The sequence below is a fragment of the Melospiza melodia genome, chromosome 2 (assembly GCF_035770615.1).
Source record: "Melospiza melodia melodia isolate bMelMel2 chromosome 2, bMelMel2.pri, whole genome shotgun sequence".
NCBI classification, from domain to species: domain Eukaryota; kingdom Metazoa; phylum Chordata; class Aves; order Passeriformes; family Passerellidae; genus Melospiza; species Melospiza melodia.
In genome coordinates this window covers 466,841-746,272 of record NC_086195.1, presented here as the reverse complement: position 1 = coordinate 746,272, position 279,432 = coordinate 466,841, and the positions used below count along the sequence as shown (strand labels likewise).

Genomic DNA, 279,432 nt, shown 5'->3' with positions numbered 1-279,432 from the left:
CCAAAATTCCAGCTTTTATTACCCTTCCCTTGCTGCAGAGCATCTCCTTCCCAAAGTATTCCTGTGGGTTTCAAAGGGAAATGAAACCTCTTGAAAGGGAGAGGAACAAACCCAGCAATCTGCCTGGGCACTCAGCGCTGTAATTTGTTAATTTTTCCCCAGTAAATGAGTTAAGTCAGCACCTTTGATGTGAGCATGTGATAACGTGAGATTATTATTTTTCCTTAGGTACCATTTTCACAAAATATCTGAATCTCGGTTTTAATGAGGAGTAGAGCTTTAATGTTTCTGCAGAGAGAGAAAATGTGGTTCAAATATTTTGCATTTTATTTATTTTTATTTTATTTTACTTTATTTTATTTTTATTTTAATATTTTATTTTATTTTATTTTATTTTATTTTATTTTATTTTATTTTATTTTATTTTATTTTATTTTATTTTATTTTATATATAAAAAGTTATAATCCATGTTCCCCTTTTCTAGCAGTTGGAAAGCCTTAGAATCAAACACCAATCACTTCCCAGGAGTTGGGGGTCCTAATTCCTGTACTTTGTCACCCTTGGGGAGGGGCTGTGTCACCTCCAGGCAGCTGCAGAGTAAACCCTGTGAGATTTCCTCGTGCCTTACACCGAGGTGCAGCTCAGCTCTCCTGGGCTGTGTGGGTTGAAAACCCCTCAGGGCATGGGGGATGTGGTGTTTAATCACTAAAATTCACCATGGGCAGGGGCTGGAGGGACCCCCCAGCTCCCAGCCCCTCTTGGGGGGCACGAACCTGGGCATGGAGCTCGAGTGTGCCCTGTCCTTGTCCCCTGTCCTTGTCCCCAGCCCCTCTCGGGTGCCTGGGGCAGGCTCAGCCCCCATCAGCAGGTGCTGAACACATCCAGGGTGCAGCCACAATTCGTGCATCCACCCTCAGAGGTTCGGCTGGTTTATTTTTGCTATAAACCCATTTCTTTGGAGCGATCCGGGATTGATTTCAGGCTCGTTCCTGCTCGCCCCCATTTGGTTGTAATTTGGGATGTCAAGGAAATGGTGCTGAAAGCAGAGGATGGGCGGCTCTGGAAAGGGATTATCTGTCCCATCTGGGCAGAAGATGCTGCAGCGGGGAGGAGGGAGAGGAGAAATTTGGGCTGGATGTGCTCGCACATGTGCAGGGACAGGCAGGAGTGGCTTCCAAGGAAAAGGGAATTAAAAGAGAATTCTGAGCTCCACAGAACCATCCCATGAGTGAGGAGCGTCCCTGGGCAGGGGGGAAAGCAGGCAGGACCGGCTGGGCTCTGCTTTGGAGTCAAACAAGGCCTTTCTGAGGACCCAAAGGGAAAAACCAGAAAATAAAGAGGGAAAATAAAGGAAAGGGAAGAGGGAAAATAAAGTGGGAAATAGGAAAAGACTTGGTGAATTTCAGCGTTCGCTGGAATGGGCAGTTGCAGGTTTCTCTTATTTCTCCTTTCTTTCTTGCTTTCTGTGCCAATGGTAGAAAAATTTCTCGGTAGGAAATTTTTCAGGAGTGAACATGGATCAAATTTCTCTCTCCTCACAGAAGTCATTGTAGAATCTCTCCCGCACAGAGTGACAGACGCTTCAGCCTGGCCCGTGTCCCCTGTGCGTTTCGGACACTCTGTGCAGCTGGGGCAGCTTTGCCACCCGGGTTTGTCACACCTGGGAGCTGCCCTGCCCTCTGCAGCGCCTCCTAAAACGGGGCATTTATCGCCAGCTGGGCACTAGGAGAGAATAATTCAAGGAAATGATAATATTCGTTACAGCAGCTTGAGGAGCCCGCCGGGAGGCCCAGGTGGGGCTCACCTGGTGTGGTGTGGTGTGAGGGTCCCCAGGATGGGGTGAGAGATGAGAATTGGCTCCAAGTCCTCAGAAGGCTGATATAATATAATATGATATGATATGATATGATATGATATGATATGATATGATATAATATAATATAATATAATATAATATAATATAATATAATATAATATAATATAATATAATATAATATAATATAATATAATATAATATAATATAATATAATATAATATAATATAATATGAATAACAGCTCTTTATGATGAAAAATAAAATAAAATAAAATAAAATAAAATAAAATAAAATAAAATAAAATAAAATAAAATAAAATAAAATAAAATGCAGTAACACAGATCATCACTGCCAGAGCCAGACCATGCCCTGTCCCCTGTGTGTCAGGGCGGTGTCCCAGCCCCATCCCACGGGGGCTCAGCCCTCCTGCAGTGCCAGCTGTGGCTCTGCTGCAGCAGGGATCCTGCTCAAGGAGGGAGTTTTCCTCTGCAGCTCCAGGGCTGCTGGACATGGGCCTGGGCTCCCTCTGCTCGGAGCAGCCTGGCACAGTGATGGGAGGTGTCCCTGCCACGGCAGGGGTGGCACTGGGTGGGATTTGGGGGTCCCTTGAGCCCAAACCCTCGTGGGAGCATCGCTGGCGCTGCCAGCACCAATTCCTCTGCCTTACCTTTCCCACCTTGCCCGCCTCACGGGGAAAAGCTGGACAGGTTTTTCCAGAAAAATCTGTTCCTTGGAACCCCCAGCAGTGGTGGCTCTTCCCTGGGGAACCTCAGCTCCGTTCCCACCTCAGGGTGGAAATTCAGCTCCATTCCCACTTTAGACAGGAAATTCAGCTCCATTCCTGCTTCAAGGAGGAAATTCAGCTCCATTTCCACTTTAAGGAGGAAATTCAGCTCCATTCCTGCTTCAGGGAGGAAATTCAGGTCCATTCCCACCTCAGGGAGGAAATTCAGCACCATTCCCATTTCAGGGTGGAAATTCAGCTCCATTCCCACTGCAGGGAGGAAATTCACCTCCATTCCTGCTTCAGGGAGGAAATTCAGCTCCATTCCCACCTCAGGGAGGAAATTCAGCGCCATTCCCATTTCAGGGTGGAAATTCAGCTCCATTCCCACTGCAGGGAGGAAATTCAGCTCCATTCCTGCTTCAAGGAGGAAATTCAGCTCCATTCCCACCTCAGGGAGGAAATTCAGCTCAATTCCTGCTTCAGGGAGGAAATTCAGCTCCATTCCTGCTTCAAGGAGGAAATTCAGCTCCATTCCCACCTCAGGGAGGAAATCTGGGACCCTCTGTGCTTGTGTTTATTCCTGAGAAGGAGCTCAAACCCTCAGGCACCAGTTTGGCAGGGAGTTCATGCCAAAGGAGGATTTTCAAGGCCGCAGAGCCAAAGGAGGGATGGCCTTCCCAAAAGTTCCTCTGGCTTGGGTGACCCAGCTAAAGACCAAGCAAAACCTCCCAGAAGTTTTGTTAAAGGACTGGAGCCTGTGGAAGTAAATGGGAAATAAATTGAAAGTAAATGGAAAGTAGATCTGAGCAATAATGGAAAATCAAGGGGTTGGCTGCTGGGAGGGGATGTCCCTGTGTTGGCCTTGTATTTATCTTGGGAATATTGGGAATATTGTGTATATTGGGAATATTGTGTGTATTGGGAATATTGTGTATATTGGGAATATTGTGTGTATTGGGGATGCTGTGTACATTGGGAACACTGTGTATATTGGGAATACTGGGAATATAGGGAATACTGTGTGTATTGGGAATTTTGTGTATATTGGGAATTTTGTGTATATTGGAAATATCGTGTACATTGGGAATATTGTATATATTGGAAATATTGTGTATATTGGGAATACTGTGTATATTGGGAATATTGTGTACACTGGGAATATTGTGTACATTGGGAATGTTGTGTATATTGGGAATATTGTGTGTATTGGGAATATTGTGTGTATTTGGGATGTTGTGTATATTGGGAATATTGTGCATTCACCAAGAGGGATTTGTACCAAGGATGCTCATCTTTAAATCCGGGTAAAAAGAGAATTTTTGTGCATCTGTTTGTTTGTTTGTTTGTTTGTTTGTTTGTTCTGGGGTGTTTGTTGTTGTTGTTGGTTTTAGAGTTTTTATGGGTTTTGTATTTTGTGGGGTTTTTTGGTTTTCTTTTTTTTTTTTTGATTTTGGGTTTTTCTGGTTTTTTTTTTGTTTTGTTTTTTTTTTTTTTGTCCTTGAAAAATGAAAGTGTCCTGGTTGCATCTTGTCAGGAAATAACTCATCTTTTTACCAATCCCTGCATAGCAAAACGCAAAGTTTTTTTATAAGGCCACTTCTGGAAGCTTTTAGTATTTAATACACCACGGAGTTGGTTTTTGCTGTTGTCTCAGCCCGTTAATGCTTCTGGCTGGGCTCTCGTGCCAGTGCACAAAATTTACAACTGGCCCAGCTTTTTATAGGAAAGGAAATTATATTTTGGGTTTGGGTTTTTTTGGTTTTGTTTTTTTTTTTTTTTTTTTTTTTGTGGGTTTTTTGGTTTTTGGGTTTTTTGCAAGTGTTGATAGGGCTGGGCAAAAAAAGTGATGCTGAATTTCCGCCCCACATTCTCCCCCTGGAGCCCGACCGTGCCTCTCCCGACGGGAGGAAAGCCTCCTTAATTTATGGGAGGGGTGCTCTTTGGGCCGGTGTTTCAGCGGGAATCCACAATGCGCCATGCCCTCGTGTTCACCTTTCCCTCTCCTCAAGTAGGTGCGCACAATGGGATTGTCTCGGCCGCGGAGGAAGGGATGCTTTTCCCCAGCCAGCGCCATTAATTGGGAAGCAGCAGACAACTGACAGGAGAGCGCGGGCTGCGATTATCAGCGCCGGGTGAGAGCCATTAACAAATGGAGAGTGTCATCTTCAGAGCACAAATATTTTCCCTGCCCATAATACCCTCTCGAGGGGACCTGAAGTGGGGCCGCATTGTCCGCCTGCTCCCAAGCCCACCGCCCATCTTTTTTTTTTTTTTTTTTCCCTTTTTTTTTTCCTTTTTTTTTTTTTTTTTTTGTGCCACTGCTGGGTTTGGGAGCCGGAGCCGCCGGAGCTGCCGGCACTCGCGGGCCGTTGCGGATCTGCCCTCGGACAAAGCATTCCCGGCCCTTCCACACGGACACCCCAAAGCTGGGATAGAACCCCCGGGGGGGACATGCCCCAGAAGCGCTCTGAAATCCAGAGGGATGAAACCCCGCGTATCCCCCAGAAACACTTTGGAAGGCGGGGGGTAAAATCCTGGGATAAAATCCCGGGGGATGAAATCCCGGGTATCGCTCAGAAGAGCTCTGAAAGCTGGGGATGAAATCCTGGGGGATAAAACTCCGAGCATCCTCCAGAAGCACTCTGAAAGGTGGGGGATAAAATCCTGGGGGATAAAATCCCGGGGGTTAAAACCGTGGGCATCCCGCAGGAGCGCTATAAAAGGTGGGGGATAAAACCCCGGGTATCCCCCAGAAGCACCCTGAAATCCCGGGGGTAAAACCCTGGGTATCCCCCAGAAACGCTCTGAAATCCCAAGGGATGAAATCCCAGGGGATAAAACACCGGGCATCCCCCAGAAGCGCTCTGAAATCCGGGGATGAAACCCCGGGGATGAAACCCCAGGCTTCCCCCAGAAGGGCTTTGGAAGCCGGAGGATGAAATCCTGGGGGTATAAAACCCTGGGCATTCCCCAGAAGCGCTCTGAAAACCAGGGGATGAAATCCCAGGGATAAAATTCCGGGTATCCCCCAGAAGCGCTCTGAAAGGCAGGGGATGAAATCCCGGGTACAAACCCCCGGGCATCCCCATCAGCCGCTGAGGATTCTCGGGTATAAACCCCCGAGCATCCCCCAGCAGCACTCTGAAATCCCCGGGGATAAAATCCAGAGGGATGAAATCCCGGGTATAAACCCCCGGGCATCCCCATCCCGCCGAGGATTCTCGGGTACAAACCCCCGGGCATGCTCCAGAAGCACTCTGAAATCCCGGGGGATGGAATCTCGAGGGACAAAATCCCGGGTACAAACCCCCGGGCATCCCCATCCCGCCGAGGATTCTCGGGTACAAAGCCCCGGGCATCCCCATCCCCATCCCGCCGGGGATTCTCGGGTACAAACCCCCGAGCATCCCCATCCCCATCCCGCCGGGGATTCTCGGGTACAAACCCCCGAGCATCCCCATCCCCATCCCGCCGAGGGTTCTCGGGTACAAACCCCCGAGCATCCCCATCCCCATCCCGCCGGGGATTCTCGGGTACAAACCCCCGAGCATCCCCATCCCCATCCCGCCGGGGATTCTCCCTCGGCGCCGCCCGCATCCCCTCGGTGCCGCAGCGCCGCTCTTTGCGGCCGGCCCGGCGGGGCAGAGGACGGGTTTGTCGGCCTGAATCGCGGCGATTGTTCCCCATCATCGGCCCGTTGAGGCTCTCCCCTCCCCTGCTGTAAAACAGCGGCCCCGGCCCGGCGAACAGTGCGGGCTTTGTGCGGCCGCACGATACCACCCAGATTTTACCTCGGCCCTCGCCGATGCCGGGTTTTGTTCCCCCTCAAAAGAAAGCATTTGCTCGGGGGAGGGGAGGGGGTGTTCCTATTGCTTCCACTAACACGGAGGTTAAAGGAAAGATTGATGGGAGAAAGTTCACCTAGAAAACCAGGATAAATTTCTGGCTGGCCAAGGCCAGTTGTTTCATTGTCCGAGGGCCATGTTTTTTGTTAATTATCTCTCACTCTCGCCTTTCATCCAGGAAACTGGCAGCAAAGCGCGGAGAAAGGAACAGGATATAGAGGTCAGCGGGTCCCGTTTGGCCACCTAGGTATTGCATTGGGGATGGGCAGGGGAATGAGGAGCCGGGACGGGGGGAAGTGGGGACCAGCCAGCAATAACCGGGGGTAGCCCCGGGATTCACAGCCCAGAGTCCCACTCCTGTCTGCCAGCTTAAAGGGAAAGAGAAAAAAAAAAAAAAAAAAAAAAAAAAAAAGAAAAAAAGAAACAAAACGGGGGGAGAAAAAGGAGGAAAATAGGAAAAAAATAAAAAGCAACACTGGAAAGGGACTTTTTCTTTCTTTCTTTCTTCTTAAAGGGAGGAAAGTTGCTTCAAACAAGCTCATGTTGTCAAGGAAATAAACCTTAGTGAGGGGAGGCATTAAACACACAGCTGCTGGACTTGGCCGGCCCGAGCCACTGGTGGCAGTGACAATGATTCTTGGTGGCAGCAAACCAGATCGAAACATAAATAGGGCTGCATGAAAGGAGAGGAAATGGAACAAAACAGTTCCTCGGGTACCACTGGCAGAGGAATAACATCAATTTCGATTAAAAAAGCAAAAGAATTCTCCTGTTTCCACACATTAGTAAAGGCATGCAAATTCATAACTGGCCAACAATGTACCTTTGAGATGCAGCTGCGCCCCACAAACGGGGCCTTTCTCCCCGCAGAGAAGCGGGGCTGTCTTGGGCAGAAAGAAAACAGCCATTGAAAGGAGCCACCAGGGTCCCCGGCAGCGGGAGGGGAGCGGGCAGAGGTGGGGGAACGTGTTGGCTTCGGCAGATGCGGGAGAGACGGGGCTGCCGCGGAACGGAGCCCGCGGACCTGGGGTGCCCAACGGCGGCGGCGGCGGTGCCCGGGCAGGGCGGCTCTGGGCAGGCAGGGCACGGCCGGGGCACGGCCAGGGCACGGCCAGGGAATGGCCAGGGCACGGCCAGGGCACGGCCAGGGAATGGCCAAAAGCACAGCCAGGGCACGGCCAGGGCACGGCCAGGGAATGGCCAAAAGAACAATCAGGGCACAGCCAGGGCACGGCCAGGGAATGGCCAGGGCACAGCCAGGGCACGGCCAGGGCATGGCCAGGGAATGGCCAAAAGCACAGCCAGGGAATGGCCAAAAGCACAATCAGGGCACGGCCAGGGCACAGCCAGGGATTGCCATGCCCAAGGACACAGGGCAGCTCAGGGCAGGGCACACAGAGCCCCGGTTGCTGTCCCAGCCTCTCCAGGAGGGAGGGCTGCTCCTCTCTGTGGTGTTTCTGATAAAAACAAGAGCAGAGTCCCAGTGTTGAAGTGATTTCAGCATTTATTATAATAAAAGAAAGGCCCAAAGCCAGGAGGCCCGGGCTGAGCAGGAGCATTCCCTCAGGGATGTGCAAGGCCTGTAGTGGTGTACCAGGGGGGGCAGCATGGATTCCCTGGGTCAGGAGCCCCTTTTATCCTGTTTTTTGTCCCTCTGGATTGGTTTCTGTTTGCACCCTTCATTTGGATGAGGGTTTTAGGCCTTGATTGGCCATTACAGCTCTGTCCAGGCTGGCTGTGGTGTACTTAACTGAGGTGTGTGATGGTACCTGGAGTACCTTATTTCCTATAACTGCCCTTTTAACCCCTCGTACAATATAACAACCCAACTAACAGTACATGCTTAGCCATCTATCCACTATTTTACTGCAGTTTCTAACCTATTTTTACCATTCCAGGGGGCTGGGATGTGCCCAAGCCATCCTTCCCTGCTGGGGACACCTCAGGGAGCCACCGTGTCCCACCTGCAGTGACACCACCCCTGATTTATTGGAGAGGTGAACTGCTCTGAGCCCGTTTGTCTGGGATGGAACGGCAGAAATGGACCTGGGTTCCCTGGAATTCCTCGTCCCGGGTGCAATGGGGCTCCTGGCAGAGCTGTCAGCCAAATTGCCAAAGGGCAGCACCAGGCCCTGGTTCCCCAAAGCAGCCCTGGAGCAGCAGCAGGGAGCTGAGCCCGGGGAGCTGAGCCACATGAAAATGGGCTTGGGGCTCCTTCTCAGTGAGTGGAAATCACTCCTTTCACTCCTTCTCCTGTTTTACAGCTTTGGGAGCCCATTCCCACGGCTGGAATTGCATCCTGGCCGTGTCAGCCCGGAGAACACAGGGAATATCTGAGGTTTTGTGCTCTCCAGGTTAAACCAGGACTCAGTGAGGGGAAGGCCCAGGGCTTGGCTCATTGTCTGGAAATCAGGTTTTCTCCTGGAGCTGCCAGCCCATCCCCAGGAACGCTCCCTCTCGGGTTTATCTTCTTCATTCGATAGAAATCATTTGTGAGGGGACAAGGCCACTGTCAGGGAACAGAGTGGCATTGACGCCCCCAAACAATGCGGCAGTTATTGCCCAACCATAAAATCAATGGCTGTCTGTTGGTGAGCCACTGCTTTTAAGCCCCTAAACCGATTGAGAGCCCTTGCCTTGTCCCCCTGCCCACCACGGTGACAGTTGTGTCCCCGCCTGCGCCCGTGAGCGCTGGCAGCCTCTGACAGCTCCCCTTAATTGGCACTTTGTTGTCCTCGCACGGGCTGCCGGGGACTGTGGCAGCATTGTCAGGGCAGATGGGGCAGAGCCGTGCCCGCGGGCACAGCCACAGGCACAGCTGAGCCCTGCCCTGGCACTGCCCGGCCACCAGCGCCGGCACACGGCTGGCACGGGCTGTCCAGGGGCGCAGTGCCAGGGATGCCAACCCCATCTCCATGAGCTGCTCCTGAGAGGGGCAGTGCCAGGGATGCCAACCCCATCTCCATGAGCTGCTCCTGAGAGGGGCAGTGCCAGGGATGCCAACTCCATCTCCATGAGCTGCTCCTGAGAGGGGCAGTGCCAGGGATGCCAACCCCTCCTCCACTGCTGCTCTCAAGGTGAAGAAAAAAAGGGAAGTTTATTTTCTGACTCTAACATTTGTAGATTTCTAAAAGTGACAGCGGATTGGAAGGTGACAGTGTCACCTCTCCAGTGACACTGGCCAAACCAACAGTCCATTGAACTTCTTTTCCTCTAGAAAACATGCAGACAATAAGTTATTTACATAAAGTGTGCGAGAAAGTTCGTTACAAGAATGTCAACATCGGAAGGCTTGGAAACGCTTAAAAAAATCAAGGTGGCACCACACCATTGCTGTCCCCCCACACCGGGGGATGCCCTGGGGATCTGCAGGGGGTGCTGGCCCTGCTGTGTCACCCAGGGCTGATGTCCCTCACCCCTGCCTGTCCCCACAGGGGCAGGGGGACAGCAGGGACAGCAGGGACAGCAGGGGACAGGAAGGGACAGGAGGGGACAAGAAGGGACAGGAGGGGACAGGAGGGGACAGGAAGGGACAGGAGGGGACAGGAGGGGACAAGAAGGGACAGGAGGGGACAGGAGGGGACCGCAGGGACGGAGCAGCAGCAGCAGCAGCTTCCGAGGCGATGCCCACAGGAGATGTGGGAGCTGCCCCTGGGTGTGACGGTGTTCTCAGGGGTCCCAGGATGAGGAAAGAGACGAGGACCTGACTCCATGTCTCAGAAGGCTGATTTATTATTTTATGATATATATTACATTAAAACTTTACTAAAAGAATAGAAGAAAATGTTTTCATCAGAAGCTAAGAATAGAATAGGAAAAAATGATAACAAAAGCTTGTGTCTTGGCTCTCTGTCCGAGCCAGCTGACTGTGATTGGCCATTAATTAGAAACAACCACATGAGACCAATCCCAGATGAACCTGTTGCATTCCACTGCAACAGATAACCATTGTTTGCATTTTGTTCCTGAGGCCTCAGGAGGAAAAACCCTAAGGAAAGGATTTTCCATAAAAAGATGTCTGGGACAGGTCCTGGCCAGGGGGCACAGCAGAGTCACCTCCCGGCCGGGCAGTGACAGCTCCGGGGCCAGGGGACAGCAGCGAGTGTCCCCAGCTGGGCCGGGGGGCTGCGGGCCGGAGCAGCCTCAGGACACGCCCTGGGAATGGGAATTCCTAAAGATTTCCCACCACAAACAAGGCGCAGCTTTTGGCTCCTCCTGGCAGGGGCCCTCTGGCTCTGTCCGCATGCATGTTTGTCCTTGTCCTCCAGACAAACCGCAGGAACTCCCTCTGCAGCTCCTCCCCAGATCCCTCTGCTTGAGCCCAGGCTGCTCTCTGCTCATCCTTGGTCCCCGAGGCCCCTTCCCTTCCCTTCCCTTCCCTTCCCTTCCCTTCCCTTCCCTTCCCTTCCCTTCCCTTCCCTTCCCTTCCCTTCCCTTCCCTTCCCTTCCCTTCCCTTCCCTTCCCTTCCCTTCCCTTCCCTTCCCTTCCCTTCCCTTCCCTTCCCTTCCCTTCCCTCATTTCTCTCTTTTTTAATTTTTTCTCTTGCTTTCTCTCTTACTTTTTCCATTCTTTTTTTCTGCCTCTCTTTCCTTCCCCCCTTCTTTCCTTCTCCATCCTCTTTTTTGAATCTTTATTCTCCTTCCTTCCTTCCTTCCTTCCTTCCTTCCTTCCTTCCTTCCTTCCTTCCTTCCTTCCTTCCTTCCTTCCTTCCTTCCTTCCTTCCTTCCTTCCTTCCTTCCTTCCTTCCTTCCTTCCTTCCTTCCTTCCTTCCTTCCTTCCTTCCTTCCTTCCTTCCTTCCTTCCTTCCTTCCTTCCTTCCTTCCTTCCTTCCTTCCTTCCTTCCTTCCTTCCTTCCTTCCTTCCTTCCTTCCTTTTCCCCCTCTTTGTCCCTATCTCTGTCAAACGCACCCAGAGCCTGTAAGCAGTTTGAATTTCCCTTTATTTATTCCATTCCAGCCCGGATCCTTTTCCTCGGCGTTTTCCCCGGGGTTTGGGACCCGCGGGCTCCTCTCTGCCGCTGGCTCTGGGGAGGATCCGAGCACAAAGATGCCAGCCCCAGGGCCATGAATTTCCTCCTTTCGGTGATGTTTTCACCCCACTGAGCCCTTTTAGAGCCCCGAGCACAATTTGGAGCCCGGCGCTGTGCGGATGCTCCAGCAGAGCTCCCTGGGGAAGGCGGTGGGATTTATTCTGCTATTATCGCAGCAGATCCCGTGTTTGTGCCTGCCTGTTTGAGGTGCCGGAGCGCCTCAGCGCAGCCCCGGGGTCCGGCAGGAGGGGATTTGCAGCAGACAGCGCCGAGCTGGGGTTAAACCCGGCCTTTTGTGCACAAAAACCAGCGCTGAATAAAAACAAGTGCAGCTGGAAATCTCTCCGCGAACGATTCAGACAGCGAGCAGCCCTACACCCATCGGGGAGAGAAAAATCATCTTCCTCGAGAATAGGGAGATACTGAGACGTCTTAAAGTATATTAGAGCAGCTTAGAGCTCTCGATGTGGGGGAGAAACCCCGGATATTATCCCCGGTGCTAAGGAGATTATCAATGGATTTCACTCCCCAATCCTTTTTACAACCCCCATCTCATTAGAATAAGTAATAAAGATGACATCACAGAGAGGTCTAATTGATCAAAAAGAGCTCCCTTTAACTGTGTCCAGATTCACTCCTGCCATTCAATGCCATTTTTTTTTTTTCCTCCCCGCAGAAACTCAGCCCTGCCTTTGATGGAACAGTTGAAAAGTTTTAGTATCAAATCAAACTCGCGTCGTTATTATGCAAAGCTTCCCCCGGTACTCCGCTTTGGTAAATGACCTCTATTAGCATGCAGATTGACTGGGGATTACCAGAAGGTTTCCCAAAATAATCATCAGAAAATGTCTTTCTAAGGGCTGCGTTCCCCCTGCCTCGGCCCTTCTGCCGGCCCGGCTGGGCTCGGCCGGCCCCGGCTGTCCCCAGATGGTCGCGGGGCTCTTGTTGTCCCCAGCCCGGCTCTGAATGGGCCAGGGATCCCAGCGGGAGCAGCGGGGACGGCGAGTTTGTGCAGGGCAGCAGGAATCCTGCCCCAGATGCCCCCACAGCCAGGATGGGACCGGGAGGAGATGGGGACGAGAGAGGACAGGGCAGAGCTGGGGGGTGTTTCCTCCACATCCCCATGGAACTGCTCATTTCTGCTGGAATCAGCCCCTCGGGAGGCTGAGGGAGCTGGAGGATCCCTGAGGAGCTGGAAGGGGCTGCAGAATCCCTGAGGGAGCTGGAAGGGGCTGCAGAATCCCTGAGGAGCTGGAAGGGGCTGCAGAATCCCTGAGGAGCTGGAAGGGGCTGCAGAATCCCTGAGGAGCTGGAAGGGGCTGCAGAATCCCTGAGGAGCTGGAAGGGGCTGAGGCTGGAGCAAAGGAGGCTCAGGGGCCCTCGTGGCTCTGCACAAGTCCCTGCCAGGAGGGCACAGCCGGGGGGGTCGGGCTCTGCTGCCAGGGAACAGGGACAGGAGCAGAGGGAGCGGCCTCAGGCTGGGCCAGGGCAGGCTCAGCTGGGACAGCAGCAGCAATTTGCCCATGGAAAGGGAGCTCAGGCCTTGGCAGGGGCTGCCCAGGGAGCTTTGCAGTGCCCATCCCTGCAGGTGTGCCCTGGAGGTGGCACTGAGTGCTCTGGGCTGGGGACAAGGTGGGCACAGCTGGCACTGCATGGGCTGGCAGGGCTGTGCCAGCCCCAGGGATTTGGAGGTTCTCTGGAATTCCACCACTTTCACACCAGTGTCCCCCCTGAGGGACTTCAGCCCATGAGCATCTCCATGGGGTGCAACCAGGACTTTCCACAGCCCCACACACAAAGAATCCCAAATCCCTGGGGCTGGCACAGCCCTCTCAGCCCATGCAGTGCCAGCTGTGCCCCATGGGCACCTGGTCCCCAGCCCAGAGCACTCAGTGCCACCTCCAGGCTTTCACTGAACAGTTCCAGGTGATTTCCCCATCTGCCTGAGGTGGCTGCAGGAGGCAGAGGGGCTGGGCTGTTACAGACACGGTTTGGTGATCACAGATGAGAATTAACTGATAATTAACACCATTAAAAGGTGACCAGCTGTGGGCACTGACGCAGAAAGTGTTAACATCGGCCCCGGGAAATCCTTGCCCTGTTTGGAGTGACCTGCAGGGCCCCAGAGCTGCCAATCCCCAAAGCTGGCAGCTCAGCCTGCGCTGCTGCTCCTGCTGCTGTCACAGCCCTGCTCTCCAGGACTGTCCCCATGGGCATCACCCTGCGGCTCCCCAGGCCCTGCCTGGTGCCCTGGGGCTCTGGGAGGGTCAAATCCCAGCAATGCCAACAGCACAGGGGCCAATTATCCACTGGGTGCATCTGGAAGTGCCCTTGATTCCCTCTTTTCCCTGTGGTGGTGATGCCCTGTGAGGCTGCCCCAGAGCAGAGCTGGGCAGAGCTCCAGAATAAAGCAGGGATTTATTCACAGCATCTCCTCCATGGATGCACCTTGGGCAGCACCAGAGCCCAGCCAGGGCTGCACCCAGGATGAACCAAAATGGCCCCAAAATGCACGGCCGGGCACGGGCTCTGTCCCTGGGATCAGTTCTGCTCCATTTGCACCTTGCAGTTCATTGTCCCATTCCAGCTTTAGCCCAGGCAGTCCCACCCTGCTTGTTTTTCTCTCTTCAGTTCAGCATTATTTATACTCCTGAGATTTGGATCATTTGTCCTTGGTGCCCAGCTGGAGCAGGAATTGTTTTGTCTCCCTGCTCTGTGCACAGAGCTCACCATCCCATAACGTGAACCCAGACCCACACACTGAAGCTGAAAAATACAAGAGCCAAACCTGAGGCATCATTTCCCCGTGGCACGGCTGTGATGCTGTGCCTCAGGATTCCTCTTTCGTTCTGCTTTCCCCATTTCCTCCCCCAGAGGAGGCAGCAGGAGCCCAGCTCAGCGTTCACCACGGATCAGGGAATGTGCTCTGCTGGGAGGACCCCATGGATCACCCAGCCCAACCCAGCCCCTCACAGACACCCCAACAACCCCAACGCTTTTCTATTATTGGAAACCCAAGGGCTCGCCCAGCTCCTGCCATCAGCTGGGGAACAAACAAATTGGAAAAACTTGATGAACTTCAGAGCTTTTATACCTGCAACTCTGAGTGTTGGACCTTCTGACAGAACAATTTCCTGTCAGCTGCCAGAGGGTACCAATGGATTATTGTGGAACAGATGTTTATGTAATTATTGGAATTCTCTAATAATTCTATATAATTTTTCCCCTGTAAAAGTCTTTAAACATGACTGGTTTTCTGAATTTGGGCATTTGGCTCTCCTGCTACCTTGGTGTCCCCCTTGTTTCTTCTCTCAGTCTTGATTTTGGCTTCCTTTTCCCAGTGGACCTGGACCCAACCTGGTGCATTTACAGCAAACCATTAAAACAAACCAAATTGCAGAGCTCAAAATCTCCACAGCAGAGGAATTTCGCCTTGAAAGGAGGAAGGTGCCAGTACTCAACTCCTGGGGCTTTTTGGGTTTGTTGCCTTGTTTTTTTGTCACTTTGATCATCAAGTATTTATTGATTTAATTGTTTTAATAAATATTTAATGCTGATTTATTAAATTATTTTAATGTTGATTTATTAAATTATTTATGAAATTATTTTAATATGTATTTAATGTTGATTTATTAAGTTTCTTAAATGTTGATTTATCAAATTATTCATAATGTTGATTTAATTATTTTATTATTAAAAATAATAATTTCAAGTATTTTAGTAATTTAAAAATTAAAAAAGGAAGACCAGGAGCTACTGGAGAGGGTCCGGGGAAGGGCACAGAGATGATCTGGGGTCTGGAGCATCTCTGGTGAGGAGAGGCTGTGGGAGCTGAGCCTGGTGGCGGCATTCACTTCTCTGAACAGAGAGAGACACAATTCTCTCCCAGGATTTTCCTGGAAAGGCAGTGAGAAGCTCAGAGAAGAAGAGAAAATTTTTATCTCGATTCACTGCTCCTGTGGTTTGGCACATGTGGAATGAATTATGGAGATTGTTCACCCCAAGTGATTTGTGAATTGGACACAGATGAGGGTTGTTTGGATTTCCTTGGCCAGGTGGGTCAAAGCTGTGTCCTGGCCATCCATCCATCCATCCATCCATCCATCCATCCATCCATCCATCCATCCATCCATCCATCCATCCATCCCTACATCCATCCATCCATCATCCATCCATCCATCCTGCATCCATCATCCATCCATCCATCCATCAATCACCCACCCATCCATCATCCATCCATCCATCCATCCATCCATCCATCCATCAATCACCCACCCATCCATCATCCATCCATCCATCCATCCATCCATCCATCCATCCATCCATCCATCCATCATCCATCCATCCATCCATCCATCCATCCATCCATCCATCAATCACCCACCCATCCATCATCCATCCATCCATCCATCCATCCATCCATCATCCATCCATCCATCCATCCATCCATCCATCCATCCATCCATAATCCATCCATCCATCATCCATCCATCCATCCATCCATCCTGCATCCATCCATCCATCCATCCATCCATCCATCCATCCATCATCCATCCATCCCTAATCCATCCATCATCCATCCATCATCCATCCATCCATCCATCATCCATCCATCCATCCCTCATCCATCCATTCATCCATCCATCCATCCATCCATCCATCCATCCATCCATCCATCCATCCATCCATCCATCCATCCATAATCCATCCATCCATCCATCCATCCATCCATCCATCCATCCATCCATCCATCCATCCATCCATCATCCATCCATCCATCCATCATCCATCCATCATCCATCCATCCATCCATCCATCCATCCATCCATCCATCCATCCATCCATCATCCATACATCCCTAATCCATCCATCATCCATCCATCATCCCTCCATCCATCATCCATCCATCCATCCATCCATCATCCATCATCCATCCATCCATCATCCTTCCATCCATCATCCATCCAGCCATCCATCCATCCATCCATCCATCCATCCATCCATCCATCCATTGGGGTGTCAGGATGGTGCCAGACTCTGCTCAGTGGTGCCAGTGGCAGGACAAGGAGCAATGGCCAGGAACTAAAACACAACAATTGCAGCCCAGCCTGATGAAGAACTTCCTTCCCTGGAGTGGCAGAGCCCTGGAGCAGCTGCCCAGGGAGGGGCTGGAGTCTCTGGAGACATCCCAAACCCCCTGGGCACGTTCCTGTGTCCCTGCTGCAGTGACCCTGCCTGGGCAGGGGCTCGGTGACATCCAGAGCTGCCTCCCCTCACCCTGTGCTGCCTGAGGGATCCGTTCCATCTCTCCAAGCCGAACCCCGGGATCATTCCCAAGGCTGGGCTCGTTTCTGCCCCCTCAGCCCGGGCAGGCAGCACAATCTCTTCCCTGCGGGCCCTTAATGGCCCATCCCGCAGCCAGGGACCGAGTTTGAGATGGAAAGAGCCCGTATTGTTTGCTTAACAGTCAAGTGACAAATTATTTAATTAGCACATATGCCATTTGTCTCCACAGCTGTGTTCATCGTTCTAATTGCAAAGCAGCCCTAATTTATTGCGCCTATATTGCTCCCTAATACTAACACGGTAATTATATGCTTCTATTAGCCCACTACACCCTATGGAAGCAGGAAAAAAACCGGGAAAAAGAAGATTAATTCCTCCACACGATGTATTTCTCCTCTGGCAAAGGTATGGATGGCTCTCCGGGAAGGGAAGCTCGGGCAGCAGCTGGAAAAGCGACACCTTCCCCGGGGTTTTCCTGCCAGCCGCTTTCTTTATAAACTTCGGATTGCCGGGATTTGTCCGTTTGGGCTTTGTTTTGGGAAGCGTTTCCTCGGGCGCACAACCCTGCTTTGAGATCTCCACCTGCTGGAGAAATCCCTGCACGCACGGAGGAGCTCCGGGAAAACCTCGGCTCCTCTGCGGCCAGACCTGCTTCTCCTCTTCCTCTTCCTCTTCCTCTTCCTCTTCCTCTTCCTCTTCCTCTTCCTCTTCCTCTTCCTCTTCCTCTTCCTCTTCCTCTTCCTCTTCCTCTTCCTCTTCCTCTTCCTCTTCCTCTTCCTCTTCCTCCTCCGCAGAGCAGCTCTGGCCCGGCAAGGAGCGGTGGTTCCCACCTGTCCCACTCATCCCACCCGTCCCACCTGTCCCATTGTCCTACCTTCCCCACCTGTCCCACCTTTCCCACCCATCCCTCCTGTCCCACCTGTCCCACCCACGGCTCTTCCCCTTCCCAGGTGAGTCCCTGGCACTTTGGGATGCTCTGCTCCGGGCAGGAGAGCTCCAAGGCCTCCTCAGGTCCCTCTGGAGAAGAACAGAGCACCTGCTGATGTTCCTGCTCTGGCAGCTCCTTGGGAACCATCCCAATGTTCCTGCTCTGCTGAACCTGGGGTAGTGGAGGGGATTGGAGCTGGATGAGCTTTAAAGTCCCTTCCAGCCCAAATCATTCTGGGATTCTGGAATTTTGGGGTTCTGGGGTTTTAGGGTTCTGTGGTTCTGGGATTCTGAGATTCTGGGGTTTTGGGGTTCTGGAATTCTAGGATTCTGGGGTTTTGGGGTTCCGGGGTTCTGGGATTCTGTAATTCTGTAATTCTGGGATTCGGAGGTTCTCAAACGATGCCATTTCTAACAGGAGGGAAAGCTGGGAGCCAGCACCTCTGTCCGAGCCCCCTCACCAGGACTGGTCCTTCACCTGAGGGGTGGCCTGAGCCTGCAGGGATGGGAATGCCACTGTCCCAGAGCACAGCAGGAGCTCAGCCCGGCCCAGAGCCCCGGGAGTGCTGCCCCGGGAATGCTGTGCCAGGGATGCTGCCCCGGGAATGCTGCCCCGGGAATGCTGCCCTGGGAATGCTCTGCCAGGGATGCTGCTCCGGGAATGCTGTGCCAGGGATGCTGCCCCAGGGATGCTGCTCCGGGCTGGCTCTCCCTGAGCCCCCAGCCAGGGCAGGAAGGCCGGGGCCGGGGCTGCCGTCAGCTCGGAAGGGGGGATCAGATCAGACCACCCGGGACCCCAGCCCAGCCCAACAGCTGCTGGAGCCTCTTCTGCTTAGGCTGAGCCTTTGAGGGCATCCCCAGCTCGGCAGCGCTCAGCTAAGCCGGTCTGAAGTTGAGAGGGTTTAAGCAGATGCCCCTCTCTCCTTGAGGCCGGGTTTAAGCCCCTTGAAGGGCTGCGGAGCTGCTGGGAGCAGGGGCAGCTGCAGGACCTTTCCTTTACCCTTTCCTTTCCCCTTTCCTTTCCCCTTTCCTTTCCCCTTTCCTTTCCCCTTTCCTTTCCCCTTCCCTTTCCCCTTTCCTTTCCCCTTCCCTTCCCTTCCCTTCCCTTCCCTTCCCTTCCCTTCCCTTCCCTTCCCTTCCCTTCCCTTCCCTTCCCTTCCCTTCCCTTCCCTTCCCTTCCCTTCCCTTCCCTTCCCTTCCCTTCCCTTCCCTTCCCTTCCCTTCCCTTCCCTTCCCTTCCCTTCCCTTCCCTTCCCTTCCCTTCCCTTCCCTTCCCTTCCCTTCCCTTCCCTTCCCTTCCCTTCCCTTCCCTTCCCTCCCCTCCCCTCCCCTCCCCTCCCCTCCCCTCCCCTCCCCTCCCCTCCCCTCCCCTCCCCTCCCCTCCCCTCCCCTCCCCTCCCCTCCCCTCCCCTCCCCTTCCCTTCCCTTTCCTCCCCTTCCCTTCCCTTCCCTTCCCTTCCCTTCCCTTCCCTTCCCTTCCCTTCCCTTCCCTTCCCTTCCCTTCCCTTCCCTTCCCTTCCCTTCCCTTCCCTTCCCTTCCCTTCCCTTCCCTTCCCTTCCCTTCCCTTCCCTTCCCTTCCCTTCCCTTCCCTTCCCTTCCCTTCCCTTCCCTTCCCTTCCCTTCCCTTCCCTTTCCCCCTTCCCTTTTCCCCTTTCTCCCTTTCTCTTTTTCCCCTTACAGAGAGTCCGGGGGAAGAGAAGGGAAAGGAAAGGGAAAAGTGGGAAGGGGAAAAGGGAAAGAAAAGAGGGAGGAAAGGGAGAAAAAGGGGAAAGGAAAGGGAGGAAAGCAGGAAAGGAAAGGGGAAAGAGCGAAAACGGGAAAGGGGGAAAAGGAGAAAGTGGGAAAGGAAAGGGGGAAAGAGAGAAGGGAAAGGGGGAAAGAAAGGAGGAAAGGGTGAGACAGGAAAAAGGGGAAAGGGAGAAAGGAAAGGAGAAAGGGGGGAAAGGGAAAGGGGGAAAAGGGAAATGAAAGGGGGAAAGAAAAGGGGAAAGTGGGAGAGGGGGAAGGGGGGAAAAGGGAAAAAGGGCAAAAAGGGGAAAGGGGGAAAAGAGAAAGGGGAAAGGGGGGAAGAAAAGGGGAAAGGGGGAAAGGGAAAGGGGGGAAAGGGGAAAAAGGGAAATGAAAGGGGGAAAGAAAAGGGGAAAGTGGGAGAGGGGGAAAGGGGGGGGGAGGGCAAAAAGGGAAGAGAGAAAAGGGGGAAGGGAAAAGGGGAAAAGGAAGAGGGAAAGGGGGAAAGGAGAAAGGGGGGAAGAAAAGGGGGAAAGGGGAAAGGGGGGAAGAAAAGGGGAAAGGGGGAAAAGGGAAAGGGGAAAAAGGGAAATGAAAGGGGGAAAGAAAAGGGGAGAGGGGAAAGGGGGGAAGAAAAGGGGAAAGGGGGAAAGGGGAAAGGGGGGAAGAAAAGGGGAAAGGGGGAAAAGGGAAAGGGGAAAAAGGGAAATGAAAGGGGGAAAGAAAAGGGGAGAGGGGGAAAGGGCAGCGCTCTCAGGTGGCTGCTCCAGCCCTGCCTCCCGCCAGACGCCAGATCCAAGCCGGCAAATGCAGCTCCATTCTTTTTCCCCCCTTTTTCTCCCTTCAATGCGGGCTACAAGGCTACTGCCAAAAACATATCCAGCACAATCAAACATCAGATGGTGACTCCTTTCCCACAGCTTGTGTGAGTGAAAACAGTGAAATTATACCCATGTTTTAGCGGCGAATCCCCTGGTGTTCGAGCGAGGCAAGCCCAGCACAGGGCTCTTGTTCTCCTGCTTTTTGTTCCTGGACTTGCACTGTTTTTAGCACTGGACACCATTCAGCCCCCATTCAGCATTGTATGTCACTTCACATATGGTTCATCCGCTCCAAATGTGTGCATGTACCCAGAAAATGCAGCTTTTCATTATGTATTCTCTATGTAACAGAAAAGATTAAGATGTAAGCCCGGTGAATGCAGCAGGAATTAGTTGGACAGATGAATAAGGGAAAAATGAATCTGGAATGACGGCGGATTTAGTCTAATGATGGTGGGAGGGCGGTAAGAACTTGGTGGTAGGTTTCAGCCCTTTTAATCCCAGCCTGTGTGTGTATTTTGGCAGGAGAAATGTTTCTTCAGAACTGCATCCAGAGGGATACAGTAAAAACACTTTTAACCCGATCCACATGAAAGGCATCAAAATTGTCAGGCAGCACAGCGCCCGCGCCGCCCCAAACTCCGCTCAAATCTGGGGCAAAACCCCGCAGAATTCGGACAATAAACATAAAAACCCCCCACCTCCCTGAAAGCCTGCAATATCAGCCCTGAATTTATGCATTTCATTCACTTATTCCTCCTCTCGAGATACGATTTCCATGAATATCCGCTAATGAGGAAGCCTTTGATGCGACTCGGAGAGGGGATTTCAGTTTTAAAAGGAGAATAAAGGGACTGAAGTTTCCTCTCCCCCTCTGCCCACGAACGCTCCCCTCAAACGTGCCCGACGGTGAGTTAAAGGTACTTTTAAAATTCAGGCGTTTGTGACACTTCAGGCTGGAAGTGTCAAGGCGTGGATAAATAGAAAAGAGGCTCATTTGCTAGCGGCCGTTTCCAGTGCTTGACAGAAAACAAGGAGGGAGAGAAACGCGGGCCCTCAATGGGAGCGTTTGGAGTTAAGCTCACTTCCTACAACACTACGCACAGGCAGAAAGAGATTTTTTTTTTCTTTTTTTTTTTTTTCTTTTTTTTTTCTTTTTTTTTTTTTTTTTTTTTTTTGGATTGAAAATCGGCATTTGCATGACAATGGAGATATTTCAAAAGTATAAACACAAAGGGCTGCAGCTTCAGAGGCTGCCGGGTCAGCTGCGCTCCGCTCCCGGGTGTGCGGCGCATCCTCCGCGCCCGGGAAGGGGCAGCGGAGCCGGGAATTGCCGGGGCTCGGCGGGGCTGAGAGCTCCTTTAGCGGCTGCTGGGCCCCACGGGTCCTCTAGGGACATCTCTGGGTCCCACACGTCCTTTAGGGACTTTTCTGTGTCCCACAGATCCTTTAGGGACTTTTCTGTGTCCCACAGATCCTTCAGTGTCCCACAAGATCCTTTAGCAGCTGCTGGGCCCCACAGATCCTTTAGAGACATTTCTGGGTCCCACAGATCCTTTAGGGACTTTTCTGTGTCCCACAGATCCTTCAGTGTCCCGCAGATCCTTTAGAGACATCTCTGGGTCCCACAGATCCTTCAGTGTCCCACAGATCCTTTAGCGACATTTCTGGGTCCCACAGATCCTTTAGCGACATTTCTGGGTCCCACAGATCCTGTAGAGACATTTCTGTATCCCACAGATCCTTTAGCGACATTTCAGGGTCCCACAGATACCAGAGTGACTTTTCTGTGTCCCACAAATCCTTCAGGGACTTCTGTGTCCCACAGATCCCTCAGTGACTTTTCTGTGTCCCAAAAATCCTTTAGTGACATTTCTGTGTCCCACAGATCCTTCAGTGACTTCTGTGTCCCACAGATCCCTCAGTGATTTGTGGGTCCCACAGATCCTTCCCTGAATTCTGTGTCCCCCAGATTCTCCAGTGACTTCTGTGACCCATGGATCCCTCAGTGACTTCTGTGTCCCACAGATCCTTTAGAGGCCTCTGTGTCCCAAAAATCCTTCAGGGACATTTTTGTGTGTCACAAATCCTGCAGTGACTTCTGTGTCCCACAGATCCCTCAGTGATTTCTGTGTCCAGCTGATCCCTTCAGTGGCTTTTCTGTGTCCCACAGATCCTTTATTGACTTTTCTGTGTCCCACAGATCCCTCAGTGACATTTCTGTGTCCCACAGATCCCCCAGTGATTTCTGTGTCCAGCTGATCCCTTCAGTGACTTTTCTGTGTCCCACAAATCCTTTATTGACTTTTCTGTGTCCCACAAATCCTTTATTGACTTTTCTGTGTCCCACAGATCCCTCAGTGACATTTCTGTGTCCCACGGATCCTTCAGTGACATTTCTGTGTCGCACAAATCCAAATCCACCCCTTCAAGTCTGAAACTGAATTTGAATTTTCCCTCCCTTCAGGATTTTAAAATAAAGGTTTCATCCAATAGGATTTCAGTGAATGTCACCCTGGTTTTTTAAGTTTTTCCAAGCCTTCTGATGTTTACATTCGTGTAACAAACTTTCTCACACACTTTATGTAAATAACTTATTGTTTTGCATTCTTTTATGGAAGAAGGGAATTTGATAAACTGTTGGTTTTTCCAGTGTCATTGGAGAGGTGGCACTTTCACCCTCCACCCCACTGTCACTTTTAGAAATCTATAAATGTTAAAATCAAAAATTAAAAAGTCCCTTTTACCTTGAAAAGAACAGCGTGTCCACGTCGTGTTATTTCGTGTCCTATAGGAACAAGTGAATAAAGTCCTCCTTTCAAAAAATAAAAACAAATTTATCTGAGCAGAGAAACCTCTGGATAAATAACAATTCTTCCTGCCCGGCACCAAAGATATTCTGACACATCCTGTGCACATGGGTGGCTTTCAGCTGTCCCTGTTAAACACCGGCAGCCTGAAAAATAAGGAAAAAAATTCTCCTCCTGTGTCTGTTTGGTACATTTTGACTGAAAAGAAAATAAAGTGGTTTAGAAATCCTGGTAATATTTTTTAAAAATATCTCCCTGCTTCTCCACAAAAGGATTTTAAGGATTAATCCCTCTAAGAAGCTGAATAAAACCTTTCTAGTTTACTGACTAGAAAATTAAATATATTAAATATATCTTAAATAACAGAATTACACGCATCTTAAATAATATAATTAAATATTTGATCCTGTGGAGAAATTATATCTTTTCAAAACAAAATAAAATTTAATTTTTAATTGAAATTCTTCAATGCCAGAAGGTCAAAATGTGTCAATTTGGTCTTGAGAAATTTCACCACCACACCCAGGGGCCTCCTCTTTGGGTGGTGGTTGCAGAACTTGGGCTAACATTGCTACATTTGATATTTTCACCTAAATTTCACCATTCTGACAACATTTCCAAAAATTGACAAAAAAAAAATCAGTGGCCCGAGTAAGACAAACCAGTTTGCTTCACCAGTTAATTTCATCAGTTCATTTTACCGGGTAATTTCACCAGTTTATTTCACCAGTTAATTTCACCAGTAAATTTTGCCAATTAATTCTACCAGTTAATATCATCAGTTAATTTTTCCAGTTAATGTCACCAGTTGATTTCCCCAGTTTATTTCACCAGTGAATTTTACCAGTGAATTTCACCCCCTATTCCCACCCCCGCCATGAGGACTCACACCATGACCTGCAGCTCCTTCCAGCTCCCCCAAACCTGGCTCATTTTTGCCTCTTTTCTCATGGGTTTGAATTTAAAATTCAGAAACAGAAACCCCAGCTTGGCCCAGCCCAAAGTCAGGCTCACCTCTTGCCCTGCAGCTGCTTTAAGCCAGGCTTAAATCAGGCTCATTTTTGCCTTATATCAGGATCATTTTTGCCTTACATCAGGATCATTTTTGCCTTACATCAGGCTTGTTTTTGTCTCTTCCCCCCCAAATTCAGGTTTAGAATGCAGAACCAGAGCAGGGATTCCAGCAGTGCAGTTCCCCCGTGCCAAACCCAATAATTCCAATAATTCCTCCAGAGGGTGGGAGGGCTCTTTATCCCAATTTCAGGTCACTTCAAGCATTGAATTTATGGGGTTTTGGCCCTGCAGGTAGTTTTCCAGCTTTTGCAGTTTTGTTTGTGTTCCCCCTGCTTGTGCACCTGGATTTTTTAGGATTTCTTTTTTTCCCCCGTAGGATTGAGTGGCAACTCATTAAGCCACAATTCTTCATTAAAGCCAAACTGGAGGCTGTAGGTGCCACCCACAGGGCCCTGGGCTTGTCCTCAGCCTGCTCCTCCTGTGCTGGATTAATAAGTAGATGTGACTTCATTTTTTTTATGTAGAAAGTCTATTTGTTATTTACGTAATTCATTTTCACACAGGTTTTTACATACTTCGTGTTTAAATGTCTCGTAGTTTTCTCCTTACTCAATTCATTGCTTAGTAAATGCCATTTTTCATGTTTATTAAATCTCCTTATTCTTGGACTGTTTAGATACCTTCTTTATTGATTCTTATGGGAACAATTTCTTGGGGTTCAGGTGTAAAGTTTTTTTTTGTACACGAACAAATTGTCGTGTTAACTGATTTTTATTTTTTTTTTTTTTCCATGGTAACAAATAGATTAGCTGTTATCTGTGCTGAGTTGAATTAGTAGGTTATGATATTATAAGGCTTTTTTAAATAAGATTTTTACTTGTAAACAACAATTATCTGATTGTTTGTCACAGTCACTTGGAACGTGGTCTGGAGGTTGCTTACCAACAGGTGCATCCTTGATTGGTTCCATGTGAATTCTTTTTAATTAATGACCAATCCCAGCCCAGCTGTGTCAGACTCTGGTCAGTCACAGGTTTTTATTATTCATTCTTGTCCAGCCTTCTGATGTATCCTTTCTCTTTCTTTAGTATAGTTTTAGTGTAGCATTTCTGTACGGTATGGTAATATAATATAATATAATATAATATAATATAATATAATATAATATAATATAATATAATATAATATAATATAATATAATATAATATAATATAATATAATATAATATAATATAATATAATATAGTATAGTATAGTACAGTACAATACAATACAATACAATACAATACAATACAATACAATATAATATAATATAATATAATATAATATAATATAATATAATATAATATAATATAATATAATATAATATAATATAATATAATATAATATAATATAATATAATATAATATAATATAATATAATATAATATAACAACATAACATAATTAATATAATAGCCTGCTGAGAACTTGGAGTCAAATTCTCATCTCTCACCTCATCCTGGGCACCCTCACACCTACACCACCACACTGATCCATCAAAGTAAAAATGGAAGAATTTAATTTTTTATTTCATTTTCTCCAGGAAAGCTGTGCCTGACACATTCGGTGCCTTGAGAGGCTGACCTAGAGCAGAAGCTGGACAGAGGTACAGGAATAAAACAGGGATTTATTAAAAGGCCTTTAAAGGATGCACCTTGGGCAGCGCAAGAGCCTGGCTGTGGCTCCACCCAATGATGGACCCTGGGTCACGAGTTTTCACACTTTTATAAGTTTTGGTCCATTTCCATATTGGGGTTAATTACAATTACAGCTCCAGGTTATGCGGTCCCATCCTCCCAATTTGTTCTCCTCAATTCACTGGTTTTACTCTTTTTGGGACTGACGCTGCAGTCTCAGGCAAAACCAGATCTCCTAAAACCATAAAATGTTTTTTATGCCCTTTTTAGTTCCTCCAGTAAATTTATCAAGATGTTATTTTCATTCTAACGCTATGCTTCATTATTCCATTGAGTTAATTAAAAGCATGTTTCTGTTAGGACTGATTTCTCTTGAGGTTGATTGTTCTTATGTTTATTCAGGGTCAGGTCTAATTCTTACTAAAGATTTAATGTTTTATTCCATTTTATTAATTTTATTATTTTTTATTCAGTGTCAGTAATGTTATATTTAAGTTTTCTTAAGCGTATTTTGGTAATATATATATAATATACACTCTATATGAACATATACTGGTAATATATATATATATTATATATACTGGTTATATATATATATATATATATATATATAACCTGCAGGAGCAGAACTGGGCACAGCCCTTGAGGTGCCACCCAGGGAACAATCCCTTTGAATGGAAGTGTGTGATATCACAGGGTGGGAAACTCCGAGTTTAAGGGTTTAGAATACAGGAATAGAGAGAAAGCAACGTGGAGGGTTTGGGGTGGAGGCTGCTCCTTCTTCTTCACCTTCTTCTTCTCCTTCTTCTCCACCTTCTTTTTCTCCTTCTTCTTCCCCTTCTTCTCCATGGGTTTGGGTGGTTTTGTGTCATTAAATAAAAAGTCCCCGTTGTGGGCATGGGTGGTTGGGCATTGGGTTAAAAGTGACAATAACTGAGGTGTCATTTCTTAATTGGACAGTTTATCCTTCAAAGGCCTTGGAGAGAGAGACGGGGCTGCTCATCCCTCACTGCCCTGGCACCTCTCTGGGCTCTGAACATTGCCCCAGCCCCTGGCCTGTGCCAGCTGCCCTGGGCACAAGTTCCCAGCGTGAAAAACGCCAATCACTTGTTTTTAAAATGTTAAAAGTTTAATAGTAATAAAATGGTTTTTAAAATAGCAATATCATTACAGTAATAATAATTTGGACAATTTGGATTAGGACAATATGAGACCATAAAAACAAAGAGTTACAGACAGTCCGGCTACCTTTTCTCAGCAAAATAAGCCCAAAAAAGGCCCCACGTTAACAGAGGATTAACCCTTAAAAACAATAACCTGTTGCATATTCATACAGCTCATCCATGATGCATAAATTCCATTCAAACACAGGATTCTGTCTGGGCAGTGTCAGCTCCTTCCTCTGGATCCTGACAGCGTCTCCAGGGCTGAGTGAGGCAGGAAGAAGTTCATTTCTTCTGATAATGGGGCAATAAATTCTCTTCCTGTGAAAGATTCAGGTGTCCTGTGGCTGCTATCTCAGTGAGAGTCCTTTCTTTCAAAAAGTATCTTACACAGCATAGTTTCTATTTTAACATTTTGCTATAACCTAAAACTAGATTTAACACACTACTTAAGAGAATTAGCATAGCATTACTTTCTAACACAACACACGTAATATTAATTTTAACATTTGCTGAAAGCCCATCAGAAAGTACCCATTTTTGACAGCAGCCTGGTGGCAGCCCTGCAGGCTGGAGCCGGAGCAGTTTGACAGAGCTGGGGAAATCTGGCGCGCGCAGTGCCGCCGCCGTTGGGCCCTTTGAGCTCGCCCTCAGCTGTGCTCATTTTTTGTCACCATATTGGGGCAAGCCGGGCTGTTTTGTCACCGCACACTAATCTGACATCTGATGTCTGCCTCGCATCATTGTCTGGGGCACAGCTGGATCCAGCCCAGCAACACCCACCGCACTCGCACCCTTTAATTCTCATTTTCCAGCGCTCGGGGCCTTGTTTGTGGGAGGCCAAAAGGGCTGGAAAAAATCAATTACTGCTGCAACAGCCCTTGGCACCCACTCTGCACAGGCAGGTACGAGGGGGAGCAGTGTGGGGATGGTGCCGCTGCCCCTTGGCACACGGGGGGCTGAGTGTGACCAGTTAAACCAGTGACTTAAACTGGGGGAGCGCTTTAGGGGGTCCCAAAATATTCTGGCAGCTTTGCTTGTACAGGAGCAGCCTGCAAAGCACCTTTGAGTTGTGTTTCTTTGAGTTGTGTTTCTTTTAGATTGTTTCTTTTCCTCCTGCTCCTTTTCCCTCTCCCCAGCCTGGCAGCCCCAACCCTGCAGCGTGGCAGGACTCGATTATCCCGGTTATTAGCAGGAATCTCCAGTTGGACCTTTAAGGAAAGGCAGCGACTCCAAAGCATCTTTCAGTTGTGTTTCTTTGAGTTGTGTTTCTTTTAGCTGTGTTTCTTTTAGGTTGTTTCTTTTCCTCCTGTTCCCCTTTCCCTCTCCCCAGCCTGGCAGCCCCAACCCTGCAGCGTGGCAGGACTCGATTATCCCAGTTATCAGCAGGAATCTCCAGTTGGACCTTTAAGGAAAGGCAGTGGCTCCAAAGCATCTTTCAGCTGTGTTTCTTTGAGTTGTGTTTCTTTCAGTTGTGTTTCTTCTGGTTGTGTTTCTTTTCCCCCCGCTCCCTTTCCCTCTCCCCAGCCCGGCAGCCCCAGCCCCGCGGCACGGATGACTCGATTATCCCGGTTATTAGCGGGAATCTCCAGTTGGACCTTTAAGGAAAGGCAGCGAGGTGTCAGTTGTTAACTTAACACAGCTCTGCAGCGGGCTGAGAGCTCAGGTCATGACCCTATAATGGCCAGCCAGCCTATTAGTTCAGCAAAGCCGAGCTCAAATGTCATTTCAGCACCCGGCGGATGCTTGAATTTATTACCCGGGAAGCTCCCGACTTGAAAACGATAGGATTTCTTCTCCAGCAGCTGCTGGAAGTCCCCTTTTTCAAAATAATAGCGACAAATCTGCACTTTCAAAGTTCTTAAACTGGTGGGGTGACCTGTGGTGAACGAGGAGGCCGAGCAGGTACAGCAGATCATGGAACCTCCAGGAAAAGGGGGGGCAAAGGCAGGATAAAGGCAAAAAAAAATGCCAATCAAATTGAAATGATGAGCCCATTAAAGAATGATTTTCACTCGGGCCTCACCTTCCGCAGTGCTCACATTTTTGTGGTTAAAACCCACAGGAAGCAAACTCTGCCCCTTCATGGCCCTCCCTCCCGCCCGTTATTAATTCCTGATATTTGGTGATAATTTTAGTAGAGGGGGAGAGAGGGGAGAAAAAAAAAAAAAAAAAAAAAAAAAAAAAGAGAGGAAAAAAACCCAACCAAAAAAATCTCGCTGCATTCAGTCCCCTGAGAATGTTGGGTCGAGTTTTTTGATCCCTGTTGCTCATTGATTTGAGGGCTGATGTAGTGCAAGGGGTCCCTATTAGTGGCGTCTGTCACTGCTGTAATGTTTTTGTTATTTTTCCTCATTTGTTCGCTCTGACATCATGTCATTACAGAATGGTGCTGTTCAGGCCCTGCCTTGGCTGTTCGTTAGCGTGTGTTTAATGAGCAGCTTAATTGAGCTGTCTACTAGGCCACCTGTCACCCTCCGGACTTATTAACATACTAATGGCCTGACATTGTCCTCGCTGACAGGCAACAGGGTTTACTGATTTGATGTCTGGACATGGGGATTTTATGCAGGAATGAGAGAGGATATTGGGAAGGAGGTTTAAAAACGCAAATTAACTCTTTGGTATCTCTGTATTTATGGCTGGCTCGGAAAAGTTCAACACAAAGTGGCCGGGGGTGGGATGGGGTGGGCTGGGGGGAGCAGCCCTGCTTAGGCAGAGCCACTTTGTCACCGATGGCAGCACGTTTGTGCAGGGGAAAATCTGCTCGGGGTAAGAGGAGCGGGCTTTACTTCTATTACAGTATTATTGTTGGGGCTGCTTCAAAGGAGAAATCTCCTTAAGCCTACAGGAAAGTTTTGTGACTGGGCTTTTCTCCACTGTGGCTAAACAAGTGAAAGGCACGAAATTTTCCAGTGAAGGGATTTAAGTGCACGACATTGTCCCCACCTTTTAAAGCCAGATGAGGACATTCATCCCCGCTGAACGCTGGGCTGGGCTCTAAAGGTTCAAAGGGGCGCCTTAAGTGCATGCAAGTTTAATAAAAACACTTGTTTTTGCTTGTTTCTGCTGCTTGCTGTTGGGTGGGTTTTTCCCGACCTTCTGCCAGCGCTGAGCTCGGCTTTGCGGAGATCCCACATCCAGATGGGGCTTCCCTAAGCCCGGCCTAGCTGTAAACCCAGCCCTGGGGCCGGGGGTTTGGGTGCTGGGGCTGTTCTTGCGGGAGGGAAGGCTCGAGCTGGTGGGGCTGGTGAAAAATGCCTATTTTATCATTGGCCTTTGGCAAATTTTAAAATGAATGTTACATGTGTTGCGCTAGAAAGTTATGCTGCGCCAATTCTCTTAAGTAGCGTGTTAAATATAGCTTTAGGTTATAACAAAATGTTAAAGTAGAAACCATACTATGTAAGATACTTTTTAAGGAAAGGACTCACACCAGATAGCAGCCACAGGACACCTGAATCTTTCAGAGAAAGAGAATTTATTGCTCCATTATCAGGAGAAATGAACTTCTTCCTGCCTCACTCAGCCCTGGAGACGCCGTCAGGATTCAGAGGAAGAAGCTGACACTGCCCAGACAGAATCCTGTGTTTGAATGGAATTTATGCATCATGGATGAGGTGTATGAATATGCAACAGGTTATTGTTTTTAAGGGTTAATCCTCTGTTAACGTGGGTCCTTTTTTGGGTTTATTTTGCCGAGAAAGAGGTAGCCGGACTGTCTGTAACTCTTTGTTTTTATGGCCTCATATTGTCCTAATTCAAATTGTCCAAATTGTTATTACTCTAATTATATTCCTATTTTATAACCATTTTATTACTAATAAACTTTTAAAATTTCAATAAAAAGTGGCATTTTTCACATAGGCTCAGCTGGTGCTTCCAGGAGCCAGAGGGAGCAGAGCAGGGGAAACCCTGAGGAGCAGTTTGCTGCTGGGCACTGGTAAAAACGAGAGCAGGCTCCTGGTACTAGAGTGATTTCAGCATTTATTATAATAAAACAAAGACCCAAAGCCAGGCGACCCAGGCTGAGCAGGGGCATTCTCTCAGGGATGTGCAAGGCCTGTAGTGATGTACCAGGGGGAGCAGCATGGATTCCCTGGGTCAGGAGCCCCTTTTATCCTGTTTTTTGTCCCTCTGGATTGGTTTCTGTTTGCACCCTTCATTTAGATGAGGGTTTTAGGCCTTGATTGGCCATTACAGGCCAGTCTGGCTGTGGTGCACTTTACTGAGGTGTGTGATGGTACCTGGAGTACTGGATTTCTTATAACTGCCCTTTTAAACTCTTTTACAATATAACGACCAAACTAACAGTTCATGTTAAAAACGAGAGCAGGCTCCTGGTACAAAAGTAAGTTCAGCATTTGTTATAATAAAAGAAAGGCCCAAAGCAAGGAGGCCTGGGCCAAGCAGGAGCGGATGCTGCAAGGCCTGTAGGGATGGCCCCGATGTCCCAGGGGAGCTGCATGGATTCAGTGGGTCAGGAGCCCCTTTTTATCCTGTTTTTTTGTCCCTCTGGATTGGTTTCTGTTTGGATCCTTCATTTGCACGAAGGTTTAAGATGATTGATTGGCCATTACAGCTCTGTCCAAGCTGGCAGTGGTGCACTTAACTGAGGTGTGTTATGGTGCCTTGAGTACCTGATTTCTTTTTACTACCCTTTTCATCTCTTTTACAGTAACCAAACTAACAGTACATGTTAAACCTGAGAGCAGGTTCCTCATACTGAAGTGATTTCAGCATTTATTACAATAAAAGAAAGGCCCAAAGCCAGGGGGCCTGGCCCGGGCAGGAGCGTTCCCTCGAGGATGCTGCGGGGCCTGCAGTGATGTCCCAGATGTCCCAGGAGGAGCATCACAAATTCAGTGGGTCAGAAGCCCCCTTTTATCCTGTTTTTTGTCCCTCTGGATTGGTTTCTGTTTGGACCCTTCATTTGCAATTTGCATGAAGGTTTTAGGCCTTGATTGGCCATTACAGCTCTGTCCAGGCTGGCTCGTGGTGCACTTTATTGAGGTGTGTGATGGTACCTTGAGTACCAGATTTCCTATAACTGCCATTTTAACCCCTTTTGCAATATAAAACCAAACTAACAGTACTGTGCTTAACGATCTATCCACTATTTTACAGCAGTTTCTAACCTATTTTTACCATTTCAGGGGGCTGGGATGTGCCCAAGTCATCCTTCCCTGCTGGGGACGTCCCAGGGAGCCACCGTGTCCCACCTGAGGACAGTGGAAGAGGAATGAAGGTATGAATGAACTTAGGGGAAAAACCGAGTTCCAGGCCTATTTATCCCAAAAAAGGCAGCGACACTCCCAGCCTCCAGCAGCTGGGCAGGACCTGGAGCTGCTGCAGAAGAGGGAAAAACCTCCCTCCTGATCCAAACTGTTCCTGCCAGGAGAGCAGGAGAGCTCTATGAGCAGCTTGGGACCCTGAGCCCAAACCTGCCTTACCCCACACCAGGATCTGCCTCCTCCTCCCTGGCCCTGCTGCCCAAAATGTGTGATGTGGATCCTGCCCACCCCAGAGCCTGGCTGGAGCGATCAGCCCTGCACAGGCAGGAATTCAACTGGAACTATTAAATTCATCACTCTCACTGTCGGCAAAAGAGTAATTTCTGTTGGTTTGAAAAATTCAGTCCTGAGGGACTTGTAGGAAATGGGGATGTGGCACCTCTTTCCTGCAGTTTATTGTATCCAAAATGCAGTTTATGGTGCACAAAATGCAGTTTATTGTACCCAAAATGCAGTTAATTGTGTACAAAATGCAGTTTATTGTATCCAAGGTGTTACAGCAGCCCAGGGTTGTGGGTGACAGAGCTGTGCCCACAGCTGTCAGCTCCAGCTGCAGGCAGCCCTGGAGACCCTTTGGTTTAGGTTACATTGCATTATATACTTTTCTTTTGGTTCCAATGCATTATATTCTTTTCTTTGCTGAGCATCTTAACACAGCAGAACCAAACTATACCTTAATTTTTACCTACAGTTTATCATAACTACTGTAATTACCATGTTCATGTTACTGTTCTCCAATCACTAAAGTCAGTACATTACAGTTTCAGCTAGAAGTTGGTTTTCAGTTTTCTTGCAGTGGAAAATTCTGAGACCTTTCTTCAACTTGCAATTTTGCTGCCTTGTTTGCCTGTGCTCTTTTTGTGCTTGGTAGAAACATCTTCTTGTTTGGGGTGGGTTTATCCTTTGCTCTAAGCCATAAAAACCCTTCTAACCAACACACCCTTTGCCTCCTTGGTTATCCAGTGAGACTGGCTCAGCAATTCTTTTCCTCTATATCAAAACTTGCGTCCAACTCTATTCCTTCTTCAGACTCTACATTCAAAAATCTTTCTGCCAAGCATCTGTGAGACTTTCTTGTCAAACTTGCATCCTTCCCAGCACTGTCCCCTGAGGGGAGGTCACATCCCAGGGGCATTCCTGATCCCTCTGTGCCTCCCTGAGCCCTGTCCTGCTGCCTGAGGTGAGCAGATCCCTCATTCCCAGTCATCTCCATGGGAATTTGTGGCGTTTTCAGGGTCCCCAGGACAAAGGAGCAATTGAGAATCTGAGTCCATGTTCTTAGAAGGCTAATTTATTATTTTATGTTTATATTATATTATATTATATTATATTATATTATATTATTATATTATATTATATTATATTATATTATATTATATTATATTATATTATATTATATTATATTATATTATATTATATTATATTATATTATATTATATTATATTATATTATATTATATTATATTATACTAAAGAACAGAGAAAGGACCCAGACAGAAGGTTACCAAGAATGCCAGTGAAACTCATGATTGCTTCCAGAGTCCTGACACAGCTGGACAGTGACTGATCATTAAGTCAAAACAATTCACACGAAACCAATCAAACACCCACCTGTTGGATAAACAACCTCCAGACCACATCCCAAAGCAGCAAAACAAGGAGAAGCAATCAGATAATTATGGTTCTCATTCTTCTCTGAGGCCTCTCAGCTTCCCAGGAGAAGAACCCCGGGCAAAGAGGATTTTTCAGGGAATGTGATGGGGACAGGAATCTGCTGTCCCACAGGAGCCCTGCCAGCAGCAGCTGCTCTGCACAGGGACAGCCCCTGAGAGCACACAGAGCTCATCCCAGAGGGGAGCCCTGTGCCCTCCTGTGCTGCAGGGCCGTGCTGAGGTCAGGCCAGGGCTGCTCCCTGCTCTGAACCCTGCTCTGAACCCTGCTCTGAACCCTGCCTGGGTCACCATGTGGCTCTGGCTGGGAATGGAGCCCCAGTGACCCTGGAAGGGGCAGGGCTGGGGATGCTCCTGCAGCAATGAGGAAATGCTCCTGCAGCCATGGGCAGGGCTGCTCCTGCTCTGGGGGACACGGGGACAGCAGATGGCAGGAGCAGCCAGGGCAGATGGCCTGGAGCCCTGTCCTGCTCCCAGCCCCACAGCACCAGGTCCTGCTCAGAGGTGCTCTCAGGAAATGCTCAGCCTGGTGTTGTTTTTGCAGTTCCTGTGCCCAGGGAGCAGGAGCAGACAGGCTGCACTATGTTTGGGTGTCATTTGGAAGAAAGGGAGTGGCAGCAATCTGCCCACCTTGCCCGTGGCTGCTGTTCAGTGCCACAGCTGTGACATTCATTGTCCCCACAGCTCGGGTTTGGGACCCTCTTGTTCCCTCCCTGCAGCCACCCTTTGTTCACAGCCCCTGGCAGGGCCTGCAGGGGCTCCAGCAGAGCTGCAGAGGGACTGGGGACAAGGCCTGCAGGGACAGCACCCAGGGAATGGCTGCCAGTGCCAGAGGGCAGGGCTGGGTGGGATCCTGGCCATGAGGAATTGTTCCCTGGCAGGGTGGGCAGGCCCTGGCACAGGGTGCCCAGAGCAGCTGGGGCTGCCCCTGCATCCCTGGCAGTGCCCAAGGCCAGGCTGGACACTGGGACAGTGGGAGGTGTCCCTGCCATGGCAGGGGTGGCACTGGGTGGGATTTGGGGTCCCTCCTTCCTCCTCTTCCTCTGCCCTCCTGGACTGCCCAGATCCATCACTGGGGAGGTGACCCAAAATTACCAATGGTGGTAGCTCAGTGCTCCTGCTCATCCCTGAGGATGGGCCTGGCCATGGCAGCCCCAAGGACAAAGCTCCTGTCCCAGGGAGCAGCTCTGGGTGCTGTCACCTCCACAGGAGCCAGTGTCACATCCCCTCCCCTTCCTGGGGGCCGTGGGACAGAGGGACAGTGGGGACAGGGGGGTTTCATCGTGGTGCCCTCTGAGGCTGACCCGGAGCAGAGCTCCAGAACAAAGCAGGGATTTATTAAAACCATCTTCTCCATGGATGCACCTTGGGCAGCACCAGAGCCCAGCCAGGGCTGCACCCAAGATGAACCAAAATGGCCCCAAAATGCACGAGCGCTCTGAGGACACCTGTGCAGGTAACCCAGCTGCTCCTGCCAGGTGGGCACGGGCAGAGCGAGGTGAGGGGCTGCTGCCCCCAGCCCCTCCTGCCCCAGCCCCTCCTGCCAGGGAATCCCTGCAGGAACCAGGCGTGGAAAAGTTGGGAGCAGCCCTGAGAGGGGCAGTGGTGACCAAGGGCTCCCAGGGAGCTTTTCCTGTGGATTCTTTGCTCTTTTCAGCCAGGGTGAAGATTAAATGTGTGAGAGGGTATTTCTTGTTGGACTCAGGTGTTTATCAGTTCTTATCTCTGTCACAGTCTCACAAACCCTGAGCTCTGCTTGGGAATGTGGCTGGAGATTGTTCATCCAACAATTGTGTGAATTGTTTTGACTTAATGACCAATCATAGTCAGGCTGTGTCAGACTCTGGAAGGAGTCACAAGCTTTTAGTTAGGATCTTGTTAAGCCTTCTGTCTGTGTCCTTTCTGTATTCTTTATTCTTTCTGCCCGATCCCAAACCCTGCCCGGCCGTCCCAGCCCTTCCCTTCGGGACCATCGTCTCTCTCCCGCCCCTCCCGCTCTGACAATTAGTCCCTATCATTCACACTGTGCAATCAGCTGTTAAATACTCATTTATGCTAATTGGAATGTGAATGTGCTGCTCGGCGAAATGTTAGATTGCCATGTTTACAAATATACTCCAGGTATTTGGAAATTTAGATGATCCAAACCATACTGCTTAAGCTACTGGTGCTGCCAGTTTAAAGAACTTAAGCCTATTTATCGGTTATTTAACAATTCTTTGCACATTCCGCCGTTTTCTTCGTGCAGCCCCTTGCCACAGGAGCTCGCTGCTTTAAAAAATCCATATATAATCTAATAATTGGTAATTTCAATGGCAGGATTTAATTGCCTGCAGCCTCGACGTGGGTAGCACGATTTACCCAAAACATGTTTTCCTAATCCATGAAAGCGTCCTTTAAAGCTGCTGCATTTGGAAATAAAGAGGAAAATCACCTCTTTGGCTTAGCTGCACCTCGGAGACCGCAATATGTCCGTGGAAAGTGATTTCCCCGAAGCTATTACAGCATAATAAGCTCAAGAATTAGTTTCAAGTGAAAGTTTATCTCATTATGAGCTCTGACCTGTGTGCAGCTCACATTCCCATCAAAGGCTGAGCTCTCCTAATGGCTCTGCTGGGATGGAGAGGGGAAGGTGAGGCCACCCAGAGCCACGGAGTGCCCTGGCCCAGGAACATCCCCTGGTTCAGGAACATCCCCTGGTTCAGGAACCCTCCCCTGGTTCAGGAACCCTCCCTGGCCCTGCTGCAGCAGCTCCGGAGCCAGGGCAGCTCCTGATGGGGATCAGGGCCCCATCGTGCTTCCCCCAGGGGGTTTGGTGGGTCCAAAACAAAATCCCAAATCCCTGGGGCTGGCACCGCCCTGCCAGCCCGTGCAGTGCCAGCTGTGCCCACCTTGTGCCCAGCCCAGAGCACTCAGTGCCACCTCCAGGGCACACCTGCAGGGATGGGCACTGCCAAGCTCCCTGGGCAGCCCCTGCCAAGGCCTGAGCTCCCTTTCCATGGGCTGAGATCCCAGAGGAGCCCAAATCCTTCCACCCAAACCAATTCCCTGCCCATGGTTCTTCCACTGAACCTGGATTCTTCCCATCCTCCTCACAATTCCTGTTCCCTCATCCCTGTCCCCATGAATTTTTTGCCTCTCTTTTTCCGTTCCTTAAGTCTCAATTATCACTTTCCACAGGGACTTGTGCAGAGCCACAAGGGCCCCCTGAGCCTCCTTTTGCTCCAGCCTCAGCCCCTTCCAGCTCCTCAGGGATTCTGCAGCCCCTTCCAGCTCCTCAGGGATTCTGCAGCCCCTTCCAGCTCCTCAGGGATTCTGCAGCCCCTTCCAGCTCCCTCAGGGATTCTGCAGCCCCTTCCAGCTCCTCAGGGATTCTGCAGCCCCTTCCAGCTCCCTCAGGGATTCTGCAGCCCCTTCCCAGCTCCCTCAGCTGCTCCTCACAGGATTTACGATTTGAGGAGTCAGGGTGAGACCCAACCTGCTCCTAATCCCCTCCTTGGGAAAACAATTAATTCCATAATGAGGAGTGGAAGCTGCATCTCGCTCTGGAAGCTTCTGATAAAGCTGTGGGTTGTGCACCAGGCCCTGGGCAGCCCCTGCTCACTGGGGGTCCCACTTCCCTTTGTCCCTGGGCACGCTGAAAAGAGCAAGTCCCTAATTCTGGCTGTGAATGGATCCTCACCGCAGCAGTGCCAGACTTCCCTGGCGCCCTGCTCCATCTGCAGCCCCAAGGGCACCCCAAACCTCTGGGAGAGGCAGGGGGTGAATCCATGGAATGGTTTGTGTTGGAAGGACAGCACAGCACAGAGCTGCTCTGGGCACCTGGGGCTGCCCTGCATCCCTGGCAGTGCCCAAGGCCAGGCTGGACACTGGGACAGTGGGAGGTGTCCCTGCCATGGCAGGGGTGGCTCTGGGTGGGATTTAGGGTCTCTCCCAACCCAAACCAGTCTGGACTCTCACAATCTCAAAAGGAAGCTGCTGAGCAGAACCGCACACAGGGATCTGGAAACATTCCAGGGAGCAAGGCTGAGATCCTGGGGCAGGGGATGCTGGGGCAGCTCCAGGGCAGCAGATACAGCACCCACAGCCCCTCCAGCACCCACAGCACCCCAAACACCCCCAGCACCCCCGGGTGTAGGGCAGCAGACCCAGAGCACATTCACTGAATCCCCAAATCCCCGGCGCTGGCACAGCCCTGCCAGCCCATGCAGTGCCAGCTCTGCCCCATGGGCACCTTGTGCCCAGCCCAGAGCACTCAGTGCCACGTCCCCTCATGCAGGGACAGTTTGCTGTGCCAGTCTCTGCCCACATTGGGAGGTGTCTGTGTCTTTGTCACAGACACAAACCAAGGTCAGGTCACTCTCAGAGTGTTTTGGCTGAGCAGTGCAGGAACTTTGGGGGTCCCAGCTCCATTCCCAGCTCGGGGTCTCTGCAGGAAGGACCCAGGCCCAGCCTGGCAAAGTTGCCAGCCATGGGAACAAGGAGGACGAAGACAAAAACCCCTCAGGGCTTCAGGCCAAGCCCTGGAAGCAGAGCAGGGAGCTGGGATCCACCTGGGTGCTCTGGGACCTGTGCTTCCCACCCGGAGTGTTCCCCAGAACCCCTGTCCCTTTCCACCTGTCCCACTGGGGGACTGTCACCTGAAACTGGGACAGACCCCTGGCTTATCCCAGAGCCGGGGATCATCCATGCCTGGCATCATCCTGATCCTGGCATCATCCATGCCTGGGCCTCCGCGAGGGCAGAGGGGTGAGAGGAGCAGCGGTGCAGGGAGGAGGCTGCTGTCCCCTCTGCTGTCCCCTCTGCTGTCCCCTCTGCTGTCCCCAGCCTTCTCATCCCAGCTGAGCGACCACAGAACCACGGGACAGCCAGGACTGGAAGGAGCATGTAGACCATGTCATTCCAGCAATATTGCAGCTGCCCAGTGCCCAGCAGAGCAGGAGAGCTGCAGAATTCCTGCTGTCCCAGCACCCCCAGCCCCTGGGCAGCAGAGCCCTTCCCGTGACACATCCTGGCTCCGGTTTCTGATGTTTTGGGACCATTTCATGCCCTTCCTTGCCTCTGTCCCGGGTGGGAGCTGGGATGATCAGCAGAGCAGGGCAGCTGAAGGCGCTCCAGGTGCTTTCTGTCAGCAAATCCCTCCCTCAGAGAATCCTCCAGCAGCCTCCCAGCCCAGCAGCGGGCACTGCTGGGGAAAATAACATATTTATTATACTTATTTAGAAGTAGAACCAAGGGGGGAAAAACCCAACAACTTTTTTTTTTTCCCCCTAAAACCACCTCTTTTTTAAGGATGAAAAGTCAGTCATTCAGCCAACCTTCAAAGTGCTCGACTTAATCCTCGGGGGGACTGGGTCTCGCTTTTCTCAGCCCAGCTTTTCGCCCCTTGTTCACACACCTTGAGACAAAGGCCGCAGGAAGGAAGGAAGGAGGCGGCGGGGGGAAGCCAGGGGTGTTTTTTGTGCGGGACTCGGAGCAAATTTATTCCGGAGAGCGCCTGAAGCGGCGCCCGGCAATGCGAAGTGTCCTCGGCGAGGAGAAAAGGAGAAAAGAGCCCCGAGCAAAGCGGCCCGGGCCATTCAGGAGATTTGCTCGGGCACTCGAGGAGCGGGGCGGGAAGAAAGGAGAAGCTGTTGTCAGGTTTGGGGTGTTTATCGGCTCCCCTCGAGACACTTGACCCGCGCTGGGACCCCCTAATCCGCGCTCTGCATGCGCGGCCGGCCGGGCGCTGCCGGCGCTGCCCATTGTGTGCCCATTGTGTGCCCATTGTGTGCCCGCCGCCCCCCCGGGGCCATTCCGCTCGCAAACGCTCCCACAAGTTGTTTGGGCTGGCTCTGCCGAGGGGATTGTGCTCCTAATGAAACAGTCTGGTCATTATACAGCGGCGGCCGGGCCCGGCCGGGCCGGGGACAAAGGGGCAGCGGCGGGGACAGCCTGGCACACAAACAGTTACTGCCTGTGCCGCGGGATTTGGGCAATTGTGGCATGGGGCTGCCTTAGTGGGACACGGCTGTGAGGACAAAGCGGCTCCGAGATGTTCGCTGAGGGGGGAAAAGCACCAAAAACCCGGTTTGGGGCTGGTTCCTTCCCAAGGAAAAGGGGCAGGGGAAGAAGGAATCACCTCCGCTGGATGAAGGGGGAAAAGCACCAAAAACCCGGTTTGGGGCTGGTTCCTTCCCAAGGAAAAGGGGCAGGGGAAGAAGGAATCACCTCTGCTGGCAAAGAACACCCTTGGCAGAGCTGCTTCTCCCCTAAAACACCCCGATTGAGTTAATTCCCAAAGCCTGGGGAATTGTTGTTTGCTGAAGGGGGAAAAGCACCAAAAACCTTGGTTTAGGGCTGGTTCCTTCCCAAGGAAAAGGGGCAGGGGAAGAAGGATCACCTCCGCTGGATGAAGGGGGAAAAGCACCAAAAACCCCTGGTTTAGGGCAATTTCCTTCCCAAGGAAAAGGTGCAGGGGAAGGAATCGACTCCCCTGGCTGAAAGGGGGAAAAGCACCAAAAATCTCGGTTTGGGGCAGGAGAAGTTTCCTTCCCAAGGAAAATGGGCAGGAGAAGGAATCAGCTCCTCTGGATGAAGGGGGAAAAGCACCAAAAACCCCCTGGTTTAGGGCAGGTTCCTTCCCAAGGAAAAGGGGCAGGGGAAGAAGGAATCACCTCTGCTGGCAAAGAACACCCTTGGCAGAGCTGCTTCTCCCCTCAAACACCCCGATTGAGTTAATTCCCAAAGCCCGGGGATTTGCAGCATTCATTTCCATGATTTTTAATACCTGCTGATCAAAACTGTTTGCAATATTTTTTTAGGTTTTTAATTGCATTAATCATTAGCTGTAATTATTTCGATTTAGGAGCTCCTTTGTTCAGCAGCTAAGCACAAACTCGGTGGAAACAGCTTGATTTTCACGAGGCAGGGCGACTCGTTTCACTTCATGGATTGAACCGAGCAGAAATCCCAGAGCAGGAGCGGGCTGGGAAATTTTCACCAGGTGATTTATCACCGGAGGGACACTTTAAATCTGGATCAGTTTTATTAAATCTGCCAGGCATTTATTAAAGCCAGAGCAGGAATAATAGCTGGCTGCAATATCACATAATGACCATCATTGCACAAAGCCCCAAAATAGCAGCTGAATATGGTTTGGAAGTAACAAACAAGGATAATCCCGGGACGTGTCTGAAATAACTTGTGAGCTCCGGCCCCACCTGAGCCGGGTTGGGATCCCAGCCCCTCCAGGGCTCTCCTGCAGGACCCAGAACTGGGCACAGCCCTCGAGGGGTCCCCACACAGGGGACAATCCCTGCCTTGGTCACCACGACATTTTGGAACAATTCTCCATGCCAGCGCTGTTGAGCTTTTCACCTCTTAATTCAAAGCATTCAAACCCTCTTGATGTGAATTTACTTTCTGGTTTGGAGCTCTCCAAGACTCCCAGGCAGCAGCTCCTATACCTGGGGTGTTTCTGTGCTGCTAAACCAGGCTGGAGCCCTGCTCCCACTGAAAACAGAAAGACAACACGGCCCAGGGAATGTTTATTAGTGTGAGGAAGAAGGGAAGCAGGGAATTTTATTCACTGCAGCTAAAGGTCTGTGCACAGGAGTTCAACAGTAGGATTTTTAAAATTCAAAACATAAGAATGAGCAGCACTTCATTGCAGAGTTGAAAGATAATTGTGCAATTAACGGTGTAAGGTCAATCATGCCAGAGCTGGATGCTTCTGACAGATAGGGATAATCAATCCAGCCTCCATATGAAAGGCTCGGAGGTAGCAATGGAAAAATAACACAGTGCCAATGTTTCTGTGCCCTAATGAACACCAGACTAGTCATTATTGACTGGTTTTTACTTATTTTAAGTGCCAGAGCACAAGTATCTGCTTTGATTAAATGGAACTTCAGAATTCAGCCTGCAGTCCAGCTTGTGTCCTGGTGTAAGCAGGGACATTAATTTGGGAATGCAGCAAAGTCTCCCCGTGGCAGCTGCAGTGTTTGCTCAGGAAGAGCCTCACGGCAGCATTGCAGCTGCAGTGCTCCCCTGGGGAGGAGAAGCTGCAGGGAGAGCTCAGAGCCCCTGGCAGGGCCTGCAGGGGCTCCAGCAGAGCTGCAGAGGGACTGGGGACAAGGCCTGCAGGGACAGCACCCAGGGAATGGCTGCCAGTGCCAGAGGGCAGGGCTGGGTGGGATCTTGGCCATGAGGAATTGTTCCCTGGCAGGGTGGGCAGGCCCTGGCACAGGGTGCCCAGAGCAGCTGGGGCTGCCCCTGCATCCCTGGCAGTGCCCAAGGCCAGGCTGGACACTGGGGACAGTGGGAGGTGTCCCTGCCATGGCAGGGGTGGCACTGGGTGGGATTTAGGGTCCCTCCCTACCCAAACCTTTCCCCGTTTCTGTGATTTCACTGAAAATAACAAACCACCCCCCAAAGAAGGCAGTGCCATTAGGGATAATTTGAAGGCTGGTGCTGAAGCTGGGCAGGAGCCTCATCTCTTCCATTTGTTCCCCCCTTGGCTGTGCTGGGCATTGGGGCCTGCCCGGCACCTGCAGAGCAGAGCTGGGGTCCCCCTGTGTCTCCAGCTGGCCCCGAGGGTGCCCCAAATCCCAAACGTTCCTGTGGGGGCCCTCTGGGCTCTCCTGGGCCACTGCAGCTCCCTCTCTTGGCCCTCAGCCTGGACAGCAGCAGCAATTTGCCCATGGAAAGGGAGCTCAGGCCTTGGCAGGGGCTGCCCAGGGAGCTTTGCAGTGCCCATCCCTGCAGGTGTGCCCTGGAGGTGGCACTGAGTGCTCTGGGCTGGGCACAAGGTGGGCACAGCTGGCACTGCATGGGGCAGCAGGGCTGTGCCAGCCCCAGGATTTGGGGCCTGTGGAGCTGCAGGACATTGTCACTGTCCCACTGTCACTGTCCCACCACACAATCCCAATCCCTCCCAGACGCTTCCCATCCATCTCCTCCCTTGGCCAGGACCCCACTGCAGGTGCCCACCCCACACATCCCCTCCTGTCACCTCCAAACCCCCCAGAGCCAAAATGCCTCCTTTTCCTTGGACAGTGGTGCAAAATCCCCCTCCTGCTTGGTGGAGAAATCGGGAACTGCAGCCGGGGTGAAGGAAAGGGAGAGGCGCGGCCTCACCTGCGGTGCGGGGTAAAAATCATCTCCTTTTCCAGCGGGATGGGAGGAGGAAAAGGAGCTTTTGGGAGCTCTTTCTCATCGGAGAGCGAGTCGGCAATTAAAGCTGACTCTGCTTATTCATTAGATCACATTAAAAACCGCAGCAAAAGTGGAGGGGGAACTCTCTAAACAAATTTGGGCCGCTCTGCCCTCATTCATCGCCAGTTAGGAGCCGTCAATGCGCTCCATTTGTGCTCTAACTGCTTCTGAAGCACAACCATATGGTTGCGTCAAAAACATCTTTTTCGTGCTTAATTTGAGGCACTGATGGTCCCTAATCAGCCGTGTGCGGATGAGCCCCCTAATTGATGGCTAATGAGTCACGTGCGTCCCGAATTAATCCCGTTAATCACCGGCCTTGGGTGGCGCTTCCAGCGGCCGCGTCCCGGCGCTGCTGCAGGTGGAGGGGCTGGGGATGAGGATGAGGATAGGGATGAGGATGAGGATGGGGATGAGGATGGGGATGGGGATGGGGATGAGGATGAGGATGGGGATGGGGATGGGGACGGGGCTGCCCCTGCCTCTGTCCCTGCTCCTGGGATTCGAGTTCCCCGGTGTCAGCTCATCACTGTGATCCCTGTCCCTGCTTATCAGGGAAAGGTTTGGGTTGGGAGTGACCCTAAATGCCACCCAGTGCCACCCCTGCCATGGCAGGGACACCTCCCACTGTCCCCAGTGTCCAGCCTGGCCTTGGGCACTGCCAGGGATGCAGGGACAGCCTTTCCTTGTGTCCTGGAGTGAGGAGGGGACGGTACCTGAGGGCTGGATTGGACACCCTGGGGATGGATGAGGAGGAACAGAGGGATTTGGGGGACCCTCGGGGGTTCCCTGGGGCTGATCCCTGCAGGGCTGGCTGGGGAGGGATCTCATCACCTTCCCCAGCACAAGGAAGGGACCCAGCTGCAGGTGTCGGTCCCACCTGACCTTCTCCAGCAGGATTTGCAGGTGTTGGTGCCACCTGACAAACCCCAGTGCAGAGGAACTCGGTGACAGTGGGGACAATGGTCTCCTGCCATGACGCCATGTGGGCAGTGTCACCACCACGTCCTTCCCATCACCTGGTTCTAATGAAGGCCTGAGCCCTCTGTGCTGTCAGCGGGGCCCTCAGGAGAAGCCCCCTTGTCACAAAATTTGGGAACAAGCTGCTCTTGAATGGGCCCGGGAGCAGGAGGGGGCTGTTCCCTCCCTAATCCCACATCTCATAGCACGGGCTGGGCACAAAAGGCGGCTCCTGCAGCTTCCTGTGCCCTGGCTGGCTCGTGTGACACGTCCCTGCTCGTGTGACACGTCCCTGCTCGTGTGACACGTCCCTCCTCGTGTGACACGTCCCTGCTCGTGTGACACAGCCAGCCTGCCCTTGTCCCACCGGGAGGAGGCTCCAGCCCCACGCTGCTCCCGGAATGTCCCGGAGCTGAACCAGCCCCAAACCGGACCCGAACACCCCCGGAACACCCGGGCTGGTCGGGCTTTCCCCCTGCCGGTGCTCCTGGGAGGATGTGATTGCACCCACGAAGTCCAGGACGATCAGATTTTGCCATGGCAACGCGTTATTATAAATGCAAATGGAGAGCCGCAAAGGGGGAAGCCTTTGGTGCTCCTAATGAGATGACAAAAGGGGATAACAGGGAAATATTCCATGCACTTGGAATCTGGAAAAATCCTCCTCTCCTCTGCCATCTTCTTTTCTGGAGAGCTGCTCAAGAGCTTTTGGCTGCAGCCCATGGAAAAGATAATGTGGTTTAATTTTATTTTTCTTTAGTGAGTGGTGGGGTTGACACTCACCTGCACCACCGGGAGGTCTGAGTGGCTGCTGCTGCTTAGGGAATTTGATCTCCAGAAGGACCAGGAAAAGATCAGTGGGAACATCACTCCTTTTAAAGCAGCATTTCACAACCAGAGGCCGCTCTACCCTGACCTTTCATTTGTGTTTACAGCACCTGAGCCACTCCCCACGTTCATTAGGCATTTTCTGCATGCGGAATAAGGGAACTAATTGGGTTTAATTGTGACAAAGAGAAGCCCTAGTTCGTTAAGAGTGAAATGCTGTGCAGGACCTTGCACAGAGAGCACCTGTAGCATGGTTTTTTTCCTAATTACCCATCAGTATTCACCTTCTTCACTTGTGCAAACTTTAGGGAGCACCACGAAAGCAGCAGTGAGCAGCCTCAGTGCCAGCTCGCTGCCAGCCCAGGGCAAGAGGAGAGGCTGGAATCACTGCACGTGCCAATCCCAGCCACTTTCCATGGGAAAGAAAGGCGAACTCAGACCCCCGGGAGGGCAGGGCCGGATGCTGTCACGGATTTCCACACGTGAACAGCGGCGTGCGGGGACGCTTCCCCCCTCGGGACTCTGCAGGGATGCAGGGATGCTGTCTGCACAGCCAGCGGCCCCGGCAGGGATGGGATCCCCAGAGGTTCAGGGCCGGTTACCAGAGCTGGGACAGCTGCTCCTCACTCGCTGCCCTGCTCTGCCTGCAAACCAACCGGGGGCTCCCCCATTCACGAGCCCCTTTCAAGGTCCTTTAAAAATCCATTTCTTTAATGCTCCTGCAAACTCCCCCTGCCCGCCCAGCCGTTTTTTTTTTTTTTTTTTTTTTTTTTTTTTTTGCTAATTTGATGAAGACCACACACATAAAATCAAATGCTTTTGTCATTTGCTTCTCATTGTCCCCCCTTGGTGAAAGGAAGCATCGCCTGCGTGGCGTGATCATAAACATGGGAGCTCAGAGCCTGGCACCTCTCCAAATGTTCATTTCTCAGGGCAGCGCTGCGGATAACCGCGGGGCTTCGTGGTAACTCTCACTTTGGGAGTGGCTGGAAGCACCGGGACAGCTCTTGGGTGCAGGAGTGTCCAGGGCAGGGAATGGGCTGCAGAATCCCTGAGGAGCTGGAAGGGGCTGCAGAATCCCTGAGGAGCTGGAAGGGGCTGCAGAATCCCTGAGGAGCTGGAAGGGGCTGCAGAATCCCTGAGGAGCTGGAAGGGGCTGCAGAATCCCTGAGGAGCTGGAAGGGGCTGCAGAATCCCTGAGGAGCTGGAAGGGGCTGCAGAATCCCTGAGGAGCTGGAAGGGGCTGCAGAATCCCTGAGGAGCTGGAAGGGGCTGAGGCTGGAGCAAAGGAGGCTCAGGGGGCCCTTGTGGCTCTGCACAAGTCCCTGTGGAAAGCGATAATTGAGACTTAAGGAACGGAAAAAGAGAGGCAAAAAATTCATGGGGACAGGGATGAGGGAACAGGAATTGTGAGGAGGATGGGAAGAATCCAGGTTCAGTGGAAGAACCATGGGCAGGGAATTGGTTTGGGTGGAAGGATTTGGGCTCCTCTGGGATCTCAGCCCATGGAAAGGGAGCTCGGGCCTTGGCAGGGGCTGCCCAGGGAGCTCTGCAGTGCCCATCCCTGCAGGTGTGCCCTGGAGGTGGCACTGAGTGCTCTGGGCTGGGCACAAGGTGGGCACAGCTGGCACTGCATGGGCTGGATGTAATTCCCAGGGAATCATTTGAAAGAATAACAAATGTGAAAATCATCCTGACTCAAATGTCACCCATTTCTTCCCAAATCCTTACAATTCACTGGTTCTGAGCCAATCCCTACTACTGGATTGGAATTTACCCCTGACAAGCCAATAGGGAATAGATGAGAATTCATTTCAGAAAGGAAAAACATCTTCAGAAGGGCATCCAAGGAATCTGCTGGAATGAAATGGAGAAGTTGTGCCCACATGAGCAGCTGAGCTGACCCAGGCTGGATGGGGTCCCAAGGGCTGACAGGGCACGGCAGCAGCACAGGCTCCGTGTGTGTCTGCGCAGCAGCGCAGGAGCTGCAGCAAAGTCAGGATCGTGTTCAGTCCTGAGTTTTCCCAGGGCTTTTGAGTGATTTTCCTCCTGACAGACCCTATGAATAACCCCCATGTTTGTACAATGTTTGTATTCATTTTCTGTGCTTTATCCATCCTGCAGAAGGGATTTTCTCCAGAACTGTTCCCTCTGACTCACAGGAATGGCACACAGAGGTGAGCCCCTTCCAGCTGGGAACATTCCTGCTCTCTGAGGATCCACCTGCTCCCTGAAACTGGGAGATTTTTCCTTCTCAGTCTCTATTTCAGCTCCTCACTTCTTGTGGCAGGTGGATTTGTGGGTGGGTTTGTTCTTTGGTTGGGAATCGCTGCTGGAGGAACATTTGGGATCCGATAAACTTAAATAAACCCGAGTTTGTTCCTCCAAGTGCCTAAAAATGGTCTCATCCAGAAAAACAATTACACTTACACTAGTTATTCCAAAGGACCAGACACAGATCCCAGAATCCCCAAAGCCCTGGGGCTGGCAACGCCCCTGGAGTGCCAGCTGTGCCCCGTGGGCACCTTGTGCCCAGCCCAGAGCACTCAGTGCCACCTCCAGGGCACACCTGCAGGGATGTTCCCCCAGTGCCCCTGTCCCATTCCTCCCTGTCCTGTCCCTCCAGTGTCCCTGTCCTGTCCCCACAGTCCAGTGCTATTTCCCCAGTGCCCCTGTCCCATTTGCCCTGTCCTGAGCTGCCCACCCAGTGCTCCTGTCTCCCGTCCTATTCCCCCATTCCTGTCCCATTTCCCATCCCATTCCCTCATTCCTATTCCTGTCCTGTCTCCCGCCCCATTCCATTCCCATTTCCCGTCCCACTCCCCCATTCCCATCCCACCCATTCCTGTCCCGTTCCCCATCCCATTCCTCCATTCCAATTTCCCGTCCCGTTCCTCCATTCCCGTCTCCCATCCCATTCCCCATTCCCCATTCCCCTATTTCTGTCTCCCATCCCATTCCCCCACTCCAAGCAGCTCCCACGAGGATCTGCCCTGGCAGCCCAGCAGCTGCCCCGGGCCCGTCCCCTCCGGTTTGCGGTGGCAGAGCCGTGCCCCGGGGGCTACCGGAGCATCTCGGGGACCCAGCGGGGGCTGAAGGGAAATTCCAACACGAGGAAAACCCGAACCACCTCCGTGCTGCCCGGCTGTCCCTGCCCGGCCGGGGAAGGCCAGGGAAACGGGGCTGGGCCGGGCAGCGCTGCCGGAGCTCCCCGGGAGCTTTGGGGCGGGACAGGGGCGACCCCAACTGCAGAGCCCGCGGGAGGAACCGGGACTGAGCCACGGCCAGCCCTGCTCGGGCCGGGAGGCTCGGGCCGGGCTGGCTCCGGTTCGGGGAGGTCAGGGAAGGTTCGGGCAGGTTCGGGGCCATTCGGGGCCATTCGGGGCCATTCGGGGCCGGTCGGGACCGGGACACCCGGGGGGGGGCGGGGCGCGCTCCCTACGGCCCCGCGGCGGCCGCGCCACCAGCGCCCCCCGGCGGCGCCGCGCGGAACTGCAGGAGCCGCGGAACCACCGGGAGCGGGAACGGAACCGGGACCGGGAACAGAACCGGGAGCGGGGAACAGAACCGGGAGCGGGAACAGAACCGGCAGCGGGGAACAGAACCGGGAGCGGGAACTGAACCGGGAGCGGGGAACAGAACCGGGACCGGGAACAGAACCGGGAGCAGGAATAGAACCGGGAGTGGGGAACAGAACCGGGAGCGGGAACTGAACCGGGAGCGGGGAACAGAACCGGGACCGGGAACAGAACCGGGAGCAGGAATAGAACCGGGAGTGGGGAACAGAACCGGGACCGGGAACTGAACCGAGAGTGGGGAACAGAACCGGGAGCGGGAACAGAACCGGGAGCGGGGAACAGAACCGGGAGCGGGAACTGAACCGGGAGCGGGAACTGAACCGGGAGCGGGAACAGAACCGGGAGTGGGGAACAGAACCGGGACCGGGAACTGAACCGAGAGTGGGGAACAGAACCGGGAGCGGGAACAGAACCGGGAGCGGGGAACAGAACCGGGAGCGGGAACTGAACCGGGAGCGGGAACTGAACCGGGAGCGGGAACAGAACCGGGAGCGGGGAACAGAACTGGGAACGGGGAACAGAACCGGGAGCGGGGAACTGAACCGGGACCGGGAATAGAACCGGGAGCGGGAACAGAACCGAGACTGGGGAACAGAACTGGGACCGGGGCCGGTGAGCTCGGGACAGAACCAGCACTGGGGTTTGAGTGCTGGGACAGAAGCAGCACCGGGGCTGGTGAGCTCGGGACAGAACCAGCACCAGCACCGGGGTTGGTGAGCTCGGGACAGAACCAGCACCGGGGTTGGTGAGCTCGGGACAGAAGCAGGCCCAGCCCGGGGCCGTTCCCTCTGCTCCTGTCCCGTTCTTTGTGAGCAGAGCCCAGCTCCCAGCTGTCCCCTCCTGCCAGGAGCCGTGCAGACGGACAGAAGGACAGAAGGACAGAGGGACAATGTCTCCGTGCCCCTGTGGAAAGCAGCCCAGGAGCAGCAGCAGGAACCTGTGAGCACAGCACAGATGCTCGGTGTCCGTCCCCACCAGGAGCATTCCCAACAGCAGCAGCCACTCCTTGGACATTCCGCGTTTTATTGAGCTGGGACTCGGGGTGGGTGAGGTCCGTGAGTTCAATAAATACTGCAGAACTGCCTGAAGCCCCACGGAGTTCGAGCAGGGAGGGAGTGCAGGAGCAGTAAATTGGTAAGGGGTTTAAAAATTCTAACAACTACCTGAGGAATGGAGCTCCCTGAAAAGAGATGGCAGGTGACCTTCAGCAATGGCATGTGGCCCTCACAGAATGGCACCTGACCTGTGGCCAAGGACAGCACTGGCTCCCCTGCCGGGAAACTGCCAAGCAATTCCATCAAATTAGTGAATTTAATGCAGAATAAAATGCAGGGCAGCAGCTCTGCCTCTCCTGGCCCCACTGGAGGACACTCAGGCAGTGCCAGGCTGTCTGGCCAGGTGAGGGAGAAGAGCCCAGGAAGCAGCACCCCTTCCACCCCCCTGCTCCTTCCAAGGGCGCTCTGGAAAGGCAGAGGAGGGACAAGGAGAGGGAGCAGCAGTGGGACAGAGGCTCTGGCAGGGTGGGGACGCTGCAGGTGTGCCAGCAGCTATTCCTGTGCCCTGGCAGACACTGAACACACCCACCCTGGGGGCTCCCAGCCAAGGAAAAGGGACCAGCCAGGTGTGCTGCCCCTCTGGCACACCTGGAGCAGTCTTTGGTGACTGCAAGGCACAGTCTGGAGCGCCCAGGACAGACCTGTGAGTGGCACCAGCACCTCCCTGTCCCCAGTCCCACCTGCAGGGCTCCATGGAAGGCCACACAGAGCACTGAAATGGCTGGGAAGCCCAGCTACTAAAGCTATGCTAACCCCATCCCTGTGCGTGGGGAAGCCACACCACCCCTCCCAGCCCAGCCCAGCCCAGCCCAGCCCCAGCACCCTCACGTTCCTCCAGATGCTCCTGTCCCAGCAGCTCCAGCCAGGGGCAGGGGCTGTGCCGGATCCCCGCGTGGGCCCCTAGGAGCCACACATGAGGCACTCCTCCCTGTTCTCCAGGGAGCACACCATGGCTGCCTTGTTCCTCTCCTTCTCCTCCTCCTCCCTGGACGCCTTCTCCCGCTCGCGCAGCTTCTCCTTGTTCAGGGTGAACTGGATGGGGTTGGCAGCTGGCTTCGTCCTCAGGTAGTACATGCCAGTCTTGAGGCCCTGGGGACAGGGGAGCTCAGGGCTGGGGACAGGACAGGGACCCCCAGCCCTGGGGATGCTCCAGTGCAGGCACCCCCAGCTCTGGGGACACTCCAGTGCAGCACCCCCAGCTCTGGGGACACTCCAGAGAGGCAACCGCAGCTATGGGGACACTCCAGAGAGGGACCCCCAGCTCTGGGGACACTCCAGAGAGGCACCCCCAGCCCTGGGGACACTCCAGAGAGGCACCCCCAGCTATGGGGACACTCCAGAGAGGGACCCCCAGCTCTGGGGACACTCCAGAGCAGCACCCCCAGCTCTGGGGATGCTCCAGTGCAGCACCCCCAGCCCTGGGGACACTCCAGAGAGGGACCCTCAGCCCTGGGGACACTCCAGAGAGGCACCCCCAGCTCTGGGGACACTCCAGAGAGGGACCCTCAGCCCTGGGGACACTCCAGAGAGGCACCCCCAACTCTGGGGACACTCCAGAGAGGGACCCTCAGCCCTGGGGACACTCCAGAGAGGCACCCCCAGCCCTGGGGACACTCCAGAGAGGGACCCCCAGCCCTGGGGACACTCCAGTGCAGGCACCCCCAGCTCTGGGGACACTCCAGAGCAGCACCCCCAGCTCTGGGGACACTCCAGAGAGGGACCCTCAGCCCTGGGGACACTCCAGAGAGGCACCCCCAGCTATGGGGACACTCCAGGGCAAAAGAGGATTCTTGGAAGGAAACAGCCATTTGCCCTTCCCAAAAATCACTGAGACCAACTTGCTGTGCCAGAACTTACCAGTCCCTGTGTGCCAAACTCACCAGGCCCCATTTGTTGGGAACAACTTCCCCTAGTCCCAGGTACAGCTTTTGTTTTTTGGGAACAGGCCCTCCAATCCCAAACACTGCCCCTATTTGTTGGGAACAAGCCTTAATCCCAGGTAATGCCCCTGATTTTGGGAACAAGCCCCCAGCCCCAGCTGATGCCCCATTTTGGGGAATGAGCCCAAATAATCCCAGTTGATGCCCTGTTTATGGGCAAGGAGCCCCAGTAATCCCTGTTTATGGGGAGGAAGCCCCAAGAACCCCTGTTTTGGGCAAGGAGCCAGCTGTACCTGTTTCCAGCCATAGAAGTGCATGCTGGTGAGCTTGCCGTAGTTGGGCTCAGCAATGTGGATGTTCAGGGACTGGCTCTGGTCGATGAAGGCCCCTCTGTCTGCAGCCATCTTCAGGATGGTTTTTTGGGAAATCTCCCACACGGTCTTGTAGAGCTGCTTCAGGTCATCGGGGATCTCAGGGATGTTCTGGAAGAACAGGAGGAGTTTGGCAGGGTGGGAAGCACTGACTGCCCAGATATCCTCATTTATAACAGGGAATTCTTCAGTGACTGCTGGGCTCCAGCAATCCTGACTGGAACTGAGGCCTGTACAGCTGAGCTCTATCCCTGAGTCCAAACAAAGAATCCCAGACTGGTTTGGGTCTGGAGGGACCTTAAAGTTCACCTCATCCCACCCCTGCCATGGCAGGGACACCTCCCACTGTCCCCAGTGTCCAGCCTGGCCTTGGGCACTGCCAGGGATGCAGGGGCAGCCCCAGCTGCTCTGGGCACCCTGTGCCAGGGCCTGCCCACCCTGCCAGGGAACAATTCCTCATGGCCAAATTCCCAAAAAACACAGTCCCTCATCCTCTGGCACTGAGAGCCATTTCCTGTGTCCTGTCCCTCCATCCCTTGTAAACTGTCTCTCTCCATGTTTCCTGTTAGCTCCTTTAGGCCCTGCAAGGCCAGAATCAGATCACCCTGGAGCCTTCTCCAGCTGAACAATCCCAATTCCCTCAGCCCTTCCTTGCAGGAGAGGTGCTCCATCCCTCTGATAACTTGGTGGCCTCCTCTGGGCATCCTGGGTCTGTGAGCACCAAGCACACCTGCAAACCCCCTCAGCAGTTACACGTGGAGATCAGGAAAGGCTCTTGCCCAGAGGGTACTGGCACTGCCCAGGGAATGGGCACGGCCCCGAGGCTGCCACAGCTCCAGGAGCCTTTGGGATGCCCAGGCTGGGCTTGGTGGGCTCTGGGCTGGCACTGGGGGGTCCCTGGGGGTCCCTGCAGCTCAGGACATTCCATGATACTCCCTGCTATGGAACCAGCCCTTTGTCTCCTCCTGCTGAGTGGGAATGCAGAGGGAGCAGGAGGTGCCTGCAGCAACGCTGCCCCTGTACCTGGATGGAGCCGTTGTGGGCGATGATCTGGTTCTTCATCTCCTCGTTCCACAGGCCCCTCTCCGTGAGATCCTTCAGCAGGTGGGGATTCACAACCTGGCAGGGGCAGAGGCCAAAGGTTTTTAAATGGCTGAACAAGATCCTGCACATTCCTGACAGACCCTCACCCCTGGGAGCGTTCCAGGCCAGGCTGGCAGGCTGGGGGTACCCTGGGGTGGTGGAAGGTGTCTCTGCCATGGCAGGACTGGAGCTACATGATCTCTAAGGTCCCTCCAAACCATTCTGGGATTCTGCTGGACATGGCAAATGAGAAGGGGGCTGCACGGAACTGCCCTGCATGAGGAACTCCAAAAGATGGGAAAAGGGGAGATCTCACCCTCTCAGTTACAGAGGCACTGGCCACAACCTGAGCTCCTAAAGAAGAGTGTGAACATCCAGGACTGATGTCAGGAGGGGAGAGAACAGAACAGGGGCAGGCTGAGTACTGGGAAGAAAACACAGCCCCCTTTTCCTGCTGGGACTGGGGTCCCTGTCCCCCAGCCCCACAGGGAGGCAGGGCAATGATCCTCCTGTTCCACCTCCCACTCCTGTCAGGGGTGATCCTGCAGCCAGGAGGAATGGAGAGCACTGAGACACCCCAGAGGGGATGGACACACCTCCCAAACAGGGACAGCCTCCCTTGGTCTCCACAGGGGGCTTTGCTAACTCCAGCCTCCAGAACCCAACCTGTTTCACTCCCTTTCCTGCCCGACAGACCCCTCTGAGCCTGTGGAGTTCTTCCATGGCCCCTTCAGACCCTTGAGTGCTTCACAGCTCGTTCTCAGGACCATGGTCTCCGCTTCTCTTCCTATATCCCTCCCATGACATCCCCACCCCCTCAGCAGTTATTCCTGCAGCCCACCCTGAGGCCCCACAAAGGCTTTTCCCAGACAAAAGCAGCACTTGTTCATCATTTCTCCCATTCCCTGGTGACTGTGGGACACTCAGAGCTGGATGCTTCAGCACCCAGTGCTCCAGGTCCCCTTGGGCACAAACACCAGGCTGAACCGAGCCCCAGGTGTGAGGCTCCCCCTGCCTTCCCCAGCCATAGAACGCCGGGCAAGAGCAGAGCTGGGGCCCAGAGCTCACCTGGAACTCCCCCGAGAGCACCCTGCGTGTGTAGATGTTGCTGGTGTAGGGCTCGATGGACTCGTTGTTGCCCAGGATCTGGGCAGTGGAGGCCGTGGGCATGGGGGAAATGAGGAGGCTGTTCCTGACACCGTACCTGGGGACAACAGGACACGTCAGGGACCCGCAGCCAAGGGACAAGGGACAGGGAAGGGCCAGAACAGCAGGGAAATCAATCTGGGATAACCTGCCGAGCCTCACATCGCCCACAGGGAACAGGGAAGCACCGCTGAACTGGCACTGGGGGTCGAGTGCAAGTGGAATCGGGGGCTTTGCTGTTCTCATCCCTCACCAGAGGCTTCCCCAAATGATCCAGTCATGGGTGGGGTGCAGGGAACACAATCTGCCAGGCACTGCACCATCCCCAGCCCTGAGGCAGAGCTGAACCAGCAGCCCATGAAGAGGCTGAAACCTCTCCACACACAGGACAGGGGACAGATTTACCACGTTTAAAAATGAGAGCCAAACAGCCAGAATCAGTCCATGAGAGGCACTTCACATTTCAGGGATTCCTGTCCTCAGGATGTTCAAGGCTCAGCTTTTCCCTGGCAGCAGGGAAGAGCCCCAGGGCCAGCTCATGGCTCACTCCTCACTATGTTTGTTCAATGGGAACACAAATCCTCCTGCTGGATGCATCCAAAATGGAATTAGAGCTCAGCTAAAGCAGAGCAGTGAGGGTGGGCTCCTCGGTTTTGGAAAGACAAAAAGGAAAGAAAGCCACCCAAAAAACAGCTCAAAGGAAAGATCTGCTGGGTGGGGGGAACACATGGGGGCTGTTTGCACACTTAGGCCCTGCCTTCAGCTCTCAGTAGACAGAACACATCAAATCCATATCCAAAGCCAGGCTGGATGGGGCTGGGAGCAGCCTGGGACAGTGAAGGTGTCCGTGCCCACGGCAGGGGGTGGCACCGGATGGGCTTTGAGGTCCTTCCCACCCAACCCAGTCTGGGTTTTATCTGACATCTGCACAAACCGTGCAGGGTTACTCACTTGGCAATCTTCTCCTTCAGAGCCTTCCAGTCCCAGAGGTCAGAGGGGGTGACATTCCACATGTCATACTGAAGGATCTGAGAAACACAGTTTGGTCCAAGTTAGAGAGGGCACTCTTTTCTCCATGTTTCATAAAGCCCATTGGAAATGGACCTGTCATTCCTCTTGATTCTTCTCTCCCATTAGATCTCAGTGAAGCTCTGGTATGACCTAACAAACACTCCATCTTGTAACTGCTCCAGGGCACAGCCAGCACAGGCTGAGTCTGCTTGTCTTTTCAAATCACAGAATCCCAGAATATCCTGAGTGGAAAGGGACCCCCAGGGATCCCTCAGTGCCAGCCCAGAGCCCTCCAAGCCCAGCCTGGGCATCCCTGGCAGCGCCGGCCAAAGGCTCCTGGAGCTGTGGCAGCCTCGGGGCCGTGCCCATTCCCTGGGCAGCCTGGGCAGTGCCAGCACCCTCTGGGCAAGAGCCTTTCCCTGCTGTGCAGCCTGAGCTGGCCCGGCCCGGCCCCAGGCGCTCCCTGGCACTGTCCCTGTCCCAGAGCAGAGCTCGGAGCTGTCCCTGCGCTGCCCCTCGGGAGGAGCTGCAGCCCCGGGGAGCTCTGAGCTCAGGCTGCTCCAGCCTGGGCTGCCCAGGGCACCTCGGGGCCCTGCTGACCCTGCCCCAGCCCCGTGTCCCTGCTCTGGGCCCTTTCCAACAGCTCCTGGTCTCTCACTGACACACCCAGAGCTGCCCCAGCACTGGGGGTGAGGCTGCTCCAGCCCAGAGCAGAGTGGGACAATCCCTTCCCTCTGGGCAGTGATGGTGTCCCCAGGACAGGGATGTCCCTCCTGCTGACTCAGATCCTGCTGCCCATGGACCAGGTCCCTGCAGGTCTCTGCAGCAGCCCAGGCACAGGATCAGCTCCCAGCTCCCCATCCCTGGCACTCACCCCCTTGCTGACCGGCGAGCCCTGGTAGGTGTCGTAGGGGCCCTGCTCCCTGGCCAGCTCACAGCTGGCCTCCAGGGCCCCGTAGTAGATGGTCTCAAAGATGTGCTGGTTGAGGCGCTGAGCCTCGGCGCTCTCGAAGGGGAACCGCATCAGGATGAAGGCGTCAGCCAGGCCCTGCACGCCGATGCCAATGGGCCGGTGCCGCCGGTTGGAGCGCTCCGCCTGCGGGACAAACACGTGTCACCTCCAGCACAGGGCATGCCACCTCCGGCACAGTCACACCACCTCCAGCACAGGGCATGCCACCTCTGGCACTGTCACACCACCTCCAGCACAGGGCATGCCACCTCCGGCACGGTCACACCACCTCCAGGACAGGGCATGCCACCTCCAGCACGGTCACACCACCTCCAGCACAGGGCATGCCACCTCTGGCACTGTCACACCACCTCCAGCACAGGGCATGCCACCTCCAGCACAGACACATCACAGCACAGGGCACAGCGCCTCCAGCACTGGACATGTCACCTCCAGCATGGACACATCACAGCACACACATGTCACCTCCAGCATGGACACACCACCACCTCCAGCACAGGACATGTCAACTCCAGCACACACAATGTCACCTCCAGCACAGGACATGTCACAGCACAGACAGTCACCTCCAGCACACACACGTCACCACCTCCAGCAGAGCTGGGAAGGGCCCCAGGGAGCAAAGCCTCCTGCTGCAGCGTGCCATGAGCTCTGCATCAGCACTCCTTCCATCCTGCCACGGCTTGCTGAGCCCTGACTGAGTTTGTCACACCTTAGCACAGACTGGGATTGCTTAACCCAGGAAAGGGAGCCAGGTTTTCAAAGAGAACACTCAGCATTTTCTGATAAATGAAGACATTTAATAGGGCAGAATGACAGAATCACTGAGGTTGGAAAACCCCTTGGAGCCTACCAAGTCCAACTGTTCCCCAGCAGAGCCGAGGCCACCATTGACCATGGCCCCAACTGCCACATCCATGTGGATATTAAATCCCCTCCAGAGACGAGGACTTCACCACTGCCCTGGGCATTCCGTGCCAGGGCTGGACAGCCCTTCCCATTAAGAAATCTTTCCTAACTCCCCTGGCACAGGTCAAGGCCATTTCCTCATGTCCTTCTCCTCACTTTCTGTGGGCAGAGTCTCACCCCCACCTGGCTGCCCTCTCCTGTCAGGGAGCTCTAAAAACAGCCAAAATGAGGTATACTTTCTCAGGATCTTTCCAGGATCCTTCTCTCTGTTCTGCTTCCCTCTTTGTCCCTAGTGCTGGTCTGTGCCTCATGGAAATCCCCACACATGCAAAAATTCCAATGGCAGAAGCAGAGTGGGAAGCTCTCGTACAACTGCTCCACCACAGAGCTGCTCTGGGCTGAAGCTCAGGCAGGCACTGACAGGTCCCACCTGGGAACAGGCGGTTCACGGAGCTGCCAACAGGTCTATGGAGTTCCTCTGTGACTCCTGGTGTCCCAGACTGCTCTGGGATTGCCCTGGGCAGGATTCAGCCCTACTCACCTCTGGCACAGGGTAGTAGTTGATGTCAATGATTTTGTTGAGGTTTCTGACTATGACCTTGGTGACCTCAGCCAGCTTCTTGAAGTCGTAGGTGTGCTCAGGGGTCACGTACATGTTCAGGGCGATGGAGGCCAGGTTACACACGGCCACCTGTGGGCAGAGACAGGGGATCACTGGGAATGGGCCCAGAACACACAGCTCTGCCCCAAACCCATGGGAACAACCTGCCAGGGAACCTGCCAGGCTGGGAAAGTGCACCCCTCGGTCCTCTGGCACGTCAGAACTTGTGCAAAGGTAACCACAGTTCAGGAAGGCTCAGTGGAAATTGGTATGACCAAAAAAATCCTGCCCTGGTCAGTCCTACTGCCTGGAAACCATCTTTACACAGAATCCCAGAGGGACCTGGGTTGGAAGGAATTTTTAAGCCCGATTTGCTCCTTGTCACTTTCCCTTTGAAGGGTGTCTCGTGTCATCCCAAATCCTCCATGGGAGTGGGAAGGGAACCCACAGTCAGTGGAAGGGCTGTGAGTACTCATCAGGTCAGGAGTTTCTCAGCTGCCTGCTCCCTTCCTAAGCAACATCAGACATATCCCAGAGAGCTGTCACAGGAGCACTCCCAGGCAGAGCTGCCCCAGGAGCTCTCCCAGCCTGCCCAGCAGCCCGAGCTCCCGCTCCGCACCCACCTCGTCCTTGCTGGTGTACTCCACGATCTCGGTGCACAGGTTGCTGCACTTGATGGTGCCCAGGTTCTGCTGGTTGCTCTTCCTGTTGCAGGAGTCCTTGTAGAGCATGTAGGGGGTGCCAGTCTCGGTCTGGGACTCGATGATGGCGTACCAGAGCTGCTGGGCCTTCACCACCCTGCGCACGCGGCCCTGCCGCTCGTAGCTGCGGCACACGGGCAGGGAGCCCCGTCAGCCCCCAGCCCCAAACACCGGGGAGAGGCTCTGAGCTCCTCGGGACCTCCTCCCTGGGAGCCCTCCCAGCAGGGCAGCAGCACTGCCCTTGTTTATGGGAGCCAATCTTTCACCACAGCAGCCACACAAAGCCACGGAGTGCCCTGAGTGGGGATCGCTCCAGGATGTCCCTCTAACGGGGCACTGTCCTCCCAACAGGCTGAAATGGTCATTCACACACAGCTCCACCCTGACGGGTCACAGTGTGAAGGACACAGCCCCATCCTCACACTTTTATCCGTCTGACAGTGAGCCCAGTGGGCACCTCTGAGCCCTTGCCACAAACCTGTGCCACGGCCCCAGATCCCACAGGACACAGGCAGCTCTGGGAGAGGATGGCACCACTTACAGGTCTGCTCCCTCCTCTTACCTCTCATAGAGCTTCTCAAATTCCTCTCCCCAGACATCATCCAGGCCAGGACACTCATTTGGGCACATTAAGGACCAGTCCTGTACGGGGGAAAAATATTCAGAGGAAATCTTTAGGCACCCTGTTAATTAAAGCTGTGGCTACCCCACCCCTGGAAGTGTCCAAGGCCTGGCTGGATAGGGTTTGGAGCAATCTGGCACAGTGGAAGATATCCCTGCCCACAGCAGAGGGTGGCACTGGATGAGTTTTAAGGTCCCTCCCAAACCAAACCAGTCTGGGATTCTCTGAAATACAAGCAGGCATAAGAACAATTTACTGAGAAAATGCTGATGCCTCGAGGAAACCCCAGAGCCCAAAAATCCAAGAACAAGTCATGGGCTGTGAGATTAAGGCCTGAAGCAAAACATTGAGTTGCAGCTGCCCAGTTCCATTCTCCACCAGCACAGCCAAGTTCTCAAACAAGGTGCAGCAATTCCTCCAGGAAGGTCCTGGAAGGAACAAGGAGCAAAGCAGCTCTGCAGCCCTTGCTGAGCTCCTTCAGGGCTGCTCACCTGCTCCTCCACTACCAGACCTTTTCTGTGCCAGCCAAGTTCTCACCTGGTTGGTTTCCACTCGCTTCATGAAGAGATCAGGGATCCAGAGAGCAAAGAACAGGTCCCTGGCTCGCTGCTCTTCTTTCCCTGTGTTCTTCTTCAAGTCCAGGAACTCAAAGATGTCCAAGTGCCACGGCTCCAGGTAGATGGCAAAAGCCCCAGGTCTCTGGAACACAATCTGGGTCAGAACAAACTGCCCTTGGAAAGAAACCTCCTGCCCTGCTCCTGAGTGCCCACAACACCCCAAACCAGCTGGGAACTGGGGGGCAGCCCCAGACACCAACACAAGGGGAAGAACACCCTGTTATGATTTATAGAACACATTTATGATGTGTCACCCACAGCCACCCCATCAGCTCCCCGATGGTCATGGGACAGCCCCTGCAGTGTGGAAGCTCTCCCATTACCCCAGGCTCCCTGCTGGGCCCCATTTAAGGTACCTTGTTTCCACCTTGATCCACGTAGCGGGCGGTGTTGTTGTACACCCTCAGCATGGGAACGAGCCCGTTGGAATTCCCGTTTGTCTGCAGAGGCACAGGAAAACCATCAGCCAAACTCCCTGCAGGGGCTGCCCTGCACCTCCTCTGGGTCCTTCCTCAGGCTGCAGAGCTCTTACACTGAGCACCACCAATTATTTCTAGTCCCTTCCCCACACGTTTTGTAACAAATATGTATATATCAGCCACGTGCCCCAGAGTTAATAAAATGTCCCTACATTATGTCACCTAAAGGCTTGCAGGGTTTACACACACTGTGACAAGAAACCCCAAACGTCTGGGGCAGTCAGAGACACAGAAGAGCAAAGGGCTGGTGCACAAGTGTCTGGGCATATTCCTAGGCTGCTAACAGACAAACATGGAATTGTCTGACCAAACACTGGAATAAGATCCTCTTTCTGGAAAGGTTTCTATGAGGAAGCCAAAACACCAGGGAAAACCAACCTTCCTGCCTTAGGCCAAGGGACAACTGAGGGAGGCTCAGTGAAGTAAGAGAGAGGCAGCAGTGGTTTGGCATCTCCTGGGAGCAGCAGCAGTGTCCCTGTGCTGTCCCTGTCCCTGGGGTGACTCAGAGAGGGCCAGGCACTCACCCCAGCAATGTAGCTGCCTGTAGCACGGATGCAGCTCACGGCAAGGCCAATGCCCCCAGCAGACTTGGAGATGAGGGCACACTGCTTCAGGGTGTCGTAGATGCCTTCGATGCTGTCGTCCTTCATGCACAGCAGGAAGCAGCTGAAGGACACAAATGGTTTCAGCACACAGAGGTGGGAGGGAAAAGTCAGAAGTGTTTCAATGGGCTGCAAAAACCAGGGCAAACACAGGGCCTTTAGCACGCTCCACAAAGCAATCCCACAAGCGTGGAATAAAGGACAAAACAAAAAACACCATGAGCAGTACTTGTACTGCTGATACCTCTGCTACCAAACATCTTTGATCAAGGAATCGTGGAATAGCCTGAGCTGGAAGGGACCCACAAGGATCAGAGTCCAATTTATGGTCCTGCACAATCCCACCCTGGGCACCCCTGGCAGCCTTGGGGCCATGCCCATTGCCTGGGGAGCCTGGGCAGTGCCCAGCACCCTCTGGGGAAGAACCTTTTCCCAATACATTGACACAAACCTTTATAAAAATAGAATCATTTTCCTGATATATATGATATCAAAAGCCTATCAGTTATGCTTACTGCTTTTAGGAAACTAAATTTTTAGAAACTAATTTTTAGAAAATTACCAGGATTCATTTGGTAACCCACAGCAGACTGTGCGCATCAGGAACTTTCTAATATAATACAGTCATGCAAAGGTTTCCAGTTTCTCTGGAGTTGACAGAAACCTGGGTATTTTTCCCCAAAGACAGTTAAAACTCGACAGCAGCTCCTCAAAACATCACAAAACACACGCAGGAACTCAGCTGCTCATTTCAGAGGCTGTGCTAGCATCTCTCTTGAGCAGATGTGAGCCCCAGGGGCTCCCTGTGGCCGGGGGGCAGGCAGAGCAGAGCACAAAACATCACAAAACACACGCAGGAACTCAGCTGCTCATTTCAGAGGCTGTGCTAGCATCTCTCTTGAGCAGATGTGAGCCCCAGGGGCTCCCTGTGGCCGGGGGGCAGGCAGAGCAGAGCAGAGCAGAGCACCTGGACAGCTGGGGGCGGTTGGTGCCCGCGTTGAAGAGCGTGGGCGAGGCGTGGGTGAACCAGCGCTCCGACAGCAGGTTGTAGGTCTCGATGGCCGCCTCGATGTCGCCCTTGTGGATGCCCACGGCCACCCTCATCAGCATGTGCTGGGGACGCTCAGCAACTGCAGGGACAGAGCCAGGAATGCCAGGGCTGCCTTGGGAGAGACCTCACACCCACCCAGAGCCACCCCTGCCATGGCAGGGACACCTCCCACTGTCCCCAGTGCCCAGCCTGGCCTTGGGCACTGCCATGGATGCAGGGGCAGCCCCAGCTGCTCTGGGCACCCTGTGCCAGGGCCTGCCCACCCTGCCAGGGAACAATTCCTCATTGCCAAGATCCCATTTAACCCTGCCTTCCTTCAGCTTAAAGCCATTCCCTGTGTGCTGTCCCTGCATCCCCTGGCAATTGTCTCTCTCCAGCTTTCCTGGGGCTCCTCCAGGCCCTGCAAGGCCACCCTGAGCTCAGCCCAAAGCTTCTCCTGTGCAGGTGAACAATGCCAGCTGTGCCAGCCTTTCCTGCCAGCAGAGCTGCTCCATCCCTCTGCCCATCCTGGAGCCTCCTCTGGGCTCTCTGCAGCAGCTCCAGCTCCTCCCTGGGCTGGGGCAGCTCTGCAGCTGGGAAATCACCTGTGAGGGCTCAGGGACACAATCCCAATCCCTTTCCTGCTGCCCACACTGGAGTGTGCCCAGGGCACAGGGATTTTGGGATGCCAAGGCAGGTGGCTGGGGCATGCCCAGCCCCTCAGCCACCAAGCAAACCAGAAGGCGAGGGAGGAACAAGACTCCATGTGACAGTCACAGGGTCACAGCAGCAAGCTCCAAACGCTGCAGTGGGACACCTGAGCCAGAGTTTTCATGGAATCACAGAGCCATTGACCTCGGAAGGAACTTGAGTTCTCCAGCCCAACTCCTGCTCAGACAGCACCAGATCTGTTTATTCAGGACTGCATCCCATCAGGCTTTGGAAAACTCAAGGAACAATCTGCTCCAATGCTCAGCTGCTCTCATGGAGGAGGGAAAACCCCCCACCTGTACTGACAGTTAAATTCAATCAAATATGCACTCCAGAATCCAATTATGTTTCAGCTTTATGATATTATAATTAATCTCTGGCCCATCTGGTGTCCCAAGATATCCAAGACAAGGGCCTGCATCACTGGCAGCACAGTACCTAAACTTAGCTTTAATTTAATTTAAATTAACTCAAATTTTTAAGAAGTGCTCAGCACTAGGAAGAGCCCTTACCTTTGGAGTTGATTTTCAGCAAGTAGGAGCGTTCCAGAGTCTTTAAAAGAGAGGATGGATTTTAGCAAACAGGCAGATTTGAAATTTTTTAAAAACCCTGTCAACTCCAAACTCAACCATCTCCACACCCCTCATCCCACGCTTCACCAGCCCTGCACTCTGCTGCTCCTCTCTTTATTCAGCTTAATGAGGTGATTAATGACTGAAAAGGCACAATTCCATGGGAAGATTCCAACACTGCTTTGGATTACAGAGTGTGGAGCACAGCAGGAGCTCCCTGCTCAGAACCCCAAACCTGAGGCAGAGCCAAAGCACAGCAGCACAGCTGAGCTGGGTGTGGGGCAGCAGAGCAGCCCCTGGGGTGCTGTGGGGAGATGTTCCAGCAGCACAGGGAGGACAAATGTGTGGGATGACACCCTGAGAGAACTGCTCCACTGAACAATGGGAACAGCAAAAATCCCTTCTCTGGCTAATTGAGGATTAGAGTATTTCCTTTAGGAATGGCATCCAACAACACTGACCGGGATCTGCTGTGAGAGCCAGCCCAACAGTTAAAATATTCCAGCAGCAAGGAAACTCCATGACTCATCCCACTGGACATCTTCACAGCCCCACTGGTGTGCCACCCCCTCCTGTGCCCCCCTTTGCCCAGTCCAGATGATTCCACAATGATCCCACCCTTCCCAGCAGGGCCAGGAGCAACGTGCTCTTTACCTTAAAGCCAAAGTAGTTGTAGGAGAAGTCTCTGTCGTAGATGATGGCGGAGTTCAGGCGCTGGCAGGAAATAACAAAATTGATTTTTACGAGGTGTAACAATGTTATTTGTGCCTGTTGGCATTCCTGGACCCAAAGCTCTGCTGTGTGAGGGGCACCAGAGCACAGGAATGAAGCAGGAACAGCACTTCCCCCAAAACAACAAAAGCACAGCTTCAACAACTTTTCTCACTCAGGTTTTGGCCGAATTTACTGAAATCTAATTGGACAACAAGAAACAAAACACAGAACCAAAGGACAAAAGGAACTTCCCAGTCAGAACACAGACCTGGAATGACCTGGAAACTGAACCCAAATCTTTTCTCTCCCTCCTGTGCTGCCTCACTTTGCTGCAGCGCAAGGTACTTCTGCTCAAATTAATTACTTGTGCTGATCATGGCAGTGGGAACATCCAAGAAAACAAATTTTACTATAAAAACATCCACAGAGGAAGAAAACTCCTATATCCCCTCTTACACTCTCCACTCATGCCCTGCACCGGTTTCTGTGTTGGCTTCTTACCCTAAAACAAACATGGCTTGCTTAAAAAATAAGAAAAGCAAGTGATTTAAGTTTTCAAAATTCAGTGCAGTGGTTCAGAAGTGAAAAGAACCCCAGTACTTACATCTTTGTTGGCCAGAACTATGTCCAGAGTCTCTTTGGAGATCATAGGGGAGTGCTTCCCATTGTGGGGGTTGATGTAGGTGTAGAGATCCTCCATCACATCTGCAGGGAAAGGGATGTGAGCAGGGCATGTCCAGGCCTGTCCCTGCAGTACCTGGCACTGGGATTCAGGGGCAGGCAAGGCAGGAAAGCCCTTGGGAATAACCCCTCCAGCCCTTCAAACACACAGCTGCTCTTCTGCTGCTCAGCAATGCCAACCTGAACAATCCCCTTCTTCTACTACGTATTCTGTCAAAACCCCACTGTGAAAAGTAACAAATAGGGAGGAAGGTGGCTAGAACCTGACCTCAATCCATCACATTTTTCACCATGCCATTTCTACAACTGCTTTTCACAAACCAGGCAATTCTGTTTGCCTTGGGAAACTCGTGGGTTTCATCCCCACGGCATTTTCAGCCAGCCTGGGTGCTCAGGAGCTCCCACTGGAGAGATTTCCCGATTTCTGTGCCCCAAACCCGCCTCTCTGTGTCCCCCCCCAGCAGCTGGAGGCATTCACCCACCACTGAAGACTTTCTTGGTCTCCTTGTGCAGGTTGGAGACGGCGATGCGGGCGGCCAGGATGGCGTAGTCGGGGTGCTTGGTGGTCAGCGTGGCCGCGGTCTCTGCGGCCAGAGTGTCCAGCTCCACCGTGGTGACCCCGCTGTAGAGCCCCTGGATCACCTTCATGGTGATCTGAGCCTGCAGGAGGGACAGCCGAGCTCAGGGAGCAAACTGGGACAGAGGGACCGGCACCGTGAGCTGGGCAGGAGAGCAAACTGGGACAGACTGGGAACGGAGCAACCTGGGACAGACTGGGAATGGAGCAAACTGGGACAGGGACTGGGAATGGAGCAAACTGGGACAGACTGGGAACGGAGCAACCTGGGACAGAGACTGGGAATGGAGCAAACTGGGACAGACTGGGAACGGAGCAACCTGGGACAGACTGGGAACGGAGCAACCTGGGACAGAGACTGGGAATGGAGCAAACTGGGACAGAGACTGGGAATGGAGCAAACTGGGAACGGAGCAAACTGGGACAGACTGGGAACGGAGCAACCTGGGACAGAGACTGGGAATGGAGCAAACTGGGACAGAGACTGGGAATGGAGCAAACTGGGACAGACTGGGAATGGAGCAAACTGGGACAGACTGGGAATGGAGCAACCTGGGACAGAGACTGGGAATGGAGCAAACTGGGACAGAGACTGGGAATGGAGCAAACTGGGAATGGAGCAAACTGGGACAGACTGGGAATGGAGCAAACTGGGATAGAGACTGGGAATGGAGCAAACTGGGACAGAGACTGGGAATGGAGCAACCTGGGACAAACTGGGAACGGAGAAAACTGGGACAGACTGGGAATGGAGCAAACTGGGAATGGAGCAAACTGGGACAGACTGGGAACGGAGCAACCTGGGACAGAGACTGGGAATGGAGCAAACTGGGACAGAGACTGGGAATGGAGCAAACTGGGAATGGAGCAAACTGGGACAGACTGGGAATGGAGCAAACTGGGATAGAGACTGGGAATGGAGCAAACTGGGACAGAGACTGGGAATGGAGCAACCTGGGACAGACTGGGAACGGAGAAAACTGGGACAGACTGGGAATGGAGCAAACTGGGAATGGAGCAAACTGGGACAGACTGGGAACGGAGCAACCTGGGACAGAGACTGGGAATGGAGCAAACTGGGACAGAGACTGGGAATGGAGCAAACTGGGAATGGAGCAAACTGGGACAGACTGGGAATGGAGCAAACTGGGACAGACTGGGAATGGAGCAAACTGGGACAGACTGGGAATGGAGCAACCTGGGACAGAGACTGGGAATGGAGCAAACTGGGAATGGAGCAAACTGGGACAGACTGGGAATGGAGCAAACTGGGATAGAGACTGGGAATGGAGCAAACTGGGACAGAGACTGGGAATGGAGCAAACTGGGATAGAGACTGGGAACGGAGAAAACTGGGATAGAGACTGGGAATGGAGCAAACTGGGACAGACTGGGAACGGAGCAAACTGGGACAGACTGGGAACGGAGCAAACTGGGACAGACTGGGAACGGAGCAAACTGGGACAGACTGGGAATGGAGCAAACTGGGACAGACTGGGAACGGAGCAACCTGGGACAGAGACTGGGAATGGAGCAAACTGGGATAGAGACTGGGAATGGAGCAAACTGGGACAGAGACTGGGAATGGAGCAAACTGGGATAGAGACTGGGAACGGAGCAACCTGGGACAGAGACTGGGAATGGAGCAAACTGGGACAGACTGGGAATGGAGAAAACTGGGACAGACTGGGAATGGAGCAAACTGGGACAGAGACTGGGAATGGAGCAAACTGGGACAGACTGGGAATGGAGCAAACTGGGACTGGAGCAAACTGGGACAGACTGGGAATGGAGCAAACTGGGACAGACTGGGAATGGAGCAAACTGGGACAGAGACTGGGAATGGAGCAAACTGGGACAGACTGGGAATGGAGCAAACTGGGACAGAGACTGGGAATGGAGCAAACTGGGACAGAGACTGGGAATGGAGCAAACTGGGACAGAGACTGGGAATGGAGCAAACTGGGACAGACTGGGAATGGAGCAAACTGGGACTGGAGCAAACTGGGACAGACTGGGAATGGAGCAAACTGGGACAGACTGGGAATGGAGCAAACTGGGACAGAGACTGGGAATGGAGCAAACTGGGACAGACTGGGAATGGAGCAAACTGGGACAGAGACTGGGAATGGAGCAAACTGGGACAGAGACTGGGAATGGAGCAAACTGGGACAGAGACTGGGAATGGAGCAAACTGGGATAGAGACTGGGAATGGAGCAAACTGGGACAGGGACTGGGAACGGAGCAAACTGGGATAGAGACTGGGAATGGAGCAAACTGGGACAGACTGGGAATGGAGCAAACTGGGACAGACTGGGAACGGAGCAAACTGGGACAGGGACTGGGAACGGAGCAAACTGGGACAGGGACTGGGAATGGAGCAAACTGGGACAGGGACTGGGAATGGAGCAAACTGGGACAGACTGGGAATGGAGCAAACTGGGACAGACTGGGAATGGAGCAAACTGGGACAGGGACTGGGAATGCTGGGCAGGGGGACAGCAAACTGGGACAGGGACTGGGAATGCTCCTAGACAAGGACTGGGGACAAGGCCTGCAGGGACAGCACCCAGGGAATGGCTGCCAGTGCCAGAGGGCAGGGCTGGGTGGGATCTTGGCCATGAGGAATTGTTCCCTGGCAGGGTGGGCAGGCCCTGGCACAGGGTGCCCAGAGCAGCTGGGGCTGCCCCTGCATCCCTGGCAGTGCCCAAGGCCAGGCTGGACACTGGGGACAGTGGGAGCTGTCCCTGCCATGGCAGGGGTGGCACTGGGTGGCTTTAAAACTTCATTCCATCCCAAACCCTGCTGGGACTCTGTAAGGATGGTTTCCTGGCAATAGGATTGACCAGTCTCTACTGAACTGCTGCTACTTTTGCACAACTCATGGGATTTACAGCCTCACAGGGAGCATTAGCACTGGGTTTGGGAGGGGCACTGCTGGCCTGGGAAGCTTCTGGCACAAGCAGGTCCAAGTGCCAAAGGAGAAACTGAGCTCCAGGGAAACAGGTCACACACGACTGCAGAATAAATAAGAATTCAGGGGCACAAGGAGGCAGGAGGACTTGGAATTTCACTTCTGTCCTCAGCATCAACTCCCAGTCACTGGGGGCAATTCAGGGCATTTCATGCTGTGGTCACCAAGTCACCAGTGTCCTCCTCTGCCATCCATCCCAAAGAGTTTTGGGTACAGGACCAATGGCAACTGGAATTTCAGACAGGAGAATGGCTCATGAGAAGCTGGGAGATGGGAAGAGCCTTAACTGGTGACTCCAAATGGCCAGACTGGGTCTGGAACCTCATAAAAATCTCAAAGACACCAGTGGATCCAATGGGGAGTTATCCTGGGCACAGGCTTTGGAAGGAGAAGCCTCCATGAGTGGGATCAATGCCCACCCCAAATCAGCTCAGAAAACCAAGCAGGGATGTGGCAATGGCAGGGAATTCTGTCCTGCTGCTTGACCAGGAGGGGATCCAGAGCTATTTCCATGTGGCATTGCTCCAGCTTTGCAGGCTGACCCTGGCAGCAACTTACCAAATCCAAATTTTGGGAACTGGAACAAAACAACTCGTTTTTTTAACTACCGGGGGCTCGATGGCTTCTCCAAGGTGGGAAAGGGATCTATGGCAGGGAAAGGGGATTTTCCCCTCCACAGTCTCTGCAGCTGGGAAGCAAAACACCTCAGAGCACAAAAACTCCGACAAACCCATTCTGGATGCCTCTGCCAAGAGTTCAGGGAATCACAGAACGTCCTGAGCGGGAGAGAACCCCCAGGAATCCCAAACCCAACCTGGGACACCTCAGGAATTCCTGCCCAAGAGAGGAGGGGTCAGGCAGGGGATGGCACTCACGGGATCCACAAAGTCGGCGTTGAGGCCGTAGCAGAGCTTCTGGATGCGCGAGGTGATCTTGTCAAACATGACCCGCTCCTGGCGCCCGTCTGCGACACACACACACGGGGCAGCCCAGTGAGAGCCAGTTCAGAACAGAGCAGCCCCAGTGCAGCCCCAGTAAGAACCAGCCAGCACAGAGCACCCCAGGGCTTCCCCTCCAGTCCAGTCCAGAACGCCCCTGCCCAGCCCCTCCCGTGGGGGAATTGGGTGTGGGAATCACCAGGGAGTAGGGTGGGGTGCTTGGGTGGGTACAATGAAAGGGAGGGCTCCCCCTCCACCCCAAGAATCCCCACCGAAAACTGCACCAACCCAATTCCCAGGGCGGGGACCCAGCTGAGGGTCACCCCCCAGCTCAGCCTGGGGACCCCTGGGACCAAAAGATGGGGAGACCAACCCAAAGCTCCTGCCATTGCACCCAAACCAAAGGAGAGGTCTCACCCCTCACTCTGGGTGTCAGGGGGGAGCTCCCTCACTCTGGGCCGAGGGGAGCCCATCTCCTCCCAGCGGGGGCCATCAGAGCTGAGGGGATCCATCCTCCCATGGAGGACAGGGGGGGCACCCTCTCTGCTCTCTGTGGTGCCATGAGGGGGACCCACAAAGCCAAAGGGGTCCCACCATGTGCCATCCCCCCAAAGCTGAGGGGGACCCATCCCTCACATGCCATGAGGGACCATTCCAAAATGGGGGATCCCCATCTGCTTATCTTGGGTGCCACGCAAGGGACCCCAAAGCAGAGGGAATCCCAGAATGGGGCAGGAATTCCCCTTCAGGTGCTCCGAGGGACCTCTAAAACCGAGGGGTCCTGTGCCCATACCCTGGGTGCCCTGGGCAGGACAGAGCCCCCCGTCCCCGACACTCGATACCCCCAGGGCAGCGGGGCTCCCCCTCATGGGCCCCCCGGCACCCCCGGGGCGGGGCAGGCGCTCACCCCGCTTCACGACGTGCATGGTGGCGGCGGGTTCCCCTCAGTCCCTCTCGATGTCCCCCTCAGCCCCTCTCGGTGCCTCCGCGCCCGCCGCTTCCCGCGCCCGCCGCGCGCGCCCCGCCCCGCTGAGGCGGCCGCCGCCATCTTGCCTGCGGGCGCGGTTCCCTGCCTGGCCCCTTCTCGCACCGCCCGGCTCTCGGCGCTGCCCGTGGCCGCGGGCAGACACCGATCCCGGCCCTCATCCCGACAGTGTCCCCACTTTCCCCCCGGGAATCGCCGCTGCGTCGGGGAACAACGCGCATCCTGCCCGCTTCAAAGATGGCGGCCCCAGCGCTCCCCCCCTTCGCCGGGGAGGAGCCGGAGGGACAGCACGGGACTGAGGGCGCCAAAGACAGAGCCCGCCGAGGGACAAAAACCTCGAACCGAAACGCCAACACAGTAATTATGTTAAATTTAATTATCCTGAATCAAGGCCCAGGCGTGAAATGTGTGAATAAACTTTGAGTCCCACTGCCCAGGGAGCTAGTGGGGTCCCTGCCCCTGGGGGTGTCCAAGGAACAACTGCACAGGAGCAATCTGAGGCTCTGCTGTGGAACGGGCCCAGGGCACAGGAGATGCAGGGAAAGAGATTAAATTACAGAACGTTCTGTCCCAAAAGCTGCAAAGCTGCACCTGCAGAGCCTCCAGCCCTGGGACACCAGCAGCAGGAGCAGCTGGAATTGCTGGAGAGAGCCCAGAGGGGCTGGAGCCAGGCTGGGAGAGCTGGAGGGGCTCACCTGGGGAGGAGAAGCTGCAGGGAGAGCTCAGAGCCCCTGGCAGGGCCTGCAGGGCTCCAGCAGAGCTGCAGAGGGACTGGGGACAAGGCCTGCAGGGACAGCACCCAGGGAATGGCTGCCAGTGCCAGAGGGCAGGGCTGGGTGGGACATTGGCAATGAGGAATTGTTCCCTGGCAGGGTGGGCAGGCCCTGGCACAGGTGCCCAGAGCAGCTGGGGCTGCTCCTGCATCCCTGGCAGTGCCCAAGGCCAGGCTGGACACTGGGGACAGTGGGAGGTGTCCCTGCCATGGCAGGGGTGGCACTGGGTGGGATTTGGGGTCCCTCCCAACGCAAACCATTCCATGGATCTGCAGGTCCCGTGAGGGCTCAGGGCAGCAGTACCGAAGCCCTGCTGAGGTGCCTGTGCAGAACCCAAATCCAAACAGCACCAGTTCCCCCCCAGTCCCACTCTGAGTGTCCCTGTGGCACTGGGACAGGGAACAGGCTGGCAGGGAACACCTCCTGGCTGTGGCTGCAGCCTGTGGGGTGACCCTTCCCCACGCTGGGAGGAACAGGAGCCACAGCCAAATGTGGCAGCACGCCAGAAATGCTGGGGTTTGCTCCATGACAGGACAATGAACCATCAACCCCTGGGCTGAGGCTGATCCTGAGGGGCTCAGAGAGACATCCCAGGGCTCAAAGAGGCTGGAAATTCCATTTTTTATTGCTTGTGGATGGGGCTCTGTCCCTTCCAAGGTGAGGGCATTGGTTCAGATTGCAAGTTCAGATTCCAAGCCAGAACCACTGGGGGTTCCTCAGCCCCCAGGGTGGGTGGGAAGTGCCCAGTGCACCAGGTGAGCCTGGTCCTGCTCAGAGAGTGCCCCCCTCAGAGATGGGACACAGAATGTTCGGAACTGACCAGGAAATGGCAATGAAGCTGGGCTGGTGCCTTTGTTTTACCAGAAAAGGGCCTGCAGAAGGAAAATAATCCCAAACTGCATTTTGGGCTGGCTGGAGCCCAAGCTGCACTCACAGATGTTTGCCCCCAAGTTCTCCTCTGAGTTTTGCTCCCCTGCTCTGAGAGCAGGAGGGGGTGGAGCAGCAGGTTCATTTCTGAGGTGGCTGCAGAGGAAAGGAAAGCCTGGGTGCTGCCCCAGGACAGCTCCCACGGGAGGGCCCCGGGCAGGAACCGGTGCTGCCTCTGAGCCCTGCCACGCCTCACCTGCTGCCAGCCCTGCCAGGAGCCCTGGGCCCTGCTCCCACAGCGAAATGGAGACCTTATCCCTGCCCAAACTCCTGCCAGGAGGGCTGGGCACAGAGCCAGTGCCAGCACCACGGGCAGGGCAGGGACACGCTGGTGCCACTGCCCCAGAGGTGTGCTGGGCCCTGCCCAGGGGTGCTGAGACCTTCCTGGGTGTCCTGAACCCTGTCTGGGTGTGCTGAGCCCTGTCCAGAGTGTGCTGAGACCTTCCTGGGTGTGCTGAGCCCTGCCCGGGTGTGCTGAGACCTTCCTGAGTGTGCTGAGCCCTGTCTGGGTGTGCTGATCCCCTGGATGCCCGCGTGGAGGCAGCAGGCCCTAATGAGTGTTAATGAGCGCTAATGAGCACCAGGCTAAAGAGGATGCCAGTGTCCAGTGGGATGGATGCCCTTGTGCCATCCCATGGGATAACTGCTGCCCCTGTGCCTTCATCCTGTGGCATTTCTGCGGCTGCTGTCCCTGTGCCACCGCCATCCCCCAGCCCGGCTGATGCCACCCACAGATGCCAGTGTGTGTTTCCGTTTGTCCTGGGCACGTCCTGCCCCTCAGAGGTGACTCTGGGGCACCCCGGGAGCAGGACCCAGCTCTGGCCCCTCAGTTTGGGAAGGGCCTTGGGACACTGAGCACACCCAGAGGGGCCAACGAGGCTGGAGAGGGAACACAAACCCTGTGAGGAAGCCCTGAGGGAGCTGGGGGTGCTCAGCCTGCAGAAAAGGAGACTCAGGGCTGCCCCCATCACTCTCACAGCTCCTGAAAGGTGCCTGTGCTCACCTGGGGCTGGGCTCTGTCTGCAGCAGCGCTGACACACCCAGAGCACTCAGCCTCGAGCTGCACCAAGGGAAATACAGGGTGGAGAGCAGGGAAAAGGTTTTTGCAGCCAGGGTGAGAAAGTTCTGGAATGGCTGCCCGGGGAGGGGGTGGAGTCCCCATGCCTGGGTGTGTTTAACAAAGCCTGGATGTGGCACTGGGGGCCAGGGTTCAGTTGGGGCTGGGCTGGACTCGATGGTCTGGAAGGTCTCTCCCAGCCTGGTCATTCTGGGATTCTGTGACCCGCTGCCCACGGAGCTGTCCCATCTCCTGAAGCAGATTGGGGGCGGCTGTCCCTGTCCCAGCTGTCAGCAGTGTCCCCATGGCAGTGACAGTGCCAGGATGTCCCCGGGGTGGATCCACTGTGCCTGTGGATCCAATTCCCACGGCAGAGGACAATGGCAGGGCCCTGGTGCAGGGGGCAGCCAGGTGTCCCTCTGTCCCCACTGACCTGGCCAGGAACACATCCCCAGCAGGCACAAAGTCCCAACCCCACTGTGCTGGAAGCCTGGCAAGGGCTGCAAGAAAAAAGCAGCAGCCATGGGCTCGTAAAATAGACTACATGCTTTATTGGATTGAAAAGTTTTATGAAATGACAAAAAACAAAAAACAAAAACCACCTTAAATCAAGAGTTGGCAGATGTGTCAACAGTTGCCGTTTGGTGGATCCCCAACCCCTTCTCCAGAAGCATCCACAGGTCTCTGCCACCACAAGCAGCTCTGGCCCCGACCCCCCTGGCCCTGCCCGTGAATGCAGGGTGCCCACAAATTGGGGTGCCCATAAATCAGGGTGCCGATAAATTGAGGTGCCCACAGATTGGGGTACCCATACATCAGGGTGCCCAAAAACTGAGGTGCCCACAGATCAGGGAGCCAATAAATCAGGGTGCCCACAGATTGGGGTACCCATACATCAGGGTGCCCACAGATCAGAGTACCCAGAAATCGGGGTGCCCACAGATTGCGGTGCCCACGGATCAGGGTGCCCATGGAATCGGGATGCCCAGGCAGCAGCCCCTGTTGTGGGGCCGGGAGCGTTTCCCCCATCCCCAGGGAAATGCAGGCACTTAAAGTCATTGAGAGGAATTTTTCACTTATCCCAAAGCAACAGTGAAATCGTTTAACTCCCGCCTACGGAACATAAAACACCTTTGTAGCCCTTCCTGAATTGTCAAGACACAAATATATTACTCTGGCATAAAGCAAGGCCCCGGGGGCTCTCGGCCTCCTCTTCCTCCTCCCCCCATCGTGCATCCTCCTCTGCCTCGGCAGGAGCAGCCCCCGCCCAGCCCAAGCACGTGTGGGACGGTGGTGTGGGGACGGAGAGGGGGCTGAGGACAGGGACCCCGGGCTGGGGAGTCCTGTGGTGCCAGGGAGCCCCCTCGAGTGGGGTGGGAGGGGGCTTGGGGGTTCCCCTGGCAGCCCCGGGGCTGGGGGATGCTCCTGGAGGAGCTGGGAGAGGGGAGCAAGGGATGGGGCAGAGCTCATCCCTCAGTGCTCAGCCCTGGGGATGGAGCAGGGCCCAGGGATGGGGCAGAGCTCACCCCTTGGTGCTCAGCCCTGGGGATGGGGCAGAGCTCACCCCTCGGGGTGGAGCAGGGCCCAGGGATGGAGCAGAGCTCACCCCGAGGTGCTCAGCCCTGGGGATGGAGCAGGGCTCACCCCTCGGGGTGGAGCAGGGCCCAGGGATGGGGCAGAGCTCATCCCTCGGGACAGGCTCGGCCCTCGCAGGGAAGGGGCTCGGCCGCAGCTGCTGCCCTCAGTGGGGAGCCCGCAGTGGCCGGGGCTGTGCTGGGCGCTGTGAGCAGCAGGGTGTGACCCCCATTGTGCCGAGGGAGAATGGGAGAGCCCCTGGCAGCGGCTCAGGCTGGACTGAGCGCTGGGGCAGGGCTGGCACAGCCAGGGACACCCCGGCGTGTCAGGGCAAGGGGGACACTGCCTGTGTGAGCCTCCTGCGTCCCTCGGGGGCACAGAGCCCTCAGCGCCCGGCCTGCTCCAGGGGAGGACTCTGTCGTGGTCCTGCCCCCCAGGCACAGCCTGGCCCCTGCCCTGGACAGCCCTGCTGCGTCCTGGTCCCTCCCTCTGGCCCTGCCCAGCCACGACAGGGGACACGGGACAGGCCCTGTTCCCGGGAGCCTTCTCCTTCCCATGTGGATGTGGCGGCTGGACCTGGCTCTGCACCCACATCCCTCGGGACAGCCTTCCCTCCGTGCCCCTGTCACCAGGGCGGTTCCCTAACTGCCCCTGTCACCAGGGCCCTTCCCTCACTGTCTGGGTGGTTCCCTCCCCGTCCCTGTCACCAGGGTCCCCAGCCAGGTCCCGGGCACGGTGGGTTCGGAGCAGTGCAGGGCACCAGGGAAGCACAGCTGGGCCAGGCGTGTCCCTGCCCCGTGTCCCGACCTCTCCGGGCACCGGGCAGGGCAGTGCGGGGACAGCCCCGTCCCCGCGGCCCCCGGCGGCACCGGGAGCACACAAGTACCGGCGGCAAGGGCAGAGTCCTCCCCTGGTCCTGCGCAGCGAGAGCTGCTCGGGACGGGATCCCCTTGCCAGGGGCGCAGCCAGGCTGGGAAAGTGACTCGGAGCAATGAGGGAGAGAGAACCGCAGCGAGCGGAGTCACCCGGGGGCAGCGCCGAGCGGCCCCGGCCCGCCCTCAGCCTGGGCAGAAGTCGGAGGAGGCAGGAAAACAATAACAATAATAAAAAATAAAATTAAAAAAAAAAAAAATAAAACCACATTGAAACCAAACCCAAAGGCCGCGTGGCTGAGCAGAGCAGGAGTAACTGGAAGCCATGCACAGCAAAGCCGGGACCGCAGCGGTCGGAGGGAGGGCAGGGACGGCTCTTCTCGCGGGGAGCCGGCGGCGTCGCGCTTCTCGTCTCGGAGATGAGGAAATAAATAAGTTTAAATAGCTCCTCCCGTGCCGGCGCCGGGGTGACTCGGGGAGCGGAGGGAGCCGGGGCCGCGCTGCGTTCCCGGTGCACGGCCGGCCCCGGGCCCGGCGGGACGCGTCCGGGGGGCTCCCCCCCTACTTCTTGGGCTTCTTGAAGATCTTTAGGGGGAACTTTTTCTTGCTCTGGCCGAGGTCAACCTCGTCGCCCGTCAGGCTGCTGTCCTCGTCCCCCGGGCTCTTCTTGGCGGCCAGCTGCGGGATGCGGGTGTTCCTGGCGCCGCTGGGCCGGCAGTCAGAGATGGGGGAGGGGGTGTCGGGGTCGGTGGAGCTGGGGCTGTGCGACCGGGACGAATCCGAGTGGCTGGGCTTGCCGCCCGTCGGGTGGTGGCTGATCTCCCCCAGGCTGGAGGACTTCTCCATGCCGTGGTTCACCGTCATCATCTTCTTCATCGCCATGGGGCTCTCGGGCAGCCGCTCCTGCAAGGCCGCCAGGGCGGAGGGCTCCCCGTGCCGGCTGCCGCCGTTGGGCGTGGGCGCGCCGGGGCCCGGCGCCGCGGGGACAGCCTCCTCCATGGACCTGGTCAGCAGCGTGGGCCGGGCAGCCAGCAGCTTGGGCGCCGAGCTGGGGATACGCTGGTGGTCGCTCAGGTGCGGGATGGAGGAGTCGGAGTCGCAGCGAGTTAAATCTCTGCGGTGGAGAGCGCGGGAGAGAGCGGTCAGTGCCCGCCCGGCCCGGCCCGGCCCGGCACACACGGATGGCAGCAGCGGCTGAGGGCACCCAGTGACCCCGAGGGGCTGGCACTGAGCCCCTGAACCCCTGAGCCCCTGCCTGGCCCCGAGGGGCTGGCACTGAGCCCCTGAACCCCTGCCCACCTGGCCCCAGCTCGACCCCTCTGTGTGCCCAGGGTTGGAGATCCCCGGGTGGGGGATCACCTCGAGGGAGCGAGGCCATGGAACTGGGATGGAGGCTCAATCCTTCCCATGGATCCCAGGGGATCCCTCAGTGTGTGATGGGATCCATCCTCCCCATTGGTACAGGGGGATCCCTCAGTGTGTGATGGGATCCATCCCTCCCCATGGATCCCTCAGTGTGTGATGGGATCCATCCCTCCCCATGCATCCGAGGGGATACCCCAGTCTGTGATGGGATCCATCCTCCCCATGGATACAGGGGGATCCCTCAGTCTGGGCTAGGATCCATCCCTCCCCATGCATCCCAGGGATCCCTCAGTGTGTGATGGGATCCATCCCTCCCCATGGATCCCTCAGAGTGTGATGGGATCCATCCCTCCCCATGGATCCCAGCTCCCCCCAGGCCTGGTGTCCCCCCAGATTCCCCGCGGGTCCCTCAGCCATTGCCCCATCCGTGTGTGCCCGCGCCCCCCGAGCCCCCGCCCGTGCCCCATGCCCGGCTCAGCCGGTGCCAAGCTCCAATCCCGGCGGGAGGAACTGGAGCTTGGCCATGCCCACACGAAGCCATGCCCAGCCCCGCCGCGGCACGAGGTTTGTGCCCAGCCTGTGCCTACCGGTGACGGCCCACGGGGCTCCGGAGCCCCTCTGCAGAGTGGGAGGCAGGAGCACGAGGGAAATGACAAGTCACAGCTCGCTCCTCCCGGCTGGATGCTGCTGGCCCCCTCCCCAGGGCCCCTGTGCAGGTGCCAGCGTGCCCAGACAGCCAAACCAGGGGCTCCAGTGCTGCCCACGGACCCCAGGGCACGGGCAGAGCTGCCCCTGGGCAGGGGATGGGTGAGGGACCCCGGCCCTGCCCACGCACAGGAGGGAGCAGTGCAATGGGAGGCAATGGAAAGGAAAGGAGCAGAGGAAGAGAAGCGAGAGGGGATGGGAAGAGGTGGGAGGTGCTGACCTGTCCCTCACCCTAGAGCTCCCCTGATCTCCGTTCCTGGCACAGACCCCTGCACATGGGTCACCAAACCTGCCTGGCACTGCACAGAGCCCCCAGATCATCTCCTACAGTAGCATCACCATCAGCCTGGAGGCAGCCAAAGAGTCCAGCAAGACGAGGGAAAACCTCCTCAACAGAGCTGGAGACATGCAGGGAGAACTGCAGAGATGTTCAGGAATCCCACACTGGTTTGGGTGAGAAGGAACCAGGAGGATCATCCAGAGCCACCCCTGCCATGGCAGGGACACCTCCCACTGTCCCCAGTGTCCAGCCTGGCCTTGGGCACTGCCAGGGATGCAGGGGCAGCCCCAGCTGCTCTGGGCACCCTGTGCCAGGGCCTGCCCACCCTGCCAGGGAACAATTCCTCATTGCCAAGATCCCACCCAGCCCTGCCCTCTGGCACTGGCAGCCATTCCCTGGGTGCTGTCCCTGCATCCCCTGGCAATTGTCTCTCTCCAGCTTTCCTGGGGCTCCTCCAGGCCCTGCAAGGCCACCCTGAGCTCAGCCCAAAGCTTCTCCTGTGCAGGTGAACAATGCCAGCTGTGCCAGCCTTTCCTGCCAGCAGAGCTGCTCCATCCCTCTGCCCATCCTGGAGCCTCCTCTGGGCTCTCTGCAGCAGCTCCAGCTCCTCCCTGGCTGGGGCAGCTCTGCAGCTGGGAAATCACCTGTAGGACACAGGGACACAATGCCCGTCCCTTTCCTGCTGCCCACTCTGTGGGATCAGCCCAGGGCACAGGGATTTCAGGTCCCAGTGCTCATGGCCAGGGCCTGTGAAGTTTCTCCCACCAATCCCCAGCTCCTTCTCCCAGGGCTGCTCCCAGTCCATTCCCCTCAGGCTGTGTTTGTGCTGGCATTGCCCCCAGCCAGCTGCAGGCCCTGCCCTTGGTCCTGCTGAGCTGCACGAGGCTGGCAGGGTCCCAGCTCTCCATCCTGCCCAGGTGCCTCTGGATGCCCCATCCCTTCCCTGCAGGGTGTGCCCACAGCACCAGCTCCGTGTCACTGCCAGGCTGGGGCTGCCCTGCATCCCTGTCCATGCTCTGGATTCCTGTCCCTGCTGTGGATCGCTGTCCCTGCCCCTGGATCCCTGTCCATGTCCTGGATCCCTGTCCCTGCTGTGGATCCCTGTCCCTGCTGTGGATCCCTGTCCCTGCTGTGGATCCCTGTCCATGCCCTGGGTCCCTGTCCCTGTCCTGGATCCCTGTCCCTGCTGTGGATCTTTGTCCATGTCCTAGATCCCTGTTCCTGTCCCTGGATCCCCGTGTCCCTGTCCTGGATCCTTGTCCCTGGATCCCTGTGTCCCTGCCATGCATCCCTGTCCATGCATCCCTGTCCCTGATGACGTTTCCCAGCACTGGCTCCAGTCCTGGCCTCCTCATGCTCTCCACCAAGTGCTGGCCCATGCTGGAGTCCTGCCTGTGCTGGGACAGGCCCAGAACCTTCTCCTTGTGCTGGAACAAGAGCATTCCTTTAACAGAACCCACGGAATACAGCCAGGCCGTCCTTCAGCAGCTCCAGGGAACACAGAGAGGAAAAGGGGATCCTGTGGGTGGCTGGCACTCAGCCCTGGATCTGCTGGGGGAGCACTGCTGTGCAGACACCTCAGCTCTCCTCCTGCCCAGCAGCAAAGAGCCCTGGGCACGGCTGGCATTGTCCTTGTCCTTGCTGGAGCCCAGCCTGGCCAGTGTCTGAGCCACATCCCGGGTGAGCTGCCGGGAGAAGGGAACACTCCAGTGGTGTGGCATCCCAGGGGTTCTGAGTGGGCAGCTGGAGCCCTCCAAGGGACATCATCACATGTGTGGGGCCAGCCAGCTGCCCGGGCCACCAGGGGATACTGCAGGAGGTCACTGTCACAGGCGATGGCCCACGGCTGTCACTGGGGGAACTGCAGTAACTGGGATGACTGGGGTAACTGGGATGACTGGGGTAACTGGGACGACTGGGGTAACTGGGATGACTGGGGTAACTGGGCAGCAGCAGCAGCAGCCATGAACAGTGGGGCTGAACTCGGGGTGTTGGAGCTGACCCCCAAAACGGGGACACACCCACAGCCCTGGGCTGGGACACCTGGGGATGCTGTCAGTGCCTGCAGACAGTGTCACTGCCATGGCAGCCTCCAGCCCCTTCAGGGAATTCGGGAATCTCCTGCCCTTCCCAAATGTTTCTACTCGTGGCTTACCACACCTGCAAAGGGGAATTCCTGCTGGAACTCCTGCCTGGACACTCCTCTCCCAGGGAAGGTGGCAGAAGCCCTCACCTGCACATGCTGAGCCCTTGCTGAGAACACCCAGTTCCAGTTGTGAGCTTCATAAAGCCCTGGCAGGTGCCTCTTTCCAGGAGAACAAAGCAGCCTTTGGCTGCAGGGGCTGGCACCAGCCCAAGGCCGGGAGCGGCCGGTGCTGGGTCCCAGCAGGGCTGGAGAAGGAGCCAGGCTGTGGGGCAGAACCTGGCACAGGAATGGTGCTGGGCAGAGGCAGGGTCAGGGCCAGGCAGGGTGGGATCCTGGCAGGAATGCAGGGCCCACTCTGGACCCATTGAGGGGGGGGGAGAGCCCTGAGGGGCCCTGTGTGCCCTGGCTGGGGATGGGGGCACAGGAACACCCGCTCCCTTCACAGGCAGTGCCCCAGCTCCACCAGGGAATCTTCTTCTCCGGGAAATCCAGAAATGCAGCCCGTCCCTTCTGGCTGCCACAGTCCCACAGGGAGAGAGAGATCCGGGTCAGGGTCTGTGGCAGAAATCCTTTCTAACAGCAAGAGGGCAGCAAATACAGGAGAAAATGGATTTCCTTTCAACTGAGGAGACTCCAAGGCTGTGTGGGGAGGGTGAGTGCTCCCTGCTGGGCTCCGTGGAGCTGCTCCCTCTCCTGCAGGTTTCAGTGCAGCAGGGATCGAAGCAGAGCTGGCAGCGGGTGCAGCAAAGGACAACAGCAGATGGAGAGCCATGCTCTGCTCCACGAGGCTCTTCTGTCTGGAGAGCAGAGTGGGAACCTGATCCCAGGACAGCTGGTCCCACACTGCAGAGTGGGCAGGGCCTCGGTGACACCAGGGCCACCGTGTCCCCTCCAGGGGCCGCTCTGGCTGCAGCACAGGGTCCGTGTCCCCCATCCTGGGCTGGCTGTTCTCTGGGATCCTCACCCTGGAGTGGGTGCACCACACAGGTTCCACCTCCTGGGAGCCCCAGCTCAGCCCTCTGGGCTCACCCAGGGGGGCTGAAGGAGCTGATGCCCAAGAGCACACAATTCCCAAATATTCCTGCTCTGCTCTACACAATCCCTCCAGCTGTAAGTCAGGACAATATTCCTGAAGGACACAGGGAAGAGCTGGGGACAGCAGCACCCACCAGAGCAGCAGCAGTGCCCACCCTGCTGTGCCTGGCACACAGACACAGCCACCACAGCAGGGACAATCCAAGGGACACCTGGCACAGGCACAGGGCCCTCCTGCATTCCTGCTGGGGTACCCACGGGCTGATTTTGGGAGCTGAACACCAGCAGCCAGGAACTTCTGGGATTTTCTTCAGCCCCAAATGAGCCTTTTCCTGGTGGTTCCCACAAGGAAGTGCACAACAGCAGGGACAGGATTCCTGGGATCACACTCACAGCAAGAGGAGTGGACACTCCTGAGTCCATGCCAGAACAACAGGGAGGAAAGAGCATTCCCAGGATACTGCCATCATCCCAGATGAGGCTCAGCAAGGCCTGGCCTATATCCCACTGATTTCCATGAGGATTATGCTCCTGAACTGTTCCAGCACACTTTCAAGAAGAAAAGCTATCTCAGGACAGTGGCCTTTGATGGGATCCCAGGCAGGGATCAGAGGAGGTGTTTTTGTGGAGCAGCAGGAGCCCCTGACAGCTCATCCCTCCTGGAAACCACAGAGCAGCAACTGGACAGGGAATTACCTGGGATCCTGAGCTTTCCTCCATGCCAGCAGTGCTCCCTGCTCTTTTCCATGGATCCAGGCACCCCAGCACCTCCCGAGTGACCCTGCCTGAGGCAGGATGGATCTGCTTCCTCCTGGCTCCCTCCCACCCCACCAGGATCCACCCGAGCCAGGAGGGAGGGAGGGTGAGGAGATGGGGATGGTGGACAAAAGAAGCAGAGAGCAAAGCATGGAAAAGGAAAGCCTGGAGTACAGGAAGCCTGGGAGTGGAGGAGGAGCAGCAGGAGGATGGAGAACAAACACCTATTTTCCCCCAGCCCTGCAGCCCATGAGGGATTTCTCTGGGTGTTCCTGCTGGGGTGCAGCCCAGCATGGCCCAGGAGCTGCCCTGGGTGTGCTGCAGCAGCCACAGAGCCCTGGCTGCCCCATCCCCCTGTGTCTGGCTCTGAGAGCACCCTCAGCTGCCGGGCTGCGTGCGTGGGGCACCAGGGACCAAGGCTTTTCTTAAGGCTAAGTCCCAAATTTGCTGTGGGGCTGGGCTTGGCACAGCCTCAACACACACCCAAGAGCAGCTTCCTCCCTTCCATCCTGCTTGAGCTGTGAATTACTCATTTCCCCGGGTTCCTGATCTCTCCCTTCCCTGAGCTTTGGCTGCCGCCTCCCTTCCCGGTTGGAGGAGGGCCTGGGCATTTGGTGCCACACTGGCACCTCCGCGGGTTCCGCGCACCCGAGGCAGGCACTGGCAGCAGAAACCCCTGTGCACACGCAGCCCCTCCAGCCCCTCTCCCCCCGGGGACCCCCCGATCCCGCAGCCGCCTCGGGCCCGGAACCGCTCTGACCTTATTGGCGCCGGATCCTCTGCAGCCAATTGCAAAAGAGAAGCACAGAGTGAGGAGTTGAGGGAGAGGCTCCCTGCCAGGACAGCCCCAGCAGGACTCCGGAGACAGCGATGCCCAGCCTCGCTCCTCGGAGAGGATTCTCCTGCCAGCTCTGCCCAGCCTGGGCTCTGCTGGGCGTGCGAGAGGCTAAAGAGCTCCGGCAGCCCCAGGGTGGCACTTTCCTCCTACCAAGGGAGCCAGGACTCTCTGGGGCTCTGCTCCTTGCAGTGGCTCCCTGAAGGCCTTTCTGAGCTCCCCAGGAGGCTGAGGGATGTCAGGAAAGGCCTCCAGGAGCGGGGGTGTCAAGGAGGGGCAGCAATCCATCGGCCTGGCAGCGGCGCTTTAGGGGTGCCTCAAAGCGGGCTCTGCTAGTGATGCAGCTGGATAAAACAGTTATCAGCACACCACAAACCCGCATCCCTGGGCACCCAGCTCCTCATTCCTGCTGCTGGCCTGAGCAGGGATGATGAGGCGGGGGAGCTGCCTGCTGAGGTGCAGCTGGAGCAAGTCCCAGCAGGGAGGTTCTGACTCCATCCCCTCTCCAGCATCACCGGCTGGGCTTTGCCATGGAGCAGGGACAGGACAGTCCTGCTGGCACCCAGTGGTGACCAGCTGGGCTCTGACCAGGGCAGGCCCCACTTATTCCCTTCTCTGGCACCGTCCCCTGCCCTTCCTGGGGTCCTCACACTGGATCCTGTTTCCCTCGGCCACTCTCAGGGGGTCTGCAGGGACTCAGGCTGTGTCCTGGGCAGGAATTCCACGTGCCATGGGCCTCAGTGGAAATAAATCACATTTAAACAGCTGTTTTGGACACAGGACATGAGCCCCAGGCGGCCAGGTGAGCCCTCCCTCCTGCAGAGTCAGGGAGGCAATGGAAGCAGGGACCAGCAGCATTCCCAGCTCTTACTAGTGCAACTGGGACAGCTGCAATTGAGCTCCCACTGGTAGGAGTTAATTAATTACACTGCTTCTCATCATCCCCAACCAACCATTACTGAATTAACTGAGATGCTGCTCTTTAATTCTCCATTGTGGATCAGGTGCAGCAATTTCCCTCTCGGTATTCCAGACTCCAGAATGTGCCTGGGGCTGCTCAGCTTGGAGACACAGGGCAGGGAGGGGGTGGAACATCCAAACCAGAGACTGTGAACAAGGCCAGGAGAGATCCCAGCACCTGAGGGCAGGGGACCCACAGGCAAGGGGATAATGGGACATTGTGCTGGGATGGGTGAAGATGTGGTGACTGGGAATGTTTGCCTGCCTGGAGAAATGATGGTGGAAGGACATTTCCCCTCTCCTCTGCCTCACCCGGGGACTTGCAGCCTTCTCCCAGCAGTCTGCTCCCAGTACTGAGGGTCAGCAGACTGGTTTTAACTTTGCCATGGAGAAAGCATGGAACAGAGATGGAATGACCTGGCAGGGACAGGATTCCCTGGCCCATCACAGCCTCCCCACTGCCTGCATCCAGTGCCTGGCACAGCTGAGGCCACGGGCACACACCCCAGTGCCCCAGGGGGATCCCACAGGGCCACAACACCTTGGGACTGGCTGCACCCCTGACCCTGTGGGACCAGGATGTGTGGGATGTCACTGGGGTGAATGCCACCCCAGGAGCCTGACCCTGTGCTTGGGACACACAGCATTCCTGGCAGGGGCTTGGAGCACCAGGCAGGATTCCTGCTGCTCCCTGTCACCAGCACCATGAACTGGGACAGCTCTGGCATTGAGGGACAGAGGATAACCAGTCCTGAGGAGGTACCAAAGAGCCAACTGAAAGGGACCAAGCTAAAGCCAACAGGAGCAGCTCCAGCTCCCTCCTCAGACATTCCCTGGCCAAAACACCCCATCATCCCTACAGACCCGAGGGGGAGTCACTCCAGAACACATTCCTGAACTGCCACTCTAGCACCTCTGAAAACAACCTAGACTTCTCCAGCTGCTACCTGGTGGTCCTCACCCATCAGGTTCCCTTTGCAATTCACTTGTGAGGACCCCAGGGAGGTCCAGGCTTCAAATCAGGTCAGGTTTGGTGATGAGCTCTGTTACCTCCTCACACCCCCTTGTTCAGGGAACACTGAGCACCTGGGAATTGTCACTTGCTCAGCTGCAGTAAAACAGCAGCAGAGCCCCTCGGGAACGCCCCCTCTGAGCCCCTGGGTGTGGGGATGGCCCACGGAATCCTCCTGAGAGGCTCCAGCGGCTCAGGAGAGCAGCAGGAGGAACAAGAGTGGACAAATCATGGAACAGAGGCCCAAAAGAAAAGGGCAGGAGGAAGGTGAGAGAAAGAGCACCCCAGCAAGCGTCAGCTCCGAGGCACGGCAGGCAGGAGGCAGCTAGAAAAGAAACAGCAATATACCCAAAGCTCCCAGTGCGACAGCGAACTCCAGAGGTGACATCAGGAGGGGGCAGGTCGGGGATGGAATCCATCTGGAGGAAATAAGAGGTGGTGTGATGGTAATAGATAGGGTGGACATGGCAAGCAGGAGCAGGTGCGGTGGTGGCGGATGAGGAGCAGGAGGTGGAGGAGGTGGAGGCAGGCGATGGGCTGGAGCCGGGCGGGTCGGAGCCGAAGGACTGTCCGGAGGTGAGGCTGTGCATTCGGCGCAGGGACACTCGGCCCGCGCGCAGCGGGGCCACGGGGCCCGCCTCGGGCTGCCCCGGCACGAGACTCTCTACCAACCTCTGCGATCCGTGGCCGTGCTGCGGCTCCACCAGGCGCTGCCGGACTGTGCTGGGCAAGGCCGGAGCTGCAACGACACGGGGGAAAGTGAGGGGAGGGCACGGCCCGCGGAGCTCCGCCAGGAGAGGGCGAGGGCACCGCCTGTGGAGCTCCACAGGAGAGAGCAAGGGCACGGCCCAGCCCAGCCTGTGGAGCTCCACAGGAGAGAGCAAGGGTATGGCCCAGCCCAGCCTGTGGAGCTCCACCAGGAGAGAGCGAGGGCACAGCCTGTGGAGCTCCGCTAGGACAGAACGAGGGCACGGCCCGTGGAGCTCCACCAGGAGAGAGCAAGGGCACGGCCCGTGGAGCTCCACCAGGAGAGAGCGAGGGTATAGCCCAGCCCAGCCTATGGAGCTCCACCAGGTCTGGCACAGGCCCACTGGCACAATGAGAGCAGCACCACCCCATTAGCACCACCCCACTGGCACCATCCCCATCCCACTGGCACCATCCCAGTCCCACTGACACCATCCCACTGTCCCCGTGCCACCAGCACTGTCGCACCTCGTGCCAGCAGTTAAGGCCTGTTTAATGCAGAAGCAGCTTTAAGCTGGTGCTGAACATGCTGGATTAATGCCCAGCCCATGGAGAACTCCAGCATTGCTGATGTAGGTGCCTCTGAACACCTTATCTGAGCATCTTGCCTGACGCAGAGAGCGGCTCTGTGTGATTCATCCCACCTGGAGCCACCAGCCGGCTCCTGGAGAGCCAAGAACGGGGCACTTCCAGGGCCATTCACCCTCACAGCCCTCATGGCTCCAGTCCTGCTGCCTGGCTAGGACTGCACAGCCCAAAGCAGGAGCCCCAGGTGAGCAGGTCAGTGTTGGCACCTGAAGCTCCACTCACAGAGCTCAGTTCTGCTCAGTTCACTGTGCACGGGCAGCACCAGGAGCAGAGCCCTGGCAGCATGGAATCATTCAGGGATTGGGTTGGGAGGGACCTTAAAGATAACCTCTTCCCAGCCCTGCCATGGCAGGGACACCTCCCACTGTCCCAGTGTCCAGCCTGGCCTTGGGCACTGCCAGGGATCCAGGGGCAGTTCCCTGGTTGGTTGAAAATATTGGGGTTGAGGATATTGGCAATGAGGAATCGTTCCCTGGCACGGGGTGCCCAGAGCAGCTGAGGCTGCCCCTGCATCCCTGGCAATGCCCAAGGCCAGGCTGGGCACTGGGGCAGTGGGAGGGGTCCCTGCCATGGCAGGGGTGGCACTGGATGGATTTAGGGTCACTCCCAACCCGGACTTTCCGGGATTCATGCCTGATTCCCCTGTGCCTGAACTGACGACTCTGGCCCCAGAGCTCCCAGCCTGTTCCATGACCACTGTGACTGACCAGGGACTCCCTCAACGTGAGAAATATTCTCCTGTGGTTGCCAATTCCCCTTGGTTTGGGGAACCACACGGGAATGTCCTTTGGAGCTCCAGCACCAGTCCCTGAACTGCCTGCAAAGCTCCCTGGGATCTCTCCAGCCCCGTGGTCACACCTGGCTGGAACTGGAGCCCAGCACCCCCTGAGCAGCTGCCTGTGCCCCACACCTGCCCCAGGGCCACCCCCAGAGCCAGGGGAGGCCCCTTCACCTGCCTGGAGCCTTGGGAATGCTCCCCTCCGCCATGGAGGGCTGCACCCCATCCCCATTCCACACAAGATAATCTCCTCTGGCAGGAGATAAGGTGTTCAGGATTGCTCAGGATCTCTTATGTGCATGAGAAATTAATGTACAAATGGGTTAAGAAGATGCAGAGACAGGAAAGCTCAGAAAGGGAGGAGGAGGAGAGCTCCTTTGGGAATGGAAGAACCAGCAATCCCTGCTCTGGAAAATCCCAGCTGGACACACAGGGCTCCTCTGGCAGGACTGAGAAGATCCACAGGGACATATTTCCAGTGGAAGGAAGAACAAGAAGGAATAATTCTGGCAACTTGGCTGTTTCCACAGCCACAAGCTGAATCCCAGTCATTCCCACTGCTCCTTGCTCCCTACAGTGCCCATCCATGAACTTGGAATTTTACACCATCTATTCCATTGCAAGACTTTTTAAATTCAGCTCCAGAGCTGCAATTCCAATTTGGGAATCTCATTGTGGAGGAATCACAGGGATCTGACTGCAGAGTAGCTCGCTGGGGTGATGGGTTTCTGCTACCTTTTTTTTCCCCTTGGGCCAAGCTTTTTTCCTGAAGGATTCCCCATTTTTTCCTGGTGTTCCACCCCTCATTTCCCAACGAGGAATGCAATCTTCCCACCTTCATGCTCTCCTTCTCCAAGACTTACCCTGCAATGAGCTCTGAAGCAGGGGCTGGGACCTCACTTCCCTCCAGACACCCGTTTTACCAACATTCCCCAAATTCCCTGCCCAGCATCCCAAGGAAAAGCCCTCCCTGCTCGAGGCTGGCACATCCACCTGCTCTGTGTCCCTCTGAAGGGGAGGTTTCCAAAGGAAGCCAAGGCCTGGAGGCTGTGTGCCATCCCCAGGTTCAGGATTCCCTAAGAGTGTCCCTGCTCAGTTTATTTAGGGATTCTGAGGGAACACGGCACCAGCAGCACCTGCAGGGAGGGATGGGGCAGCAGGGAAGGAGGTGGGATGGGACAGGGAATGCTGTCACCTCCTCCTGGCCTCACTGGCTCCTTCATCTCCTCCTCAGGGGTAAAATGGAGTGAGTCCAACGCCCAGATTCCCCAACTGCTCCCAGCAGCACGTGGGAGCTGCAGCTGAGATTCTTCTTCATCCCACCAGACTCTTCCCAGGGTTAGTGCAGGTGGCGGTGGCTCAGTGAGGACAGATACATTCATTAGTTCCCGTGCCAGAAAGATGGAAAATTGGTGGATGTATTTTAGTCCAGAAAAAGGCCAGAGGGCAGAATAAAAAAAGGAGAATAAAACTGAAGAGAACCAAACCAGGGTATTTCCAGAGGGACTGATCCTCCGAGGACAGCGAGGAGCGGTCGCTGAACCTGCGCCCGAAAAGCCAGGCTGCATCTGGGGGGCAGCCAGGGGGAACAGGAGAGAGAGAGATGGGATTTACTGGGAGAAGCACCACGGGTCCTCACACCACACCTGGGCAGCAGAAACACTGCTCTGCTGAGGCAGGGATTGCACACAAAGCAAGGAAATCCTGCAGGGAAAGGCTGCCTTGCTTTGGGAACTGGAGTGCCCAGTGTTTGCCACAGGTGTGTCACCTGCAGGGAGGAGGGGGCAGGCAGGTGAGCAGCTGGGCACACAGGTGGGCACGAGGCTGGGCAGGCTCTCTGCCCACCTCTGGCACAATGGAACTGAAGTGCTCCCTGGAAATGTCTCACTCGAGGCATCTCAAGTGCCCAGAAGCTGAAATTGGGGCTGGAGGCTCACGCCTGGGCCAGCTCAGGGCGTCAGGTGTCACCTGGGAGTGTCCAAGCATCCCTGCCAGCAGTGCCCAGCTGGGGCTGGGCCAGGGCTTTATCAAAGATGTCCTGATTCTGAGGGTGGCTGGTAATGAAAAGGAGCAGGATGTCTCCATTCCCTGCAGCTTTAATGGCCCCAAGCACAGCTGATCCCACAAACTGTGGCTGCAGCCCCCGTGTCTGCAGAGCCCTGGGAACACACAGGGGCCCCCATTCCTGGGAACACACAGGTGCCCCCCTTCCTCCTGCCCTACCCAAAGCCTCCAAGCTCTGCCTCCCCCGGGCCTGGCCTGAGCTCCCCCAGGCTGAGGGGACATGGGCCTGGCACAGAGGGCACCCCCTGCAGCCCACAGTGCCAGCCCTGACACCCTCCTGCTGCTCCAAGCAGCCCTGGCTTGGATTAAATTGTCCAGAGTGGCCCAGAGCAGCTGGGGCTGCCCCTGCATCCCTGGCAGTGCCCAAGGCCAGGCTGGGCACTGGGCCTGGAGCAGCCTGGGACAGAGGGAGGTGTCCCTGCCATGGCAGGGGTGGCACTGGGTGGGCTTCAAGGTCCTTCCAAGCCAATCCACTCTGTGATTCCATGATTCCATGACAGTGCCTGGATCAAGGTGCTGTGCCCTGCCAGGTGCTGCTCCTGTGCCCCCAGGCCCTGCCCCTGCTCTACCCAAGGAGAAATTATTTGGAAAATGCCTTTTGTGAGAAGCAAGGCAGGACCTGGGCCAGCTGCAGGCAGGAACAGCAGCCAGGGCTGGCTCCCAGCTGCTGCAGAGAAGGTGACAGTGTCACCCAGCCCTGTGACACTAATTCCAGCAGCTGGGGGCTCACAGGCACAGGGTGATTCATGCTCACCCTCCCTCTGTGGGGTCTGGGCTCGGCAGAGCAGGGACAGCCACCCTGGGAGTGGGGCTCTGTGTCACCAACAAAGAGGGCCAGGAGGTGCCCCTGGCTGAGCCAAGGCCTGCACAGAGCCGGGATCTGGGGCAGCCTGGGCTCCAGGGAGTGTTTAACAGCTCCCTGAGGCTGGAGGAGGGCTGCTCCCACCTGGAATGCCGCAGGATGCAGGTCCAGCTGGGCCCCAGGAGGGGCACCTTTGAGTCCTTTCAATCCCAAACACGTGCTCAGGCCAAGGGGACACGGGGATAATCCCCTTTCCTGTCCCACTGCCATGTCTACCCATGCCTTTGGTTGGGGTTTTTGGTAAATGCTTAAATCACTGAACTCACCAGAAAAGCACAGATAGAGTGAAATGATGATTAACAAATTCCTAAATTACCAGTCATGCTGGAATCACCAGGCTCCAAACAACCCCAGCAGTGGGGCCTGGCCTGTTAGGGATGTTCTGACCCTGACGGACTAACTGTGGCCTTTGGGCATGGAAACCCCAGCTTGGATCAATTAACCCCTCCTGATACAGGTGAACTACAGATCCAGGTCTGCTCTGTGCCACAGCCCCAACCCCTGCACACACAGCCCCTGTTCCCAGGAAGCCCCCAGAGCCTCCATTCCCAGGGAGCTCCCCCATTCCCAGGGAGCTCTCCCATTCCCAGGGAGTTTCCCCATTCCCAGGGAGCGCTCAGAGCCCCATTCCCAAGGAGCTCCCCCATTCCCAAGAAGCCCCCAGTGCCCCATTCCCAGGGCCCCCATCCGTTCCCAGGGCTGCCGTACATTGCATGGACATGGGTGACACCAGCTCCTCGTCCAGGTCATCCACGTCGTCGGTGATGATGAAGTGGGAGGGGTTGGGCCGGGGCGTGCCCATCCAGCCCGGGTCGATGTTGAGGGCCGAGGCCAGCGAGGGGATGCCGGGGTTGTTGACGATCTGGAAGCCGCAGAGCAGCTCGATCTGCTGCCAGCGGTGCAGCCGCTCCCGCAGCGCCGCCGTCACCTCGCTCAGCGCCTGTCTGTGGGGACAGGGACACGGGGACAGTGCAGGTGGGCACGGGGACACAGCCCTGCACTGCCTGGGGACACAGGGACACGGGGAGAGTGCAGGGAGGGCATGGGGGACACAGCCCTGCACTGTCTGTGGGGACAGGGACACGGGGACAGTGCAGGTGGGCACGGGGACACAGCCCCGCACTGCCTGGGGACACAGGGACACGGGGACAATGCAGGAGGGCATGGGGACACAGCCCCGCACTGCCTGGGGACACAGGGACACGGGGACAATGCAGGGAGGGCACGGGGACACAGCCCTGCACTGTCTGGGGACACAGCCCTGCACTGCCTGGGGACATAGGGACACGGGGACAGTGCAGGGAGGGCACGGGGACACAGCCCTGCACTGTCTGGGGACACAGCCCTGCACTGCCTGGGGACACAGGGACAATGCAGGGAGGGCACGGGGACACAGCCCCGCACTGCCTGGGGACACAGGGACACGGGGACAATGCAGGGAGGGCACGGGGACACAGCCCTGCACTGCCTGGGGACACAGGGACAATGCAGGGAGGGCATGGGGACACAGCCCTGCACTGCCTGGGGACACAGCCCTGCACTGCCTGGGGACACAGGGACAATGCAGGTGGGCACGGGGACACAGCCCTGCACTGTCTGGGGACACAGCCCCGCACTGCCTGGGGACACAGGGACACGGGGACAGTGCAGGTGGGCACGGGGACACAGCCCTGCACTGCCTGGGGACACAGCCCCGCACTGCCTGGGGACACAGGGACACGGGGACAATGCAGGAGGGCATGGGGACACAGCCCCGCACTGCCTGGGGACACAGGGACACGGGGACAGTGCAGGTGGGCACGGGGACACAGCCCTGCACTGCCTGGGGACACAGCCCCGCACTGCCTGGGGACACAGGGACATGGGGACAATGCAGGAGGGCATGGGGACACAGCCCCGCACTGCCTGGGGACACAGGGACACGGGGACAGTGCAGGTGGGCACGGGGACACAGCCCCACACTGCCTGGGGACACAGCCCCGCACTGCCTGGGGACACAGGGACACGGGGACAATGCAGGTGGGCACTGGGGACACTGACCCTGCACTGCCTGGGGTGCTCAGCGCCTGTCTGTGGGGACAGGGACACAGGGACAGTGCAGGTGGGCATGGGGACACAGCCCTGCACTGCCTGGGGACACAGGGACACGGGGACAATGCAGGGAGGGCATGGGGACACAGCCCTGCACTGTCTGGGGAGCTCAGCACTTGTCTGGGGACACAGGGATAATGCAGGCAGGGCCTGGGGACACACAGCCCCTGCACTGCCTGGGGTGCACTTGGATTTTGTACAAAACAAGGCCACAACTGAATTTTCTTTTGTTAACACACAGATGTGAAGATTAAAAAAAAATCTAAAAAAAAGTATTTTTAGTCTTTAAAATTTATAAATAAAATTATTTATAATTGTATAAATATATATTTACATTACATATTTATAGATATATATAAAATAATGAGGTTGGAAGAGACCTCTAAGATCATCAAGTCCAACCTATAATGTAATGCAATATAATATAATATATATAAGATATATATAAAAATATATAAAATTTATATATATTATATATAATGTATATATAAATATATATTAAAATTTTATCTAATCACTGAAAATCTATTTACAAAAACATCCCAACAAAAATGTATCAAAAATTAAAATTGATAATAAAAGTTAAATAGCTGATTTAATAAATAAAATTTAACATCATAAGTAAAAAAAACTTAAATGAATTTATAGATTTTAGTCATCATAATAGTTGTACTATTATACAACTAGTAGTACAACTATAATAGCTGTACTATTGTACAACTATTACAGTTGTACTACTAGTTGTACTGTAGTTGTACTACTAATCATAGTACCTTTTTTACTCCAATACATTCAAAAAATAATTAAGAGAACTATTGAAAAAGTTTTCATAGTTTAAAGAGGAAGGGGAGATATTGGGGTCAGCTGTGCATCCTGACATGTGAGACACTTTTCATGCCAATTCCAGGAATACAGCAATTAAAAAATGCAGCAGCAGCTGAAGCACCCAGGGATAACAACAAGGGGGAATGGCTGCCAGTGCCAGAGGGCAGGGCTGGGTGGGATCCTGGCCATGAGGAATTGTTCCCTGGCAGGGTGGGCAGGCCCTGGCACAGGGTGCCCAGAGCAGCTGGGGCTGCCCCTGCATCCCTGGCAGTGCCCGAGGCCAGGCTGGGCACTGGGGACAGTGGGAGGTGTCCCTGCCATGGCAGGGGTGGCACTGGGTGGGATTTGGGGTCCCCTCCCAGCTCAAGCCATTCCATGACAATCCCTTAAGCATCCTGCGGCCTCCTGGAACCTCGTTTTGGCAGGACTTTTAATTGCTCCATGTCACTGTGATCCCATTTGTCACAGGTAAAATCGGGTTATTGATGAAGAGGAGCAAGTCCAACCCCAGGTCACTGAGGACAACAGAAAATGAGCCCCAAAGCCCCTGCAGAGGCGAGGTCACTCCTGCCTAGGACAGGGGAGGGGTGAAGAGGGAGGTGCTGAGCAGACACTCACTTTGCAGTTAGGATTTTATGATCCACATCATCCAGAGAGGAACTGTGAGCGACATGGAACGTCCCAAAAAGGGTGTTTCGCTTCTTTTTGATCTTTTCAGCCTGGAATATCAACAGAGAAAGGTCACAGGAAGAAGACAACCTGAAGTTTCCTCCAGGCCATGGACATCCTGGATGGGCTGAGACAGGAACAGTCCCTGCAGCTGCCTGCACATGTGGGAATAGTGGAAATGGTGTTGTTACTGAGGAATGCTGCTCTCCCTGGCACTAGGGTGAGGAATTCCCCAGCAGCAAGTAGCAGGTTGGGGATTTCATGCTCCCTTCTCCCAGCTTCCCAAAAATCAGAGAAAAGGAGACTCAGGGGTGACCTTATCACTCTCTTCAACTTCCTGAAGGGTGGCTGTGGTGAGCTGGGGGTCAGTCTCTTTCTCCAGGCAACAACAGACAGAACAAGAGGACACAGTCTCAAGCTGCGCCAAGGGAGATACAGGCTAGAATTAAGGAGGAAGTATTTTACAGAAAGAGTGGTCAAATACTGGAATCATCTACCCAGGGAGGGGGTAGAGTCACCATCCCTTGAAGAGTTTAAAAAAAGACTGGATGTGGCACTTGGTGCCATGATCATGTTGAGGTGTTAGAACATGGGATGGACTCGATGATCTTAAAGGTCTCTTCCAACCTAGAATTTCTGTGATTCTGTGAACTGTACTGAAAGGCTGAACTTTCAGGGCACAGTTGGAGCCCCCATCCCTGGAGGGATTTCACAGCCCTGTGCATGTGGCACCTGGGGACATGGGGCAGTGGTGGCCTTGGCACTGCTCAGGGAGTAGGTGGACATGAAGGTGTCCCAGGGTTTCTCCAACCCAAACCATTCCATGATTCCATGAGGCAGCACCTCCCCCAGTGAAGGGCTCTCACACACTGGCTCATCCCTCCCCTGGATAACCACCAAACACAGCCAGGGCGTGGGCCGAGGAGGATTTCTGGTTTGAGGCCGAGTTTGCGCCATTGTATCAGAAATTAAAGTCTCCTCCCACAGCTCTTCCACTCCCAGCTCCAGTGCATGAACGTGGCACTTAGGAGAGCCAAGGATGCGGGTGCAAGAAGTGACACAGCCAAAGGAAAACTGTTGGAATGTTAAAATGTTCCCAATCAAAGCAGATGAAGGCAGACAGATTTCCCTCCTGCCAGCTCAGCTCCATATGTCCATGGGGATGGGGACGAGTCACAACAGCTCCCTGGGCTCATCCCTCAGGGCTGGCACACAAATCCCAGGCCAGGAATGCAGCGATGATTCAGGACCTGGGGTTCCACTGCCTGTGCATGCTCATCACCCTGAGCAGGACAGTGCTCAAAGCCTCCTGCTCACCCCAGGAACCCCTGCCTCAGATTCCCAGGGCTCCAGGCTCCAGCAGTGCCCAGGGTGGGATCTGCCCACCCTGAGAGCCCATGGCTCAGGAGCACCATCCTCATCCTGCTCAGCCCCTGTTCACACCTCTCTTATGCTGCACTTTTACAGACATAAATTTAAGGCATGAAGAGAAAAACTGCCCTTGAGCTGAGGGAAGGCAGGGCTGGATGGGATTTTGGCAATGAGGAATTGTTCCCTGGCAGGGTGGGCAGGCCCTGGCACAGGGTGCCCAGAGCAGCTGGAGCTGCCCCTGGATCTCTGGCAGTGTCCAAGGCAAGGCTGGACACGGAGCTTGGTGCAGCCTGGGATAAAATCAAAGGTGTCCCTGCCCACAGAATGAGATGAACTTTGAGGTCCTTCCTAACCCAAGCCACTCTGGGACTCCACGATGCCACAAAGCCAAGAAGATGCAGAGGAACCATCTCTGCAGGCTCACCCCCAGACCTCCCCAGGACCCAGCATGAGGCTGCTCCAGCTCTCACCCCTTCCTTGGCCACCAGCAGCTGCTTCTCTGCGTTCTGCTTCTTGATGTTGTAGTACTGCACCTCCACCTCGTGGGTCAGCTGCAGCCACTTCTGCAGGGCCTCGGGGGCAGCCCAGCTGCAGTGGGACTCCAGCTCCTTCTCCGCGTTCTTCAGCGCCATCCGCACCTGGGGAGAGGCACCGGGACACGTGGAACGGCTGTGGGGACACGGTCACCCCACAGCTCATCCCCTCTGCTGCCAGCCCTGCCCAGGCTGCTGCGCCAGGCCTGGCAGCAGGAAACCCCTCTGGAGGAACGGTGGCATCCTGGGGGCTGCAGGGGAGGAGCCCCCCACATGGCAGGCTGCTGCTCCGAGCACCAGAACCTCACACAGACCATTCCTGCCACCCTGAGCCGAGCTCCTTCCCCAGAAACTCCCAGCCAGCACCATGCTGAGCTCCCTCTCAAGCCCTCCACGTCACCAGGAGCCACAGGAAACCTCTCTGGAGGAGTGGTGGCATCCTGGGGGCTGTGGGAGAGGAGCCCCGCACATGGCAGGCTGCACCAGAGCCTCCCACAGACCATTCCTGCCACCCTGAGCCGAGCTCCTTCCCCAGAAACTCCCAGCCAGCACCATGCTCTGAGTACCAGAGCCTCCCACAGACCATTCCTGCCACCCTGAGCTGAGCCCCTTCCCCAGAAACTCCCAGCCAGCACTGTGCTCCGAGCAGCACAACCTCCAGAACCGCCCAGGAACCATTCCTGCCACCCTACAACTGAGTTCTTTCCCCAGAAGTTCTCAGCCAGGACCATGCTGAGCTCCCTCTCGAGCCCTGCATGTCACCAGGAGCCACAGGAAACCCCTCTGGAGCCCGTGGCACAGTGCACGAGGTGGTTAAAAGGGAATTAAGCTGGCAGAGGGGATGCTCTGGAGGTTTCTGCAGCCTCCAGAAGCTCTGCAGAGCTTGCTGCCTGTCTGTAACTCCCCCTGCGGAGGCAGAGCCCCTGACAGGCAATCCCTGTCTCACCACAGCTCCCAGCCAAGCCCAGGGAGCTCGTCAGGAGACAACTTCCACACTGAACAAAGTGACAAAAATATTTAGACACAAAACATGTGCTGCTGGTCAGGAAAAGAAACAGCCTGGCTGGATCAGCCACTCCTGGGGTGTCTCCTTCATCCCCAGCCCAGGCTCCTGCACACCCTGACAGCCCACAGAGATGAGGATTAGAAGGGACTGGCTGGGAAGCCAGCTGAGCACACTGCAGCCTCACAGAAAAGCTTTAGTGGTGCAGACCCCCAGGAATGAACTGGTGTGCTGCAGTGCCCACCCTGTGGAGAGGCTCTCACAGCCTGGCAAGCCCTGCAGGAAGGGAAGGTGTGCCAGCCTGGAGCAGCAGCAGGATGGCACCACAACAGCAGGGCACACTGCAGGGACGGGCACTGTGCCACCACAGCACCCTGGGGCTCAGGGGAGCTCTGTGGCTGCACCCAGCACAGCAGCTCTGCCTGCCAGCCCAGCACTGCCCTGCTCCTGCAGCTGCCAGCCCAGCACTGCCCTGCTCCTGCAGCTGCCACCCCAGCACTGCCCTGCTCCTGCAGCTGCCAGCCCACGGGCACGGCCGTGCCTGGCGGCGGTGGGCGGATGCAGAGCAGGGTTTTTGTGCAGCACTGCTCACTCCTGGAGCTTTTCCCTGCAGCTTTTCCCTGGATGTGCTCTTCTTTAACTCAGGCACGTTCCACCCAGCCCAGCCTGGGGGTTTAGGGAGCCAAGAGTCCCTGGGTCCAGGCAGATCTCTGAAATTCTGTATTTTACCCAGAAGGAGCATCCATCCAGGAGCAGCCCCGAGGCACCACACACCACAGGTCAAACACTAGCACCACTTGTGATACCACTTGTACCTGTGTGGTTTAGGGCTGTTCGGTATAAAAATGCCTAAATCAATCCCAGAGTCCCAAATTCAGTCCCAGCCCCTGGCTTTTCCCATTGGGCACCAGCAGCACCAGTCAGGGGCTGCTCCCACCTCAGCAGAACTCTGACCATCACCCACAGGCATCTGGCATTTGGGAATACAGAGGAAACATGGGTAGGAAATCTGTCACTGGTTGTTACGGATAGAGGAGTGCTCATAACACTCACAGGAACAAGGTTTTAGGGAATGGTGGGAAAGGGAAGTGCTGTGGAACAGGCAAGGACCAGTGGCTAAAATGAGTGTCCACAACACAAACTCTCGTGGTTCTGCGGGGAATCTGTGCAAACAGGAGTTATATTGTGTGTGCCTCCATTCTCCTGGGAAGACCTTTAAGACCCAATTTGGATCACTAAGAACACAAATTTATAAGGATTTTTTTATAAAAGTTATACTCAGCCCTGGTGAGACCCCACCTGCAGAGCCTCCAGTTCTGGGGCCCAAGAGCAGGAGGATGTGGAGCTCCAGGAGCCAGTCCAGAGGAGCCATGGGGCTGCTCCAGGGCTGGAGCCCCTCTGCAGCCAGGCTGGGGGGGCTCACCTGGGGAGGAGAAGCTGCAGGGAGAGCTCAGAGCCCCTGGCAGGGCCTGCAGGGGCTCCAGCAGAGCTGCAGAGGGACTGGGGACAAGGCCTGCAGGGACAGCACCCAGGGAATGGCTGCCAGTGCCAGAGGGCAGGGCTGGGTGGGATCTTGGCCATGAGGAATTGTTCCCTGGCAGGGTGGGCAGGCCCTGGCACAGGGTGCCCAGAGCAGCTGGGGCTGCCCCTGCATCCCTGGCAGTGCCCAAGGCCAGGCTGGACACTGGGGACAGTGGGAGGTGTCCCTGCCAGGGCAGGGGTGGGATGGGATGCGATTGAAGGTCTCTCCAGCCCAAACCAGTGTGGGATTCTGTTCCACAATTCCCTCAGTGCTCTCTATGGCCCCACTGGGGTCTGTGGAGGGTGCCCCAGTGAGGAGGGAGGGAGGGATGGATGAAGATCCTGGGAACAGGACACTGTCCATCCCATACACCCAACTCCAGCAGGACCATCCCAACCCTGCAGCATGGCCTGGGTGATCAGAACCCTGGTGCAGAGCAGGTCTGTGTTAACTCTCCCTGTGAGCAGGGGCTGTGCTGAGGGGTCAGGGGGTGACAGGTTAATGTCACAGGTGTCCTGGGCAGTGGGGGCAGTGCTGGGGTTACGGTCACACAGTGCTGTGGGACACTGCAGTACTCACCTGCCTCCGGCCTGGGCAGCTCTCAGGTCACAGCAGCTCCTGGGCTCCTTGATGGGAACGCAGGGCAAGGGCAGGGTGAGAGCTGGGCTGCTCCAGAGCTGGGCCCAGGGCACCCAGCCCACTGTGCCCAAACACACTGCCCAGGGTCGGTCTGTGCCAGCAGGGACACCCCAGGCCCCAGGAGAGGCTGCATGGCCACAGCAGGATGGATAAGGGCACTCCCGAGGGGCTCAGGGCTGCTGCAGCCCCAGGCAGGAAGGGAATTTGCTGTCTGTCCACCCAAGGAACCTGCCTGGCTCCTGGCTCCTGCAGGTCTGGCTCCAGACTCAGTTTAAACTGATCTGTATCTTGCAGCAAGGTGAGAACTGTCCCTCAGGTGAGACAGGAATCAGCTACTGGGATTGTGGGTTTGGGCTTCCTTGTAGGTTTGGGGAGGTTAAGGCTGGATACTGGGTAAATTTCCTCATGGAAAGGGTTGTCCAGGCCTGGCACAGCTGCCCAGGGCAATGCTGGAGTCACATCCATGGAGGGATTTAACAGGATGTGCCAACTGGGGACATGGTCAGTGGTGGCCTTGGCAGTGCTGGGTCAGGGCTGGACTGGATGGTCTCAGAGGGCTGTTCCAACCCTTACACACCTTCTGATCCATGAGAAAACATGGAAAGCATAACTGAACTCTAAATCTATCCTAAATCCATGAACACAGATACACAGAGACCGCATGGGCTGGGGAGGGTCAGAAATGCCAGAGGCTGCAGCTCCAGGGCAAGTCCAACCCCTCTGCTCCTGCTGGGATGTCACAAGGTGCCAGCACCTGCCCTGTCCAGCACCACAGCAGTGACTGGGATGTGTAATGGACACCATGGAAAAGAGGCTTGGGGCTTTTCCACCACAAAGGAGAGTGGGAAAGCAAAGGCAGAAGAGCAGCAGCATCACTGGATTCAGCGAGTTGGAGAGCAGTGAGGACTGGAGTCCCTCAGGAGCCAGGACTGGTACTGGAAATGTCTTTGATGGTGACAGGGATGCAGGGCAGCCCCAGCCTGGCAGTGACACGGAGCTGGTGCTGTGGGCACGCCCTGCAGGGAAGGGATGGGGCATCCAGAGGCACCTGGGCAGGATGGAGAGCTGGGACCCTGCCAGCCTCGTGCAGCTCAGCAGGACCAAGGGCAGGGCCTGCACCTGGCTGGGGGCAATGCCAGCACAAACACAGCCTGAGGGGAATGGACTGGGAGCAGCCCTGGGAGAAGGAGCTGGGGATTGGTGGGAGAAACTTCACAGGCCCTGGCCATGAGCACTGGGACCTGAAATCCCTGTGCCCTGGCCTGATCCCACAGAGTGGGCAGCAGGAAAGGGATGGGGATTGTGCCCCTGTGCCCTGGACGATCTCACAGTGTGGGCAGCAGGAAAGGGATTGGGATTGTGCCCCTGTGCCCTGGACTGATCCCACAGAGTGGGCAGCAGGAAAAGGATTGGGATTGTGCCCCTGTGCCCTGCTCAGGCGAGAGCAGAGCAGCTGGGGCTGCCCTGCATCCCTGGCAGTGCCCAGGCCAGGCTGGACACTGGGGCTGGAGCAGCCTGGGGCAGTGGGAGGTGTCCCTGCCATGGCAGGGGTGGCACTGGGTGGCTGTGAGACCCCTCCCAAGGCAGCATTCTGTGTTTCTGTGACTCCCCACGGGACGCAGCAGCACTGCCCTTGGTGGCAGGCGTGTGCAGGTGCCTGCCCAGGTGAGCTCACCTGCTCCAGCTCCTGCTCAGCGTACTTCTGCCGGCTGAGCTCGTTCTCGGTGCCCTCGCGCAGCTCCCGCAGCCGGTGCGCCTCCTGCTTGGCAATGCTGATCTCGTCCTGCAGCTTCTTCTCCAGGTGCACCTTCTCCACCTCCACAGAACGGTGCTCCTCCTGCGCCTTCTGCAGCCTGCAACAGGCACAGAGGGACAGGGCTGGGCTGGGCCAGCTCCCCAGACCCTGCAGGGCCAGGACCAGGGCTGCTCTCCAGAGCCAGCTCTGCTCTGCCCACCAGAGTCATCCCTGCTCTGCCCTGCCCACCAAAACCAGTCCTGTGCTCTGCCCTCCAGAGCCAGCCCTGTGCTCTGCCCACCAGAGCCAGCCCTGCTCTGCCCTGCAGAGCCAGCCCTGTGCTCTGCTCTGCCTTCCAGAACCAGTCCTGTGCTCTGCCCACCAGATCCAGCTCTGCTCTGCCCACCAGAGTCATCCCTGCTCTGCTCTGCCCACCAAAACCAGTCCTGTGCTCTGCCCTCCAGAGCCAGCCCTGTGCTCTGCTCTGTCCACCAAAACCAGTTCTGTGCTCTGCCCTCCAGAGCCAGCCCTGTGCTCTGCTCTGCCCTCCAGATCTAGCCCTGCCCTGCTCACCAGAACCAGTCCTGTGCTCTGCCCACCAAAACCAGCCCCGCTCTGCTCTGCTCTCCAGAGCCAGCCCTCTGCTCTGCCCACCAGATCCAGCTCTGCTCTACTCTGTCCACTAGAGCCAGCACTGCTCTGCTCACCAAAACCAGCTCTGTGCCCTGCTCTGGCCACGGGGATGGCAGGGAGACAGTTCACTGTGGCTGGGAAGAAAGGAAATTGTCACCTGCTTGGTCTCAGTTTGATTCGTTTATCAAATGCTCAGGATGCATTTTCTTCATTTCCCACAGCACACCCAGATTTCCTCTAATCAGTCTCAAATTAAGCTCAATTTTTGGTATTTTCACCCAAGCCAAGACTTTGATAAAGCAAAGCAGGGGAAGATCTGCCAGAGCACATCAGGTGGGATGGATCCACGTTCCTCCCACAAAATCCTGCAAATTCAGACATGGCCTAATCCTGCCTGGACATTCTTATTCCTCATCATGACAGACTGAATCAGCAGGAATAGATGGCAGCAATGAAACCCTGGATCCCCATGGATCAGTGGGATCTTCCATGAGGAGCTGGCCTGTGCTGAGGCTCCCTGCAGGGCTGTGAGGCTGGCAGGGCACCAGCTGGGCCAGCGACCCTCAGAGAGGATCAGAGTGTCACCTGTCCCTGGGGACACTGCACCCACCTGGGGCTGTCACGAGGGGCACTGAACAGAGACCAGGAGCTGCCCCAAGGGACAGACACCATTGGCCAAGACCATTACCAAGGGGAATTCAACAGAGACACGGAGCTGTCCCAAAGTGAAGATGACAGTGGCAAAGAGCTGCTGCAGAGCTGAGAACACGTGTCTGACACCAGCTGGGACAGGCCCTGCTGGCACAGCCCTGCAGTCACCAGGACAGCCCACATGCCCTGTTGGCACAGGCTGGCACAGCTCTGCAGTCACCAGGACACCCCACACGCCCTGCTGGCACAGCCCTGGGTCCTGCCATGCCCCACACCCAATGTCCACTCACACAAGTGACACGCTGGTGACATGTCCCCCTCATGCCTGGCCATGGGGATTTGGGGGCACAGCTGAGGGGTCGTTATGGTCATTTTTAGCTAAGCAGGGCAGGGGCAACACACAAGGACAGGCCATGCACAGGCACCAGGGCCCAGCTGCTGCAGCTGGCTCGGGGCAGTGCCTGAGGCTCCCACTCCTGCAGGCTGGAACAGAAGAGACCTCCCCCAGCACCAGGAACAGCAGTGAGACCACCCCTGCCAGGGCAGGGACACCTCCCACGGTGCCAGGCTGCTCCTCAGTGTCCAGCCTGCCCTTGGGCACTGCCAGGGATGCAGGGGCAGCCCCAGCTGCTCTGGGCAAGCAGGGGGCTCACATTCCAGGAGCTTCCATACAATCCACACATCTCCAAAACAGACATGCCCACTCCTTTCAGTAGGATGCGCAAAGACTTGATGATGTTGATGAGTCACTTAATGGCCTGGGAAGTGTCACTGCTGCAGGGTGTTCTCCAAGGTGCTCTGGAGATGAATAAAGGCTGGGGTTTGGTAGGAACCTTCCCAGCTCCTCAGGAGCATGTCTGAGCTGCTCAGCACATTCCAGCAGCACTGGCACTGGAGAGGCACTCCGTGCCTTCCAGAGGGCTGCTCAGCACTGAGCCTCACCCAGCCAGCACAGCAGGGCCCTTCAAGCTCTGAAAGTGAAGTCTCTGAGCAGAACTGCAGCACAACTGCTCCACAAGTCCTGGAGCACTGGGGCTGTTCAGAGTTTTCACTGCTCCTGGGGCAGCTGAAGATCCCAGCTGGACCCCTCTGGGCAAGGATGAGGAACAGAAGGGACACTTCTCCTCAAGAGGCCTCCCAAGCCCCCAGATCTCCTCCCAGCCCCTGATCTCCTGCTCAGTGCCCTCTGTGGAGGACAAGCCCTGCTGAGCTGCTCTGGCTCAAGGCTGTGCCGAGTCCCAGAGGTTTTGTGTTTCTTCCTGAGGGGCTTTAGAGCATTAGTTGAACTTCCCAGGAACATCCATCCACTTGTTTACGTGGCTGTGCCCTCAGCAGCAGGGCCCAAGGTCGTTCCTCACAGTGTCATTCCCAGTTTGGAGCTCAGAGGTGACACCCAGCCCTGGACAGCGCTGCTGCAGAGATGGACACAGAGAAGGGATTCCTGTCTCCTTCCAGATGCAGGAAAAATCAATCAAACCTTCTTTGGGAGCGCTTCCAAGCTGTAACATAAAACTCCACGAGGCTGTGTGGAACCAGCTGTGGGCTGGAGCCACAGAGGGGAGCGGGTTTGTGCCAGGGGAACGTGCCCAGTGTGGCTCCATCACCTGGGAGCTCTCTCCTCAGGGACACCAGCACCACCTCAGTGGGGACAGGAGCCCTTCCAGCAACACTCAGGGGCAGGGTGAACCCCTGCAGGCTCTAATGGGCTCCTAGGCCATTACAGTGGGGCTGCACAGCACAGATTCCCAAAAGCTGGCTGGATGCAGGTCTGCAGGGCAGCCTGACACCCTCAGGACCCTGGTGCCTACACAGGGCACTCCTCACACCCCGTGACTGGCTTGGCATCAAACTCATGCTCACAGAAGGCACTGGAAATGCAGCCATCAGCTCACATAGTTAATGTTTATCCTCCCAAATTCCACTGAAACCCCACAGAAAATAGCTCAAGGCCCACACCATCCTGCTCTGTTATTTGCTAAATCTGCCCTTAAAATATCCCATTACCAGAGCACCCCACGGGTTTGTCACCACCAGGGCTGAAGGCTCTTCCCTGTCCCAGAAGATCCCTATGTCCAGAGGCTCTCTTGGAGCCTGTTCTCCCATCAGTAGCTCCATTGGAACCATTGCAGTGATTCCTGTGAGCAGAGACCCCATTCCTGAGGCTGCAGGCTTTGATCCATATGCCAAGAGCCCAGATATTCCTGTTTAATACTCCAAAATGATGTATTTTTTTCACTTTCCAAGCAACATCCTTCGACTCAGGTATTGCTTCCCCACACAGCTCCAAGAATTCAAGAGGGGATGTGTAAATCCCTGATTGCTCCCACACACTTTTTCCCCATCAAAAGCCAAGGTGAAACAAGCTTGGATAACAAATTCCACAAGAGCTGGACTGCATGGCAGGAATGGGACTGGACAAGCTCTAAGGCCCCTTGGAACCCAAAGCATTCCCTGGTTCTGTGACTAGGAAAGAACAGCCTGGTCCAGGAGTCCCTGCAGGAGGAGGCAGGCCCCATCTGAGCTCCAGAGGCTGCTGGCAGCTTTGCCAGTCCCTCAGGAAGGGGCTGACTCTGGTGTGAGGCACCAGGACAGCTAAAAACAGCTAAAGACAGCTCAAAACCGGCATTTCCTGAAACCTGAAGGAACAGAAGCGTGCAGGAAGAGCTGAGTGCTCCAGCTGGATGGACAATGGGAACCTACCTCTCCTGCAGGTCATGGAGAGACTGCTCAGCCCTGTGGAGACCCTCCAGGTCCTTCATCATCTTCTTCATGTGCTCCTTGGAGTAGCGGTTCTGGATGTAGGCGAACCAGCAGCCGCCCACGCCGATGACGATGGACACCACCAGCATGAAGTCCTTGAGGTGGTTGTGACGAGTCACTGCAAGAGACCAGAGACACTGCTGGGGCCAAAGGAGCACTGGAGAGCTCCAAAGGGCTCCAAAGAGCCAGGGTGGGACAGCAGAGCTCAGGGCAGTCCTATAAGGAATTGTGGCACAGGATTCACCGAGGGAAAAGTTGAGCTGTTTCAATGTTTCAGGAGAAAAACAGAAGCTTGACAATATTTATTCAATTCGGAGACAGCAACAGCAACAAAAAAGATAAATTCCAAATCTTCCAGCTCCAATTTGCCTGGCAGTAAGTGGTACAGGGGAAACTGCACAGAGCAACTCCCCACCAGAATGGCTGTGATCTCACAGGGCAGCACAGGTAACTAAGGACAAAATAAACACTTGGAAAAACACTGCAAGAGACCAGAGACACTGCTGGGGCCAAAGGACCACTGGGAGAGCTCCAAAGGGCTCTGCTGCACCAGAGCAGGACAGGAGAACTCAGGGCAGTCCTATAAGGAATTGTGGCACAGGATTCCCTGAGGGGAAAGTTGAGCTGGGTCAATATTTCAGAGGGAAACCAGAAGCTTGACAACACTTATTCAATTTAGAGACAGCAACAACAACAAAAAGGGTGAAATTGCAAATCTTCCAGCTCCAATTAGCCTGGCAATAAGTGATAGAGGGGAAACTGCACAGAGGAACCCCTCCAGAATGGCTGTGATCTCACAGGGCAGCACAGGTAACTAAGAACAAAATAAACACTTGGAAAAACACTGCTGAGATCACAGAGCTGGGGCAGCTCAAGTGTCCAACTGTCAAGCTGCCAAGCTTTCCATCAGAATCACAACTCAGCATGGAAATTCCCTTATTCAATAGTAAATTCAAAAAAAGGTGTTGATGCATGTGAGAGGATAAAAGTAATTAAGTGGGGGCTCGAGTGCTAAACAAAGCCCAAAAGATGAGTCAAGCAGATTTTTTTCCTGTAACTCAACCAAGTGTGTGGTAGAAAAGCCACAAATGAAAGAGCAGCTCAGTCCAGAGAGCTGGGACTTAATGATCAGTATCCACTGGTCTTGAACAAACAACAGGCAATTCACACCAGATCCAGGGAAAAAATATCTGTACTGAGGGGGCAGGCCTTGGCACAGGGAGGCTGTGGCTGTGGAGGTGTCCCTGCCATGGCAGGGGTGGGTTAGACAGGAGCTGAAGCCCCTCCCCAGCTAAACCACATCTGTCCCACTGGCAGAGCTGGGGGGACAGGAGGGGACCTGGGAGGTGGAAACTCAAATTGGGAAGGCAGAGCACAGCATGGACTGACCTGGATGGACACGTGGGGACAGGGCTGCTGCTCCCTGCCCACGATGGAGAGGCTTCCCCTCACAGGGAGAGGGACAGGAGCCCTCCCCGAGGCCCAGGAGCCAGGCAAGCAGCACCTGTGAGCCATCAGTCCCTGCAAGCACCCCGGGTAACTCCAGCCCTCAGAACTAAACAAGGCGAGCGCTGGCCCCGCTCCCCTCCGGATGGATCAGCACAACATCCTCTTCCGAGGGAGCACATCTGGCAATGCCTGCAGCTCCCATCTGGGGAGGGCTGCGTGTTCCACCCTCGCACAGCCCTGCTCTCCTGCCCCCCTGGGCCATTCCCTGCCAGCCCCACCCCAGCTGGTCCCCGTCCTGCCCCTGGTGCCAGCTGGGCTCAGCTCCAGCACAGCAGCACTGCACACATCCTTCCTCTGCACCAGCCCTGGCCAAAGACACGTCTCCCCGATTTTTTAGGTTTTTCTAAGCCTTCTAATGTTTACATTCTTGTAACGAACTTTCTCACACAGTCTACGTAAATAACTTATGGTTTTGAATTCTTTTATAGAGGAAAAGAAATTTGAGGGACTGTTGGTTTGTCCAGTGTCATTGGAGAGGTGGCACTGTCACCTTCCAATCCACTGTCACTTTTAGAAATCTATAAATGGTGGAGTCAGAAAATAAACTTCCTTTTTTTGCCTTGAGAACAGCAGTGTGTGCACATCGTGTTATTTCGTGTCCTATAGTGACAGACACGGGCATGAGGAAACTCTGAGGAAAACTCAGCTTGGATGGAAATGTAGAGCATGAAATACCAGGATGGTTTGGGTTGGGAGAGACCCTAAATCCCACCCAGTGCCACCCTGCCATGGCAGGGACACCTCCCACTGTCCCAGTGTCCAGCCTGGCCTTGGGCACTGCCAGGGATGCAGGGGCAGCCCCAGCTGCTCTGGGCACCTGTGCCAGGGCCTGCCCACCCTGCCAGGGAACAATTCCTCATGGCCAAGATCCCATCCAGCCTGCCCTCTGGCACTGGCAGCCATTCCCCCTCGGCCTGGCACCCCAGAGCAGAGGGGCTGTAACCCTGGGAGCATCTCCATTTTCTCACCTTCATTGTAGATGCCTTTTTCTGCTATCTAATCCCATCCTACCCTCCTGCAGCTCCAGACCTTCCTCCCTTGTTCAATCATTTTACTTATTTCAAACACCAAGCCCAGGCAGAGCTGCAGGCCCAGCAGGACATCAAGTCCTGCAGCTGAGCACAACAATCAGTCTGTGATAAAACTGTGCCTGCTCTCCCTCCTTTCCCAAAAGAAGGCAAAGCCTGTTTTCCACGGTGCACGTGGCTGTTCCTGCAGCCTGTGCAGGTGTAGGGTGAGCCCAGGCCTGCCTGCTGCTGGGAGCAGCCACGGCCACACGGGTGCAGGACAGGCTGTGCCAGCCCTGCTGAGGGCCAGGGACAAAGCCGGGGGATTTAAATCACAATCCACTGCACAGGAACAATCTGAGGGTGTCCTCAGCCTGTGGCCCAGGGCACAGGAGCAGCAGGGAAAGAGATCAAATTACAGAAAGTTCTGTCCCAAAAGCTGCAAAGCTGCACCTGCAGAGCCTCCAGCCCCGGGACACCAACAGCAGGAGCAGCTGCAGCCAGGCTGGGAGAGCTGGGGGGGCTCACCTGGAGAGGAGAAGCTGCAGGGAGAGCTCAGAGCCCCTGGCAGGGCCTGCAGGGGCTCCAGCAGAGCTGCAGAGGGACTGGGGACAAGGCCTGCAGGGACAGCACCCAGGGAATGGCTGCCAGTGCCTGAGGGCAGGGCTGGGTGGGATCTTGGCAATGAGGAATTGTTCCCTGGCAGGGTGGGCAGGCCCTGGCACAGGGTGCCCAGAGCAGCTGGGGCTGCCCCTGCATCCCTGGCAGTGCCCAAGGCCAGGCTGGACACTGGGGACAGTGGGAGCTGTCCCTGCCATGGCAGGGTGGCACTGGGTGGGATTTAGGGTCCCTCCCTACCCAAAGCAGTCTGGGATTCCATGTTTCACCTGAAGTTGTGCTATTTCGTGCCAGATCAATTCCTGAACCACAGGAACAGAACCCCAAAGGGACAGACACAGAAGGAATCATCTCATGTTGCTTAGATTATAATTGCACCACGCTCCCTTGCACTTGGATTAATTACAGAGCTGAAGTGGTCAGACCTGTTTGCTGGAGGAGATGGCAGGGCTGGAGCCTGGCAGCAGGAACCAGACCTGGAGGGATGGCAGGAGCCTGCAGATCCACATGGAAACTGGCCATGGAATCTGGCTGGAACCTCTGCCACGAGCCAGACCTCCACCCCTGGAGCCCTGGGCTGGGAAAGCTTCCCCCAGCAGCAGGAACAGCACAATGAATCCGCTGCTGTAATCCCCATGGGCAGCATGTCTGGATTTAGGAGCCTGCAGGAGGCCTGGGGCTCCAACTGAGGCTGCTTTTATCAAAGCTTTTACACCTGTGGTGAACAGAGCTTCAAGGGAGGAGACAAACCCTTGAACTGTGCACCTGTGCACCACATCCCACTGCCAGCAGCTCAGAGACCCCCAGAGCCCAGCTCCCCTCCAGAGCCACCTCCTCTGACCATGGGAAGGAGGTGTAAAGCAGCTTCTGCAGCTTGGAAGGTCACTGAGCACTGCCCAAGCTGCCACTTGCTGCTGGCTCCTGAAAGTGTTGTGCAATCCATTCCTGCAGGAATTGGTTTAGATAAACAACCTCTCCCCTTGAGTGGAGACAAAGCCATTCAGGTGACCAGAAACCAGCCAATTTTGCCTTCTGAAAAGGGATCAATCTCTCCTTCAGCTGCAGATTTAAAGTGTATTTCCACTTCTAACACACCCTGTATATAGAAGCTTGGAATGGTTTGGGTTGGGAGGGACCTGTAAGCTCATCCCACTCCGCCTCCTGCGAGGTGCTGTGAGCAGGGACACCTCCCAGCAGCCCAGCAGGAGCTGAGAGGGTGTGAGCAGCCCCACGGCTCCCTGCACACTTTGATCTCTGTGCCCAGGGAGGGCCAGGCTGCAGGGCCAGGGAGCTGCAGGGCAGAACAAACAGCTCCAGCGTGGCAACAGCCATTAATTCCCAGCCAGTACAAGCCATTCACTCTGCCCTTTACACAGCACAACAACTCCGCAAAAGTTCTGCCCCCAGCACAGGAGTCGCTGGGCTGGAGCCACCCAGGCATCAAAAAGCTTCATATTTACCACAAGCAATAAGTAAACACCAAACTGTGCCTGTGCAAAAAGAGGCTTGTCAATAACTGTGAGCAAAAATGGCTGATTGTGCAAGCCAGGCTGGTGATTTGCTCCCTGTGGCTCTGCCAAGCCTCACACGGTGGCTCACACTGCTCAGGCAGCTTCCCAGGACTGGGTGGGAATGGCTGGAGAGCAGCCCTGGGCAGAAGGACTTGGGGGTGCTGGGGTGGGAGAGGCCAGACATGCCCCTGCCATGAGCACTGGGACCCCAAAATTCCCCAGCATGGGCAGCAGGAAGGAGGAGGTTCCATCCCTCTGCACCCAAAGCCCAGAGGAGCAGAGAGACAAAAGCACCTTCAATAGGGAGCAGACAGGAGCCAGAGGGAGCACCTGGAGCGTGGAGACACACATCAGAGAGCTTGAGATCCTGATAAGGCATCAAAGGAGCCCCGGGCCTCCCAGCACCACCCTAAACTTCCCATCCAGCCTGCTGCCCCTCCCCTCCTCCAGAGGTGGGCAGGTTCACAGCCTGAGTCACCAGCAGAGCCTCAGGACAGGACAGTGGAGCCCCAGCAAAGCCCAGGAGATGCTGACAGAGCTCCAGGACATGGCAGCAGCTGCCCTGGGAGCAGGCAGGATAGGATTGCTGCCCTCCAGCACTACAGAGGGGCAGCAGGTTTTACCCTGTGGACACAGGAGATCCCAGCAGCACACTGGGAGATCCCAGCTGAGACTTGGAATGCCAGCTCAGGATGCTCCAGGCTGCAGAGCTGCTCCCACAAAGCCAGGACCAACCATTCCTGCTCCAGGGTATCTGTGCTGGGATGACTCCCCTGGTGAGGCTGTGCTGAGCACTCTGTGTCACCCAGAGGTGGCTCTGGTGGCCCTGGGGGTGGTTCCCAGGGCTGGCAGGTGGGGTTGGGTACTCACACAGAGGAGGCCCAAAGAGCACCGTGTCCAGAGCCTTGAGCTGCAGCTTCTGCCGGTGGCTGCGGTCGGTCATCTTCAGCACCGTGCCCATCATGGTGGCGTTGTTCACTGCCAGCCTGCACAACAGGGGACAGAAACTGCTGTGGGTGCAGCCACCAGGGCCAGCAGGCACCAGGGAGATGCACAGCAGGGCCTGGAGCTCCCTGCTACCAGGGCAGATCCCCCATTGCTGTTGTCTCTAACCAGACAATTTGCAGCAGCATTTCTAGAACTGGGAGAGAGCAGGAAAAACCAGGGCTGGGCCTAATTCATTACCTGACAGCATGAGGAACTGATATCCCATCAAAACCCATCTTTTGGTGTCTACCAATCACTATTAAGTGTTTTTTAACCAAATCTTCATTGGCTTTACATCCTGTGTCACAGACCACAAACCACAGTTCTCCCTTGGAAGGGATGTGGACACTCACTGTGCTGCCTCAAAACCATCCTCATTTTATCCCCAGTTCATCCCTCCTTCCCAGTCAGCTGAAAACGCCCTTTTCCAGCAACAGGAACCTTTATCCAAAAAAGCTGCACTGACATTTTTCAAACCTGTTTATGTTGAATCACAGCCAGTGCTACTCTTCCATGGAATCATGGAATGGTTTGGGTTGGGAGGGATTTTAAATCCCACCCAGTGCCACCCTGCCTTGGCAGGGACACCTCCCACTGTCCCCAGTGTCCAGCCTGGCCTTGGGCACTGCCAGGGATGCAGGGGCAGCCCCAGCTGCTCTGGGCACCCTGTGCCAGGGCCTGCCCACCCTGCCAGGGAGAGCACAACTGACCTGGACCTGGCACTGACCTGGGCATGGCACTGACCCGGGCCTGGCACTGACCTGGGCATGGCACTGACCCGGGCCTGGCACTGACCTGGGCATGGCGTGGCCGCTGAGCTGCAGCTTGCGGAAGGTCTCCTCATACTGGGGCAGCTCCACGTAGGAGATGAGCCACTGCACCACCTCGTCCACCGTCCAGTTGTACACTGCAGAGAGCACAACAGCACAGCTCATGGGGGGCATGGGCACCAGGGAGCCACAGCCTGGGGCTGGCAGGGACCTCAGAGCCCACCCAGTGCCACCCTGCCATGGCAGGGACACCTCCCACTGTCCAGGGACACCTCCCACAGTGTCCAGCCTGGCCTTGGGCACTGCCAGGGGTGCAGGGGCAGCCCCAGCTGCTCTGGGCACCCTGTGCCAGGGCCTGCCCACCCTGCCAGGGAACAATTCCTCATGGCCAGGATCCCACCCAGCCTGCCCTCTGGCACTGGGACAATCCAGGTAGTCCTGCAGGACCTCAGCCTCCCCCTCGAGGGACCATTTTGGCCCAGACTCAGGAGCTCCTGAGGTTCTGCTGCCCCTGAGCGCCCACAGACCTCTCATGGCATGGGAGGAGCTGCCTGGAGCTTTCTCTGTCACAACACACCTTTCCCAGGGCTGCTTTGCCCCTGTGCTCCCAGTTCCCAAAATTAACACATGCAATGAGGCCATCAGATAGAGGAGCAGAGGAGGCCCCACCTCGTGCCATGGCACCAGCAGGGCTCGGGCTGGGCACCCTGGCAGGACCAACCCCCAAAGCACTGGCAGGTGACCCAAAGCTGGCATCACTGGGCTTTCCATCAGCCAGGGGATCCTGATGCCTCCACACTCCAACAGGGAAAGCTCATCCTCAGCACGTGCCCAAAGGCCCAGAATTCTGGGGTCAGCTCCCAAAGCCTCACTCCCTGCTCCAGGCCCTGACACAGGGTGCCCAGAGCAGCTGGGGCTGCCCCTGCATCCCTGGCAGTGCCCAAGGCCAGGTTGGACACTGGGGCTGGGAGCAGCCTGGGACAGTGGGAGGTGTCCCATGTCCCATGGCAGGGGTGGCACTGGGTGGCTGTGAGGTCCCTCCCAACCCAAACTGGGACCTCTGTGATTCTGGGATTCCCTGAGCTTTGACTAAGAAAAGCTCACGGAGCTGTGCTGGAAAAAAAACCCATCGGAAGCAGCTTGAGAAAGGATCTGTGGGAGGAGGTAGAGCAGGTGCTGCAGCCCAAGTGAACCAGGTGAACTCTGCTCCCTAACCTCCTCCCCAGGCATCTGTGCATTATTTATGGAGCCATAAGTGAGGAAACCTTATGAAATCAAGCTCCTGCCTTTGCTGCTTTGTTGTGCTGCACTTACAGCAATGCTCTGAAGGCAAACACAATCCCAGAATCCCAGACTGGTTTGGGCTGGAAGGGACCTAAAATCCCACCCAGTGCCACCCCTGCCATGGCAGGGACCCTTCCACTGTCCCAGTGCCATGTCCAACCTGGCCTGGGACACAGCAGATGTGTTTATTGGACAGAAGGGACTTTATTGCACTTGAATTTTTCATCCCCTGGCCCTGGCAGGGCTGCCTGGCTCTGCTACAATGCAACCCTGACTGGGCACACGAGCACAGAAACATCTGCTCAAGCTCCAGGTAGCCCAGTGCCTCCCATGGGGAGCTGAGGGGTGAGGGAGAGGAGGGATGGGTGATCTGGGAGAGATGAGTGAGATGGAGCTCAGAGAAATGAGATGAGAGATCTGGCAGAGATGAGGAAGCTGGGGGACATGGAGGAGCTGAGAGAGAGGAGGGAGATGGAGCTCAGAGAAATGAGATGAGAGATCTGGCAGAGATTAGGGAGATGGAGCTGTGACAGATGGGGGAGCTGAGAGAGATGAGCAAGCTCAGAGAGCTGATTGAACTGATGAAGAGGAGAAAGATGAAGATGAGGAAGCTGAGAGAGCTCACAGAGCTGAGAGAGATGGAGCTCAGAGAATGACAGAGATGAGAGAGATGAGGGATCTGGGAGAGACAAGTGAGCTCAGAGCTAACTGAGTGGATGAAGCTGAGGGAGATGATGAAGCCGATGAAGGTGAGGGAGCAGAGGCAGAACCCAGCACCAAGCAAGGATAGCAAGGCTCCAAAGGAAGGTGCCATCCCCACGGACGCTGGCACGGTGACCCAGGTGGAGGGTGGCACAGACGAGGCCACCAACCCTCCCTACAGTGCTGGTCACTGTCCCACACATGGAGTGACACCTGTGGCTGTGGGCACCAGCAGGATGCCAACGATGGGAGGATGGGAGAAGCCACAGGCCTGCATGGTGACATCACCAGCACTTGCCACAGGGAGTGAGGCCACATCCCCAGCCAGCAGCACTGCTGCCCTGTGCTCCTCCAGAGCCCCTGGCTCCTCTCACTTCCATGAGGCCACATCCCCATCCTCCAGAGCCCCTGGCTCCTCTCACTTCCATGTGCAGCCATGTTTCTTTGGGGAAGAATCCCTGAGAAGCACAGGCACAGATGAGCAGGATCCTGTCCTGCCTCCTCACCCAGGGGCTGATCTGGCATCACTTCCACAGCTTTGGCAGAGCCAGGCTCACCCAGGTGCCATCCCTCAGACCCAGCACCTCGTAAGGGCATCACAGCCTTTATCTTCTGCCATAACTCAGGGGCAGAAATATCTTTTTACTTTCCACATGTGCCCAGGAAGAGCAGCAATGGAAGGAAGGAAGGAAAAGCAAAGCCCTGAAAAGAAATGACACAGGCCCAGCCACCCCATCACTTGGGTGAGATGTCAGTGCCCTTCACAGCTGCTTTTCACACCCCCAGGAGGGAGCAGACCTTTCCTACAAGCCTGATTCATGACTTCAGCTCAAACTCCAAAATCAGGCTTCACATTGCCCTGGCAGTGCCAAGGCCAGGCTGGACACTGGGGCTGGGAGCAGCCTGGCACAGTGGAAGGCTCCCTGCCTGGCAGGGGTGGCACTGGCTGGGATCTGAGTCACTCCCATCCCAAACTCTCTGTGATTCCATGACATCAGGGCACCCTTCAGAAACCAGTCACTCATTCTATCAGCCAGATCTAAAGATGACGAAAGGGAAAACAAGAGCAGGAGCTGAGTGCAGCACTGGACACCCACAGTGCCATGGCAGCCCTGCCAGGCCCTGGGTGTGCCAGGGACAGGGGCAGGGACAGAGCCAGGGCAGCTCAGCAATTAGGGGCCTGCTGAGTATCAAGGGATGTTCTCCTCTGTCCCTTAATGATTTCTACCCTTTCCCAGCTGACAGCAAAACACACTCCAGGCAAAGCCATATGTAAACAGCCTGTAATGGGATAAATATTTCTTACAGGAGACACTCCTGGCATACAAGAGGCACAGGGACTCAGTCATGGAATCACATCACCCCTTTGGCTGGAAAATCCCTCTGAGCCCAGAGTCCAACCACACTCAGCACTGCCAAGGCCACCCCTGGCCATGGTGTTTCCCTCCCTGTCCTGGGCAACTGTGCCACTCCTAGAGTGATGTGGACAAGAATTGTCAACACATCCCTGTCCAGCTCCATGGGAGAGTCTGGTCTGGGATACACAGTTCTGGAATTGTCACATGGATATCACAGAAACAGGGAAAGGTTTGGGTTGGGAGGGACCCCAAATCCCACCCAGTGCCACCCCGGCCATGGCAGGGACACCTCCCACTGTCCCAGTGTCCAGCCTGGCCTTGGGCACTGCCAGGGATGCAGGGGCAGCCCCAGCTGCTCTGGGCACCCTGTGCCAGGGCCTGCCCACTCTGCCAGGGAACAATTCCTCATTGCCAAGATCCCACCCAGCCCTGCCCTCTGGCACTGGCAGCCATTCCCTGGGTGCTGTCCCTGCAGGCCTTGTCCCCAGTCCCTCTGCAGCTCTGCTGGAGCCCCTGCAGGCCCTGCCAGGGGCTCTGAGCTCTCCCTGCAGCTTCTCCTCTCCACTGTGTTTCCAATCCCTGCTGCAGATGCTGCACCTCACTCAGTGCTCCTGGGAATGGGAGGGGCTGCTGCACTCCCTGCAGCTGCACCCACGGCTCTGAAACACAGAGCACATCCCACCACAGGAATTTAAGGAAGGAAAGTCAAACACCAACAGGACACAAATGAGAAACTGAAATTTCTGTGGCTGGTGAACTGATTAGAAGATTAACATCCAGTATTTCAGGGAATGGACATGGACAGAACTCCTCTTTTAGAGATGAGGAGAATCAAAAAAACTGGATTAATGATTTCTGTGGAATTCTGTGTGAACGCACTGGGGAAGCACTTGCCAATCTTAAAGTTTGTTCCAAGATTCCCAGGTTTCAGGAAGTTTCTCAGCAGAGGCTGAACTCCCACCACCTCCCTGGGTGCTGGGATAAATAATAGCATTTTGGAACAGCTACAAGTTATTTCCACATGGACTGTACTTATGACACTTCCTGGATTTTACTGTCCCTTCTTTTCACTGTGAAGGAGCTTTTCAGGTTAAAAACATTTCTTTTAAGGAAAACACAACCTGCAGAAAAGCTCCCAAGCAGCTCTACTGAATATTTAGGATATCTACTGAATATTTACGATAAATCACTCCATTACAATTCCATGTGGAACTGGGTGTGTGAAGAACCTGAATTTGGAATGTGTATTTTACACACATTTCCAGGGCAGAGGAACAAAACAAGAACTGATCCTTAGGTGGCCACCCTCAGGTGCAGCAGGAACAGTTTGGAAGTATCAATCCTGAGGAAATCCTTGGAATCCACACCTCAAAAAGGGAGCTGGAAGGGCACAAGGCCTGGTACAAGGGAGGAAAAGCAGCACAATCCTCCTGAGATGCACTCCCTGCCCAGGGCATCTGCAATCCAAACTGTCTGACACTCTTGGGAAAGGATTTCTTGGCTTTTTGCCCTTTTTTACCTTCTGATGTTTTCCAGGCCTTCCAGAGGTCCTCCACACTGATGAGCTTGTCCTCTCCATGGAAAGTGCTGTGCTTGACTGCTGGGTCATGGTAATTCAAGTCTTCCCTCAAGAACTAGGAGAGGAATTAACAGCAAGATTAAGCTTTGGTTCATCTTTCAGGGAGATGAGGAGCATAAAAAAATTCTGAAGAGTAATAGTTTTGATGGGAAAGTCATAGCAAATCTAAATTCCAAAAACCCCATAAACATAATGGATATACTAGATATATATATCTATCTTTTATACAGATATAAGTATATTCCCTGCAGTACCCCTGAATATCTCTGTTCCTGGGAAAACCAGCTAGGAAATATTTAGAAAGCAAATACATTAAATTCATTTATAACGGAGAAGGGACAATTAACTAAAACCTTTGGTCTTGGGATTCCAGACATTTCTTTGAATTATAGTAACACCAAAAATTCACCTAAGAGGTACAATGGAGCCAGCTTTATGTCACTGGAGTAAGAACCCAAGGATTATTACTGGATTTGACCTGCACCTTCAAATACAAGCTGGAACAAATGCCATGGGCAGGAGGGGAGGCAGTTCCACTGAAAAATAGAAATAAATCTACGTATCCCAGCTCAGTGGGGGCCCAGAGCAGCTGGGGCTGCCCCTGCATCCCTGGCAGTGCCCAGGGCCAGGTTGGACACCCAGGGCCAGGTTGGACATTGGGGACAGTGTCCCTGCCATGGCAGGGGTGGCACTGGATGGACTGTGAGATCACTCCCAACCCAAACCGGGCTGTGAAATCCACCAGCAGACAGAGAACCACTCACACTCCAGTGCCCAACAGGTGGAACCAAGTTCAAGGATAATTCCACATTCCCACTCCCCAGGACATGATCCCCACACAGACAGCTTCATCCCTGGGCTCTTCCACGTGCTACAGGATGATACCCACACCCAAAAAACCCCTTAGAGCCATAGTGTTTTTACATCATACAGGGCAGAAAGGAGATCTGGGCAGCTTTGGATCCCAGGCTCCCTGCAAGGCCAGGGAGGCAGCTCCAGCCTGGGGCTCTGCCCTGCTGCCCAAAGGCTGCCAGGGCAATTCCTGCCCCCCAGAACACAGGAAAATGGAAAATGTGGGGAAATGTGAGGAATGGGACAGTTTGGGGAAATGTGGGGAAATGGGAAACTGGATAACTGGGTAAATGTGGAAACTGGACAATGTGGGGAAATGTGGAAACTGGAGAATGTGGGGAAATGTGGAAAACTGGACAATATGGGGAAATGTGGAAAAGTGGGAGAATGTGGAGAAATGTGGAAACTGGAGAATTTGGGGAAATGGGGAAAACAGGAGAATGTGGGGAAATGTGGAGAATGGGACAATTTGGGGAAATGTGGAAAATGAGAGAATTTGGGGAAATGTCTGTCTCAGCAGGGGCTGAGCCTCGGGGCTCCAGCTGTGCCAAGCCCTGTCCCCAGGGGTGCCGCCGTGACCGAGTGGGAACATGGCAATGTCACCAATGCCACTGATGTCACCAATGTCACCGGCCCTGCTCCAGCCCCAGCTCCCACCACAGCACAGTCAGCTGCTGCTCTGTATATTTAGCTCGGGTGCACAGAAAGGAAAGGTGATCCCTCAGCTTCCCTTGGGCCAAACCCAAGGACTCGGCGCAGGGGACGGAGCTGGGTTGGGGGATGTCCTGATAAATGAGCAGGGAGAGGATGCAGAGTGGGGCTGGGGGAGCTGGGCTGAGCCCACCAAAGCCCAGACAGACCATAAAGCACATTTGCCACCAGTAGCTGCTGGGGAAAAGACAAAATCATGGAGTCTCAGACTAGTTTGGGTTGGGAAGGACCTTAAAGTCCACCCAGTCCCACCCCTGGCATGGACAGGAGCACCTTGCACTATCCCAGATACTCCAAAGCCCAGGCACACGAAGCACTGTGCAGAGCACTGACCTCCTTGCAAACCACTGACAAGCAGCACTTCCAAGTGTTAAAGATCCCACTGATCCTGGGCCTGGAGACACCCAAAGCTCTGAGCTCTGGACAGAGGGTGGGCCAGACCATTGCCAAGGTCCCACAGACCATCTCCAGGATCCCATCCAGACCGCCCCAGCCTCAGCCGGGCTGTGAATCCACAAGGAAACTCAGTCAAACCTGAGTCTCCCCACCAAGTGCAGGGAAAGGCAAACCCTGGTCAAACCAGCCAAAAGCAACAGGACCAGAACCACTGCTTCAAACCCCATGAGGAGCTGGGATCACAGTGGGAAGACTCAGCTTGGGAATGCTGATCTTGGTGCTCTGGGGCATCCAACAGCAGGAGAACCTGCAGCTGCTGGAGAGAGCCCAGAGGAGCCACAGAGCTACTCCGGGGCTGGAGCCCCTCTGGAGCCAGGCTGGGAGAGCTGGGGGTGCTCACCTGGAGAGGAGAAGCTGCAGGGAGAGCTCAGAGCCCCTGGCAAGGCCTGAAGGGGCTCCAGGAGAGCTGCAGAGGGACTGGGGACAAACATGCTGGCTGAAGGCATACTCAGAAATTAGCAGATCCACTAAATGGGATTTTCTGGAGGGTTTTTTTTCCATAGAATCACAGAATCTCCTGAGTTGGGAGGGACCCAAAGGGATCAAGTCCAAGTCCTGGCTCTGCACAGCCCCAACAACCCCACCTTGTGCCTGAGAGCCTTGTCCAACCTCCCCTTGAACTCTGTTCTGTGGTTTTTTTATCTGCATAAACTGCAGCTACTGGAGTGATTTTTCAAGGCTTCCCATTCCTCCCACAGCCCTGGATGTGTGCCACCCTCTCTCCCGAGCACCAGCTCCTGCTGAGCCCAGCCAAGGGCCAGACCCAGCCACGTGCTGGCAGCTCCCTGTGCTCCCCAACCCCAGCAGCTGCCCCACAGGGACAGAAAGCTCCTGCCTCCAAGGCCTTCCCCAGCCAGCGAGCCCAGGCAGCAGGACCTGGCTCTGGGAGGAGCCAGGGAAAGGCTGGGCAGCAACACAAACCTTGTTTCCTGAGGAAACCAGGCTGGCAGCATCCCAGAGCCCTGGCACCGGGCAGCCACAGCCCAAAGAGCCAGAGCTGCCTTTGCTGTGAGCGTGCAGACAGGAATAGATCCCTAATTAGAAGATTTCCCCATGAGGGACAGTTCTTTCACTTTAATTGAGGCCATTGATGTCATCTGAAACTTCATTGAAACTGCAAGGGTGATGTATGGACAGTGTGAAGCTGTGGGACACAACCCCACCCATCATTTATTTTAAAAATACCTGTGCTGTCTGTGTGTCCCCTTCTGCCCAGGCAGGGGTTTCAGTCCCAACAAAAGACTCCCATCACTGACCCCAAAGGGCAGGGGCCAAAATAATAAATGAAAATATCAAGTTCTCAGCCAATCAGGAAAATGCCCATCCCTGGAAGTGTTCCAATCCAGGCTAGACCAGGCTTAGAGCAACCTGGGATAATGGAAGGTGTCTCTGCCCATGGCAGGTGGTGGGGCTGGATGAGGCTTAAAGTCCCTCCCAACCAGACCATCCTGGAAGCCCATGAACCCCGTAAAAGGTTTAAATTTGAGCCTCCTGCATTCTTCCCAATAATCCCCCAGCAGCTGTCCCCCCACAGCCCAGAGTCAAACCTGACTGCAGGATCCATGTGGGGGACAGTGATAACCTTGACAGGGAGAACACAGCAGAGCCAGCTCAGAGAGGGAAATTCCTGCAATACCTCACTGAGAGGCTTCAGAGCTCATTGACAGGTGAACTTAATGCAACTTCAATAAAAGCTTAGCAGAGGTAAAGCAGCAGCTGCATGGATGGAATCCAGGGACAGGGAACCACTGAGGTTGGAAAAGACTTCCAAAATCATGGAGTCCACCTGTAAATGCAACAACCTGAGTGCTCTGGCTGAGGGCAATGCCAGCACAAACACAGCCTGAGGGGAATGGACTGGGAGCAGCCTTGGGAGAAGGAGCTGGGGATCGGTGGGAGAAACTCCACAGGCCCTGGCCATGAGCACTGGGACATGAAATCCCTGTGCCCTGGGCTGATCCTACAGAGTGGGCAGCAGGAAAGGGACTGGGATTGTGCCCCTGTGCCCCACTCAGGCTGGACAGCCCTTTCCAGGAGGAATTTTCCCAATGTCCAAGCTGAACTTCCCCTGGTTCAACTAAGGCCGCTCCTCTGCTCCTGTCCCTGTTCCCTGGCAGCAGAGCCCGACCGCCCCGGCTGTGCCCTCCTGGCAGGGACTTGTGCAGAGCCACGAGGGCCCCTGAGCCTCCTTTGCTCCAGCCTCAGCCCCCTCTCAGCCTCTCCTGGTGCTCCAGACCCTTTTCCAGGCCTGTTCCCTGCTAGGAGCAGAGCAGAGGTGTGGGAGCAGGAGCAGCCCCGCAGGGCTCAGCCCTGCTCAGGTGCAGCTCAGAGGGGTTTGGAGAGTGCCTGTAGGAGCACCAAGGCAGTGATTCTGCACCCTCCTGGAAAATCCCACTGGATCCTCCCACCCTGGCAGTGTCCCTGTGCCAAGGCTCTGAGCACACGTTCCCAGCAGGGTTTTGTACCAGGAACTCCCAATGATTCCAGTGAGAGCAGGGGCAAGATTTGCTCAGAGACATAAAACTGCCAGCTCAGCCCAGCCCTAAGGACATGAGGCTTATTCCTAATTTACTGCCAGGGAACAGCACACCTGGGCTGAGCTGGGCTGCCCGAGGCTGCTCCGGTCCCTGGGAGAGGCTGAGCCACCCAGTGCAGGGAGCTGCCTCCAGGGAAACACCTCAAGAGGTGGAGGAAATGCAACTGGAAGCCTTTCAATTGTTTTCATTGCTCAGAGTCAAGTGGGATTGAGGCAGAGGGAACAGCCCTGCAAGCTGGGAACAGCCACCCAAAACCAGCAGCTGCTGGCACCAGGGGCCCGTGCTGCGTCCCTGGGGACTGCCACTGCTCCAGAGGGACACTGGCATGGCTGGGCTTGCAAGAGCAGCTGGGGCTGCCCCTGGATCCCTGGCAGAACTGGGCACTGGGGCTGGAGCAGCCTGGGGCAGTGGGAGGTGTCCCTGCCATGGCAGGGGTGGCACTGGGTGGATTTAAGGTCTCTTCCAGCCCAAAGCAGTCCGGGGTTCTGTCACCTGGGACTGCAGAGCTACCCCTGAGTGGCAGCACATCCCTGCACCCACGTGCTTCTTTCTGCTTCCAACACTCTGCCTTTCCTGTTTAGCTGCCAGTCCTCCCTACAAGACAGAATTCCTCACCTCCAACGAGCACCCACCACAACTGAGGCAGCACTGCAAACAAAGAGCTTTCCCTTTTCCTGCAGACTCTGATTTCCATCGGTGCTTGTGTAAACAAAGAACAACAACTTTCTTTCTCTTCAATCTTTTATCAGCTAAAATCTCTAAGGCTAACACAACAAAAAGCTGCTCCTTTTTTAGCAGTGAGCACACACGGACTGAAACTGCTTTAGTTGGCTGCTGCAAGAATGCAGTGAACATAAAATCATGGAGGGGTTTGGGTTGGGAGGGACATTAAAGCTCATTTAATTCCATGCCCTGCCACGGGCAGGGACACCTTCCACTATCCCAGGTTGCTCCAAGCCTCATCCAACCTGGCCTTGGACATTTTTAGGGACAGGACACCCACAGCTGCTCTGACAACAATGAAGTGGCTACAAACCCCCAGGAGGGAGGAGAATCCCCAGCCAGCACTGGTGACAGTGCTGAGACACCCCTTGGATCATCTCAAGGTGACACGTGGCTTCCTCTTTGCTGAGGAGGAGGCACCAAGCCCAAGTGCAGCCCTGGCTACAGCAGCCTCACTGTGAGAGCAGTCCCAGCACTGGGCTGGACAAGGCCCTGGTGATACCTTGGGTTTTAGGTTTCTCTGTTCTGTTTTGGTGTGCAGCTTTTAGCTTTCTATTAAGTGTTACTACGATCTTTTCACTGGGAGGTGAAGACAAAACCATCCTATTCCAGCTGGAGACTCAAGGACAATCTCTTCAAACTTCAGGCCCAAAGCACAAACAACATGAAAAGATGAGGGTGGGCAAGCGAGCAAGGAGGATGAAACTTCATCATTTGAAGCTATTAGTTGGACAGTTAGCTCCTGTATGCAAATGGACTAAAACTTATAAAAATGTGACATCTCATGACCAAGCTCTTTTGCTTCCATCTTGGAGCCACCCGGGCAGAGCCAGGACTGCGGCTGCGGTCCTGCCTTTGAAGTCCCTTCAATAAATACCCTCTTTGTTGCCCATAACTCCATGTAACCCCTGTTCCAGCTGCTCAAGGCCCCGCCGGGCACAGCTTAGCCCTGCACCAACCTCGTCGCTCTCCTCCACGTCCACGTTGCCGTTGGCGTCGTCGTCCATCTGCTTGTGGATGTTGCGCACGGCCTCGAAGCTCAGCTGCTCATCCTCATCGTGGCACAGGGCCTTGTCGATGCGGCAGAACTCTGTGGGGCAACAGCAGCACGTCAGGCAGCAGAACCAGGCCCTGAGGCAGCACCGATCCCCTCAGGGAGCACCAATCACCCTCAGGCGGCGGCACCGACCCCTCAGGGAGCAGCACCGACCCCCTCAGGCGGCGGCACCGACCCCCTCAGGCGGCAGCACCGACCCCCTCAGGGAGCGGCACCGACCCCTCAGGGAGCGGCATCGACCCCCTCAGGAAGCGGCACCGACCCCCTCAGGCGGCAGCACCGACCCCCTCAGGGAGCGGCACCGACCCCTCAGGCGGCAGCACCGACCCCCTCAGGCGGCAGCACCGACCCCCTCAGGGAGCGGCACCGACCCCTCAGGGAGCACTGACCCCCTCAGGGAGCGGCACCGACCCCTCAGGGAGCGGCGCCGACCCCCTCAGGGAGCGGCGCCGACCCCCTCAGGGAGCGGCACCGACCCCTCAGGGAGCGGCACCGACCCCTCAGGGAGCAGCACCGACCCCCTCAGGCGGCGGCACCGACCCCCTCAGGCGGCGGCACCGACCCCCTCAGGCGGCAGCACCGACCCCCTCAGGCGGCAGCACCGACCCCCTCAGGGAGCGGCACCGACCCCTCAGGGAGCGGCATCGACCCCCTCAGGCGGCAGCACCGACCCCCTCAGGCGGCAGCACCGACCCCCTCAGGGAGCGGCACCGACCCCTCAGGGAGCAGCACCGACCCCCTCAGGCGGCGGCACCGACCCCCTCAGGCGGCAGCACCGACCCCCTCAGGCGGCGGCACCGACCCCCTCAGGGAGCGGCACCGACCCCTCAGGGAGCGGCATCGACCCCCTCAGGAAGCGGCACCGACCCCCTCAGGCGGCAGCACCGACCCCCTCAGGGAGCGGCACCGACCCCTCAGGGAGCACTGACCCCCTCAGGGAGCGGCGCCGACCCCCTCAGGGAGCACTGACCCCCTCAGGGAGCGGCGCCGACCCCCTCAGGGAGCGGCACCGACCCCCTCAGGGAGCGGCGCCGACCCCTCAGGGAGCGGCGCCGACCCCTCAGGGAGCGGCGCCGACCCCCTCAGGGAGCGGCACCGACCCCCTCAGGGAGCACTGACCCCCTCAGGGAGCACTGACCCCCTCAGGGAGCGGCACCGACCCCTCAGGGAGCGGCGCCGACCCCCTCAGGGAGCGGCGCCGACCCCCTCAGGGAGCGGCACCGACCCCTCAGGGAGCAGCACCGACCCCCTCAGGCGGCGGCACCGACCCCCTCAGGCGGCGGCACCGACCCCCTCAGGCGGCGGCACCGACCCCCTCAGGCGGCAGCACCGACCCCCTCAGGGAGCGGCACCGACCCCTCAGGGAGCGGCATCGACCCCCTCAGGCGGCAGCACCGACCCCCTCAGGCGGCAGCACCGACCCCCTCAGGCGGCAGCACCGACCCCCTCAGGGAGCGGCACCGACCCCTCAGGGAGCCAGCACCGACCCCCTCAGGCGGCGGCACCGACCCCCTCAGGCGGCAGCACCGACCCCCTCAGGGAGCGGGCACCGACCCCTCAGGGAGCGGCATCGACCCCCTCAGGAAGCGGCACCGACCCCCTCAGGCGGCAGCACCGACCCCCTCAGGGAGCGGCACCGACCCCTCAGGGAGCACTGACCCCCTCAGGGGAGCGGCGCCGACCCCTCAGGGAGCGGCACCGACCCCCTCAGGGAGCGGCGCCGACCCCCTCAGGGAGCGGCATCGACCCCCTCAGGGAGCACTGACCCCCTCAGGGAGCGGCACCGACCCCTCAGGGAGCAGCACCGACCCCCTCAGGGGGCGGCACCGACCCCCTCAGGCGGCGGCACCGACCCCCTCAGGCGGCAGCACCGACCCCCTCAGGGAGCGGCACCGACCCCTCAGGGAGCGGCATCGACCCCCTCAGGCGGCAGCACCGACCCCCCTCAGGCGGCAGCACCGACCCCCTCAGGGAGCGGCACCGACCCCTCAGGGAGCAGCACCGACCCCCCTCAGGCGGCGGCACCGACCCCCTCAGGCGGCAGCACCGACCCCCTCAGGCGGCGGCACCGACCCCCTCAGGAGCGGCACCGACCCCTCAGGGAGCGGCATCGACCCCCTCAGGAAGCGGCACCGACCCCCTCAGGCGGCAGCACCGACCCCCTCAGGGAGCGGCACCGGGAACCCCTCAGGGGGCACGACCCCCTCGAGCTACCCCTCAGGGAGCGGCGCCGACCCCCTCAGGGAGCACTGACCCCCTCAGGGAGCGGGCGCCGCCCCCTCAGGGAGCGGCACCGACCCCCTCAGGGAGGCGGCACCGACCCCCTCAGGGAGCACTGACCCCCTCAGGGAGCGGCACCGACCCCTCAGGGAGCGGCACCGACCCCCTCAGGGAGCGGCACGACCCCCTCAGGAGCACTGACCCCCTCAGGGAGCACTGACCCCCTCAGGGAGCGGCGCCGACCCCTCAGGGAGCACTGACCCCCTCAGGGAGCGGCACCGACCCCTCAGGGAGCGGCACCGACCCCCTCAGGAGCGGCACCGACCCCTCGGGAGCAGCACCGACCCCTCGGGGAGCAGCAATCCCCCGGTGGGTCCCTGCAGCTGGCCGGGCATGGAGCCTGGCTCCAGCAGAGCAGGGCAGGGCAGGTGTCCCTCTCAGCCCAGCCCTCCACACTCCCACCAGGGCAGCTCTCCCAGCAGGGGCTGCCCCCTGCCCACAGCCCCAGCAGGACAGGGCAGGGCAGGGCACCCCCTCTCACCCCAACCCTCCACTCTCCCAGCAGGGGCTGGCTCCTGCCCACAGCCCCAGCTCCAGGTCTCCCTTGGAGGCTGTTGGTGTTGGCACCAAGAGCAGTCAGGGCGTTTGGGGAGGAAGAGTTGCGTGTTTATAAAATATGGCAATTAAAACCCCTTCCACTTCCTGATTATGGAACGGGCTCTTCTGGCTGCTTTTCACATAATTTTCTACTTTCTAAGACTAATACTTGATGTTTTGCTGCGTGCCCGAGTCCATGCAAGCACCAAACAGGGCTGATCCAGCCCTTCCATGGCACTGCCAGGTGGTGACAGAGACCCAGATATGGGCAATCCTCAGGGACCTGGGCAGGCTGGAGAGCTGGGACCACGCAAGGCCATGTGCAAGGTGCGGCAGGGGCTGGGAGAGCTGGGGGTGCTCACCTGGAGAGGAAATACCTGAGAGCCCCTGCCAGGGCCTAAAGGGGCTCCAGGAGAGGTGGAGAGGGACTGGGAACAAGGCCAATGGCTTCCCACTGACAAGAGGGCCTGGACAATGATGCAGCCTCCTGCAGAGGCAGGGCTGGAGTGCCCTGCTGCTCCCAAACCTCGGGGAGTTCACTCCCTGCTAACTCAGGTCTGCCCATGTGGCCAGGGGTGCCAGCAGTGCTGTGAACTGGGACCCTTCCCCAGGGCTCTCTGCTGCCCCAGGCCACTCCTGAAGGGACACCAGAACCAGTGGAATGAACTGGGACCCTTCCCCAGGGCTCTCTGCTGCCCCAGGCCACTCCTGAAGGGACACCAGAACACATGGACCTCGGAAGAACACTGCATGCCCTGGGGCTGATTTGGGGAGATCTGGGGCTCCTCTCCTCCCCTGCCAGAGCTCTCTGGTGGCTCAGAGCTTTGGCTGGGCCTTTCTGTGCTGGCTGCTCCCGTTATCTCCGAGGCAGCGAGCAGGGACACGAGATGGTCTCTGTGTTTATGCTGCCCTTGGACATGACTCCAGAAGGAAAAATGAAGCCAGGCTAAACGATATCTCCCAAAATATGACATGGTTATCTTGTTCCGAGCCTGTGCTTGTTGTTGCAAGGAGAACGTGGCAACGCCGTAGCAAAGTTTGGATTATAGGAAGGGAAGGTCGTGTTATTGTAAAAGTGGGTTTATTCACATTAACCCCCTCCTGACCACAGGACTCCTGAGCCTTGGCTCACGTCTGTCCAAGGGTTAAACCAGGGAGAGACTGAAGGGATGAAGGATTGGGGGAGTCAAGGATTGAAGGGATCCTGCCCTGATGTCGTGCCACCCCGAGGACAACCCCCGGGTATTTGCAGCACAAATGCCAGGAATGAAGACTGACTGAGAGCAGCAGCAAGAGCAACAAAACAAGGCTTTCAAGAGCTGCCAGGTGCCGATAATCAACTGCACCATCAACAGCAATCAAACCAAACGCGAGAGGAATCTGGTGCTTTCATCAAGACCAAAAGGAGCCTGAATATGGGGCACAAGTGATTTAATCAGCAGAAAACCCTGAAGTGACAACAGAACGGTCCCAACCTTTCAGCAGCCACTCTGGGCTCTTCATTCCCCTCCCTGTTATCTCCCTTCCTCTCCCTGTTATCTCCACGGCAAGAATACTCAAATGAAGGAACAAAGACCAGCAGCAGCCACTTTGCCTGTGACTGATGAAAGATTAAGCCTGAAGATCATAGCACAGAATAATCTCTGTGTGGGAAGGGACCTTTAAAGCTCATCCACACCTTCCACTGCCCCAGGCTGCTCCAAGCAGGCCTGGAATACTGCAATCAGGCTATTCCAACACACCTTCAGCGAACAAAAGCCTCAAAATGAGCGCGCGAAATTGGCTTTGTTTAAGTAAACAAAGGCTCTCCAGAACGTCCAGCCCTGACTTTTGGTCCAGCAGCTTCCCCAAGAGACTCCTGCTGATCCTGCCTGGTCCTCAGCAGGGCAGTGACTCCTGAGGAGCAGCACCATCACCTCCACTCCCACCCCGCCCCTCTGAGTCACGGGCAACCTTCCGTCTCCATCCCGCTGTTGGGTGGCTCCAGGCTGCTCTTTATCTCCCATCATCGACTCACAGGCTGCATCTGCCCCACCGGGCAGAACAAAGAGTCCCTTGTCCCTCCCAAGGGGTGTCCTTGATGGGCCATTAACCGGGGCCACGTCAACACGGGCCGGCCTCACAGCCCTCCTGCTGGCCCTTCCACCTCCTGTTGCCCCTCTCATCCCCTCCTGCCAGCCTGACATCCCTCACCCCTCTGGGCTCGCTGTCCCCACCAAAGGCTCTCTGCAGCCTCTACTCAGGGGTCCTGCTGCCACTCCAAAGGTGCCCCCACCCAGATCATCAAAGGACCCTGAGGCCAAGGTGCTAAAGCAGAGCTGGAATTTCACCGAGCCATCGAGCTGGAAAAGCCCTTGGACACCATCGAGTCCAGGTGTTCCCCAGCACTGCCAGGCCACCACTGACCATGTCCCCAAGTGCCACCACACCTGTGAAATCCATCCAGGGATGTGGCTGCACCTGTGCCACGGCTGGACAACATCTTCCATTAAGGAATTCTTCCAATACCCACCCTGAACCTCCCCGGTGCAATTTGAAGCCACTTTCACCTACATGGAAGGCAATTTGGGGTGCTTTTGTAACAGGTGACAAAGATGTGCCTTATGGTGGTCCTGGCTGGCACAGGTCACCCAGACTTGTTTTGTTACTCTTGTTTTGGGGGGCTCCAGCCATTAGCCACCCAAAACTCAACAGGACATAGACATGGCCCTGGACCAGCAGCTCTGGGCAGCTCTGTCTTGGCAGAGCTGGAGGGGACGATCTTCAGAACTCCCCTGTAACATCACTTCATTCCAGACTTTCCCTTTCTCATGGGAGAGTCTCTCTAACGAGGATTTTGTTTGTTTAATTTCCCTTGATTTCCTTCTTTGAGGTCCCATTATCTCCAATAATGTCCCAAACCCCTGCAGCTCCAAGCTCTGCAGCAGCAGCAGCCCTGGGGACAGCACTGAACAGCAGCTTAATTATTACAATTGTCATTTACATAACTGGCTTTTATAAACACCGGGAGGGCAGCCAAGGAAAAAAGCCCTATATTTGGGGAAAAAGAACTGTTTACATATTTCACCCGTGTAAACAAGGGCTCAGTTGAACTTCCGTGCTCAGGGTTCCTCCCCTGGAACTCTGGGTTTCAAGTAAAAAATGCCAAGGACAACTTCAGGAATTTTAACGAAGGCACTAATCTGTGAGGGATGCATCCAGAGATTTCCATTCCCTCTGGGGGGGTAAGGAATAGCAAGGGGAACCCTGGAAGCCCTGACATCTTGCAAGGCTCAGAGCAGCAGCACACAGAGCAAGGCTCAAAGGGCACAGCAATAATCCTGGGTTTGCAGCTCTGGTTCCCAAACATCAGAGCCTGATGGAGCTACGAGAGCATCCAGCCATTCCCACTGTCAGGAAAGTCCTCAGAGGGGTTTTATACTTCAAGCTGACACTTGACAGCTTGTTTACTACACAGACAACTGTCAGACCACACTCGGCCACAGGCACACGTGAAATTCACATATAAATACTTTATGTCAAAAAAAAAAAAAAAAAAAAAAGGGATTTACCAAAGAGAATCGGGATTTTAGCACATGCTCGTTCTCCTGCTCCTTCTGACCTACTTTCCCTGGCAGACTCCTTCCCTGGGAGGTGCAGAGCCAGGGCACAGAGTCCTGCTCTGGGCAGGCAGCAACCCAGAGGGCAGGGCTGGATCAGGAATTCTTGGCAAGGTGGGCAGGCCCTGGCACAGGGTGCCCAGAGCAGCTGGGGCTGCCCCTGCATCCCTGGCAGTGCCCAAGGCCAGGTTGGACACTGGGCACAGTGGGAGGTGTCCCTGCCATGGCACGGGTGGCACTGGGTGGCTCTGAGGTCCCTCCCAACCCAAACCAGCCTGCTCCATGACCAGCGGGGACCTCATCCATGTTCCCACCTCCCTTCTAGTGTGGAAACTCCTAGAGTGACTCTCCCAGCAGTTTTGGGATGTAGGACCTGGGAGCTGAGGGGAGTTTGCTCAGCGCAGACCAAGGAGAGCATTCAAGTATCTGCTCAACAGGGAACTAGCACCGTGCTCCTGCTCCTGGATTCCCTTCACCCTTGGGACAGCAGGGTCTGGGGCAGCTCAGCAGGGACTCACTGCACTCAGCCAGCTTTCCATGGAATCCCACACTGCTTGGAGTTGGGAGGGACCGTAAAGCCCATCCAGTGCCACTCAGCCAGCCCCAGGTTGCTCCAACCTTCAATGACTGTGGAAGTTTCAGCAGTTCAAGGAGACTTTTTTCCTCTAAGGGAGCTCCTTGCACAATGCAAAAAACCAAATCCTTGTACCCAAGTCAGATTAAACAGTCTAGAAAAAATGTAAATCCAAGCAGAGGTTGGGCTGTTTGATCTCCGAGAGACTTTCAAAGAAGTACCAACGCCCTCGGGTGTCTCTGCTGGAAGGGCCAACCCTGAATGCTCACAAACCATTTAATAACAGCGCCCAGGGAACCAGGCTGTAGCCAGCTCCTGGGGCCAAAGCTGTCTGTGCTGGGAGTGCCCCTGTCTCAGGATCAGCATGACAAAGCCACACAGGGTCACACACATGCAGGAGGAAGCCCTGTGTGATGTGGAGCCCTCCTGCACCACCACAGCTGAACACAGCCACAGGAAGGAATTAAGCAGCAAAGGGAGGTTATTGTACAGTCATGAACTTACACTCAATTAAAACCTTAAAATTCCTTCCCCAAATGGGCTCCTCTCCTTGGCACACGCTCAGCATTTATTTACTACCATCAATTCTCTCACCACCGAGTGCAATCAGCCTTTTTCATCCTCTCCATGCACCAATTCACTGATTTAATGTCAGCCCATTGCTTCCAGACATTCTCCCCCTTCCCCTCCCTGCTGCAGCAGCAGCACAGCCCTTTCATTCCTGGCTTCCACCCAGTCCCCCCACCAGAACCCTGTCACCCTACTTTTCACCAAGTGCTTCACTCTTTCCACCCCATTAAAACAACACACACCCCCAAATCACACATGACCCCCAACAAACAAAGCTGTTTTCTGTTGGAGTGGGAACACATGGCCCCATGGCATCCCAATCCCCATCCCATTCCCAGCCTGTCCTGGCAGTGCCCACCCCTCCTCCTGCCCATGCTGTCCCCCAGCACACCATCCCCTCTACCTGGGAACACCCCCCGTGTCCAGCAGAGAATGACTTCACCCTCACTGTGGCTCCCAAACCTCCCCAGAGCAGATCTGGGCACCCTGGCCTGGGTGCTCCGGCCTCCCAGTGCCAGCTTCACCCATTTCCTTCCGCAGGGATCTCAGTGTGCTTTCCTCAGCCCAGCCTGGGGGACATTTCTCCTGGGCTGAGCAAATAAGATAACAGAGGTGGTTCTGGTACCACCCTGTCAGGCACAGCGGCTCTGCCCACGGGCAGCTCCAAATACCACGTAAGGGCCTTCTCTGAGGAGCAGCAGAAGCCAAAATATCCCGTGGGCAGGGAAGTTCTAAGGAGCTGAAATAACTGGAGATTGGGTTACTTCATAGCCATAAACCAAGTAATCTCAGTGCTGACACATTCCTGCCCCACTGTGTGGAACAAAACTGAATCATTTGAACTGCAGCCACAGCCAGGGCCATCCAAAACTGATGGGAGAGGGACTTTTTACATGGGCAGACTCTAACAGGACATGGCAAAATGGTTTTACACTAAGAGAGGAGACTTAGATTGGAGACTGGGGAAGGTTTTCCCCTGTCAGAGTGGTGAGGCCTTGGCCCAGAGGATGGCCCAGCTGTGGCTGCCCCTGGATCCCTGCAAGTGCCAAGGATGGGGTTTGGAGCAACCTGGGATACTGTAAGGTGTCCTGCCCATGGCAGGGGGTGGCAGCAGATGAGCTTTGTGGTTCCTTCCAGCTCAAACCACTGTAGGATTCTGTGATTCCATGTGTTGGGAATGCTCTGCAGAGCCCTGGCAGTGCTGGGCACCAGAGGAATTAACGGGATTCCACAATCCTGAGGCACCTGCTCCAGTTCTCGGGGACCCAGGATCAACATTCCCACTCTGCAAAGAGACAGGATTATCCCATGGCCCTCACCAGCTCTCCAGTGATTTTCACAAAATCCCAAAACAGTTTGGGTTGGGAAGAACCTCAACGATCATTGAGTCTCATCCCCTGCCATGGGCAGGGACACCTTCCGCTGTCCCAGGCTGCTCCAGGCCCCATCCAAGGTGGCCTTGGACACTTGCAGGGATCCAGGGGCAGCCAGAGCTGCTGCTCAGGGTACTCCGACAGGCTCCCAGTGAGGGGTGGGAAGGAATCCAAGTCCCCCTGAGCCCCGTGCCAGCCGTGAGTCACCGCTCCAGGCAGCCCCAGCCCACGGCACCGAGCGCCGGCTGCTGCACGCTGGGATCCAAAGCCATAATCATGGAGTGAAAGAGAAATCTGAAAGTCAGGAAACCACATAATGGATGAGTGAGTCATCCCTGCCTGAAAAACTGAAGATGCCAAAGAAAGCTTAGAAATCAAAGAAAAACCCACACCACCATTGCTGCTGTTCCATCCTGCCACCCCTGAGCCAGGAGATCCATTCCTGCAGCACTGCCTGCCCAAGGCCAGCATTCCAGGGACAGCCCTGGGCCAAGAACACCTGGAGGAGGAAGAGCTCAAGATACAGACACAAAAACTGCGGTAGCTCTGACAAGGTAACAGAAGTACAGAATTGCTCTCTTGCTGTCAGGATTCACTGAGAAACCACAGAATGGCAGCAAGGCTCATGCTGGGAGAGACCTCACAGCCCACCCAGTGCCACCCCTGCCATGGCAGGGACACCTCCCACTGTCCCCAGTGTCCAGCCTGGCCTTGGGCACTGCCAGGGATGCAGGGGCAGCCCCAGCTGCTCTGGGCACCCTGTGCCAGGGCCTGCCCACCCTGCCAGGGAACAATTCCTCATGGCCAGGATCCCACCCAGCCCTGCCCTCTGGCACTGGCAGCCATTCCCTGGGTGCTGTCCCTGCAGGCCTTGTCCCCAGTCCCTCTGCAGCTCTGCTGGAGCCCCTGCAGGCCCTGCCAGGGGCTCTGAGCTCTCCCTGCAGCTTCTCCTCTCCAGGTGAGCACCCCCAGCTCTCCCAGCCTGGCTCCAGCTCTTGGAGCTCCTCTGTGGCCTCCTCTGGAGTTGGTCCCACAGCTCCATGTCCATCCCAAGCAGGAGGCCCGGGATGGAGAGCTCAGAGCTGACCCCAAATCCAGGCTCACAGCCCAGTTCTGCCTCACCGTCACAGCCTCACAGGATGGCTGAGGGAGCCCAGGGCCCCAGGAGCAATGTGGACCTTCAGGAGGGCTCTTCCCTGCGTTTCCTGGCCTCTTCCTCCTCCTCCCCAGCAGCCCAGGCCCCAAGGACTGCCCTGCTCCCTTCCCAGACACACTCTGTATAATCAATCCAAGGGCAGCAGCGCCATTCCCACGCTGCCGTACAAGGACAGCTTCTCCCAATTCCAGCCTTATTTATCCCTCATGTGCCTCACCAAGAACTGATGATTCCCTTGTTCACAGGAGCCCTGCAGAGCAGGACATAGGGTGACAACAGCCCCTGCCTTGGCCACACGCTGCACAATCTGCTTTTCCTCCAGCCAGAAGGAACGAGCTGCTCCCAAGCCACCCACACTGCTGCAGCCAGCTCGTGCCTTTCCCAGCAAAGCCCTTCCCTTCCATTGAAGAACAGGATTCCAAGAGGGCAAGGTGCTGCCTGTCCCCAGATGGCTGCAGCTCATCCCACAGGAAATCCCTAACCTCAATTATCCAACCTCAACAACAGCCTGCAGCCATCACCTTAACTTCTTTGGGAATAAAAACCCTTCCAGTGATCCCGTTATCCTCTACTTCTCCAAACTCCAGCAAAGCTACTCTCCTGCATAATTCCCTTCCCACAAGGATCAGGACAGAAGCAAAGGGGGGCCCAAGGCAGGTGTGGATCCTGGCACACAGAGGAGGAGAAAGCCAAAGGCATGGGAAGAAGGCAGAGGAAAGGAGGAGGAGGAGGAAGGAAGGAGCTTGTGAATAACACAAGTCCACAAAAAAGCCAAGTTCTGTTATTCTTGGTGTTCACAGACCTGCTCGGTTCCAGGCACAAATGGCCACAGTGGGAAAATCCCAGAAGAAGAACAAGATCCTGGATGTGCCAGGCACAGCCTGTGCAGCGCCTCAGCCATGGAATGCCACCAGATCCCACATGGGACAAGCTCAGCGACATGGCAGGACAAGGGGTTAGAGGTACATGGGGAAGAAAGGGACATCTCTCTGCAGGACAGGCTGCAGCAGAGTGGCCACACTGCTCCCCAAGGGGAACCCTGACCTCCACTCACACATGGGGAGGAGGAAGACTCTTCCCACAAAACCCCACTCATCCTTTTTCCACTGAGTGTCACTACAAAAAATCACCCCAAACCCAGGTACTTCCTTTCCCCATGCCCAGTCACTGCCAGGGGACACGAGCAGCACACGGGGTGGCAGAGTGTGAAAAGCAGCAATTTAGGGGCAGCACCAGCAGCACAAATGAATATAAATCCCTGCTCTAGCAGGGAAGGATCATTCACATTAGGAAAGCAGCAGTTTGAAAGGATTTTCCCTTCCTTGCCACGAGCACTTTGGGTTACATCAGGACCACGAGAATGAGAGAATCCCAGAATGTCCTGAGCTGCAGGGACCCCCAGGGACCCCCCAGTGCCAGCCCAGAGCCCACCAAGCCCAGCCTGGGCATCCCAAAGGCTCCTGGAGCTGTGGCAGCCTCGGGGCCGTGCCCATTCCCTGGGCAGCCTGGGCAGTGCCAGCACCCTCTGGGCAAGAGCCTGTCCCTAAAACCCAACCTAAATCCTTCCAGGCCCAGCCCCAGCCACTCCCTCAGGTAGAAAAAAATCCCCCATGGATGGGATGGGCAAACAGCACTGATCCCAAACGTGCTGCTGCAAGGCAGGTGTTCCTCAATTCTAGACTTCTGCCCCAAAGTGAGACTGCTGGTTTGGAATCCAATGGGGAAATGAGAAGCCCCCCCAGCTCTGAGCGGCACCGTGCCAGCAGTGAATGAGCCCTGCCTGCCTGGAGCTGCCTCACTGAAAAGGTTGTTACTAAAAAAACAATTTAAAAAGAAAGTCTTGAAATGAGTCACCGTGGAATCAGGATTAAATTGTGAATTTTATGCTTTGCTATACTGGAAGATGGAAATGCTACTTTTGGAGGAGGCAGTGGGGAGATTCACCCCTCGGATAAAAAACACCTCCAGAAGTGGCTGTTTTCTGAGGGTGATCAGGGAAAGAGGAACTTTCTAGAACAGATACAGACCAAGAGCAGCACTGGGACCCTGAGGCTCCTCATCCCAGCAGGGTCCTGACAGTACTGGGGCAGAAAAAGGTGACACAAAACACGAGGTGTCACTTCTAGGTCATAAAACCTGGGGGGTGAGAGCAGGAGCTGCCAAAACCAGAAGGGAATCCCCAAATCCCTGGTGCTGGCACAGCCCTGCCAGCCCTTGCAGTGCCAGCTGTGCCCACCTTGTGCCCAGCCCAGAGCACTCAGTGCCACCTCCAGGGCACACCTGCAGGGATGGGCACTGCAAAGCTCCCTGGGCAGCCCCTGCCAAGGCCTGAGCTCCCTTTCCATGGGCAAATTGCTGCTGCTGTCCCAGCTGAGCCTGCCCTGGCCCAGCCTGAGGCCAATCCTCTTGTGCTCAAGGGGGAAGGAGAGATGGGAGTAGGGGAAGAGGGAAGGAGGGATGGAGGGAATGCTTTCCAGAGATGACAAGTGCAGATTCCATCAGCTCAGCAGCTCCTGAAACCTCACCCTTGGTCTGAAAACCCCACATGGACAGGCAGCTCCCACACCTGGCTTCCCTGAGGACCAGGCCACTTGTGCTTTAGGAACAGCAGGGATTTCAGAGTGATCCCAAACCTCAGATGATCCTTCCTTAAACCTGGACTTTCCAAAATCCTCCAGGCCCTTTGCAGTAATGAAGAGGCTTCAAAAGACAAGCTGGGAAACCGAACAACATGCTCTTCACCCTTAGCACACAGGGAAGAGGTCTGGCATGATGTAACCCCTGTTGCAGTTTAGCACTTTAAACTGATGTTGTGTAAGCAAAAACCCAAGGAAGGAAACCCCCAAACCTTCCCTGAGCCCAGCTCCAGTGCCACCTCACAGCTGCTCCTCCTTTGCCTGTGCTAAACCCAGCTCAACCCTCCCTGAGACTGTCCAGAGTCACCTGGGAACACTGAGTGTAGAATGTCCAGAAACTCCTTAAATTTGAGCAGATCTGGGGTTCCCCCACAAGGGCAGCTCACCTTTTCCCCACCATTCCTAAACCATTGTTTAGCTGTGGCTTTCCCCAGATAGCTGGAGAGGCACTGCAGGGTTTGGAATGTGTCCTTGTTCTGAGCCCTGTGCAGAGAGGAGTTGGTTTTAGGGGAAGCTGAGACTGGAAAGGGGCATTTTCCAAAGCCCAGTCACTGGGAGTCAGACTGTGATAGCCCAGCCACGGAATGCCAGACTGGTTTGGGTTGGGAGGGACCTTAAATCCCACCCAGTGCCACCCCTGCCATGGCAGGGACACCTCCCACTGTCCCCAGTGTCCAGCCTGGCCTTGGGCACTGCCAGGGGTGCAGGGGCAGCCCCAGCTGCTCTGGGCACCCTGTGCCAGGGCCTGCCCACCCTGCCAGGGAACAATTCCTCATGGCCAAGAATTCCTGATCCATCCTGCGCTCCATCCCTTATACCACATACCTGCACACACACCTTTTACTGCCCCTGAGGCCGCAGGGATGTGCACTCCAGGAGCTTCTTTTCTCCCTGTCCCACAGCTCACTCCATGCCCAGACCCCACCGTGCTGCTGCTTCCCCCACAGCCCACCCGGACCCCACCGTGCTGTTGTTTTCCCCACAGCCCACCCAGACCCCACCATGCTGTTGTTTTCCCCACAGCCCACCCGGACCCCACCGTGCTGTTGTTTTCCCCACAGCCCACCCAGACCCCACCACGCTGTTGTTTTCCCCACAGCCCACCCGGACCCCACCGTGCTGTTGTTTTCCCCACAGCCCACCCAGACCCCACCATGCTGTTGTTTTCCCCACAGCCCACCCGGACCCCACCGTGCCGTTGTTTTCCCCACAGCCCACCCGGACCCCACCGTGCTGTTGTTTTCCCCACAGCCCACCCAGACCCCACCGTGCTGTTGTTTTCCCCACAGCCCACCCAGACCCCACCGTGCCGTTGTTTTCCCCACAGCCCACCCAGACCCCACCGTGCTGTTGTTTTCCCCACAGCCAGCGCTGAGGGGGAACGCGCCATGCAGAGCGCCCCAGCAGCAGCCAGGCCAGCACGGCAGGCTCTGCCCCCACAGCACCGGGGCTGAACAAACAGAGCCTTCCCACCGGCAGTGCCTCGCTAAGGAAATGCCCCCCGGAGCTTCAGGGAGGGGATAAATCACTCGGAGCTTCGGGGAGGGGATAAATCACTGCGCAGGGAACGGCAGAGGCACAGGCTGCTGTGAGGGCCCGTCCCAGAGCCGCCGGCCTGCAGGGACCCGAGGCACAGGCAGTGCTCGGAGCAGCACTCCAAGGGCAAACAAATAAATTCCTCAGGCGCCTTCCTCAGCGCTCCATAAATCCTGCAGGCACACGGGGGCAGAAGGTGGGAGCTCTGTGCATGGGAGCCGTGCCCAGCAGAGTTGCAGGTCTGCTCTGGGAGCAGCGTGGTTCTCCCTCCCCTCATGGCCCCGGCCCTGCCTCAGGAAGCACAAACCCAGAGCTGAGGGGGCTCAGAGCCGTGGACAGGGCTCTGGGATCCCTCTATCCTGCATGGACAGGGCTCTGGGATCCCTCTCCTGCATGCACAGGGCTCTGGGATCCCACTCCTGCATGGACAGGGCTCTGGGATCCCACTCCTGCATGGACAGGGCTCTGGGATCCCATTCCTGCATGCACAGGGCTCTGGGATCCCTCTCCTGCATGGACAGGGCTCTGGGATCCCACTCCTGCATGGACAGGGCTCTGGGATCCCACTCCTGCATGGACAGGGCTCTGGGATCCCACTCCTGCATGGACAGGGCTCTGGGATCCCACTCCTGCATGGACAGGGCTCTGGGATCCCACTCCTGCATGGACAGGGCTCTGGGATCCCTCTCCTTGTTCCAATCCCGAGGCTGGGCAGCTGCACTGGAATATTCCCCGTGGGAGCAGTGCCCTGGCAGTGACAGCTCTGTCACCCAGAGCAGCCCCTTAGCAGAACACACAGAGCACAGAAAAGACAGCTCAAACTGCCCCAATGTGCAGCTGGGGAGGGTTTGGGACCACCCTGGGAACACAGCACAGTGTCTGTGGCTGCCATGGGCACAGAACACTTTGTTTAGCAGAGTTAATTACAGACCAGCACAGCTTCCAGCGAGCTGAGGCTGCCTCAGAGATGTGCTTCAAATCACAGAAAGTGGCCTTGACTTATTTGAAAATATTCTTGTTCCCAAACAGTGGGAGGGACCAAGACTTTCTGCATAACATCAACCACCAAACTTGAGAATACAGCAGCTTTCCATGTGCAAATTAAAAATAAAATAACTTCATTACTGTAAAAACCCAACCAACAAAACAACAAGACTTAGCAGAACATTATTATTGTCATGAACAGCTTAAAAGTTAAATTCTTAAAAAACCTACACCTCGTCTCTTCTTCAAAGAGACACTGAAATCCACCCAGTGCCACCCCTGCCATGGCAGGGACACCTTCCATGGCTCCAAGCCCCAGTGCCCAGCCTGGCCTTGGGCACTGCCAGGGATGCAGGGGCAGCCCCAGCTGCTCTGGGCACCCTGTGCCAGGGCCTGCCCACCCTGCCAGGGAACAATTCCTCATTGCCAGGATCCCACCCAGCCCTGCCCTCTGGCACTGGCAGCCATGCCCTGGCTCTGAGCTCTCCCTGGAGCTTCCCCTCTCCAGGTGAGCACCCCCAGCTCTCCCAGCCTGGCTCCAGAGGCTCCAGCCCTGGAGCAGCTGCGGGGCTCCTCTGGGCTCTCTCCAGCAGCTCCAGGTCCCTCCTATGCAGGAACCCCCAAACTGGAGCAGCTCTGCTGTGGGGTCAGCCCAGGGAAGGGGTTTTGGGACTGGAGGAGAGCAGAGCCCATCCCAGCCAACCCCACTCCCAGATCACCTGGCTGGAAGCTTTATTTGCCCAGAGTTTGGGGCCTTTCACTTGGAGGGGGGAAAAGCATTTGTAAGGAAAAATAAATGTTACTTTTTCATGTAAGTCTTGTATCTTCTCAGGCTACATCAGCTGATCTGAAAAAAGTCCCCAAAAGCCAAAAAAGGAAGCTGAGTTTCTCTCTATCAGCTCTCCTGCCCAGTAGCAGCCCAGGACACAGGCACTGGCTGTACTACTGGAATTTCTTTCCCAAGAGCAGAAGTGTCACCTCTGCAGCACTTCCGTGCCCAGCCAGAGCACACAGGACTAAGTTTAGCCATGGTTAGGCCACAGAGAAATCCCTGCTAAGCCCTGTCCCCTCCCAGAGCCAAGGAGGGACCGGCAAACCAAACCATCTGCAGAGGGCTCTGCATTCACCCCAATCTGACTCCTTAAACTCATTACTCAGGGCTGATTCCTTGCAGCCCTTCCCGGAGCAGAAGAGCAGCAGCCCTGGGGTCTGAGCAGCAACACTTGGGGATGTTGGGCTGCAGAAATCCTGCCAGAGTGTGAAATTCTGGGTTATTCCTGCTGGGCTGGGCTGACTCAGCACCCAGCACCAGCCACAGCCACGCTGAAGGACTGTGTTTACCAAAGGGATAACTCTGGCTACCAGGGAAGCTCCCTGCCAAATCCTAACACAAACACTCAGGTGACTCAGGAGGATGAGCCCAGACTCCTCTGGATCTTCTTTAATACCTCATTAATTCAGGGAAAAAACACTCCATACCCTCCAGGCAGAAAATATTCTTTCCAGCAGCTGTGTAAAGGGGAAAAGGAGCCACGAGCTTTCTTTCCTTCCTCCTCTGCTGCAAACAGGGAACTTCCCTGCAGCTTCCCTGAAAGTTCTTGTCCAATCCAATTCCAAGTGGCCCAGGCTGCCAGGGCAGGGGTGGAATCACATCCCTGGAGGGATCTAACAGCGCTGTGGATGTGGCACTTGGGGACATGGCTTAGTTGAGCTCTGCAAGGGCTTTCCCAACCTCAGTAATTCCAGGATAGCCCCCAGTAAACCCAGCCCTTTCTCACCTTGTGCACCAAAGCCTGCACGAGTATTTCTACCAATGCTCGCACAATGACTCTAGTGAACAATAAAGCCTTTTTGCTCCTCCTTTCCAACACAAATTGTCTTGTTTCTCTGGGACAGAAGGTGCTGATTTCCTCCCAGGGCCAGGGCAGGTGTCAGTGAAGCCTTCCTGGGAATGCTGGATGTGCCACCACGCTGCCCTTGGGGAGGGTCTCAGGTCCCTGCTTGGCCAGGTGACTGCTGCACAGCAGTGACATCTCTGCATGTCACTCCTGCCTCAGGAACAGGAATCCTGGGGCTTCCACACCCCACAGCACCACGAGCTTACACACCCAGAGCCCACGAGGAACTCCAAGGAGCTCAAGTGACATTCCCAGCACAAGTGGTTGGCAGATGCTGAAGAAGCCACCTGAGCTGGAACCACAGAGCAAGACTTGGGTCTGGCTGAACAATTCCTGCTCCCTGAGTGAACAGCAGCTGGAGTTTCTCCCAACCCCAAGGGAATAATGAGAATGAACCCACTACACATTGTCAGTGGGAGTAAGCATGAGCTGGGGTGAAATGTCCCCTTTTCCCACATCTCAGGCAACCTCTACCCCAGTTCCAGTGCTCCTGGAGGACCCAAGAGCAGCACATCCCACACTCCTGTGGGCACTGCAGGCCTGGGCTGATCCTTGGCTGTCCTGCTGCTTCTCCCACCTAGAGCCTGGCTTTGTCCTGGATCCCGCCATGCTCCCAGCCTCAGGAGGGCACCAGGGCCATCACACTGCTGGGACCTGGGGCTCCCTGTGCTCTGGGCGCCTGTGCAGAGCCCAGACAGCTCCTCCAAACCCCTGAGTGCTGCCAGCACAGCAAACACCTCACGGTACTGGCGAGCTGGGATGAGCTGGGACAGTGGGACAGCAGGATACTGCAATAGCAGGACACCTCCTCCCAGCAGAGTCCCAGGGACAGGGAAGCATCTCAGCCATTTCACCTTGTTAGGCTGAGCACTGAAAATAGCCCCGGGATGAAAAACAAACCAGCTGGACAAGCTCTCCACAGCAGGAGGCTCTGGCCAGCAGCGAGCGAGCTCTGTCCTGTCCTGAGCTCTGTCCTGTCCCATGTCCTGAGCTCTGTCCTGCCCCCTGTCCTGTCCCCTGCCCAGGGAGCTCCAGAGGGGTCAGTGCCACTGGAGCATGCCCCCAGGCCAGCCCTGGGGAGGGAGGGGTGGCAGGGAGGGCAGTGCCCCATCCAGCACACCTCTGAAGATATCCATCTGCAGGATGGCACAGCAATGCCAGACATCCCCCTTAAGGATGTGACAAACTCCAAGGGCTGAGCCTCACTCCAGGAGGCAGCTGGGAAGCTAAAAGCTCTGAGACCCTGGCTATCAGGACAAAGCAGAGCTGGGGCTGCTCTGGCAGAGCCTGGCACAACCCACATCCCCTGGCAGCATCAGCAGCTGGGCGGGGTTTGTGCCTTGGTCCTGGCTAGAGACAAACCAACGTGAGCCCCCAGGCAGAGCCTCCTGGATGCACACACCACACAGATAAAAGCATGGCATGGACAGGAGCATCCTTCCTGATCCTTCCCCAGGTTTGGGAAAGATCTCCTGGATTCTGCAGTTTACAGCCCAGATGCACTGTGAAACCCCAGAACACCAAATGCTGCCACCTTCCCAAGCACTCCGAGGTGCTCACACCTTCCATCAGCCATGTCCCCATGAACACGTCATCCCTGGACTTGCATCCAGCTCCAGAAATGCCAACCAGAGCAGGAAGCTGGGAAGCTCCAGAGGGATCTGCCCTGCCTGAGATGGGATCAGGTCCCTCAGCAGCATCCTCTGAGCTCAGCCCCAGCAGGTGGGAAAGGCATCACACAGGGATTAAAAGGGAATAACCCTTCTGGCCCGGAGCTCTCCTCATCTCACCTGCAGTCCTGGAGCTGCTCTGTGAAAAGCACGAGGCCTTCAGGCCAGCTCAAGGTGCCAAACCTGGATTTTTGCCTTCCAGCTGCCAAACTCCTGAACAAACCCATCCAGGCACCCTGAACAACAGCAGCTGCTTGGAGCAGAATACTTCCAGAATTATTGCTGTCCCCCCAGAAATTCCTTTCTATCCTCCATCTATCTCTATCCAGTTAAAAAAATAACTTTATTTCCCTTTGGCTTACTCACCCATTAATTATGTCCTGGCACTCTTACAGATCTAAACACATGCATTGCTTAGCAGCTTTAATCCTGAATTATTCCTCCCTTTCCTGCAATCCAAAGCCTGCCTTGCCTAGGAAGGGGCAGGCTGTTCCAACCAGCAAGCTGTTCCTTTGTAACTCAGAGAGGAACATTCCTCAAGTTCTCCTGTTTATTGCGTTTTTATCCTCCCAGAGCAGCCGAATTTACGGCACCGGAGCTCCAAACCTGCAGAGAAGAATTAAACTGACCTTAAACTCCATCCTTCGGGGAAAAACAAACACTGGGCTACAAAAATAGTGCCTTTTCCTGCAAAACGTGTGTGTGCGTTACCAAACATCCCCGTTTCCAACTGCACCGCTGCTGCTTCCACTGTGTGAGAGCTGCTGGGATCAGCAAGTCCCAAAGGCCAGAGGAGGGGAAGGGGTGGTGGCACTGAGAACAGGCAGAGCTCCTTGGTGGGATAAAGAGCACTGCCAAGGAGCTGCCTCTGTGCACCCTGCAAGTGTCTCTTGTGGCAAACCTCAGCAAGGTGGGGATAAAAACATGTATACAAAATAATATATAGATGTGCCAGAGGCAGCCCCTCTCCCCCTCAGGGTGGTGGTGAGAGACTTGCAAGGAGCACTTGGTGGTTCCCAAAGTCAAACCCCACAGATGTCCGTGCCACACAGTGAGTTAATGCATTTTCCAAAGTGGAAAAAATAGGTTACTTAAAAATAGGTCCATAATCCAAACAAACAAGCACCCCGGTACTATTTCACAGAGGGAAAACAAGCAGGCAGGGACAGTCTGGGACACAACCAGGCATGGCTCCCCTGTGACTTCTCATGCTCCTCTCAAGGCTTTCCATCCACTGCAGGGCTGGGCACTTGGGCCAGGACAAGCTCCTGGGCACAGTCCCACCATCACTCCTTGCCATTAATTGTATTATTAGGATTATTGCAGGGAGCTCCGAGCCCCTGGCAGGGCCTGCAGGGGCTCCAGCAGAGCTGCAGAGGGACTGGGGACAAGGCCTGCAGGGACAGCACCCAGGGAATGGCTGCCAGTGCCAGAGGGCAGGGCTGGGTGGGACATTGGCAATGAGGAATTGTTCCCTGGCAGGGTGGGCAGGCCCTGGCACAGCGTGAGGCAGGAGCTCCTCAAGGCTCCCATGTGCTGCAGGAATGACAGAGCAATGGCTTTAATTAAAGAGTCCTTGTCCCTGCCAGCACCAGCTCCTAAAACTGAACCGGAGCTCGGGAGGTGCCACAAAATTAATCAGGCATGGCTGCAGGGGCTGGGGAAATGAAGGTGAGGGAAAATTAAAGTGCTCCAGAGAGCCCAGCGTGGATCAGCCATGGGAGCAGAGCAGACTCAGCAGGACAGTGATGCCTCCACAGGAAACATCCCCAAATTCCAGCAGCAAAGAGTCTGGAGAGCAGGAGGGAGAAGCAGCAGGTCCCAGGCTGCACCTGGCAACAGGGAGAAGGCAGAAAAGAGGCCAAAAGCCCCATTATTCACAGCATCCCACACTGGACCGGGCTCAGAGGCCCCTAAAGTCCACCCCATCCCACAGCAGGGACACCTCCCACTGTCCCCAGTGTCCAGCCTGGCCTTGGGCACTGCCAGGGATCCAGGGGCAGCCCCAGCTGCTCTGGGCACCCTGTGCCAGGGCCTGCCCACCCTGCCAGGGAAGGATTTCTCCCCAGTGGGACCTGACTGACACAAGGAGGGCTGATGGAATCTCCTTCTCCAGCCGGGGGCAGGGGGATCCCCAGACCCTCACCCAAGGACAGTGAAGGTCCCAGCTCCTGTTTCCAGAACGTTCCTGCCCCTGCAGTTACCCACAGCAGGGCTGCACACAGCTGGGCCGGCCAGAACAGGAACCAGCCTGGTCCCAAAGGGCCTTCCCAGAGGCAATCCCGAGCTGCCCAGGGAGAGCCACAACTCTTCCGTGGCAGTTTGTGTCAGTCACACTCTCCAGCCTGCCAGGAGTTCATTTCTCCTCTCTGGAATCAAAGCAAAGCTAATTAATGGAGGAAACAGCCTTTTTAACACTAATCAGTTTGTGCAATTAGGGCTCTGAGGAGCAGGATGCCAGGCTGGGCACAGTCCAGCACCGAAGGGTGGCCAGGGCTGGCACTGCCCCCGGGCTTGGAAGCACCAGGGACATGAGGCACTGCCAGCACAGCCTCCAAGTGGGACAAGCAGCAGGACAGGGATAACCCCAGGGAAGTGCTGCTGTTCAGCCACCAGCTCACAGAAGGGGATATTTTACTAAGAAATCCCCAAATCCCTGGGGCTGGCACAGCCCTGCCAGCCCATGCAGTGCCAGCTGCGCCCCATGGGCACCTTGTCCTCAGCCCAGAGCACTCAGTGCCACCTCCAGGGCACACCTGCAGGGATGGGCACTGCAAAGCTCCCTGGGCAGCCCCTAAATACCAGGATGGGCTTTTGGCTGCCCTCCCTCCCCAAATGCAGGCAGATCATGAACCACAGCTCCCTGGAGGGCACCTCAGCTCCCCTGGGCTGTCCCCAGACACTCACCCATCCCTCCAGCCCCTGTCCCAAGGAGGAGAGAGCTCCCACAGGGAACTGTGGTGTACCAACACACCCAGGCAGCCCACGGGCCACACACCAGCTGAGCAGGCCACACAAACACAAAGTGCTTCCCTTCTCACTCCTCTTGGGATGAGGCTCTGCTCCAGGCCCACCAGAGCATCCCAGAGCCTGCAGCTGCAGCACAAGGGATGCCAGGAGGCTCCTTCCTCACACACTGTGTGCTCCGTGCCCTCCTGAGAGCAAAGGATGGAAAGGACTGAGGGATTGCTGCCTTGGACATCCACGTGGGAGTGTGTATCCCTGCCCCACCGTGGGAAAGGCCAACCCAAAGCCCGGTTTGGAGCAGGAGCTGCAGCCCCAGCAGTGCCCCAGCAGCTCCCCCTGCACCCTCCTGCAGAAAGGGACCACCCCAGGGGCACAGCAGACATGGAGACAGCTGCTTTCCAAGGCAGCAAATAAATAAATCTAACAAGAAATTAAATTAAGAGCCTCTCTCTGATCCAGCTCAGCATTACTCCAAGTTCCTGGGCCAAGCAGGGAAGGGAATGAGCTGGAGGGAGCCAGGAGCTCCCCAGCAGCCCAGCCAGCCCTGCTCCTCCTCCTTCTCCACATGAGGCCCCTTTGCTGCCAAAACACGATTTTTCCAGCTCTCAGAATGGCAATTCCTCGAGATGAGTTCCATTCCCGAAGGAAGCCGAGGCTGTGCTTCCAGCTGAGCCGGGGAAGAACATGGACTTTTCCCTGGCAGAGCCTCCAGGTATTCCCACAACTGCTTCCTCTCCCTCACCCAACCCAAAGCTGCTGCTCACAGGTGCAACCAATACTCAGTGAACCCCTGGAAGGAATGAATTTAACAGCAGAACCTCCCTTACAAGGCATTTTATCAAAGCAAGGAGGGCACCGTGGGTCACTGTGTCCCATGAACTCCCCCAGGTGTGTGGAAGGACAGAGACCCAGCCTGTCCCACCCTGCAGGACGAGCCATCCCTGAGCTCCCCACGGCTCCACTGAGGCCTCCTCCTGCTCACAGCACAAAATCCCTCCTGCTGCTTTGAAGCCCAAACCCAGCACTTCCCAAGGCAGAGGTTTTGCAGTGAAGGATTCACTTCCAATGAATCCCTGGGATGGCAAGGACAGACAGGGCTTGGGCACAGCCTCCTTGCACAGAAATTCACATTGTCCCCTCTGGAATCACTAACAGTCACCAGCCTGTGGCTGCAGCCCCCCTTCCTCACCCTGACTTTGTCCCACAGGATGCTCCCAGGGTTCAAGGGCAGCTCCAGGCAAACACAGAACAGCCCTGGGCACAGCCCTCCAGCCTTGGGCACTGACACGATAAGGATGTGGTTTCAACTTGTTCTGTAAAGCACTGAGATAAGAGCAAAGATGACTCAAGAAGGGCTGTGTGAAGGAATCAGTGAAGCAGGAGACAGGGCAGGAGAAGGAGCAAGGATGAGAAAGAGGAGCTGCTGTGGAGAGAGGAAAAGCCACCAAACCTGTGCCAGCCCTGCACCAGAGCCCAGCCCTTGCCACCCTCTGAGGCATCACCCAAAAATGCCTCCACCCAACACAGAACTCAGAGCCCACCTCTGAGATGTTGCAGGAAAGAGGGAAAATCCACACCACGATCCCTGACTTGCCTCAAGGATGCCAGAACAGGGACCCCAGGAGGCCCCAGATCCCTGTAGATGCCAGACCCCAGGAGGGAATTCCCTGCACAATGAAATAAGGCTCAGGGCAATGCAGACTGGCACCACTTCCATATTACTGCAGGGGGATCTGGGTCCCCCTGGATCTGCAGGAGAAACTGTCACCATTGAGGGAGCCAGGCATGAGCCCCAGCCACCCAAACCCCCAATCCTCCACAGCCAGGTTTCCTTGGATCTCCTGCAAACACACCTGGGGGTGCCCACCTGTGCTGGGATGCACAGAGGGCAAGCAATTAAAATAAAAACAACCCTAAATCCCACACACTGGTTCCAGGTGATGTGATTTAAGGAGGAAGAGCCCGCTGAGCAACACTAGTATTTTAAATGAGATGAAGTTTAAGACATTTGAGATGAAGTTAAAGACATTTGACCCAAAAAATGGGTCACATTTTTGACGGCCCACATAAAACTCATGTAAAACACTGACCACAGCCCCGGGGGATGTTCTGATAAGGGCCAGAAAAAGCACCAAAACCTGCCTGATCTGGGCAATAACCAGAGTTCAGCAAATGAGCAGAAAGAGGGGGGGAAATTCCTGGAAGTCCAGTTTGTCCCCGAGGAGCCTGGTTTGCCCCCTTTTAGGGGGTGTGAAAAGGTCCCAGGCCGGGCTGCAGCCTGACAAATTCGGGCTAAAAATAACCAGGGCCGGTGCAAACAATGCCGCGGGGCCGTCACACATCCTGTGACAGCGGCAGGAGCCCAGAGCGGGCTCGGGCAGGGCCAGGGGCTCCAAACCCCCACACCTCCTTCCAGGGCTCCTGTGCGGCCGAGTGGAACCAAACCTCAGCGTGATCCCGGCAGGAAAGGATTACAGATCAGAGATTAAGGCCTCAATTCGCCTCTGAGGGAATCACAGCCAGAAGAAAATCTGGTTTTCCCCGGGGTTCAGTCACCAACTCTTATCTTCCTGCATGGATAAACCCACCCATTTCAAACTCTTGCTTAAAATATCTCCCATGCTATGAATCGGGATCGTTCATAATCCTGTATAAAACCTGCTGATGCATCCATCCCCTGAGCGTGCAGAGCAACCCCAGCAGCCCAAGCAGTGCTGCAGCTCAGGCTCCTGCTCTCTGCAAGCACTTCCCTGCACCGCCTGAGAAACTTCCCCGGTGGTGACATTTTAACGTTAAAATCCTGCCATCCTAATAAAGAATTAAAAAAAAAAAAAGAAAAAAAAGAAAAAAGAAACCTTTGCACGTTGGAGCAAAGGTGTCAAAGCCGAGCACTTTCACTTTCAAAAACGTCCAGCACTCACCTCCGCCTCCCACCGAGCAGCCAACACCTTCTGCTTCCAGGGAAAGCAGCGGGGAAAGCGTGTCCTGTGCGGGCTGGGGACATTCCCTGCTGGGAGCCACCACAGCTCAGAGAGCTCCGAACGCAGCGGCCAAGAGACCTCGGGGACCCGCGGCAGCAGAGGGCACGGAGCCGGCCCGGGGCACGGGACACGGAGCGGGGGACACCGATCCCTCCCTGGCCCCATTCCTGCACTTTGGGGCTCCAGCCCAGCCAGGCAGGAGCCCCACGGCGGTTCGGAGCCGAACCACGGCCCAGCGTGACCCGGAGCGCCGGAGCAGCCGCGGCGGGGGCAGCGCTGCCGCCCGTGCCGGGGCTGCCTCCGCTCGCCAAGAGCACAGCCAGCAGCTGAATCACCCAGGCTGCCACACTTCTGCAGGGCCTCCAAAAATAACCGCGCTGGAAATTCCTTGGAGGCACAAACCTTGCTTCACAAGGACTGCGGAGATCCAGTTTCCTTAGTGGAGCGCACTGGATGCGAACGGGCCCGAGGGTTCAGGGGCACGGCCAGAGGGGATGAGAAGCCCTCGTCCCGGGGACAGCGAGTGATGGATCCCATCCTGGGCCGGGATGGAGCCGCCGAGGTGCCCGGGCTCCCACCCCGAGCTGCCCTTGGCTCTGCTGCTCCCCCGCTCCAGGGCCGGCTCCTTGCCCCGCTCCTTGCCCCCGAGCAGCCCCAGACTCAGAGCCGAGCCCTCCCCAGGGCTCCGCTGCGGCGCCTTCCATCAAACAGCAGCATCCGAACACGGCCCCAGCCCCTTCCCCGCGCCCACATGTCCCGAGCCGCCCCCAGGCAGGCCTGCCCGGGCCGGGCTGCACCCGCGGGTCCCGGCAGCGGGGCTCGGCACTGCCGCTGCCCGGAGCCGCCCGGGGCTGGGCCCGGCCCGCACTCACCGCTCCGGCTGACCTCGGGCACCGCCACAAGGACACGGAGCCCACGGAGCCGGCTCCGGGGCAATCCCGCAGCGTGCGGGGCTCGGCTCCCGCTGCCCGGCAGGCTCTCGGGGCGGAGGGGATGGGAACGGGGCGAGCAGAGCGCCGGGGCTGTGCTGCCCGTGCTCCTCAGGTGGGACTGCTGCTCCTGCACCGCTGGGCTCCCACAGCGGGAACGGCCCCGAGCAGCCCATGAGGAACCCTCGGCTCCCCAGCTCCCGACACCGCTCCCGTTACCGCGGGGCGAACGAGTAAATAACACTAATTATCCTAAATCCCGCCAACCGCTCCCAGTCGATGCCATTTAACGAAGAAGAGCGCAATACTGTAAATGAGTTGAAATTTCAAACTTTTGACCCAAACAGCCGGAGCCCGCCGCACGAACACCTCGGGGTTATTTCGGTCCTTGCGGGGTCCCGAAGCGGGGATCACCGCAGCTCTTGCCCGAAAGGCGGAGGAATGGCCCCAAAAGGGAGTGCGGGGGGGGGCAGGCACGGCCTTCCCCGGGCAGCGCCCGAGCCCGGCGGGGCGGGCAGGGCACCGCGGGGCCCGGCCGGGACTCACCTGCGATGGCCGAGTCGTCCAGGTGGGAGCCGGGGGCCCGCTCGGCGCGCCCGGGATGCTGCAGGACGAGGAGGAGGAGGAGGAGGAAGAGGCCGCACAGCGCCCGCACGGCCCGGCCCGGCCGCGGCTCCATTTCCGCGTCCCCGCCGCCGTCAGCTGCTCCTCGGCATCGGCACCGGCTGGGGGCCCGCGGGGTGTCCCGGTTATCCCGGCTATCCCGGCACCGCCGCCAGCTGCGGCCGCGCACCGGCTACCGGAACCCTCTGCCCCCCTCGCCCGGCAGTGGTCTCTCCCAGGACAGCCTCCCCCCCCGCCACAGTGGTCTCTCCCGGGACAGCCCCAGTCCCCCCACCCTCAGTGGTCTCTTCCCGGGGTAACCCTGCCGGCCCCTCTCCGCTCTGCCGGGATAACCCCTCTTCTCGCCACCTCCGCTAGCGCCTCCCCGGCCCGTTCCGTTCCTCCGCCGCCTCCTGGCAGCGGCACCTCCCGGAAAACCTCGCTCTGTCTGTGCCGGGACAGCCCCGCACCCCCCCCGCCCGCCGCCACGGTGGTCTCGTCCGCCCCCCCGCGCGCCGCCCTACGCACCGGGCCCTGGCGCCGCCGCGCGCGCGCTGACAGAGGGCGTGGCCAAGCGCCGCCGGGTCACACCCACCAGGGGCGGAGCCGACGGGGCGGGCACGTGGACACGCCCCCTCCCACCCGCACGCGCACGGCGCTGGCGCGCAGCGACCTCTGGTGGGCGGAGAGGGGAATGGCGGGACTGGGGGGAGCGGGACACCGGGACGGGGGACACACCGGGACGGGGGACACACCGGGACAGGGGACACACCGGGACAGGGGACACACCGGGACAGGGGAGACACCGGGACAGAGGAGACAGCCCATGGGACACAGCGGGACGGGGGACACACCGGGACAGGGGACACACCGGGACAGGGGACACACCGGGACAGCGGACACACCTCCATAGGGGAGACAGCCCATGGGACACAGCGACAGGGGACACAGCGACAGGGGACACACCGGGACAGGGGACACACCGGGACGGGGGACACACCGGGACAGGGGAGACAGCCCATGGGACACAGCGCGACAGGGGACACAGCGACAGGGGACACACCGGGACAGGGGACACACCTCCATAGGGGCATAGGGGAGACAGCCCATGGGACACAGCGGGACAGGAGAGACACCAGGACAGGGGACACACCGGGACAGGGGACACATCGCGACAGGGGACACACCAACATGGGGCACACCGTGACATGGGCACACACCGGGACAGGGGACACACCTAACATGTGACACCCCCCACGTGACACACTGCAACATGTGACACATCACAACATGGGACACACCATGACACACGACACACCCCAACATGTCACCCACCCCGACGTGTCACCCACCCCGGCTCTCTGGGCAGTGACACTTTGGGGTCCCAGCACGTGGCTCCTGGTTCGCAGCGGGGCTGGGGAGATTGTGACACCTCCCAGAGCTGGGACACCTCCAGGGCCACCAGCTCCGGGGGGCGCGGCTGGAGCGGTGCCACCAGTGTGACCTGAGGCCACCAATGTGCCCAGAGGCCAGCGGCTGGGAGGGGACGGGGATCTCACATCTGTCCCACCCCTCACATCTGTCCCACTGGGCCGGGGTGCTCTGAGAGGTGACAGCCCTGTCGCTGTGTGTCCCCTGTCGCTGTGTGTCCCCTGTCCCTGTCGCTGTGTGTCCCTGTCCCCGGAGCAGGCTGTGCCCAGCCAGGTGCCCACGTCCCCGCTCTGGGCTGGGGGTCCCAGGCCAGCCCCGCACGGGGTCCCCAAGCCATGGCGGGTGTCCAGGCTGGGACACAGGGCTGCCTTCTGTCCAGGCTCACGTCCAGGCTCATGTCCAGTGTCCCCTGGTTCTGGTCCCCGTGCTGGCACCGGGGAAGATGCTGGCTGTGGGCAGGGTGCCACACCTGCAGACCCCGAGATGAGGATGGGGACAGGTCACTGGTGTGGGGACAGCTCACTGGGGTGGGACAGGTCACTCTGATGGGGACAGGTCACTGGTGTGGGGACAGGTCACTGGGATGGGACAGGTCACTCTGATGGGGACAGGTCACTGGGGTGGGGACAGGTCACTGGGGTGGGGACATGTCACTGGGGTGGGACAGGTCACTCTGATGGGGACAGGTCACTGGGATGGGGACAGGTCACTGGGGTGGGACAGTCACTGGGATGGGGACAGGTCACTGGGGTGGGGACAGGTCACTGGGGTGGGACAGGTCACTGGGATGGGGACAGGTCACTGGGGTGGGGACAGGTCACTGGGGTGGGGACATGTCACTGGGGTGGGACAGTCACTGGGATGGGGACAGGTCACTGGGATGGGACAGGTCACTCTGATGGGGACAGGTCACTGGGATGGGGACAGGTCACTGGGATGGGGACATGTCACTGGGGTGGGACAGTCACTGGGATGGGGACAGGTCACTGGGGTGGGACAGGTCACTGGGATGGGACAGGTCACTGGGGTGGGGACAGGTCACTGGGATGGGGACAGGTCACTCTGATGGGGACAGGTCACTGGGATGGGACAGGTCACTCTGATGGGGACAGGTCACTGGGGTGGGGACAGGTCACTGGGATGGGGACATGTCACTCTGATGGGGACAGGTCACTGATGGGGACAGGTCACTGGGATGGGGACAGGTCACTGGGGTGGGACAGGCCACTCTCCCCCAGGAGCTGCCTCCCCTCCATCCCGTGTGTCCCCCACAAGCCCCTCCTGCCCCAGGACCCCCACGGGCTGTGGGCACTGCTGGGGGGACCTGGCCCTTGTGGGGACCCCCAGACTGGGGGACCCGGCCCCTGGGGGGACCCTCACAGCACCCGGGCTCCTCTGGCCTCGGGGGTGAGGGGGGACAGCTCCCACAGCAGCCCCGGGACCCTGTACTGTCACTCCTGTGCTGTCACCCCCTGTACTGTCACCCCCTGTGCTGTCACCCCCTGTGCTGTCACCCCCTGTGCTGCCACCCCTGTGCTGCCACCCCCTGTACTGTCACCCCTGTACTGTCACCCCTCTGTACTGTCACCCCTCTGTACTGTCACCCCTGTGCTATCACCCCCTGTGCTGTCACCCCTGTTCTGTCACCCCCCTGTTCTGTCACCCCCCAGTACTGTCACCCTGTACTGTCACCCTGTACTGTCACCCTGTGCTGTCACCCCTGTGCTGTCACCCCCTGTACTGTCACCCTCCTGTGCTGTCACCCCTGTACTGTCACCCCCCTGTGCTGTCACCCCTGTGCTGTCACCCCCTGTACTGTCACCCCCTGTACTGTCACCCCCCTGTGCTGTCACCCCTGTACTGTCACCCCTGTACTGTCACCCCTGTACTGTCACCCCCTGTGCTGTCACCCCTGTACTGTCACCCCTGTACTGTCACCCCCTGTGCTGTCACCCCCTGTACTGTCACCCCTGTACTGTCACCCCTGTGCTGTCACCCCCCTGTGCTGTCACCCCTGTACTGTCACCCCTGTACTGTCACCCCTGTACTGTCACCCCCTGTGCTGTCACCCCTGTACTGTCACCCCTGTACTGTCACTCCTGTGCTGTCACCCCTGTACTGTCACCCCTGTACTGTCACCCCCTGTGCTGTCACCCCTGTACTGTCACCCCTCTGTACTGTCACCCCTGTGCTATCACCCCCTGTGCTGTCACCCCCCTGTACTGTCACCCTGTACTGTCACCCTGTACTGTCACCCCTGTGCTGTCACCCCTGTACTGTCACCCCTGTACTGTCACCCCCTGTACTGTCACCCCTGTTCTGTCAGCCCCCTGTGCTGTCACCCCTGTTCTGTCAGCCCCCTGTGCTGTCACCCCCTGTACTGTCACCCCTGTGCTGTCACCCCTGTACTGTCACCCCTGTGCTGTCACCCCCTGTACTGTCACCCCTGTGCTGTCACCCCTGTGCTGTCACCCCTGTGCTGTCACCCCCTGTACTGTCACCCTCTGTACTGTCACCCTGTACTGTCACCCCTGTGCTATCACCCCCTGTGCTGTCACCCCTGTTCTGTCAGCCCCCTGTACTGTCACCCCCTGTACTGTCACCCCTGTGCTGTCACCCCTGTGCTGTCACCCCTGTTCTGTCAGCCCCCTGTGCTGTCACCCCTGTACTGTCACCCCTGTGCTGTCACCCCTGTGCTGTCACCCCCTCCCCACGCACACCCCGAGGGCAGGGGGTGTCACCTCCCCCCACCATCAGCCCCCAGGTGACCCCGGCCGGGGTGGGCTCACTCCCGGGCTGGCAGGGGCTGTCCGGGTGTGTCCCTGTCTGTCCCCAGCCCTGTCCCCAGCGCCGGGGTCGGGGTGAGCCGCGGGGGCCAAGGGGGTGTCAGGGGTGAAAGGCGGGGTCAGGGATGAGTGCCAGGGGTGGGGCTGGGGGGGTCAGAGGTGGGGTCGGGGGGGGCCAAGGGCGGGGGCCTCGGGGGTGGGGGGCTCAAGGATGGGGGCTGAAGGATGGGGGGCTCAAGAGTGGGGGGCTCAGGGATGGGGGGTCAAGGATGGGGGCTCGGGGGCTCGGGGCTGAAGGATGGGGGCTGAAGGATGGGGGGCTCAGGGATGGGGGGCTCAGGGGCTCGGGGCTGAAGGAATGGGGGCTCAAGAGTGGGGGGCTCAAGGATGGGGGCTCGGGGGGCGCAGGCAGCCGGCGGTGCCGGGGGGTCCCTGCCCCACCCGCCCGGGTCCCCGCTCGGGGCGGTGCCGGGGGGGTCCCAGCCCCGGGCGGTGCCGTATCCCGGGGCGGTGCCGGGGGCGCGGGGGCTGCGCTGCCCCGGCCGGGCCCGAGGAAGGAAGCGGCGGGCGCGGGGGGCCGGGCGCGGCGGGGGAAGTTTCTCCGCGGGACCGCCCGGGGCGGCGGAGGAGGCGGCCGCAGACTTCCTCCTCCTCCTCCTCGTCCCCGTCCCCGTCCTGCTCCCCGTCCTGCCGCCGCCGCCGCCGCCGCCCGGCCCCGCGCCCGCCGCCGCGCCATGCCCCGGGGTGAGTGCGGGGCGCCGGGCTTTGGGGCGGGGGTCCCGCGGCCGGGGGGCCCCGCCGGGCTCCGGGCGGGGGGCGGGAGGAGCCGCCGGTCGAGGCCGGGGCGGGGGCGGCGGGACCCGCCCGGAGCGGGACCATGGGGGATAACGGAGCTGCCGGGATAGCGGAGCTGCCGGGGAGAGCGGGCTGGGATAGCGGAGCTGCGGGGACCGGGGCAGCGCCGGGGATAACGGAACCGCCGGGGATAGCGGGGCCCGGGGATAACGGGACAGCCGGGGATAACGGGGGACAGCGGTGCCCCGGGAGGAGCGGGGCTTTGGGCGGGAGCGGCTCCCGCAGCAGCCGGGACAGAGCGGGGACAGAAACGGGCCCGGCCCGACCCCCTCGGCGCGACCCCCGGCCCCGCTCCCGCCGGAGCTGCGGCCGCACCCCCGCCCCGCTCCCGCTGCCGGCCCGGCGCTGCGGGGGCTGCGCGACACCGGGGGGCGCTGCACGGCCCGCGGGACCCCGGCCCCGTGCTGACCCCCTGCACCGACCCCGCTGCACCGACCCACCGACCCCCTGCACTGACCCATCCTCTCCCCCCTGCACTGACCCCCCTGCACCGACCCCCCCCGACCCCCGTGCAATGGGCGCTGAGCCCCCGCCCTGACCAGCACTGCACTGACCCCACTGACCTCCCCCCGGCACTACTGCCCTGCACTGACCCCCTGATCCCCCTGATCCTCCTGACCTGACCCCCCACATGGACCCCCGAGCCCCCCACAGTGACCCCAGTGATGCCTCCAGCCCTGTTCCCCTGCACCGCCCCCTGCACTGTCCCCTGACCCCCTGTGTCCCCCCCACCTCCCTCGCAGGCGCTGCCACACGTGTGCAGCAGCCAGGGCGTGCCAGGGGCTCCTGCCGTGGGTGCTCGTCATGGGGTCCCCCCGGTCCCCCCGGGCTCACTCAGCCAGCGTGGGGACACCCGCGGGTCCCCTGCAGCCTGCGGGGGGCTGGGGGCTGCTGGGCTTCCCCTGCTTGGCTCGGGGGAGGGAGAAGCCTCTGAGGTACTGAGGTACCATTTGTGGCCTATGGGGACAGGCTGTGGTGGGAGCGTGGTGGGAGGGGGCCCAAGGGGATGGGCTGTGGTGGGAGGGGGCTGGCCCAGGCTCCAGGAGTGTCTGTGGGCAGTTGTGGAGGTGCTGAGCTGTGCTGGCCGTGGTGCAGATGTGGGCTGTGCCCTCATGCGTGGAAGTGGGTTGGGATTGGCCATGGCCCAGAGAGGTGTTGGAGCAGCACAGTGCTGCCACCCGGCTCTGGGACCTGCTGGAGGAAATGGGGCCTGGCCTGGCCTGCCTGGCTCCATCCATCATCCATCCATCCATCCATCCATCATCCATCCATCCATCCATCCATCCATCCATCCATCCATCCATCCATCCATCCATCCATCATCCATCCATCCATCCATCCATCCATCCATCCATCCATCCATCCATCATCCATCCATCGTCCGTCCATCCATCCATCCATCCATCATCCATCCATCCATCCATCCATCCATCCATCATCCATCCATCATCCATCCATCATCCATCCATCCATCCATCCATCCATCCATCCATCCATCCATCCATCCATCCACCCATCCATCCATCCATCCATCCATCCATCCATCCATCCATCCATCCATCATCCATCCATCCATCCATCCATCCATCCATCCATCCATCATCCATCCATCCATCCATCCATCCATCCATCCATCCATCCACCCATCCATCCATCCATCCATCCATCATCCATCATCCATCCATCCATCCATCCATCCATCCATCCATCCATCCATCCATCCATCCATCATCCATCCATCCATCATCCATCCATCCATCCATCCATCCATCCATCCATCCATCCATCCACCCATCCATCCATCCATCCATCCATCATCCATCCATCCATCCATCCATCCATCCATCCATCCATCCATCCATCCATCCATCCACCCATCCATCCATCCATCCATCCATCATCCATCATCCATCCATCCATCCATCCATCCATCCATCCATCCATCCATCCATCCATCCATCCATCCATCATCCATCCATCCATCCATCCATCCATCCATCCATCCATCCATCCATCCATCCATCCATCCATCCATCCATCCATCCCCTGGAGGGTCTGGCTCTGGCTGCAGCTCCTGGGGCAGGGGCCAAGGGCCGGGAGTGGCCGTGGCCGTGATGAGGAGCAGAGCAGGACCCAGTCTGGGAGGGAAATAAAATGAGGAAATTAGTCACGACAGCTGGAAAATGAGGGAAATCAAAACCCTCCGACTCAGCACGGGAGCTATTTTAGTTATTTTAGCTGCTACGGCAGAGCCTGGGGCAGAGCTGGGGGGCCCCTGGGGGTCCCTGCATCCCCACCATGGCCATGGACCCCCGTGGGGTCCCCGCTCGGGGTTCAGAGATTTTAGCAGGTTTATTTTGGAGATTTTGGCAGTTTTATGAATTTCCTCTTTTTGCTGCTGAGCAGGCTGCAGGGCCGGGGGGAATAATGCTGTGCCTGCCTCCCAGAGCAGGAGTGACCCCAGTGCCAGGGGCTGGTGACCCCCAGCCCTGGGCACTCCCTGGGCACGTCCCTGGGCCCGGATGGACCCGGGGCAGGGCGGGGTGCCCGGGGCAGGGCACGGTGGGCTGCGCGGTGCCCGCATGGGGTGCGCCGGTGCTGTGGGGCGGGGAAGGGATGCCTCGGGCGGGCAGGGTGGGTTCGGGGCGGTTTGGGGACCGTGGGACACGGAGCTCACGGGGGCGGCTGCTCCACTTCCCCGGCGGAAACCCCCGGGGGCTGCCCCGGCCGGGAGCGCTGGCAGAGGGTTTTGCTTCCCTTTTCTGCTGAAGAGATGAGTCGCTTTTCCCGTGCCAGGGGGTGGCGATTGGAGGGGGACCTCTGTGCGTCACCCACAGCCCCCCTTGCCGCCTCCCCAGCCCGAGTGAGGAGCGGGGCTGGGGGCTCGGGGTGCCTCAGCCCCACGAGGCCGCTTTGGCCCCGGCATCCCGGGGCACAGAAGGGGTTAAAAGTGCTGCGGGCCGCGGATCTCCCGGAGAACAGAGCTGGCCTTGTGGCAGCAGCAGCGGCAGCGGAGCTGGCAGCAGCCTGGGGCACAGCAGGGCCGAGGGACCCACCCAGTGTCACCCAGACACCCGCCCAGTGTCACCGGGACACCCGCCCAGTGTCACCCGGACACCCGCACAGTGTCACCGGGACACCCACCCAGTGTCACCCGGACACCCACCCAGTGTCACCGGGACACCCGCCCAGTGTCACCCGGACACCCACCCAGTGTCACCCAGACACCCGCCCAGTGTTACCGGGACACCCGCCCAGTGTCACCCAGACACCCGCCCAGTGTCACCGGGACACCCGCCCAGTGTCACCCGGACACCCGCCCAGTGTTACCGGGACACCCGCCCAGTGTCACCGGGACACCCACCCAGTGTCACCCAGACACCCACCCAGTGTCACCGGGACACCTGCCCAGTATCACCTGGACACCCGCCCAGTGTCACCGGGACACCCACCCAGTGTCACCCAGACACCCTCCCCGTGTCCCCGGAGCAGCCCAGCCCGGCCCCGGGGCAGCGGGGCCCTTGGGAGCCCCAGTGTGGCTGCAGGGACACGGTGACTCCAGCCCCTCCCTGGCACCACCAGGATGGCACCGGGCAGCCCCGGGCCTGTCCTGGAATGGGGTTCCTTTGGCAGGGCTCCTGCCCACCCTCCTGTCCCGTGCTGGGGCACACAGGGGCTCAGGGGGCAGGGCACTGTCCCTCCTCATCCTCCCTGGGAAGATGAGTGTGAGTCGGGGGCTTGGCTGGGGCTGGGGGGGCTGCTTGGTACCGAGATGTGCTGGCTGTGGCTGCAAACCGTGGCTGTGACAGAGCCAGAGCCCCCCCTGGCACCCCCTGGCTGTGACAGAGCTGGAGGCCCCCTGGCACCCACATCCCCCCTTGGCACCCAGACAGACCTGGGGCTGCTGTGGGGGCTCTGCCCTGCACAAAGCCCACCCCTCAGTGAGGCATTTGCCCTGTGAGTGTGGGCCATGCCTGCGGGTCCCCTCGTTGTGCCACAGGCTCCTTGTACCTGGTGCTGGCAGTGCCAGGGCTGGCAGGAGCCAGAACGCTCCTGTGTGAGCCCTTGGGTGCTGCCTGTCCATCCATGGGCACCGTGGTGTGTGCCCACCTTTGCTGTGTGCTGGTGACAAACCTGGGGACACTGGGGCTCCACACCCCCGGGGTGCTGGGTGATGGAGAAGTGACCCCTGGCCTTGAGCCCCTCCTTCTCCTCCTCTTCCTCCTCCTTTCCCTCCTCCTCACCATTTCCCATGAAGTGGTGATGCCCTTCATGGGCACAGGCGTTTCCTCTGCTGGGATGGGAATGGGACGGCATGGAATGGGGGTGGGGGTGAGGATGGGGATGGGTTTGGGGATGGGATGGGGTGGGGATGGGCATGGGGATGGTTCCTGCCCGGTGCAGCTCATCCCGAGGTGCCCACAGTCAGTTTGGGCTCAGCATCAGCAGCGTGTGCCGCGTCCCACTGTGGGATGGGCACAGGGCCAGGCTGGTGCTCAGGGCTGCTTTGGCTCCAGACTGAGTCAGACAGACCAAATGGGGCCTTGGGGTGACAGGGACAGCTGTGTCCCACCCCAGAGGCTGCCCTGGGAGCCCTGGGCCGAGGGATGGGGTGGCTGCAGGACAGAAGGGGCAGAAGGGACACGGGTGGCTGTTACAGCCCCTGTGGAAGGTGCGTGTCCCTGAGGGTGGCCCTGTGCAGCCATGGAGGCCCCTCAGTCTCCCACAGTCCTGATCCTGGTCCCATGACCCTGTTCCTCCCACTGCCCTGCTCCTTCTCCCCTCTGCTCCTGCTGCCATTGCTCTGATCCTCTTCCTTCCCCCACCGTCCTGCTCCTGCTCCAGCTGCTCCTGCTCCAGTTCCTCCTCCCGCTGTCCCGTCTCCTTGATCCCGATCCCATGGTTTTGATTCTGGTCCCGTTCCCATCCCTGTCCCTCTGCTGCCACCGCTCTGTCCCCTCTCCCACCTCGTGCCCCCCCAGCCCAGCAGTGCCCGTGCCTGCCCCGGGCTGAGCAAAGCGCCGTGAGGAAACCTCCGGGCCGTGTTCGCTCCCGGACTGGGGGCCAAAGGCCAGGGCTGTGTTTGCGGCCCCCGGGGACCTGCGGGGCTTCCTGCGGAGGTGGGGATGGGGATGGGGACGGGGATGGGGGCCGCCCGTGCGGGCCCCGCTGCTCCCCGCTCGCACGGCGGGGATGCGGGGGTGCCTGCCCGCCCGGGGGAAACTGAGGCACAGCGCTGCTGTGGCACCCCCGTGCCCGTGCCGGGGGTCGGGCACAGCCGGGCAGGGCGGGGGTCACGGCACAGCCGCAGGAAGCCGCGTGTCCCCGCGGGAAGAGGAAGAGCGACTTCCCCATGCGAGGGGGCAGGGCCGGGCCGGGGCTCGGGGCCTTCCCCTGCCCAGCGCTGCGGGCTCAGCGGGCTCTGGCAGCGGGACCCCGGCCCAGGGCTCCGGGACGCTGCGGCTGCTCCGCTCCCTGTCCCTGCAACACGAGCGGGGCTCCCTGCCATCCTCCCGCAGCCAAGCCGTGCGTGGGCACCATGCCCACGGCCGCATCCCGGCGGGAAAGGGCTGCGGGCCCAGGGTGGGCACCGTGGGGCGCCCCCGCCCCGGCTGGGCAGGGCTGGGCAGCGCCGGGCTCCGGCCGGCCCGCAGCAGGAAGGGGAGCAGGATGCAGCCCTTAATGGGAATCGCAGAGGGAACCTGAGGAAGGAAAACGCGCGCCGGGCTTGGGGATAAACACAGCTGCAGAAGCGGACGCTGGCTCCGGGGCCACGCCAGCACAGCGCCGGCCCTGCTTGGGGTGGGCAGGACAAACGGCGACAGCCCACGGGCTGCCACAGCGCCGGTGTGGCCCTGCTGCCTGCCCTGCTGCCCTCTGTCCCATTCCGGGCTGGAGGCACAGCACGGGATGGCACAGCACAGCATGCCACAACATGGGATGGCACAGGGTGCTGCCATAGCCTGGCTGCCATGGATGCAGCACCCCGGGGACGATGTGGTCCCCATGCACACTGGCCATGGTGGCACACACGTGTCCCTGGGTCACGGTGGGCAGATCCCCATTGCGGGTCTCTGTCACGGGTTTTGCCTGCCTGGGACGCTCATCTGGGTTGGATGGTGAACCAAGGGGATGCGATCCTTGTGCAGCGCCCATCCTCGGGGTGTCAGAGCAGGGAGATCACGCTGACCCAGCCCCGGAGTGTCCCCTCCCTGAGCCTGTTCTTTCCCCACAGGCTGCTGAGGGATCACCAGGAGCACCGGCATGCAGAGCATCAAGTGCGTGGTGGTGGGTGACGGGGCGGTGGGCAAGACCTGCCTGCTCATCTGCTACACCACCAACGCCTTCCCCAAGGAGTACATCCCCACCGTGTTCGACAACTACAGCGCCCAGAACACGGTGGACGGCAGGACTATAAACTTAAACCTGTGGGACACGGCCGGCCAGGAGGAGTACGACCGCCTGCGGACGCTTTCCTACCCCCAGACCAACGTCTTCATCATCTGCTTCTCCATCGCCAGCCCGCCCTCCTACGAGAACGTCAAGCACAAGTGGTACCCCGAGGTGTGCCACCACTGCCCCAGCGTGCCCATCCTCCTCGTGGGCACCAAGAAGGATCTGAGGAACAACCCCGAGACCATGAAGCGGCTCAAGGAGCAGAACCAGGCGCCCATCACCACCCAGCAGGGCATCAGCCTCTCCAAGCAGATCCGCGCCGTCAAGTACCTGGAGTGCTCGGCGCTCAACCAGGAGGGCATCAAGGATGTGTTCACCGAGGCCGTGCGGGCCGTGCTCAACCCCGCGCCGGCCAAGCCCAAGCGGCCGTGCGTGCTCTTGTGACCGGGCTGCCGAGGGACGATGCTGCCCTGCCCCGTGCCCCCCACACCCCCTGCCCCAGCCACCGCCGTGCCTCCCCAGCCTCGGTGGGAGCCCAGCCTCCAGCTTTAATAATACAGACCTTGTTTGCACTAACTGGCCGCCCGCCCCGGGGCACCGGGCTCCCCGCCCCGCCTCTGGTGCCGCCTCTCCGGTCCTGGCACAGCAACGCTTCCTGAGAAGGGGATGCCCGGGGTGGGCACCCCCGCTGCAGCCCCGAGCACCCCACGGCGACCTGCCACTCCCACCCTCTACACCAGCTGGGGCACAGGGGTCCCCAGCCCCTCCGTGCCAGCCCGGGCACTCGCCCAGCCCGGAGCATCTCGCTGGCACTGCCCCTTCCTGCCCCGGGATCCCCTGGGGGTGTTTGGGTGAGCCCCACACCAGGGACCTCCAGCCCTGCTGAGAGCAGAGCCAGCGTGGCCAGAGCAGAGAGCTCCTGCCCTGGCTGATGCTGGAGCTCCACAGGGCAGCAGGACTCACCTGTAACCAGCTGCCCCCAGAGCTGCTTCTCCTGAAATAAAATCCTGCCCAGGCCCCCCGTGTCCTGTGCTCTCCCACACACCCCCACCTTTCCTGAGCGTGGGGACACTCCCTAGACACTGCAAGGCTGTCACTGGCCTGAGCTGGGCTGGGACCCTTCACCATGCCAGGGCCAAGCTGAGGGTGCTCATGATGCTTGCCAGGGCTCTCTTCTGGAGGGAACTGCCAGGGAAGCTTGGGATGTCCTTGCCACGGTCAGTCCTGACCCCACCATCTCTGTGCCCAGCTGAGCTCCCACCTGGGGGCTTGGGGACATTGTAATGGACAGCAATGGGGACAGTGCAGGAGGTGGCCACGGGGCCATTGAACTGTGTGGGAATGAGGACACTGAGGATGGGCACATTGCAGGAATTGGCACATGAGTGTGGTCCCCCCCTGGACGGCCCCCAGCCACCCCAGCCCCAGTACTGCCTCTGGAGGGGCAGAGCCCTGTGCTCCCGTGCCCGGGGGTGTCCTGGGTGTTCCTGTGTCCTGTGGCTGGCCATGGCTGCAGCGAGGGAGCAGTGAGGGAGCACTGAGGGAGCAGAGAGGGAGCAGAGAGGGAGCACTGAGGGAGCAGAGAGGGAGCACTGAGGGAGCAGAGAAGGAGCAGCGAGGGAGCAGCGAGGCAGCACTGAGGGAGCAGTGAAGGAGCAGTGAGGGAGCAGTGAGGGAGCAGCGAGGGAGCACTGAGGGAGCAGAGAAGGAGCAGCGAGGCAGCAGCGAGGCAGCACTGAGGGAGCAGAGAGGGAGCACTGAGGGAGCAGAGAAGGAGCAGCGAGGGAGCACTGAGGGAGCAGAGAGGGAGCAGCGAGGCAGCACTGAGGGAGCAGAGAGGGAGCAGCGAGGGAGCAGAGAAGGAGCAGCGAGGCAGCAGCGAGGGAGCACTGAGGGAGCACTGAGGCAGCACTGAGGGAGCAGAGAAGGAGCAGCGAGGCAGCAGCGAGGCAGCAGTGGCATCCCCGGCCGCCCTCGCCGCCCCCCCGGCACGTGCTGGCGGGCAGCCATGTCCGGACACGGCCCCTTGTCCGGCCCCGGGGCTTCCTGCAGGAAGGGCAGAGACCCGGCGCCCGCCACAAGCCGCCTTTGTTCCCTGCTCCCCTTGGCACCAGAGCCGGGCAGGCGTGGGCAGCGGGGCTGGGGGCTCCGGCCACGGCCCAGCCCGGCCCGGCCCGGCCTCCTGCAGCCTCCTGGGGCCAGCAGAGCCCACCCTGGGAGCCCAGGCCAGGGGATGCAGCCCCAGGGCCACTGCACAGCCACGGGCTCCTGGGTCCCTGCTGCACCAAATCCTGCTCCCACCGTGAGCATCCAACAGCCCTGTCCTGGTCTGGCTGTGGGATGGTCCCCATGGCCACATCCTGCTCCCACTGTGATGGACTTCCATGGCCACATCCTGCTTCCACAGGGGGATCCCCACAGTCGTGTCCTGCTCCCATTGTGGTGAATCCCTACAGCCATGTCCTGCTCCCACGGTGGGGATCCCCAGGGCCACGTCCGGGTGCCACAGTGGGGCTGGCAAGGTGCCATCCTGGTGGGGTTTGGTGTAGCAGTGGGTGCTGGGATGAGGAGGGGACCCTGTGATGCTATGAGCAGGACACAGCCCTGGCCTGGCCCAGCACAGCAGGATGAGCTCATGGCTCTTCCCCTCCCAGCTGCTCCTGGGGCGGCTGCAGCGAGGGCAGGGCCCCGCCACGGCCCGGGACAGGGGGAAGCAAGGCCCCGGCAGCTCCCCTGCCCCAGCAGTGCCAGCCCCAGCAGTGCCAGCCCCAGCAGGGCCAGCCCTCCTGGCTCCAGGCTCTGTCCCCGGGGCTGGGCTGGCCCTGGCCCCGCAGCATCCATAGGATCTGCAGGATCTGCGGCCAAGTGAGCGGCCCCAGGAGCTGGGCGGGGAGCAGTGGGGCCGCCAGCTGCGGGGTGGGCTCAGTCCCACGCCTCCAGCCCAGCTCCTGACCAGTTCCCAGCCTTGCTGAGCCTTCCCAGGCTTCACCCGGCACCCAGGGACACGGCCCAGCCACAGCCCCAGGAGCAGGATCCAGAGCCCACACCCCAGCAATCCACACCCAGCACCCAGGATGCACATTCCACACCCCAGAAATCCACACCCCACACCCCAGCACCCACGATGCACATTCCACACCCCAGCAATCCACAGCAGATCCTGCAGGGATCTGCATCCTCAGCCCCAGCTCCAGGGATCCACACCCTACACCCCAGAACAGGGGGTCACATTTTGCACCCCAGCTCCATCACCCAGGGTCCACATCCCACACTGCAGCCCCGTAGCCCAGGGTCCGTGTCCTGCACCCCGTTCCAGCCCCCAGCCTGCCCATGGTGCTGGTCTGGACCTGCTGGCTGCTCCAGGGCCGTGCCAGGCTGGGCCAGGTGGAAATGCTATGGAAGCTGCCAGGAGCTCACAAAAATACTTAGTGCTTTATTTCCGCCTCAAAGCCAAGGCGCCACACACATGCAGGGACACGGATGGAGCCCGTGGATGGGGACACCGACGATGGACACGTGCAGCAGGACCTGCTCAAAGCCAGCCCGGCCCCAGCTCTGCCAGGGCCCCGCAGCTCCCGCTGGAGGAGGCTCTGCCCACCCTGGGAAAAGCTCTGGGACATCCCAGGGGACTCTCGGTGGTGGCTGTGCTCAGGTGAAGGGCAGGGGGGGACCCACACTGGTCCTTCCGTGGGCTGGGACAGGCCCTGGCAAGTGCAGATCTCCCCAAAATCAAGACAGCTCCAGGTGCCCCTTCCAGCAGCACTGTGGGACTGTCAGTCCCCATCTGCCATCCAGCCATGTCCCCTGTGCCCTGGCAGCCAGGGCTGCACACTGGGGGCACTGCTGAACCCCAGCAGGTCCCAGCTCCAGCCCCACGGCACAGGGGAAGCCATGGGGACGCTGGGGCAAAGCCCTGCAGCACCAGCACACCCAGCCTTCCTCCTCAGACTGGGTTGGAACGGGCACAGCACCCCTGGCACAGCCTGTGCTGCTGGGGGGCCTCTGGGAAAGGCAGGAGTGAGACCTGGATGCTCCCAGCACCTGCTGTGCCCTGTGTGCTCCCACCCTGCTCCAGGCAGTCCCTGCACGGCCCCGCACCTTCCTGCTCCCCTCCTGGGCACTCAGGCACACGTGGGCCAGGACCTGTCCCAGTCCAGTCAGAGAGCAGTGCCTGAAGCCAGCCCAAAAGGCCACCAGCCCTTCTGAGGACTTGCCCCAAGACCCCCAGCCTGGAGGAGGAACCGTGAGACCCCCCAGGCCAAGAAAGGGCAGGGCAGGGCAGGGCTGGACCCCCATGCCCCGACACTGGGACCAGCATCCTGCTCTCCCTGGAGCATTCTCCAAAGCAGCAGGTCCCTGTTCCTGCTCTGTCCTGCCCTCCTGGAGCTGGAGGGAGCCAGCACAGGGCTCCCTGGGAGAGCCCCCAGCTCCCCTGGAGCAGAGCTGCAGGTCAGGAGGGACAGACACTCGGGGACCTCGGCAGGACCCTCGCAGCAGCTCCACAGCAAACAGGCAGCCCTCCTGCAGCAGCACAGGGAAGGGCAGCCCCAGCACGGGGCTGCCTAGAAGTGCTTGTCCTCCAGCAGGGAGCTCACCACCAGCTCCTTGTTGCCGAAGTCCCAGAAGGCAGTCATGTGGAAGGCCATGTTGGAGAGGACAACCAGGTACTCCAGGAAGGCGAAGACAGTGTACACTGGGGGAGGAAGCACAGCAGGTGAGGGGCACCCACAGCTGCATCGGCCCCGGGCGCTGGGGCCCTGCCTCTGTTTGGGACAGCAGAGCAGGGGCTGGGGGGCTTGGGCCCCACCAGGGAAGAAGCGTGGCTGGGCACCTGGAGCTTCCCTGGGCTGGGATTGGAAGGCAAGGCATCACATTAGGAGGATGTTAGACATCAGGAGGAATTCTTGGACACCAGAAGGAATTTTTTCATAGAAGGGCTGGTCAGGCATTGGAGCTGCCCGGGGAGGTTTGGAGTGCCCAATCCCTGGAAGTGCCCAAGGAAGGCCTGGAGGTGGCACTGAGTGCTCTGAGCTGGGAACAAAGTGGGCATGGGGCACAGCTGGGACTTGCTGATGCCAGGGACCCCTTCCAACCTCAACAATCCTGTGATTCAGTGATTCTGGGAGCACCCAGCCCCCTCCCCACGCGCCCCCCAGCAGCCCCCTCACCTCCAGGGCCGCAGTACCAGTTGTGGTGGAAGTAAACGCACACGGCGAACGCGAACGTGATGAAGGTGAAGAAGAAGAGCAGCTGCTTCCACTTGTACGACTTGCGCTCCTGGAAAAGGCCAAGGGCTGGCTGATGCCAGAGCAGCCATGCCATGCCATGCCATGCCATGCCATGCCATGCCATGCCATGCCATGCCATGCCATGCCATGCCATGCCATGCCATGCCATGCCATGCCCATCCCAGGGAAGCTCTGCCCTGGCCCCACACAGCCCCGGGGGTCTCCGCACCCCGGCCCCTCGTGCAGAGCCCCCCAGGCCAGCCCCAGGGGTGGCTGGGGCAGGGCTGTGCCCTGGGGCTCACACCTACATGGAGACACAGGTGTGAGGGAGCCATGGGGTCCCAGTACATAAGGTGCCCCTGGTGCTGGGGTGCTCAGGGGGCCCCTCGAGGATGGGCCAAGGCTCTAGCAGAGGCAGATCCCCGGGCCCGGGTGGCAGCAGATGGCCCCAGGGCACAGGGAATTCACCGGGTGCTGCACCCCCTCACCCACAACAGCAGCAGGGAGGAGGAAACCACATGAAGGGCGGCAGCTGGGGCGGGTGCTGCGCTGGAGAGCTCGCCCAGCACGCCCTGGCACTGGAGGGGCCCCATCCTGCCCCCCAGCACCCCCTCTGATGGGGCAGGAACAGAGCACGGGGATGCTGCCAGCAGCCCCACACTCGCAGCTCACCACTCTGTCCCCCAGGGCTCAGCCTCTGTGACAAGCCAGGGGCCAGGCCTGTCCCCTGTGACAGGCTCCCAGCCCAGTGCCCAGCACCCCAAAGCTGGGGCTGGGGGTGCAGTGACCCCCGGCAGGCACAGCAGGTGCTGGCTCCAATTTCCTGCCTCTTCCTCCCATCACCCTGAGGGTCATGGATAAGGATCCTGCAGCCTGGGGGGCAGGGAACCCCAAGCTGTGTCTGGAGCCCAATGAGCATTGGGGCTGCAAGGGGGGACAGCCCCACAGAAGGGGCTGGGGATACCACAGACAGCCCTGGCTGTTGCAGGTGGGAGGGGAATTTCCCCCTCGCCTGACGCTTCTCATGAGACAAAGATTCCATTCTGAGGGAGCGCTGATAACAAGGAAAATTTAAATTGCCCCATCACACTTTCCGTTACCCCCACAACGCGTGCCAGGGAGGAAAACCCAGAGAGGAAGGACGGATTGACGGGCACCTCGCCGCGCGGGGACACGCGGGTGCCGCCACCTGCAGCCCACGGGGGCCGGGCTGGCCCTGCCTGCCTGCCCGCACCGCCGGTCCCTCGGGCCAGCAGCCGCCCAGCCCAGCCGAGCGCGGGTGCGAGCGGCGGCGGCGGCACCGGGAGCGCAGAGCCAGTTTCACACCGGAAAAGCGGATGGGAACAGCGCTGCCACCGCGCCGCCACGGCAGCGAAGGGCTGCGCTGAGCCCCGGCACGGCCCCGCCGCACCCACGCACCCTGCCCGGGCCCCCGGGCCCCGCTCCCGCACGGAACGCCTCGCTCATGGTCGCACACATCTCCCCAGGGAAACCCTCTCCTTGGGGACTTTACCGCTTGAGAAGCTGAGAGGCTTCGAGAACAAAATGTAAGCAATGGTTATCTGCTGCTGTGGAATGCAACAGGTAGATCTTTGATTAGCTCATCTTAGGTGTTTATAATTAATAGCAAATCACAGCCCAGCTAGCTCAGAGAGTCCGAGACAGTTGCCTTTGTTATTCATTCTTTTCTGTTCTTAGCTTAGCTAGCCTTCTGAGATTAAACCTTTTCTTCTATTCTTTTAGTATAGTTTTAATGTATATATATATATTTAATATAATAAATCAAGCCTTCTGAACACGGAGTCAATATTCTTGTCTCTTCCCTCAACCTAAGACCCCTGTGAACACCATCACAGGCCATCCTGCCCAACACCCCGGTCCTGCTGCCACCCTGGGGGAGCCACCCCGGGTGACCAGAGTGCCCTTGCACCTCTGGGTGCACCCTGAGCTCCCCCTCTGCCGGTCTGAGCCGGGGATTATCACACGGATAATTAGGTGTTAGTCCCTAATTGCAGGGCACAGCTGGCTCAGCCCGGTGCCAGGGGATCACAGGGCACCTGGTGACATGCCAGGAGGCTCAGCAGAGCTGGCTTGGAAGGTGGCACCTCAGAAGGCCACTGCAGGGGCACGGGCAGGATGCTGGGATGGGGGATGTGGGAGCTGGAGTGCCACCCTGCCCCGCTGCAGCAGCAAGGGAAAGGGCCTTTGGGGAGCATGGCGGGAGCTCCAGGAGCTGCTGGATGAGGAGCTGCCCATCCCCTCGCTGCTGTGGGCTGGACCCACTGCCCTGCTCGGGGCTCGGGCAGTGCCAGGCACTGTCCCTGCTTCCCACAGCCCCAGCTCTGTGGGGATCCTGCACCCGGGGACACCCCAGGGAGGGCACCGAGATCAGAGGGATGGAGCACCTCTGCTGTGAGGAAAGACTGGGAGAATTGGGATTGCTCAGCCTGGACAGGACCAGCAACTCCCAGGACAGAGCCCTGGAGAGGAGCTGGCAGCTCCAAGCACCCTGGCAAGAAGCCATCAAACTCTGGCTGCCTGTGAGGAAAAAGGGGAGTTAGAAAATGCCCAGGATGGGTGCTCCAAGCTGAGCTGGTGCCAGGCTCCGCTGTGGCCTGGCTGGGGCTGCTGGGCTGGCACAGCTGGAGCTGCCAACTTCCTCCTGGCAAGACAGGCTGGGGCAAGCAGTGTCACAGAGCCAGCCCAGCCCGCCGTGGCTGCATGTGTGTCTGGCTCAGAAAAGCACAGGGAATTATATTTAGTGCCCAGCTGGCAGGCCTGAGCTGAGGCACATTCCCCAGCAGGCAAAGGTGAGTCAGGAGCAGGAGGCTGGACAGCTCAGGGAGGAGAGAGCGGCTGCAGCAGAGAGCCTGGGGGCACACTCTGGGACTCTGCTCCCTGCCCAGCCCTGGGCACACTCTGGGACTCTGCTCCCTGCCCAGCCCATGGGCACACTCTGGGGTGCTGCCCCCAGCCCATGGGCACACTGAGATGCTGCTCCCAGCCCTGGGCACACTCTGGGACTCTGCTCCCAGCCCATGGGCACACTCTGGGACTCTGCTCCCAGCCCATAGGCACACTCTGGGACTCTGCTCCCAGCCCATAGGCACACTCTGGGATGCTGCTCCCTGCCCATGGGCACACTCTGGATGCTGCTCCCAGCCCTGGGCACACTCTGGATGCTGCTCCCTGCCCATGGGCACACTCTGGGATGCTGCTCCCTGCCCATGGGCACACTCTGGATGCTGCTCCCAGCCCAGGGCACACTCTGCATGCTGCTCCCAGCCCAGGGCACACTCTGGATGCTGCTCCCAGCCCATGGGCACACTCTGGTACTCTGTTCCCAGCCCATGGGCACACTCTGGGATGCTGCTCCCTGCCCATGGGCACACTCTGCATGCTGCCCCCAGCCCATGGGCACACTCTGGGACTCTGTTCCCAGCCCAGCCCATGGGCACACTCTGGGATGCTGCTCCCAGCCCAGGGCACACTCTGGGACTCTGCTCCCAGCCCATAGGCACACTCTGGGACTCTGCTCCCAGCCCATAGGCACACTCTGGGATGCTGCTCCCTGCCCATGGGCACACTCTGGATGCTGCTCCCAGCCCTGGGCACACTCTGGATGCTGCTCCCTGCCCATGGGCACACTCTGGGATGCTGCTCCCTGCCCATGGGCACACTCTGGATGCTGCTCCCAGCCCAGGGCACACTCTGCATGCTGCTCCCAGCCCAGGGCACACTCTGGATGCTGCTCCCAGCCCATGGGCACACTCTGGTACTCTGTTCCCAGCCCATGGGCACACTCTGGGATGCTGCTCCCAGCCCATGGGCACACTCTGGGACTCTGCTCCCTGCCCAGCCCTTGGCACACTCTGGGACTCTGTTCCCAGCCCATGGGCACACTCTGGGATGCTGCCCCCAGCCCATGGACATACTCTGCATGCTGCTCCCAGCCCACAGAAGGCACTGGGGCTCTCATTCCCCCACCCTGGAGGAGCCCCAAGCCCTGCAAATGCAGCTGTGAGGGCTGAGTGGCTGCTGTGAGCTACCACAGGAGCCTCCCGCTTCTTCCACTGCCTCCAGAGAGCAGAAGCACTGTGCCTAGCCCCCAGTTCCTGACTGGGACAGGGCTGACAGTGATCTTAAGTCAAACAGCAACAGCTCACTCTGCAGGGAGCGCCCAGGCCCTGCTTCTGCCCAGGAGCCACCATCCCTTTCTGAGGGACAGGTGGCACCTGCAGGGCCGCGTGTCACACACAGCCCCAGCTCCCTGGAGGGTTTCCGGGTGTGCAGAGGGCCCCACACGGAGCTCAGCTGCTCACGCAGGGCTCCTCTGAGCCGCAGCAGCGCTCCCGGGGGCGCTGAGGGAGCTGGGCTGAAACCACGCGTGGTCACCAGGGCGCTTGTGGTCCCTGCTGCTCACAGGGCCCCGCTGGCAGGGCCACAGCTCACAGCTCACACCCTGCTCCAGCTCCGGGGCTCAGCTGGGCCCAGGGGACACAGGAGCTGTGCCCCACAGGCTCCTCCTGCGCCTCTGCACTGGTGCAGCCTGGGCTGGGCTCAGCACCCAGTGCCACCCTGCCATGGCAGGGACACCTCCCACTGTCCCCAGTGCCCAGCCTGGCCTTGGGCACTGCCAGGGATGCAGGGGCAGCCCCAGCTGCTCTGGGCACCCTGTGCCAGGGCCTGCCCACCCTGCCAGGGAACAATTCCTCATGGCCAAGATCCCACCCAGCCCTGCCCTCTGGCACTGGCAGCCATTCCCTGGGTGCTGTCCCTGCAGGCCTTGTCCCCAGTCCCTCTGCAGCTCTCCTGAGCCAGCCAGCCTGGTGCCCACCTCATGCACACACTGGTGAGTGCTGGGGCCACCAGCCCTGAGCTGGGGGTGGTGAAAGTGTGTTTGCAAACAAGAAGTGAAACTGCTTTGCCCCAGTGCCCAGCTCTGCAACTCAGGGCTGGGGGAAGGAGGGTTTTAAGGGCGAGCAGGCAGCCAGGAACAGCAGAGCTGCCAGCCCAGGTGGGCACTGCCATGCCACGGCCAAGCACCAAGCACAGGGTGCAGTGATCAGCAATAGCTGTAGGCTGCCAGGCTCCATTTCCCTTTTCCACAGAATCTCTCTCCCCTGCTTTGCCCCCTCCCCTCCTTTTCTCTGTCCTGCTTTCTCTCTTCTCCCCTCCCACAGAGCTTTATTTTCCTTTCTCTCACCATTTGCCACCTCGAAACTGGAAACCGCCTGTACTTCCCCATTACAAACCAGTTCCTCTGCACCTTCCTGCCCTCACACAACACCAGTTGCAACAGGAGCCCCGTCAGACACGAGAAGCTTTTGCAAGAGCAATTCCTGTCCCTCCTACCATGCCAGACCTGGGAGCTCAACCCCCACCTAAAGCAGTGCCAGCTGTGGGGCAGGAAAGGCACAGCCCCCCTGCTCCCCTCTCCTTGCAGCTCCCCACACGGAGCTTGTCCTGGTCCCAGGTTTGGCCCTGGAGAGCCTGAACCGTGTTGGGACCCTCTGCTGGGGAGGAGGGAAGGACAGAACACCGTGGGACCAGAGCCATTCCTCACCTGTCCCCTCCTGCCATCGCCAGCTCCAGGGCTGGGGGCAGCACATGTGAACAGAGGCCCCACAAGGGACACCAACCGAGCCAGAGTCTGTCCCCAAGGTGATGCACACAGAGGGATCAGCTGTGCCCTGGCCTAAAACAGCCCCACGAGCGTGGCTGGGCAGCTCACTAGCACTGCACAGCCTTGTATGTGGCAGGGATGTGGCAGTGGCACCTCCTGTGTCCCACCCTGCCGAGCCAAGCAAACCACGGGTGTCACAGGAGCTGTGCCGAGCCTGCCCAGGGCCAGAGAGTGGGACAATCCCCAGGAGACCCCGCTCGGCCCGCAGGATCCATGGGAGGCATTGGTGGCACCAGCCCAAGGCCACCACGGGACACGGGGACGCGGCTGCTGCAGTGACCCGAGTCCCTTAGCCAAAGGGGACGCCTGGTGGTGTGACAAGCACTGTGCCACCTTCACCCCGACACAGCCGGCCCGGGAGCTGTGTCACCCCGCCGCGCCTTCCTCCTCCTCCTCCCTGACCCGTCATCCTCGTGTCACTCGTCACCTGGGCGACAGCTCCATCCTGTGGCCGTGCACCAAGCGGGCGGGGACACCGCAGCTGGCACAGGGACACCGCAGCTGGCACAGGGACACCGCAGCCCCGGTGGCCTCGGGTCAGGGCTGGCCCTGGACGCCTCCTGTCTCCTCGGGGAACCCCCCAGCTTTGGGGGGACCACGCAGCCCGAGGGCGGCTCCCCTCCACCAGCAGGGGTGTTCCAGGAAGGGAGGAGGAAGCGAGTGGTGGCACTGTGCCAGGTGGTGGCATGCTCAGCCAAGGTGGCACCGCGCTCCCTGCCCTTCCCCTCGTGGATGTGCAGATTCCTTCAGCCCATGGGTAGAGTCACAGAAAACAAGGAGGCTGGAAAATCCCTCTGCGAGCACTGAGTGCAAGTGCACCCCAGCAGAGCCAAGGCCACCATTAATCCATGTCCCAGTGTCACACCCACACAGCTGTGAAATACCTCCAGGGATGGGACTCCACCCCTGGCCTGGGCAGCTGTGTCAGGGCTGGACAGCCCTGCCGAGGAAGTGATTATCCCAATATCCAATGTGAACCTCCCCTGGCATAGTTGGAGGCTGATTCCTCCTGTCCTGTCCCTGTTCCCTGCGAGCAGAGCCCAAACCCCCGTCTGTCCCCTCCTGTCACGAGCTGTGCAGACCCACAAGGTCTCCTGAGCCTCCGTTTCTCCAGGCTGAGCTCCTTCAGCCCCTTCCCCAGCTCCATTCCCCTCTCTGGACGTGCTCCAGCCCTCCACATGCTCTCTTGCCGTGAGGGGCCTAAAGCTGAGCCCAGGATCTGGGATGCCTCACCCCTGTCCATTGCAGGGGAGATGAACCAGCCACAGGGGTGATGTGGCAGGGGAGGAGATCTGGGGCCTGGGAGGTCTCACCCAGAAAAAAGGCAAGCCAAAACAATATGACAGAAATAAAGGAAGCTGTGGGAAAGCTGCCAGGGAATGACTGTGAACTCCCTCTATTCCCATATCAGCAGGAAGAACAGATCACTTCCCAGGGAGAGAGGAGAACCTCAGAATCTCCACAAGTCCCTTTCCTTAGGAGACTTGCAGCCAAACAGCTGCTGGAAGCTTCTTTCCCAGGTCTCTGGAGTCAGGCAGCAGGACAGGCTCGCTGAATTGGCGGAAGGGCAGGATAAGCAGTGGTGACAGAGCAGGAGCTGCTCCAGGAATGTGGATCTGGGGCCACAGCACTCATCCTGCCAGGGCTGCAGAGCTCAGCCCCACAGCACTCACCCTGACAGCACTGCAGAGCTCAGCCCCACAGCACTCATCCTGCTGGGACTGCAGAGCTCAGCCCCACAGCACTCATCCTGACAGGGCTGCAGAGCTCAGCCCCACAGCACTCATCCTGCTGGGACTGCAGAGCTCAGCCCCACAGCACTCATCCTGCTGGGACTGCAGAGCTCAGCCCCACAGCACTCATCCTGACAGGGCTGCAGAGCTCAGCCCCACAGCACTCATCCTGACAGGGCTGCAGAGCTCAGCCCCACAGCACTCATCCTGACCGGGCTGCAGAGCTCAGCCCCACAGCACTCATCCTGACCGGGCTGCAGAGCTCAGCCCCACAGCACTCATCCTGCTGGGACTGCAGAGCTCAGCCCCACAGCTCTCATCCTGCTGGGACTGCAGAGCTCAGCCACAGAGCACTCATCCTGACAGGGCTGCAGAGCTCAGCCCCACAGCACTCATCCTGACAGCACTGCAGAGCTCAGCCCCACAGCACTCATCCTGCTGGGACTGCAGAGCTCAGCCCCACAGCTCTCATCCTGCTGGGACTGCAGAGCTCAGCCCCACAGCACTCATCCTGACAGCAATGCAGAGCTCAGCCCCACAGCACTCATCCTGACCGGGATGCAGAGCTCAGCCCCACAGCACTCATCCTGCTGGGACTGCAGAGCTCAGCCCCACAGCACTCATCCTGACCGGGCTGCAGAGCTCAGCCCCACAGCACTCATCCTGACAGCACTGCAGAGCTCAGCCCCACAGCACTCATCCTGCTGGGACTGCAGAGCTCAGCCCCACAGCACTCATCCTGACAGGGCTGCAGAGCTCAGCCCCACAGCACTCATCCTGACAGCAATGCAGAGCTCAGCCCCACAGCACTCATCCTGACCGGGCTGCAGAGCTCAGCCCCACAGCACCCATCCTGCTGGGACTGCAGAGCTCAGCCCCACAGCACTCATCCTGACAGGGCTGCAGAGCTCAGCCCCACAGCACTCACCCTGACAGCAATGCAGAGCTCAGCCCCACAGCACTCACCCTGACAGCACTGCAGAGCTCAGCCCCACAGCACTCATCCTGCTGGGACTGCAGAGCTCAGCCCCACAGCACTCATCCTGACCGGGCTGCAGAGCTCAGCCCCACAGCACCCATCCTGCTGGGACTGCAGAGCTCAGCCCCACAGCACTCATCCTGACAGGGCTGCAGAGCTCAGCCCCACAGCACTCACCCTGACAGCAATGCAGAGCTCAGCCCCACAGCACTCATCCTGACAGGGCTGCAGAGCTCAGCCACAGAGCACTCATCCTGCTGGGACTGCAGAGCTCAGCCACAGAGCACTCATCCTGACAGGACTGCAGAGCTCAGCCCCACAGCACTCATCCTGCTGGGACTGCAGAGCTCAGCCCCACAGCACTCATCCTGACAGGGCTGCAGAGCTCAGCCCCACAGCACTCATCCTGACAGCACTGCAGAGCTCAGTCCCACAGCACTCATCCTGCTGGGACTGCAGAGCTCAGCCCCACAGCACTCATCCTGCTGGGACTGCAGAGCTCAGCCCCACAGCACTCATCCTGCTGGGACTGCAGAGCTCAGCCCCACAGCACTCATCCTGACAGGGCTGCAGAGCTCAGCCCCACAGCACCCATCCTGCTGGGACTGCAGAGCTCAGCCCCACAGCACTCACCCTGCTGGGACTGCAGAGCTCAGCCCCACAGCACTCATCCTGCTGGGACTGCAGAGCTCAGCCACAGAGCACTCATCCTGACAGGGCTGCAGAGCTCAGCCCCACAGCACTCATCCTGACAGGGCTGCAGAGCTCAGCCCCACAGCACTCATCCTGCTGGGACTGCAGAGCTCAGCCCCACAGCACTCATCCTGACAGGGCTGCAGAGCTCAGCCCCACAGCACTCATCCTGACCGGGCTGCAGAGCTCAGCCCCACAGCACTCATCCTGACCGGGCTGCAGAGCTCAGCCCTACAGCACTCACCCTGACAGCACTGCAGAGCTCAGCCCCACAGCACTCACCCTGACAGCAATGCAGAGCTCAGCCCCACAGCTCTCATCCTGACAGGGCTGCAGAGCTCAGCCCCACAGCACTCACCCTGACAGCAATGCAGAGCTCAGCCCCACAGCACTCATCCTGACAGCACTGCAGAGCTCAGCCCCACAGCACTCATCCTGACAGCAATGCAGAGCTCAGCCCCACAGCACTCATCCTGACAGCACTGCAGAGCTCAGCCCCACAGCACTCATCCTGCTGGGACACAATCCCCAGGCACAGCACCTGCCCTGCAGTCCTGCTCAGAGTCCCTTGGGAGAGGCTTCTCCAGCCCTTGGCATCCTCCCAGCCTGGGACATAGGCACACACCTCCCACGGGCTCTGCTCTGCAAACTGACATCTTCCTGGGCACCACAAATCCAGGACCCCTCCCCATTTAACACAGGGACCATGAGTGCTGGACTGGGATCAGCTGGGGAGAAGTATCCTGAGGGGAAAGGACAGACAATTCCAGGCAGTCCAGATCCATAGGTGAAGGAAAGCATACAGAAGCAGGTCCTGGCACCTCATGCATGCCTGCCCCATAATCCAGGACCAAGCTGGATGTCATGCATGCCTGCCCCATAATCCAGGACCAAGCTGGATGTCCTGCCCACCTGCCCCATAATCCAGGACCGAACTGGATGTCCTGCCCAAGGCCCAGGACTCACACCACAAACCACACAGAAGCTGCACCCAGGCAATGGGACCAGGAGTCCCTGTCTGGATCCTCCCCCAGACCCGCTGCCCCCACAGGCAGCCCCTGCACCCCCTGACCCTTCCCCAGAAGAGGAGCCAGAGCCAGCCTGCTCACAGTCATTCTGGAGCAAAGGGAGAACAACTCCTGCTGCCCACTGCTCCCAGCTTGCAGCACCAGCAATGCCCAGCACAGGGAAGCCAAATTCAGTTTATAAACAGGCATGGAGAAGGGATGAGCAATCCCAACCCACAGGGATGCTGAGGGGTTTCCAATATGATCTCTCAATGAAAACTTAATCAGATACTGGGAGGAAATCCTTCCCTGCCCAGAGCAGCTGGGGCTGCCCCTGCATCCCTGGCAGTGCCCAAGGCCAGGCTGGACACTGGGGCTGGGAGCAGCCTGGGACAGTGGGAGGTGTCCCATGTCCCATGGCAGGGGTGGCACTGGGTGGGCTTTAAGGTCCTTTCCCACCCAAACCATTCTGTGGTTCTGTGATAAAACAAGAAAACAGGAAATAAAAAGCTTCCTTCCCGTTTTGCTTTGGTAAATGGATTTTGGTGAGTTCTTCCATTTCACCTGCTGCCGTTGGCTCCCCTAGCACCTTCACAAGCAAGGACAGCCAAAGCCCTTCAGTGCCAGCCCAAAGCCCCCTGCCAGCTCCCAGCACGGCCCCAGAGCCCCCTCCCAGCTCCCAGCACAGAGAGAAGAAAGGAAAGTGTCTGTACCTCGGGACTTACTGTGTGTTTCTTAGTCATTCTCCAGAGGATGCAGGTGAGCAGCATGTGGCCCAGGGCCGACGTGATGAACACGATGAAGGCATTTTCGTGGATTGCTGGATTGACAAACAACAGGTTTCCTGTTCAATCCAAGCCAGGAGCACAAGGGGAATGTGGGGCAGGATTTGGGAAGGCTTTGTGCTCTGCTGGGAGCCCCAGCACTTCTAGTGATGCTGGGACTCCAGTGGGGTCTTGGCAGGAGACAGGCACAGCACGGCTCCATAACCTTCTCCTGCTGCCTCAGGGCCCCCTGGAAGGGGATAAAAGTGCCTGGAAGGGGATAAAAGTGCCTGGAAGACTTATCCCAAAGTGCCTGGAGGGTGTTTCTGTGCTTTGGAACCACAGCTTCACACAGCTGTAAAGTGACACTTGGGAGCAGCTCAGCATTGCCACTGTTGTTCTAGGGACAGAGAAAGTGAGGAATGGGGAGGGGGTACAGAGTGAGTCAGTCCAAAGTCCATCTTCTGTCCCCCTGTATTACCTACTGCCCACTAGCAGCATCACAGCCTCATGTGCAGCCTGAGGCTGCCTTGTGCATAGCTGGACTAGCCCAGGTACAGGATCAGGCTGGGAAAGCAGCTGGAGCAAGGCTAAGGCAGAGCTGCTCCCAAGGCCCCACACAACCCCTGCACCTTCAGGTGAGAGATTTTCACAAGTGCTGCTCTGAAAAGAACTTCCCTTCCCCAGAAGCTGAACCTCAGGCTGAATTCCCAACCACGTGAACACCAGCAATGCCCATCCCTGTCTGCCCTCTCCATGCCAGGGGAAGGGAAGCACGCGAGGAGTGAGGTGCCAGCAGGTGGGAGAGGTCAGGGCAGGGTGTCCCGCAGGGATGGGGAGAGGTGAGAGCAGAGTGCCCTGCAGGGATGGGGAGAGGTCAGGGCAGGGTGTCCCGCAGGGATGGGGAGAGGTCAGGGCAGGGTGTCCCGCAGGGATGGGGAGAGGTCAGGGCAGGGTGCCCTGCAGGGATGGGGAGAGGTCAGGGCAGGGTGTCCTGCAGGGATGGATGGGGAGAGATCAAGGCAGAGTGCCCTGCAGGGATGGGGAGAGGTCAGACCGGGGTGCCCTGCAGGGATGGGGAGAGGTGAGAGCAGAGTGCCCTGCAGGGATGGGGAGAGATCAAGGCAGAGTGCCCTGCAGGGATGGGGAGAGGTCAGGGCAGAGTGCCCTGCAGGGATGGGGAGAGGTCAGGGCAGGGTGCCCTGCAGGGATGGGGAGAGGTCAGGGCAGAGTGCCCTGCAGGGATGGGGAGAGGTCAGACTGGGGTGCCCTGCAGGGATGGGGAGAGGTGAGAGCAGAGTGCCCTGCAGGGATGGGGAGAGGTCAGGGCAGGGTGCCCTGCAGGGATGGGGAGAGGTCAGGGCAGGGTGTCCTGCAGGGATGGATGGGGAGAGGTCAAGGCAGAGTGTCCTGCAGGGATGGGGAGAGGTCAGGGCAGGGTGCCCTGCAGGGATGGGGAGAGGTCAGGGCAGAGTGCCCTGCAGGGATGGGGAGAGATCAAGGCAGAGTGCCCTGCAGGGATGGGGAGAGGTCAGACCGGGGTGCCCTGCAGGGATGGGGAGAGGTCAGACTGGGGTGTCCTGCAGGGATGGGGAGAGGTCAGGGCAGGGTGCCCTGCAGGGATGGGGAGAGGTGAGAGCAGAGTGCCCTGCAGGGATGGGGAGAGGTCAGACCGGGGTGCCCTGCAGGGATGGGGAGAGGTCAGGGCAGGGTGCCCTGCAGGGATGGGGAGAGGTGAGAGCAGAGTGCCCTGCAGGGATGGGGAGAGGTCAGGGCAGGGTGCCCTGCAGGGATGGGGAGAGGTCAGACCGGGGTGTCCTGCAGGGATGATTAACCTGAGCACGGCAGCTCAGGGCTGAAACTTTCCCCAGGGCCGGGGATTAGTCTGGGGTGAGGATCCCAGGAAGTGGGTCAGCCTCAGCTCCCAGGGCTCTGCACCAGGCTGGCCCTGCTGGCCAAACCTCAGAGCAGCACCTGCATTTCCAAGGGCAGGGCCCTGGCCTGGACAAGCTGGAGAAGCCCCTGGGGCAGGTCAGGCTGCAGACCCTGCCATGAGAGGGGCACTGGGACACCTCACCATGGGGACAGGGAAGCTGGCAGGAGACAAGGAGTGTGAGTGGGACAGGGACAGGTCCCAGAGCACAGACCTCTGTTGGAATGTTGGGGGACACAAGACAGATGCTGCACTTTGGACCTGGTTAACATAAGAGATTTGATAACAGGATGCCTTGGCAAAAGCAAACGGAACTTTGAAAATTAGGCCTAGATTGTAAGAAGATTAAATCAGACAGGTTTACCAGAAAAAGAAAATCCCATTAAACTCTGCAAGCAAGAGATGCTGTTATATGCATAAGTTTGTGTGTGTGATTTTAGCCTAACTATTGCAGTACACATTACTAATCTCCCTGAAATAGTATATAAGTGTTTGTATCCCACAATAAAATTGGATTCTGATCACAGAGTCAGTCTCCCTGTCTCTCTCCATCACTGACAGACCTCCATCAGCAGGAGGTTCCTGCCCTGCCATCCCAGTCACTGGGATCCACCACAGAGCATCCTCACCCCAAAGGCTGCGGGAGATCCTGAGACTCTGCTCAAAGCACCACAGCCCTGAATCGCAGAACAGTTTGGGTTGAGAGGGACCTTAAAAACCTTTTCATCCCACCCCTGCCATGGCAGGGACATCCTCCACTGTCCCAGGCTGCTCCAGCCCCAGTGTCCAGCCTGGCCTTGGGCACTGCCAGGGGTGCAGGGGCAGCCCCAGCTGCTCTGGGCACCCTGTGCCAGGGCCTGCCCACCCTGCCAGGGAACAATTCCTCATGGCCAAGATCCCACCCAGCCCTGCCCTCTGGCACTGGGAAGCCATTCGCCTTGCCCTGGCACTCCATTCTTTGTCCCCAGTCCCTCTGCAGCCCACAGCTGGACACAATATCCATCATCACCATCCTGCTGTGCAGGAAAAGCCAACACATTACAGCCCTGCTGATACAGCCCAGCACAGGGTGTGTTCCCACTGCAACAGCACCACCTTGCTGGCTCCTGCATTTCAGTGCTCCCCACTTAACCCCTGGTGCCTCCTCCAGATCTTAGGATGAAACAGCAGCTGCAGACCAGCACTGGCACTTGTGTTCCTCTGAGATGAGACCATGTGGGGGAAGAGAATTTCCCAGTCTGTCATGGCCAGGTTCTGGATACATGGATTTATCCTGAACAACTCTGATTCTGTTTCCAGGAGCTATCAGAGGGCTGGAGCCGCTCTGCTCTGAGCCAGGCTGGGAGAGCTGGGGGGGCTCACCTGGAGAGGAGAAGCTGCAGGGAGAGCTCAGAGCCCCTGGCAGGGCCTGCAGGGGCTCCAGCAGAGCTGCAGAGGGACTGGGGACAAGGCCTGCAGGGACAGCACCCAGGGAATGGCTGCCAGTGCCAGAGGGCAGGGCTGGGTGGGATCTTGGCCATGAGGAATTGTTCCCTGGCAGGGTGGGCAGGCCCTGGCACAGGGTGCCCAGAGCAGCTGGGGCTGCCCCTGCACCCCTGGCAGTGCCCAAGGCCAGGCTGGACACTGGGGACAGTGGGAGGTGTCCCTGCCATGGCAGGGGGGGCACTGGGTGGGCTGTGAGGTCCCTTCCCAATGCAAACCAGTCTGGCACTCTGCGATTCTATGAAATTTTGCCCAGAAACTCCTGGCGAGGGTATGTGAAGGCAGCTGGAGCAGAGCAAGCTCAGAGCCCAGCCCTGCTGTGGGGATGGAGGGGAAGCAGCATGAGCTCTGACCCACCTCAGCCCTGGATCAGGCCTGGGCACATGGGTGGAGCCAGGTGCCAAGGCCTGGTCCAGGCTCCATCCCCAACCTGAACCCAGGGCTTCAACCAAGCATCAGCAACCAAGAACTGTGGGAAAAGCAGAGCTATTTGCATGCCACGCACCCTTCATTCCTCTATAACCACTAACTCCAATGGACTCCCTGGGGGCTCTGAACTGTTTTCTCTCCCAGCCGCAGGGAGAGGGGTGGGCAGGGGGTGACACCTACCATAGTTTTCGGTGGAGGACACGTAGGTGAGGATGAGGAGGGCGAAGTTCTCGACGAGGTTGAGCAGCAGGGTGACGTGGCACAGGCGCAGGTAGCGGGGGTGGGGGCAGTGGCAGCTCTGGTAGTGGTTCCAGTAGGCCACGGCCACGAGCAGGCGCGGCGCCGAGTGCAGGCCGATGCACAGGCGCCACACGTAGCGCTGCGGGGTCTCGCCCCCGATGGCCGCGCTGATGGACGGCAGGTAGTTGGGCACCTGCGGGGGGACACGGGCTCGTGGGGCCAGGCATGCACAGCGTGCCCTTCCACGCGCTGAAACTGTCCTTTCTGCAATGCTCAACGAGGTAATTCCTAGCCCCAAAGCCACGGGATGTATCATGGCAGTGTCCCGGTCCATCCCACGGGGTTGTGGATCCCACAGCCCTGCTGGGGCAGTCCTGGGGTGCTGGGGGGCCCTGCCCAGGTACCTGCTCAGGTTTCTTGCTTTTACACTCCTGATTGTCCAGAGAATCCCAGAACAGTTTTGGTTGGAAGGACCTTAAGGCCCAGGGACACCTCCCACTGTCCCAGGCTGCTCCAGCCCCAGTGTCTCCAGCCTGGCCTTGGGCTCTGCCAGGGATGCAGGGGCAGCCCCAGCTGCTCTGGGCACCCTGTGCCAGGGCCTGCCCACCCTCAAAGGGAACAATTCCTCATTGCCAAGATCCCACCCAGCCCTGCCCTCTGGCACTGGGAAGCCATTCCCCCTTTCCTGGCACTCCAGGCCCTGCTGAAGTTCTCCTGCTGGAGTGAGATGTCTCCTGCCCTCCATCTCCAGCTCGTGTCCAGCTGCTCATCAAGCAGCCTGAAAGCCCTGAGCCCAATCCCATCCCACATGGAGCTCCAGGCCCTCCCTCCCTGACACCTGTGGCTCCTCTGAACTCCAGCAGACCTGGGGCAGCAGCTCTGCACCAACCCCTCCCCAGGATGATGTATTTCCCTTCAGCTTCCCCACCTTTATTCCTCACTGCAATAACCCCCAGCGTGCCCAGTCCAGACACCAGCCTGACCAGTCTGAGCTGCCTTCAGTCCCAGCACAAAGCCAAACCTGCTGCTGCCGGTCCTGAGGCACCACAATGAAACAATGCAGCTTGCTCTGGATTCTGGAAAACTTTGGTGGGAAAGCCCAAGAGAGGAGCCCAGAAGGAGGGAGAGGAGGAGAGAGGAATCCAGAAGGTTGATACAAACCCAGGAGGAGAAGGGAGCCCAGAGGGAGGGAGAGGAGGCCAGGAGAGGAGAGAGAAGAGCCCAGGAGAAGGGAGCGGAGCCCAGGAGGACACAGGAGCTCTGTCACTCCCCAGGAACACGGATTTCCCCCAGGTAGTCTCTCACCCCACAGTGGGTCGCAGTCGTCTCACGGAAGTTGAAGAGCAGAGACCAGATGACACAGAAGAGGAACCCAAAGAGGGGGCAGAACACAGTGCCGAGGGCCAGCGTGGTGAAACGCAGCCGGAACAGGATCCCGTCCCGATCCAGCGGCAGCGGGACCTGCAGCATCTTGGAAACCTGGAAATAAACAAACCAATGTCTGACCTGGGTGCTCTGTCCTGCTCTGGGCAAGGTGACAAGGTGGGGATCAGTCACAGGTGGGGCTGTGACCCCACACACACGGCTCAGCCCCTCACACCCTGAGTGACCCCACACACACACGGCTCAGCCCCACACACCCTGAGTGACCCCACACACACACGGCTCAGCCCCTCACACCCTGAGTGACCCCACACAGACACAGCTCAGCCCCTCACACCCTGAGTGACCCCACACACACACACAGCTCAGCCCCTCACACCCTGAGTGACCCCACACACACACACAGCTCAGCCCCACACACCCTGAGTGACCCCACAGACACGGCTCAGCCCCTCACACCCTCAGTGACCCCACAGACACGGCTCAGCCCCTCACACCCTGAGTGACCCCACACACACACACGGCTCAGCCCCTCACACCCTCAGTGACCCCACACACACACGGCTCAGCCCCACACACCCTGAGTGACCCCACACACACACACGGCTCAGCCCCTCACACCCTGAGTGACCCCACACACACACGGCTCAGCCCCACACACCCTGAGTGACCCCACACACACACACAGCTCAGCCCCTCACACCCTGAGTGACCCCACACACACACGGCTCAGCCCCTCACACCCTGAGTGACCCCACACACACACGGCTCAGCCCCTCACACCCTGAGTGACCCCACACACACAGCTCAGCCCCTCACACCCTGAGTGACCCCACACACACACAGCTCAGCCCCTCACACCCTGAGTGACCCCACAGACACAGCTCAGCCCCTCACACCCTGAGTGACCCCACACACACAGCTCAGCCCCTCACACCCTCAGTGACCCCACACAGACACGGCTCAGCCCCTCACACCCTGAGTGACCCCACACACACACAGCTCAGCCCCTCACACCCTGAGTGGCCCCACAGACACAGCTCAGCCCCTCACACCCTCAGTGACCCCACACACACGGCTCAGCCCCTCACACCCTGAGTGACCCCACAGACACAGCTCAGCCCCTCACACCCTCAGTGACCCCACACACACAGCTCAGCCCCTCACACCCTGAGTGGCCCCACAGACACAGCTCAGCCCCTCACACCCTGAGTGACCCCACAGACACGGCTCAGCCCCTCACACCCTGAGTGGCCCCACAGACACAGCTCAGCCCCTCACACCCTGAGTGACCCCACAGCTGCAGGATGGGCAGCCAAAGAAATCCCATTGTGTGGACACAGGCACCTCGAGACTCACGGAGAACAGGGAGCAGGGCAGAGCAGGGCCGTTCCCTGCAACCCTCCAGAGGGATCTGGCAGGAAGGGCACGTGAACCCTGTCCCGTGGCATCCATCCAGACCATTCCCTGTGCTCGGGGCAGCGCTGACACAGCCGGGCCACCGCTGTCAGTCCCGCCGGGAGCCGCAGCTCCTCCGGCACAGCCCCGGCTGCCTCAGCCCCGGCTCCACAGCCCGGTTTCCCCGGCTCCGGCTCCCACAGCCCCGGCTGCCTCAGCTCCGGCTCCACAACCCATCTTCGCCCCGCCGCACCCGGCCCTGCATGGGCAGCGCTGCCTGGAGCTGGGCCAGGGCAGGGTTAGGATGGATATTGTGAAAGGTTCTTCCTATCTTCCTGGCACTGCCCAGGCTGCCCAGGGAATGGGCATGGCCCCGAGGCTGCCACAGCTCCAGGAGCCTTTGGCCGGCGCTGCCAGGGATGCCCAGGCTGGGCTTGGTGGGCTCTGGGCAGGGCAGGGCTGGCACTGGGGGATCCCTGGGGTTCCCCTTCCTCAGGACATTCCATGGCTCCGCACACCCCCGGCTGCAGGGTCAGGGCAGCACAAGCCCCACACAACAAAACCGGGCTGTCAGGTCGGGAACGCGGGGACAGGCACAGCGATCCCCAGCCCCAAGGGATCCCCTCAGCCCCAAGGGATCAGGCTGGGATGGATCCCACAGCCCGGCTGCGGGACAAATCGGATTTACAGACAATCCCTGAGCCGTCTGGGCAGTGTCCCGGGGAACACGGCCACTGTACCCGCACCAAAAGCCCCCCACAACGGGGGACTGACCCCAGGGAAGGCACCGACCCCAAGCACCGAGGGGCCACAGAACGAACGCAGAGCTCAGCCACATCCGCGCTGCCGGGCACGGACTGAGAGAATTATTGAGGGTAAAAACAAAGAGAAAGGGAAGCTCCAAAGGGCCGGGTGTGGAAGGGGGTCCCCGGCCGGCCCAGGCTCCCCTCCCCGGGACCCCCCGAGGGCTCCCCACAGCCCGGGGCGGCGGATGGAGCCTCCCAAACCGTGCTCGTCCCTCGGAGCCACAGCTCCCCGTGCCGTGGGACACCCCGGGGACCCCACGGCAGGAGCCCCGCAGCCCCTGCCCTCCTTCCGCGCGGGGGTCTCGCCCAAAGAGGGCAAATAAAAGGCAAAGCTTTTGTACCGCGTGTTGAATGGCCGGACCTGTCCTGCAGGAGAGGGGCTGCAGCACCCCGAGAGCTGTCCCGGGTACCGCACACCCTCTTAGACCCCTCTCCGGGCACCCCCCGTTCCCCCGGGGTCCCCGCAGGCGCCCCCCGCCCCAAGACCCCCAGGCTCCGCAGTGAGTGACCCCTCGGGGCACCCCACATTCCCCCAGAGACTCTCCCTGGGACTCCTCCCCAACACCCCCATGCCCTCGCTCACCGCTCAGTCCCCGTGGCGCTGCCCCATGGCCCGGCCCAGCCCGGCAGCCCCACCACGCCTCCTCCGCCTTTTCCGCCTCCTCCTCTTCCTCCCTTTCTCCCACCTCTTCCTCTCCTTCCCCCGCCCCAAAAACCCGCTGCGGCCCCTTTTAGAGGCGGGGCACAGCTCCCGCGCGCCGCCACGCACGATTGGTCCTCGCGGCAGAGGCCCCGCCCCCTCTAAACGCCCCGGATGTCAGGGTGGCGCCGCGACACGGGCCGTTCTGGACCCTTCCGCGGCGCCGAGCCCCGCCCTCTCCACCGCCCGCTCGACCAATGGGCGCTCAGTGCGCGGCGCAGCTTCGCCCAATCAGCGTTGAGCTCGGGGCGAGAGCGGGGGGGCGCGGCCAATGGGAGGCGGAAGCGGGGCGGGGCCGAGGCGGCGCGCGGGGGAGGCCGGGAGTGCGCGCGCGGGCTGTGACGCAGCTGCGGCCCCGTGAGGCGGCGGCGGCGGCACCGCGGGCCCGACCCGGCCCGGCCGCTCCGAGCGGCGCTTCCCGGCACCCGCGGTGAGCACCGGGGCCTGCGGGGGCTGCCCCGCCCGCCCCCCGCGACCAGCGACGCGGCCCGCCCCGGCCGCCCTGCCCTCCCGGCGTGGCCGTGGCGCCGCCGCCAGGCCTTTTGTGCCGGGAGACCGGGCGGTCCCGGAGTGGGGGGGGCGCGGAGAGGCCCCGGGACGGAGGGAGGGCTGGAGGGAGGCGGGAAGGCCGTGAGCGGCTGGGATTTCCCGGCAGCCGTGCCGCGGCTCTCTCCTCAGTACCTGGCCGCTTTGGGGGATTTTTAGGCCTTTTTGGTTGTCCCGGTGCGGGTCCGGTGGGAGATTCCGGGTGTTTTCCGCGGGGGATACGCGGCTCTGGATGCGGGTAACGGCCCGGCGCTCCCCGGGGCCGGGAGTTATTTGCTATCGTGTTAAATAGCCGTACTTTAAAGTTGGGTTGGTTGCATGTGACTTGAAGTTATGTTGGTGATGTGGGTTTGTTTGGGTGGTTCTGGGGGATTTTCTGCTGTTGCAGTTAAACGTCAATTAGAGCTTTTTGGGGCGTGGGGTCCCTCCTCAGCTGGGGCTGCAGCGAGTGGGAGGGGGATCCTGTGTAAAACCCTCGAGTTTTACTAATTCTGCTCCAGCTCTTGGGTTCACTGAATCCCCAAACCCCTGGGGCTGGCACAGCCCTGCCAGCCCATGCAGTGCCAGCTGTGCCCACCTTGTGCCCAGCCCAGAGCACTCAGTGCCACCTCCAGGGCACACCTGCAGGGATGGGCACTGCAAAGCTCCCTGGGCAGCCCCTGCCAAGGCCTGAGCTCCCTTTCCATGGGCAAATTGCTGCTGCTGTCCCAGCTGAGCCTGCCCTGGCCCAGCCTGAGGCCGCTCCCTCTGCTCCTGTCCCTGTTCCCTGGCAGCAGAGCCCGACCCCCCGGCTGTGCCCTCCTGGCAGGGACTTGTGCAGAGCCACGAGGGCCCCTGAGCCTCCTTTGCTCCAGCCTCAGCCCCTTCCAGCTCCTCAGGGATTCTGCAGCCCCTTCCAGCTCCCTCAGGGATTCTGCAGCCCCTTCCAGCTCCTCAGGGATTCTGCAGCCCCTTCCAGCTCCTCAGGGATTCTGCAGCCCCTTCCAGCTCCTCAGGGATTCTGCAGCCCCTTCCCAGCTCCTCAGGGATTCTGCAGCCCCTTCCAGCTCCTCAGGGATTCTGCAGCCCCTTCCCAGCTCCTCAGGGATTCTGCAGCCCCTTCCAGCTCCTCAGGGATTCTGCAGCCCCTTCCAGCTCCTCAGGGATTCTGCAGCCCCTTCCCAGCTCCTCAGGGATTCTGCAGCCCCTTCCAGCTCCCTCAGGGATTCTGCAGCCCCTTCCAGCTCCCTCAGGGATTCTGCAGCCCCTTCCAGCTCCCTCAGGGATTCTGCAGCCCCTTCCAGCTCCTCAGGGATTCTGCAGCCCCTTCCAGCTCCTCAGGGATTCTGCAGCCCCTTCCAGCTCCATTCCCTGCCCTGGACACACTGCATCCCCTCCAGGGCTCTCTTTCTCTCGGGAGCCCAGAACTGGACACAGCCCTCGAGGTGCAGGGGAGGACAGTTGGGTTTGAGGTAGAACAAAATGCTTGCTGTGGGAGGGGGAAATCTTTCCATAACAACCCTAACACATTTTCTCTTAAAATATGATTTTTTAGTTTTCTTCTTAGGTAGAGTTTGGCGTTTAGTGATCTCAGGACAATGTGAGAGCAGTGACTTAGAAGAGCCGCAGAAAATGAGTGACTTGTGAGTTTGCAGATAAGGCTGAGAGTCACAACATCGGACAGGAGGAAAGTGCAGGTGATTTTTATCTGGCCTGAAAGGGAAACTTGCACTGGCCCAAGGGGAGGTGCCTGAAAATGTTCCATAGGAATGGAGAGGTGTCTTTGGGAGCAGATTCTGGTGGAGAAGGACCTGGGGGGTCAGCCTGGAGAAAAGGATGTGCAGGGTGGACTTTTCCACTCTCATATCTCCCTGATAGGGGGCTCAGCTTGGACAGCAGCAGGAGTTTGCCCATGGAAAGGGAGCTCAGGCCTTGGCAGGGGCTGGCCAGGGAGCTTTGCAGTGCCCATCCCTGCAGGTGTGCCCTGGAGGTGGCACTGAGTGCTCTGGGCTGGGCACAAGGTGCCCGTGGGGCACAGCTGGCACTGCATGGGCTGGCAGGGCTGTGCCAGCCCCAGGGATCCCATGGAAGAAGGTGAGGAGGGCTCAGGGTGCAGTGTTACCCTCTTCCAGGAGCTCCTCTCAGCTTGGGGAGCTCTGAGAGTTTGTCAGAGCAGCTTTTCCTGGCTTTTAACAGGATCATTTCACTGGAATTCCTCTTCCTGGGACAAATGAAGCCTGTAAGGATTTGCCTGTGGGTGTGTAGAGACCCTTGACACTCCAGAATTGTGTGGTGTGTCTGTTGGAGTAGTTGGAGGTGACACTACAAATCATCCTTTTGTTTCTCCTGCCAGGGGAGTGGGATTGGGCTGGTTGTTCTGGGCTGGTTTGGTGTCCAGCTGCTCAGGGGTGGGGGGAGCCTGTGGCTGCTCCCACTCTGGATTTGGCCATTCCCAGAAAGTGCTGCTGCTGTTAGGGAAACAAGCACTTCAGTTTCAAGGATGGGCACATGGATGTAGCAGTTTCCCTGGGGGAGGCTGTGCTGAGCAGAGCCCAGTCCCTCTGTGCTTGCCTTGGGCACAGGGAAAGGGCAGCTTGGGCTTTAGCTGGAATTGTTTGCCTTGGGAATATTCCTGGTGTTGCCCATCCTTGCACTGCTGATGGTCTGCAGTGCTGTGTGTGGCTGCTGCTGCCAGGAGTACCTGGGAATGTGGGGAATTCCTCATTTCCTGCTGAATCTGGAGGGGCTGGGGTAGTACTAGCTTTTTTTTTTTGTTATTGGACATTATTTTAGTAAAGTGTATTTCTTCTGGTTAGTATTGTTCTTTTCTTCTGGCTAATATGGCTTTTGATGGGTCATTACACCCATTATTTTTGGTCAGCATGGCATTTTTGGGGTAATGCTGACTTTTTTAACTTTTGCTAATTGGCTTTTTTTGGGTTAACATGGCATTTTGTATTTCTAGTTCTAGGTTTGTTTTTTTTTTTCGTTGCTAGTACTGCTGTTTTGGGGACAATATGAACATTATTTGGGGTAGCACTGGCTTTTTTTGTTAATCTGGCATGTTTTTGGCTAATCTGGAGCTTTCAGTGGTGAAGCTGCAGGCAAACACCCCACAGTTCCCCACAGTGTGCCCGAGGAGCTGTGGGGATTATTGTGCTGGGTTTGTTGACAAACTCAGAGAGCTGGAGCAGAGTTTGTATCTGTTTGAGCTGGGGGAGGAGGCTGGGAGAGGCAGCAGGGAATGCTGTAAAGAAACCGTGGGGGCTGGAGAGGGAACTGGGCCCAGCAAAACTCCCCTGGAACAGCAACTGCTGGGGAGTGGGAGCAGAGGGAGGCTGGGTTCCTGTAATCCCTGAGCAGTGCATTCCCCTCTGCCGGGCTTGAGGCAACTGGCAAAGAGGGTGGGACAGGAAAATCATTCCTGGAAAGCCCCAGGATTGCTGTGGGATCGCTGCAGCCCAGGACACAGGCCGAGATGGGCAGGAACTCCAGCTGTAATTAAAGGTCACACCTTAATTTTAGGGGCTCTGATGTTTAGTGTCACTGGAATGTTTGTGCCTTTGACCCTCCTGGGGTTGTGGCAGGGTTTGGAACTACACAGTGCCGTGGGGTTGGTGCTGAAGGAGTCTGGTGGGATTGCTGCCCTCGGCAGTGAGGGAGATGGAAAATGAGTTTGCAGGGTGAGCTTTCAATCAAACCTGAATTCTGCTTTCCAGGTCTAGGAAGAAAACCTGATACCTCCTGAAAATGTTCAACAAATCCTTTGGAACTCCGTTCGGAGGCAGCACCGGCTTTGGGACAACTTCAACTTTTGGGCAAAGTAAGTGAAATATCCAGGGTGGCTTTAACGAGGTGTCTTTTCCTGGAGTGCAGCTCAGAGAATGCCAGGGAGGTGGTGATCCCTCGTGGGATGGAATTAGGGAGCTGCTGGGTGCTCCAGCTGCCTTGGAAGGGGTTCACCCTGAGGCTTCACCCCTAAGCAAGCTTTCAGTTTGGGCAGACAACCGGGGCTCCGTGTCTGCTGTGGGAAGGAGGAGTGGAAAACGCGGTGCTTGGGGACGGCGGTGTCACTGGGGTGTTTGGGGCTGGAACAAATCCATGGTGGGGTTGTTGGGAAGGCCTGGAAGGAAGAGCTGTGTGTGTTCCGGGGCTGTTTGTGGAGCTGCAGCCTGAGGGGCTCTCTGGGCTGTGCTTGCAGATGCTGGCTTTGGTACCACCAGCGGAGGAGCCTTCGGGACCTCGGCCTTTGGCTCCAGCAACAACACGGGCAGCCTGTTCGGGAGCACGCAGAGCAAGCCAGGTACTGCCCCAGGGGCTGGGGAGGGAGGGAGGGAGGGGAGAAAGGGAGCAGGCTGAACCAAGGAATCGTCAACGAAAATACCCAAAAGGTGCAGGAACTGTCCAAGCTCCCAAGCTGAGGAGGTTGTGAAGGATTAACAGCCTGTTTCTGTCTGCAGGAGGGTTGTTTGGGTCCACCACGTTCAACCAGCCAGCCACCTCCTCCACCAGCACTGGCTTTGGCTTTGGGACATCCACTGGCACATCAAACAGCCTCTTTGGAACCACCAGCACTGGTGGGAGCCTCTTCTCATCCCAGAATAATGCCTTTGCACAGAACAAACCAGCTGGTTTTGGAAGTGAGTGAGACTGGCACCCCTCTGCTGATGGGTGGGAGAGCAGTGGGAGCTGGGACAGGGGTCAGGGTGGGGCTGGGGGGTTTCTCCTGGAGGATACAAGGACATCTTTCTTCCCACAGCAGCCAGGGAGGAGCCCACATGCTCCTGAATCTAGCTGTGATTCCAGCCCTGCATTTTAAAATAAATTACCAAACGTTGTTGGTTGGAATTGTTTATCCTGAATACTGTTTTAGTGCTGTTTGGTTTTAGGTTTTTATCCTGTGGCAGAGCAGTTACAATTGGGTTTGTCTGGCAGGAGAAGACAGGGAATGCTGTTAAACTCTTCTGTAATTTCACGAGGCAAAAGCAACTGCTTGCAGCCCCTTCTGAAAAAAGAAAAGGAGCCTTGCTGATTTTCTTTATTATAAAGTTACTGTGTTGTTTTCTTCCTACTTGGAAGAAAGGAAACTGACTGCTGTAGAAGGAAACTGCTGTGGTGTGTCTGGTGTTTCTGGGTGCTGAGTTAAGGACACTTCTGCAGCAGGGAACTGCATTAGCAGCTCCATCAGCTTCCAGCTTTGCTGACAGATTCTTTTTCCCAGCAGATTTTTGCATTTTCAAACCAGTTTTTAATTTGAATAAAGTGTTATGGTTTAAATTTTAAACTTTGGGTTTGTTGTAATACTGATGTTGTTATTTTTTATGCTTTATTCAGACTTTGGTACGAGCACCAGCAGTGGAGGGCTCTTTGGGACCACCAACACCACTTCCAACCCCTTTGGGAGCACATCTGGCTCTCTCTTTGGCCCAACCAGCTTCACTGCTGCTCCAACTGGCACCACTATTAAATTTAATGTAAGTTCTGCTCTTTCTTCTTGCTCCAGCCCATTTACTGTGGGAAGTTTTCAGTTTTGCAGTAGTTTGTGTGATGTCTTGGTCACTGAGTGAAAAAATGAGTTCATATGCAAGTGTTCTGAACTGATTTGAAAACATCCCTTCTCAAACACTGTAGAATTCCAGGCTTGCTGGGTTTAGAGCCAACACTGAAGGAGTGAAGGAGCTCCTAAAGCTGAGCCTTCCCAGCAAATGCAATTCAAGGTGATGCATGGCAAATGCTGGCAGCAGTAGGGTTTAGAGGCATCTTGGGATGGGTGAGAATCAGCACAGCTGTGCTGAGCCAGCCTGGCTCTGGGAATGGGACCTGGAAGGCGAGGAGTGCTGTTCCACCTCCTCTGGACGAGTCCCCTTTAAGACAGGATTCAGTAACTGCTACAAAGTTCCGTGGCAGTTGGGCCTGGAGGGTGGCCCAGCACAGAGGCCTGGAGGAACTGGGCTCCCTGGGGCCTGCTGCAGCAGGGACTCTGCTCCCCAAAAACTTGCTCGTGCACATCCCAGCCCTCTTCATTTCCTGACTGAGCTGATGTAAGACTGAGGCTTTGGGGGCACAGCTGTGCTGCTGCCTGGGCTCTTGCAGTGCTGCTGATTTGTACTTCCATAGCACTGTTAAAAAGAGGGGGGATACTGGAATTCATGCAGAGCTCCAGGGTTTGAGTCAGAGGCTGAGGTAAACTGCTTTAAAAGTGAAACTGAAAGCAGAATTGCTGGGAGTTGTTTTGAATGTTCCTGTGACTAATTCCACTGTTGATCATCATTAAACACACCTGGGTGAGGCCTCAGCTGTACAAATAATGAAGGAATCATAAAACCGTGCAATCACACAAGGTTTGGGCTGGGAGGGACCTTAAATCCTACCAAGTGCCCCCCCTGCCATGGCAGGGACACCTCCCACTGTCCCCAGAGTCCAGCCTGGCCTTGGGCACTGCCAGGGATGCAGGGGCAGCCCCAGCTGCTCTGGGCACCCTGTGCCAGGGCCTGCCCACCCTGCCAGGGAACAATTCCTCATTGCCAAGATCCCAGCCAGCCCTGCCCTCTGGCACTGGCAGCCATTCCCTGGGTGCTGTCCCTGCAGGCCTTGTCCCCAGTCCCTCTGCAGCTCTGCTGGAGCCCCTGCAGGCCCTGCCAGGGGCTCTGAGCTCTCCCTGCAGCTTCTCCTCCTCAGCTGAGCCCCCCCAGCCTGGCTGCAGAGGGGCTCCAGCCCTGGAGCAGCCCCATGGCTCCTCTGGACTGGCTCCTGGAGCTCCACATCCTCCTGCTCTTGGGCCCCAGAACTGGAGGCTCTGCAGGTGGGGTCTTGCCCGAGCAGAGCAGTCACACAGAGCCTCAGGTCTGTGCTGGGTGTAGGATTTCCCAGGATCTGCAGGGAGTTGTGGCTGTGTTCCCCCAGGTGTGACTGGATTTTAACCTGTCCCTTCCTCCCTTCCCTCAGCCCCCGACCGGCACGGACACCATGGTGAAATCCGGCGTCAGCACCAACATCAACACCAAGCACCAGTGCATCACTGCCATGAAGGAGTACGAGAGCAAGTCCCTGGAGGTCAGTGCAGGGGCACACAGCCCTACTCGGGCCTTTCTGGGCCTCAGCTGCTGCCTGTGCTCATTAATGAACCTGCAATATCTGCATCACACACCAGAGGTGTTGTCAAGTAAAACAATTAATGCAACGCCGCGTTAATTGCAATTGGCTTTAGGTGCTTGATGCAGGTCTGGAGGAACTGAAATTCCATCTTGTGAGAAGGACATGAGGTCCTGTTGGGAACAGCCCTGCTCTGCTGAGATAGCAGCAGGATCCCAGGCAGAGCTCAGTTGTTTGATATAAACTAATATTCCCAAGGATTTAACCTGAGGCCTTCCCATTTGGGCTGGTTTGTTTGACCCTTCAAAACAGATCATTTATAAAATATATGAAAAGGCTCTGAGATGTTAAATTGAAGTAAAAACATGAATCTAAGTTCAGGTCCCGTTTTTAGTGTCCTTCTTTGTAAAAATGTGGGTGTTGCAGTTTTTCTTGAGCCTTCACCCTGGTGAAGATGGAGTGCTGTGTGAGTGTGGTAAGGACATTTGCCTGCCCTTGTCCTGGGTAAAAAAAGCTGGATTTTCCTCTAGGAACTCCGTTTGGAAGACTACCAGGCAAATAGGAAAGGGCCCACGAATCCTGTAGGAGCAGGAGCAACTGCTGGCTTGTTTGGCTCTTCCACTGCCACGTCCAGCACTGCCACAGGACTCTTTGGCTCTTCCACTACCAATACAGGCTTCTCCTATGGGCAGAATAAAACTGCTTTTGGAACCAGTAAGTACTGCCTGGACCTGGTGTTCCTGTGAGTGCATGTGCAAATATTCTGTTAAACCATTTGGAATTCTGTCATGCAAAATGCTGAAACCCTGCTGTGAGCTCAGAGTTGTGCTGGTTGTATTGCCAGCATTCACTGGTTCAGCTCCTTGCCATAAGAATCTGGTTTCTTACTTTCTCTTGGAAAAATTGAAACAGCTGTTGGATTTTTATTAGGTTTTGGTGCAAATTGAAAAGCAAATAGATCATAGAATCCCAGAATGATTTGGGTTGGGAGGGGACCTTAAATCTCACCCAGTGCCACCCCTGCAATGGCAGGGACACCTCCCACTGTCCCCAGTGTCCAGCCTGGCCTTGGGCACTGCCAGGAATGCAGGGGCAGCCCCAGCTGCTCTGGGCACCCTGTGCCAGGGCCTGCCCACCCTCAAAGGGAAGAGTTTTTTCCTAGTGCTGGATATTTGTGTTTGTGGAATTTGACTGTAAACAGATCCAAATCCTCCAGGCTGTAGGAATGGAGGTGATTGTTGGATGAGCAGAGACAGGACCCAGGGAACAGCTGGAGCTGGCCCAGGGGAGGAATTTAGGTTGGATTTTAGGGACAGGTTCTTGCCCAGAGGGTGCTGGCACTGCCAGGGATGCCCAGGGTGGGATCTGGGGGGGTCTGGGCAGGGCAGGGGAGGCACTGGGTGATCCCTGGGGGTCCCTACAGCTCAGGGTGTTCTGTGGCCCTTTTTGCTGTGTCTGGATGTGCTGGGCTGGCTCTCTAACTGCCCTTGCTGTCCCAGGTACAACCGGCTTTGGCACGGGCACCACCGGGGGGCTCTTTGGGCAGCAGTCCCAGACCACGAGCCTGTTCAACAAACCCTTTGGCCAGGCCACCACCACGCAGAACACGGGCTTCTCCTTCGGGGGCACCAGCACCCTGGGCCAGCCCAACACCAACACCATGGTAAGAGGGGCTGCAGCTGCTCCTGCTGGCCACGGGGGCTGCAGCATTGAGGTGGGCCTCACATTCCACTGCCGTGGGATTGAAGCAGCGTGCTGAGCTCTGGAGGCTGTGGGGCAGTGAGGAACCTCCTGGCAGTCAGCTTTGTTCTGACAATTGGAGAACAGCCAGCTGTTCACAAATCCTGTACCCACTCACCTCCTCAAGCAGCTGCTCTCTAGCAACTCCTGCGCTTCTGATCATTTTCACACAGACAGTGCCATTCCATTGTCAACCTTCTTTGGGAATTCAATCTTGGGCTTTCTGGTGATAAATGAGCAACACTTGGGGGCTTTTGTGACAGAAAGATTCTACATAGTTGTAACTTGTATGACTAGAGGCTTTGGCTCCAGATATCCTGTGTTCTTTGTGAATTTGTTGTGACTTCTCATAGAAAACCCTGTGAAATGTTTCTTTTCCATCTCCCTTGCTCAAAGCGATGAGGAAATTCCAATATCCTTTAAATCTTGTAGCATAAATTTTTGGGGTTTTTCAATTTCCTTTTAGTAACTAATTTTTTGGAGGAGGACTAAAGCTTCTGGAATGCTCTTCACTTGTCCTCTTCCCCAGCACGAGGGCAAACGCAGCATTGTTTTATTGCCTGGTACTGTGTGTTGGATCTGTCGTTGTCAGTGCTGGACTTGGAAAAGCCTGGGAGCATTACCTTAACCTGGTTCCTTTTTGTAGGGTCTCTTTGGGGTCACCCAGCCCTCGCAGCCTGGAGGCCTTTTTGGGACAGCTGCCAATACAAATGCTGGGACTGGATTTGGAACGGGAACTGGCCTTTTTGGACAAGCCAACACGGGATTTGGTGTTGGTGGTTCGGTATGTCTGTGCCTCTGTAACAAAGAGAGAAAACCAAGCAGAGCCCTGTTCTGGGGTGCTGACTGCACAGAAGTTGTGTCAGCTTAGGAGTTAGGATGTCTGAGATACAAAAGTCAGGTGGTTTGCTGGAAACTGGAGGATAAACAGGTGTAGTAGAGCCATTTTTTTAACAAGTGATGTGTGGAGTGATAAAAGCAGCAGGAGATACTGAGGTTCTCAGTGACTGGGGTGCCTCAGCATAGGGTTGTAAGTTGTGATGGACCAGAACCAGCCTTGGTTTTTGATACTCAGTCATTTTGGTTCTGGTGGAGCAAAAATCACAGGATCACTGAGATTGGAAAAGTCCCTTTAGCCCCTTGGGTCTGACCCTAGCAGCTGCTTTTGGGGATCTTGCAGGTGGCTTGGGATAACCCCACTCATGGGAGGGTGGGCTGGGGGCTCAGCTGTGCTTGGCTTTAGTTCTGCTTCCCTGCCTGCAGCCAGACACCGATACAATTCCTGTGGTGTCAGCTTCCAGGTTTCCACATTGCTGTTGTTTTCCTTTCAGACCCTGTTTGGGAACAAGCCTGCTGGATTTGGAGCCACCACGACCAGCGCTCCCTCGTTCGGTACCACCACGGGCGGGGGCCTCTTCGGTAACAAACCTGCTCTGAGTTTAGGAGCCCTGTACACCCTTCCAGTCTGGAGACAGGGGGAAAAGTGTGGTTTCAGTCATTTAAATCTGTGCTGTGTGCACCACACGCTGCAGAGAGCACATGCTGGGGACTGTAGTGTTGGAATTGTCAGGTGAACAATGGCCCTGGCACGGTGCTGGGTTGTGCCTCTCTCTTGGTGGGGCTCCCTGACTCGGGAAGTAGATGGTCAAATGCCACTGTTTTGGTGAGTCCTTAAGGGAATTTTCAGCCCGGGTTGGCCAGGAGAGCCCCTGGATCCAGGGGAGCATTGGGAAGGGCATTCCCAGCAGGTCAGGGAGGGGATCCTGCTCCTCTGCTGAGCTCCAGGGAGGCTCATCTGGAGTGTCCTATTCAGTTCTGGGCTCCACAGCTCAAGGAAGACCAGGAGCTACTGCAGAGGGTCCGGGAAAGGGCACAGAGATGATTTGGGGTCTGGAGCATCTCTGGTGAGGAGAGGCTGTGGGAGCTGAGCCTGGTCAGTCTGGAGAGGGGTAGGCTGAGAGGGGTAGGATGGATCTATCCATCCACCCAAATACCCCATCCATCCACACACATCTCTCCAGGGGTGCCAGACTCTGCTCAGTGGTGCCAGTGGCAGGACAAGGAGCAATGGCCAGGAACTAAAACACAACAATTGCAGCCCAGCCTGAGGCAGAGATTCCTTCCCTGGAGGGGCAGAGCCCTGGAGCAGCTGCCCAGGGAAGGGCTGGAGTCTCTGGAGACATCCCAAACCCCCTGGGCACGTTCCTGTGTCCCTGCTGCAGTGACCCTGCCTGGGCAGGGCTGGGCTGGGTGGACCCTTCCAGCTCCAACCCTCTGTAATTCTCTGGTTGAAAACTCTTGAAATCAAGGATTTGGGGAGTAGAGGGGTTTGTTAGGAGGCTGTGAACACCCTGTGTGGGCACAGCAACACTGGGAGAATTGGGGTAAGACCTGGGCTTGGGCAGGTGTCAGGGGATCCTGCACTGCAGTGAAGCTGAACTGAGTCAGCTCCAGTTCAGCTGGTGGCTGTTGTTGTCCTGGGTGGTGTGAAGGACCAAAGTCCTGAGGAGCTGCTGGTGTGTTCCTGGTGGCTCTGATGTGAGAGCTGATGTTGGCTGGGTGTGACTGAGCAGGAGGAATGTGTAGGGATGGCTGAAGGGAGTGGCACCTTCTTTCAGGGGACTCTGAAATCTCTCCTGCCTTTTAAATTCTGGATTTCAGAGCAGCAGAACAGTGTCTCTGAGAGTGAGTAGGAGGGGGCTGGACCCTGCCATCCCTGTCCTGCAGTGCTGTTTTGTGTTGGTTATTTGAAGGCAGTGGGGCCTGCCATGCCTATAGCTGCTGTGCCAGCCTGCCCATTTAGACAGGGAAGAACTCAAGGCTGATCTTTTAGGTCCTTCCCAAATCAGGCTCTCTGTAGTTCTCCGTGCTCTGAACCAGGGCAGCCCTTTGACAAGCAGGGTTGGACTGTGGTGAGCAGTCCTGGGCAAACCTCCCAGGGCTGTGAAAGGTGCTTTTGAGTTCTGGTTGTGCTGCTCAGGAACTCCATGGCCCCACAGAGTGTTGGCACTGTTTGGTGGAGATCAGCCTTTGCAGTGTGTGGTTTTGGCTTGCCTGTGTAGCAGTTTATAGGAGGAGTGGAGCTGGATTCCAAGGGGTTGGTGCACACCTGCACTTTTTCAGTTTAACCCTGGCTTTGTGTACTAACCAAGCATGGGATGGGGTCAGCATCTGCAGTAGAACTGAGCTGATTTGGGCTAGAACTGGTAGATTTGGGGTGGCCTTGTTGCAGCTGCAGCTGTGCCCTTGAACTGTGCAGATCTGAGTTCCCACCTGCTCTGTGGTGAAGGTCAGAGAAATGGGTGTGTGATATAAACAGGATGGATTGAGGTTTGTTCCCCCCAGGCACTCAAACCACCCCAGCACGTTTTACTCCATTGCCAGCTAGAGCAGCATCATGTCAGCTCTGCCCTTCTGGGAAACTCTGAAGTTTGTAACAAGCTGAAAAGCCTAAGAAGGCAGACCCACATTTTTCTGTGCTGCTTTAATGCTATATTTATAACTAAAATGTGTTTATTACCAGTGAAGTCCCTTCTAGCTGATTGCCAGTTTAATCTGCGCTGCTGGAAACAGTGAGAAATTTGGCTTTGGCAGGGCTCTTGGACCCTGTGAGGCTTATTTATTTAAATACATGCTTTTAATTTCCTCTCTAATGAGCTGCTCATTCTGTTGTTGAAGGTTTTGGTGCCAACACTGCTGGAAATAGCTTGTTTGGAAATAAGCCTGCGACTGGGACTCTGGGCACTGGACTTGGAACAGGGTTTGGAACAGGTAAGCAGTTTCCCAGCTCATTCCTGGGCAGCTCCAGCCCTCAGGCTGCAGTGCAGCCCAGCCTGGGCATTGCCTGTAGCTGAGTTAGGAAAGGCTGGGTGTGTTTGAGCTTCAAGCCAGGATGGCTCAGGGCAGCTCCAAGGGGAGCTCCTCAGCACAGTGCCAAGTGGCCTGGCAGAAACTGGGCATCACTGGTGAGGTCCTCTGTGCCCAGAGCCTCTGCTGCCTGCAGCATCCATGCGCATGGAGAGTGTTTCCTGCAGTCCAGCGAGGAGTTCTGTGTTGTACCTGTGAACTTGTCAGAGTCTGTGGTAACTGTGCCCTCTCTGTCACAGCTCTGGGGGCAGGACAGACGTCCCTGTTCGGGAACACGCAGCCAAAGCTGGGGGGAACCCTGGGCACAGGAGCCTTTGGAGCCCCAGGATTCAACACATCCACAGCCACCCTGGGCTTCGGGGCCCCTCAGCCTGCTGTAGGTGAGTGCCATGAGCCTGCTGCCCATGTGCCTGAGCACAGGAGCACTCCCTTCCCAAAGGGTTTGGAATGACAAAACATCTCCCTGGGGCCACTTCTGTTCTCAGTCACAGTGCAGACGGTTAACGACCCTTGTTTTGCTAGTTAAAGGTGTATTTCAAAAGGAATTCCAAGTTGCTTTACATGCCCAATAATTGCACCTATTTTAGAGCATTGTCTTGAAGATTAGTAAATTTCCCAAATTGAATTTAGAGCAGCAAGAATAGATGTGCACAATGAAAAGTAAGGGAAGTGCAGTATTGGATTTTTCAGTACTTCGAGATAGGGGAGGCCTAGAGGGCCTTTAGTAACAGGAATGTGGTGGCTTTGGGACAAAAATCAGATCCAGTTGTCTCTAACTCTCCTCCTGACTTCCAGCAGACCCTGACAATAATAAGCTGTTGTTCTGAGAGTGGGAGTGCCCACATCCATCCTGATTTTCTTGGAATTAGGATTAAGCTGCTTTTAGTGGCTTGAATGTTTCATGGGGTGGGTGAAGTCTTAGAGCATTTCAATAGGAATCAAAATAAAATGCTTTAAGACAGAGACAAGATTTAGAATCCCTTGTAGAGGGGACTCTAGACCTGTATGGTTGTAGTAGCAGTAATGTCAAAATTCTGCATGAAGTATTTTCCCCGCACACCCTTTCAGAAGCCAGCTGGATTAGTTGAATATTCTGGCAGGCCAGGCTCTTGCCACTGCTCTGTAGCTCTCTGTGCCCTCAGCTTTTCACCCATGAGACCTCAGTGAATATGGTTGGACACTGTCATGGAGGAAGGAGATGTTCTGGGCACTGCTGTGTGCTGCCTGCCCTGGTTCTGTTCCCAGAGCTCTAAAACTGCAATGCTGCTCCTTTTGTAGCTCTGACAGACCCCAATGCCTCTGCAGCCCAGCAAGCTGTCCTCCAGCAGCACCTCAACAGCCTGACCTACTCCCCCTTTGGGGACTCCCCACTCTTCAGAAACCCCATGTCAGACCCGAAGAAGAAGGAGGAGGTGAGTGCCCATCAGCACTGGACTCATTTTATGGGTGACAGTTGGAATTGCTTGGCCTGTGTGCAGTCCTCATCACTTCAGTGCACACTGAGCAGCCAAGGAAGTTGCCCTCTGTGCTCTCCCAGTGGTGCAGTGGCTTTTTACCCTCCAGGGCACAAAGTGCTTGATTTTATCCAGTGGAAAGTGCCCTGTCCATGGCAGGGGTGTTGGAAGTATATGATCTTCAAGGTACTTTCCAACACAAACCATTCCATGATTTCCTGCTTTTGCCTGCATCACAGCCTTGTCTATGGAGTTCCTGGGCTCCCTGCTGCTGAGTGAGAATAAAGATGGATCATTGTTAATGCTTGGAAAATAACTGTAGTGCTTTGCTTAGGACATCCCTGACAGTCTTTGAGAAACCTTTCCCTGTTGCTTTGTTCAGAGATGATAAAACAAACACTTTGAAGGCTTTTGAGAGGGTAGGGGAGGTTCTGAGTGTCTGCTGCCCCTGAGCAGATTCCAGGGGCTGGAGGTGAGTCCAGCCTGGCAGCTGGAGCCCAGGCTGCCCATGGATCCAGGCTGATGGCTGGGGTTGTGCATGGATCTAGGGTACCCATGGGTCCAGGCTGGTGGCTGGGGCTGCCCGTGGATCCAGGGTACCCGTGGATCCAGGCTGATGGCTGAGGCTGTACATGGATCCAGGGTACCCATGGGTCCAGGCTGATGGCTGGGGCTGCCCGTGGATCCAGGGTACCCATGGAACCAGGCTGATGGCTGAGGCTGTACATGGATCCAGGCTGATGGCTGGGGTTGTGCATGGATCCAGGGTACCCATGGAACCAGGCTGATGGCTGAGGCTGTACATGGATCCAGGCTGATGGCTGGGGCTGCCCATGGATCCAGGGTACCCATGGGGCCCAGGCTGATGGCTGGGGCTGCCCATGGAGCCCATGGATCCTGGCTGATGGCTGGAGCTGTACGTGGATCCAAGGCTGCCCACGGGCCCAGGCTGCCCATGGCAGGGGCTGTGCAGGGAGCCCCCTAACCTGGTGCAATTATTGCTTCCTTGTGCTTACCACCCCCTTTGCCTTTCAGGGCCCTTTTTAGGCCTGGAGCACCCTAAAGCTCTGTCCCCATGCCTGAGGTTTCCACGTGTCCCTCTCTCTGTTCCAGAGGCTGAAGCCAACGAACCCAGCAGCCCAGAAGGCCCTGACGACCCCCACCCACTACAAGCTGACCCCCCGCCCCGCCACCAGAGTGCGGCCCAAGGCCCTGCAGTCCGCGGGCTCGGCCAAGTCCCAGCTCTTTGATGGGCTGGATGATGATGAGCCCTCCCTGTCCAATGGAGCCTTCATGCCAAAGTGAGCTGCTCTTTTGTCTCTGTGTGACAACCTTCTGGAAACTCCTGTGTATTACCTTGAATCTCACGATTTTGTGCTCTGGTTCATATTGGAAAAACAACAACAAGTTGTCTGTAAGGCTTCACTAGAACTGTTTTCTGTAGAGGAGGGGAAAAGGGTCAGCTTAAACTCTGAAGGCCAAATAAGCTGTAAAATGAGGTCAGTCCATGATGGGAGCAAAGCTCCGGTAAAGTCACTGAGGAATTCTAACAAGGAAAGCTTGCACAGGGTAGTACTTCCTGCTCCTGAACTGGGAGTGTCAACAGTTTGCTCATGCCCTAAGTATGGAGACAGATTTCTGGTGCTTTTATCCCAGCCCTAGTTCTGTTTCAAATCCACAGATGTTTCTGTGAGAAATAAATCATGGATCTGCCCAAGTAAAGCTTTGGGTTCAGTTTTTAGGTACGTCAGTGGCAGTTGAACAGAAGAGGGGTTTTGAAGTGTTTGGAGTTGAGTAGAAACAAAGGGCTAAAAGATTAAAGTGACCCTGCTGTAAAATGAACCTGCACTTGTGGGCCAAACCTTCTGTGTTTCTAGAAAGGCTGGTTTGGGAAACAGGGAACACTGTATTTTGCTGAACTTGGGCTTTGAGCCTTTCACTGGCCTGTGTTTTTTACACCTCTATATAAACCAGAGCCTTGAATGGAATTCCCCAAAAAATTTTAGGATCTCTTATGGGAGACTTGGTATGTCCTGGGTCTGGGAACAGGTCTTAGAGCTGGTTCCTTCTCCCTGGAGCATCTGAATTAAGTACAAAGTAGCCATGTATGCAGTGGATAGATCCACATTTCCCTTCCTTGGTGTATCCTGTGTTTAGGAAGAGCATCAAGAAGCTGGTTCTGAAGAACCTCAACAGCAGCAACCTGTTCTCTCCTGTGAGCCGAGAGAACGAGGACCTGGCGTCGCCATCGGAGTACCCGGAGAATGGGGACAGGTGAGTGAGTCACCCTGCAGGGCTTGTCTCAGACATGCAGACTGGTTCTGCCTGTCCTGAATTACTGCTGGACAGCAGCCCCTTCTTCCCAGGGATGTCACCTCACTGTTCATTGGAAGCAGTTGACCTGCTGGGAGATGCATTTCCTCCTGCACTAACCATGTGTTCTTGCTGTGTGGGCACTGCCAGGTCACCCCACCCAAAATCCAGGTCAGGGAGCAGGAACTTAGGTTGTGGATGAGTCTCTCTTCCTTGCCTGTAGCAAGAAACCAGGATATTCCTTGAGGGAAGTGCTAAACCTGACTCTGAGGGGAGAGAAACCTCTGCTGGTCAGTCCTCAGTGATGTGGGAATTGCAAGGGAGCTACACTAATCCTCGTGTCTCATATTTCTCTTTTCTATATATGTCTTTTGTACAGATTACAGTGAGGAGTCTCTAATGCTGTATCCTCCCCCACCAAAATCCAGAAATTCCAACCTCCTCTAAAAAACCTGTGGCCATATTTCAGTTGAACTCTGATTTTTGCCTTGGTTTTCTTTTACTCAGTCTGGAAAAAACCTGCTCAACCCACCATATTGATTTTATTGAAAGCTATAAAATCAGAGCTGCTGTGGGAGTGAGGTCACCCTGGCCCTGTGGGCAGAGGGTTTGGAGCTGTGGGGTTGCTGTTACACTCCCTTTTGAGGCTTCTCTCCATCCTGAGCTCCTGTTCCACTCAGCTCTGCTCAGAGCACGTGCCTTAGTCCCCAGCCTGTGGGGCCTGTCCCAGTCTCACCACTGTCCTTGCTGTAGTGGGAGCCTCAGTGGCACTCAAGCAGGAGCAGAGGGAAGGGGAATAATCACCAACGCTGCAGTTGGTGTGGTCCTGTTTGCTCTTTGTGTAGAAAGAGCAGAATTTTTATCATAGAATCACAGAGTGTCCTGAGCAGGGAGGGACCCACAGGGGTCACCAAGTCCAGCTCCTGGCCTGCCCAGGAATGCTGGTGTAAGTCCCTGGGAATGAAATAATTCACATTATCCTTCCTCTGCCCAGGTTCTTCCTGTCGGTGCCTCCCGAGGAGAACCACAGGCAGGACGGGGAGCGGGAGGAGGAGGAGGAGGCCCACGAGGTGACGAGGTTTTACACCAACCCCATTGCCAAGCCCATTCCCCAGAGCCTGGAGGGCAGCGGGCACAAGCCCCACTCGGGCGTGGACGACACCATCGTGGCGCTGAACATGCGCGCGGCGCTGCGCAACGGCCTGGAGGGCAGCAGCGAGGACGCCTCCTTCCAGGAGGATTCCCTGCAGGAGGAGTGGGACAAGGAGATCGAGCCTGGCCTCCAGCAGCATCCTGCAGGTGAGGCTGCCGGGAGCAGCATTGCGTGCGGAGTTTGCTGCTCTTGGACACCCTCGGCTTTTGCTCTTTTCCCTCCTCCTTCCGCCAGAATACAAACGCTGCTTTTCTTACCTAGCGCAGAAATTTTATCTGCTGAGTCAGTGGGCATTTAAATTTTATCCTCCAATTTTATATCACGTGTGTCAGAGTTTTTTAAACTTGAGAAGGTAAAGGGAAAAGATTTGTTAATACTCCCAGCTAACACTTACGTGGCATGTAATGAAACTGGCAGGTGATGTGTGCAAAAGAAATGTCTCTAGACGTTTTGTAGATGCAAAATGCTTTTGGGAAGTAGGAAGATCATTAGACAAATTATTAGATGAAGAAGAATTGGAGCCTGTTAAATGTAGAAGAAGCTGCAGTTTGGTCAGCAGTGCCTGAGCCCCCAGGCTACTAAAGCTGGGAGAGTGTTTCCTTCAAGTGTTGATACATTTGCAGTTTTTCTTCTCCCTGCGCTCCTTCTTCCCTTTCTGTTTGCACACCTGCTGCTGCCTGGCAGGTGCCTAGGCAGAACCTGCCAGGGCACTTGGTTTAAATGTGCTGGAGGCTGTGGAATGAAGGTGTTGTGGTGTCTGTTGGCTTTGGGTGCCCTGATTCTCAGTTCCTCTGAGGCTTACAGCTGTTCAGGGTTGGCAAAAGAAATGGGATAACAGTCTGGCAATGTTGATGCCTTGCTGCCAGCCCTGTTCTCAGGGAATGTTGTGTTGCAGGGATTGTGCTGACACGAGCTGGCTACTACACCATCCCGACCCTGGAGGAGCTGGCCCGGCTGACCAACGACAGGAAGGAATGTATCGTGACAGACTTCACCATCGGCCGCACGGGTGAGAGCCCCGGCCTCCCTGGGCCTTCACCCTGGCAGGGATCCTGAAGCTGCAGAGCCTCAGTTCCCAACCCTCAGTCTGGCTGCCACCAGTGCCCTTGCTTTGGCAGCAGTTGGCATCAGTGTTTTGTAGGATTTTAGGATAAAATAAATCCCAGTATCACAGATTGATTTGGTTTGGAAAGGTCATTAAAGCTCATCCCATTCCATGGGCAGGGACACCTTCCACTATCCCAGGGTGCTCCAAACCCTTTCCAACCTGGCCTTGGACATTTCTAGGGATCCAGAAGCTGCCCCAGCTGCTCTGGGGCCTGCCCACCCTGCCAGGGAACAATTCCTCATTGCCAAGATCCCACCCAGCCCTGCCCTCTGGCACTGGCAGCCATTCCCTGGGTGCTGTCCCTGCAGGCCTTGTCCCCAGTCCCTCTGCAGCTCTCCTGAGCCCCTTCAGGCCCTGGCAGGAGCCTGCCCTTCTCCAGGTTGAACATTCCCAGCTCTCCCAGCCGTTTGATATTGGTGTCAAAGTTGATAATGCTCCTCCAGAGTTTTCTCAGGGGGAAGGATGTGTCACTTTGTCTGGGAGACACACAGGGCTAGGTGGGGACAGAGGGAGCACAGCAGGAATGTGAGCTCTCTGGCGTATTACTTTTCACAGTTTTAATTGTGACTTTTCACAATGGAATTGACCTTTTCACAATTTTAATTGTGACCTTTTGGGTTGTTGTGCAGGTTATGGATCGATTTACTTTGAAGGAGAAGTAAATCTAACAAACTTAAACCTGGATGAGATTGTACATATCCGGAGAAAAGAAGTTATTGTTTACCCTGACGATGAAAAGAAACCTCCCATTGGGGAAGGGTTAAATAGGTAAGTAAGGATGAATTTTAGAGCCCTTACAGTCTGCTGTGCTTGCAGGCTGCAACCAGGAGACAAATCCAAATGGTGCATTTGGTTTAGAGTGTCACTGAGTTCCTTGAGGTTTCTGAGCCACAGATTGGGTTTGAGAGCCGATACAAGTTTCCCTGCGTGGGGCTGTGCTCTGCTCCCTGGGCAGGCTCCCAGCCCCTGGTTGTGAGCCCGCTGTCCTTTGGCAGGCGGGCTGAGGTGACCCTGGACGGGGTGTGGCCCACGGACAAGACGTCGCGGTGCCTGATCAAGAGCCCCGAGCGGCTGGCAGAGATGGACTACGAGGGCCGGCTGGAGGCCGTGTCCCGCAGGCAGGGCGCGCGCTTCAAGGAGTACCGCCCCGAGACCGGCTCCTGGGTCTTCAAGGTGAGCCCTCAGCATCCCCAGATCAAGGCATTTCTGGCTCATTTCTGGCTTTGGACAGCTGTCTGGAGTCCCCGGGCTCTGGTGAGAAGCGTCCTCACCAAAGCAGCTCCTCGTTCCTGGGAGCGTTCAAGGTTGGATGTGGCTTGGACCAACAGACCAACCTGCACTAGTGGAATATGCTCCTGCCCGTGGAATGAGTGAGCTTTAAGGTCTCTCCCAGTCCAAACCAGTCTGCAGTTCTGTGGTGAAAGCTATGGCCCCAGCCCTGCCTAGAGCAGGTGGTTTTGTAATACATGTAATCAGTAACACATATGAAATCATACAATTCCCAAGCACTACAGCACTGAACTGTCATCCCAGAGTCTGCGACAGCTGATAAATTTTAAAACAGCAGCCTCTGTAGAGAGGCAGAATTTGTTGCAGGTGTCCCAAGAGTTGTGTGTTAGGACGCCTGTACAGGGCACAGTTACACCTGCCCGGTGTTGAGGCCTTCCAGAGATTTCACTTCCAGGCTGTGACATGTTTGTCCTTCTCCTTAACACAGGTAGCACACTTTTCCAAGTATGGCTTGCAGGATTCTGACGAGGAGGAGGAAGATCGTCCTTTAAAAGTGGACACCAAGAAGTTGAAGACCACCCCTGTGCCACCCCCAGGGCACCTGCCACCCCAGCAGATGGCCCTGAGCGGCAAACCAGCGCCCCCGGCTCAGGTAGAAGGAGAGCAGTGCCTAAAGGGGGTTGATGACACGGAATTTGGAGAATAGCTGTGCCTGGGAAGGGGGTGGTTGGAGTAACGTGCAATCTGGAGAGCGAAGCCTCACAGAAACTCTTCTGAGCTCTGCCTGAGTGGCTGCGTGTTGTTTTCCTTTGAGACACTTGACATTGCAGACTAAGGATGGGGCGGGGAGGCTTTCAACCCTTGTTTCTTGTTTGAATTCTAGTCTGAGTTTGGCAGATTTGCACCTCTTCTGGAAGAACCCTTGTTTTTGTGACTATTAAATGCACGCCCGTAATGCCACCGCCGTGTGCTGCCTGCCTGGACAGTGATGCTGTGCACTCAGTTGCCTTTACCACCATTAGTGTGCAAGACTGTCTGCTTTCCATTTTAAGAATGTGCTCTATTTTTATTAAAATAATACTTTTTGTAAGGCTGGCTATATGCTGGCTTCGTAAACATATTTGTGTTGGATGTGACTGCTTTAAACCTTTGCAAAACATCCTCAGTGCTGGGCCCATCTTACACAGCAATGTTTGATCCACAGGCACTGTTTGATCTAGTTCACTGGGAATAGCAGGAGCTCAGGTGGGCAAGAGGCCAATGGCCCCTGCCCCTGGGCTGGCACAGCCATGGTGTGGGCAGGGATGGTCCCCCAGGGCAGGGATTGTCCCCCGTGCTGAGCACTGTGTGACACCTCAAAAGAGAGTGTCCAGTTCTGGGAAAGAGAGCCCTGGAAGGGCTGGGGCGTGTCCAGGGCAGGGGAAGGGGCTGGAGCCCCAGGAGGGGTTGAGGGAGCTGGGGAAGGGGCTCAGCTTCAAAGGGGGCTCAGGGGGATCTTGTGGCTCTGCACAGCTCCTGACAGGAGGGTGGAGCAGGATATGGCCTTGGGTTGTGCCTGGGGAGGTTTTGGTTGGATATTGGGAAAATTTCCTCCTGAAAAGGGCTGTCCAGCCCTGGCACAGGTTGCCCAGGGCAGTGGTGAAGTCACCTCCCTGAGGGACTCCACAGCCTGTGGATGTGGCACTTGGGATGGAGTCAGTGGTGGCCCTGGCAGTGCTGGGGCATGGTTGGACTTGGGGGCCTCAGAGGCTTTTCCCACCCCAGCAGTTCGGTGTTTGTGACACAGAACTCCTCCTGGTACCCAGTGCGAGTCTCTGCTGACCATTTGTGTGGTGAGAGAGCCCTCAGGACCCTGATCCCTGTTAGCAATTCCAAAGCACCATCTGCTCCCTGGGCAGAGCATCCTGCTGCTGGGGCAGCCAGCTCTGCTGGGTTCTGCATGGAGAATCCCAGAGCAGTGGCCAGCTGCTGCTCCAGCTCTCACAGCTCCCCTGCTAATTAACACCCACTCATCCATCCCTCTGCTCGAGTAGCTCCTTAATTATTTGCATTTTGAGCTGCACACGTGGCTGCCCAACAGCATCACTTCAGCTCCCCTCCCTGCTTCGTGTTCAGAATGGGGGACCAGAGCTGAGCTTTTAAACACTCAGGAACACTGGAAATATCACTGATATATTCAAATATTCTTGTACAATCCAGTGTACTTAGTAAAAACTCCTCCAGGTTCATTAACCTCTCTGACTTGCATAACGTTGACTTAGGTTTTAATTTCTGAAATTAGGAAAAACATCAGTTTCCCAAAGCCCTAAGGAACATCATAGCATCACTTAAAATGTCCCAAACTCTTGGCGTAGAACACATCTGGTAATACTGTTGTTTGGGCTGTAAGAAGCATTTAGTATCTAGACTTGGTTTTTGCTTTGTCCTCCCTCACTAAGTTAAATATTAATGAATTTATTAATATTGCAAGGGAGCTTGCTGCATTAAAGCCCAATGAAGGGAGCAGTGAAACTTGTGTGTTTGTAACCATATTTTGACTTGTAAATCTGTTCCACACGTGGGGCCAGGCTCAGATTCTGCATCTGCCACTCAGTTCTATCCTTACAGCCCCCCACAGGTGATTTTATCTCAGCTGAGACCCTTCACCCCATCCTGGCTGGTTCTACAGAGCTGAGCACAGCCTTGTGAACGTGCTCCTTAATTCCTGAGCAGGATTCCCAGGACACTCGCTGTCTAGGCCTCCTCACTCCTGTTTTTGCATCACTTCACTGCTCTGTACTGTGTTTTTTCTGGGAAGCTGTAAGCATGAGGCTTTCACAGGACACAAAGCTGAATGTTAATTAACGGGATGGTTAAACTAGAGCCGAACCAGTACAAGGGAGCTCAGGTCCCACAGAGCCAGCTGGGCAGAAGTACAGCCCATGTGAGCAGTTAGCCATGGAATCGTGGAAGGGTTTGGGTTAGAGGGACCCCAAATCCCACCCAGTGCCACCCCTGCCATGGCAGGGACACCTCCCACTGTCCCCAGTGTCCAGCCTGGCCTTGGGCACTGCCAGGGATGCAGGGGCAGCCCCAGCTGCTCTGGGCACCCTGGGCCAGGGCCTGCCCATTACAGTATCCATGAGAAATGCAGATCTTGGTGGAATGTAGGCTCTGTGGCTGGAGTTGGTACCACATGGGATGGATCCGGGAGGAGGGGAGGGAGGCAGGCAGGGCACACAGAGCTCTCCCTCACTGGGCACGTGAGAACCACTGCTCCCTGAAGAACAGTTCCCTGAACTGAATGGCAGAACTGGGAAAACTCCAGGAGGGCACCGCTGCTCTGGGACTGCTCCTTCCCTGGCATGGCACACCCTGAAGGTTCTGTGTGTCCATCCCTGCCCTTGGTGTGCAGCCTTGGCAGAGCCCTCCTGGGAGCCGTGGCTGTGCTGGCTGAGCTGTGCTCTGTGGGTGTGACCTGGCCTCTGTATCCGCAGCCCCTGGAGCTGGAGCAGCTGGGCAGGCTGGTGGAGCTGGACAGTGACATGGCAGACGTCACCCAGGAGCCAGCCCAGGAGCCCTTGGCAGAGGATGCCCTGGCCGAGGAGCAGGAGGCAGTGCCAGCGTCCACGCACATCGCGTCCACCCAGGGCATCAACCCCTACGTGCTGCAGGTCAGTGTCCTGCCCTGCTCTCTGGGAAGTGAGGGGAGCACTCCTCAAGGATGCTTTTGTGTCCCCAGGGGAGGCAGCTCAGTGTCCTGCCCTGCTCTCTGGGAAGTGAGGGGAGCACTCCTCAAGGATGCTTTTGCCTCCCGAGGGTGGTCACACACCAGCCTGCAATGATCAGGGCATCCCATGGAGTGGGACTGAGCTCACACCATACCTCTGTTCTGGGGAAACCCCACACGTGGAGACATGGAACACCTTAAAGCCAGAGCTCAGTTTCCAGAACTCTGCCCTGCGGGCACTGGGATAAGCTGAACTGATACCAGAGCAGCTGCCTTGGTCCCCTTCTGCCTTGGTAGATAAAAACATTTTGGGGTAATGGGTCTTGATTTGGGGCTTGGTGTTGGTGCTTTTATTTCACAATACCACAGAAGATTTGGGTTGAGAGTAATCATAAAGCCCATCCCACCCTGCCATGGCAGGGACACCTCCCACTGTCCCCAGAGTCCAGCCTGGCCTTGGGCACTGCCAGGGATGCAGGGGCAGCCCCAGCTGCTCTGGGCACCCTGTGCCAGGGCCTGCCCACCCTGCCAGGGAACAATTCCTCATGGCCAGGATCCCACCCAGCCCTGCCCTCTGGCACTGGCAGCCATTCCCTGGCTCCTGTCCCTCTCCAGCTTTGTAATTTTTGTGGAAGGACAGAACCTTGAGCACTTCTGGGCTTCTCCCTGTAATGACAAATAGACCAGAAGTTACTCCTTAAGCTGACAAACAGCAGACAGAGCTGAGATCTAAGAAATGAGGATTATTGTGGGATGTCACCCTATCCCCAGTGAGTCCTGTGCGCTGATGTAACAAGTAGTTGTAACCCCATCCATCAGGCAGCAAACCTGAGCTGTGCCTGCACTGTTCCTTGGAATGTTTGCATCATGGCTGTGGTGTTTGGTCATGTGCTGCATGTAGGAGTTTTTTTGGGTGGGAAGAGCTATTTTGATGAGCTTAGTGAGCTGCAGCTGTGGGAGGGATTGCTGATGTTCTGGCTTGGCTTCCCACATCCTCAGATCATGAAAGCTTCCTTGCTTGCTGATGATGACGACCTGGATTTGATCCTGGATTATCCTGGGAAGCAACCTGTCAAGATGGACACTTCCCAAGATATCTGCTCCCCAAGGCTTCCCATTTCAAAATCACAAGGACAGAAAAGACACTCAGGTATGGTGAGAAACCACAGGTTGTGTGAAGAAGGGTGAATTCTAACATGAACAGGCAAAACCATGGGGTCTGCAGCAGTTCCTTCCTGCCACTCCTCCCTCCTCTGCTCATTCCCTGCTCCAGCACAAGCCCTGCCCTGAATGCTCCAGTGCCTGGAGCACCTCCTCACCTCCTCTGATGCTTGCACTGATCTTTTAACTTCTTTTTTTCTTCTCGTTTTTTTTCCTGCTTGTCTGGATTTTTCCCCCCTTTTAAGATCTCCCAGAGGCACCAACTTTGCAGCGTGGTTTGGAGGTGGCCTGTGGTGGCTCTGCTGTGGTGGGCACCAGCTGTGCCCTGCACAGGGCAGCCCCTACCAGATTCCCCCACTGCCCAAACCTTGCCTCTTGCACCCAGTGCACCCACCAAGTGGTGCTTTCCGTAGGGATAACGAGGAATACCTCTGGGAACAAGCAGGAAGGTGCTCCCTGATGGAGGAAACCCATTAATTCAGATCTGTTAGTCAATTCAAAGCCCACATGACTGGCAGGGACAGCCCTGAGGTGTGTGTGAGCCCTGCTGGTCCGTGTGCAACCCCACTTCTGTCCTGATGTCCTGATTCTGACATTAAATCAGGGACTGCTTTGGGAATGGCCCAGTTTGGGCTGGGGCTGTGCTCCTGGGAGCACCCCTTGTGTTCCTGTGGGCAGGGCTGGAGGGTCAGTGGGGCTCAGCACTGCACACACTCACACTTGGCTCCATGTTCCCATCACACCGTCCAGGCCTTTGTCACTGGCTGTTCTGGGAATTCCTGAAATCCCTTCAAAGCCCAGCAATGCCCTCTGAAACACGGCTGTCCTTCCACTGACCGTTGTTGCTGCTTCTCCCCACCAGCTGCCGGGCTGCTGCAATCCAAGTTTGCCAGCGTCCTTTCCCAGGCACCGAGCGCTGCCGTGGCAGATGCCAAGGGCCCCAGGACTTTGGACAGTGCCCCCTCTGCCGCCCTGTGGTCGCCGCTGGCCTCGGCCTTCGCGGTGCCCGCGGCCGTGCCCGAGGTGCCGGTGAAGACGGTGGGGGCGCGCAGGCAGCGCGGGCTCGTGCCCCTGGAGAGATCCATCACCTACGGGAAGGGGAAGCTCCTGATGGACATGGGACTCTTCATGGGCCGCTCCTTCCGCGTGGGCTGGGGCCCCAACTGGACGCTGGCCAATTGTGGAGACCAGCTGAGCGGCTCCAGTGAAACAGAGGATGCTCAGCTGGAGCCCGTGGAATACGGATTCCTGCCCACCCCCGTGGCTCCCAAATCGTGAGTAGTGCTTCCCTTCAGGATGGATGGGACAGGCTCGCTCTCCATGGCTGGCAGAATCCTGGTTGCAGGTCACTGTTCCTTCTGACATGCAGGAGTGATGTAAGATGGGGTTAGTCATGGAGATCTCCTTCGTGGCCCTTCTCCACAAAAATATCTCTGTCAAATCCTGGAATAGCATAGTAAGAGGATTTGGTTTTTCTTTTTTATCAAACAAATAGCACTGTTACCCAGCACAAGGTTAAAGAGAATGGTTAAAGTTGTTGTCCAGAAAGCTTCCAGTCTCTTGGTTCCCCCTGAGGACGTCTGCCCTACCTAAGGAAGTTCTAGTTCAGCTTCTCAGCTCCCAGACACCTTCGTACTGCCTGTGCATCCAGCAGCACATGGGCCTTTAGGGGTCTCCATACCTGAACCAGACTGGAATATAGCCCAGTCCCACCACTGAAGTGCTCCAGAAAGCTTGCCTGGATGTTCTCCAGCATATGTGAAGTGCTGAGGAATGAGCTGGGGTGAAGGTGTGCTTGCTGCCTCTGCAGAGTTCAGTGAGTCACAGTTTACTTACCAAATCACAGAAGGTTTGGATTCAGACACTTAAAGACCATCCTGTTCGAACCCACTGCTGTGGCCAGGGACACCTTCCACTACCCCAGGTTGTTCAGGGTCTCAAAGCCTGGCTCCAAATCCCAGACTCTCACCAGGATCTTCATGCCTTGGGTCATGTTTTACTGTTGTGTTAATTAGGACAAGCTGCAGGATGAGCTGCTCCACTTGCATGGAGAACATGCAGAACTTTTGCTACTTGGTCTATCTCCCCTTTTTCTCCAGACTCACAGAATCCCCTTTCAAAGTTCACGTGGAAAAGTTGAGCCTGGAACAGTGGAGATTGGACAGAGACAAGGAGCTGTATCTCACCCCTCTGGAGATAAAGCTGAAGCACACCACTGTCCATATGGATGAGCCCTGTCCTCTCCTGGCCCCCAACCCTGGAGTCTCTGCTATCCATGACTATGCTGACTGGGCCAGGAAAGCATCCGAGGATCCCACTGTGGCAGAGAGTGAGTACAGAGTGGTCCTTCTCACTGAATGGTTTGGGCTGGCACAGCCCTGCCAGCCCATGCAGTGCCAGCTGTGCCCCATGGGCACCTTGTCCCCAGCCCAGAGCACTCAGTGCCACCTCCAGGGGACACCTGCAGGGATGGGCACTGCAAAGCTCCCTGGGCAGCCCCTGCCAAACACAGTGGGGAGAGGGAACCCTCTGGGGTGGGGACAGTGAGCCCTCCAGGGTGGGGGACAGGGAACCCTCCAGAGTGGGGGACAGTGAGCCCTCCAGGGTGGGGACAGTGAGCCCTCTGGAGTGGGGACAGTGAGCCCTCCAGGGTGGGGACAGTGAGCCCTCCAGGGTGGGGGACAGGGAACTCTCCAGGGTGGGGACAGTGAGCCCCTCCAGGGTGGGGACAGTGAGCCCTCTGGAGTGGGGACAGCAAACCCTCCAGGCTGGGGGCAGTGAGCCCTCCAGGGTGGGGGACAGGGAACCCTCCAGAGTTACTCTCACGTGAGCCCCTCTGAGTTCTGTGCTCGCACTGCTGACGCTGGTGTGTGTCCCCACAGGCGTTGTGAAGCACTGGTGCCTGGCCTGGACGTTGTGTGAGGCCGTCTGGGGCAAGCTGAAGGAGCTGGAGGCCAGCCTGGAGGAGCCCAGCGAGTACGTGCTGGCGCTGGAGCGGCGCCGCGCCTTCTCGCGGTGGCTCTCGGAGACGGCGGCCGCGCGCATCGAGGAGGAGGTGGCGCTGGCCCGGCACGGCAGCCACGTCGAGGCCGTGTTCAGCTGCCTCACGGGAAAGAGGATCGGCGAGGCCTGCAGGCTGGCACAGCAGGCAGGTGAGCGCCCCGGGCTGCTGGGCACTGCCCAGGGAATGGGCACGGCCCCGAGGCTGCCGCAGCTCCAGGAGCCTTTGGCCGGCGCTGCCAGGGATGCCCAGGCTGGGCTTGGTGGGCTCTGGGCTGGCACTGGGGGATCCCTAGGGGTCAGTCCCACTCAGGATATTCTGGGAATTCTGTAAGGTTCCTAAATCACAGCTTTTGTGTAGAGGAGAAGGGACGTGCACAAAGAGAGATTAAACTTAGAGAGCTCATAGTCACTGGCTGCTCTGCATGTGAAATGATCCCTTGTCAGTGGCCACAAAATCATGGAATGGGCTGGACTGGAAGGGACTTTTAAGCCCATCCAGTCCCACCCCCGCCACGGGCAGGGACTCCTTCCTTTATCCCTGGTTGCTCCAAGCCCTGTCCAGCCTGTCCTTGAAGATTGGGTAGGGGCTGCTGCTGGATTCCCTGGTCCCCTTCCCTGTGGCTCTGTCCACAACCCCCAGTGAGAAAGGGCTGCTGGGGTGCATTTGGATCTGGGAGTTTTCATAGTCATTCCTTTGAATATTTGATGATCTTTTTAATTGAGCTTCTGTTCAGACATTTTATATTTGGGTTAAAAGCATGTATTTTCAGAGCCTTATGGCAGGTTTTATCCCTGTCTGTTATACCAGGTGTTTATTGAGTGGTTTATTTTGTAAGAAATACTGGAGTTGTGGCCTCCCCATTCCATCCCCCAGTGGATGGGGCTTGGAGCAGCTGATCTAGTGGAAGGTGTCCCTGCCATGGGCAGGGGCTGGAAGGGGATGAGTTTTAGGCTCCCTCCCACCCAAAGCCTTGTTGGGGGGCTCTAAGGTGTGCAGCTGAGGGGTGTCCCTGCAGGTGACCACCGCCTGGCGCTGCTGCTGTCACAGCTGGCCGGCAGCCAGCCCGTGAGGGACCTGCTGACCCTGCAGCTGGTGGACTGGCACCGCCTGCACAGCGACCGCTTCATCCAGGAGGAGCGGCTGCGCCTCTTCGCCCTGCTGGCGGGCAAGCCGGTAAGGACAGAGCCCTGGGGACAGACCCACTGGGGACAGCCCCACAGCCCTGCTGGGGACAGACCCACTGGGGACAGCCCTGCTGGGGACAGACCCACAGCCTCACTGGGGACAGACCTGCTGGGGACAGCCCTGCTGGGGACAGCCCCACTGGGGACAGCCCCACAGCCCCACTGGGGACAGACCCGCTGGGGACAGCCCCACAGCCCCACTGGGGACAGCAACACTGGGGACAGCCCTGCTGGGGACAGCCCTGCTGGGGACAGACCCGCTGGGGACAGCCCCACAGCCTCACTGGGGACAGCCCCCCTGGGGACAGACCTGCTGGGGACAGACCCACAGCCCCACTGGGGACAGACCTGCTGGGGACAGCCCCACAGCCCCACTGGGGACAGACCCGCTGGGGACAGACCCACAGCCCCACTGGGGACAGCAACACTGGGGACAGACCCGCTGGGGACAGCCCTGCTGGGGACAGACCCACTGGAGACAGCCCCACAGCCTCACTGGGGACAGCCACACTGGGGACAGACCCACTGGGGACAGGACAGCCCTACTAAGCACAGCCCCACTAGGGACAGCCCCGGTAAGGACAGCCCTGCTAGTTCTCTCTTTCTTTCCCTCCCAATCAGCCCCCCTCTGGTGAGCCACTCAGCCATGGGCACTGCAGGGAGGGGCTCCTCTCCCTGAGCCACCTCCTGCTGCTGCACAGCTGGCCCCAGATGTGCCTGAGCAGGGTGTGTGCTCCAGCTGTGGCTGAGCAGGGTTTGTGCTCCAGCTGTGGCTGATCAGGGTCTGTGCTCCGGGGCTGTCTGAGCAGGGTGTGTGGCTCCAGGTGTGGCTGAGCAGGGTCTGTGCTCCAGGGCTGTCTGATCAGGGTTTGTGGCTCCAGGTGTGGCAGCTCTCCGAGAGGATCAGTGTCAACGTGTGCTCGCTGCTGGACTGGAAGCGCTGCGTGGCCGTGCACCTCTGGTACCTGCTGCCCCCCACGGCCTCCATCTCCAGGGCTCTGGCCATGTATGAGTCAGCCTTTCAGGTGGGTCACTGCCTCCTGCCCTAAAGCAGCCCTTCAAGGTGCTCCTGCCTGCTGCTGCTGCACAGAGGCTCCAGGAGCAGCCAGGAATTGCTGAACCTGGGATTGAGTGTAGGATATGGGGGGAATGGCTTCCCACTGCCAGAGGGCCATGTTAGATGGGATACGGGGGAGGAATTCCTCCCTGGCAGGGTGGGCAGGCCCTGGATCCCTAAAAGCATCCTAGGCCAGGGTGGACAGGGCTTGGAGCAGCCTGGGACAGTGGAAGGTGTCCCTATGGTAGGGAGTGGAACTGGATGATCTTTAAGGTCCTTTACAACCCAAACCATTCTGTCATTCTATAGAACCATAAGTTCTGTGGAGAAAACCCATTTATGGAGTGTTTCCAGGTTTTGTCCAGCTGTTCCTCCTAGGAAGAGGATCAGTGGCCAACGGCAGAAAAGCCCTTTTGAGGCAGACAGCGTGTTCTCCCACTGGGGTCATTAATCCTCACATGCCTTGTCCAGCAGCTCATGGTGCCTCTCAGCCTGTGTGTGCCCCCCCAGACACTGTTCCACACCCAATGTGTGCCCCACCAGCCCCTGTCCCACCCCCCTGTGGCTCCATGCATTGTGCAGAGCCCTGTGTCTTGCTGCAGAGCTCTCAGCTCTGTGTGCAGCAGGACAAAGGGTTCTGCTGAAAAACATGTTTAATCATTTAACTAAAGCCAGCTCAGCCCTCCATCCTCAAGCACAGCAGCAAGTCTGGAAACGTGTCGCTGATGTTTGCTTCAATATCCAGTGTTGGGCACTTCTGAATACCCAGCTGTAGTGCAAGTTCTGAGCTGATTGTTCTGACTGACTCAGTGTGTCCTGTCCTGTTGTGGCTGCCCAGACCCTGCTTAGCTACAGAGAGAAGGCTCCCTGGGATGCACCCACCTCATTCCACCAAGGCCCACGTGATTTTCCAGCTCCAAAAGCCTTTGGGAATCCAGGCTGTGTGTGAGAGCTGGCTGTACCTCCAGGCAGTGGTTTTTAAGAGCTCAGTATGAGACATGAACCCGCCTGAGCATTTTGGGTTCAGGTTTTTCATGTTGGTCCATAGTTCTGGGGAGGTTCCACCTGCAGGTGCAGAAAGAGTCTCCTGAGCCTGCTGAGCTGTGGAATTCAGTTTTGTTCAGAGTATGGTCTTCAAACTTACCGTTGAAACTATCTCCCTAGAACACCTCAGAGTGTGAAAAATATGCCTGCTGTCCTCTGCCTCCTTACCTGGAGGATTCTGGATATGTCATTGAGGAAGATGACAATGGAGGAAGGCCCCTGAGAGATGTCTGCTTCCATTTATTAAAGCTCTACAGTGACAGGTAAGAGTTCAGTAAGTATTATAAAAGTCATGATCAGTCAGTGACTGCCTGAGTTCACCAAGCAGGGGGATGAAATCAGCCTGAACCTCTTGGAGCAGTCCAAAATCAGCCCCACATGTACCCCGACAGAAGGTGGTGCCACCTGGGGATGGTAGAGTTGGGAACCTTAAGTTTTGGGGCACATTTGTGGGGTTTTGGCTGCTTTCTGTGTCTGAAGAGTACAGGAAGGCTTCTCTGTAGCTGTCTTTATTGAAGGCAGTGAGAAATCTGCAGGGGAGCACACACAAAGGAAAAGGGGTGACAGTCTGGGTGCAGACTCATTAGATTTTAGCAGTAAACACTGGTAATTTTCTTCTTAATAAAGAAAACCAACCCCCCATAACTGATGTAAATCACACATGTGGAGGTGGGTGAAGGGAGGGGACTGGATGTGATTCTGTGGGCACAACCAGCTCTCCCAGTTACCAGTTCTCCTCTGCAGGTCCTACGAGCTTGACCAGCTGCTGGACCCCAGGAGTGTCACCTCTGACCCGCTGGATTTCCGCCTCAGCTGGCACCTGTGGGAGGTGCTCAGGGCCCTCAACTACTGCCACCTGTCCCAGCAGAGCTGGGGGGTGCTCAACACCAGCTATGCTGCCCAGCTGGAGAGCGAGGGGCTCTGGGAGTGGGCCGTGTTCGTGATGCTGCACGAGCCTGACGCACAGTGAGTGACCCTGGGTGGCTGTGCTGGGCTTGCTCACACAGTGACAGTGACCCTGTGTGACTGTCCTGGGCTGGACACAGTGAGTGACCCTGGGTGGCTGTGGTGGGCTGGACACACAGTGACAGTGATCCTGCGTGGCTGTGTTGGGCTTGGTCACATCCTGAGTGACCCTGTGTGACTGTCCTGGGCTGGACACACAGTGACAGTGACCCTGGGTGACTGTCCTGGGCATGGACATGCTGGGAGTGACCCTGTGTGACTGTCCTGAGCCTGGACAGGCTGTCAGTGACCCTGGGTGACTGTCCTGGGCTGGACACACAATGACAGACCCTGGGTGACTCTCCTGGGCATGGACATGCTGGGAGTGACCCTGTGTAACTGTCCAGGGCTGGACATGCTGTGAGTGTGACCCTGGGTGACTGTCCTGGGCTGGACACACAATGACAGACCCTGGGTGACTGTTCCAGGCCTTGCAATAACTTGAGGTCAGTCCTAAAGACCTGTGGTTGCAGTGGTTTCTCTCACATGGAGCTGTGCACTCCAAGGGCTTTGTGCCACCTGGGAAAATCCCAGAATCCCGGACTGGTGTGAGGTGGGAGGGTCCTGAAGGCCATGTTGGCCTGCAGTGTCTGCTCCTGTGCGGGTGGCAGGAGCAGTGACAGCTGCCCCGTGTGCCCGCAGTGTGGGGGCACGAGCAGTGACCCTGCCCTGTGCCCGCAGTGTGGGTGGGTGGGTGGCAGGAGCAGAGCAGTGACCCTGCCCTGTGCCCGCAGCGTGGGTGGGTGGCAGGAGCAGAGCAGTGACCCTGCCCTGTGCCCGCAGTGTGGGTGGGTGGCAGGAGCAGGCAGTGACCCTGCCCTGTGCCTGCAGCGTGGGTGGGTGGCAGGGGCACTGACCCTGCCCTGTGCCCGCAGCGTGGGTGGGTGGCAGGAGCAGAGCAGTGACCCTGCCCTGTGCCTGCAGCGTGGGTGGGTGGCAGGGGCAGTGACCCTGCCCTGTGCCCGCAGCGTGGGTGGCTGGCAGGGGCAGTGACCCTGCCCTGTGCCCGCAGCGTGGGTGGGTGGCAGGAGCACTGACCCTGCCCTGTGCCCGCAGCGTGGGTGGGTGGGTGGCAGGAGCAGGCAGTGACCCTGCCCTGTGCCCGCAGTGTGGGTGGGTGGGTGGCAGGGGCAGTGACCCTGCCCTGTGCCCGCAGCGTGGGTGGGTGGCAGGAGCACTGACCCTGCCCTGTGCCCGCAGCGTGGGTGGGTGGCAGGAGCACTGACCCTGCCCTGTGCCCGCAGCGTGGGTGGGTGGCAGGAGCAGTGACCCTGCCCTGTGCCCGCAGCGTGGGTGGCTGGCAGGGGCAGTGACCCTGCCCTGTGCCCGCAGTGTGGGTGGGTGGGTGGCAGGAGCAGGCAGTGACCCTGCCCTGTGCCCGCAGCGTGGGTGGGTGGGTGGCAGGGGCAGTGACCCTGCCCTGTGCCCACAGTGTGGGTGGGTGGGTGGCAGGAGCAGGCAGTGACCCTGCCCTGTGCCCGCAGCGTGGGTGGGTGGCTGGCAGGGGCAGTGACCCTGCCCTGTGCCCGCAGTGTGGGTGGGTGGGTGGCAGGAGCAGTGACCCTGCCCTGTGCCCGCAGCGTGGGTGGGTGGGTGGCAGGAGCAGTGACCCTGCCCTGTGCCCGCAGCGTGGGTGGGTGGGTGGCAGGGGCAGTGACCCTGCCCTGTGCCCGCAGTGTGGGTGGGTGGGTGGCAGGAGCAGGCAGTGACCCTGCCCTGTGCCCGCAGTGTGGGTGGGTGGGTGGCAGGGGCACTGACCCTGCCCTGTGCCCGCAGTGTGGGTGGGTGGGTGGCAGGAGCAGGCAGTGACCCTGCCCTGTGCCCGCAGCGTGGGTGGGTGGGTGGCAGGGGCACTGACCCTGCCCTGTGCCCGCAGTGTGGGTGGGTGGCAGGAGCAGAGCAGTGACCCTGCCCTGTGCCTGCAGCGTGGGTGGGTGGCAGGAGCAGTGACCCTGCCCTGTGCCCGCAGTGTGGGTGGGTGGGTGGCAGGAGCACTGACCCTGCCCTGTGCCCGCAGCGTGGGTGGGTGGCAGGGGCAGTGACCCTGCCCTGTGCCCGCAGTGTGGGTGGGTGGGTGGCAGGAGCAGGCAGTGACCCTGCCCTGTGCCCGCAGTGTGGGTGGGTGGGTGGCAGGGGCAGTGACCCTGCCCTGTGCCCACAGTGTGGGTGGGTGGGTGGCAGGAGCAGGCAGTGACCCTGCCCTGTGCCCGCAGCGTGGGTGGGTGGGTGGCAGGGGCAGTGACCCTGCCCTGTGCCCGCAGCGTGGGTGGGTGGGTGGCAGGGGCAGTGACCCTGCCCTGTGCCCGCAGTGTGGGTGGGTGGGTGGCAGGAGCAGAGCAGTGACCCTGCCCTGTGCCCGCAGTGTGGGTGGGTGGCAGGAGCAGAGCAGTGACCCTGCCCTGTGCCCGCAGTGCCCGTGAGAAGGCCGTGCGCGAGCTGCTGGGCCGGCACTGCGCGCTGGCCGAGGGCCCCGAGGGCTGGGCCAAGGAGACCTTCCTGACGCAGCGCCTGTGCGTGCCCCCGCGCTGGATCCACGAGGCCAAGGCTGTCCGCGCCAGGATGGAGGGAGACAAGCACAAGGAGGCCCTGTTCCTCTTCAAGGCTGGCCACTGGAACCAGTGCCACAAGCTGGTTGTCAGGCACTTGGCCTCAGGTGGGTCTTGCCGCTCCTCCATGTCCTGAACTTTGAGCAGCACACAAAGGCATGGTGGGAGCGGGATCCCCTCTGCTCTGCAGCCAGGCTGGGAGAGCTGGGGGTGCTCACCTGGACAGGAGAAGCTGCAGGGAGAGCTCAGAGCCCCTGGCAGGGCCTGGAGGGGCTCCAGCAGAGCTGCAGAGGGACTGGGGACAAGTGGGACAGGGTGGGACTGGATGATATTTAAGGTCCCTCCCAACCCAAACCAGTGAGTGACACCATGCTTCCAAGCCATGGGGTGGCCAGTGAAGGGACCAGGCTGGGTTTGGAGCAGCAGAGTCAGCACAGAGGGCCTGGCAGTTCCGAACCAGCTCTCCCTGCATACCTGGCATGGTGCTTTTCCTGGGCAAACAGGGAAGCAGGGCAGTGCTTTCCCTGCTGCACAGCCCCACCTTCCTGGGGCACAGGGGCCTCTGGGGACAAGGGCAGCAGTGGCCTTCTGTTCCCTGCTCTGTGGGAGACGGGACGGGCTCTGTTCCTAACCACAGCTCTCTGCAGATGCAATTATCAACGAGAACTACAAGTACCTGAAGGGGTTCCTGGAGGACCTGGCGCCGCCGGAGCGCAGCGCGCTCATCCAGGACTGGGAGCTGGCGGGGCTGGTCTACCTCGACTACATCCGTGTCAACGAGATGCTGGACAGGATTCAGCAGGTGGGGATTCACAGCTCCCACGGGGGCTGCACTGGAGCTCTCACTGGCTGCTGACGGGGAGTGTGATGGTGTTCTCATGGGTCTTAGGAGGAGGGAAGAGATGAGGATCTGACTCCATGGTTCAGAAGGCTGATTTATTATTTTATGATATGTATTAAAACTATACTAAAAGAATAGAAGAAAGGATTTCATCAGAAGGCTAGCTAAGAATTGAAAAGATGGAATGATAACAAAAGCTTGTGTCTTGGACCGAGAGTCCGAGCCAGCTGACTGTGATTGGCCATTAAATAGAAACAACCACATGAGACCAATCACAGATGCACCTGTTGCATTCCACTGCAACAGATAACTATTGTTTACATTTTGTTCCTGAGGCCTCCCAGCTTCTCAGGAGGAAAAATCTTAAGGAAAAGATTTTTCAGAAAATATCATGGCTACAGGGGAGGTTGGTGCTTCTCTTTGGCAGGCACTTCAAATAGAACGTGGGGCATCTCTAAAACCAGGCTTTGCTATCTGCTGTCACAGCAAGGGGTGGGCTGTGCCCTGTGGGTGTGTGACAGTGACAAGTGGAAGGGACGGGACAAACCCAGCAGTCTCCATGTCCGTTCCCCCAAATTGCTGTCCAGGCTTCCCCTTTGCCCGCGCTGGTGTGAACTGAGGCAGGTTTTGGTGTGTGTGTGTTTGGCCTTGGAGCTGACCCGTGTTTGCTTCCAGCTGGATGTGTCCACCTATGAGCTGGAGCGGTTACACACCAAAGTGACGTCCCTGTGCAACAGGATAGAGCAGCTGCAGTGCCACACGGCCAAGGACCGCCTGGCTCAGTCAGGTATGCTGACAACACCCTGTCCTGCAGCTCCCTGGGACACCTGGGCAGCAGCTCTATCCCCAGCTCACAGAACCATTTAGGTTGGAAAAGACCTTTCAGATTGAGCCCAGCCATTCCCCAGCACTGCCAAGGCCACCACTGACCTGTGTCCCCAAGTGTCACATCCACACAGCTGTGAAATCCCTCCAGGGATGGGGGCCCCACCACCTCCCTGGGCAGCTGTGCCAGGGCTGCACAGCCCTATCTGGGAAGGAATTGTCCCAATATCCAACCTCAGCCTGCGTGGCCCAGCCTGAGGCTGTTCCCTCTGCTCCTGTCCCTGTTCCCTGGGAGCAGAGCCTGATTCCCCCCTCCTGCCAAGGAGTTGAGCATGAGAAGGTCCCTACTTGGGCTCCTTTTCTACAGGCTGAGCCTCCTCAGCCCTTTTGGGGAAGAATCTTTCCCCAGTATCCAACCTAAACATCCCCTGGCACAGGCTGTTTGCTCTCCCCCTGTGGCTGCACTGCCTGTGCTGAGGGAGGGAACAGGGAGAGGACAGCACATCCAGTGCCTTCCCTCCTGAGCTGCCCCCGCCCCATAAGTCCCGGCTGGGTTTGCTCTGCAGCGCTTCTGGGGCGGAGCACATGCAGGTTGTGCTGGTGTTCACAGGGATCCCAGGCTGAGGGGAGAGATGAGAATCTTGACTCCGTGTTTCAGAAGGCTGACTTATTATTTTATGATACATATTATATTAAAAGAAAATTATACACTAACACTATACTAAAAGAATAGAATAAAGGATTTCATCAGAAGGCTAGCAAAGGAAAGGAAGGAATGATAAAATCTTGTGAGTGACCAGAGACTCCAAGACAGCTGGACTGTGATTGGCCATTAATTAGAAACAAGCACATGAGACCAATCCCAGATGCACCTGTTGCATTCCACAGCAGCAGATAACCATTGTTCACACTTCATTTCTGAGGCTTCTCAGCTTCTCAGGAGCAAAACCCTAGCAAAGGTATTTCTCGTAAGATTCTCGCGTGACAGCAGCGCTGTGTCCCGCTCTTGCAGACATGGCGAAGCGCGTGGCCAACGTGCTGCGGGCGGTGCTGAGCCTGCAGCAGGGCCCCGAGGCGGGCCCTGAGCCCGCGGAGCCGCGCGTGCCGCTGCGCCTGCTGGCCCCGCACATCGGCCGCCTGCCCATGCCCGAGGACTACGCGCTGGAGGAGCTGCGCGGCCTCACGCAGGCCTACCTGCGCGAGCTGGCCCTGGCCGCGCACTGAGCGCCCCGCGGGCCCCGCCCGGCAGGATCCACCCCGGCCGTGCCCGCTGGGGAGCGGCTCCGTGCCCGCCCCGGGCCCTGCCCCGGCGCCCGGCACCGCCCCGGGCTGCGCGCCGAAGGTCTTCATGCATGAGGAGTATCGAAAGGTTTTTATCGAAAAAAATATAAATAAATGCTCTAGATTATTTTCCTGTCTTTTTGAAAACCACAAATAAAATGTTTATAGTACTCCCATGGGTGCCTGTGGTTTTTAAGGATTTGGGTTTGAGTTTGGAGGCTTGTGTCCTTTGCTGTGCCACCCCGGGATGGGTGGGTGGAGGGTGAGGACAGCCCAGGAATGTGTGATACAATCCCACCTTGCCTTCGGTGGTCATCAGGATAGGCTCCTTCAGAATCTTGGGAGGAAACATCACTCATCTCTGGGACACAGTGTGGGAACCCAGATAAACCAGATTGTGGCCTTTTGGTGCTGAAGGGGTTCCTCTAAAAGCTGCAGAGGGACTGGGGACAAGGCCTGCAGGGACAGCACCCAGGGAATGGCTGCCAGTGCCAGAGGGCAGGGCTGGGTGGGATCTTGGCCATGAGGAATTGTTCCCTGGCAGGGTGGGCAGGCCCTGGCACAGGGTGCCCAGAGCAGCTGGGGCTGCCCCTGCATCCCTGGCAGTGCCCGAGGCCAGGCTGGACTCTGGGGCTTGGAGCAGCCTGGCACAGTGGGAGCTGTCCCTGTCCCTGGCCGGTGGCACGTTCAGGTGACACTGGCTGTGTGCAGGGCCCGGGTCACTGCGGCTTCGCCTCCTTCCATTACTGTAATTGGGCCTGAGCGGCCCGGCCCGGGCGGCACGGGCTGGGATGAATAATTCACCGCTGGAAACAAAACCTGCGGCCTCAAAACCGCTCGGCATCTGCCGCCGGGGCTCGGCGTGGGAAAGGTGCCAGGAGGCGCCGGGGGAGCGGAGCCGGCGGATTCCCCGGGGCTGCAGCTGGGGATGCTCCGGCACCCCCGAGCCCGGCGCCGCTGCCCCTCGCTGCTGCATCTCCCGGCTCCTCAACCTCCCGGCATTTCCTCCCACCTAACGGGAACGTTCTGCCCCTTCCCTTCCCTCGCTCTTTCCCAACCCCGGAGAGCGGCATGTCCCTTGCTGTGCAGGGCGGTCACTCCGCTCCGGGGCTGCCCCAGCCGCCCTCGGCTCCGCGGTGTCCCGGGGTCGCGGGTGCGGTGTCCTCGCCTGGGGACGCAGCACCGACAGGCACCTCGTGGATGCCACCAGCGCCCCCAAACCCATCCCCGAGGGGACTCGGCTGCGCCCGGAGCCCGTCCGTGTCCCCCCGCCCTGTCCCTGTCCCTGTCCCCGCCCTGACGTCAGCCGCCCCCCCGTGTCCCGCACCCGCGGCGGGATGGAGCCCGCAGCTCGCCTGTGCCTCGCCCTGTGCCTCGCCGGCCTCCTGCCGGCCCCGGGTGAGCGGGGGGGCTCCAGGGGCGCGGACCCCCTCCCCCGGTCCTCCCCCGGTGCCTGGGGCAGCATCGTCCCGCGCACGGGGAATCCCGGGGCTGGGCGCTCGGGCTGGGCGCTCGGGGGATCCCGGGGGTCCCGTCGGGCTCCCCGTCCCCCCCAGCTGCCGGAGGGTCCCGCGGCCGGGTCCCGGGGATCCCTCGGGAGGGCTCCGGCTGCAGCCCGGCCGCTCCGAGCCCCGCTCCGGCTGTCCCCAGGCTGCCGGGCGGCCCCGGGAAGGTTCGCCTACAAACTGCTCCACGACCTCTTCGCCAACTACTCCAGCGCCCTGCGCCCCGTGGAGGACACGGACCGGGCTCTCAACGTCACCCTCAAGGTCACCTTGGCCCAGATCATCGACATGGTGAGCGCCGGGCACGGCCCCGGCCCCGGCCCTGCGCCCCGCACCGGGTCCCGCTCGGCCCCGCGCCGACGCTCAGCCCTGAACCGAGCCCGGATCCGCCCCCAGAGCAGCCCGGGTGGCCTCGAGCCAGCCCAGAGCACTTTGCAGACAGCCCGGTTACCCCCAAAACCAGCACGGGCCCCCCGAACCCAGCCCAGCTCCGCGGGGCACCCGGAGAGGCCGCCGGGCTGGGCGCGGGCCGAGGGGAGCGGGGCAGCCGCCGGGGCCATTCCCCCACGCCCACCCTCTCCCCTCGGCAGGACGAGAGGAACCAGGTGCTCACCTCCTACCTGTGGGTCCGCCAGACCTGGCTGGACGCGCACCTCACCTGGGACAAGGACGAGTACGGCGGCATCGACAGCATCCGCATCCCCAGCAGCTACGTGTGGCGGCCGGACATCATCCTCTACAACAAGTGCGTTGTGCTCGGTACCCCGGCTGCTCCCGGGGCTGGGGGGCCCGCCTGGGGCTGGGGGCTGCGGGGATGCTGCCAGCCTCGGGGGGGAACAGGAGGGTCCCGGAGGGGGACATGCAGGGAGATGGGGCCGGGGGTGCTGGCAGCAGCCAGCTGTGCCCGGGGCTGACCCCAGCAGCGAGGGGACAGCCCGGGGCTGCCAGGGGCACGGGGAGGGGATCCACGGGGACCCCTCCCTGCCCAGCGCCGACGAGCGCTTCGGCGGCTCCATGGAGACCAACGTGGTGCTGCGCTCCGACGGGCACATCACCTGGGACTCGCCCGCCATCACCAAGAGCTCCTGCAAGGTGGACGTGTCCTACTTCCCCTTCGACGGGCAGCAGTGCCGCCTCACCTTCGGCTCCTGGACCTACAACGGGAACCAGATCGACCTCCGCAACCAGCTGGACAGCGGCGACCTGACGGACTTCGTGGAGAACGTGGAGTGGGAGGTGCTGGGCATGCCGGCCACCAGGAATGTCATCACCTACGGCTGCTGCTCCGAGCCCTACCCCGACGTCACCTACACCCTGCTCCTGCGCCGCCGCGCCTCCTTCTACATCTTCAACCTGCTCCTGCCCTGCATCATGGTCTCCTTCCTGGCGCCGCTGGGCTTCTACCTGCCCGCCGACTCGGGGGAGAAGGTGTCGCTGGGGGTGACGGTGCTGCTGGCCCTCACCGTGTTCCAGCTGCTGGTGGCCGAGAGCATGCCGCCCTCGGAGAGCGTCCCGCTCATCGGTGAGCCCGGGGCCGGGCTCGGGGCCGGGCACGGGGGGCAGCGGGACCCCCTGCGGGCTGTGGGACCCCCGTGCCCCCTGCCAGCGCCGCTGCCCCCGCAGGGAAGTACTACATCGCCACCATGACCATGATCACGGCCTCCACGGCGCTCACCATCTTCATCATGAACTTGCACCACTGCGGCCCGGGGGCCCGGCCCGTGCCGCCCTGGGCGCGCCGCCTCATCCTGCACCACCTGGCCCGCCTCTGCTGCGTCTACGAGGTGGGCGAGAGCTGCAAGAGCCCCCGGCGGGCAGCGGGCGGGCGGGCAGCGCCGGGGGATGCCAGGGCGGCGGGGGAGAGCCCCGGGGAGCGGCGGGCGGGCGCGGAGGTGCGGGGCTGCCCCTGGGACCACTGCCTGTGCCACCACGGTGCCCTGCTGAGCAACGTGGGGTACATCGCCGGCTGCTTCCGCCGCCACCGCGCCAACCAGCGCCGCACCGGCGAGTGGAAGAAGGTGGCCAAGGTGATGGACCGCTTCTTCATGTGGGTCTTCTTCCTCATGGTCTTCCTCATGAGCGTGCTGGTCCTGGGCAACGCTGCCTGACGGCTGTGCGGGCCCAGCACTGCGGCCCCCGGGGACGGCGGGGGCTGCGGGTGTCTCATGAGGGTGACACAAATGTCCCTGGTGCCCCCGTGGCTGCAGGGAGGAGCTGCTCCATCCCTGGGGAACGGGTGCCCGAGAGTGGGAGCCCCTGCTGCAGGGCTGGGGGGTGCCAGCCCCTGTCCCACTGCACCAGAGTGGGCACCCACAACCCCCGTGGCATCCTGCACCTGGGAAATGCACCAAACTGGAAATAAACCGTGGAAATGCACCAAACTGGAAATAAATAATGGAAATGCACCAAACTCAAATAAACCGTGGAACGTGTGTCCTGCCCCTGCTGCCTGGGACTGGGTGGCCCTGGGAGGGATGGGGGGTCAGGCCCTGAGCCCTGGGAGGGATGGGGCTCCCCATGAAAGGGGTGGGGGGCTTCCCACGAGAAGGAGAAGCTTCCCCTGCTGCCCACCCTGGCCAGGGCAGGCTGGTGCTGGGGTCCCCTCTGTGCCCAGCCAGCCCAGCCCGTGGCAGCCACTGTCCCATGGCAATTCCTCATTGCAAAGATCCCATCCAGCCCTGCCCTCTGGCACTGGCAGCCATTCCCTGTGCCCAGGGCAGGGGTGGGGAAGGGAAGGGAAGGGAAGGGAAGGGAAGGGAAGGGAAGGGAAGGGAAGGGAAGGGAAGGGAAGGGAAGGGAAGGGAAGGGAAGGGAAGGGAAGGGAAGGGAAGGGAAGGGAAGGGAAGGGAAGGGAAGGGAAGGGAAGGGAAGGGAAGGGAAGGTGATAAACTCTCCAGGACTGGTGGGTGTTGTGATGGGGGAGGCTCTTCCTGGGCACAGTGACCACCACCAGTGGAGGAGTTCTGGATTCTCAGAGAAACAAGGACAGGCGCAGCAGGAATGGAGAGGGACATCCTTTGGAAGAAGGGGCAGCAAAGCAGGAGGTGACAAGGATGTCCTGAAGTCCTGCAGGAGAAAACGGGATGTCCCAGCAGCTCCAGATGAACCTCGGGAACACTTCTGGAGCTCCTGGAACTGCATGGGGAGCTGCCATGGGGCTGCACCTGCCCAGCACCGCCTGCCTGCTCCTGGGTGGCCCCATGGCCCCATTTGGATAGCCTGGCACGTGGGCATGTCCCCTTTGTCAAGTGGCACTCAGATGTCACACAGGGGCCTCTGCCTGTCCTGTGATGTCACACAGGAGCTCTCGCTGCCTCACACTGTCACAAAGGGGCCCACTTGCTGAGGTATAAAAGGGACCATGGGACACAGTGACACTGCAGACCGGCACCACCAGGGTCTCTGCCACCACATCCCCAGTGGCCCCGCAGGTCACTGGGGAACCTCCCCAGCAGCCTGTGACAGTGACAGGGACCGTGCCATGGGGGTCCTCAACATCCTCACCATGGGGGTCCTCAGCATCTTCACCATGGGGGAGCTGGTGGCAATCACCATGGTGCTGCTGCAGCTCATCCTGGCCATTGTCATGCTACGGGACGAGCGGCTATGGGTACGTGGCCTCTGATCTGGGTAGGCTGAGCTGGACTGGGTTGGGCTGGGCCGGGCCGGGCTGGGTTGGGCTGGGCCGGGCCGGGTTGGGTTGGGCCGGGCTGGGCTGGGCTGGGCTGGGCTGGGCCGGGCTGGGCTGGGTTGGGCTGGGCCGGGCTGGGCTGGGTTGGGCCGGGCTGGGCTAGGCTGGGCTGGGCCGGGCCACGCCGTGTGGGTTTGGGGAGCCATGGCGGTGTGCCATGGGGTGTCCATGGCAGGACAGTGTGGAGCGTTCTGGGGAGCCGCTCCTGTCTCACGCACGCGTGGCTCTTGCAGAGGATCCGTCGGAGCTCAGAGCATCCGAGCGCAGCCAGAGGCCGGCTGGAGGGGCAGAGCGGCGCGGGCAGGGCACGGAGATCGGCGCAGATGGGGCCGCCCCACGGCAGCTCCCCGCGCGGCTCCGTGAGCGGCAGGAGGCGCTTCCCGAGGTTCATCCGGAGCTGCCAGGACTCGCTGGCGCTCTTCGAGGAGCACCGCAAGGAGCTGGAGGCGCAGCTGCCCCAGTGGCCGAGGGCGCAGAGGGGCTGCAGGGCGGCCCAGCCCGAGGTGCCCGCGGAGCTGGGGCTGCTGGGGGGCAAGGAGTCGCCGCAGGGCCCGGCAGAGGAGCAGCCCGAGGCGGGCACGGACGGCGCGGACGGGCAGGACCGAGCCGGGCCCGCGGGGCGAGGCAGCGGCAGCGGCAGCAGCAGCGGCAGCGGCAGCTGCCCCGTCCCGGAGCGCAGTCGCTGCAGCGGCTGCAATGCCCTGGCCTGGTTCATCCCCAAGGACGTGCAGGTGGCCGAGACGGGCTCGGAGGGCACCGGCAGCAGCAGCAGCAGCAGCAGCTGCAGCTCGCTGGGGCTGACGTTCGGCATGCTGAGCTCGGACCCGTGGTGGGGCCCGACGCCGCCGCCGCCGCCGCAGCCGCTGCCGCCGCCCGCGGGCCGGGAGCCGGGCTGGGCCCTGGGCAAGCTCCGGGCCCGGCTCGGCGAGAGCCTGGCGGCCTGGTGCAGCCGCCGCCTCCCCGCCTGCTGCAGCCGCCGCCGCCGCTGAGCCCCGCTGCCCCGGCTAAAGAGCCGCGGGAACGGAACACGCCCGTGCCCGTGTCTGTGCCCGTGCCCGTGCCTGTGTCTGTGCCCGTGCCCGTGCCCGTGTCCGTGTCCATGATCGTGCCCGTGCCCGTGTCTGTGCCCGTGTCTGTGCCTGTGTCCGTGCCCGTGTCTGTGCCCGTGTCCGTGTCTGTGCCCGTGTCCGTGTCCATGTCCATGCCGCGCCCGTGTCCGTGCCCATGTCTGTGCCTGTGCCCGTGCCTGTGCCCGTGTCCGTGTCCGTGCCCATGTCTGTGCCCGTGCCTGTGCCCGTGTCTGTGCCCGTGCCCATGTCCCTGACGTGCCTGTGACCATGCCCATCTCTGTGCCCATGCCCGTGTTCATGTCCATGTCCATGCCTGTGCCCATGTCCATGCCTGTCTCTGTCTCTGTGCCCATCTCCGTGCACGTGTCTGTCCCCATGTCGGTGTCCGTGCCCGTGCCCATGCCCGTGCCCATGTGAAGCAGCCGTGGCTGGCCCGGCACTGCAGCCTGCCCAGCCCTGCCCAGCCCGGCGGGCACCCAGCCTGGAGGGGAGCAGCTTGCCCAGGCAGGAGCTGACTGCCCCAAACCCACGCTCTCCAGGCCTGATCCCTGGGTACCTCGGACCGTTCCTCACTCTTTGTCTCAATGTTTCCCCTCAGCAGTGAAAAAACCAAACAAAAAATTACCCCAAGCAAACCAAACCAAAGCGAAGGTATTGTTTGTACAAGTAAGTTTTAGTGTCCATCACAGCAGTAGCCACATTAAATTCTAGCAGGGCTTCGGCCCTTCTCGTCTTCCCCCTGCAGGACTTCAGGACATCCTTGTCACCTCCTGCTTTCTGCCCCTTCTCCCAAAGGCCATCCCTCTCCATTCCTGCTGCCTCTGTCCTTGCTTCCCTGAGAATCCAAAACTCCTCCTTTGGTGCTGGCTGTGCCCAGGGCAGCCACCTCCATCACATCACTTGTTCTTTTTTCTTGTTTGTATTTTGCCTGTCAATTTTTTTGTAATTTGTTTCTGTTATCTCACGAGTTTCTTTCTCACAGCCCCGTGCCCAAGGAGGTGAGGGATCTCCCCTGGGTTCCTGGGTGTCAAAAAGGGATTTCTGACTGTCCCACACTGTCACACAGGGATTTCTGGGTGCCCCACACTGTCACACAGAGGGCTCTGGCTGCCCCACACTGTCACACAGGGATTTCTGACTGCCCCACACTGTCACACAGAGGGCTCTGGCTGCCCCACACTGTCACACAGGGGACTCTGGCTGCCCCACACTGTCACACAGAGGGTTCTGACTGCCCCACACTGTCACACAGGGGACTCTGACTGCCCCACACTGTCACAAAGAGGGCTCTGGCTGCCCCATGATGTCACACAGGGACTCTGCCAGGCTATAAAAGTCCCCAGAGGAGCAGACAGTGCTGTGCACCACAGTCCTGGCAGACAGCAGCCTCAGCCTCTGCCACCCCAGCAGGGTTGGATTGCCCTCACTGGGATCCTGCAGGTCTCTGGGGAGCCTCTCCACCAGCCTGTGCTGGTGACCTGGAGCTCCAGGGATGGTGCCATGGGGTGCCCCAAGCCTTTCAGCCAAGGCTCTCCCAAACCTCGCCGGCGCTCTCGGAGCAGCAGCACAAGGGGCTGGAGGCACGGCTGCCCTGGGGGCCGAGGATGCACAGGGGCTGCAGGCTGGCCCAGCCTGAGGTGCCCGTGGAGCTGGGGCTGCTGGGGGGCAAGGAGCCTCCGCAGGGCCTCAAGGCAGGCATGGAGAGCACGGCCAAAAGGGACAGAGTCAAGGGCAGGAAACGAGGCAATGCCATATTCCTGGAGATGGGAGAGGGCAGCAGCTCCGCAGCCGTGGAATGGTTCGTGCCCCCTGCAGAAGCGCAGAGCCTCAGCCCCACGGCCCCGAGGAGCAGCGTCAGCTCGGCGAGGAGCAGCGTCAGCATCATCTCGCTGGGGCTGGGCAGGCCCGGCAGCGCCGCTTCGGGCAGGGAGTGCCTGTCGGTGCCCCCGCCCCAGCAGGAGCCCGAGGAGAGGGGCAGGGGCACGGGCTGCGGCCTCCTGGAGCTCTGCTCCTCGCTCAGGGGGCTGCTGGCGGACTGGTGGACACGGCACGTGCAGCGCCGCCGCCGCAGCCGCCACGTCCGCTTCGCCAGCCCGCTGGTGACAGTGAGGTACATCGACTAGGGGGGCTGCGACTGCCCTCCGAGAGCCTTGCAGCTCATTTCTAGTTAATAAATTATCAAAAACATGGGCTTCTTACTGCTACCATTTCAGTTCTGCCCCCCGTCCCTACAGGGATGCAGGGAGGTGATCCTGCCCATGGCAGGGGAACTGGAATGAGATGATTTAAGGTCCCCCCAACCCAAAGCACTCCATGACTACACAGTGATGCCACCCTGCTTTTCCTGGCAGCTCCATGCCATGGCTGTCCTGTTGGGGGGAGCTGGTCCCACCCCAGGGCCGGTTCTGTCCCAGCACTCGAACCCCAGTGCCGGTTCTGTTCCTAGCACTGGAACCCCAGTGCCGGTCCCGGTTCTGTTCCCTGGTCCCAGTTCTGTTCCTGGGTGCTGGTTCTGTTCCAGCACTCGAACCCCGGTTCTGGTTCTGTTCCCAGCGCTTGAACCTCTGTGCTGGTGTTGCTTCTGTCCCAGCACTCAAACTCTGGTGCCGGTGTCGGTTCTATTCCCAGCACTCAAACCCCGGTCCTGGTTCTGTTCCCCGGTGCCAGTTCTATTCCCAGCACTTGAACCCCAGTCCCGGTTCTGTTTCCAGCACTCAAACCCTGGTTCCGGTTCCGTTCCCAGTCCCGCTTCTGTTCCCGGTGCCGGTTCTGTTCCCCGGTCCTGGTACTCTTTCCCTGGTCCCGATTCTGTTCCCCGGTCCCGCTTCTGTTTCCGTTCCCAGTTCTGTTTCCTGTTCCCGGTTCTGTTCCCAGTACTCGAGCCCCGTTTCCGGTTCTGTTCCCCGCTCTCGGTTCTGTTCCCGCTCCCGGTTCTGTTCCCGCTCCCGGTTCTGTTCCCCACTCCCGGTTCTGTTCCCGCTCCCGGTTCTGTTCCCCGCTCCCGGTTCTGTTCCCCGCTCCCGGTTCTATTCCCGGTCCCGGTTCTGTTCCCGCTCCCGGTTCAGTTCCCGCTCCCGGTTCTGTTCCCACTCCCGGTTCAGTTCCCGCTCCCGGTTCTGTTCCCGCTCCCGGTTCAGTTCCCGCTCTCGGTTCTGTTCCCCACTCTCGGTTCAGTTCCCGGTCCCGGTTCTGTTCCCCACTCTCGGTTCTATTCCCGCTCCCGGTTCTGTTCCCGGTCCCGGTTCTGTTCCCGCTCTCGGTTCTGTTCCCGGTCCCGGTTCTGTTCCCGCTCCCGGTGGTTCCGCGGCTCCTGCAGTTCCGCGCGGCGCCGCCGGGGGGCGCTGGTGGCGCGGCCGCCGCGGGGCCGTTGGGAGCGCGCCCCGCCCCCCCCCCGGGTGTCCCGGTCCCGACCGGCCCCGAATGGCCCCGAATGGCCCCGACCGGCCCCGAATGGCCCCGAACGGCCCCGAATGGCCCCGAATGGCCCCGAATGGCCCCGAATGGCCCCGAACGGCCCCGAACGGCCCCGAACGGCCCCAAATGGCCCCGAACCTGCCCGAACCTTCCCTGACCTCCCCGAACCGGAGCCAGCCCGGCCCGAGCCTCCCGGCCCGAGCAGGGCATCGGGCACATCGGGGTGTCACAGTGCCACCTCCAGGGCACACCTGCAGGGATGGGCACTGCAAACCCCCCGGGCAGCCCCTGCCAAGGCCTGAGCTCCCTTTCCATGGGCAAATTGCTGCTGCTGTCCCAGCTGAGCCTGCCCTGGCCCAGCCTGAGGCCGCTCCCTCTGCTCCTGTCCCTGTTCCCTGGAGCAGAGCCCGACCCCCCCGGCTGTGCCCTCCTGGCAGGGACTTGTGCAGAGCCACGAGGGCCCCTGAGCCTCCTTTGCTCCAGCCTCAGCCCCTTCCAGCCCCTCAGGGATTCTGCAGCCCCTTCCAGCTCCTCAGGGATTCTGCAGCCCCTTCCAGCTCCTCAGGGATTCTGCAGCCCCTTCCCAGCTCCCTCAGGGATTCTGCAGCCCCTTCCAGCTCCTCAGGGATTCTGCAGCCCCTTCCCAGCTCCCTCAGGGATTCTGCAGCCTCTTCCAGCTCCTCAGGGATTCTGCAGCCCCTTCCAGCTCCTCAGGGATTCTGCAGCCCCTTCCAGCTCCCTCAGGGATTCTGCAGCCCCTTCCAGCTCCCTCAGGGATTCTGCAGCCCCTTCCAGCCCCTCAGGGATTCTGCAGCCCCTTCCAGCTCCTCAGGGATTCTGCAGCCCCTTCCCAGCCCCATTCCCTGCCCTGGACACGCTCCAGCCCCTCGGTGTCCTTGCCATGAGCACCCAGAACTGGACATTTGAGGAAGGTGGGAGTTCTTCCATCCCCAGCTGTGTGGGACATGTCCATGGGGGCCTTGAACTTCGTCACACCTGGGTGAGTGGTCACACCAGGACCTGCCACCCCCAGGGCAGCTGCTGTCAGTGTCCCCTGTCCCCACTCAGTGGCAGCAGCCCCCAGGTCCCACAGCCTCTCCCAGCACAGCCTTTCCAAGCCTTTCCAGGCTTTTCTCTCCAGCTCTGGGCACCTTTGTGTTCTCCTGATGCTCCCAAGGCTGCATCTCTCCTCTCTGCTAGCTTCAACTCATTCCAGGGGAAATCATCCCAGAGCGGAAAGCTGCCCAGGGCATGACCCTGTCTGTCTGTCTGTCAGTCAGTCTGTCTGTCAGTCAGTCTGTCTGTCAGTCAGTCAGTCTGTCAGTCAGTCTGTCAGTCAGTCTGATAGTCAGTCAGTCTGTCAGTCTGTCAGTCAGTCAGTCAGTCTGTCTGTCAGTCTGTCTGTCAGTCCGTCTGTCAGTCTGATAGTCAGTCAGTCTGTCAGTCAGTCAGTCTGTCAGTCAGTCTGTCAGTCAGTCTGTCAGTCTGTCTGTCAGTCTGTCTGTCAGTCTGATAGTCAGTCTGTCTGTCAGTCTGTCTGTCAGTCAGTTAGTCTGTCTGTCAGTCTGTCTGTCAGTCTGATAGTCAGTCTGATAGTCAGTCAGTCTGTCAGTCAGTCAGTCTGTCAGTCTGTCTGTCTGTCAGTCTGTCTGTCAGTCTGATAGTCAGTCTGATAGTCAGTCAGTCTGTCAGTCAGTCAGTCTGTCAGTCTGTCTGTCTGTCAGTCTGTCTGTCAGTCTGTCTGTCAGTCAGTCTGTCAGTCAGTCAGTCTGTCAGTCAGTCACTCTGTCAGTCTGTCAGTCAGTCAGTCAGTCAGTCTGTCTGTCAGTCAGTCAGTCTGTCAGTCTGTCAGTCTGTCTGTCAGTCTGTCAGTCTGTCAGTCAGTCAGTCTGTCTGTCTGTCAGTCTGTCTGTCAGTCTGTCTGTCAGTCAGTCTGTCAGTCAGTCTGTCTGTCAGTCAGTCTGTCTGTCAGTCTGTCTGTCAGTCAGTCAGTCAGTCAGTCTGTCAGTCAGTCTGTCAGTCTGTCAGTCAGTCAGTCAGTCAGTCAGTCTGTCTGTCTGTCAGTCTGTCTGTCAGTCTGTCTGTCAGTCTGTCTGTCAGTCTGTCAGTCAGTCAGTCAGTCTGTCAGTCAGTCTGTCAGTCAGTCAGTCTGTCAGTCAGTCAGTCTGTCAGTCTGTCTGTCAGGACGCACCCACAGCCCCGGGGATGCTCTGCTGCTGGGGGCGCTGGGCAGGCAGAGGGAGCCTGGGCAGGCACGGTGGGAGCCCAGGGCAGGCAGAGCTGCTCAGGGGCTGTCAGGGAGAGGGGACACGGTCCCTGCAGCCCCAGGGACACCTGGCACGGGCAGGAGCCCTGGCTCAGCCCGGCACTGTGTGCTCAGGGCCCCGGGGATGTTCCCAGAGGAACCTGCTCCTCATTGCCTCGGGCAGGGATGCTCCGTGGGATTCCCCCTTTGGATTCTGTGCTTTCCCCCGCGATGTTTGGGACTCCCCCTGCTTTTGGCAGGGTTTCTCACGGAGGATTTTGGATTTCAAAGGAAACCCCTCCTACTCCGTGGTGAGGGCAGCCCGTGGCTGGCCCTTGGTTTCAGCCCTGCACTGAGGCTGTGGGATCTGCCCAGGAATCCCCTCAGAGCCCTGGCCTGGAGCTGTGAGAGCTCTGACCTCTTTCCTTGCCTCTCTGTCTCTGTGTGTTTGATGCTTCTTAATTTATGGCAGCAAAGCCTAATGGAGATCCTTAACTCTGCATCTGCAATGCAGCAGGCAAACAAGGAGCTCTCCCCCCCTCCCAGGCCCTTTCCCAGTTATTTTCCTATTTTAAAAATTGCAATTTTTAATGCATCACTCCACGGTCCTCCCAACTTTCTGTAGACACTTAGAAATATCAGCTGGCAAATAGAGCAAGGTGCTCCCAGACCTCCCTGTCTGCACAGAACTCATTTGTGTTCCATAAAAAATGAGGCTTTTATGCTGGGGAAGATATTAATTCCCTGGAGTCCTTGAATTGCCCAGGATTTTTTATTTTTTATTTTTCTTTTCCCACAAGCATAGAAGTCAAGCTCAGTAAAAGCATTAAACATTGCTGAGCATCTCTTTGGGTTTAATATTCATCTGGCAGCTCCTGCTCCCTCCTGCCTCCCTCCAAACCTCGTCGCCACGCACAGCAGCACCTTGGAGGGTGGAGACGTGGAGCTGCTCGTTAATTTGGGCCTGGCATCAGAAGCCTGGCAGGAAGGAAGTGCTGGAGGCTCGGAATGGTGTTGGTGAGGCTGAGGCAGTGGGCAGGGGGCTGCTCCCATGGACATCCCTGCAATCCTGGCTGCTGTGAAGGCAGCAACAATCATTATGACAACCATTTCCAAAGGTCTGCTATCCCCAGCAAAAAGGATCCTCCATTCTTTTGTTTCTGCTGTGGCACACAAGTCTGTTTTCCTGCTAATCTTATCATGGTTTTTTTAGCTGTATCACACAGAGCCTGAGTGCGCAAAGTCCTTCATGCAGAATTCCCACTGACTCCAAATGGTGCAGTTTTGGGAGCTGAGTGCTTCAGCCCCTGGGAGAGGCAGCCAAGGGCTCCCCAGGCTCCAGGGACCCCAAAGTTTGGCTCCAGGGACCCCAAAGTTTGACTCCAGGGGTCTGAGGAGGGGCAGCAGAGTCCCCATTCTCAGAGCTGAGATAGCCAAGGGCTCCCCAGGCTCCAGGGAACCCAGAGTTTGGGATGGTTTGGGAAGGTTTGGGAAGGGAGTTTGGCTCCAGGGGTCTGAGGAGGGGGAGCAGAGCCCCTCGCTGGGTCCCTGCTGCAGGGAGGGGATGGGGGAACTGCCAGGCTTGAATCCTACCCCTGCAGAAATCAGCAATCAGCAATCAGAAATCAGCAATCAGCAATCAGAAATCAGCAATCAGAAACCAGAAACCAGCAATCAGCAATCAGCGATCAGAAACAGCGATCAGAAACAGCAATCAGCAATCAGAAACAGCAATCAGCAATCAGCAGTCAGCGATTGTGATCAGCAATCAGCAATCAGCAACAGCAATCAGCGATCAGAAATCAGCAATCAGAAACAGCAATCAGCAATCAGAAATCAGCGATCAGCGATCAGCAATCAGAAACAGCAATCAGAAATCAGTGATCAGCGATCAGTGATCAGCGATCAGCAATCAGAAACAGCAATCAGCAATCAGAAACAGCAATCAGAAACAGCAATCAGAAACAGCAATCAGCAATCAGAAACAGCAATCAGCAATCAGAAATCAGAAATCAGCTATCAGCAATCAGCAATCAGCGATCAGTGATCAGCAATCAGCAATCAGCAATCAGCGATCAGCGATCAGAGATCAGAGATCAGCGATCAGCAATCAGCAATCAGAAACAGCAATCAGCAATCAGAAACAGCAATCAGCAATCAGCGATCAGCGATCAGAGATCAGCAATCAGCAATCAGTGATCAGCAATCAGCAATCAGCAATCAGCCATCAGCGATCAGAGATCAGCAATCAGCGATCAGCAATCAGCAATCAGAAACAGCAATCAGCAATCAGAAACAGCAATCAGCGATCAGTGATCAGCGATCAGTGATCAGCAATCAGCAATCAGCGATCAGCGATCAGAGATCAGAGATCAGAAATCAGCGATCAGCAATCAGCAATCAGAAACAGCAATCAGCAATCAGAAACAGCAATCAGCGATCAGTGATCAGCGATCAGCGATCAGTGATCAGCAATCAGCGATCAGCGATCAGCAATCAGCAACAGCAATCAGCAATCAGCAATCAGTGATCAGCAATCAGCAATCAGCGATCAGCGATCAGAGATCAGCAATCAGCGATCAGCAATCAGCGATCAGCAATCAGCAATCAGAAACAGCAATCAGCAATCAGCGATCAGTGATCAGCGATCAGGATGGCACCTGGAGACACGCCCGGCGCTCCCCTCCCTGCCCAAACCCTCTGCCATTCCGTGATTTACCAGCTGAGTCACAGAGGAGCAGGGCCTGGGAGGAATCCAGGTTTGGCAGGGGTTTGTGGCACAGACACACATCACACGCGGAGGGTGCTCGGGGTTAGTCAGGCTGAGAGCTAATTACGACATTAATATAATTAGAACAGAAGAGCCAGAGTCCCCAGGGAAAATTCCTGACTGCAGGGGGAGGGCTCGAGTGAGATAACCCAATCAAAGATATTGTGGAAATAATTAAATATTCCAAATTGACACAAACCAAAGCAAATGCTCTGATTAAGGGATGGAAGAGGTGAAACTGCTGCAGAGGAAGGGAGGGGTCTGGGCTGGGAGGTTGGACATCAGCATCACCTTTAGAGCCCTTGGGGACAGAGTGACCAGCCCTGTCACTTGGCTTTGGACCCACTGTCCATTTTCTCAGTATTGAGCTGGATGAGGAGGAGCTGGCACAAAATCTGGAAACTGGGATGTGCCAGTGTGGCACCAGCCCTGGCTGAGTGGGGTTCCCTCCCTGGCAAGCCACCAGGGCCGCCCTGCTGAGGGCAGAGGGACACAGGTGCCAGTCTGTGGCCATGCAGAGGGCACGTGGTGGCCGTTGGGAACCCAGGACACCCCTGTGGGTGCCCTGCAGGAGTCAAACCCCTGCCAGGGGGCTCAGAGACCCTGGCACAGAGCCCAGGACCCCCCTGTGCCTTTGACTGAGCCCTCGGAAAAAACAATTGTCAACCTTTATATGAAGAATTACAAGCCAAATTTAAGTAGAATGATAGTGAATTTATCACGGGGTGAAAAATAGATTTTGGGGGGTTTTGGTATGGGGGTTCAGGGGGCAAGATGGAGGGATCTGGGCATGTCCAGCCTTTCTCCTTCTTCTTTTTGGCCTCCATCTTCTGCTGTAATGCTGGCTCTTACAGATTGGTTTAGAGTAGAAGCTCACTGTCTAACATAGGTGATAGGGATTGGGAAGGAATTGTAAATATTGTACAGGTAGTTTTTAGTATAAAAAGATAACACTGCCCAGGGCAGGCAGAGTGCCTGGAACTGTCCTGCTGGATGGACCTTGGCAGGGCAGGAGAAAGAATTTTATAGGCAAGGAACAATGAACAACCTTGAGACCAAGAATTGAAGAGCTCTGACTCCTTCTTCGAGCGCCGGGCTGGGAACAGAGACTTTGTGACCCACCTGGGGTCACTGTGAGCAGCAGAGACCCCAAGAGTGGCCAAGCAGCCCCAAATGAGGCACTTTGGGACAGGCAATGTCTGGAGCTGCATGGTCAGGATCCCTGGGGGCTGCACAGGGAGTCACAAACCCCATTCACAGCCCCCAGCTCTGGCACTTTGTCCCTTTGCTTTGCACTCCAAGTGCTGCAGCCTGAGCCCCTGAGAGCAAACACGGACATGGAAAGCCAGCAGAGGCTGTGTCCTCTGGCTGGATGCTCCTGGAGAGCTCTGCCTCACCCGGGGATGCTCAGCTGAGGAGGTTTCCCTGCCCCAAAGGTCTCTGCTGTGGCTTCATGCTGGGTTTGACAGCGTCTCCCATTCTGGGTGCCAGGCTCGGTGCTTTGTTACCCCTGTCGGCCCCACCAAAGGGTGCTTTTCCTCCAGAATCCGTGTGCTTTTCCTGCACAATCCGTGCAGTTTTCCTGCACAGCCCCGGTGCTTTCCCCCCCAGTCAGTGTCCCTGCTGCCCCAGCCCCTCGGCTCCCGCCCTGTGACGCTCCAGGGAAGGGATCTGAATCACAGCAATCCAATCTGCATTCCTGGTAGCTCCCTCTGGGTTTCCATGGAAGCTGAGGCTGCTCCACAGCCTCCTCTGCTCTGTGTGAGGCACGCAGGGTCCCTCAGCAAGCGGGCAGGTGGGAGCAGTGTCGGGATCTCTGCTGCTCGCAGTGACCCCAGGTGTGTCACAAAGTCTCTGTCCCCAGCCTGGTGCTTGAAGAAGGAGTCAGAGCTCTTCATTTCTCATTCTCAAGGTTGTTTATTGTTCCTTATCTATACAATATTTTCTCCTGTCCAGCTGAGGTCCGTTCAGGAAGACAGTCCAAGAGGCACTCTGCCTCCCCTGGGGCAGTGTTATGTCTTTATACTAAAAACTTTATACTAAAAACTACCTGTACAATATTTACAATTCCTTCCCAATCCCTATCACCTATGTTAGACAGTGAGCTTCTACTCTAAACCAATCTGTCAGAGCCAGCATCACAGCAGAAGATGGAGGCCAAGAAGAAGAAGGAGAAAGGCTGGGCACACCCAGATCCCTCCATCTTGCCTCCTGAACCCCCATACCAGAAACCCCAAAATCCACCCTTCCACCCCGTGATAACTTCACTGTCATTGTACTTAAACTGTCATGGCCTGCTGATCTTCACATAAGGTTGGTAACTTGCTCCACGGGTCACAATCAAACCCACAGGGGCATTCTGGGCTCTGTGCCAGGGTCTCTGAGCCCCTGGCAGGGTCTGGGCTGCTCAGGACAGACAGAGGGGTGTCCTGGCTCCTGACAGAAAAGCACAGCATTTATCATGTTTGGCTCTCGTCCTGGGCTCCCTGGGGTTGTCACCAGGGGCTGGGAGGCTCTGGAGGAGCTGCCACACAGGCAGGGTGTCCCGGGGCTCATCCTGGCCAGGCCTGAGAGCAGCTGGGAGCACAGGGAGCCAAACAGCACCAAGAGGCTCCTGGGCACTGCCCCTGCCTGTTCCCATGCCAGGAGTGTCCCTGAGCCAGGCCCAGCTGGGCACAGGGACCTGGCACAGGTGAGCCACAGGTGAGACCACCTGACTGAAGGCCAGGAGAGATCAGAGCATCAACTGGGGCTGGGGTGCTGACCAGGGAGAGCTCAGAGCCCCTGGCAGGGCCTGCAGGGGCTCCAGCAGAGCTGCAGAGGGACTGGGGACAAGGCCTGCAGGGACAGCACCCAGGGAATGGCTGCCAGTGCCAGAGGGCAGGGCTGGGTGGGATCTTGGCCATGAGGAATTGTTCCCTGGCAGGGTGGGCAGGCCCTGGCACAGGGTGCCCAGAGCAGCTGGGGCTGCCCCTGCACCCCTGGCAGTGCCCAAGGCCAGGCTGGACACTGGGGACAGTGGGAGGTGTCCCTGCCATGGCAGGGGGGGCACTGGGTGGGATTTAGGGTCCCTCCCAAGCCATTCTGTGATTCCATGGCTCTGACTCGGGTCAGAGAAGGTCAGTGCCACGCTCAGGGCTGTTCCCAGAGCTGTCCTCAGGCAAGTCCTGGATGTAGAGTCCAGCCTGAAGCCCCTGTGCTGCTCCTTGCCATGTGAGGGGGCACAGGGGGGCAGTTCAGGGTAGTGGCTCTGCCTGGCACAGGGTGACAGGGGATGGCAATGCCGGGAGGTGGCAGGGGGTGACAGCGAGGGGGTGACAGTGCAGGGAGGTGACAGCAGGTGGCAGAGGGCAGCAGGGAGGTGACAGCGGAGCGGTGGCAGTGCTGCCTTCTGGCCAGGAGGGGCCTCCTGCGCTCCACACTGAGTGCCATGCCCGGTGTCACTGTCACCGCCGTGCTCCCGGTGCCCCCGGCCTGGCTGCTGCTGACCCTGGCACAGGGACCAGGCTGGCAGTGGCATCCATTTATTGTGTTCCTTGCCGAGAGCCTGGCAGGGCGAGCGGCATCATCATCACCATCATCATCATCATCATCACCATCACCATCATCACCATCATCATCAGCATCACCATCATCACCATCATCACCATTACCATCACCAGCAGCAGCAGCAGCAGCGGGGCAGGGCGACCTCCTGGGTGCTGTGGTCACTCATCAGCAGAGTGATAACCCCAAGTCACCTTGCAGAGGGGGATGGATGATGGATGGATGGATGGATGGATGGATGGATGGATGGATGGATGGATGATGGATGGACGGATGGATGGATGGAGGATGGATGGATGGATGATGGATGGATGGATGGACGGATGGATGATGGATGGATGGATGATGGATGGATGGAGGGATGGATGATGGATGGATGGATGATGGATGGATGGACGGATGGATGGATGGAGGATGGATGGATGGAGGATGGATGGATGGATGGACGGATGGATGATGGATGGATGGATGATGGATGGATGGATGGATGGATGGATGGATGGATGGATGGATGGATGGATGATGGATGGATGGACGGATGGATGGATGGAGGATGGATGGATGGATGATGGATGGATGGATGATGGATGGATGGATGGATGGATGGATGATGGATGGATGAATGGATGGATGAGGGATGGATGGATAGATGATGGATGGATGGATGATGGATGGATGGATGATGGATGGATGGATGATGGATGGATGGATAGATGGATGGATGGATGGATGGATGGATGATGGATGGATGGACAGATGAATGGATGATGGATGGATGGATAGATGGATGGATGATGGATGGATGGACGATGAATGGATGGATGGATGATGGATGGATGGATGGATGGATGGATGGATGGATGGATGGATGATGGATGGATGATGGATGGATGGACGATGAATGGATTGATGGATGGATGGATGATGGATGGATGGATGGATGGATGGATGGATGGATGGATGGATGGATGGATGACGGATGGATGGATGATGGATGGATGGATGATGGATGGATGGATGGATGGATGATGGATGGATGGATGATGGATGGATGGATGGATGGATGGATGGATGGATGGATGGATGGATGACGGATGGATGGATGATGGATGGATGGATGATGGATGGATGGATGATGGATGGATGGATGGATGGATGGATGGATGGATGGATGACGGATGGATGGATGATGGGTGGATGGATGACAGTGGCAGCAGTGTCGGCTCCCCTCACCGCCATCCCTCTGAGTCACTGTGCTTTCCAAGAAGTCCAAATTAAAAGCAATTGAACTTTGTTTATTGTGTTTTTTCCATCAGGTTCCCTTCCCGGGAGAGTCCAATTAGCGCTAACGAGCGGGCTGGTAATTACAGCTCAGGTCCCAGGAGCATTGAGCGCTGCTGGCCGGGTGGCTCGTCCCCCCCACCGCTGCCCAGGGGCCAATTACCGGCGTTGTCACAGCCTGGCTTGTCACCGGGGGTGCTTGCTTGTCACCGGGGGAGTTTCCATCACTCTGAGCCATGACACTGGGGGCACTGTCCCCATGGCCATCTCAGAGACGCGGCTCGGGACCCTGCTCCCTGATCCTGGACAAACTCTCCCGGTAATTCACTCCCTCCCAGCCCCAGCTCTGCACGAGACAGCTCTGTTCCCTTACAGCTCTGTTCCCTTCTCTGCCCGTCCCCTCTGCAGAGGGAGGCACGACTGTGCCTTGCTGTCCCTTGGTGCCCTTTGTGGCCAGGCAGGGACCATCCCCGGGTGTCCTGGGGGTCCCCCAGCCCCTCCCTCTGCCAGGAGTGCTTCATCCATCCATCCATCCATCATCCATCCATCCATCCATCCATCCATCCATCCATCCATCCATCCATCCATCATCCATCCATCATCCATCCATCCATCATCCATCCATCCATCCATCCATCATCCATCCATCCATCATCCATCCATCCATCATCCATCCATCATCCATCCATCCATCCATCCATCCATCCATCCATCCATCCATCCATCATCCATCCATCCATCCATCATCCATCCATCCATCATCCATCCATCCATCATCCATCCATCCATCATCCATCCATCCATCATCCATCCATCATCCATCCATCCATCCATCCATCCATCCATCCATCCATCCATCCATCCATCATCCATCCATCCATCATCCACCCATCATCCATCCATCCATCCCCCATCCATCCATCATCCATCCATCCATCCATCCATCATCCATCCATCCATCCATCCATCATCCATCCATCCATCCATCCATCCATCATCCATCATCCACCCATCATCCATCCATCCATCCATCCATCCATCCATCCATCCATCCATCCATCATCCATCCATCCATCCATCCATCCATCCATCCATCCATCCATCCATCCATCATCCATCCATCCATCCATCCATCCATCATCCATCATCTATCCATCCATCCATCCATCCATCATCCATCCATCCATCCATCCATCCATCCATCCATCCATCCATCATCCATCCATCCATCCATCCATCCATCCATCCATCCATCCATCATCCATCCATCATCCATCATCCATCCATCTGTCCATCCATCCATCATCCATCATCCATCCATCTGTCCATCCATCCATCATCCATCCATCATCCATCCATCCATCATCCACCCATCATCCATCCATCCATCCACCCATCATCTATCCATCATCCATCCATCCATCCATCCATCCATCCATCCATCCATCCATCCATCATCCATCCATCCATCCATCCATCCATCCATCATCCATCCATCCATCCATCCATCCATCTATCCATCCATCCATCCATCATCCATCCATCTGTCCATCCATCATCCATCCATCCATCCATCCATCCATCCATCCATCCATCCATCCTCCATCCATCCATCATCCACCCATCATCCATCCATCCATCCCCCATCCATCCATCATCCACCCATCATCCATCCATCCATCCATCCATCCATCCATCCATCCATCCATCCATCCATCCATCCATCATCCACCCATCATCTATCCATCCACCCATCATCTATCCATCATCCATCCATCCATCCATCCATCATCCATCCATCCATCCCTCCATCCATCCATCATCCATCATCCACCCATCATCTATCCATCCACCCATCATCTATCCATCCACCCATCATCTATCCATCATCCATCCATCCATCCATCATCCATCATCCACCCATCATCTATCCATCCATCCATCATCTATCCATCATCCACCCATCATCCATCCATCCATCATCCATCCACCCATCATCCATCCATCCATCCCTCCATCCATCCATCATCCATCCATCCATCATCCATCCATCATCCATCCATCCATCCATCCATCCATCCATCCATCCATCCATCCATCCATCCATCCATCATCCATCCATCCATCCATCATCCATCCATCCATCCATCCATCCACCCATCATCTATCCATCCATCATCCATCCATCCATCCATCCATCCATCCATCCATCCATCCATCCATCCATCCATCCATCCATCCATCATCCATCCCTGTCCAGTGTCCCCAGGAGGGAGCTTGGAGCACTGATGGGATGGGCTGCAGTTGTCACCCAGGTGTCAGAGCCCAGTGGAAAGCCCAGGAATTTACCAGGTGATTTGGTCAATAGAGAATGAAAGGACTTGAATCGAATTAAATTAGGGCAATCAACGCGGGCTTCAGGAAGCAGCTGCTGCCAAAGAAGAAGCCTGATTCCATTTCTGCCCACGGAAATGTTCCTCACTCAGAGCTGAGGAGCTGCCACAGGGACACTCCTGGGAAGTACCAGGACCAGGTGATCCAGAGACCTCAAAATGAAGCTGTCAGAACCACCATTAAATCACAGAACAGAATGGGAGGGACCTCAGAGCCCACCCAGTGCCACCCCTGCCATGGCAGGGACACCTTCCATCCTTGTCTCAGGCTGCTCCACCCCCAGTGTCCAGCCTGGCCTTGGATCCAGGGGCAGCCACAGCTGCTCTGGGCAGGGTCGTTGCCTTGTGCTAGCTCTGGGACATCACCAGGCTGCTCCAAGACACCCAGAGGAGGTCAGAGGGATGAATTTTGCTGCACCCAGCTCTCCCATTGCCATCACTTTGAGGGTGACCCCGTGGAGCTCTGCCCCCGCTGTGTCTGGGCAGGGTGGGACTTCTTCTGCCTTGCTGCAGAAGAAACTCCCCGTACCTGATGATTTCCTTCAGAACCCTTGCATTAATCACAGTCATTAGGTTTGGAAAAGCCCTCTCGGGCCATCAAACCCAGCCATTACCCCAGCACTGCCAAGGCCACCACTGACACGTGCCATATCCACACACCATTTGACCTTCCAGGAACGGTGATTCCACCACTTCCCTGGGCAGCCTGTGCCAGTGCCAAAGCTGCCTGTGGGTGCAGCCCCAGCCTCGCCCCTCTGCTCCTCTCCCACTCTCGGTGGCTCTGTGACCCTGCAGGGACAGAGCCCTGAACTTTGGGGAGCTCAGGTTTGGGTGTGCTCAGTTTCCATCCACACCCAGAAACCTGGGAAAGCTGGGCAGGGCTCAGCCACCACCCATGACCCTCTCAGCCTCTTGTGCAAGAGAGGAGAACCCCTGGGATGGTCCAGGGGCACTGAAGAGGACAAGACAGAAGAAATCTCTCCATTTGGACCAGGATCTGTGTGTTTACACAAGCGCACCTGGAGTCCTGAGATTGTCCCAGTTTCTGGCCCTGGGAACATCTCTGAACTCACAGGTGGGTTCTTGCTGCTCCAAAACACCTGGAGAGGAGGAAGGGAAGGAGGGCCTGGTGTGTGCTCCTGCTCCCAGTCCCAAAATACCCTCATCACGGAGCAGGGGCTCATTAGAGCCGACAGTCCTCCCTCCGGCCTGCTCCTGCTCACCTGGGGCTCACCTGGGGCTCTCCCTGCCTCCCTCCTGCCTGCTCCTGCTCACCTGGGGCTCACCTGGGGCTCTCCTCCCTCCTGCCTGCTCCTGCTCACCTGGGGCTCACCTGGGGCTCTCCCTGCCTCCCTCCTGTGTGTTCCTGCTCACCTGGGGCTCACCTGGGGCTCTCCCTGCCTCCCTCCTGCCTGCTCCTGCTCACCTGGGGCTCACCTGGGGCTCTCCTCCCTCCTGCCTGCTCCTGCTCACCTGGGGCTCACCTGGGGCTCTCCCTGCCTCCCTCCTGTGTGTTCCTGCTCACCTGGGGCTCACCTGGGGCTCTCCTCCCTCCTGCCTGCTCCTGCTCACCTGGGGCTCACCTGGGGCTCTCCTCCCTCCTGCCTGTTCCTGCTCACCTGGGGCTCACCTGGGGCTCTCCTCCCTCCTGCCTGCTCCTGCTCACCTGGGGCTCTCTGTGGGACAGCAGCTGGGGCTGCCTTTGCAGGGATGAGCACCCCTGTGCTATAAATGAATACTCCCATTTAATAATTAAGGAAATTTATTACATTATCAAAGTATAAATTTGGAAAAAGCCACAAGTGATTTTGACTCTGAGCCGGGTGATCGGGGTCGGGGACACTCAGAATTTGGCATCTGTCACACCAAAGTCCCTGTGGGTCTCCAAAATGTCATTTTGAAGGGGTCCATTTTATACAGTCTTTTGGGCTCTGGAAGGGGCTCTTCTTAAACATTTCTTAGCATATTATCATAGTTTTTTCTTTCTTGCTGCTGCGTTTCCCAGAACCTATGGATAATTGCTGGAATCCTGTCAGGTGAAAACTTTCTGGCATAACCTTCTGATGATACCGATCAAATGCCTCCAGCTGGGGTCTTGTCAGACGGAAAGAAATCCCTGGAAATATCCATCCCTGGAGCCAGTGTCCTCCTGGCGTTTGAATCTCCATTCTTCATCATGTAGTCTGCATCAGTGCAAGAGCCAGGCCAGGAATCCAGATATTTATGATGATGTGTGAAACAGCATATCATCCTTTCTCCATGGAATGGGAGCTCAGGCCCTGGCAGGGGCTGCCCAGGGAGCTTTGCAGTGCCCATCCCTGCAGGTGTGCCCTGGAGGTGGCACTGAGTGCTCTGGGCTGGGCACAAGGTGGGCACAGCTGGCACTCCATGGGCTGGCAGGGCTGTGCCAGCCTCAGGGATTTGGGATTCTGGGGTCACCAACTAGGGGGAATGGGTCAGAAATGCAGAATAAATGGGGGTGTTGTGGCTAGGAGTTCCTATGAGGGGAAGAAGTTAAATGTTTCAGGTTGTGCCATCAAGGATACCCAAGGGACTTTTATTCTGTTGCTTGTGGAGAGTTTATTCCTTTGTTGGTTGCTTGCCAGGGCTCAGCTGACATCCTGAAATGAGCTGCAAGAGGAGAGAACAAGGAGAGCAAGGTCAGCTTCCAGCCCTGGCTGCCCTCAATGGGGCCAGCACAGGAAATTCTTCCAAATTTGAAGAGCAAAACGGTGCTCTGGGACATTAAATGTGACCATGAAGTTCCCTTTTGCTGCTCTGCCTTCTGTCATCCACCCATGACAGAAGCCTGCAGAAGAAAACACCAGTTTCTGAGCGTTTATTCAGATGGGAGAAGTCTGGAGGACACAGAAACTCCAGAGAACAGTTCTGGAGGGCCAAGAAGAGTCTGAGTGTGGCGGGCAGGTTCCACACCTTTGTTTGTGCTGAACATTTTCCTGCTGCTCCTTTCTCCCCAGGAAGTAGCACAGAGCAGGCAGTGCTGACACACCAGACCCTGCTGGCACACCAGATTCACCGGAGACATCGCCTGGAGGATCGTCCACCAGAGGCTTTCCAGTGCAGAGCAGGCTGGCCCTGGCAAGGCACAAACTCACAAACGCTCTCAGCCCGAACTCGTGGGAGCTATCTCACCTCCCCTGCCATCCATGCCATGCCATGCCATGCCATGCCATGCCATGCCATGCCATGCCATGCCATGCCATGCCATGCCATGCCATCCCATCCCATCCCATCCCATCCCATCCCATCCCATTACACACTCAGGGTTGAGCACATTTCTTTTCCATCAGGGTAAGAACCCAAGGAGGGAGAGGGAGACCCAGAGCACCTGGAGGATGGGCTCAGCAGGACTCTGCTCACCCCCACACCTGCGCAGGTGGGAGCCACACCGTGTCCTGGGCTGGGTGTCCTGGGCTGGGTGTCCCCTCTGACCCCACCCTGGGCAATGGGCTGTGCCTCTGCACCTCTGCCTGTGCTGCCCAGAGGATTTTTCTGGGAGAGCTGGAGCTCCTGCACAGGGGCTGAGGCTTTCCCTGGCCTGCAGCCCTGGGTGGAACAGCTCTGTCACCTGTGGGGCTGTCTCGGGTTTTGGTTGATAATTGCAGCCCCAGATGTGCAGGGTGTCTCTGCTTCGGCTCACGCAGCTGAAGAACGAGTCTGGACTCTTCACTGTTCGGTCCTGAGGTTGTTTATTAATTCTTATCTATGAAATTTTCTTTCTGCCCAGCCCAGATCTGCTCAGCAGGGCAGCCACAGGCACTCTGTGTTGTCCTTCTACACTACAAACTACATATAACATATTTACACTTAATTCCCAATACCCATCACCCATGTTAGACAGTGCACTTCTACTCTAACCCAATCCCAAAGTGCCAACATCACTGCAGAAAATGGAGAACAAGAAGGAGAAAGGCTGGACATGCCCAGATTCCTCCGTCTTGTCCCCATAACCCCCACACCAAAAATCCTAAAACCTACATTTCCACCCTGTGATCATTTTGTTATTACACCGTTCAAACCTGTGTGACTTTCAGGTCCTCATACAAAGCTGGTAACTTGCTCCAAGGGTCACAATCAAATCCCCAGGTGCTCTGGGCTGTGTGCCAGGGTCTGTGAGCCCCCAGTGGGGTCCTGGCTGTTCAGGACAGACAGAGGGATGCACTGAGCTCAGACAGGGCTGGAGCCCCTCTCTGGGTGGCACCCCACCCACGGGGTCCCTTTGTGAGAGGAAAACCAGTGCTGTGTCCCCTCCAGCCCCTCCAGCCTTGGCACGACAGGAAACGCTGTGACTGGTCCTGTTTTACAGGGAACGCAGACGTGGAAGGGTTAAACCGGGCTGCTGGCAGTTTGGGAATGGGATGCAGTTTTCTCAGGCACTTGTATCCTCTGCTTTAGGGAAAATTCCAAAGGGCCAGACCTCACCCCCTTGGCTTTCCAGGCATTTGACTTCCTTGACCCCAAAACAGCTTAATTTCTCCTCTAAGCCACTTGGAGTCCTCCCCACGAGGAGAAAAAACCAAGAGGTTTTTCTGCCTGGCTGCAGTCAGGATCACAAACCAAGAGGTTTCTCAGGCTGACCCCAGTCAGGAACACAAACCAAGAGGTTTCTCAGGCTGACCCCAGTCAGGAACACAAACCAAGAGGTTTCCAGCCTGGCTCCAGTCAGGAACACAAACCAAGAGGTTTCTTAGGCTGACCCCAGTCAGGAACACAAACCAAGAGGTTTCTCAGGCTGACCCCAGTCAGGAACACAAACCAAGAGGTTTCCAGCCTGGCTCCAGTCAGGAACACAAACCAAGAGGTTTCCAGCCTGGCTCAGCCACAGTCACTGGCCATGTGAGGTCAAGCCCTGCAAAGCCAGTATTGTGCCATCCCTGCCCAGATGATGGTTTGATGCTGGTTTATTGCTCTGGGGACTCTGTTTCCAGCCTGGCAGCTGTGACCCAGTGGCAGCTGGCACAGATCACTCCAGCAGGAACCATGTCTCATGCTGGAATTGTTTGTTTGGAAAGGGCAAACAAGTCTGAATCCTGTAATCTTGAGCCGGGGAAAAACCAGCTCCTCCCTCCCTCCTCCCTCTCTGAGGTGCTTGATCCTCTGGGCAGCAGTTTCTGCACTCCATCCTGTGTAACAAAGCCCTCCAGGTTATTAAATAGTGCTGCTCAGCCAGGCTCAGCTTTACTGGCTCCTTCTGGTTCACAGTGCTGCTCCAGCCTTATTTCCTTATTGCAGAATCCCAGACTGGTTTGGGCTGGAGGGACCTTAAACGCCGCCCAGTGCCACCCCTGCCATGGCAGGGACACCTCCCACTGTGCCAGGCTGCTCCAGCCTGGCCTTGGGCACTGCCAGGGATCCAGGGGCACCCTCAACCCCCTCCCAGGGAACAATTCCCAATTCCCAATATCCCATCTAATCCCATCTCCTCAGGGCCACACACACACAGAGGTGCCCAGTGCCAGCTCCCAGCATCCCACCTGGAGCAGCTGCTCCTTCAGGCTCAGGGGGCCCTTCTGGCTCCCCGCAGCTCCCTGCAGGAGGGTGCAGCCAGCTGGGTTTGGGCTCCCCCCTGCTGTAACTGCCCCCAGATCACCCATCCCAGTGTTCTTTCCTTGCTCCAAGCCTGTGTCTCCCAGAGCTCGGGGTTTTCCCCAGCTCCATCCTGCTCCCAGCGGTGTTTGCTGTTCCCAGGTGTGTGCAAGCACCAGGCACAGGCTGGAGCTGGGGCAGGGAATTGCAGCTCAGCCCAGGTGCCAGGGCTGGCAGATGTCACCCCTGCGTGCCTGCACCTTGTTTGAGGTGGGTTTGGCCAAGGAAGAGCCAGGTAATTAGCACTGCTGTAATTAACCTCAGTGAGGCAGCCAGTGGTGGTTGCAGGCGTGTGACAGGCACATAAATTCACATTTAGTGAGTTTTGACCGCCAAATTCACTAAATCTGGGGTGTCTGGAGGTGATGCAGCAGCTCATGACCTCCATCAGAGCCAAAGCCCACTCAGATGTACAGGCAGTGGGTGGATTCTCTGGGTGGATCCTCTGCATTTTCTGGCCAGATTCTTTCCTATTCCACCTTGACCTGGCTAAAGTTTGAGCTTGGCTCAGAGCATGGCAGTGCATTTAAAACCACTGCCCCAACACCAGGTTAAAGGGAAAAAATATATACCCAGGATGAAGTGAGACCTGCTCCTGCCTGTGCCTGCAACCTCTGCAGGTGCTGGTTCCTCCCACAGCAAAAACACCTGCATGGAAATATTGCAGGGTCTTAGGGAAGCCAATGTCCCTAATCCCTGCTGGGACTCGAGGGGCTGAATCATCCCGGGGGAGAAGCTGCAGCCTGGGAATAGCCAGGAGCAGAAATGATAAACAAATGCACTGCTCCCACTGCAGGGTGATGTCTGTGCCAGCACCAAGGTGCCAAACACACCCTGGGTCATACAAGGGGAACACTTTAACCCTGGTGGAAGTGCTGGAGCCAGTCCAGAGGAGCCAGGGGGCTGCTCCAGGGCTGCAGCCAGGCTGGGAGAGCTGGGGGTGCTGGGCACAGGGGCTGCACACGAGCCCAGGTGTGCCCAGGTGGGCAAGGGGCTGATGGCACCTGGGCTGTGCCAGGGCAGGGATTGTCCCCTGTGCTGGGCACTGTGTGACACCTCGAGGGCTGTGCCCAGTTCTGGTCCTGTAGGAGAGCCCTGGAGGGGCTGGAGCGTGTCCAGGGCAGGGAACGGAGCTGGGAAGGGGCTGCAGAATCCCTGAGGGAGCTGGAAGGGGCTGCAGAATCCCTGAGGGAGCTGGGAAGGGGCTGCAGAATCCCTGAGGAGCTGGAAGGGGCTGCAGAATCCCTGAGGGAGCTGGGAAGGGGCTGCAGAATCCCTGAGGGAGCTGGAAGGGGCTGCAGAATCCCTGAGGGAGCTGGGAAGGGGCTGCAGAATCCCTGAGGAGCTGGAAGGGGCTGCAGAATCCCTGAGGGAGCTGGAAGGGGCTGCAGAATCCCTGAGGAGCTGGAAGGGGCTGCAGAATCCCTGAGGGAGCTGGGCAGGGGCTGCAGAATCCCTGAGGAGCTGGAAGGGGCTGCAGAATCCCTGAGGAGCTGGGCAGGGGCTGCAGAATCCCTGAGGAGCTGGAAGGGGCTGCAGAATCCCTGAGGAGCTGGAAGGGGCTGAGGCTGGAGCAAAGGAGGCTCAGGGGCCCTCGTGGCTCTGCACAAGTCCCTGCCAGGAGGGCACAGCCGGGGGGGTCGGGCTCTGCTGCCAGGGAACAGGGACAGGAGCAGAGGGAGCGGCCTCAGGCTGGGCCAGGGCAGGCTCAGCTGGGACAGCAGCAGCAATTTGCCCATGGAAAGGGAGCTCAGGCCTTGGCAGGGGCTGCCTGGGGGGGTTTGCAGTGCCCATCCCTGCAGGTGTGCCCTGGAGGTGGCACTGAGTGCTCTGGGCTGGGCACAAGGTGGGCACAGCTGGCACTGCATGGGCTGGCAGGGCTGTGCCAGCACCAGGGATTTGGGGATCCTGAGGGAGAGCAGCTCCAGCTCATGGGCAAGAACACAAACATGAGAAGAACACTGGTTATTTTTAATCTGTCTTTTCAGTGTGTTTGTCCTCCTTTGACTCCGACTAATTTCTGTTGCCTGAATTAGTTATTGATGTGTGGGGCTGCTGCAGAGCTGATTCACAGATCAAACACAAATCAGCAGCTCTGAGACGTGCTGAAGATAATGAAATCCATAATATTTCCACTGATTTAATATACCTACCTCCTTTATTTCCCCCAAGTCTTAGAATACGGAGCTGCAGAGCTGGAATATTTATAAATCTGTGCTGATACAAAAGGAGGTTCCTCACGAGGCACAAGAGCAAACCTGGCCTATTTCACTGCTCAATCCCTGATCCAGCTCCTGCCATGGCAGCCCAGCGGGTAAGAAATCCCCTCACCCAGGTGGGCCCTGCTGCTCTGAGGGTCACAGCGTTTGTGGGATCTGTGCTTGCTTCCCCCAAGGTGTCCTCAGCAGCTCTTCCTCCAGCGCAGAGCCCCCGGCCAAGGAGAAGGGAAAAAATACAAATATCATATTTAAATATATATATATAATACATAAATAAAGTATATAAATAGTCCCTTTTCACACCTGTGGGAGGTTCTCAATTTAGTTGTGCAGGAACTGAGCTTTGCACATAGAGGAAAGGATGGAATTGGGTTGTTTTGAAGCTGTTTAGGAACCTCCCTCTACCCAGAGCACTGGATATGGGGGATCATGGGGGAATTTGGGATGCTGAGAGATGAAGTGATAAACTGCACAATCAAATCCAGTGTGGGCTCATTCCTTTGGGGTGTACCTGCTCAGGTGGGGCCCTGCAGACCCCTCAGGGCTGTACCTGCTCTGCTTGATGTTTTATGCCCTGTATAATAAATACATAATATGAACATATACTATATACTATATACTATATACTATATACTATATACTATATACTATATAACACAAAGGCACCACAATTCCCCACCCCTGGCAGTGCCCAAGGCCAGGCTGGGCATTGGAGCAGCCTGGGACAGTGGGAGGTGTCCCTGCCATGGCAAGGGTGGCACTGGGTGGGATTTAGGGTCCCTCCCATGCCAAATCCCTCTGGAATTCTGTGGTTCCAGGATTTTGTGATGGGTCAGTTCCTGATCCATGTGGAACCACCTGTGCCTGGCATAGGACAGCCCAGAGCTCCTTTCTGGGCACCCTGCACCCCCCCATTGCCAAAACCCACCTCAAAACCCACCCCAAAACACATCTGGAGCTGCTGTTTGCAAATATGATTTTGCTGTGTGGATAATGAGCTAATTCATGCCTAATTCAGGAAATGAAGATCTTAATTGGGTTTGTGCTAGAACTTTCTGCTTCCACAAAGTGTTATTGATTTTCTTCTTCCAAAAATAAATTTCCAAATTATGGGCAGTTGTTGAATGCCAGAGGGAGATGACACCATGGTAAATTGTGGATGATGCTGTGTGCTGTCTGCCTGGGTGTCACTGAGGGCTGTGCTGCAAGGGAAGGAGCAGTCCCAGCCAAGGGCAGCTCCTGGCAGGCTCTGAGAGCCCCATAAACCTGCTCAGCCCTCACTGTAGCCCCATGCATGGCTGTGCTGCAGGAGGAGCAGCATAAACCACAGTTCTGTGTGCTGGGAGCCAGCCTGGCACTGCTGAGGAGCCCCTTGGCTGGGGAACATGAAACAGGAAAGCCTTATCAATATGATTGCCTGGCAAAAGATTTTGAGAATATGGAAACTATAAGCGAGATTGAAATGAAAGCAAGCTTTGAGATCCCTCTGTTATTGAACAACTGGAAAACAATGGTGTGGCTGGCTGAAGGTGATCCCCTTTTGATGGAACAACACCCTCTGCTTGCAGACAGGCCCAAGGGTCAGAGCAGACCCTACAGCTTGGCAGAAGGGCCCAAAGAGGAGTTTTTAGGGTTTAAAATGTAACACAGTATGGTAATGTAATGATTCTTATAGGCTGTATGGAAATGCTGTAGGATTTGTATCTTGTACTGGATTGGTTAATTGAGAATTAGAATATTCAACACAGAAGATGATTTATTGTATTGTAATGGGAACCGCACGCTCTTAGCTCCTAGCTCTTACTCTTACCTCTTGTCTCTTAGTTCTTGCCTTTTATGCTCTTACCCCTTTTACTCTCTTATGCTTTTACTCAATTACCCTCTCATCCTCTCTCCCCCTCTCTTCTCTCAGGCCTGCTCTGAGCTGTGTTTGGCAGCTCCCAGCAGGGCCCTGCACCCAGGCCCTGTGCAATGAACCCCAAATCCCAGCAGGGCCCTGTGCAATAAACCCCAAATCCCAGCAGGGCCCTGCACCCAGGCCCTTTGCAATGAACCCCAAATCCCAGCAGGGCCCTGCACCCAGGCCCTGTGCAATAAACCCCAAGTTCCTGACCTGGCTGCAGAGATCTCTCATCTCCATCCATCCCTACCATCCTACCCCCGATGCTCCTACACCCCTTCCCACCCCAAACCTTCCCGTGGGGTCCCAACGGGAGCTTCTGCCTTGAAAATTGAAATTGGAGTAAGGAACCTTCTGTGTGTCTGCTTGGTGCTCACCCACAGAGGGTGGGGGTGGGCACAGGGGGCACCAGGATGGAGATGGTGCCCATGGGGAGGTGGGCAAGGGGAGCCAGGACCTTCCCAAACCTGTGCAGAATGCCAGGTTCTGGAACCAGAAAGGCTGGAACAGCCCATGCAGTGCCAGCTGTGCCCCATGGGCATCTTGTCCCCAGCCCAGAGCACTCAGTGCCACTTCCAGGGGACACCTGCAGGGATGGGCGCTGCAAAGCTCCCTGGGCAGCCCCTGCCAAGGCCTGAGCTCCCTTTCCATGGGCAAATTGCTGCTGCTGTCCCAGCTGAGCCTGCCCTGGCCCAGCCTGAGGCTGTCTGCTTTTGTCCTGGTTTTATCATAGGATCACAAAATGGTTTGGAACCTCAAAGCCCCGCCAGCCCACCCAGTGCCATGGCAGGGACACCTCCCACTGTCCCCAGTGTCCAGCCTGGCCTTGGGCACTGCCAGGGATGCAGGGGCAGCCCCAGCTGCTCTGGGCACCCTGTGCCAGGGCCTGCCCTCCCTGCCAGGGAACAATTCCTCATTGCCAAGATCCCACCCAGCCCTGCCCTCTGGCACTGGCAGCCATTCCCTGGGTGCTGTCCCTGCAGGCCTTGTCCCCAGTCCCTCTGCAGCTCTGCTGGAGCCCCTGCAGGCCCTGGCACACCCCCAGCCCTGGCTGTGCCCTGCCAAAGGTGTGGGGCAGGAGCTGGGGGCACCCCCCAGACAATGGCAGCACCACACCATGGTCCAGCTCTGCACCCATCACTCACCACCTGTGTGTGAAACTCATCACATTATCAAAAACCTCTCCAAATACCATTTCTGATTATGAATCAGTAGGTGTGAACCATGATGGGTGGGGAGGAAGGAAATGAGCTTTAAGGTCCTTTCAACCCATTCTTTGATTCTGTGATGGTTCTGTCAATCCTGTGGCTGCTTTCTTGGTCTCTGCTCTTTTTTAGAAACCTTTTGTGGATTTTGCTCCCATCCTTGTTTCCCGGTGTGAAGTCCCTCTCTCTGTCTGTATCTCTCTCTAAATATGCTACAGACCCACGTGCAACTACACAGATATAAAATCTATAAAATGCACAGATATAAAATCTATAAAATACACAGATATAAAATCTATAAAATCTCCCTTGTCATAAATCGGGCAGCCAGGGGAGGAAGGCACCAGGGCTGGATCACTCCACTTTCCCAAATGCAAAAAAAGAGAAAACAAACAATGGGAAGGATTCCACTGAGTGATGAATGGAAAAAGATATTTGCTTTTACAAATAGACTTTAGGTTTGCTGATAAATGAAATTAGACATTGAAAGATGAAAGAAACAGTGGGGAAGAAAAAACCTTAAATTCCATAAGAATTAAAAGTGAAAAGGGAGGGTTATACATTAGAGGGAAAGCTCTGGTATCAGGCATTTTGGGAAGCCTGAACCTCTCAAGTACCTCAGAAATGGGGAAAAGCCCCCTAAATTCCATAAGAATTAAAAGTTTAAAGGGAGGGTTACACATTAGAGGGGAATCTCTGGTATCAGGTGTTTTGGGAAGTCTGAACCGCTCAAGTATGGGGAAAAAGAAAGGGAAATGCGGCTGGAAAATTGGGATAAAAAGGAGGCTGAGTCCTCCAAAAACTGGAGAGATCCCAGGGGAATGCCCCATGGCCTCTCCCTTTATTGGAATAAAGTAAGAGGACTCCTCTGTCTCCTTTTTGGACATAAACATCTGATGTTTGTGGATTAATTTTCCTAGTACTTCAAACCTTTCTGTGTCGATTCTGTGCTGATGAAAAGGGACCCTGAAAGTCCAGCTGGGGCAATAATTACAAATAATAATTATAAATTCCCCTCATCCTCTCAAGTGTTGGCTGCCCCTGGATACCTGGAAGTTTCCAGGGCCAGGGTGGACACTGGGGCTGGAGCAGCCTGGGACAGTGAAGGTATCCCTGCCATGGCTGGGGGAACACTGGGTGGGCTCTGACGTCCCTTCCCACCCAAACCAGTCTGGGATTCTATGAGGAGCCTGAGACAAATTTAAATCAATCTATGATTATGTGAAAAGTTATGCAACAAGTGCTGACTCCCAGCTGATCAGAGACCCACACTGTTATAAATGATCACCCAGAAAAATCCAAATTAATAAATGCGAAAGATTTTATTTTCGCATTTCTTTTCGCGAAATACGGTCCTCAAAAAGCTACAGCCAAAGAGGCAGCGTCCAGCCCGGGATTGGTGCTGGGTCAACCTGGATCCGACCTCTACTGCATCAGATCTCCCTCTGTTCACAAATGCCATCTCCAAAGGAGTTCTCTGTCCTTGGGCTGCTTGTGGTCAGAGACTCGTTGGATTTTACAATTTTTATAATATACATTTTCTCCTTAAGCATGAATTACTCTATAACATATATTACAGCGCCCGTCTCCCGGTGGTCCCTGCCCTGAACCCCCTGGTGCAGAGCTGGAAAACAGCCCCAGTGATCCACCCGAGGGACCCAGCTGCAGGGCCAGCATGGTGCCCAAAGCCAGAATCCTCCTTCCATCCCCTCCAGCCTGGAGCCCAGGGTGCCCATTCCCTCATGACAGTCACCTTGTGAAAAATGCCAATCGCTTGGTTTTAAAATTTTAAAAGTTTAATGATAATAAAATGGTTATAAAATTAGTAATACAATTAGAGTAATAATAATTTGGACAATTTGAATTAGGACAATATGAGACAACAGAAACAAAAAGTTATGGACAGTCTGGGTACCTTTTCTGGGCAAAATAAGCCCAAAAAAGGACCCACGTTAACAAGGATTAACACTTAAAACCAATAACCTGTTGCATATTCATACACCTCATCCATGATGCATAAATTCCATTCAAACACAGGATTCTGGCTGGTCAGTGTCAGCTTCTTCCTCTGAATCCTAACAGCACCTTCGAGGCAGGACGAAGTTCATTTCTTCTGATAATAGGGCAATAAATTCTCTTTCTCTGAAAGATTCAGGTGTCCTGTTGCTGCTATCTGGTACAAGCACCTCATTCCTTTCTTAAAAAGACATCTCACACACACGGTTTCCATTTTAACATTATGTTATAACCTAAACTATATTTAAGACACTACTTAAAAAAATTAATACAGCATAACTATCTAACATAACACATCTAATATTCATTTCAATATTTGCGAAAAGCCAATAATAAAATACCCATTTTTCACAACCTCCTGCTGTCCTCTCCAGCCTGGCTGCTCATGGGCAATATCCCCTCCTGGCAGAAATTCCCTGTGTTCCCTGCCATATCCCTGTCACCTCTCCATGGCACAGCTCCCCTCCACCGAGGGATGGGTTGTGACAATCCACATTACCCATCTCCCATGTTGGGATGCCCACTCTCTGCAGGGCCCTGTGGCAGAGCTGCCCTCCCTGCAGGCACAGCAGAGACAGGGCTGCTGGGAGCAGGATTTCACTGGAATTCACTGCTGAGAGGGGATTTGGTCTCTGCAGAAATACACAGTGTTCCCAGAGCTGTGTTTTTGTTTGCAACGTCCCCGTTCAGTGCAGGCTGTGAAAGTGTCAGTTCCCAGAGCTGTGTGACCCTCTGGGCTCCTCAGCTTTCACTGCACAGCCTGAGTGAGTCACATCTCTGCAGTGATGGAGACAAGAAGTGGTGGGCACAAACCCAGCAATGTGACTGCCGTGTCCTTGGAGGGTCTGCAGGGGAGTGTGTGGGATTTCCTGTCCCATGACACCATCTGCTCAGCCCGTAAACCTTTTGGGAACACCAGGAAAATCTGTCCCAGTGCCCAGGCTCTGCTCCCAGTGAGGACAGGCTGCTCTGGAGGGAGCTCCAGGGACCCTGGGTGTGCAGGGCCGCCCCAATCAGCCTGGGATGTGTGGGGCTGCAGGGCATGGCCAGCCCTCAGGCACACCGAGGTGCATAAGTGACTGTGCTGGTGTTCACAGGGGTCCCAGGATGAGGGAAGAGACAGGGGTCTGACTCCATGTTTCAGAAGGCTGATTTATTATTTTATTATATATATATTATATTAAAACTATACTAAAATAATAGAAGAAAAGATTTCATCAGAAGGCTAGCTGAGAGTAGAAAAAGAAAGAATGAATAACAAAGGTTTGTGTCTTGGACAGAGAGTCCAAGCCAGCTGACTGTGATTGGCCATTAATTAGAAACAACCACATGAGACCAATCAGAGATGCACCTGTTGCATTCCACAGCAGCAGATAATCAATGCTTACATTTTGTTCCTGAGGCCTCCCAGCTTCTCAGGAGGAAAAATCCTAAGGAAAGGATTTTTCATAAAACGTGTCTGTGACAAGTGACATGTTTCATACCTGGGCTGCTGGGCTGCCCCTCTCAGAGCATCCAGGGCTCACTGAGGAGCTCAGCCCATCCCAGAGCAATCCCTCCTGGTTAACCAGCCTGGAATGGTGTAAAATAATCCTCCCTGCAAGGAGATTCCTGCTGGCTTTGTGCTGCCTGCAGGCTCCTGCAAGGCCCTTTCCTGGTGGGGCTGGGCTCCTCCTCTGGGACATCTCAGCCCAGCCTGCTCCTTATCCCAGGAGCTGAGTGGGCAAGGAGGAGAAAGAGAAAGGGAAACCACAGAATGCCACACTGGTTTGGGCTGGAGGGACCCTAAATCCCACCCAGTGCCCCCCCTGCCATGTCAGGGACACCTCCCACTGTCCCCAGTGTCCAGCCTGGCCTTGGGCACTGCCAGGGATGCAGGGGCAGCCCCAGCTGCTCTGGGCACCCTGTGCCAGGGCCTGCCCACCCTGCCAGGGAACAATTCCTCATTGCCAGGATCCCACCCAGCCCTGCCCTCTGGCACTGGCAGCCATTCCCTGGGTGCTGTCCCTGCAGGCCTTGTCCCCAGTCCCTCTGCAGCTCTGCTGGAGCCCCTGCAGGCCCTGCCAGGGGCTCGGAGCTCTCCCTGCAGCTTCTCCTGCCCAGGTGAGCACCCCCAGCTCTCCCAGCCTGGCTCCAGAGCAGCTCTTGGAGCATCTCCATGGCTCCTCTGGCCTGGTTCCAGCAGCCCCATGTCCCTGTTTTGGGGTCCCTGAGCTGGGCTCTCTCGAGCTGGGGTCTCTGGTTCTGCTGCCCTTGCTGTGGGATGGCGCAGGCCTGAGCCATGGCCCAGAGCTGAGCCATGGCCTGTGCCCCCTCGGGGCTCCCCTCGCTCCCAAACCCTGCTGCTCCCCAGCTGTTCCCACTGACAGCCATTCTCTGCCTCCCTTTAATCATTGACAGCACCTCCAGCCTTCCCAGCAGGGCCTGTTTGCTCTGCTCTGTTTGACTTTCCACAGCAGCACCCACAGCAATAATGGACAGGACAATTTTTCTGCAAGTGCCTCCCAGCTGTCGCTGCCTTTCCCCACCTGCATTTCCCCAGCCCTGGGCCTGCACACTGTATTTGCCACGCCAGAATTCCATTTGGCCAGCAAACAGTCTGAGTGTCAACATCCCCTTCACAGCAGCACCAGCACAGGGGTTAGGGTGGGCAGGAACTGCAGGATGCTCTCAGGGATGGGAAACTTCTGCTCTGAGCCAGCCTGGAGAGGAGAAGCTGCAGGGAGAGCTCAGAGCCCCTGGCAGGGCCTGCAGGGGCTCCAGCAGAGCTGCAGAGGGACTGGGGACAAGGCCTGCAGGGACAGCACCCAGGGAATGGCTGCCAGTGCCAGAGGGCAGGGCTGGGTGGGATCTTGGCAATGAGGAATTGTTCCCTGGCAGGGTGGGCAGGCCCTGGCACAGGGTGCCCAGAGCAGCTGGGGCTGCCCCTGCATCCCTGGCAGTGCCCAAGGCCAGGCTGGACACTGGGGACAGTGGGAGGTGTCCCTGCCATGGCAGGGGTGGCACTGGGTGGGATTTAGGGTCCCTCCCAACCCAAAGCTCTTGAAGATGATGAATAAATGACACTGCCTCACTTCATTCTTATTCTGACCAACATTTGTGTTCTGTACCAATCTCACGTTTTAGCCCCGTGTCTGACATTCCTTTGGTATCAGCTGACCCCACACTGCCCCACCAGAGATTCAGCTGGGCTTGTGGTGATGGATTTGAAAGAGATTTCATTCACAGGAAGGACGAAGTGTCTCTGCAGTGCAACTTTCTTATCAGTAAAATCAAAACTTTCATACCTCATCTGCTCTGCAAAAGAAAAAAATGGGTCCTAAGGAGTTAAAGGAGTTAAGGAAACCAGCTCTGACCCAGAGTCTGATCTGGGATACTCTGATGCATTCCACTGAGATATTTGTCCTCTTTGTTGTTTTAGGATCAGCCTCTGAACTCCTCTGCTTCTGTACTTTGGGATTTCACCATCTTGTGAAGGCCCAGGGCACCTCCTTGTAACCCAACACGAACAGTGTGAGCCTGAGGGTGGTCACACCTTCATTGGGAGAGTGTGCTGTACCTGGGAACCGGGCATGGGCTGATGCTCTGAGCTGTGTGAGCACACAGAATCCTCTGTTTGCATCAGGCACCAGCAGCCAGAGCAGCCCTGGCTCTGGGTGAGCACGTTCCACCCATTAACCCCAGCCTGAGAACGCAGCAGAGCATCAGTGAGGCCACATGGCCTGCATGTTTGACATGGGACACGCAAAGGGATACAGGGCTTTGCACATGATGAGAGAAACCTCCCTCTCGGAGTTTAGCTGTTTATTGCAGCCCCAAGATGTGCAGGATGTCTCTGTTTCGGCCCGCATGTCCGAAGAACGAGGCAGAGCTCTTCAGTTTTTGGTCTTGAGGTTGTTATTAATTCTTATCTATAAATTTTTCTTTCTGCCCAGCTGAGATCTGCTCAGCAGGGCAGCCAGCAGCACTCTGACCACCCTCAGGGCAGTGTTGTCTTTTTATACTACCAAAAAAAAAAGAAAAAAAAAAGCTAGACAAGTTCCCAAGTTTCTCCATCTTGTCTCCAAAACCCCTATTCCAAAAATCCTAAAATCTACATTTTCACCCTTTGATAATTTTACTATTATACTATTTAAACTTCTGTGACTTTCAAATCCTCATACAAAACTGGTAATTTGCTCTACAAGGCATAATCAAACCCTCAAGTGTTCTAAGCTGTGTGCCAGAGTCTCCAAACCCCTCAGCAAGGGACCCAGCAACTCTAAACACCCCAAAAAATGTGCTAAGGTCCGACACCTCCCAAAATGCAGCTTCTGAGTCTCCCCAGACCTGCACTGGGTGTCGCAGGTTTGGGGCTGCCTGTGAAGACCAAGGTGCCAGGGCAGGGGGGATGGCCTGGTGTGGAGCTCAGCTGCTCTGAGGTGAGCTGAGATGCTCTCAGTTCAAACAGGGAAACCTCAAACCAAACCCCAGCCCCAAACCCCCATCCCAGATCCCAAACACTTTGTTCCCTGCGGGGTGGGACCATGGGAAGTGTTTACAGCTTTTCAGACCATGCAGAGATAAACCCTCAGATTTCCCAGGGCAGCTGTCCCAGGGCTGGACAATCCTTTCCATGGGCAAATTTCCACGCTGGTGTCCCAGACCTGTGCAGAGCCACAAGGGCCCCCCTGAGCTGATCTGTGACACCAGCCCCAAAGCAGCTCTCCATGAGCAGCACAGGCTCTGAGATCACTCAGCATCACAGTGCCCATGTACTGCTATAAATTCCCCTGCATCTCTCTCCCGTCCCTTCTGGAAGCAGAATCATCTTATAATGGTTTGCCAGATTGGATTTTGACCAGTTTGATGACATCCCAGTGATTTGTTTTGGAGAAATCATAGCAGAATTGCAGCATAATGTTGTTACTGCCTCTCCTCACAGCTCTGCCCTCGTTTCCTCACGTTGTTAGTGAGATGCTTGCTGCAATATTTTCCAAAAATCCCATTAAAACAGAGTGATAAAGGAGAATGGACACACTTGGCCTTATGAGAATGAAACTACTTCAATCTGCAGAACATAAGATCTGTTGAGGAGATCAAAACACGAGGTCTTCTAAACCTTTTCAGAATTATATCCCTGGAAGTGTTCCAGGCCAGGCTGGAGAGGCTTTGGAGCAACCTGGTCTGGTGGAAGGTGGTGGAACAGGGTGGGCTTTAAGGTCCTTCCAAACCCAACCTGGCCTGGGATTCTATGATTCTGTATTCTGGAATTTTGGTGCCTTTAAACTTTGTGAAACAGAGTGAAGAAAAATGTGGAATTCACACAGCACTCAAGCACCTCAACCCTGCCTCCTTGATCTGGATGTGTCCAGGCAACCTGGAAACCCTGAAATGAATTCTTCCTAGGAAGGAAATCCTCCTGCAGAGCAGAGCACAGCTGTCCCTGTCCCTGGAAGCCCCTGGATCCACCTGGGAATGCTCCAGAAATCAAAGTGGGCTTTTCAGTGACCCTTTATTGTTGCTTTGGCAGAGCGGTGGTGTCTCCACAGGCAATGCTGTGCCCTCTGCCCTGCCAGCCATGCTGGTGGAGCTGTGCTGGGGATGGGAGCTGGAGGAGGACTGGGAGGAATGACCAGGAATGAATGACTCTTGTTTGTGCAGGAGTCCCTGGCGTGGAGCTGGGTCTGGGCACTGCTGTCCCTGGAACCACCAAGCAGCAGGGGTGTCACAGCTGTGCCTAGCATCCCTTCCCCACCAGGGTGAATTTATTGCATCCCAGGTGTTATTTAGAACCAGAGAAACCCAGAATATCCCGAGTGGAAAGGGACCCACAGGGATTATTGATCCAGAGCCCACCAAGCCCAGCCTGGGCATCCCTGGCAGCGCCGGCCAAAGGCTCCTGGAGCTGTGGCAGCCTCGGGGCCGTGCCCATTCCCTGGGCAGCCTGGGCAGTGCCAGCACCCTCTGGGCAAGAGCCTTTCCCTGCTGTGCAGCCTGAGCTGGCCCGGCCCGGCCCCAGGCGCTCCCTGGCGCTGTCCCTGTCCCAGAGCAGAGCTCGGAGCTGTCCCTGCGCTGCCCCTCGGGAGGAGCTGCAGCCCCGGGGAGCTCTGAGCTCAGGCTGCTCCAGCCTGGGCTGCCCAGGGCACCTCGGGGCCCTGCTGACCCTGCCCCAGCCCCGTGTCCCTGCTCTGGGCCCTTTGAGGTGCCGCTCTCAGCCTGGCAGGGGTTCGGGCTCTGTTTCCAGCCAGGGATACCCGAGCTGCGCCCCTGAACCTCTCTGCCCTCTCTGCTCACTGTGGGCAAGCAGAAGCTGCTGTTTGCAGATGTCTCTGGGCTGTTTGATTTTCCATCCCGTGCACCGAGAATGGAGTCTGCTCCTGTGCAGCCCCACTCCCTGTGCCCCCCTGAGCCCCCGCTGGTTATCTCCCTGATGGACCCAGCCAGCCATTAGCTGTGTCAATGTTTGCCCCTGAAAGAAGAGCTCGTTCACTGGCCAGGAGGGCTGTGAGGCCATGGGATCCCGTGTGTCACTCCTGGCACCACAGAATTGGCCGATTCCCCTTGGCTTTACCTGGGGCTTGTGCTGATCCCAGTTAAAGTCACCATTTCCCTCCTGGGGCTGCTTTACCTGGGGTTTGTACTGATCCCAGTTAAAGTCACCATTTAAATTATTAACAATTATAAATTAAAAATATCTTTATATATTAAATAAAAATATTAGACCATATTTATTTATTAAAATTTCTTTAATATATAGAAAGATGTATTAAAGAATATTCATAAATTGGTATGTGAGGTCACTGCTAGCACAAACCTTTCTATGATTTTGATCAAGTAAAAAAGCAGGTTTTAACATGAGCTGAGAGTGGAATTATGGAACCCATCACTGCTGGATGTGGTGGGATCCCAAAGGATGTGCAAAAGGACCAGACAAGTCCACAGGTGAGAGATTTTTGTTTCCTATGAACCGCAGTGGCTGAGGTGCTGCTCTGCTCAGGAAACCTCTGAATTGATTGCCAGATGCTGGGACACCTGCCAAGGGAATGATAATCTGAGAATGACCTTCCCAAATGGCCATTAACAGCCACTCTTGGTGGCAGCATGGCAGGATGGAGGGTTCCTTGGTTTACTCAGTGGAATTGAACTCCAGGGTGGTTTGGCTGCACAGGAACCTCCAAGCCCATCCATTTCAGCCCCTCCATGGGCAGGAGCACCTGTCACTGGGGCCTGGAACCCTCCCAGGGATGGGGCACACCTTGCTTTAAGCACCCTATTGCACGGTGTGAGACTGTTTGATCTTACCCCATGTGCTCCAAATCCTGCAGTGCCTCTGCTCTGTGCTCAGGCATCGCCCACACCGAGCTCCCCACGGGGATATCTCCCTGCTGTGCTCCCACCCAGCCTCTCTGGTGGTTTTCTGCTGAACTCCCTTTCCCAGGGGTGCTGCTGAGTGTGGGGAGGGTGTGAGCAGCTTCCAGCTGTTTTCCCATCTTTAGGAAAGCAACAGGAGCTTTCCCAGGAGCCAGCTGGGATGGGCACAGCTCCCTTGGCACCGCAGCAGGTGCTGGAAGTGTTTGTGCTTTAAGGCTGGGCCAGTGCCCGTAAACTGAGCCTGCAGGGCAGAGTTCAGGGGGTCAGGGCTGGGAGGAGTGTGGGAAGGGATGTGAGGAGGGAGGGAAAAGGGCTGGAGGCTTGGTCATGGAATCCCACAGAATCCCAAATCCCCGGGGCTGGCACAGCCCTGCCAGCCCATGCAGTGCCAGCTGTGCCCACCTTGTCCCCAGCCCAGAGCACTCAGTGCCACCTCCAGGGCACACCTGCAGGGATGGGCACTGCAAAGCTCCCTGGGCAGCCCCTGCCAAGGCCTGAGCTCCCTTTCCATGGGCAAATTGCTGCTGCTGTCCCAGCTGAGCCCAGCCTGAGGCCGATCCTCTTGTCCTGTCCTTCCCATGTGAAAACCTTTACAAGACCCCATCCCTGGAGGTGCCCAAGGGAGGCCTGGCCCTGGCACTCGGTGCCCTGGGCTGGGAACAAGGTGGGGTTTGGGCACAGGTTGGACTCAGTGGTCTTGGACACTTCTCCAGTCTCAGTGATCCCAGGATTCTGTGAATTTCCTGGTGTCCATGCAGGGCAGTGACCCAGCACAGAGGTGGCATTTAGGGCCAGAGGCTGCATTTTCTACCGACACCTCACATGAGATAAACCCATTTGCTCTCCCTGGCTGGTTCAAGCACAGAAACTGTGGTTAAATTCAGTTTCCACCCCGCAGCTGAGAGGGCAAAGATAAACTTATTGCCACCAGACATCTTGACACAAATGGCTCCTGGGCCACCCCAGGGGACACTTGGGGCTGTGTTTGCCTTCGTGACATCCAGTTTGTTTTTATTGTGCAATATATTCTGATTTTAATTAAGCATTTGGTGTCTCACCGGTCAAGGGGAGACAGCCAGAACTTCCCCTCTGTCATTCCCTGGGAGCGATGCTGCAAGCACTCCTCTTGCAAAATTTATGACTTCCACCACAGATTTACCCTCCCAATAAAAATTATGTGCATTGCCAGCGCTGTGGCTGCAGCAGTGGCAGCCATAAATCACCAGGAGCCATAAACATGTCACCAGCAAACTATCAGGAGAAAATCCTGCCTGCTGGGAGAGCAGCATAAATGGAAATGCTCATTTGCTGCGCACACTCCTCCCGCTGCTTGCGCACGGGAGCGCGGCTGGGGCTCTGCTGAGTGGGCAGGGGCGGCGTTAAAAGGGCTGCCCTGGGGACAGGGACAGGAGCAGGGACAGGGACAGGAGCAGGGACAGGGACAGGGACAGAGGCAGGAGCAGGGACAGGGGCACGGACACGGACACGGACATGGGATCTCCCTCTGCTCCTTGACACAGCTGAGCCCGAGAGACCCCAGCACCTCTGGTAAGTGCAGACATCTCCCTGAGCCCTTTGGTGGGACAATGACATGGGTGGGAGCTGTGCCCCATGGCTGGCGCCTCCCTGAGCCCTTTGGTGGGACAGTGACACCGGTGGGATCTGTGCCCCTGAGCCCCTCTGGTGGCACAGTGACACAGATGGGAGCTGTGCCCCTGAGCCCTTTGGTGGCACAGTGACACGGGTGGGAGCTGTGCTCCAGGGCTGCTCCCTGAGCCCCTTGGGTGGCACAGTGACACCAGTGGTCCCCATGTCCCCAGTGCCACTGTGGTGGTCCCCGTGTCCCCAGTGCCAGTCAGGTGGTCCCCATGTCCCCAGTGCCACTTGCTGGTCCCCATGTCCCCAGTGCCACTCTGGTGGTGCCCGTGTCCCCAGTGCCAGTTGGGTGGTCACCAAAGTGGGTGGTTGTGTGGAGGGAGGGGCTGTTGCCATCTGCTGCCGTCTCCTGTGGAGCCATGGTGGTGTCCATGGGCTGCGGCCAGGTGTGCCATCCAGCTGCTCTCCCACTCCTGGGGCCATCTCAGCCATGGCAATGTCCCTGGCCATGGTCCCTGTCCTGTCCCCAGTGTCACCAGGCAATGGGGCTCTCTGGGAGCTGCGTCCCCAGGGTCCCCCTGCTGATCTGTTGGTTTTCCAAAGCTCCAGCCCTGATCCTGCTCCCTTGGCTGAGCCCTCACCTGGTGCCTGGGCAGGCAGGGATGCTGCTGAGAGAACAGCAAGGTCTCCTCTGTGGGGAGAAGCAGAGCTCTGAGCCTGCCCCAGCCCCAGCTTCCAGGGCCCTGCTCCTGCCCTCACTGACATAAACACCAGCATTTGTGTTACTGCTGAGCATTAAGGTCAGAGACAGGCAAAAATCAGGAGGTGGCTTTAGAGGCATGAGAAGGGACACCGTGTCCTCCATCAGGGTTCTGCCCTGGAGCCTGGCCTCTCCTCCCAGGCAGGCTGGGCTGCTCCAGGGGAGCAGGAGCCCCTCAGCACCGGGCAGGAGATACCCTGTGCATTGCGGATGGCTCAGCAGCCCCCTCCCAGGGCTGGCACCAACCCTGAACTCGGAATCCTCCAGGAATGGGAGGCTGGCTGCTCCCCAGGGCTCGGCTGCACAGCAAAGGTGCAGTGGCCATCCCTTACTGCCAGCCAGGACATCTTTTCCAATCTGGTTCTGTGGCTCTGTGATTCTGTGACAGACACGTGCCTGCTGTGAGCTGAGCTGTGAGTTACCTGCACACCCAGAAATACACAGAAACAGGAACAAGCCTGCCTGGTTGTTTATGTATTTCACACATTATATATGTGTGTGCATTTATACAAATCCCTTACAGACACACACATGGGACACGGAGGGGTAAAACCATCTGTGAGTGGAATCTGTAGCGTGTTGGGGCACAAAACAAACAAGAGTAGCTCAGGGGGAGCAGAGTGAATAAATCCTGAAGTTCTGAGCGACCTCTGCACTGTGGTGGGAGTTGGACAAAGTCAGGTTTGAGGGAAAGTTTTCTTATAAGTGAAGCATCTCCTACAGACCCAGGGAGCTCTCAGCAGTCCCCTCTCTCCTTGGTGCTCCAAGAATCTCTTTTTCCATGTCCATATTCCTGAGGAGCTGTTGAATCTCAGTGTCTTTGAGAGTTCTGGGTGCCTGCCAGAAGCTGTGCTCGGGGTCACAGGCCTGCACACACTCAGATTTTTTAGGTTTTTAACCCAGGCCCCAGTTGCAGGAGTCAGCAGAGTTATTTCAGTGCTCAGATCACAGGATTGTGGAATGCTCTGGGTAGAAAGAGACCTCACAGCCCATCCAATGCCACCCTTGCCATGGCAGAGACAAGGAGATCTTCCACCAGACCAGGTTCCTCCCAGCCCCAGTGTCCAGCCTGGCCTTGGGCACTGCCAGGGATGCAGGGGCAGCCCCAGCTGCTCTGGGCACCCTGTGCCAGGGCTGCCCACCCTCCAGATGCTGCTGCATTGGCAGAAAGGGGCAGCTCTTGCCTTTGGGGGGCTCTGAGCCAGCAGTGAGGAGCAGAGGTACCATGGGCAGTTTGCTGTGGTACCTCCAGGCTCTGTGGAGCATCAGGGGATGGATGCAGCAGCTGCCCCAAGCCCCCTGTGCTGCCCAGGCTCTGCTGAGGAAGGGCTCGGATTGTCCCTTCAGCACCTGGCACTGCAGGGCAGGGTGGTTCTGATGCCAACACGTGCCTTTGCCCTGCCTGCAGAAAACCAGATGGTTTGGGATTTTCCCCAGCTCCCATCAGTAACGTGCTGCCCTTTCCCTGGAGCAGGAAGATGTCTGTCCTTGCTAAGCTGCAGGATTTATTGTCACATTAGACTCTCAAGCTGAGAATCTAATGAAGAAAATCGTATTAGGACCCTAATAAATACGTCATGGAAGAACTGTCTGTAATCAACGATGAGCTGTGTTTCAGCAAACCCTCTGGCTCACAATCCAGGCACACTGTTGGATCCTGAGGAAGGTGCAGGAGCACTGAAGTCAGAAATATTTTTTTTTCTTTAATTAGCTCATTTTTTGGCATTAATTAGCTCCTCTTGCACCTTTGCTGCTTTCCCCCACCCAGCCAGCAGGTCACTGTGTCACTGAGGGTCTCAGGGACCCTGCAGCTTCTGCAGCACTGTCACAGGACATGCAGGATGTGCCAAGGCTCAGAGGTTCATGGGATCATTCATGTTGGAGAGCATTCTGAGCATCTCTGGCCCAACATCTGCCTCACGGCTGGGACATCTCATGGCTGTGTCCAGCTGGGTCCTGGAAACTCCTGTGCATGGAGATGTGCAGCCTCTGGGCAGCCTGCTCCAGTGCCTGAAGGGGGAACATTTCTCATTTCATTCAGTCTAAACCTCCCTCGTTTCAGCTCCCCCTGCTGCCTCCCATCCCTGAAGATCCCAGTCCGGCTCCTTGATGCCTCCTTGGAGGACGATCCTTCAAACAAATCTTCCCTTCTCAGGGCTGAACTCGCCTCTTTCCTGGATCATTCCAGGGTGTTCTCCACCCCACCTGTGTCACTGCTGAGCTGGAGCAGGCACTGCCATATCTCTGCCAAGGCCTCCTCCCCTCTGCTCTGGACCCTGTGTGAAACACCCCCACATTCCTCCCCTCCAGTTCATCCCCAGAGACTCTTCCAGGATCCTCCCAGGGCTCTGAACTTGGAACATCTTGGGCTTTGCCTTGTGCTTTGCCTTGGGCTTTGCCTTGGGCTTGCCTGTTGCCAACAGGCGTCCCAGGCCCCACACAGAGCCTGTGGATGTGTCTCGGAAGGTTGCAGTTTATTGCAGCCCTGAGACACGTGCAAAGTCTCTCTTTTGGCCCACACGTTTGAAGAATGAGTCGGAGCTTTTCAGTTCTCGGTCTCAGAGTTGTTTATTGTTCCTTATCTATAAAAAATTTTCTCCTCTCCAGCCGAGGTTCGCTCAGCAGGACAGACAGAGGCACTCTTGACTGCCCCCACGGTGGTGTTATCCTTTCATACTAAAAACTACGTGTAACATGTTTACAATTACTTTCCAATACCTATCACCTGTATTAAACAGTGAGTTTCTACTCTAAACCAATCTGTAAGTGCCAACATCACAGCAGAAGATGGAGGTAGAGGAGAAGAAGAAGAAGAAGAAGTAGAAGAAGAAGAAGAAGAAGAAGAAGAAGAAGAAGAAGAAGAAGAAGAAAGACTGGACATGCCCAAGTCCCTCCATCTTGTCCCCAAAACCCCTATTCTAAAAACCCCAAAATCTACTTTTTCACCCAGCGATAATTTTATTATTACACTACTTAAACTTCTGTGGCTTTCAGGTCTTCATACAAAGCTGGTAATTGGCTCCACGGGTCATTACCAAGCCCACAGGTGTTCTGGGCTGTGTGCCAGGGTCTCTGAGCCCCCCTGGCAGGGGTCCCAGCAACTCTGGACACCCGGAGGGATGCACTGAGTTCTGACAGGCGTGCAGGGTTTTGCTCATTTATTCCCCTCCCCCTGGCAGGAAGGCTGTGGAAAGAGCAGGGCTTGGCTGTGAGTACCCCTGAAAATCCACCTTGCCCTGGGAACCATCTCCTGAGCCGAGAGCAGGAGGGTCTGAGTGGCTGGTTCTCTGTGCTGCTGGAAATTGTGGAATCCCAGGCTGGGTCAGGCAGGGAGGGCCATTACAGACCATCCTGTTCCACCCTGCCACAGGCCCAGGCTGCTCCAAGCTGGCACTGAACACTTGCAGGGATGGGGCAGCCACAGCTGCTCTGGGCACCCAGGGCCAGTGCCAACAAATTTTGCATTTGTTTCCAGTGTTGATTTCCTAAATAAGAAGTGTCAGGGTTAATCTTTCACAATTTTCACACCTTTTGATATCCACTTGGCATAAAAAAGCAGCCTTGGCTTAGCAGCTTGGTCGTGCTTGGGATGAGCATGGAAAAGGCGTTTGCTCACTGCACAGAGCATCTCAAACCCTGGAATTTGGGGGTGACTCTGAAACAGTGGAATGGTTTCCTTTTCATTTTAAAGCATTTCAAGTATTTATTTTTTCCCCCCTCTTTATCAACAAAAGCTGTCCATCCTTTTCCTTCAGTTTGAGGTTACATGGGTGGATAGGAGTGTAGCTGTGTGTTTGGGGTTACATGGGTGAACAGGAGCTGTGTGTTTCCTTCAGTTTGGGGTTACAAGGGTGAGCAGGAGTGTAGCTGTGTGTTTGGGGTTTAATGAGTGAGCAAGAGTGTAGCTGTGTGTTTGGGGTTTAATGAGTGAACAGGAGTATAGCTGTGTGTTTGGGGTTACATGGGTGAACAGGAGCTGTGTGTTTCCCTCAGTTTGGGCTTACATGGGTGCACAGGAGCTGTGTGTGGCACCGTTCCCAGCCAGCTCAGGGATCCCTGCAGACGCTGGTGGGCAGCTGGAGGGATGTGCAGCTCCTCTGCTCAGCACAGAGTCCAGCACTGTGGGGTTTGTGTCGTTGGTTTGTTTTAGGTCTAGGCCATGTGAGAGCTGAGCTGGGATGGAGCATGACTCACACACCCCCTGGGAATTCAATGGCTCCTTCCATCAGCCTTCAGCTTTCCTCATGATGGGCATCCCGGGCCTGGAGGCCCTCCACCCCTGGATCTCCATCCCCTTCTGTGCCCTGTACCTCTCTGCTCTGCTGGGGAACTGCGTGATCCTGTTCATCATCAGGAGGACCCCGAGCCTGCACGAGCCCATGTACTATTTCCTGTGCATGCTGGCCCTCACGGACCTGGGGCTGGCCCTGTGCACCCTGCCCACCACGCTGGGCCTCTTCTGGTTCGGCGCGCGCCGCATCGGCTTTGACGCCTGCCTCGCGCAGATGTACTTCATCCACATCCTGTCCTTCATCGAGTCCTCCGTGCTGCTGGCCATGGCCTTCGACCGCTTCATGGCCATCTCGCACCCGCTGCGGCACGCGGCCATCCTCACCAGGAGCACCGTGCTCAAGATAGGCCTGGCCATCGTGCTCAGGGGCGTGCTCTCGCTGCTGCCCATCCCCTTCCTGCTCCGGAGGCTGACCTACTGCGGCAGGACCGAGCTGTCCCACTCCTTCTGCTTCCACCCCGACATCATGAACCTGGCCTGCGCCGACATCAAGGTCAACGTCTTCTACGGCATGATCATCCTCCTGTCCACCGTGGGCACGGACTTCATCTTCATCGTGCTCTCCTACATCCTCATCATCAGAACCGTGCTCAGCCTCACCACCAGGGAGGAGTGCCTGAAGGCCCTGAACACCTGTGTGTCCCACATCTGTGCTGTGCTCGTGTTCTTCATCCCCATGATCGGGCTGTCCATGATCCACCGCTTCGGGAAGAACGTCCCTCCCCTGGTGAACACCTTGGTGGCCTACACCTACCTCATCATCCCCCCTGCCCTCAACCCCGTCATCTACAGCATCAAATCCACCCACATCCGGGTGGCCCTGCTCAGGGCCCTGTGCAGGAAGCGGGGCTCTCACTGGTAGCTTCCTCCTCCAGAGGTTCTGCCAGGAGGTGCTGATGGACTGGGCTGTGTGTCAGACCCCTGGCCCTGGGCTGTCTGTCTGTGTGTCAGACCCTTGGGATGGGCTGTCTGTCTGCCTGTCAGACCCCTGGCACTGGGCTGTGTGTCAGAGCTCTGGGACTGGGCTGTGTGTCCGTCAGACCCCTGGGCTGGGCTGTCTGTGTGTCTGTGTGTCAGATCCCTGGCCCTGGGCTGTGTGTCAGACCCTTGGGATGGGCTGTGTGTCTGTCAGACCCCTGGGCTGGGCTGTCTGTCTGTGTGTCAGATCCCTGGCACTGGGCTGTCTGTCAGCTCTCTGGGACTGGTTTCTCTGTCAGACCCCTGGGGCTGGTTCCTTGCTCAGAGCTCTTGGCCTGGTTTCCCACCCAGAGCTGGTGGTCTGCTCTCTTGGGGCTCCATCCATGCAGGTTGCTGCCAGAGAAAAGAGCAGCAGATCCACTGGCGTGCTGTCCCCCAGCCCAGAGCTGTGAGCTTTCATGTTGTGTCCTGGCATGGTGCTTTCCTCCCTTCCTGCACAGAGCATTGCTCATTAGGCCTTGTTGGGGGCCCAGGGGACTCTCAGCCCCTCTGAAAAACATGCTCAGCCATCACCCATGTGTTCAGAGTGCTGTGCCCATCCCCAGTGAGAAAACAGCTGCTTGTGCATCTCTTTTGGAAGCCTTTGAGTCTTAGCAGCATGCCAAGTCTAATTATGTCCCATTCATTGTTCTGCATAGAGTGTCATGTATGTGCAGCATCTGCAATAAAATCCATCTATTCCTTGTGAAAGGTCATAAGATTTGAGGGAGCCTTTTTTGTGTCTGTATGATGCAGAAAGATGAGGTTGGAGCTGCCTAAAATCTTCAGGGTGTGCTGCAGATGAGTGGGACTGGATGAGCCAGGTGTGCCTCTGGATGGGCTTGGGGGTTTGCTGGGGCTGGAAGCTCTCCTGCAAAAAAAGAGAGGAGTTCAAAAACGTGGTAGGAATGGCTAAACATCCTGACAGTCAGGCCCACACGGTGCTGCTGCCTTCCCCCTGAGCTCTGCTGGTGCTGGCTGTGCCCCTCAGGGGTGGGAGGAGATCCCCAGGGACACCCAAAGGTGGGAGATGACAGCATGTCCAGCACGTCCTTGCTCTGCTGCAGGCTGGGTCTGACCAGGCAGGCAGAAAGGTTTGATGGTTCTCCATGGTTCTCCTGGCTCCCACAGAGGAGCTGGGTCTGACCAGGCAGGCAGAAAGGTTTGATGGTTCTCCATGGTTCTCCTGGCTCCCACAGAGAAGGCTGGGTCTGACCGGGCAGGCAGAGGTTTCATGGTTCCTCATGGTTCTCCTGGCTCCCACAGACAGGATAAAGTGTCCCAAAGTCACAGAACAGAATCACAGAACCAGCAGGGTTGGGGTTGGAAAAGCTCTCCCAGACCTGTGACTGATCCCCCACCTTGTCACTCACACCAGAGCACTGAGAGCCACGTCCTGCTGTAAATATTTCACTCTCCAAATGGCAGAGCTGTGGTTCTGTTATCTCAAACCACCTTTTGGCCAGTCTGGAGCACGGTGGAGATGAAGCAACAGTCAGTGTTTGCCTGGGAGGGATGAAGCTGCAAAGGCACCAGGACAGGATCCCAGCCCTGGACTGTCCTGGTTTTGCCTGGCACTGAGCACTTCACCAGCCCAGATCAGACTCTCTGTTCTGCTCCACATGTGCAGTAGCTGGAGAGAAAAAAACTGAGAGAAAAAAATGATGCGGAAACAGCTCCATAAACCAGCAGCAAGAGGGCAGGGAGGATTCCCGAGGGGAGGATTCCCAGGCCACTGCCTGCTCTGTGCTGTGCTCATTATCTCACTGTGTCCCAGGGTCCCTGCCCAGGGTGAGACACCAACTACCAGGAGCTCAGCCTGGGGAGCAGCTCCCACTGGCACTGGGAAGGGGAGAGCTCTGCTCAAATACCTCTGACCTAAACTGGAGCTTGCAGGAGAAATGAACAGAAGAGAACAACAACCAGGAGAGGAGAGCTTTGCTGTGGAGAGGCCTGGCGTGCAGCATCCTCACACGGGACTCTGAAATTGAGAATTCTGAGAAGATTCTGAGTCTGCTCCTATTCTGAAAACTTCCAGAATTCATCCCTGGGTGTCTGTGTTTCCTGGCTGCCACTGTTCTCCAGAACAGCTCTGAAACAAAAACCCTGAGGAGCCTCTGCCACAGTAAGGAAATGTTTGTGGGGAGTTGGAGGGCAAAGTGTGGGGCATTTATGAGCACATCTGTCAGCACAGCTGGAGAGCAGGGTGAAGGGGCAATGAAAGAGAGAGAGAGAAAGGTTGGAGGGGAAAGGGAAGGAAAAGAGGGAGAAGGCAGAGAAGGAGAAAGGAGAAGAAAGATGGGAGAGCTGGGGTGGTTCAGCCTGGAGAGGAGAAGGGAGAGCTCAGAGCCCCTGGCAGGGCCTGAAGGGGCTCCAGCAGAGCTGCAGAGGGACTGGGGACAAGGCCTGCAGGGACAGCACCCAGGGAATGGCTGCCAGTGCCAGAGGGCAGGGCTGGCTGGGATCTTGGCCATGAGGAATTGTGCCCTGGCAGGGTGGGCAGGCCCTGGCACAGGGTGCCCAGAGCAGCTGGGGCTGCCCCTGCATCCCTGGCAGTGCCCGAGGCCAGGCTGGACACTGGGGACAGTGGGAGGTGTCCCTGCCATGGCAGGAGGAGGAATAGGATGAATTTTAAGGTTCCTTCCAACCCAAACCATTCCATGGTTCTTCAGTGAGGTGGGGATTGGTCAAAGGTGTGACTCAATGACCCTGGATTTCCAGCCTCAGTGATTCTGTGGGTTACTGCTGGGGGTGCTGCTTGGATCTCCCTAGGAAAATAAATCTGCATTTCCTGGTGTTTCAAAGGCATGGATGCAGCCTCCATCTCTGCAGAATTCCAGGCCCTCACAGCACCTGCTCTGCCCACCAGCAATCCCAAATCCTGAGCCACTCATGAAAACCTGACTCATTTATCAGTGCCAGAGAATTAGAGACGAGCTGCAGCACCAGGGGTTGTTTCAGTGCCTGTCCCACAGCCCCACTCCCTCAGGGAAATGATCAGGAGGGCAGGATTTTCCAGTGGGACTCAGGTAATTCCATCAGGGCTGGCAGCTGAGGTGCCTCAGTACCTGCTGGTGATTTCTGAGGCTCCGTGTTCATTCTGTTTGTGTCTAAATCCAAGTGCTTGGCTGACAGCGCCATCCCTGGAATAGATTTTGGGCACAGTGACAGCAGCAGTCCTCCCACACTGAGTGTAAATCGGGTATAAAAAGCTACAATGTGAGTGCTCCTTGTTATACATCTGAGATGGAAAAGCCCCACACCGGGAGAATAAAGCCTGATGCTATTTCAGTTCTTCAGCACAGATGTGCAGTAAAAACCCCATGTTTCACAACCCAACATTACTTATAGAATTACTCCATTAATAACCTGCAGGGCTTGCCATAAAACCACTTTGCATGGTTGATTTGCACAGATTGGGCACAAAGGAATAACCAGGAAGCTCAGGTTGAACTTGACCTTGTGCTGCTCATCCAGGGCAGGAGGGATGGTGGGCTCATTCCAGGTACTGGCTTGCTGCCTGAAAATAGAAAGGTACCTAAAGCAAAGCTTTTTCTGTATCTTCAGGCCATCATCTTTGGATCACAGCACTCCTGGAAAACCTACAAATACAGAATAAGGTAAATAATCTGATTATTTTCTTCTCCAGATATTCTGGTTTTTCCATACATGTTTTTCATAGGATGAAAATCCGATTTGTATGTGCAAAAACATTTGAAAGATCCCTGTCTTCCTGTGCCTGTGAGCTGTTCTGGGGAGGGCTGGGTCGTGGGAGGCAGCACTGCCAGCTCCAGCCTCACTGAGCACATTTCTGACAGGCCACCACAGAACATATGGAAAAAATCAGGCAGCACTGAAGTATTACAGAAAGCACTGAAAATCTGCGGGTTTTTTTGTTATAATTTTTAATTTTGTCCTTTAAAAAGAAAAGCAAACCAGTTCAGCTGATGGGTTTATAATTGAAAAGGTTGATTTTATGGTGTTCTGCCTTTTAGAGAATTCAGGCAATTCCTGAACTCAAATGTCAGCATTTTGTCAGTGCATATGTTGCTGCACAGAGCCATAACGGGGTAAAAAGCCCGGAGAGGAGCTGCTCCATGAGCGTGGCAGCTCTGAGCATCCCCGGAATGGCCCTGTGGGATCGCGAGCCATGGGAAAGGGCTCGTAAACCGTCCCCTTTGTGTTTCCCTCGCAGCAGGAGGCGCCGGGCCTGGCATGAGCGTCTCTGGGGGCCATGCCCTTCTCCAACAGCTCTGAGCTCAGCCTGTCCTTCCTGCTGGCCGGCCCGCCAGGGCTGGAGGGAGCGCACTCCTGGCTGCCCGCGGTGCTGTGCGCGGCCTACGCGCTGGCCGTGCTGGCCAACGGCGCCGTGCTGCTGGCCGTGCGCGCCGAGCCGGGCCTGCACGCGCCCATGTACCTCTTCCTGTGCATGCTGGCCGCCATCGACCTGGCGCTGGCCTCGGCCACCGTGCCGCGCACCCTCTGCCTCTACTGGCTGGGCAGCCGCCGCATCGGCTTCGGCGCCTGCCTCACGCAGATGTTCCTCATCCACGCGCTCTCGGCCGCCGAGTCCACCGTGCTGCTGGCCATGGCGGCCGACCGCTACGTGGCCATCTGCCACCCGCTGCGCCACGCCGCCGTGCTCGACGGCCGCGCCACGGCCAAGGTGGGGCTGCTGGCCCTGGCGCGCGGCGTGCTCTTCTTCCTGCCGCTGCCCCTGCTGCTGCTGCCGCTGCCCTTCTGCGGGCCCCGCCGCCTGTCCCACTCCTTCTGCCTGCACCAGGACGTGATGAACCTGGCCTGCGCCAACACCACCCCCAGCGTGGTGTATGGGCTCACCGCCATCCTGCTGGTCATGGGGCTGGACGCCGTGCTCATCTGCCTCTCCTACCTGCTCATCCTCAGGGCCGTGCTGCGCCTGGCGGCCTGGAGGGAGCGGCTCAAGGTGTTCGGCACCTGCGTCGCCCACATCTGCGTGGTGCTGGCCTTCTATGTGCCCCTGATCGGGCTCTCCGTGGTGCACAGGTTCGGCAAGGACCTGGCGCCGCTGGTCCACATCATCATGGGCAACGTCTACATCCTGGTGCCCGCTGTGCTCAACCCCATCATCTACGGGGTGAGGAGCAAGCAGATCCAGAGGACGATCCTGAGCTTGATCCGTGTCACTGACAGAGCTCCCCGGTGACCCAAGCCTGGCTGTTGCCCCATACCCTCACCCTGGCTCACCTGGTTTTACATCAGAGCCTTTGGTGCCGGACCATCCTCTCCATGTGCTCTGAGGGGCGGCCACCAGGCTTGTAAACTCCTCCCAAGAGTGTTGGCCCTCACCAAACTCAGAGAGAAATGACTGCAGTGATCTAAATCCAACCCCAATCTCACCAAACTCAGAGAGAAATTACTGCAATGATCCAAATCCAATCCCAATCCCACCAAACTCACAGAGAAATGACTGCAATGATCTAAACCAAATCGCACTCTCACCACAGAGAGAAATGGCTGCAATGATTAAATCCAATCCCTATCACACCAAACTCACAGAGAAATTACTGCAATGATCTAAACCCAATCCCAATCTCACCAAACTCAGAGAGAAATGACTGCAATGATCTAAACCCAATCCCAATCTCACCAAACTCAGAGAAAAATGGCTGCAATGATCTAAACCCAATCCAAACCTCACCAAACTAACAGACAAATGACTGCAGTGTTCTGAATCCAATCCCAACCTCACCAAACTCACAGAGAAATGATTGCAATGATCTAAACCCAATCCCAATCTCAGCAAACTCAGAAATGACTGCAATGATCTAAATCCAAGCCCGACCTGGCAGGATCCACAAGAAGGGAAAAGTGACTCTGCAAACTCACACAGATGTCCCAACATTGCTCCTCTTGTTTCCCTTCTCACCTCTAACCATGGCAGAGCAGAGAAAATGCTGGATGGTTTGGGATGATTTAGTTAATTCCTTGTTTTCACATTGAGTACAGTCACATACCAGAAGTATTGCCAGAAAGCTTGCATGTAGCATCATTCTTTAAGTAAAATAATTACAGGACGCCTGTCCAAAGTGACATTACAGATGCAGAAATGCATTTCAGAGAAAGAATGTCCACCTCTGTGGTCATGTTCTGACCTGCTGGGTGCTCTGTCAAGACCCCTCAATCTCCTCATAGCAGATACTGTGGAAAAACTTCAGACTCAGAGTTACTGGTAGCAATTGTAAAAAATAATTCAAATTAGTAAGTGTATTCAATAAAATGGAAACATCTCAAGGGAAAAAAATAAGCAAGTTGTAAATGTCAGTGATGATTCCAAGCTGAAGGAAGTCTCGTTGCCAGGCCAAAGGTGTTCCACACTGGGAATTCCTAAAACGAAGTCCTGTCACTAGCACCACTGAGCAGAGTGTGGCACCATCCCCTGGCACTGGGAGAGGTGTGGATGGATTGATGGGAACCCTCTCAGTGCTCTCATTACCAGGAGCTGTGGTTTCACACTCGAGGTGGAATCAGGGATGTTCCCATGGGGGCAGACACAGAGATCCCTCAGGCAGGGGCTGCAGGGCTGAGCTCCCCTCTGGTCACCGTGGGTTTGGCTGCCCAGGAGGGGCACCAGGCCCTGCCAGACCTGTCTGGGGGGCTGCAGCAGCCCTGCTCTGACCTGCACTTCATCAGACCCCAGGGTCTCCATTGGCATCCCAGAATCCCCAAATCCCCAGGGCTGGCACAGCCCTGCCAGCCCATGCAGTGCCAGCTGTGCCCCATGGGCACCTTGTGCCCAGCCCAGAGCACTCAGTGCCACCTCCAGGGCACACCTGCAGGGATGGGCACTGCAAAGCTCCCTGGGCAGCCCCTGCCAAGGCCTGAGCTCCCTTTCCATGGGCAAATTGCTGCTGCTGTCCCAGCTGAGCCTGCCCTGGCCCAGCCTGAGGCCGCTCCCTCTGCTCCTGTCCCTGTCCCCTGGCAGCAGAGCCCGACCCCCCGGCTGTGCCCTCCTGGCAGGGACTTGTGCAGAGCCACGAGGGCCCCTGAGCCTCCTTTGCTCCAGCCTCAGCCCCTTCCAGCTCCTCAGGGATTCTGCAGCCCCTTCCAGCTCCTCAGGGATTCTGCAGCCCCTTCCAGCCCCTCAGGGATTCTGCAGCCCCTTCCAGCTCCTCAGGGATTCTGCAGCCCCTTCCAGCTCCTCAGGGATTCTGCAGCCCCTTCCAGCTCCTCAGGGATTCTGCAGCCCCTTCCCAGCTCCCTCAGGGATTCCCCATGGTCTGGCTCTCCAGGACAGAGGCCAGCTCCCAGAGCTCAGGGCCCTGGTCCCTTGTCCATCTCTAGATGGGAGATGTCACCAAAGGCTCTGCCAGGCCCCAGTGCTGCAGTTTGATGCAGTTTGGTGCAGTTTCTTCCCAGTTCCAGCCAATGCTGAGAGCAAAACAAGCCTCATTTTTGTAGTCTGTGCTGGTAGAGCTTCAGTCTTGGCATAACCTTTTCTGCTGAATCCAACCCCAATTTATTTCAAAGTAAATTCTTTCATTTAGGCGAGTTGCAAACGGTTCTCATCTGGGACTTCAAGGCAATTCTGTCCCCTGTCATTTTTGGCATATTCTGGTTTAATAGAGCTCAGGAGGGTAAAAAAAATCATAAAAATGAAAACAATCTGTACCTTCCTAATGTGATTTGGGAAATGTGAATGAATTTTTCAGAGGCATTATGGGTCTAAACCCTTTTCAGGTGGCCATGGCACTGAGAAATGGCTCCTGCTCATTCCCCATATGTTCCTTTATTTCCTGTTGTGCTGAGAAAAAAAATTAATAAAGAAAAATGAATGAACCACCCCAGAATGCTGTATTGTATTTTCTAGTCATTTATTTCTCAGAGAGTTAATAGAGGCTGGGAGCAGGAAGGCATGCTGGATTGATTTCTCCTGGGTGCAGATAAAACTCACCCACAGCTTGTTCTCCAAAGTTCAGTCATTGCTTTGCTGGGGAACAGAACATGCTGGAACGTGGCACTTACTCACAAAGAACACAGCAGCCACCTTCCTCCTGGAATGGCCAGCGCTGAGGGCCCAGGGCACCTCTCTGCAGCAGAAGGAAAACCTCAACCTCACCGTGGGCACACCCAGCCCACATCTCCTCTGTGAGCAGGGCCAGAGCTCAGCTGGGAAGGGTTGGGCTCATTCACTGGAAAGGGAAGGGTTAGAGGGAGGAGAAAGGAGGATGGGAGAGGT

General features: G+C 57.0%; 8 protein-coding genes across 20 annotated transcripts; 5 read left to right on the top strand and 3 right to left on the bottom strand.

Annotated features, from left to right (window-relative positions):
- Positions 1-49,377: 49,377 nt before the first annotated feature.
- RRM1 (ribonucleotide reductase catalytic subunit M1) lies at positions 49,378-69,614 on the bottom strand. Its single transcript, XM_063180124.1, has 19 exons — positions 69,527-69,614; positions 68,557-68,645; positions 64,612-64,789; positions 64,053-64,153; positions 63,389-63,448; positions 62,675-62,714; positions 61,389-61,551; positions 60,344-60,485; positions 59,697-59,780; positions 59,261-59,422; positions 58,664-58,743; positions 58,024-58,225; positions 57,341-57,490; positions 55,792-56,013; positions 54,858-54,934; positions 53,829-53,964; positions 52,701-52,796; positions 51,600-51,788; positions 49,378-50,515 (listed from the first exon to the last, which is right to left on the bottom strand). The coding sequence occupies exons 1-19, from the start codon at positions 69,543-69,545 to the stop codon at positions 50,327-50,329; spliced, it is 2,379 nt and encodes a 792-aa protein (XP_063036194.1). The 5' UTR covers positions 69,546-69,614; the 3' UTR covers positions 49,378-50,326.
- A 3,275-nt stretch (positions 69,615-72,889) lies between these two features.
- Positions 72,890-147,542, bottom strand: STIM1 (stromal interaction molecule 1). 8 transcript variants are annotated; one of them, XM_063180060.1, is made up of 15 exons: positions 147,271-147,542; positions 120,937-121,067; positions 114,639-114,753; positions 109,801-109,912; positions 108,889-109,004; positions 103,314-103,491; positions 99,270-99,447; positions 94,368-94,535; positions 92,476-92,576; positions 89,650-89,885; positions 87,503-87,583; positions 84,575-84,641; positions 84,251-84,321; positions 81,856-81,874; positions 72,890-75,922 (listed from the first exon to the last, which is right to left on the bottom strand). In XM_063180060.1, the coding sequence occupies exons 1-15, from the start codon at positions 147,401-147,403 to the stop codon at positions 75,370-75,372; spliced, it is 2,259 nt and encodes a 752-aa protein (XP_063036130.1). In that variant the 5' UTR covers positions 147,404-147,542; the 3' UTR covers positions 72,890-75,369. The 8 variants fall into 8 exon arrangements, with proteins under 8 accessions (XP_063036130.1, XP_063036138.1, XP_063036148.1 ...); XM_063180068.1 differs by lacking the exon at positions 87,503-87,583 and having other exon boundaries at positions 147,271-147,541; XM_063180095.1 differs by lacking the exon at positions 84,251-84,321 and having other exon boundaries at positions 75,391-75,922; positions 147,271-147,540.
- Positions 147,543-152,245: 4,703 nt separating this feature from the next.
- Positions 152,246-159,279, top strand: RHOG (ras homolog family member G). The gene is made up of 2 exons (XM_063180040.1): positions 152,246-152,288; positions 158,635-159,279. Exon 2 carries the CDS (start codon positions 158,664-158,666, stop codon positions 159,237-159,239), a length of 576 nt encoding a protein of 191 aa, XP_063036110.1. The 5' UTR covers positions 152,246-152,288; positions 158,635-158,663; the 3' UTR covers positions 159,240-159,279.
- Positions 159,280-162,208: 2,929 nt separating this feature from the next.
- PGAP2 (post-GPI attachment to proteins 2) lies at positions 162,209-183,215 on the bottom strand. Of its 2 annotated transcripts, none has more exons than XM_063180019.1 (6): positions 183,140-183,215; positions 180,275-180,448; positions 178,910-179,162; positions 174,835-174,941; positions 163,964-164,072; positions 162,209-163,488 (listed from the first exon to the last, which is right to left on the bottom strand). In XM_063180019.1, the coding sequence occupies exons 2-6, from the start codon at positions 180,437-180,439 to the stop codon at positions 163,358-163,360; spliced, it is 765 nt and encodes a 254-aa protein (XP_063036089.1). In that variant the 5' UTR covers positions 180,440-180,448; positions 183,140-183,215; the 3' UTR covers positions 162,209-163,357. The 2 variants fall into 2 exon arrangements, with proteins under 2 accessions (XP_063036089.1, XP_063036098.1); XM_063180028.1 differs by having other exon boundaries at positions 174,847-174,941.
- Positions 183,216-183,611: 396 nt separating this feature from the next.
- On the top strand, positions 183,612-221,565 carry NUP98 (nucleoporin 98 and 96 precursor). Of its 5 annotated transcripts, none has more exons than XM_063179997.1 (33): positions 183,612-183,686; positions 187,501-187,604; positions 187,983-188,084; positions 188,242-188,421; positions 189,116-189,255; positions 190,727-190,834; positions 191,404-191,587; positions 192,373-192,536; positions 193,260-193,397; positions 193,945-194,005; positions 196,292-196,384; positions 196,720-196,860; positions 197,759-197,892; positions 199,048-199,235; positions 200,092-200,208; positions 201,242-201,546; positions 202,296-202,409; positions 203,138-203,276; positions 203,504-203,681; positions 204,226-204,390; positions 207,215-207,391; positions 208,447-208,597; positions 209,471-209,882; positions 210,708-210,937; positions 211,491-211,760; positions 212,628-212,785; positions 213,678-213,821; positions 215,018-215,160; positions 215,642-215,863; positions 218,314-218,555; positions 219,096-219,250; positions 219,965-220,076; positions 221,127-221,565. In XM_063179997.1, the coding sequence occupies exons 2-33, from the start codon at positions 187,532-187,534 to the stop codon at positions 221,336-221,338; spliced, it is 5,352 nt and encodes a 1,783-aa protein (XP_063036067.1). In that variant the 5' UTR covers positions 183,612-183,686; positions 187,501-187,531; the 3' UTR covers positions 221,339-221,565. The 5 variants fall into 5 exon arrangements, with proteins under 5 accessions (XP_063036067.1, XP_063036051.1, XP_063036055.1 ...); XM_063179981.1 differs by having other exon boundaries at positions 193,945-194,032; XM_063179985.1 differs by lacking the exon at positions 183,612-183,686 and adding an exon at positions 183,901-184,040 and having other exon boundaries at positions 193,945-194,032.
- Positions 221,566-223,066: 1,501 nt separating this feature from the next.
- On the top strand, positions 223,067-225,305 carry CHRNA10 (cholinergic receptor nicotinic alpha 10 subunit). The gene is made up of 4 exons (XM_063150365.1): positions 223,067-223,191; positions 223,491-223,645; positions 224,029-224,422; positions 224,524-225,305. Exons 3-4 carry the CDS (start codon positions 224,146-224,148, stop codon positions 225,006-225,008), a joined length of 762 nt encoding a protein of 253 aa, XP_063006435.1. The 5' UTR covers positions 223,067-223,191; positions 223,491-223,645; positions 224,029-224,145; the 3' UTR covers positions 225,009-225,305.
- Positions 225,306-265,014: 39,709 nt separating this feature from the next.
- Positions 265,015-271,299, top strand: LOC134415041 (olfactory receptor 51G2-like). Its single transcript, XM_063150364.1, has 2 exons — positions 265,015-265,158; positions 270,117-271,299. The coding sequence occupies exon 2, from the start codon at positions 270,145-270,147 to the stop codon at positions 271,117-271,119; it is 975 nt and encodes a 324-aa protein (XP_063006434.1). The 5' UTR covers positions 265,015-265,158; positions 270,117-270,144; the 3' UTR covers positions 271,120-271,299.
- Positions 271,300-275,448: 4,149 nt separating this feature from the next.
- LOC134415040 (olfactory receptor 51E2-like) lies at positions 275,449-277,495 on the top strand. Its single transcript, XM_063150363.1, has one exon. The coding sequence runs from the start codon at positions 275,449-275,451 to the stop codon at positions 276,397-276,399; it is 951 nt and encodes a 316-aa protein (XP_063006433.1). The 3' UTR covers positions 276,400-277,495.
- The last annotated feature ends 1,937 nt before the right edge of the window (positions 277,496-279,432 follow it).

Coding starts and splice junctions, on each gene's coding strand:
- RRM1 (XM_063180124.1), bottom strand. Junction 57,491..58,023: donor AGTACACCAGCAAGGACGAG/GTGGGTGCGGAG, acceptor CTCTGCCCACAG/GTGGCCGTGTGTAACCTGGC. Junction 52,797..53,828: donor TGCTCTCGGGGGAGTTCCAG/GTGAGCTCTGGG, acceptor TGCCCCTGCCAG/GTTGTGAATCCCCACCTGCT.
- STIM1 (XM_063180052.1), bottom strand. CDS start 147,403: ATGGAGCCGCGGCCGGGCCGGGCCGTGCGGGCGCTGTGCGGCCTCTTC. Junction 99,448..103,313: donor CTCCATGACCTGCAGGAGAG/GTAGGTTCCCAT, acceptor TGCCTGTTGCAG/GCTGCAGAAGGCGCAGGAGG. Junction 92,577..94,367: donor TGCTGGTGGCCAAGGAAGGG/GTGAGAGCTGGA, acceptor TTGATATTCCAG/GCTGAAAAGATCAAAAAGAA.
- RHOG (XM_063180040.1), top strand. CDS start 158,664: ATGCAGAGCATCAAGTGCGTGGTGGTGGGTGACGGGGCGGTGGGCAAG.
- PGAP2 (XM_063180019.1), bottom strand. CDS start 180,439: ATGCTGCAGGTCCCGCTGCCGCTGGATCGGGACGGGATCCTGTTCCGG. Junction 179,163..180,274: donor CGACTGCGACCCACTGTGGG/GTGAGAGACTAC, acceptor GTCCCCCCGCAG/GTGCCCAACTACCTGCCGTC. Junction 164,073..174,834: donor AACACACAGTAAGTCCCGAG/GTACAGACACTT, acceptor GGCCTTTTCCAG/GAGCGCAAGTCGTACAAGTG.
- NUP98 (XM_063179981.1), top strand. CDS start 187,532: ATGTTCAACAAATCCTTTGGAACTCCGTTCGGAGGCAGCACCGGCTTT. Junction 212,786..213,677: donor CCCTGCTGGCGGGCAAGCCG/GTAAGGACAGAG, acceptor TTGTGGCTCCAG/GTGTGGCAGCTCTCCGAGAG. Junction 215,864..218,313: donor CTGCACGAGCCTGACGCACA/GTGAGTGACCCT, acceptor CTGTGCCCGCAG/TGCCCGTGAGAAGGCCGTGC.
- CHRNA10 (XM_063150365.1), top strand. CDS start 224,146: ATGCCGGCCACCAGGAATGTCATCACCTACGGCTGCTGCTCCGAGCCC. Junction 224,423..224,523: donor GGAGAGCGTCCCGCTCATCG/GTGAGCCCGGGG, acceptor CTGCCCCCGCAG/GGAAGTACTACATCGCCACC.
- LOC134415041 (XM_063150364.1), top strand. CDS start 270,145: ATGGAGCATGACTCACACACCCCCTGGGAATTCAATGGCTCCTTCCAT.
- LOC134415040 (XM_063150363.1), top strand. CDS start 275,449: ATGCCCTTCTCCAACAGCTCTGAGCTCAGCCTGTCCTTCCTGCTGGCC.